This window comes from Scyliorhinus canicula, chromosome 15 (genome assembly GCF_902713615.1).
Source record: "Scyliorhinus canicula chromosome 15, sScyCan1.1, whole genome shotgun sequence".
NCBI lineage: Eukaryota > Metazoa > Chordata > Chondrichthyes > Carcharhiniformes > Scyliorhinidae > Scyliorhinus > Scyliorhinus canicula.
In genome coordinates, this window is record NC_052160.1 from 32758798 (window position 1) to 33018833 (window position 260036).

The following is a 260036-nucleotide window of genomic DNA, read 5'->3' on the forward strand; positions in this document are numbered from 1 at the left end:
AGAAGGTAGTCAAGAAGGCATACTCCGGCTTGTGTCACTGTCTGTGTGGAATCTGCACTTTCTCCTCGTGTCCGCATGGGCTTCCTTTGGGTACTCCCACAAGTCCTGAAAGACGTGTTGGTAGGTTAATTGGATATTCTTAATTCTCCCTCAGTTTACCCGACCAAGCTCAGGAGTGTGACGACTGGGGGCTTTTCACAGTAACTTAATTGCAGTGTTAATGTAAGTCTACTTGTGACAATTTATAAAGATTATTATTAGAAGTCTACAAGATTATGAGGTACATGGACAGAGTGGATAGTCAGAAGGTTTTTCCTCCCCAGGAGTCAATTACTAGAGGGCATAGCTTTAAGTTGCAAGGGGCAAGGTTTTAAGGAGATGTATGAGGCAGATGTTTTACACAGAGGGTGGTGGGAACCTGGAACTCGCTGCCGGCGGAGGAAGTGGAAGCATATACAATAGTAACTTTTAAGAGGCATCTTGACAAATACATGAACAGGATGGGAATAGAGAGTATGGTCCCCAGAAGGGTAGGGTGTTTTAGTTCAGACAGCATGGGCGGTGCAGGCTTGGAGGACCAAAGGGCCTGTTTTTCTTTCTTCTTCTTTGTTCTAGATCAATATTTTAAGAGGTAATATCCTTGGATTCACAACAAGGATGTTGCAATTCTGTATCTCAAGTTATGTGGTAGCATTGAATTATACCGGTAGATCCCACATCCTTTTCATGTCACTGAATACACAAATGCCCCATTAACTCACACAGTGGTATAAATCAAGGGTGTAATTGTTTGTTGAAACTGTTCACAGGTAGACCAAAAAAATACTATCTGATAAGACAAGGCTGGATTTTCATTGTTACATTTCTTTATTTGATAGAAAGTTAACATACAGAGCAATGTTAAAGATCAGTCACTGAATTCAATCAGTGCAACCTGTCTTCACATTTAACCACTATCTTCAAAGAACCTGAGCATATTTGTGGGTCACCTTGCTTGACTTAAACAAAGTCCCATGGAATTTATTGATGCCATACCTGTTTTACAGATTTAAAACGAGCACCTGAGCGTCCAGTGCCATGCATGCTCTTGCCCATTCTACATCCGGAATGCTTCATTCATCATATTGGATCAGGTTCCTCTCTATGCATCCAGGGCATTATCCATACATTTCAAACCAGCATTTAAATTATTGTCACAAACATTAATTATGACATTACAGATTTAAATGACAGCTTCTTTAAAGGATCCTTTCTGTTTTCAAACCTCGACAATGAGTTTAAAGTATTTTTCAAAATGGAAAAATGGACAGACAATATGACACCTTCTGGAGTTTATTCAAACCTTCTCAGACTCAGATCTTTAGAGCTGGCTGTGAAGAATCGTTCAAAATGCAAAGTCCCCTCCAGAAAGTCCATTAAATTTTAGAGGTGTGAAAAATCATTTTACTTCTGAGAGAACAAGAGCAGAAAGGACTTCAAAGGACTTCAAAATAATGAACTTCTTTGCCAAGTGGAACAAAGCTAAATCAAAATCAACATAGCAGCCATTTCAAGTTTTCATACTGTATAAAGTGCAGGAGCCAAGGAAGAATTCTGAGAAATAACTTGAGAGTGGGCTTGATGTACCATCAATGGGACTTGAGTCGTGAAGAAGTTCCGTATATCAGGCTTTAATCAACTAGTTGTGTGCCCGGCAGTCAACTTACAGAGAAAGGCCGACTGCCGGGCCCTACGGGTTCTTATACCCCGCCTCGTAGGCGGGACTACTTGCCTGTCGGTCAATGGGTGAGCAGTCACATGACTAGCCTCAACCAATCAGCAGAGAGGCACATGACCGACCTGAGCCAATGGGCAGTGAGTGCTCTGCACCGATGGCAGATAGGTACTGTAAACCTCCTAGTTATACTACCACAGGGCTTATGGCCCAGGGAGTACAAAGAGGTAGATATTAAGAAATCAACTGCTGTTCCGCTGAAAGAGTTCAGGAAATCTACAAGTGCTGTAACACAGAATTACTGAGGAATAGGAAATCTTCTCTTTCTCTCTAAACCTTCTGGGTCCACCTGAAAACAGCAAACACTGACTGGTCAACTGTAGAAGCCATTGTAGCTGCTAAACCCAGTTCAGTTCCTTTCATTTTGGGAAGAAGGAGCTCAAGCAGTGGGCCCGCAATCATATCTCACAGAGACTAATTTGAAATTTCACCTTTAAGTATCTTTTATCTTCACCTGCTTTTAATTTTTGTATCTGACTGCTTAGATAATAACTTTATCACTTTTACTCAAGTAACTTTCAGCAATAGTTTTGTGATAAGCTTTATCACTCATAAATTAAGAAGGGGCTACATACACATACACAAATTCTTAGCTCACAGACCACTTTAAGGAAACGCCATTTAGGGGACAATATTTAACTAAGCATGCACTGCTTGTTGTCTTTTGTGGCAATGTGCAATCCCAGTTTCTGACTCTATGTGTTAAACTCACTTAGCAACTCGTAACACTAACAGGCATCAAGGATGCATCAGCAGAACCTTTTAATGGGGTCATTGACTTCATCCAGGTTAGTGGTGAGTTTGTTTTTTTAAGCTGCTGCTTCATCTTTGGACATTTTTTACCATGTTTTTTCCCTTCGACAATTGACATTCTGATTAATGAGAAAAAGTTTTTGCTAAATCGGCATTGTTTTTGGTTGCTTTCAAACAATTTTAAAACAGCCATTGGCAGACTACTAGATATGCCTTTGGGTCTGGAGGACAAGGGAGGGAGAGGATGCTTCCCAGGAGTCCATGCTGCAGCGACTTTTCAGGAGCATGTCCCCTACCTTAATGTAGGAATGTTGAGGATCAATGTGTCAGGCAGCTGTGTTTCACCAAGGAAGCTATCACTGAGCTATACCAGTTGCAGTCACAATTTGTGCCTTGGCCCAGTGCATGGGTAGCACTGCCTATGGCTCCCAAGGTCTTTGTGGCCCTTATGGTCTTGTTCAGAGCTGCAGCAGGTGAGATCAGTGGCATCTCTTAGATTGTTTTTCACTGCTCTATCAGCGGATTCAATAAGGCTTCTGTGCCTCAAAAAAATATCTAAAACATTTTTCATGGTCAGAGTGAAACCGGATGAGGCAGAACAAGGTTTCACCGATATTGCAAGCTTCCCCAGGGTGCAAGGACTGCAGTCATATTGGGTTTTGTTTCCCAATATCATCCGGACACCTTTCTGAATAAAATGCAATTGCAACCCCTCAAATTCCAAATAGTTTACAACCACAGGAATGCATCAGGTAGCTCTATGTCCAGTTTATTTTTATCAGCCATAATTCATTCATCCTGTGTCTAACTTTATTCTAACCAGTCCATCAGATTGCAGACCGGTCTTGTTACGAAAGTCCATTATTAATTCTGTGATGATCATCAGATTAGATTCTTGAGATCAAATTGTCTGGACACTATTTTGCTGACCCATTTGGACATAGGAGAGGAAAAAAGGCTGTTCTCCATTAGAAGTCCAGGGCCCTGGGTGAGAGGTGACCATTTTTTCTAAACTGAACCTGGGGAAACTCTGGATGGAGGCACAACAATATAGCTGGGATGGAAAACATACGATGCGCAACATGGCAAAGCAAAATGTTTTTTTGCAGCCTTTATTTAACAATTACTCTCCAAAAGCAAAACAGATGGATATATAATTACCACAATTGTGATGCCAAACTATTGTGGTGCATTCAGACAACAATAATATTTAGGGCTGTCAGATTCTGTCCATACGGCCTTGCCTGCATTGGCTTAACATTGCAAAAGAAAAAGTGATAGAATTTGAACTTGCACATCCTGTAAGAGCTGCTTTACGTTCAGTGGCACCTGTGCGTTCTTTTATCGATGCCCTGCCTCCACTCAAATTGGAAAATAATGACTTGCGTATTGAACATAATAATGGTTGGATGTAAACATAAAACATTTTTTTTTAAGCTGATTGTTAAAGCAGCAATTTCCTTTTTTATAATACTAATTTCTCTTTACACTGAATCTCAAATCTTGTGCGTGTGCTATGAAATGTACCATTCAGTGAACACCATAGTTCTGGAAACTACAAGTAATGCTGAATGACAATAATCAAATAGTTCTGGATATTTCTCTCCGGTGCATATATTATCATTATTTAGGCATTTAGCAAACACCTTTACCCAAGGCAACATGCACTACATGCCCTGTGCTGCACCTCCCTCATGTTTGGAAATGGAAATGGAAATTACTTTTTGTGCACCACTTTTTAAATAATTGCCAAGTCAGATCAGACTGTTTTTATTACCACTAGAAGAAATATAAATATATTTGACCAGTTCTGAAGAACGATATAGAACAGAAATCAATGTTAATTGCAAAAGGGTGGCACGGTAGCACAGTGGTTAGCATTGTTGCTTCATAGCAGCAGGGTCGCAGGTTCGATTCCCAGCTTGGGTCACTGTCTGCGCGGAGACTGCACATTCTCCTTGTGTCTACGTGGGTTTCCTCTGGATGCTCCAGTTTCCTGAAAGACATGCTGTTAGGTAATTTGGGCATTCTGAAATCTGAAATCTCCCTCTGTATACCTGAACAGGCGCTGGAGTGTGGCGACTAGGAGATTTTCACAGTAACTTCATTGCAGTGTCAATGTAAGCCTGCTTGTGACAATAATAAAGATTTTTATTAAATAGAGAAAATAATGAAACTAGAGGTGAGTCAATCTCCAGGAGCTGACATTTCCCACCACAAGGTATTAAAAGAAGTAGGTGAGTAAATTTAGTTATGATCCTCCAAAAATCTCTTGATTCAGGAATGCCACCTTGGATTAGAAACTGCTAATGTTATATGAACCTCTGGGTAGTCCCATTTCGAGCACTACATTATTTTGGGTATCACATTTAGGAAGAATGCATTGGTCTTGGAAAGAGTGAAGATTCACCAGATTGATACTTGGGCTCAGAGGCTTAGATATGCAGGTTGCATAGACAAGGTTTATATTTTGTATTTTTAATCATTACTGGGACATGGGCATTGCTGGCAAGACCGACACTTGTTGCCCATCCCTAATTGCCCTTGAGAAGATGGGTGATGAGTTGCTTTCTTGACCCAGAACAGTTTGTCTACTGTAGGTAAACCCATTATGCTGGTAGTGAGCATCATGTTTGACCGAGTGCAAATGAAGGAATAGCAACATCATTCCAAATTAGGATGATATGTGCCTTGGAGGTAGTGATATTGTTTGTTTGTTACCCTTATCCTTGGTGGGAGCCAGTTTAACTCAATTGGCTGGTCAGGTGGTTAGTGGTGCAGAATGAGGCCAACAGCGTGGGTTTAATTCCCGTACCGGCTGAGGTTATTCATGAAGGCCCCACCTTCTCAACCTCGCCCCTCACCTCAAGTGTGGTGGTCCTCAGATTAAATTGCCACCAGTCAGCTCCCCCCCCCCCCCCCCCCCCCCCCCCCCACCTCCCCCCGGAAAGAGGAATGCAGCCTATGGTCATCTGGGACGAGGGCAACTTTACTTTTACTCTGCCCTCTGGGTGGTATAGCTCATGGATTTGGAAGGTGCCGTTGAAACAGCTTGGTTGCTGCATTGTATCTGGTAAATAGGACACAATGCAGCCACTGTGTGCCAGTGGTGGAGGGTCTGAATATTTAAAGTGATGGAAGGGGTGCTGATCAAGCAGGATGCTTTGTCCTGGATGTTGCTGAGCTAGACAAAAGGAAAGTACTGCATCACACTCTGACCTGCACTTAGTATTTGGTGGGCATGCTTTGGGAAATCAGGAGGTGAATTACTCGCTGCAGAATTCCTCACCTCTGAGCTACTGTTGTAGACATGGTATTTATATGACTTATCCAGTTAAGTTCCTGGTTACATTTCCTCGTGTATGAAAGTATAAGGGACAATCTATTTGAAGCATTTAAAATGATTAAAGGATTTTCATAGAATGTACAGCAGAGAAACAGCCCTACTCTCCCATACCAGTGTTTAAGTTCCATGTGAGCCTTCACCCACCTCTCTGCATCTAATCTTCACAATCCTGCTATTCCCTCCTCGATTATTCAACTTTCCCTTAGATGTGTCTATACTGTTCACCTCAACTACTCCGTGTGGTTGTGAGTTTGCTGTTCTAACCGCTGAGTAAAAAAGTTTCTCCTGAATTTCCCATTGGATCTATCAGATTGTCTTGTTTTTATGACTGCTAGTTTTGGTTTCCCAGAAGTAGAAATGTATCCCCTTGACCTATCCTATCAAACCCTTTCATAATCTTAAAGACCTCCATCAGGTCACCCCAAACACTCCATTTTCGAGATAAATGGTCCCCAGCCCCCTTCAATAATAACTGCAATGCTTTGTTTGCATTTTTAATGGTCTCATTAACCTGGATCTCCACTTTAATTAATTTGTGTATCGGGACTTCTAGATCCCTTCACACATCCAAGCCAGTTAGACCCTTATTTTGGAAACGGAATGTGCCCTGCTTATTCTTCCTACCAAAATGGATCACCTCACAAAAAAACTATTTCCTCTGCTGGAGTTGTCCAGAAGAGGGGGCATGACCTCAAAATTAAAACCAGGTTCTTCAGGGATGATGTCAGGAAATACTTCATCACATGAAGCATAATGAATCTAGAACACTCCCCTCCCTAAAAAGACATTGAGGTTATGTGAAAATTAAGATGGCTGGATTCTTTTTAGGCCAGGTTATTAAAGGCAGGTAAATTAAAATACAAATAAGCCATGATCTAATTGAATGACAGCATTGGTTTGAGGAGCTGGATGGCCTATTCCTGTTCCTCATTATGAGTAAATATGCAGTTTGTAATTTCTCTTTGTTGTTTCAAAGGTTATTTTAATCTAATTATTTTGATCTCACCCAGGATCACAGAAATATAATGACACAAAAGAATCGCGTCTGCACTGGTTCTCCAAATGAACATTATGGCTGAGTGCCATTCTCCTACCTTTTCCCCATATCCTTGCACATTGCTTCTATTCAAGTAATCATCTAATGCCCCCTTGAATGCCTCTATTGAACCACCTTAATCACACTTTCAGGCAGTGCATTCCAGTTCCGAACCACTCACCATGTGAAAAAAGTTATTTTTCACATCACATTTGCTTCTTTTGAAAATCACTTTGAACCTGTGCCCTCTCGTTCTCCATCCTTTTACAGGTGGGACAGTTCCCTGTTAAATTGAATTGAAATTTTTATGTAGTTTTATATTCATTCTTGAAATAGTTGCAATTCTTCAGGATATAAAATAATTTTACTTCATCGGTAGAATTCTGTGACCTAAAATAGACGCAACATGAAGTGTCATAACTTTCCTCTGGATATGCTGTATGACCTCAGTACAAACTAAGTCCCACAACTTCAGTACTCAACTCTTCAGTCCTGCTGCTTCGCCTTTCATCAATGCTGCCTGAATTTTTGATAATTTTAAAGAAAAGTCCTGAGGCGCATATATGGTACATTGGAGCAAATTGTCCTTGTTTAGTGCAATTCCTCACCTCACGTTATAATAGTAATCTTTATTATTGTCACAAGTAGGCTTACATTAACACTGCAATTAAGTTACTGTGAAAATCCCCGAGTCGCCACACTCCGGCGCCTGTTCGGGTAGACTGAGGGAGATTTCAGAATGTCCAATTCACTTGACAAGGACGTCTTTCGGGACTTGTGAAAGGAAACCGGAGCTACCGGAGGAAACCCACCCAGACACAAGGAGAACGTGCAGATTCCGCACAGGCAGTGACCCAAGCCGGGAATCAAACCAGGGACCCTGCTGCTGTGATGCCGTCTGTACCACAATGGGCTAAACACCTGGTTGTAATGCAGAACAAGACCAGCAGCGTGGGTTCAATTCCTATACCGGCCTCCCTGAACAGGCGCTGCAATATGGTGACGAGGAGCTTTTCACAGTAACTTCATTGAAGCCTACTTGTGACGATAAGCGATTATTATTGTTAGAGATATTTGAAACACATCAATTTTCTGTAGGAATGCCCCTTTGTGAAGCTCTGGTGTGTTAGCCATTGGATTGACAAATGAATGGTGTGGTATACTGAGCATATAACAAATAAAAATCTTCAAATAATTCAAGGCGAGGCCTCTTCTCTGTGGAGAGCACCTGGACTTTGAAATGTTATCCACTGGTTTAGCACAGGTCTAAATCACTGGCTTTGAAAGCAGCCCAAGGCAAGCCAGCAGCATGGTTCAATTCTCATACCAGCCTCCCTGAACAGGTGTCGGAATGTGGTGACTAGGGGCTTTTTTCAGTAACTTCATTAGAACATAGAACATAGAACGATACAGCGCAGTACAGGCCCTTCGGCCCTCGATGTTGCACCGACATGGAAAAAAAATCTAAAGGCCATCTAACCTACACTATGCCCTTATCATCCATATGCTTATCCAATAAATTTTTAAATGCCCTCAATGTTGGCGAGTTCACTACTGTTGCAGGTAGGGCATTCCACGGCCTCACCACTCTTTGCGTAAAAAACCCACCTCTGACCTCTGTCCTATATCTATTACCCCTCAATTTAAGGCTATGTCCCCTCGTGCTAGCCACCTCCATCCGCGGGAGAAGGCTCTCGCTGTCCACCCTATCTAACCCTCTGATCATTTTGTATGCCTCTATTAAGTCACCTCTTAACCTTCTTCTCTCTAACGAAAACAACCTCAAGTCCATCAGCCTTTCCTCATAAGATTTTCCCTCCATACCAGGCAACATCCTGGTAAATCTCCTCTGCACCCGTTCCAAAGCTTCCACGTCCTTCCTATAATGAGGCGACCAGAACTGTACGCAATACTCCAAATGCGGCCGTACTAGAGTTTTGTACAACTGCAACATGACCTCATGGCTCCGGAACTCAATCCCTCTACCAATAAAAGCCAACACACCATAGGCCTTCTTCACAACCCTATCAACCTGGGTGGCAACTTTCAGGGATCTATGTACATGGACACCGAGATCCCTCTGCTCATCCACACTGCCAAGAATTTTACCATTAGCCAAATATTCCACATTTCTGTTATTCTTTCCAAAGTGTATCACCTCACACTTCTCCACATTAAACTCCATTTGCCACCTCTCAGCCCAGCTCTGCAGCTTATCTATGTCCCTCTGTAACCTGCAACATCCTTCCGCACTGTCTACAACTCCACCGACTTTAGTGTCGTCTGCAAATTTACTCACCCATCCTTCTGCGCCCTCCTCTAGGTCATTTATAAAAATGACAAACAGCAACGGCCCCAGAACAGATCCTTGTGGTACGCCACTCGTAACTGAACTCCATTCTGAACATTTCCCATCAACTACCACTCTCTGTCTTCTTTCAACTAGCCAATTTCTGATCCACATCTCTAAATCACCCTCAATCCCCAGCCTTCGTATTTTTTGCAATAGCCGACCGTGGGGAACCTTATCAAACGCTTTACTGAAATCCATATACACCACATCAACTGCTCTACCCTCGTCTACCTGTTCAGTCACCTTCTCAAAGAACTCGATAAGGTTTGTGAGGCATGACCTACCCTTCACAAAACCATGCTGACTATCCCTAATCATATTATTCCTATCTAGATGATTATAAATCGTATCTTTTATAATCCTCTCCAAGACCTTACCCACCACAGACGTTAGGCTCACCGGCCTATAGTTACCGGGGTTATCTCTACTCCCCTTCTTGAACAAAGGGACCACATTTGCTATCCTCCAGTCCTCTGGCACTATTCCTGTAGCCAATGATGACCATTGAAGCCTACTTGTGACAATAAGTGATTTTCATTTCATTAAGTGTTTAGAAAACTTTAATTTATTTTACAGACTAAATATCAAAGTGAATCAGAAAATAAATCCCAACAGTTTTAAACTAAATAAAAACTGGAATGAAAACATGCATTAAAAATGTGAGAGTGAGTCTTTAGGTTTCTGGTGAGTGAGGTTGTGACTTGCTGCTGCCCTCACTGAGCAGCTGCAGCGCCATTCCCCTCCACTCAGCCCGGCCACCGTCCGTCCCGGCAGCCCCTGCGGGAGGGCCGAGGCCGCGGAGACACAGAGAGGCAGACAGACAGAGGGCGGCCGAGGGCCCGGATAGGTGGCCGGAGGACCCTGGGAGGTGAGGAAAGGTCGCGGTGGCGGCCCGGAGTATTCCCTCTGAGCTGTTTACCGCTGACCCGCAGCGAGAGCGCTGTCCGGGCCCGACCGTGGAGGGAGGCAGCCATCCTGGGATTGGGAGCACAGGAAGGGGATGGGATGATGGGAGGGAAGGGGGGGGGAGGGGTGGATGATGGAGGGACGGGGGGGGGGGGAAGATGGAGGGACAGGGGGGGGGGTGGGGAATGATGAGGAAGGGGGGGGGGAATGATGCGGGACGGGGGGGGGAGCTGATGGAGGGAAGGGGGGGGGCTGGTGGAGGACGGGGGGGATGGTGGAGGGCAAGGGGGGAGATGGAGAGGGGGGTGGGGGATGGAGAGGGGTGGGGGGGTGGGGGATGGAGAGGTGGGGGTGGGGGATGGAGAGGAGGGGGGGTGTGGGGATGGAGAGGAGGGGGGGGTGGGGATGGAGGGGGGGGGGTGGGGATGGAGAGGAGGGGGGGGGTGGGATGGAGAGGAGGGGGGGGGGGGGGGATGGAGGGAGGGGGGGGGGTGGTGGGGATGGAGAGGGGGGGGGGGGGGGATGGAGAGGAGGGGGGGGGGTGGGGATGGAGAGGAGGGGGGGGGGTGGGGATGGAGAGGGGGGGGGGGTGGGGATGGAGAGGAGGGGTGGGGGGGATGGAGAGGGAGGGGGGGGGGGGGGGGGGATGGAGAGGAGGGGGGGTGGGGGGATGGAGAGGAGGGGGGGAGGGGATGGAGAGGGGGGGGGGTGGGGATGGAGAGGGGGGGGTGGGGATGGAGAGGGAGGGAGGTGGGGATGGGGGATGAGGGAGGGGAGGGGGGGGGGTGGGGATGGAGAGGAGGGGGGGGGTGGGGATGGGAGAGGAGGGGGGGGTGGGGATGGAGAGGAGGGGGGGGTGGGGATGGGAGGAGGGGGGGGGGTGGGGATGGAGAGGGGGGGGGGGGTGGGGATGGAGAGGAGGGGGGGGGTGGGGATGGAGAGGAGGGGGGGGGTGGGGATGGAGAGGAGGGGGGGGTGGGGATGGAGAGGGAGGGGGGGGTGGGGAGGGAGAGGGGGGGGGGTGGGGATGGAGAGGGAGGGGGGGGTGGGGATGGAGAGGAGGGGGGGGTGGGGATGGAGAGAGGGGGGGGGGGGGGGATGGAGAGGAGGGGGGGAGGGGATGGAGAGGAGGGGGGGGTGGGGATGGAGGAGGGAGGGAGGGGGGGGTGGGGATGGAGAGGGAGGGGGGTGGGGATGGAGAGGAGGGGGGGGGTGGGGATGGAGAGGAGGGGGGGGGTGGGGATGGAGAGGAGGGGGGGGGTGGGGATGGAGAGGAGGGGGGTGGGGATGGAGAGGGGGGGTGGGGATGGAGAGGGGGGGTGGGGATGGAGAGGAGGGATGGGGATGGAGAGGGGGGGGGGGTGGGGGTGGAGAGGAGGGGGGGGTGGGGATGGAGAGGAGGGGGGGGGGTGGGGATGGAGAGGAGGGGGGGTGGGGATGGAGAGGAGGGGGGGTGGGGATGGAGAGGAGGGGGGGGGGGGTGGGGATGGAGAGGAGGGGTGTGGATGGAGAGGAGGGGGGTGTGGATGGAGAGTGGAGGGAGGGGTGTGGATGGAGAGTGAGGGGAGGGGTGGGGATGGGGATGAGGGGAGGGGTGGGAGGGGATGGAGAGGAGGGGGGGTGGGGATGGAGAGGAGGGGGGGTGGGGATGGAGAGGAGGGGGGGGGGGATGGAGAGGAGGGGGGGGATGGGGATGGAGAGGAGGGGGGGGATGGAGAGGGGGGGGGGGGGGGTGGGGATGGAGAGGAGGGGGGGTGGAGATGGAGAGGAGGGGGGGTGGGGATGGAGAGGAGGGGGGGTGGGGATGGAGAGGGGGGGGGGTGGGGATGGAGAGGAGGGGGGTGGGGATGGAGAGGAGGGGGGGGTGGGGATGGAGAGGAGGGGTGGGGATGGAGAGGAGGGGGGGGGTGGGGATGGAGAGGAGGGGGGGGGATGGAGGAGGGGGGGGGGGGGATGGAGGAGGGGGGGGTGGGGATGGAGAGGAGGGGGGGTGGGGATGGAGAGGAGGGGGGGTGGGGATGGAGAGGAGGGGGGTGGGGATGGAGAAGAGGAGGGGGGGGTGGGGATGGAGAGGAGGGGGGGTGGGGATGGAGAGGAGTGGGGGTGGAGAGGAGAGGAGGGGGGGTGGGGGTGGGGATGGAGAGGAGGGGGGTGGGGGTGGGGATGGAGGGAGGGGGGGTGGGGATGGAGAGGAGGGGGGTGGGGATGGAGAGGAGGGGGGGTGGGGGGGGGGAGGGAGGAGTGGGGGGTGGGGATGTAGAGGAGGGGGGGTGGGGATGTAGAGGAGGGGGGGGGTGGGGATGGAGAGGAGGGGGGGGGGATGGAGAGGAGGGGGGATGGAGAGGAGAGGGGGGTGGGGATGGAGAGGAGAGGGGGGTGGGATGGGAGGAGGGGGGGTGGAGGGAGGGGGTGGGGGGGGGGGATGGAGAGGAGGGGGGGGTGGGGATGGAGAGGAGGGGGGGTGGGGATGGAGAGGAGGGGGGGTGGGGATGGAGGGAGTGGGGGGTGGGGATGGGAGAGGAGGGGGGGGTGGGGATGGAGAGGAGGGGGGGCGGGGATGGAGAGGAGGGGGGGTGGGGATGGAGAGGAGGGGGGGGTGGGGATGGAGGAGGAGGGGGGTGGGGATGGAGAGGAGGGGGGGGGGTGGGGGTGGGGATGGAGAGGAGGGGGTGGGGATGGAGCGGGAGAGGAGGGGGGGTGGGGATGGAGAGGAGGGGGTGGGGATGGAGAGTGGGGGTGGGGATGGAGAGGAGGGGGTGGGGGTGGGGATGGAGAGGAGGGGGTGTGGGGATGGAGAGGAGGGGGGGGTGGGGATGGGAGAGGAGGGGGGGGGGATGGAGGGGGGGGTGGGGGTGGGGAGGAGAGGAGGGGGGGTGGGGATGGAGAGGGAGGGGGGGTGGGGATGGAGAGGGGGGTGGGGGTGGGGATGGAGAGGAGGGGGTGGGGGTGGGGATGGAGAGGGGGGGGGTGGGGATGGAGAGGGGGGGGGGGGGGATGGAGAGGGGGGGGGATGGAGAGGGGGGATGGAGAGGGGGGGTGGGGGGGATGGAGATGGGGAGGGGGGGGGGGGGATGGAGGGGGGGGGGGGATGGAGAGGGGGGGGTGGGGATGTAGAGGGGGGGGGTTGGAGGGAGGGGGGTTGGGGATGGAGGGAGGGCGGAGATGGAGGGAGGGGGGGTGGGGTGGAGGGGGGGGGGGATGGATGGAGGGAGAGGGGGGGGGGTGGGGATGGAGGGAGGGGGGGATGGATGGGGGAGGGGGGGGTGGGGATGGGGGGTGGGGATGGGGGTGGGGATGGAGGGGGGGGTGGGGATGGATAGGGGGGTGGGGATGGGGATGGATAGGGGGGTGGGGATGGGGAGGAGGGAGGGGGGGGGGTGGGGGAGGGGGGGGGGGGGGGATAGGGGAGGGGGGGGGGGGGGGGATAGGGGAGGGGGGGTGGGGATAGAGGGAGGGGGGGTGGGATAGAGGGAGGGGGGGGGTGGGGATAGAGGGAGGGGGGGTGGGGATAGAGGGAGGGGGGGTGGGGATGGGGGGGGTGGGGATGGAGGGGGGGGAGGGAGGGGGGGGGGAGGGAGGGGGGTGGGGATGGAGGGAGAGGGGGGTGTGGGTGGGATGGAGGGAGAGGGGGGGTGGGTGGGATGGAGGGAGAGGGGGGGTGGGATGGATGGAGGGAGGGGGGTGGGGTTGGGGGGGTGGGGTGGGGGGGGATGAATGTGTGGGGGAATGGGATAAGGAGGGGATGGGATGAAAGGGGAGGCGATGGGATGAAGGGCGGAATGGGATGAAGGGAGAGGGAGGATGGGGATGGGAGGAGGGAAGGGAGGAGGGGATGGGATGAGGGGAGGAGGGGGGGAGGAAGGGAGGGGGAGGACGGGATGGATGAAGGGAGGGGGAGGAGGGGATGGGATGAAGAGAGGAGGAGGGATGGGATGAAGGGGAGGGGGAGGAGGGGATGGGATAAAGGGAGGGGGAGGAGGGGATGGGATGAAGAGAGGAGGAGGGGATGGGATGAAGGGAGGGGGAGGAGGGGATGGGATGAAGGGGGGGAGGACGGGATGGATGAAGGGAGGGGGGGGAGGGGGGGGATGGGATGAAGGGAGGGGGGAGGAGGGGATGGGATGAAGGGAGGGGGAGGAGGGGATGGGATGAAGGGAGGGGGAGGAGGGGATGGGATGAAGGAGGGGGAGGATGGGATGAAGGGAGGGGGAGGATGGGATGGGATGAAGGGAGAGGGAGGATGGGATGGGAGGAGGGGAAGGGAGGAGGGGATGGGAGAGGGGAGGGGATGGGATGAAGGAGGGGGGGGAGGACGGGATGGATGAAGGGAGGGGAGGGAGGAGGGGATGGGATGATAGGGGGGGAGGGGGGGATGGGATGAAGGGAGGGGGAGGAGGGGATGGGATGAAGAGAGGAGGAGGGGATGGGATGAAGGGAGGGGGGAGGAGGGGATGGGATGAGGGGAGGAGGGGATGGGATGAAGGGAGGGGGAGGAGGGGATGGGATGAAGGGAGGGGGGGGGAGGAGGGGATGGGATGAAGGGAGGGGGGGAGGAGGGGATGGGATGAAGGGAGGGGGGAGGAGGGGATGGGATGAAGGGAGGGGAGGGGATGGGATGAAGGGAGGGGGGGTAGGAGGGGATGGGATGAAGGGAGGGGGGGGAGGGGATGGGATGAAGGGAGGCAGGAGGGGATGGGGTGAAGGGAGGGGGAGGAGGGGATGGGATAAAGGGAGGGGGAGTAGGAGATGGATGGGGGGAGTAGGGGATGGGATGGGGGGAGTAGGGGATGGGATGGGGGGAGTAGGGGATGGGATGGGGGAGTAGGGGATGGGATGGGGGGAGTAGGGGATGGGATGGGGGGAGTAGGGGATGGGATGGGGGGAGTAGGGGATGGGATGGGGGGAGTAGGGGATGGGATGGGGGGGAGTAGGGGATGGGATGAAGGGAGTAGGGGATGGGGTGAAGGGAGGGGGAGGATGGGGTGAAGGGAGGGGGAGGATGGGATGAAGGGAGGGGGGAGTAGGGGATGGGATGAAGGGATGGGATGGGGAGTAGGGGATGGGATGGGGTGAGGATGGGAGGAGGGGATGGGATGAAGGGAGGAGGAGGGGATGGGATGAAGGGAGGGGATGGGATGAAGGGGGGAAGGATGGGATGGGGGGGAAGGAGGGGAGGGGGATGGAAGAGGACGGGATGAAGGGGGAGAGGACGGGATGATGGGGGGAGGTTGGAAGGGGGGGGGGGGGGAGAGGACGGGATGAAGAGGGGGTGGGGGCGACGGAGGGGGGAGGGGGTGAAGGGAGGAGGGGACGGGTGGGATGAAGGGAGGAGGGCACGGGATGAAGGGGGGGGAGGAGACGGGAGAGGAGGGGATGTGGGGAGGAGCGGATGGGATAAGGGGGTAAGATGGGATGTTGGGGGGGAGGATGGGATGAAGGGGGTGGAGGGGTTGGGATGAAAGGGGGAGGAGGGGATGGGATGAAAGGGAGGGGATGGGATGAAAGGGGGAGGATGGGATGGGATGAAGGGGGAGGAGGGGATGGGATGAAGGGGGAGGAGGGGATGGGATGAAGGGGGAGGAGTGGATGGGATGAAGGGGAGAGGGGAATGGAATGATATGGGGGAGAGGGGGATGGAATGATATGGGGGAGAGGGGGATGGAATGATATGGGGGAGAGGGGGGGATGGAATGATATGGGGGAGAGGGGGGATGGAATGATATGGGGGAGAGGGGGGATGGAATTATATGGGGGAGAGGGGGGATGGAATGATACGGGGGAGAGGGGATGGAATGATATGGGGAGAGGGGATGGAATGATATGGGGGAGAGGGGGGATGGAATGATATGGGGGAGAGGGGATGGAATGATATGGGGGAGAGGGGGATGGAATGATATGGGGGAGAGGGGATGGAATGATATGGGGGAGAGGGGATGGAATGATATGGGGGGAGAGGGGGGATGGAATGATATGGGGGAGAGGGGGATGGAATGATATGGGGGAGAGGGGGGGGATGGAATGATATGGGGGAGAGGGGAATGGAATGATATGGGGGAGAGGGGGGATGGAATGATATGGGGGAGAGGATGGGATGATATTGGGGAGAGGATGGGATGTAATGATATGGGGGAGAGGGGAATGGAATGATATGGGGGAAAGGGGGGATGGAATGATATGGGGGAGAGGGGGGATGGAATGATATGGGGGAGAGGGGGGATGGAATGATATGGGGGAGGAGGGGGGGAATGGAATGATATGGGGGGGGAGAGGGGGAATGGAATGATATGGGGGGAGAGGGGAATGGAATGATATGGGGGAGACGATGGGATGTAATGATATGGGGGAGAGGGGGGATGGAATGATATGGGGGGAGAGGGGAATGGAATGATATGGGGGAGAGGGGGATGGAATGATATGGGGGGGAGAGGGGAATGGAATGATATGGGGGAGAGGATGGGATGTAATGATATGGGGGAGAGGGGGGATGGAATGATATGGGGGGAGAGGGGAATGGAATGATATGGGGGGGAGAGGGGGAATTGAATGATATGGGGGGAGGGGGGAATGGAATGATATGGGGGGAGAGGGGAATGGAATGATATGGGGGAGACGATGGGATGTAATGATATGGGGGAGAGGATGGGATGATTTGGGGGAGAGGATGGGATGATATGGGGGAGAGGAGTAGATGGGATGATATGGGGAGAGGAGGGGGGAGATGGGGATGGGATTTGGTGGGGGCAAATGGATGGGGAGCGGAGGAATGGGATGATATGGGGGGAGAGAAAGGAATAGGATTATATGGGGGACAAGAGGGGATGGGATGATATTGGGGGAGGGGTTGGGAGGTGGAGGGGCAGAGAGGGGAGGGGAGTTAGGGGATGGAATTGGGGGGGGGGGAGGAAGGGGGTGGGATGGTGCGAGGAGATGGGATGGGGATTGGACTGCGGGAAGTTGGGGAGAGGGTGTGATTGGGAGGTGTGGGGGGGGGGGGGGTGGAATTAGGGAGGGGGAGGACGGGTTGGATGGGAGGTGTGGGGTGTGGAGATAGAAACTTGCACTAAGAAAGGAACCTGTTTGAAGAAGTTTAGGTCCCCGGTGTGAACCTAAGGGTTCCTTGTCAAGAATATCAGATAAAAGTCATCACTACTCTTACTTCCTCTAGTTGGCAAGTTATGGCATTTCAAATGCAAATTCTGAGAGTCTTTTTTTTTAAATGGGAGAATTGTGATACGTTATGCAACACACTTGAGGTGAAGTTTTTCTTATTAAAAGTGATATAACAGATTGTTACTCAATTCTTAAATAAAGTAAAGTTGCCATAGTCCCAGATGACTCAGAGTTGATGAGCTGGAGTCTGAGCTTCACACACTGAGGCACATCCGGGAGGGGGAGGCTTACCTGGACACTTTGTTTCAGGAGGCAGTCACACCTGTCAGAGTAAATAGTTTAAATCCTGCCAGTGGCCAGGGACAGCAGGGTGTGACTGCAAGTCAGGCAGGTAAAGGGAACCAGCAGTCAGGAACTCAGGAGCCTCAGCCCTTGACCCTGTCCAACAGGTACGAGGCACTTGCTCCCTGTGTGGATGGCGAACAGGGCTGCAGGAAGGATGAGTCAGCTGACCAAGGCACCATGGTTCAGCAGGCCATTCAAGGGGAGGAAGTAAATAGGCAAGTTGTAGTTGTAGGGGATTCTATTATCAGAGGGATAGATAGTATCCTTTGTGAGCAGGATAGAGGGTCCCGCATGGTATGTTGCCTGCCCGGTGCTAGGGTGCGGGACATCTCTGACCGGCTTGAAAGGATATTGGAGAGGGAGGGGGAGGATCCAGTTGTTGTGGTCCATGTCGGTACCAACAACATAGGCAAGTCTAGGAAAGAGGACCTGTTTAGAGATTATAAAGAGCTAGGATTCAAATTAAAAAACAGGTCCTCAAGGGTCATAATCTCCGGATTACTGCCCGAGCCACGTGCAAATTGGCATAGGGAGGCAAGAATAAGGGAAGTTAACACGTGGCTGAAAGAGTGGTGTGGGAAAGAGGGGTTCCTTTTCATGGGACACTGGCATCAGTTTTGGGACAGGGGGGACCTATACCGTTGGGATGGTCTCCACCTGAACCGAGCTGGGACCAGTGTTCTGGCGAAAAGAGTAAATAGGGTGGTCAATAGGACTTTAAACTAGAGATTGGGGGGGAAGGGAAAGTCAGGGAACCAAGAGGTGAAGGAATCAGTGGGAAGCGTAGCTGCTTAGGATTACAAAAAATCACGAAAAGACAGAGCTCAGGAGAGGTTACGATAGTCCCCATCTCACAAAATATGACACAGTGTATGGAAAGGCTCAGTAAACCAAGGTCCACCACACTAAGAAAACAAAAAGGGACAGTCAATAGGGAATTAAAGGTGCTATATTTAAATGCCCGCAGTGTATGGAACAAGGTAGATGAGCTTGTGGCCCAGATTGTGACTGGCAGGTATGATGTGGTAGGCATCACAGAGACGTGGTTGCAGGGGGTTCAGGACTGGCAGTTAAACATCCAGGGATTTACAACCTATCGAAAAGACAGAGAGGTGGGTAGAGGGGGCGGGGTTGCCTTGTTAATTAGAAATGAAATTAAATCAATAGCACTAAACGACATAGGGTCAGACGATGTGGAGTCTGTGTGGGTAGAGTTGAGGAACCACAAAGGCAAAAAAACCATAATGGGAGTTATGTACAGGCCTCCTGACAGTGGTCAGGACCAGGGGCACAAAATGCACCACGAAATAGAAAGGGCATGTCAGAAAGGCAAGGTCACAGTGATCATGGGGGACTTCAATATGTAGGTGGACTGGGTAAATAATGTTGCCAGTGGACCCAAAGAAAGGGAATTCATTGAATGTTTACAGGATGGCTTTTTGGAACAGCTTGTGACGGAGCCCACGAGGGAACAGGCTATTCTGGACTTAATGTTATGTAATGAGCCAGAATTGATAAAAGGTCTTAAAGTAAGGGAACACTTAGGAAGCAGTGATCATAATATGGTAGAATTCAGTCTGCAATTTGAAAGAAGGAAGGTAGAATCAGATGTAAAGGTTTTACAGTTAAATAAAGGTAATTACAGGCGCATGAGGGAGGAACTGACGAAAATCGACTGGAAGCAGAGGCTAGTGGGAAAGACAGTAGAACAGCAATGGCAGGAGTTTCTGGGAGTAATTGAGGACACAGTGCAGAGGTTCATCCCAAAGAAAAGAAAGGTTATCAGAGGGAGGATTAGGCAGCCATGGCTGACAAAGGAAGTCAGGGAATGCATCAAGGCAAAAGAGAGAGCCTATAATGTGGCAAAGAGTAGTGGGAAGTCAGAAGATTGGGAAGGCTACAAAAACAAACAGAGGATAACAAAGAGAGAAATAAGGAAGGAGAGGATCAAATATGAAGGTAGGCTAGCCAGTAACATTAGGAATGATAGTAAAAGTTTCTTTAAATACATTAAAAACAAACGGGAGGCAAAAGTAGACATTGGGCCGCTCCAAAATGACGCAGGTAATCTAGTGATGGGAGACAAGGAAATAGCTGAGGAACTTAATAAGTACTTTGCGTCAGTCTTCACAGTAGAAGACATGAGTAATATCCCAACAATTCAGGAAAGTCAGGGGGCAGAGTTGAATATGGTTGCCATCACAAAGGAGAAAGTGCTAGAGAAACTAAAAGGTCTGAAAATTGATAAATCTCCGGGCCCAGATGGGCTACATCCTAGAGTTCTAAAGGAGATAGCTGAAGAAATAGTGGAGGCGTTAGTTATGATCTTTCAAAAGTCACTGGAATCAGGGAAAGTCCCAGAGGATTGGAAAATCGCTGTTGTAACCCCCCTGTTCAAGAAGGGAACAAGAAAAAAGATGGAAAATTATAGGCCAATTAGCCTAACCTCGGTTGTTGGCAAAATTCTAGAATCCATCGTTAAGGATGAGATTTCTAAATTCTTGGAAGTGCAGGGTCGGTTTAGGACAAGTCAGCATGGATTTAGTAAGGGGAGGTCGTGCCTGACAAACCTGTTAGAGTTCTTTGAAGAGATAACAAACAGGTTAGACCAAGGAGAGCCAATGGATGTTATCTATCTTGACTTCCAAAAGGCCTTTGACAAGGTGTCTCACGGGAGACTGCTGAGTAAAATAAGGGCCCATGGTATTCGAGGCAAGGTACTAACATGGATTGACGATTGGCTGTCAGACAGAAGGCAGAGAGTTGGGATAAAAGGTTCTTTTTCGGAATGGCAACCGGTGACAAGTGGTGTCCCGCAGGGTTCAGTGTTGGGGCCACAGCTGTTCTCTTTATATATTAACGATCTAGATGACGGGACTGGGGGCATTCTGGCCAAGTTTGCCGATGATACAAAGATAGGTGGAGGGGCAGGTAGTATTGAGGAGGTGGGGAGGCTGCAGAAAGATTTAGACAGTTTAGGAGAATGGTCCATTCAACGTCCATTCAACATGAAATTCAACGTGGGCAAGTGCGAGGTCTTGCACTTTGGAAAAAAGAATAGAGGCATGGACTATTTTCTAAACGGTGACAAAATTCATAATGCTAAAGTGCAAAGGGACTTGGGAGTCCTAGTCCAGGATTCTCTAAAGGTAAACTTGCAGGTTGAGTCCGTAATTAAGAAAGCAAATGTAATGTTGTCATTTATCTCAAGAGGCTTGGAATATAAAAGCAGGGATGTACTTCTGAGGCTTTATAAAGCACTAGTTAGGCCCCATTTAGAATACTGTGAGCAATTTTGGGCCCCACACCTCAGGAAGGACATACTGGCACTGGAGCGGGTCCAGCGGAGATTCACACGGATGATCCCAGGAATGGTAGGACTAACATACGATGAACGTCTGAGGATCGTGGGATTATATTCATTGGAGTTTAGGAGGTTGAGGGGAGATCTAATAGAAACTTACAAGATAATGAATGGCTTGGATAGGATGGACGTAGGGAAGTTGTTTCCATTAGCAGGGGAGACTAGGACGCGGGGGCACAGCCTTAGAATAAAAGGGAGTCACTTTAGAACAGAGATGAGTAGAAATTTCTTCAGCCAGAGAGTGGTAGGTCTGTGGAATTTATTGCCACAGAGGGCGGTGGAGGCCGGGACGTTGAGTGTCTTTAAGACAGAAATTGATAAATTCTTGATTTCTCGAGGAATTAAGGGCTATGGGGAGAGAGCGGGTAAATGGAGTTGAAATCAACCATGATTGAATGGTGGAGTGGACTCGATGGGCTGAATGGCCTTACTTCCGCTCCTATGTCTTATGGTCTTATGACCATAGGCTGCTTTCCCCTTTGAGGGAGAGAGCTCACTGGTGGTGATTTATGATGTGGTGATGCCGCTGTTGGACTGAGATGGGCACAGTAAGAAGTCGTACAACACCAGGTCAAAGTCCAACAGGTTTATTTCAAATCACTAGCTTTCGGAGGGCAGCTCCTTCAGGTGAGTGAAGAGGTGGGTTCCGCAAACGCATATATAGACAAAGTCAATGATGCAAGATGGTACTTTGAATGCGAGTCTTTGCAGGTAATTAAGTCTTTACAAGCCCATAAGGTGTGACTGGAGAGAGAGATAATCACAGGTTAAAGAGGAGTGAATCATCTCAAGCCAGGACTGTTGGTAGGATTTCGCAAGCCCAGGCCAGATGGTGGGGGGGGGGGGGGGGTGAATGCAATGTGACATGAATCCAAGGTCACGGTTGAAGCCTGTACTCATGCATGCGGAACTTGGCTATCAGTTTCTGCTCGGCGAATTTGCGTTGTCGTAGGTCCTGAAGGCCGCCTTGGAGAATGCTTACCCGAAGATCAGAGGCTGAATGCCCTTGACTGCTGAAGTGTTCCCTGACTGGAAGGGAATGTTCCTGCCTGCTGATTGTCATGCGATGCCCGTTCATCCGTTGTCGCAGTGTCTGCGTGGTCTCGTCAGTGTACCATGCCTTGGGACATCCTTTCCTGCAGCGTATGAGATGGACAACTTTGGCGGAGTCGCATTGAGTATGTACCGCGTACCTGGTGAGGGGTGTTCTCGCGGGTAATGGTGGTACCCATGTTGATGATCTGGCACGTCTTGAAGAGATTGCCATGGCAGGATTGTGTGGTGTGGTCGCTGTTCTCCTGAAGGCTGGGTAGTTTGTTGCAAACAGTGGTCTGTTTGAGGTTGTTTGAAGGCAAGTAGTGGTGGTGTGCGGATGGCCTTGGGAAGATGCTCGTCTGAGGTCACAGAGGGAATAGCACTATTTTAAAAGACCCTGTAACAATACGCCCATGGAAAGAAAGCCTGATAGGCCACCAGATTCAATTTTAATTAAAGTACTATGATTAAATAGCTGAGCCTGCATCTTGCTGTTAAATAGGACCAAATAGTTGTTAAATGGAAACTTTTTTATATTAATTTGATCAAATTGCACACAAACTTAAAAAGGAAAATTACAAAATGATTTTAGCTACATTTTAAGTTTCATAATTTTGTAGATCTGAAGTTGTGTGTTTTAAGATGTTGAAAAATCTATTTCAAAAGCTTTTGTTATCCTTTTCGTGTAGCATGAAATGTTAACTATTCAAAAAAACAGGCATATAATTGTTCAGAACTTATGAAGTGGAGCTGGAAATGTATTATTTTTCTGCTTGCAGGACAGAATGGCTGATATTCGCCATTCCCTTTTGAGGCGGGATGCCTTAAGTGCTGCAAAAGAACTCCTGTATCATTTGGATATCTTCTTTAGCAGCCAGCTGCAGAATGTACCAGGTCCACTGGTTGACAAGTCCACCATTGAGCTCGTGGAGGAATTTATATTTCAGCTTTCGAAAGAACGTAATACCCAACCAAAAGTAAGTTAAAGGATACAGACTGTTTGACATTTTCTTTTAAGAGAAACAGATTTCAGGTTACAGGTTGGGTGTGATGTTAGCTTTGTTATAAAAGCACATGCATGTTATTTCTAAACTTAATTATTAACATGGTCTAAAGCTGATGTCCTGAATTTTTAATTCAACCTGTTTGATTGGACAAATATAGGGAATTTTTTTATTCTTGATTATCCAAAACCGTTTGTAAGCACACAGAAAATGATCAACTTCAAGGGGGAAATTTTCTTGAGGCATGTCTTTAGCTAAGAACTTTTGAAACATAAAATTTACGAGCTGCAGAAATGTAAATAAAAACAGGAAATGCATCAGTATCAGGTAAATGTTTCACATCAGGCCTTTCATAGCGATTCTGAAATGAGGATGAGGTCAAGACATTGACCTGTATGGGCTTTCCGTAGATGCTGATCGACTTGCTTTATTTCCATCAATATCTGTTCTTTGCACATTTATTTCCATTACAGTGTCTCCTGAGGGAGCTTTCTTTTATTCTCTATTGACTGTTTTCTTTCTTTTTGCAAGAGGTTGAGCTCATTACAGGAGCTGCAGCTGCTGGAGATCATGTGTAGCTATTTCCAAGACCAAAGTAAAGATGCAGTTCGACAGATCATCTTTTCTGCACTGTTTGGACCTCAGGGTAATAAAGCTGATGAAAACAGACTGGCTATGTTGGGAAAACTTGTATCCATGGCAATAGCAATCTGTCGAGTTCCCATCTTGGAATGTACTGCATTATGGTTACAGGTACGATTCATAATTGGGATTTAAATTTAAAAGAAGTTTAGATGCTGCAGAGTAAAATATTGCCCTGTTACAATGAATACAAGTAGTGTGGACAAGGTTTTCCCATCTTTGTACTACCTACTTTCTATTATCTTATGGGGAATGTTGGGTGGCGTGAGGATCGTGTTGGAGAAACTGCTTGTTTTGTATTGTGGTTAGTTGACTGCATAAAAGAAGAAAATGCTGGTTCATGTATACAAAATTGATGTCTTTAATCTTAAATTTTGTTTGGCTGTGGTTAAGTCATTGATCATAAATATCTGGTTTGATTGGCCACCATCTTGCATGTAATTTTAATTTGTGAAATAAATGCATTTGAAACTAATCCATTACATTTGTCATATATTGATGTCTCGTCTTGTTTTTCTGAAATGTTTGAAATTAAACCATAGTCAATGGTATTCCTTTTATCGACATGTTTTAACATTTGTGTCTATGGCTGGCTTTACAGAGAACACATGCAGTATTCTGTGTAAGACTTGCTAAGGTCCTTGCTGAGGATTACTGCATTTTGGTGCCAGGATCAGTGCAGACCTTAAAACGAATTGTTCATGCCAGTCCTCGATTCTGCTGTCAGTTGATCACTGCTGTCACTGCATTGTATGACCTTACAACAGGTATGCTATTGGACATATAGTTGATATTTTTGTGCCTGAATTTAGTTTTATTTTTCAAAATTTTAAATTTGTTCCAATGACTTGCATCTCTGCCCTATTCGGTAATAGTTACGCTGATATCCAATTTGTTGTCCTATTAGGAGGAAAGATAGATATTAAGGAAAGAAAACTGTTGTTTCCTCATTTGCCCTCTGTGTCTTTTGCTTTTACTGCTGAGTTTATTTATTGTATACATTGGATTCCATCACAGGTAGTTCCTACACTGATTCATGCAGTATTATCATAAAATCCCTACAGTGCAGAAGGAAGCCATTTGGCCCATCGAGTCTGCACTGACCCTCTGAAAGAGTATCCTACCGTGGCCCAGTCCCCCACCCTATCCCCGTAATTCCAACTAGGGGCAATTTAGCATTGCCAATTCACCTAACCTGCACATCTTTGGACTGTGGGAGGACTCTGAGGAAACCCACACAGTAACTGGGAGAAAATCCAAACTCCCCACAGACATTCACTCGAGGTTGGAATCGAACCCGGGCCTCTGGTTCTGTGAGGCAGCAGTTCTAACCACTGTGCCACCCTATTGAAGAAGAAAAATGATGATGGAGTGACTTTGTTTTATATTGTAATGTATTTTCTCTATGCACATGCTTTGTTGCAGACGATCTGATTCCTCCTCATGATCTGTTGGAGATGGTTGTATCTTGGGTGTATGATGATCCACGGTTGACGCTGATTACATTTTTGAACGGTCCTGCTAACCTCCCCCGTGGCTTTCTGGAGCTCACGCCACTTCCGGGCCTGATTCGCTGGTGTGTGCTCGCACCGTTGGCCTACAAAAGGAACTGCAAAACTTCTTCAGCTCAATCCTTAATGAATGGAAACAGCAATAAAATGTGCAAGGAGATTGAAAATGATGTAAAAAATGACTTCAAAATCCTTTATTCAAAGTTGCATTTAAGTGTTCTTCAGGTTCTTATGATACTTCAAGGTCATTTAACAGAAAAGAACTTGTATGGACGTTTGGAGCTCATCATGTTTGATCATGTAGATCGACTTGTTGGAGACATTAACAAACTCGTTAAAGAACTCAATCTTACAAATCCTGTGAAAGAGATTGAGCTCACACTGGATAGATTAGCTCAAGCCCTACAAGTTGGGATTGCATCAGGAGCACTGTTGTGTACTAGAGGTAAGTCAAGTTGTCTGTAGAACATTCATTGTTATCTTCCTAAGATAATTAAAACTTAGAATCTATGTTCAGTAGGTAAAATACTTAGAATAAGTTGAATTCCATTATTTACCCTCCTTAACTTGACTCTTAACTTGACTCTTGCCCTATGTAAACATGTACAAGTTGTGGCCATAATTACCTTCCATGATGCGTTCTGAGTCTTCATTGAGTAAGCTTAGTTTAAATGTTTTTCCCAGAGGATTTGAAGACTGATCCACCGCTCAAGAGTTGATTTGGCAGAGTCTGGAAATATTTTCTTCTTCAACATCAAAGGCAAACTTCAACTACAAAAATAATTTAAATAATTAATTGTGAAAATACTGTAATTTCATAAATGTTATATTGTCAACTGAATGTGCTTGTGGATTGATTTGATTGTTTTTATATCAGCTTGCATTCATCTTCTGTTTAATTTTCCAGATGATTTGCGATCTATCTGTTCTGCACTTCCACATAACAGGTATGTATGGAAATGTTTTGTTTATGGAGTGAATGGATCCCTTAATTTCTTGGATTGATGTTCTAAATTGAGTACCAAAAAACTTTGAAGATAAGTTTTATATGGGAGCACACTATTAAATATGTAAAATTCTCTGCACAGTGTTTATTGCAAATAGGCCAATGACTGTTAAAATATCATTAAATTTACATGAACTTATTAAGCAATGTGTGACCATAGGAAATTAGAACTATCTATCCACCCATCCATCCATCATGATAGCTTATGACTGCTGTTCCACACTCTAGTCACAAAGTGAATTGTAGAGCACATTTATCAAACTGTTCCTGAATATTTCATCTTTTAGATGCCTTGGATTATGAGAAATAATGTTCTCCAAGGCGTAAAGTCAAAGCTATATTTTTCAAAATAACATTGAATAGTCTACATTTGCCTATAACAAATGTCTTCATTAACGTTTTCCATTATCTCTCTGAACTGGTTAGGTTTGTCCCATCACACCAGTACATTCTGAGTGTGTACTCTGTTCAGAATTTCCCAGCATGCAATTTACAGGTCAGGCAGAGTTAAGGGTAGAAGTGTATATCTCCTCGTCCTGTGACGATTTGAGGGTTTCTTTGCTTTGTCCAAAGAAATTTGAATGAAGCTAGAGATTGAATTCTCAAAACTTTTATTTCAGGCAGGTGTGAATTTATAAAACATATTAGAATTTTGTTACAATCTCTGTAGAGACTGATAACTTAAAAAAAAATTAAACCTCCCAGTTCTTGCTGAAAAGCATGAGATGACAGGATTTCACATTTTAAAACTTTTACTTGATCAAATTATTCAAACATGATTGATTATCACAATTTCTTTTCGTAGGCAACTTAAACTTCTTAAACTACAGTTTGCCCTTGCATGTTTGCCAGCAATTGGACTCTGCATGGAATTGCATTCCTTTTAGCAAGCAGTTCACAGTGGATATCCGCTTCTTGTGGGTTCCCATATCACCAAGCCGTAATTTCAAGTGACTCTCTCCAGGAGCTTTCCTCAGTTTTCAGAGATTTTCTTAAATCCACCACTAGCAGTAAAGTTTGCTCCGATGATTCTTCTTCCCCTGACCGTGCCAGGAGGAATTTCTCAGAATCCATGGAACGGTGCGAGATTCATTCCTTCAATTAGAGGCGACTTTGTCCCATTTTAGTGTGGTAGTTCGCAAGTGCAAGCAGCCCGTTTTGTCTTCTGTCTACACAAAACACTGTCATCAGTTTGAGATATTCATTGATTTGTGGGGAAATCCGTAACCTGATCTCAAAAATGGCTTCCTCTGCTACCTTGCTCATGCCAATGTGGAACATATTAAACTTGCAGCCAAGTAGAACTGCTAATTAGTTAATATTGACCCATAACTCAACAAAACAACATAGAAGTAATGGACGGTTTACAGTACAACTGTTTCAACACTCTACCTACAACATGTTTCCGGGACTTTAGGAAATGCAGAGCCTACTCATTGTAAACTCTGAGACTGCTACCATGATCTCAAAGTGTAAATACCATTGCACCTTCTTGGTAAAACAGCATAATCCCTCCTTTGATCTCTGACAATCAGACCACTCCGGATTACTGTCGGGCAGACTGCAGAACAGGTGACATGACGGACTTCATTTACGCTAAATTTAAAATTACAGTTCCAAAACATGATCTTCTACACCTCACAATTATGCATTTCTATTGTGAACTTGGTCAAAAAAGCAGTATGTGTGAACAGAAACAACTGTTATGTGAGAGGTAACAGTGGGAATAACAGCTGTTCATGTTTTTCTGTTGGTTGTGAAAGAAACCAAGGCTATTTATTTAGTGTATTTTGTTCAGTTAATCATTACCTTTTGATTATTTATATTAAGTTCATGAATCACGTTTGAGACTTAACAGGTTTTGCACAAAATTTGGAAGCTGTGATCAAAGTTGAACATTTATGGCATAATTTCTACATTTATTAAAATGTATGTTTATTTGAGATGGTAAACGTCAGCTGACAGAGTTTGCGCGTTCCTGGTGCACCTGATTAATAATCATTATTGTCACAAGTAGGCTTACATTAACACTGCAATGAGGTTACTGTGAAAAGCCCCTAGTCACCACATTCCGGCGCCTGTTCGGTAACACAGGGAGAATTCAGAATGTCTAAATTACCTAACAGCACATCTTTAGGGACTTCTGGAGGAAACCAGAGCACCCGGAGAAAACTCACGCAGATGTGGGGAAAATGTGCAGACTCCGCACAGACAGTGACCCAAGCTGGGAATCAAACCTGGGACCCTGGAGCTGTGAAGCAACAGTGCAACCCATTGTGCTGATGAGTGTGTGTTAGGATATAGCTTATCTAAAGCTTATGATTTTTGTCCATTAATTTTGAAAAGCAGAAAACTGACACTTGAGATCCTAACAACAATGGGAACCAGTTGGTGATTGGGAAGTCAAAACTAAATGCTGCAGATGCTTGTGATCTGGAATACAAACAAAGTATTGAAATAACTCGGCAGGCGTCACAGCATCAGTGGAGAGAGAGAAACAAAGTTAACATTTCGAGCCCAGTAGGACTCTTCGGAACTGAAGGGAGGCAAAAATATAATTGGTTTTATGATGTTGAAAGGGAGGTGGAACAAAAGAGAAAAGGTCACGGATAGATTAGAAAGTAGGAGAGATTAAATGACAAATAATTCATGGAACCAAAGGCAGTGTGTGTGGGAATGATGGTACTAAAGAAACTAATTCAGTCCAGTCAATTACCACCCCATCAGCCTACTCTTGATCACCAGTAGACTGATGGACGGGGCCACCGAAACCTCTATCAAGCAACACTTGCCCAGCAATAACCTGCCACTGATGCTCGGGGTCTCCTGACTTCATTATAGTCTTGGTTTAAACATGGACAAAAGAGTTGAATTCCAGAGGTGACAGTGACTGCCTTTGCCATCAAGGCAGCATTTGACCAAGTGTGGAATCAAGGAACCTTTGCAAAACTGGAGTCAATGGGAATCGGGGAAACTCTCCACTCGTTGGAGTCAAAGCTGGCACAAAGGAAGATGGTTGTGGTGGTTGGAGGTCAATCATCTCCGTTCCAGGGCAACACTGCGGGAGTTCCTCAGGATAACGTCCTTGGTCCTCAGGATAGTGTCCTTAGTTCAACCGTTTTCAACTGCTTCAGCAATGACCTTCTTTCCACCATAAGGGCAAAAGTGGGGATGTTTGCTGATGTGGGATGTTTGCTGATGATTGCACAATGTTAAGCATCAATTGTGACTGCTCAGATACTGAAGCAGTTCATTTTCAAATGCAACAAGAGCTGCACAATATCCAGGCTGGGGCTGACAAGTGGCAACATGCCAGGTAGTGACCCATCTCCAACAAGACAGAATCTTACCATTGCCAATGATATTACCATTGCTGAATCCCCCCATTGTCAATTTTGGGTTTACCATTGATTAGATACTGAACTGATATAAATACTGTGCCTCCAAGAGCAGGTCAGAGATTAGGAATCATTCACGAATAACTCCCAAAGCATATCTACAATGCAAATGTCAAGAATGTGATTGAATACTGTCCATTTGCTTGGATGGGTGTAGCTCCAACAATATAAGCTTGACACCATCCAGGCTGAAGCAGCCCACTTTATTGGCACCCCTTTTCACATGCATTCACTCCCTCAACCACGACTAACAGTGGCAGCAATGTGTACCATCTACAAGATGCACTGCAGGAATCTATCAAGGCTCTCTTAGGCAGCACCTTCCAAGCACATGACTGCTACTGTCTAGAAGGACAAGGTCAGCAGATACCTGGGAAAACCACCATCTGGAAGTTCCTCTACAGATTACTCCCCATCCTGACTTGAAAATATATTGGCTGTTCCTTCACTGTCGCTGGATCAAAATCCTGGAACTCCTGGCAGTGTGGGCGTACCTACAGCACAAGGACTGCAACAGTTCAAGAAGGCAGCTCACCACCACCTTCTCAAGGGCAATTAGGGATGGGCAATAAATGCTGGCCTTGCTAGTGACACCAACATCCCATAAATGATTAAAAAAGCTAAAGGTTGGTTAAGGCTAGGTGTGAATAGCAGCATAAAGGTCAATACTGTCTGAAAGCAAAAACATGAGAACAAGATGCAGACTAGTACTGGGGAGAAAAACTAATTAAAATAGAGGACAGAGTTCATGGTCTGAAGTTATTGAGCTCTGTGAGTCCAGAAGGCTGTAAAGTGTCTAACCAGAAGATGAGGTGCTGTTCCTCTAGCTTGCCTTGGGTTTCAGTAGAACACTGTAGCAGGCTAAGGAAACAACTGCGGGCATGAGAGTAAGATAGTGAATTGAAATGGTAAGCAACCAGGTCAGGGTCATGCTTGTTGACTGAGTGAAGGTATTCCGCAAGCGGTCCCCCAGTCTGCATTTGGTCTCCCTAGTGTAAAAGAGACTGCCTTGTGAGCAGCAGATGGTAAAAGTACAAGTAAATAGATGCTTCACTGGGAAGATATGATTGGGAAGTGTTGATGGAGGTACCTGATGTGGAGGAACACATGGAGGATGGTGGCTTGTTGCTTTAAATAAGACCAAAACTGCTTGTATCTGAATTTCATGGAACCCTTCCCTACAACATGAGAACCAATTTGCACCCATATGCCACATCTTAACAGCTAGCAATACTCCGAAACCACTCCATGTTCTGCTGAACCCCAGGCATTTTTCTGCCTTCCATATTAAGATCCTGTAATCCTTATCAGTGAAGTCTAATCCTTTAAATGTTCCTTTGAGAATTCTTGTGATTTCCTTTCCTGTTGCCCGAGAGCCCAAATCCTTCTCCCAGTGATTCCAGAAATGAGCTAAACTGTGTTCCTGGAATCTCCCATTTCAGCATTTGGAGCCAACCCCAGGAATTCACCTGAAAGTACACCTAGATCTTGAATCACCTGTCAAGGAAGATCAATGGAAGCTCTTGTTTTAAAGAGCACCATAAATTCCACAGAATTACTTAGTGGCTTTTTAGAAACAGTGTTCGCTTTACTGATGCTGGCAATTCCACTAGAATGATGAATTTCCAAGGAGACATCCCTTTTTATGAGTCTCTGTTTCCTATTATAAAGATATAAATAGTTAACGTCTCTTTTTTGGAAGCATCAATTCGTTCCAATATAATCTGCACATCATTAACATTGAAATTCTAATGACTACGAACTTAACATGCTATAACACAGTACCATCCAATAGAAATTGCTGGCTCGTCACAAGAGTGGCTACAGTGACACTTTTTAAACCACACTGTAATTTTAGTGGAAAATTTAATACAGTACGCAGGTAAATGCACTTACTTAACAAACATCTCGCCACTCTTCCCAACAAAGCAAATAACATTTGAAAAACATTTGCATACTCTTCTTTTCATCTTATCATTTTACTAATAAATACTCAAGTTAAAATATGCCATGCAAATGAGGATTGGGATCACACGAGTCATGACAGGAATGTGGCTCATGTATTGAATAAGAGTAATTTAATAAACGTGTGCTAGATATTTAATCATTTATTCATAGCTACAACTAAAATGTTAAATTTAAAAGGTTGTTAATTAAAAGAGAAGAAATATATTGTGAGTACTAATGTTTTTAACTTTCATTTTTTTTGTTTCCTTGACAGCTTGCTTCAGTTAGTCCTAACTGGACCAGTACAACAGTCTCCACATACTGCACTGCCACCAGGATATTACCCACATATTCATGCACAACCTGCTGGATACCCTATGTATTCAGCGCACCCAGTGCAGACATATATGCCGGGTATGACTTTTTCATATAGACCAATCCGATAAAGGATTGTCCATTATAATTAATTTAATGGGCTACCTCCTTGGATATATATACTTATTCAATCAAACCAATTGTGGAAAATAGTTTCAGTACTTTTTTTTTTACTGAATATTTGTACTATCAATGACGATAAAAAGGATTGGTTGCAACCTACTGCGCATTTTATATTTTTTAATGAAGTTTACCAACTTTTATGTACAGAAATAACACGGTTGAGACTTTTTCACATCTAGGAAACGACCACAATTTTAAAGCAAAGGTTTCTAATTGCATCCATTTGTTAATTATCTATAAATTAAATATTGTTTACTTACGTCCATTGTTAAATTGCGTTGTCTACAGAACCTTTTTATAAAGGGGCGTTTTTATAAAAGATGTGTGGTGTTCTTGGATCTCTTCTGATGACTAGCAGTTATTCCAGAATTAATCTCTTGGTTGTTTCTGGGTATTTTATAGCAATAGCACAGTACTTGTTAAAATTGTTTTTTTTTTAAAGTTTACACATTTTGTGAAACTACTGTACATCTTAAGTGCACGTTGCTTCTGAGTGAGTACCTGGAATGGGTGTTCTTGCTCAATGCAGTGCATGTTTACTGAGGATGCTTTTTTTCTTTCATTTTTGACCCCAAGTACTTGGTTAGGTTTAAATGGGATAAACAATGTGGGTTTGAGATTTAACGTAACAAAATTGAACTTTGTAGCTGCCTTAATGTTTCAGCTTGTTGAGACAGGTCCAATTTCATCTGCGCTGAGTTAGTCTTTCTAAAAAGGCAATAATATGCTTTGGGTGAGGAAAGATTGAGCTTTGCCCTGACACCCGCTGTGGTTTAGTAGCTTGCTGAGACTCCCCTGTTTAGATTAACACACAAAATATTATCATAGGGTGAGGGACAATATCCCACCAAGAAGTCAACACTTTTGGGAGAGGGAGAAATAACATTGTTAGAAATAGAGCAAATAACAATTAAACTTTGTCTACTACGAGGCATATATCCACTAGATCACAAGGTAAATCACTACAATCATAATGAGGGATTATTACTCTTCACTGCTTCTGTCTCAAATTGGAGAAAGTAAATTGCTCTCTGACTGTCTCCTAAATTGCAGCGGATTTGTTGCGCATCTACGCATTTTTTAAAAAATGGATTGTATGAGGGATAAATGAAATAGGCATCTTTTGGTCAAAATAGTAAGCAACACTGTAGTTCTGAGATGAAGGAAGAGTTTGGATATAACCATTTTAAAAATTCAATCATCATTGCTGAGATGACTTGCTCAAAATAAAATGTTTTAAGGAGAATCAACTAGCCTATAAATAAGGAATATAAAGGATTTCTCAAGTAGTATCTCTGGCAGAGTCATTCTATGTAAGAAAAAATACAATGAGGCCATGAAGTCTCTTATTTGTACCTTGAATCTAGTCAAACATTCTACCCTCCACAAATTCTCAGCCTTCTTTAATTTGTACTCATCATTGCTGAAAAGTGATTAAAACTAGAAAGACAAAAATTTCAAGTGTAATTGTGATTATGGTGTCGGTATGGATAAACATGACTACCAAATTATTCACAGACCTTCTCATCTGTTGTGGTCATGATCGATTATATTAGCTATTGAAGCATGTGACCAATTAGATCATGAACATGATTCTAATTTTACTATTGCAAACACAACCAATATTGTAGAAACTTGTTTAGAATATCTGTCTTATTAGAATAAAAAGCAACTACAAAAGTATGTACATAGATCCCTGAAGGTTGCCACCCAGGTTGATAGGGTTGTTAAGAAGGCGTACGGTATGTTAGCTTTTATTAGTGGAGGGATTGAGTTTCGGAGCCATGAGGTCATGTTGCAGCTGTAGAAAACTCTGGTGCGGCCGCATTGGAGTATTACGTGCAGTTCTGGTTTGCCGCATTATAGGAAGGGTGTGGAAGCATTGGAAAGGGTGCAGAGGAGATTTACCAGGATGTTGCCTGGTATGGAGACAAGATGTTATGAGGAAAGGCTGAGGGACCTGAGGCTTTTTCGTTAGAGAGCAGGTTAAGAAATGACTTAATAGAGACATACAAGATGATCAGAGAATTAGATAGGGTGGACAGTGAGAGCCTTTTTCCTCAGATGGTGATGGCTAGCACGAGGGGACGTAGCTTTAAATTGAGGGGAGATAGATATAGGACAGAGGTAGGTTCTTTACTCGGAGAGTAGTAGGGCCGTGGAATGCCCTGCCTGCAACAGTAGTGGACTCGCCAACATTAAGGGCATTTAAATGGTCATTGGATAAACATATGGATGATAATGGAATAGTGTAGATGGGCTTTAGATTGGTTTCACAGGTCGGCGCAACACCGAGGGCCGAAGGGCCTGTACTGTGCTGTAATGTTCTATTTCTATGCTGGAATACTTTGGATACAAGCAATGGAAATTAAATTAATCAATGTCCAAATTAAGCTGCAGTTTCTGACTTTCAGCCACAGAAATGAACTAAATTGCATCGACTCTTTGTGGATAATTAATTACTTCATATCTCTGCCAGATGTGTCACTTCAACAAACTTATGATATTCCACCATCTTTCCATCGATGAAAGAAGATGGACACACAGCAAACAAATCCTTTTCAGATGGGGTGTCTTCAAATGATACGCTTTTGCTGATGGCAAGCTGAAGAGGCCAATCTTTAAGAGGCATATTTTATCCTATGTGCAGTTATCATTGTGGGTTGTGGTTTTCAATGTTGGCATTTGTTGCCAAATTCTGTAACCCATTGGTCGTCATGGTGGTGTACACCAGCCCAAAGGCGGTGTTGTAATTTTCCTCTGCTGTCAGGTAGTGACTCCCAGGTGCAATAATTGATGTCTGGGGCTTTTATGTCAAATTTGTAGGTATCCTTGAGGTGGAGCTTTGGGGTCCTGCTGGTTGTCTTGTATTCCATCCTGGCTGGGTGTCTTTTTGTTTGCTAAGCTGGCTATGGTCTTCTGGAGCATAAGTGATAAGGATTCTTCACCTAACTCGCCCATGACAGGTGGCTGCAGGAGAACATTAAGTGCAGACAGAGATGTCTGTCTCTTAACAGTACAACTCACTAGAATCCATATGGATGGATGTAAGAAATAACAAGGGGGCGGAAACACTAGACTAGTGGGAGAAGTAATATGCCCCCTAACAGTAGCTATACTGTAGGACAGAGAATAAATCAGAAGATAATGAGGGCATGTAAAAGAAAAACAGTACCCAGTAAAAAACCCAATGGGTTACATTAATCTTGTTGATTGGGAAAATCAAATTGGCAGAGGTAGCCATGAGAGAGAATTCATAGAATGCATTTGGGATATTTTCCTGGAATAATATGCTGTAGATCCAACCCGGGATCAGGTAATTTTTGATCTGGTAACGTGTAATGACGCTGGTTTATAAACAATGAATAAAAGATTCCCTGGAAGACGGATAATAACATTTTAGCATTCCGTTTGAGAGTGAGAAACTTGGGCCAGAAACAACTTTATTAAACTTAAATAAGCACCATTACAGAAAAATGCAGGTAGAGATGGCTGTAGTGGACTTGGAAAAGAGTTCAGCAGAAAAGATGATTAGTCAGCATTGGCAGACATTTATGAAAATAGTTCATGAGTCAACAATGATACAGTAGTCCCCCTTTATAACGCGGGTGTTGGGGTCCAAGACAGCCACCCGCGTTGTATCCGAGCCGCGGATATCCATGATGGGGGTTTTAAATTTATTTTAAAATCTATGCATGCGCTTCCCATTGAGAGTCTACGGGGGGGGCGGGGGGAGAGGTCAGACCCCTGTAGACTCACAATGGGAAGCGCTAGCATAGATTTTTAAATAAATTTAAAATCCCCATCGTGGATCCAATTAAAATTTCAGCGGCCGGCTCACTTTGATCCGGAGAGGGAAGCTGCTCTCACTGAAATCAGCCGGCCGCTGAAATTGACACTGCCCGCTGCTCTCTCCCTCCAATCCAACTTTTAAGTTTTAATGTTTCTGATTGGAGGGAGAGAGCAGCCGGCAGTGTCAATTTCTTTTTTTTTTCCTCCGGCTTGCCCCCTCTCCTCCCACATCCTCCAACTAGACCCCTCTCCCCCCACACCCTCCGACTCGCCCCCTCTCCCCCCCCCAACACCCTCCGGCTCGGCTCCTCTCCCCCCACACCCTCCGGCTCTCCCCCCACATCCTCCGGCTCGCCCCCTCCTCACACCCTCCGGCTCGCCCCCTCTCCCCCCACATCCTCCAACTAGACCCCTCTCCCCCCCCACACCCTCCGGCTCGCCCCCTGTCCCCCCACACCCTCCGGCTCGCCCCTTCCCCACACCCTCTGGCTCGCCCCCTCCCCCCCTCTCCTCCCCCGTCCCCCAACACCCGCAGGGCCCTCCTCTCTCCCCCAACACCCGCAGGGCCCTCCTCTCTACCCCAACACCTGCAGGTCCACCCTCTCTCCCCCACACCCCCAGGGGGGTCTCCCCCACACCCACCCACACCCGCTCCCCCCCAACACCTGCCCCCCCACCTCTTCCCCCCCCCCCCCCCAACACCCGCAGGGCCCCCCTCTCTCCCGCAACACCCGCAGGGCCCCCCTCTCTCCCCCACACCCCCAGGGGGGTCTCCCCCACACCCACAGGGGGGTCTCCCCCACACCCGCCCCCCTCCTCTTCCCCCCCCCCCCACACGCGCCCCCTCCTCTTCCCCCCCCCCAACACCCGCCCCCCTCCTCTCCCCCCCCAACAACCCGCCCCCCTCCTCTCCCCCCCCCCCCAACACCCGCCCCCCTCCTCTTTCCCCCCCCCCCCCCCCCCCCCCCCCCCCCCCCCCCCCCCCAACACCCGCAGGGCCCCCCTCTCTCCCCCAACACCCGCAGGGCCCTCCTCTCTCCCCCAACACCCGCAGGTCCACCCTCTCTCCCCCACACCCCCAGGGGGGTCTCCCCCACACCCACAGGGGGTCTCCCCCACACCCCCCCCCCCCCCTCTCCCCCCCCCCAACACCCACCCCCCTCCTCTCCCCCAACACCCGCCCCCCCTCTTCTCCCCCCCCAACACCCGCCCCCCCTCTTCTCCCCCCCAACACCCGCCCCCCTCTTCTCCCCCCCAACACCCTCCCCCCTCCCCAACACCCTCCCCCCCTCTTCTCCCCCCCCCAACACCCGCCCCCCTCTTCTCTTCTCCCCCCCCAACACCCGCCCCCCTCTTCTCTTCTTCCCCCCCCCCCCAACACCCGCCCCCCCCTCTTCTCCCCCCCCCCCCCCCCCAACACCCGCCCCCCCATTTCTCCCCCCCAACACCCGCCCCCCCCTCGGCAGTGTGAATTTCAGCGGCCGGCTGATTGTTTCAGTGAGAGAGCAGCTTCCCTCTCCGGATCAAAGTGAGCCGGCCGCTGAAATTGACACTGCCGGCTGCTCTCCCTCCAATCCAACTTTTAAGTTTTAATGTTTCTGATTGGAGGGAGAGAGCAGCCGGCAGTGTCAATTTCAGCGGCCGGCTCACTTTGATCCAGAGAGGGAAGCTGCTCTCACTGAAATAATCAGCCGGCCGCTGAAATTGACACAACTGACAGTTGGGGTCCATAAGCCCCCCGCGGTATATCGCGAACCGCGGTATTGCGGAGCGCGGTATAACGGGGGACTACTGTATATCACAGTGAGGAAGAAGGATTCTAGGAAGGGGAAAAATCAACCATGGTTAACCAAGGAAGTCGAGGATTGTATTGAACTAAAGAAAGAACATAATGTTGCAAAGATTAATGGTAAGCCAGAGGATTGGGAAGGTTTTAAATGCCAACTAAAGATGACCACAAAAAAGAGGGAGAATATAAACTGAGGGTAAACCAGCAAGTAATATAAAAACAGACAGCAAGAGATTCTTTAATATAAAGAAGAGAGAGGACAAATGAATATTGGCCCCTTAGAGAGAGAGAGACTGGGGAAATAATGGAGAACCAGGAAATAGCAGAGGAGTTAAATAAATGCTTTGTGCCAGTCTTCATGGTGGAAGACATCAACATTCCAAAAATACAAAATAATCAATGAGCGATAGCTGGGGGGGGGGGGGGGGGGGGGGGGGGAGGAAATACATGCATCCAAGGATATCAGACAAAGTAAATGTGCTGGTAGTAGTCTCCCAAGAATTATAGAAAATCCCCAGAGGATTGGAAAACTATTCAAAAAGGGAGGGAGAGAGAAAAAAAACAGGTAACTTTAGGCAAGTTATGGATAGAGGATTGGCTAACTGACAAAGGCAGAGAGTTGGGATAAGGGGCATTTTCAGGATGGCAACCTATTACTAATGGAATGCTACAGGGATCAGTCCTGGGGCCGCAATTATTTACAATGTATATTAATGACACGGGTGAGGTAAGTGAATGTACTAATGCCAAGTTCGCAGATGACACAAAATCAGGTGGGGACACAAGTGGTGAGAATTTAAAAAAAAAGAAAATGTTTTTATATTAAGAAAACTTCAATAGGAGGAATTTTTAGTATAAAAGTGTACACATTCATAACATTAGATACAGGTCACAGAAAATTTCTGTTAGCTTAAACATTGCTGGACAGCATTTTCCAGTGCAATATTTTGTACAATTAAATACCAAAATGATTGCCGTTGCTCATTTGGTATGGATGTTGCTGCTACTTATTTACTTGCAGCCAACGATGACGCAGACATGTTTTTTCAAAATTAATTTTGATGTTACAAGAAATGCCAGTGTTGGAAAGTGCAACATTTCCCAAATGTGGGCAATGCAGCATTTCTTAGTCAGATTTATCACAGTTAGATTCAGAACAAACTTCCTTTTATCTTCATCAGAACAACAGCCAGTGCACCAATGTGACCATTTGAATCAGACCCAGCTGTCCTGTGACCTCTGCAAGTGAGATTAGAGGCAATAAAGATTAAGCAATTGAGCTACCCGGCTCCAGCAAAAGTGCACAATTCATTTAACCATTCAACGGATCAGCGCAATAATAATTCCAACCATGCCTCAGCTAATGCATTTACTGGATTTTAATTATTCCATTTCCCCATCAATTTATTCTCGCTGCATCTTACATTCCGGGTCTGCAGCAGCTTTAGGCCACCCGTCGTGTTCATTCTCATCAGATTTAGGTTTCTGTTGAAGGTTTTCAGCTGCTAGGAAACCAGAGTTGAGAGTTATCAAAAATTTTGGAGTGAGGCTGTGATTCCAAACCAAACAATGACACTTCAGAAGAATCAATGGGAAATACTCTGAAGCCAGTGGGGTTTCATCTTGTATTGGTAGCTTTACTTTCAGGTGGAAATAATTCTGTCGATGTCTCAGCTTTTTGAGGCATTAGCGCACATTCTGCGACAAGGAAGTCCGACTTTCATCAGAACACAGAGTAAAAGTATGTTGAACGTTTTCATGCTTCATTCACAAGCGGTGAGGGTGACACAGAGTCTGCAGAGGGATATAGATAAGTTAAGTGAGTGAGCAAAGATTTGGCAGTTGGGATAGAATGTAGGAAAATGTAATTATTTTCTCTTCGTACACCAAATTGGAAATAAGTAAGTATCGGTGTACCAAGTTACCCTTTTGGGTTTTGTGATTTGCCAGGTTTGTACCAAAGATTGGGGGCTTGTCTGGGATTTTGAAATGCATACTTCGAGGGTGATGGCTAATTTGTGACTTTTAAACATAATGAGAATGTGGAAAGTGTAGAATCAAATGAGGTGTGTGATTTTAAAATAAGGTGACTATTGGGCGGCCCGTGGCACAGTGGTTAGCACTGCTGCATACGGTGCAGAGGACCCGGGTTCGATCCCGGACCCGGTCACTGTCTGTGTGGAATTTGCACATTCTCCCCGTGTCTGCGTAGGTTTCACCCCCACAACTCACAAGTTGTGCAGGGTAGGTGGATTGGCCATGCTAAATTGCCCCTTAATTGGAAAAGAATAATTGGGGGTACTCAATTTTTTTAAATAAAAAAATAAAATAAAGTGACTGCAACTTGACTCTTGCAATGGCTAAGACTTGTTTGGGAGTAGACATAACATTGGAAAGTTTTATATCCAATATAACCTAAAGCTAAACTGATGGAATTGGCAAACACATTACAATTAGGATTACCTACAGGGGCTAAGAAAGCTGAGGTCATTAAATGAATAGTGCAGGCTAGATGAATTGGCCACGCTAAATTTCTTCTCTGTGTCCAAAAGTTTGATGGGGTTGTAGGGTTACGGGGATAGGGCGGAGGAATGGACGTAGGTAGGGTATTCTTTCAGATGGTCGGTGCAGACAGGATGGGCCACATGACATCCTGCACTGAAGGGATTCTATGAACAGCAGGTGGTGATCTGTTTAAGGATTCTATATGTGCAGGAAAAGATTTTTCATGTTTACAAAATGGAATGGGGAAATATATTAGCATTTGAAGAGATACAGGAGCAAAGTAATCCCTAATGTGGGATAAAGATACTTGTTGTCCAGAAGGGATATTAAAGGACGATGCTCTAGTTAGCAGTGTTCACAGCAAGACAAAAACAACCCTCTGGTGGAAGTAAACCTAAGGAGTAGTTTGAAGATAGGAGAAGTGATTCTAGGACAGACAGAAACATTCCCCATTGCAGGACTTCAATTCTTTCTAGGGAATGATCTAGTGGGATCACAGATATTAGCGCTGCCTACTGTTGTTGAACAGCTGGTAGAAAGTCAAGCTGCAGAAAATTGCAAACAGACTATCCTGGGGTGTTTCCTGATTGGTAATAAAATCACAGGCACAACAGATGAGGTTAAGAGCACATGGTGAGAAAAATGAGAACTTTATCTTTGGTAAGCTGAAAGGAAATGGAAAGGATGAATGGAAGGAATCAGATATGTTTAGCTCAGAAATTGATTGAAATCGCCCTGCTGTAAATCTAAATTAAAACAAGTCTATCAAATGGCTTAATCAGAAATGGAGGCTCGGTGTATTCCTAAATGTTATTGTATAAAGAGCTGCATATTAATGAGAAAATGGCATTCCACACATGTACAGGTGGAAAAATTGGCAAAAATACATCAAATTAGGGCAGCACAATGGCGCAGTGGGTTAGCCCTGCTGCCTCACGGCGCCGAGGTCCCAGGTTCGATCACGACTCTGGGTCACTGTCCGTGTGGAGTTTGCACATTCTCCCCGTGTTTGGGTGGGTTTCACCCCCACAACCCAAAGATGTGCAGGGTAGGTGGATTGGGAACGCTAAATTGCGCCTTAATTGGAATAAATGAATTGGGTACTCTAAATTTATATTAAAAAAGAAATACATCAAATTGTATTACGACCTGAGTATAGGAAGGGAATTCTCTGAATAGCTCATAGGGATAAAGAAAATATGAGCAAAGATACAGAAACAGTTTTCCTGTTTGGGATTACATAAAGATGGCGTTAAATTTTTGTCACATATGTCAAGTAATGGGGAGAATACAAGCTGCAATAAAACAAGCAACTTTGATCCATATTCCAGCTTTCAAAGAACCTTTTTAAAAGAGTTCTAGTCGACTGTGTTGGACCACTTTCAAGAATGCGAAATGGAAATCAATACCTGTTAACTATTATGGATACGTGGGTGGCAAGGTGGCACAGTGGTTGGCATTGGTGTCTCGTGCCAAATACCCAGGTTCGATTACGGCCCAGGGTCACTGTCAGTGTGGTATTTGCACATTCTCCCCGTGTCTGTGTGGCTTTCACCCCCACAACCCAAAAATGTGCAGGATAGGTGGATTAGCCATGCTAAATTGCCCCTTAAATGAAAAAAAAAAAGAATTGGGCACTTTAAATTATTTTAAAAAAAACTATTATGGATATATCCACTTGATTTCTCGAATCCTACTGTTAAGAACCATTACAGCCAAGAAAGTGGTAGAGGAATTAATCAAGTTTACTAGATATAGCCTACTGAAAGATACAATCAGATCCAAGTGTCAAATTTCATATTAGGATTATTTAAAGAGGTCGTGAACAGCCTGGAAATAAAACTATAAATCATGGGTGTATCATCCAGAGTCACTGGGAGCATTTAGAGAGGTGGCATCAATGAGAGCATATAATCCGGAATAGCCTCATGATTGAGATAAAAGGATTCTATTTTTATTATTTATCATTAGGAATGCACCAAATTATTCTGTATAGTCTTCTTGAATTGGTTTATTAACATGAAGTCTATAAACAAGTGGCTTTAGAGGACCACTGAAATTAATCCAAGAAAGGGGCCTCACGGTAGCAAGGGGCCTCACGGTAGCATGGTGGTTAGCATCAATGCTTCACAGCTCCAGGGTCCCAGGTTCGATTCCCGGCTGGGTCACTGTCTGTGTGGAGTCTGCACGTCCTCCCCGTGTGTGCGTGGGTTTCCTCCGGGTGCTCCGGTTTCCTCCCACAGTCCAAAGATGTGCGGGTTAGGTGGATTGGCTATGCTAAATTGCCCGTAGTGTAAGGTTAATGGGGGGATTGTTGGGTTACGGGTATACGGGTTACGTGGGTTTAAGTAGGGTGATCATTGCTCGGCACAACATCGAGGGCCGAAGGGCCTGTTCTGTGCTGTACTGTTCTATGTTCTATGTTCTAAAAATTGTGTAATAAGAAATCCAAGATTGCACTTTTAGACTACGCATCAAATTTCCGAGAAAGACTGAATGGGGCTTGCGAGGTGGCAAGGAAGCATTTAAGGATAGCACAGCAGGAAATTATGGCAATGGCTGATATGAGAGAACAGAATGTTAAACTCCGATGGTATTTTTGTAATAAGAAGTAGAAAGTAAGAGTTTACTTCAACTCCAATTTTATTGTGTTTACAATCACTGTTGCTCCAACCTCACAGTGCCACCTGTATCCCCTTTATATACGTGTGGTCTATTAAACAATTAAATCTCCAATTTTAGCTTAAGCACTGGGGGACATCAATTCTTTCCTAACAGCTTCTCTTAAAGAAAAAAATAATCTTTAAGTTTGATGCAAATCTCTATGACACAAATGTATACATTTTCTACAATAAATGCACCCTATTTCCCTTTATTTTTTAAAATCCGCCTCATATTCACTTCCTTATAGGAAAATATACCCCACTTTAACAATTTTGATTAACTTCTCCGATCTAGCATCTTTTTTCGTTAGTCAGATAATTGGTAACTGCTTTCAATCCACTTGATCTTGTCAATCTCCCTCGTTAGCATCTGTTTTAGCCTTGCTATGTCAATTCATACTTTCTTTTCATTGATGCTTTTTGTAAAATTGACATTCTCCCAAAGGGACTTATTTTCTTTGGGACACTCTTTGGTACTGTTCCTGAATGCCCTCTTCCAAATTTGCAGTCAGGATTCTGGATATAAAAAATGCCATATCTCCTGCCTCCACTAGGGGCAATTGTCTCCGCTACCAGTGTACTTTTACCACTCTTCAGATCGTTTTAGTTTTGCATGCTAGAGGGCAACATTTCCCTTTCACTCACAGAAGAAACATTATAAATCTTCCCACACTCGAAAAGCCATCACAGAGATTAGCATAAGATGTGTAACTTTAAATCAGTTTGTGTTCTAATATCAGCTAAAGATGGGAATTTTAAAACCCGTTTCTCCAATTTTAATTTTGCCAATGTTTTGTTTGCTCAAACAATTTCTTCAATTTTGGATCGTTCGTTTTAGTGCTAAGTTCTAAAACATCAAAGCCAGTGTCTGGTCTTGTTTGTCTACCTAACTAATTCAGCTGCCCAATTAAACTTCGGAATTCCCTTATTTCCATTTCAGAAGCTACCGTATCCTTTAGTGAGGCCCTACCATGAGTAATTGCAATAGGGTTAATATTCACAAAGCAAGGCTGCTGATGTCAAGTGACAAGCGAACCACTCTGCCCGATTTCTAACCCCGTGTATTTGAATGCACCAGAGGCCTGACTTCCAATCTTGAACTCCCATTCTATGTCCATTAATATCAGTATTTTCAAATTCTCTACATGCATCAGGAAAATCCCTGAAAGTTTCCCTCCATGGCTCCAATAGAACACCGCAGGGTCTGTTTTCAACTCAAGACATCCCAACTTTAACGAAACCGACCTCGCTGAGAAATCCCAAACTCTGGAGGAGTCATTCAGCCCATACAACCATTTATTGAACTTCCAGAGTACACTTTCTGTGTTTGGCCCCTCTCTCAGAGGACAAGGAAAATGTTCTCTTTGAAACTGATGTTCCTGTAAGAAAGCTGCCTTAATATCTAACAACTTGCATTCCCAAGTATTTGTGGCTAACAGCCATGAAGATCTTCAAAATAAAATTTCCTGCCATCGCTGAATCTACCCTTACATCTTGGTCACTCAAGTTTTCTTCAAAACCTTGTGTTGCCAGCCTGGCTTTGGCCTTATAAATTCCACCAGGAAGCACTTTTTTGGTACATGTCCATCTAGAAGATAGAATTCATTGACCCTTATCTGGGATCTCCATGTGCATCCTAAATTCTTTCCAACTTTGCAGTTCTTGCCGTTTTGCATCTTTTACTAATTTATTGTCTGATTTGTTGGAAGCCACTAAGACTCTGGACCAAATGGGCTTCTGCTCCTTGTAGATTTCTGAGAATGTACTGTGAAGCCCTTCCTGTTGGTTCCCTTAGTTCCTATTTCTTTTATTTTGTCTTTATCAATTTTGGTTCAAAAATAATTAATGGAGCCATACTTTTAATTTGAGCAGGGGAAATATGGAACACAAAATGTCAGAATAGTATGCTGTGTTATAAAGTTTTGTGTTTTGGGCAAAAGAACCCAGACTTTATAGCACCAAAGAAATTGAAGCGGTTTGTTTCAATTGGTGGGCTGATGACCAATGGATTGGCCAGGGACAGTATTCTGCCTGGCAACTGACAGCGATTGGTTCCTGTTAGGTGTGTTTTGTGAGACAACCCAAGAGAATTGGACCCTCAAGGTGGAAGCAGCCCTCTCCACTCTGCTGCCTACCAGCTGAAGGCAGAAGCACCCCCACCCTGAAAGAAACTTCTCGCGCTCTCTCTCTTGTGCTGGCTGCCTGAATCTACAGTGAAACCCAATACAAGATGAAAAAAAAGATAACATCCATCTGAAAACCTAGACTGAAGAAGAAACTAACTGGAAAATATGCATCTGAAATAAAGACTTCTCCTTTTACATTCATCATTATTTTAAACCCCTCTTTCTCCTCTGTTTGTCTGTCTATGTGTTTAGAGGGTGAGTCAAGTTAAGCGAGGAGAGTGGTTTAGATGTATATTAGTTAAACAGTTGTGTTTGTGGCCTATTACTAGTTAGTATTAATAATAAAAAGTTAATTGTGTTTCAATTTACAAATCTGATGATTGTAATTATCGGGGCAGCTTGAAGGCCTTGGGTATTTGAAAATAAACGTTAATTTCAACTGTTGCAACTCTGGGTCAAGTGGGGCTGGAATTGACCACTCACTGGCCCAGGGTGTTGCAACAGTAATACATTTCTTGACCTTGTAAAGCTGTGCAAAACAAATGTAATAAAGCACAAATTTCATATTTAGAACATATGGGACATTTGGTATTTTCCAGAACCTACAACAAGAAAAAGAGATTTTAACAACACTGGGAACGAGTGAATTTTATCCTAAGTTTGTGCTGAACTTTAGCACTATGGTAGCACCATCAACAGAACTCTTGAATAAGAAACTTAACTGGATGGAGGACTGCTAAACTGCATTCTGAAATTTAAAAACTGTGTTGACAACAGTGCCAGAATTTGGAGCTTCTTTGCCAAAGAAAAGTGAGTGGGCATGGTTTACACCACCACACTCGCTGGGCAAGGCCTCTTAGAATTGGGAACTGAGGGCGGCATGTGGTGCAGTGGATAGCACTGGGAGAGCGGTGCTGAGGACCAGGGTTCGAATCCTGGCTCTGGATCACTGACAGTGTGGAGTTTGCATATTCTCCCCATGTCTGCGTGGGTTTCACCCCCACAACCCAAAGATGTGCAGGTTTGGTGAATTGGCCACTCTAAATTGCCCTTTAATTGGAAAATAAATAATTGGGTACTTTAAATTAAAACAAAAAGAACTAGCAACTGGTTCCAAACAGTTGGCCTGACCAACACTGCAATGTCTGCGTGGTTGCCCCTTAATTAGAAATAAAATAATTGGGTACTCTAAATTTATTTTTAAAAAAATATTAAAATGAGGTTCCTGCGGCGCAATTGGCATGACTTCACCTGTGTGGAGCGGGGTGGAGGGATTCCAAAACCCAATCGTGCCAGAGAGAATTGCGTTTGTCGATTCCAGATTTAAAGTCCACGCCAATTTTCTCATGGGCGGAAAGTGGCCGCACAATTGCCCCCATTTTGCGTAAACACTTTGGGGTATCTTTTATGTTGATGCATGTCTGTAAATCTCGATACGGTCGAACGGATAAGAACTGGTTGAAAAATGTATTCGTCTTTCAAATTCTAACTTTTCATTTTTAAAAAGTGGGAACGTGTTAAAAATTGGGGAAAATTAAGATTAAAAAATAACATTGGGGTAAGATGAAATAAGATCGTTAATAAGGGCAACTGTCTGAACAGATATGTGAATTAGCATTTCAGTGAGAAAAGCAAGTGTTTACCTATGTAACTGGGGAAAACTTAAAAGTACAAAGATAGGTAAATTGGCACGTATATACTAAAAGCTGGATCCACAGGGTGGGTTACATCAAAGGGAAAGAATTATATATCCATAGCACAATAACTGGAGAAAGGGACATACTAGCAACTACCATCTCAGCCACACCCACCTGCAGAAACAGTCTCTTGAAAACAAGTTACTGCTAAAAGGGCAGCTGGTTAAGATCCAATACTCAAGCCGAGAAGATTTTGCCTTTGCTGTTTTCCCAAACATGGTCAAATAACCTGTGTGTGGTAATTATCTGCTGGATTTGGCGCATAAAAGTATATAATATTGGATGTTTGGGAACAAAGAGGTATCTCGGAGTTCAGGGAAATAGGAAGTTGGAACCAAGGGGCAACTTCATGTAAAACTGTGTCTAGCCATCAGTCTGTAGTTAAGTGTTGTAATGCGTTATAATCTTCTTGTCATTTTTTTTCATTTAAGTTAATAAATATCCTTTATTAATTGATCACACAGTGACTGGTCTATTCCTCCCTGGTTCGCCCCTCTTTTCTCACAGGAAACCAAATTTAAAACATACACCACTAAGAACTGGTGTTCCAAGTTACTCTTCTAGTTTTGGGATACCGTTGCTTAACATCAGCAGGGTTCGTAACAACTTTGGTAGGAAGAATAAAGGAGTTGAATATTATTTAAATGGAAAAAGACTGAAGAAAGCTGCTGCACAGAGTGATTTGTAGGTCCTAGTGCATAATGCACAAAAGAGCTAGTATGCAAGTTCAGCCGGTAATAGCGAACGCCAGTGGAATGTTAGAAACATAAAAACACAGAAAATAGGAACATGAGTAGGCCCCCCTCCCAGACTGAGCATCGTCCCTCCCTCCTGGACCAAGCTCCCTCCCTCCTTCCAGGACTGACTCCTCTCCCAGGTGACCAGCCCTCCCCAACCATCGAGCCTGACCACTGGGACCAGCCACCCTCCTTCCCTAAACTTTATTCCCTGTAAATTGTCCATTTAAAACCCCTTTAACTAAACTGTCCTAAATATGGGGAGTGATTTACCTGTATGCGCCCCAGTTATTCCATGTTGATCCTACCGGGGGCAAGTTTTGCTGCTCCTGCTTCACCCAGCTGCAGGTTAAGCGGGAAATGGGCTTAGGAACCCTAGCGCAGGGAAGCCACTCTGCAGAAGTTATGGCAATCCCAGGACCAATTCTGGTAAACCTTCACTACATTCGCTCTCTAGCAAGAACATCCTTCCTCAGATGAGGAGACCAAAGCTGCACACAATATTCCAGGTGTGGCCTCACCAAGACCTGTGTAATTGCGCAAGACATCCATGCTCCTGCATTCAAATCCTCTCGCTATGAAGGCCAACATACCATTTGCCTTCTTTATTGCTTGCTTGCACCTGCATGCTTACCTTCAGTGACTGGTGTACAAGGACATCCAGGACTCGTTGCACATTCTTCTCTCAATTTATGATCATACAAATAATCTGCCTTCCTGCTTTTGCTACCAAAGTGGATAACCTCACAATTATCCACATTATACTGCATCTGCCTTACTTTTGCTTACACAACTTGTCCAAATCCCACTGAAGCATCTCTGCATCCTCCTCACAGCTCATCCTCCCATCAACCTTTATATCATCTGCAAATTAGATTAGTTCCTTCACCTAAATCATTAATATATATTGTGAATAGCTGGTGTCCCAGCACTGATCCGTACTCTTTGTTTCCTGTCTGCCAATCAGTTTTCTAACCATCTCAATACACTACCCCTAATCTTAAATGCTTTAATTTTACACACTAATCTCTTATGTGGGACTTTCCCAAAACCCTTCAGAAAGTCCAAATAAATTGTACCCACTGGCTCCTCATTAACACCGCTAGTTACATTCTCTAAGAATTCCAGTACATAAGTCAAGAATGATTTCCCTTTCATAAATCCATGCTGACTCTGCCCGATTCGTCCATTGTTTTCCAAGTGCCCTGCTCTAAAATCTTTGATAATGGACTCTAGCATTTTCCCTGCTAATGGCATCAGGGTAACTGGTCTATAATTGCCTGTTTTCTCTTAACCTCCCTTTTTAAATAGTGGGATTACATTTGCCACCCTCCAATCAGTAAGAACTGTTCCAGAGTCCATAGAATCTTGGAACATGACCACCAATACATCCATTATTTCTAAGGCCACTTCCTTACATACTCTGGGATGTAGATTATCAGCCCTTCAATTCCATCAACTTCCCCAACACCATTTCTCTACTAAAACTGATTTCCTTCAGTTCCTCCCTCTTACAGACCCTATGTTCCAACATTTCTGGTACATTAATTGTGCCCTCCTTTGTGAAGATACAACCAAAGTATGTATTTAGTTGGTCAGCGATTTCTTTATTGCCCATTATAAATCTCCCTGTTAGATTGTAAGGGACCTGCATTTGTCTTCACCAATCTTTTTCTCTTCCTGTACCTACAGAAACATTAATAGTCATTTTTATGTTCCCTGCAAGCTCACCCTTGTACTCTATTTTCCCTCCTTGACCAATCCCTTAGTCTTCTATTGCTGAATTTTAAACTTCTCCCAATCCTCAGGTCTGTGTGTTTTTCCTAGCCAATTTGTATGCCTCTTCCTTGGATCTAATCCAATCTCTAATTTCCCTTGAAAGCCATGGTTTGCTCACCTTTCCCATTTTACTTTTGTGTCAGGTAGGAATAAACAATTGGTGCAATCCCTGCAATGCACTCTTTGAATGTTTGCCATTGCCCATCCACCTTCATCCTTTTAAGTAAGGTTCCCCAATTCATCCTAGCCAACCCGCAACTCATACCCTCATAGCTTCCTTTATTAAGATTCAGGACCAACTAGGCCATTCTATGCCATCTTGATCAAATATCCTATCTTAAAATTTCAAAGGGAATGTAGAATATAAATCGGAAATTCTTGCTAAACTAATACAAGGCACCAGTTAGACCACATCTGGAATACTGTGAGGAGGAATTTCTTCTTTCAGAGGCGGGTGAATTTGTGGAATTCTTTACCGTAGAGAGGCTGGTCGTTAAGTATGTTCAAGACTGAGATAGACAGGTTTTTAATCAGTAAGAGAATCAAGGGTTATGGGGATAAGGTGGGCAAGTGGAGTTGTAGATTATCATATCAGATCAGACATGATGTTATTGAATGGCAGAGCAGACTTGATGGGCCTAAAGGCCTATTTATGCTCCTACGTCTTGTAGTCTTATGATATTACAACACATAGCGCTGCAATATTATGTTACATACAGCATTGCATTATAATTTTATTTACACACACCACTGTAATACTATTCGATTGACACACCACTGTAATAATGTCATTAACATAAATCAACATATTACTGTAGTCACCGTTGCAATATTACCATATTAAAACACACAACTTCAATATTATATTGACAGACCCACTAATATTACTGTATTCACACACCACAGTGATATTTCTGTATTTACATACACCACTCTAACATTACTGTATTCTCACAAGTGTAATATTACTATATACACACCTTTGTAATATTACTGTATTCACAGTGTAACATTACTGTATTCACACAGTGTAATGTTAATATATTCACAGTGTAATATTACTGTATTCATTCACACATGTGATATTACTGTATTCACACACACATGTAATGCTGAGTCGGAAAAATGATTAACAATGTGCCATGAGGCATATTAGTAAAATAGGTTAACAGACTTGTGTGTGAAAACTGCAACTCAGCAAAATTAATTTTGTGGGAATAGACAGAACAACAATTTGCAAGTGGTCTTTTCACTGAACACTTTGTGTTGAAACAGCGAAAGCAAGGCTCTCTCAAGAATGAATGATGTCTATGTGCAACAGGATTGTTTATATGAATGAACTATAAACGAAGAACTAAAAAGTTATAAAAAGCAGGAACTTCCGAGATTTCAGCAGCAATAACCTGGGACCAACATTTGAAAGGCAAGACTCTTGCGTTTGGAAACTCAGAGCAACGTACATCCTCCGAAGGAACCCATCCAGTTCTCTCTATCAGGCAGTATCTGGAGGTCAAGTTGTGAGTCTTTAAACTAATGTGACTATTCAAATAAGCACATAACTAAAGTCTTAATGAGTTAAATGAAGCTGTGGTGAATCAACCTTGTATTGAGTGCTGATTTGTCTGTTTCATCACTAGAGGGCAGCAACAGTAATATCACATACACAGTGTAATATCACTATTCAAACACAATGAAGAATTACTGCATTTACAGTGTAATATCAGTGTATTCACATACACACACCAGTGTGATATTACTGTATTCAAATTAACATTACTGTATTCACAGTGTAATATTGCTGTATTCACACAGTGTAATAGTAGTGCATTCAGTGTAATATTACTGTATTCACAGACTAATATCACTGCATTCACACTAATATTGCTGTATTCAGTGTAATATCATTATTCACACACACACTGTAATATTACTGTATTCACATAGTGGAATACTACTATATTCACACTGTAATATCACTGCATTCACACACAGTAATATTACTGTATTAACACAGTGAAATACTTCTATATTCACACAATGCAATATCACTGTATTCACACACAGTTTAATATTACTGTATTATAATCATATATAATCTTATAATTATATAATCTTTATTGTCACAAGTAGGCTTACATTAACACTGCATAAAGGTAATGTGAAAAACCCCTAGTTGCCACATTCCGGTGCCTGTTTGGGTAAATGGAGGGAGAATTCAGAATGTCCAATTCACCTAACAGCACATCTTGAGGGACTTGTGGGAGGAAACTGGAGCACCCAGAGGAAACCCACGCAGACATGGGGAGAACGTGCAGATTTTGCACAGACAGTGACCCAAGTCAGGAATCGAACCTGGGACACTGGTGCTGTGAAGCCATAATGCTAACCATTATGCTACCGTTGTTTTAAGAGTGTAATATCACTGTATTCACAGTACAATATTGCTGTATTTACACAGTATAATATTACTGTAGTCTCATACAGTATAATACTGTATTACAGTGTAATATTACTATTCTCACAGTATATTACTGTATTCACACATGGTGTATTATTGTATTCACACAATATATCACTACATTCACAGTGTAATATTACTGTATTCACAGTGTAATTTTACTGTATTCACAATGTAATATTACTATTCACATGGTATAATACTGTATTCATAGTATATTGTGTTTACACAGTATAAAATTAGGATATTCAGTGTAATATTACTGTATTCACATGGTGCATTATTACTATAATTCAGTGTAATATTACTGTATTCTGTGTAATATTGCTGTACTCAGTACATTACTTAATTCAGTGTAATATTGCTGTATTCAGTGTAATATCATTATTTGCACAGTGCAATATTACTGCATTCGCTGTGTAATATTACTGCATAGACAGTGTAATATTACTGCATCCACAGTGTAATACCACTATTTGGACAGTGCAATATTACCACATTCGCAATGTAATATTACTGCATTCAAACAGTGTAATATTACTGCATTTGCACACTGTAATATGACTGCATCCATAGTGTAATATCACTGTATTCACACACACTAATATTACTGCATTCACACAGTGCAATATCACTGTATTCACACACTGTAATATTACTTCATTCACACAGTGTAATATCACTGCATTCACACAGTGTAATATCACTGCATTCACACAGTGTAATATTACTGCATTCACACAGTGTAATATCATGGTATTCACACAGTGTAATGTTACTGCATTCACAATGTAATACCACTGCATTCACACACTAATATCACTGCATTGACAGTGTAATATTACTGCACTCACACACGGTAATGTTACTGCATTCAGTGTAATATTACTGTATTCACACAAAGTATAATATCACTGCATTCAGTGTAATAAAATGAAAATCGTTTATTGTCACAAGTAGACTTCAAATGAAGTTACTGTGAAAAGCCCGTAGTTGCCTCAGCTAGCACCTGTTCGGGGAGGCTGGTACGGGAATTGAACCCGCGCTGCTGGCCTGCCCTGGTCTGCTTTAAAAGCCAGCTATTTAGCCCTGTGCTAAAGTGCAATACTACTGCATTCACACAGTGTAATATGTATTCACACACACTGTAATATTACTGCATTCACATGGTGTAATATCACTGTATTCACAGTGTAATATCACTGTATTCGCATCGTATAATGGTACTGTATTCACACAGTGTAATATTACTGCAGTCACACAGTGTAATAGCACTGCAGTCACACTGTAATATTACTGCAGTCACACACAGTGTAATATTACAGAAGTCACACAGTGTAATATTGCAGTCACATACAGTGTAATGTCATTGCAGTCACACACAGTGCAATATCACTGCAGTCACACACAGTGTAATGTTACTGCAGTCACACAGTGTAATATTGCAGTTACACACAGTGTAATATTACTGCAGTCACACACAGTGTAATATCACTGCAGTCACACAGTGTAATATTACTGCAGTTACACAGTGTAATATCAATGCAGTCACACACAGTGTAATATTACTGCAGTCTCACAGTGTAATATTACTGCAGTCTCACAGTGTAATGTTACTGCAGTCACACAGTGTAATATTACTGCAGTCACACACAGTGTAATGTTACTGCAGTCACACAGTGTAATATCACTGCAGTCACACACAGTGTAATGTTACTGCAGTCACACAGTGTAATATCACTGCAGTCACACACAGTGTAATGTTACTGCAGTCACACAGTGTAATATCACTGCAGTCACACACAGTGTAATATTACTGCAGCCACACAGTGTAATATCATTGCAGTCACACAGTGTAATATTACTGCAGTCACACACAGTGTAATGTTACTGCAGTCACACAGTGTAATATCATTGCAGTCACACACAGTGTAATATTACTGCAGCCACACAGTGTAATATCATTGCAGTCACAGTGTAATATCACTTCAGTCACACACACTGTAATATTACTGCAGTCACACAGTGTAATATCATTGCATTCACACACAGTGCAATATTACTGCAGTCACACAGTGTAATATCATTGCAGTCACACAGTGTAATATTACTGCAGTCACACAGTGTAATATCATTGCAGTCACACAGTGTAATATCACTGCAGTCACACACTGTAATGTCACTGCAGTCACACAGTGTAATATCATTGCAGTCACACACAGTGTAATATTACTGCAGTCACACAGTGTAATATCATTGCAGTCACACAGTGTAATATTACTGCAGTCACACCACTAATATTACTGCAGTCACACAGTGTAATATCATTGCAGTCACACACAGTGTAATATCACTGCAGTCACACACAGTGTAATGTTACTGCAGTCACACAGTGTAATATCATTGCAGTTACACAGTGTAATATTACTGCGGTCACACAGTGTAATATCACTGCAGTCACACACAGTGTAATATTACTGCAGTCACACAGTGTAATATCATTGCAGTCACACACAGTGCAATATTACTGCAGTCACACAGTGTAATATCATTGCAGTCACACAGTGTAATATTACTGCAGTCACACACACTGTAATATTACTGCAGTCACACACACTGTAATATTACTGCAGTCACACCGTGTAATATCACTGCAGTCACACAGTGTAATATCACTGCAGTCACACGCACTGTAATATTACTGCAGTCACACAGTGTAATATCATTGCAGTCACACAGTGTAATATCATTGTAGTCACACAGTGTAATATTATTGCAGTCACACTGTAATATCACGGCATTCACACATTGTAATTATACTGTAGTCACACACACTGTAATATCACTGCAGTCACACAGTGTAATATTACTGCAGTCACACACTAATATCACTACATTCACACACAGTGTAATATTACTGCATTCACAGCGTAATATCACGATTCACACACTGCGTAATATTACTACATTTGATCAATGTAATATTACTGCAGTCAGAGTGTAATATTACTGCAGCCACACAGTGTAATATCACTGTATTCACAGTTTAAAATTACTGCAGTCACAGTGTAATATTACTGCACTCACTGTGTAATATCACTGCATTGACTTTTTAAAAAATAAATTTAGAGTACCCAATTCATTTTTTCCAATTAAGGGGCAATTTAGCATGGCCAATCCACCTACCCGGCACAACGTAGGGTTGTGGGGTGAAACCCACGCAAACATGGGACAATGTGAAAACTCCACACGGACAATGACCCAGAGCCGGGATTGAACCTGAGACTTTGGCGCCGTGAGGCTGCAGGGCTAACCCACTGTGCCTCCATGCTGCACATATCACTCGAGTCACACAGTGTAATATTACTGCTGTCACACACAGTGTAATATTACTGCAGTCACACAGTGTAATAACACTGCAGTCACACACACTGTAATATCACTGCAGTCACACACACTGTAGTATCACTATATTCACACAGTGTAATATTACTACAGTCACACAGTGTAATATTACTGCAGTCACACGCAGTGTAATATCACTGCAGTCACAGTGTAATACCACTGCAGTCACACACAGTGTAATATCACTGTATTCGCATCGTATAATGGCACTGTATTCACACAGTGTAATATTACTGCAGTCGCACAGTGTAATATTACTGCAGTCACACTGTAATATCAGTGCAGTCACAAACAGTCTAATATCACTGCAGTCACACAGTGTAATATTACTGCAGTCACACACAGTGTAATATCACTGCAGTCACACAGTGTAATATTACTGCAGTCACACACATTGTAATATTACTGCAGTCACACAGTGTAATATTACTGCAGTCACACACAGTGTAATATCACTGCAGTCACACAGTGTAATATTACTGCAGTCACACACAGTGTAATATCACTGTATTCGCATCGTATAATGGCACTGTATTCACACAGTGTAATATTACTGCAGTCACACAGTGTAATATCACTGCAGTCACACTGTAATACCACTGCAGTCACACACAGTGTAATACCACTGCAGTCACACACAGTGTAATATCACTGCAGTCACACAGTGTAATATCACTGCAGTCACACACAGTGTAATATCACTGCAGTCACACACAGTGTAATGTTACTGCAGTCACACAGTGTAATATCATTGCAGTTACACACAGTGTAATATTACTGCAGTCACACAGTGTAATATCACTGCAGTCACACACAGTGTAATATTACTGCAGTCACACAGTGTAATATCATTGCAGTCACACACAGTGTAATATTACTGCAGTCACACAGTGTAATATCATTGCAGTCACACAGTGTAATATTATTGCAGTCACACACACTGTAATATTACTGCAGTCACACAGTGTAATATCATTGCAGTCACACAGTGTAATATCACTGCAGTCACACATTGTAATATTACTGTAGTCACACACAGTGTAATATCACTGCAGTCACAGTGTAATATTACTGCAGTCACACACAAATATCACTACATTCACACACAGTGTAATATTACTGCATTCACAGCGTAATATCACGATTCACACACTGTAATATTACTACATTTGATCAATGTAATATTACTGCAGCCACACAGTGTAATATCACTGTATTCACAGTTTAAAATTGCTGCAGTCACAGTGTAATATTACTGCACACACTGTGTAATATCACTGCATTGACTTTTTAAAAAATGAATTTAGAGTACTCAATTCATTTTTTCCAATTAAGGGGCAATTTAGCATGGCCAATCCACCTACCCGGCACATCTTAGGGTTGTGGGGTGAAACCCACGCAAACATGGGACAATGTGCAAACTCCACACTGACAGTGACCCAGAGCCGGGATTGAACCTGGGACTTCGGCACCGTGAGGCTGCAGGGCTAACCCACTGTGCCTCCATGCTGCACATATCACTGCAGTCACACAGTGTAATATTACTGCAGTCACACACAGTGTAATATCACTGCAGTCACACAGTGTAATATCACTGTATTCACACAGTGTAATATCACTGCAGTCACACAGTGTAATATTACTGCAGTCACACAGTGCAATATCACTGCAGTCACACACAGTGTAATATCACTATCTTCACACAGTGTAATATTACTACAGTCACACAGTGTAATATCACTGAAGTCACACACACTGTAATATCACTGCAGTCACACAGTGCAATATCACTGCAGTTACACACAGTGTAATATCACTATCTTCACACAGTGTAATATTACTACAGTCACACAGTGTAATATCACTGCAGTCACACAGTGTAATATCACTGCAGTCACACACAGTGTAATATTACTGCAGTCACACGCAGTGTAATATCACTGCAGTCACAGTGTAATATCACTGTATTCACACAGTAATATTACTGCAGTCACACAGTGTAATATTACTGCAGTCACACTGTAATATCAGTGCAGTCACAAACAGTCTAATATCACTGCAGTCACACACAGTGTAATATTACTGCAGTCACACAGTGTAATATCACTGCAGTCACACAGTGTAATATTACTGCAGTCACACACAGTGTAATATTACTGCAGTCACACAGTGTAATAACACTGCAGTCACACACAGTGTAATATTACTGCAGTCACACAGTGTAATATTACTGCAGTCACACAGTGTAATATTACTGCAGTCACACACAGTGTAATATCACTGCAGTCACACAGTGTAATATTACTGCAGTCACACACAGTGTAATATCACTGCAGTCACACAGTGCAATATCACTGCAGTCACACACAGTGTAATATCACTGCAGTCACACAGTGTAATATTACTGCAGTCACACAGTGTAATATCACTGCAGTCACACACAGTGTAATATTACTGGAGTCACACACAGTGTAATATCACTGCAGTCACACAGTGTAATATTACTGCAGTCACACAGTGTAATATCACTGCAGTCACACACAGTGTAATATTACTGGAGTCACACACAGTGTAATATCACTGCAGTCACACAGTGTAATATTACTGCAGTCACACACAGTGTAATATTACTGCAGTCACACACAGTGTAATATTACTGCATTCACACAGTGTAATATTAATGCAGTCACACAGTGTAATATTACTGCAGTCACACACAGTGTAATATTACTGCAGTCACACAGTGTAATAACACTGCAGTCACACAGTGTAATATTACTGCAGTCACACACAGTGTAATATCACTGCATTCACACAGTGTAATATTACTGCAGTCACACAGTGTAATATTACTGCAGTCACACACAGTGTAATATCACTGCAGTCACACACAGTGTAATATTACTGCAGTCACACAGTGTAATATCACTGCAGTCACACAGTGTAATATCACTGCAGTCACACACAGTGTAATATCACTGCATTCACACAGTGTAATATTACTGCAGTCACACAGTGTAATATCACTGCAGTCACACAGTGTAATATCACTGCAGTCACACACAGTGTAATATTACTGCAGTCACACAGTGTAATATCACTGCAGTCACACAGTGTAATATCACTGCAGTCAGTGTAATATTACTGCAGTCACACAGTGTAATATCACTGCAGTCACAGTGTAATATCACTGCAGTCACCCAGTGTAATCTTACTGCAGTCAGTGTAATATCACTGCATTCACAGTGTAATAGTACTGCAATCACAGTGTTATATTACTGCAGTCAATGTCATATCACTGCATTCACACAGTATAATATTACTGCAGTCAGTGTAATATCTCTGCAGTCACAGTGTAATATGACTGCAGTCACACAGTGTAATATTACTGCATTCACATACAGTGTAATATCACTAGTCACACAGTGTAATATCACTGCAGACAGTGTAATATCACTGCAGTCACAGTGTAATATCACTGCATTCACAGTGTAATATTACTGCAGACAGTGTAATATCACTGCAGTCACAGTGTAATATCACTGCATTCACAGTGTAATATCACTGCATTCACAGTGTAATATTACTGCACACAGTGCAATATTACTGCATTCACAGTGTAATATTACTGGAATCAGTGTAATATTACTGCAGTCAATGTAATATCACTGCATTCGCGCAGTGTAATATCACTGCAGTCACACAGTATAATATTACTGCATTCACAGTGTAATATTACTGCATTCAGTGTAATATTACTGCAGTCAGTGTAATATCACTGCAGTCACAATGTAATATCACTGCAGTCACACACAGTAATATTACTGCATTCACACACAGTGTAATATTACTGCAGTCACACAGTGTAATATTACTGCAGTCACACACAGTGTAATATCACTGCAATCACACAGTGTAATATTACTGGAGTCACACACAGTGTAATATCACTGCAGTCACACAGTGTAATATTACTGCAGTCACACACAGTGTAATATTACTGCATTCACACAGTGTAATATTAATGCAGTCACACAGTGTAATATTACTGCAGTCACACACAGTGTAATATTACTGCAGTCACACACAGTGTAATATTACTGCAGTCACACACAGTGTAATATCACTGCATTCACACAGTGTAATATTACTGCAGTCACACAGTGTAATATTACTGCAGTCACACAGTGTAATATTACTGCAGTCACACACAGTGTAATATTACTGCATTCACACAGTGTAATATTAATGCAGTCACACAGTGTAATATTACTGCAGTCACACACAGTGTAATATTACTGCAGTCACACACAGTGTAATATCACTGCAGTCACACACAGTGTAATATCACTGTATTCACACAGTGTAATATTACTGCAGTCACACACAGTGTAATATCACTGCAGTCACACACAGTGTAATATCACTGCATTCACACAGTGTAATATTACTGCATTCACACAGTGTAATATCACTGCAATCACACACAGTGTAATATTACTGCAGTCACACAGTGTAATATCACTGCAGTCACACAGTGAAATATCACTGCATTCACACAGTGTAATATTACTGCATTCACAGTGTAATATTACTGCATTCACACACAGTGTAATATCACTGCAGTCACACAGTGTAATATCACTGCAGTCAGTGTAATATTACTGCATTCGCACACAGTGTAATATCACTGCAGTCACACAGTGTAATATCACTGCAGTCACAGTGTAATATCACTGCAGTCACCCAGTGTAATCTTACTGCAGTCAGTGTAATATCAGTGCAGTCACAGTGTAATAGTACTGCAATCACAGTGTTATATTACTGCAGTCAATATCATATCACTGCAGTAACACAGTATAATATTACTGCAGTCAGTGTAATATCACTGCAGTAACACAGTGTAATATCACTGCAGTCACACAGTGTAATATCTCTGCAGTCACAGTGTAATATGACTGCAGTCACACAGTGTAATATTACTGCATTCACACACAGTGTAATATCACTAGTCACACAGTGTAATATCACTAGTCACACAGTGTAATATCACTAGTCACACAGTGTAATATCACTGCAGACAGTGTAATATCACTGCAGTCACAGTGTAATATCACTGCATTCACAGTGTAATATTACTGCAGTCACAGTGTAATATCACTGCACACAGTGCAATATTACTGCATTCACAGTGTAATATTACTGGAATCAGTGTAATATTACTGCAGTCAATGTAATATCACTGCATTCGCGCAGTGTAATATCACTGCAGTCACACAATATAATATTACTGCATTCACAGTGTAATATTACTGCATTCAGTGTAATATTACTGCAGTCAGTGTAATATCACTGCAGTCACAATGTAATATCACTGCAGTCACACAGTAATATTACTGCATTCACACAGTGTAATATCACTGCAATCACACAGTGTAGTATCACTGCATTCACAGTGTAATATCACTGCATTCAGTGTAATATTACTGCAATCACAAAGTGTAATATCACTGCATTCACAGTGTAATATTACTGCAATCACAGTGTAATATCACTGCAGTCACACAGTGCAATATTACTGCATTCACAGTGTAATATTACTGCAATCAGTGTAATATTACTGCAGTCAATGTAATATCACTGCATTCACGCAGTGTAATATTACTGCAGTCAGTGTAATATCACTGCAGTCACACAGTGTATTACTGCATTCAGTGTAATATTACTGCATTCAGTGTAATATTACTGCAATCACAGTGTAATATCACTGCAGTCACAGTGTAATATTACTGCATTCACACACAGTGTAATATCACTGCAGTCACAGTGTAATATCACTGCAGTCAGTGTAATATTACTGCAGTCACACAGTGTAATATCACTGCATTCACAGTGTAATATTACTGCAATCACAGTGTAGTATCACTGCATTCACACAGTGTAATATCACTGCATTCACAGTGTAATATTACTGCAATCACAGTGTAATATTGCTGCAGTCAATGTAATATCACTGCATTCACACAGTGTAATATTACTGCAGTCACAGTGTAATATCACTGCAGTCACACACAGTGTAATATCACTGTATTCACACAGTGATTGGATGATGTCAAGGTGTTGGCCCAGTGAGATCTCGCGGGAGTTGGAGCTGAGCGGAAGTTGGTGCCGGGAGGCTGCGCGGCGGTTTAGTGCGGGGCCGGCTGGCGCTTGTTCACGGTGACTAGAATGACCGCACCCGCCCACCATCTGTCCTGACTCCGCCTGCAGCCGTAGCTACACCCGGCTTTCCCCTCTCCCCCCGCACCTCCGTGGCGGAGCCGAGGTGAGTGCCGTGGCGTTGCGAAGCGGAGCTGCCGCCGGTGCCCGAGGCTGACGCCAACTCTAGGCTATGCGGGCGGCGCCAGGCCGTGGGGGGGCACTGCGGCTGCGCGCCCGGACAGAGGGCGGGGCCCGTCCTGTGATTGACAGGGGGCAGAGCCAAACAGCAGCAAGGCCTGATCGGTCTGCGTTATCATTGGCTGAGGGAGGTCAATCATTGCCTGGGACAGGGGACTTGGGCATGGCTGAAGTCAGAGGTTGATAGATCTGTGTTGATGGGGTTTGAGTGCTGCTCTTCTTGTGTCCTTGCTACTGGATAGATTGGCTGGATCCGGGGTGTTCTAAACAGTGTTTGCACAGGTTGATATGGTTGACATTTCCAGTTATGAAATGGATCTCGGTAGCAGGGTGTTTATTCCATTACATATCTTTGCAGATTGTGAAACTTTACTGATCAATCAGGTAATAATGTGCAACAACGTTTTTACCCAGTTCAAGCACTGGAATTATGTATTTGTAACAGCTGCAGTCTTTCATAAGCTTCAGAAAGTATCCTATTGGTGGTGTTACGTGTTTTTGTGTGAATGGGTGAAATCAAAATGCCAGCGATGCTGCCAGTATTCCCAATCCTGTAATGCAATTTTCACTCAGTGGAATGCAGTTACAGGAGTGTGGTGGATTAACTCTGCGCACTATTCTTCACCCTCCAAACATGAGTTCTCTGGTCAACTACAGCCGGCTCCAGTAAAATGTATCACCGGTGTTAAACCAAATTGTGTACCTTTACCAATCACGTAGTTTGCATTTACAATTTTTGATCATTGACCAGCTGAAAGTTTGCTGTGCTGCTTCATTATTTTCTTGTTTCACAGAGACGGTGTTTGGCTTTGGGTGAGGTTAAGGGCCCTTCTTCACTTGCAATGGTATCCCTGGCTACCTTCACAATTGTCATTCTGACAGAAGCACTCTAAATGAGTTGATGAGCAATTGTGCTAATTTAAAGTTACTAGTGTTGATTGGCAACCATCTTTACCACTGTGAATGATGACTTGTCCAATAACATAATCAGCACACTATAATTATTCTATGATTCAATATATATCAACATGAGAATTGAAAGGGCAGTTAAGGGTTAAACCAAGTCGGCATCGGACTACTCCCTTCTTGAGACTGGACTTGATGATGATGGCCAGTATCTTTCCCAAAAATACGTTATTGAGCCAGTTGAGTTTTTACAATTTTCATGGTATAGAGTACCAGATTTAAAAAAAAAACTGTATTCAGATTTTCAAACTGCCACGGTGGGATTCAAACTCATAGAAATAAGCTGCAGACAATGTGAATTATATTTGTAGTTTCCATTCATCATAAAAGAGGTTGCAGAATATGTGAGATTATTAATAAGATGTTTTAAAATCTGATTCTTTAGATTGAATGGATGGGGTGTGTTCAAAATGTATTCTCCACAGCCCTCTCAAAGTATAATTTACTATTTTCCAGGAAATATTTTTCATTTTCCAAGTACATTTTTGACTTGTGGTGACTTATATTTTCTCTTTGACTCTTTCCAGAGTTAGTGATAGAGACTACAGATGTTAAACCAGGGGAGGCTCCACTGACCTCATTGACTCCTGCTAGTTCAGACTGGCGTTGCAACTAATCTGGAACTGCATCAGTCAGGGAAATATTCCACTGCATCCTGGCTGGCAGAGGACTTCTGGTTATTTATTTAGCGGGACTCAATTCAATGTACCTATTTGTCTTTTAAATGAGGGTAACTTACTCAATTATACAATGATCTCAGTGTGTTATGGGCTGTTTGTTTTCCTTTTCAGCTGTGAATGACAGACATCGTATCCTCCACTGTACTTAGTGAAATACAACTTCGGTTACTCTGTCATGATGACATAGATATAGTGAAACTTCTATGTGGTGAATGGTTCCCAATCGAGTGAGTATTACTAGCAGTTAATTTATTTTCCTCCCATGCCGAGCTTTCCGGTGGCGCCGGCCCCAAACTGTTGGAGGAGGTGCTGACGACAGGGGAGTGGAGAGGGGGGTGGTGCCGGTGATTTATGGGGCGATTCTGGGAGTAGAAAAGGCACCGCTGGAGGGGATTAAGACAAAATAGGAAGAGCTGGGGGGAGGGTTTGGAGAAGTGGTTGTAGTATGAGGTGCTCCGGAGTGTGAATGCTTCAACTTTGTGTGCGAGGTTGGGACTGATGCAGCTGAAGGTGGTGTTACAGGACGGACATACAAAGGCGAGGATGAGCCGACTCTTTGAGGGGGTAGAGGATGTTTGTGAACGTTGGGGTTGGGGGGGGGGGGGGGGGGGGGCGCAAACTACGTTCATATGCTTTGTTCCTGTCCAAAACTGGAGGGGTTTTGGAGGGAAGTCTTCAGGGTAATCTCGAAGATGGCACATGTGAAACCTGAACCGGGACCCCTGGAAGCCATATTCGGAGTATTGGATCGGCCGGGGTTGGAAGCGGGTGCGGAGGCAGATGCCTTAGCTATCGCCTCGTTGATCGACCAAAGGCGGGTCCTGGTGGGGTGGAGATCAGCTTCTCCACCCTGTGCCCTGGCATGGCAGGGGGATCTGTTGGGAGTTTTTAACACTTGAGAAAGTGAAGTTTGAGTTGAGGGGAAAGATGGAAGTGTTCTACAATTCATGGGTTTTGTTTATTATGCACGTTCAAGTGTTGGATGACATAGAACATTAGAGGGGGGGGGGGGTGGTTTGGACTGTGTATGTTGTTGGTGACTATGTGTGGGGTAACGATGGATTCTGGATTCCTTTTCTTTGATGTTTGTATTTAAAATGTTGGGGGTTGGTGAGAGGAAGGGATTGTTGACTAGGGGATTGACATTGTATTTGTTACCATTGATTATTTGTTGGTGGGTGTAAATTTGGATGAAAATGTGAAAAAGGAGAATAAAAATATTTATTAAAAAAATAAAATTCCTTCCCTCCCATCAGCTTTTCAGAGTAAGGTTTGTGGCTTTCTCTGACTAATTGTTTCATAGAATAGCAAATTTACTTCATATAGGTATTCCGCATCCCCCCACACTTTACCCGTTAGTCCTATCAAAAGGGTTGGCCTTTTGTTCAGTCTTTAACAGACAAAATTTTATTTTAAGCCTTGCGTCAGGAAATGATAATTTTATTATAATACTGTATTGCAGTACATGATGAATTTAGACATGGTACTAGAAATATCAGCAGAATAATTGCAAACGTGAAATTAACCAAGATTGGAAAGACTTGTATGTTACAACTGCTACGTATTGAACTATTTTACAGAGCTTGTAGAAAGAAGGTTGATCTTGTCTTCTGCTTTGAACAGGTACCCAGATTCATGGTACCGGGACATCACTTCCAACAAGAAGTTCTTTTCTTTGGCAGCCACATATAAAGGTAGCATTGTTGGGATGATAGTGGCTGAAATAAAAAATCGAGCAAAGGTACATAAAGAGGTACGTCTTTACTGCATTTTATAGACAAGCGTTCCACACTCCATTTCAATTGCAAGAACTCTTGAGAAATTAACACTACTGGTGATTTTTACTTTTTCAAAAACATAATGTGTTTACTGGTAGAATGCAATGCCAAATATATTTAGCACATGAAAAATTTACTGTAAATATTGCAATACATAGCCAGTTAAAGATCCTTACTTTTGTTGATTTAAAAAGTCCTCTGGCTATGAACTCCACTTATTGTGACAATGCTAAACAACCAGCAACAAATTATTTTTGTTTTGAGGGGACCTACAAAATAAATATATTAAATAATAAGGGTTAAAGATACTTCATCCTCGTACAACAACATACAGGCAAGATGTAATGTTCTTCACTTGCAGTAAAATTGTTACTATGATATATGTTGAAAGTGAAAAAAGCTGCAGTGATTTCAAGATCTTAGAAGTGATGCATAATACAAAGTACTGTATGTCCCACTGGATTATTTGTCCTACTTTAGTCTTTTTGCTACCAAAGAAGCAAATGATCAAACGCTTAAGTAATTGATTTCTCTGTGTTTTAACATGGTTACTAGAATAATTCAAGGAGCTTCTTTGATGGTTCGGTAGATAATTATACTTTGTTGCCTGGCTCTGAACTGTGCAGAATAGGGATCCTCAGGTTGATCAGCTGATATCAGCCTCAGAGGTAGGGGAGTGGTCACTGGGAAGTGGAGGGAAAATCAACAGTTTTCCCACTCCTGATTTGTACTAACGTTTCGAGTCCAATGACTCTTTGTCAAAGCTTTGGCAAAGAGTCATTGCACTCAAAACGTTACCTCTTTTCTCTCCCTACAGATGCTGCCAGACCTGAGATTTTCCAACATTTTCTCTTCCAAATAAAAAGCTAATATCAGTAGGTGTGACCATGAAACTACCAAATTCTCACAAAAACTAATTTGGCTCGTGAATATTCTTCAGGGAAGGATATGTGGCTATCCATTCAGAGCATTGTCTATGTGACTCCAGATCCACAGCAGTTTAGTTGATTCTTAACTGCCGTCTGAAATGGTGGAACAAAGTTGTCAGGAAGGGCGCTCACCATCATCTTCACGACTAATTAGACATAGACATAGAATTTAGACATAGAATTTACAGTGCAGAAGGAGGCCATTCGGCCCATCGAGTTTGCACTGGCTCTTGGAAAGAGCATCCTACCCAAGGTCAACACCTCCACCATATCCCCATAACCCAGTAACCCCACCCAACACTAAGGGCAATTTTGGACACTAAGGGCAATTTATCATGGCCAATCCACCTAACCTGCACATCTTTGGACTGTGGGAGGAAACCCACGCACACACGGGGAGGATGTGCAGATTCCACACAGACAGTGACCCAAGCCGGAATCGAACCTAGGACCCTGGAGCTGTGAAGCGATTGTGCTATCCACAATGCTACCGTGCTTAGAAGTGAATAAATTATTGCCAGTACCACTCACAACCTGTGAATGAATGAAAATAAAATTAGCAGATAACACAGTTGTGGCAAAATAGTTTGGTGATGCTTTCTGTTCAGAACACAAAATAAAACAAACTACTTGAGCAAGAGCTGAATTCACTGTCCTTCACAGAATAATATTTAAGCTCCCAATGCATTGTACTACATGCTTTCATTGTATAAAGTGAAAAGATAGCCTAAGAATGTTTTTTGCTCGACCACTTGCATATTTCAAGAAGAAATACATTTTAAAATAGAAGAAAACTAAAAAAATGTTATTACTTGTTTCAAAAGCAAACCTGAGCAAATCTTAAATGAATTATGAAACAAAGAAAAATCCTGAAAAGCCCAACATGTCAGACAACATCTGTGAAGATGGGGTTTGATCTGTGTATTTCCAATGTTTCCTGTTTTTGTTTCTGGGCAAAACTCTTAAAGATATTGAACAAAATGTGTGATGAATTACTAATCAGAATTTATTTAATCTTCAATAATTGCTGGAATGGAATAATGTCCTCTCTTCCTATTGTTGCCCACAGGATGGAGATGTTTTGGCCTCTAGTTTTCCTATAGAGATACAAGTTGCTTACATTTTAAGTCTCGGAGTTGTAAAAGAATTCCGAAAACATGGAATAGGTAAGTGTATTAACTTGTTTCCATTTTATTTCTAGTGTGAGACATTGTTTGAATATCCTAGGTTTATGAAAATTGAGGCCACCATTTGTACTTGATGGATTTAAGACAGTCTGCCAGGGTCATTGGCTGGTTGATGTCCAAGTTTGGGAATGTTTACAAAAATGTTGAATAAATTCTATTGGTTTTAAATGTTTTTAACATTTCAATCTAACCTAAGGTGCTAAGTTTATTAAAACATTATCTTTAAATGTAAGTGGCCATGTTATGTGAAGATATGCGAGTGCTCACTTTTAGAACATCTTGTCCATTTGTCTGTAATTGCGAATAATAGCTGACGCAATATCCTATTCACAGGAAGTAAATTTGATTTTTTTTAAAAACCAGACAGAATTCAGTTTGATTCTGGTTTTATGTCTGGAACTGTGCGAAGTGAAAAAGAAATGACTGCGATGCAATCAGTACTCCTAATTCTCGAATGCAATTTGTTTCATAACTTGGTTTGCTCATGTATGGTGGATGAACTCTCAATGTGCTTTCTTCACCGTGGAGATTAGAAACTCCATTGTCAGTGCTCAGGTCAACCAAAGGAAATTATGTGGTGGGTTCTTTCAAATTCTTCTGCAGTGCTTGGGCAACTTCATGTCAACATTGTGCTTTTTTCTTATCACATGCTTTGCAGTTTTGAATTTGTATTAACCTGCTGAGAATTTTCCTCTACAGATACATTGCACTCTGCCTTCTAATTTCTTTTGGGGTGGATTGGGGATGTGTGTAAGGATTCCCCTTCACTAGAAGTAATAATAACTGACTACCATCAGAAGTATTACTCCCACAATCAAACCCCAAATCATAAAGTGAGCATTGGTGTTAGTTGAGAGCTGCCCGTACAGATTGGGAGCAAATAGTTCCCACTCACTAAATGATGGCTATTCTTGTAAAGCTCAGCTATTGAAGCAAGAGGGGAAAATAAACAACTTTGTATGGGGTACACTATATTGGTGAATGGAACTGCTGCATCACTATGCAATAGGATATGATTGTATTTTATGATTCACTGCAAGCAAGCTAATACTATTGGTAGACAGTTCGATGGAGCCATATGATCATACCACTAGCTTGTCTTCTCAGCTATGGAGGAACAGTGTGAAGACAATGTAACGTTATTTTAATGATATACTTTGTCAAATTGATATTTTCCAGCAAAGTTGAGCATTGTTTATTTTTAACAAAGTTAAGGTACAAATTTCTGAAACACATTTATGCCTTCATTTATGTTCTGCACATTTAATGTGAGTTGTAGAATGAGAAGGCAGCCTGATAGCACTGAAGGATTAAGCTCATGGTGCCATGAATGGAGGGTCAAATCCCTTCACCCAGTTCCTGATTTGAATGAGAAATGCCAAGTTTGGGCAGCAGTGTCCCTCAGCAAGAGAAAAAGATCAGAAGAAAGACTCCTTTTTGACAGCCTCTTTCCAAAGAACATAGCGCCAGACTTTATATGAATTTGTTCAATAATAGCAAACACAGTGTCAACAATTTTATTTGGATACCTGTGATCAGTGAAGTACCTTGTGGATCAGTTACTGAACCAGCAACTCTTATTTACATCACACCTTTAGTGTAATAATGGTGCTTCACAGGAGTATCTTTTTAAAATGTGAAACTTGAGAGGATTTTAGGACAGACGGCCAAAATCTTGATTAAGGAGGTCTTTTATAAGGGTCTTAAAGGAGGGAAAATTTGAGGAAATTTCAGATCTTATGGTCTTAACAACTGAAGGCACAGCCACGAATAGTGGTACTATTAAAATACACACATAGAACACGGGGAGAATGTGCAAACTCGGCATTGTCAGTGACCTGGGATGTCATTGAGCCCAGGTCCTCAGCACCATGAGACAGCAGTACTAACCACTGAGCCACCGTGCTGCCCAAGTGCAGATATCTTGGGAGGGTTGTTGGACTGGAGGAGATTATAATGAGAGGTGAAGCCATGACAGGACTTGGACACAAGGATGATCATTTTAAAATCAAATTAACCAGCAACCAGTGTAGGTCAGTGAGTTTAGGATTGCTGATTGAATGGGACTTGGTGCAAAGAAAATAGTCAGCAGAGTTTTGGATGACCTCAAGCTTACAGAGGGTAGAATGCTGATGCTGGCCAGAGGTACACTGGATAGTCAAGTCTAGATGTTACAAAAGCATGGATGAAGGATTCCGCAGCAGTTGTGCTGAAGCAGGGCTTAGACAAGTGATGTTAGAGAAGTGGAAATTGGCAGTCTTGGTGAAGGCCATGGATATGTGGTCAGAATCTTATCTCTGGGTCAAATATGAAACCATGGTTGAGATTAGCCTAGTTTAATGTTACACCGTGGCAAGGGAGAGGGGTGAAGTCTGTAGCTGAGGACCTGGGTAGTGGGGACTGAAGACAATGCCTTTTTTTTTCCAGTACTTCACAATACTGATCACACTGTTTAAATTTATTTTGATTTGGGACTTAAAGTAATATAATTTGTGTGAGGGAAAATGTATAGTTTGAGGAAGGGGATATATTTCAGAGGCTTAATTGGGAGGGTTCACCCAACTCAGAGATACTAAAATAGCAAATAGGACCATAAAGGGAATTTATTAAACCAGTACATTTGGGGAAAAAAATATGTTTTATAGTCTATGAAATGCTTTAAATGTATGGCAGCAAGTGTAAGTAGGATTATGGGTATTTAAACAGATTGTGTGTCCAAAGAAGTGAACAGGTCGCTGTAAAGACTTAGGGCGGAATTCTCCACTGCCGCGATAAATTCGGAAGGCCGTCATGAACTCGGCCGAGTTTCACGACGGCCTCGGAGGCCGCTCCTCGCACCTAATTCACCCCCACCCGGGGGGCTAGGAGCGGCGCTCCGTAACTCTGGCCGCCGGGCCTTGACACTTGCGTCAAGGCAGCGCGCCGAGAATGACGCGACGGCGGCGCCTAAGTGATGTCAGCCGCACATGCGCAGGTTGGATGGCTCCAACCCGCGCATGTACGGCTGACGTCACGACGGCTCCAACCCGCGCATGCATGGTTGCCGTCTTCCCCTCCGCTGCCCCGCAAGACGTGGCGGCTTGATCTTGCGGGGCGGCGGGGAAAGAGTGCGTCGCTTTGAGACGCCGGCCCGACGATGGGTGGGCACCGATCGCGGGGTAGTCCCCTCCCGAGCACGGCCGTGGTGCTCACTCCCCTCTCCGCCCCCCACAAGCTTCAAACGAGCATTTGGCGCCCATGTCCACGACGGCAGCGACCAGGTGTGGTTGGCGCCATCGTGAACTGGTCGGGAACGGCAGGCCGCTTGGCCCATCCGGGCCAGAGACTCGCTGGTCGCCGTGAAATACAGCGAGCGGCGATTCTTCCGAGGCGCGCGGAGGGGGGGGGGGGGGGGGGCGTGTTGTGAGTCGCCCGGCCCTCCCGCGATTCTCTCACCCGGCATCGGGAGAGGAGAATCGCGCCCTCAGTGAGACAATAGTTGGTATATTCTTTACGATTGTACTTCGGGAGGTGAGTTTCCATAAAAAATTACACTTTTTCTAGGGTTTCCATGGCTCTTTGGCCCAAAGCTACAATGGATGAGTGAGAGAAGCCCCAATGAAATTCACCTCTATTATCTGAAAAGACATAGAGGCAGCACAAATGATCCAGAGATAGGCATCAAAGATAATGTCAAGTTTTATATTATCCAGCTCTGAAGAATGGTTAGATAAGCTGAACTCTTGCCTATTATTTGGGTAATAAGACTCGAGGGGGGCATGATCCACATATTTAAAGGAATGAAAAGTAGACAATAAGAATATATTTTGGGTCTAGCCAATTTCAATGACCATTTTCATTTCATAACAATATGATTACAGTAAGTTGCTGTATAAATTTAAGAGGTCATTTCTTCAAGGCTAACATTATTGGCAGATATAGGCGACTAAGTGCAATACATGCAAGTTCTGTCTGGGCATTCAAAAGGTTAATTCCTGTGTCCATTGAAGAATTCTAAAGGTTAGGTATGAATTTAGTAGAGGATATTTTGAAAATAATCAAGCTCTGAAACAAGGCTTTAGTGTCAGAAATTGCTTTCTACTTCACTTAGAGCTGGCAGTGATGTCATTCAACACTATAAGTACTCGCTTAGATTTTCCTTCTCTAAATCAGGTTTCCTTTTTGAAAATCGCTTATTGTCACGGGTAGGCTTCAATGAAGTTACTGTGAAAAGCCCTTAGTCGCCACATTCCGGCGCCTGTACGGGGAGGCTGGTATGGGAATCGAACCGTGCTGCTGGCCTGCTTGGTCTGCTTTAAAAGCCAGCGATTTAGACCAGTGTGCTAAACCAGCCCCTATCTATTTATGAATTAACATGTAAAGTCTTGAAGTCTGTTTTAATAATTACTGTACCTTTTATTTTTAAGGTTCATTATTACTTGAAAGCTTGAAGGATCACATATCAACCACAGCTCAAGATCATTGCAAAGCAATTTATTTGCATGTCCTTACTACCAATAGTACTGCCATCCACTTCTATGAAAATAGGGACTTTAAGCAACATCACTACCTGCCCTATTATTACTCTATACGTGGTGTTTTAAAGGATGGCTTCACTTATGTTCTTTATATCAACGGTGGACATCCTCCTTGGACAATCTTATATCCTTTAAAGAGAATTAAGCTTCTTAACCCCAAATATATTTTAACTGCACCTGACTACAAAAGGTTTTGTTGCAATTGTTTAATAATTTATAGGTTTCAAGTTTTTAAATATTATAATAACAGGAAAAAAAAACATCTGATTGATGATTACATTTTTAAAAAACCTTCAAGCATTATATCTAATTTTTAACATCTATTCTATTTAATATTTTTAACACTAAAATAATGTTTGTTATGCACATCTGTGATTTATTGTATTCCATAATCAAAGCAACATTAATTGAGGTGAGTTGTTAAGAACATTACTAATAGTAAGTTGCCTTACTTGTATGTTAATGAATCATTCTATACAAATATGTTACACAACTGCCATGGTGCAATTCTTTTTCTGAATATTCAGGTTCATTATCAAAGGGAATAGAATTATTGGTTCTGCTTTGGTGTTGGGAGAATGCTCATTTGGGTATTGAGCATCATTGCCTGAAATATTATTCTTCAGTTTGGGCCTACCATTTGCGAATATTTAGTCAGCTACACATCAGTGTTAACTTTTGTAAATAACCTTACCGTTCAAGTAACATTTAATATAAAACCTATCCATGGAATTAAATTAAGAGCCAATTGAAATGGTAAGATAAAATCCTTTAATGCTTCATTGAATGTTCAATTAAACGTAAATTGCTGCTAGGAAACTGTAATTTATCCAATTGCTATAGTGTTTGATTCAGTTCAGATAGCAGAATGATCTTTCCCTTAGATAGGGAGGGAGTGTTTTGCCAGAAACCAATGTAGTTAGGTTCTCCACATTATTTAAAGTAAACTCCAAATTACTTTCCTCTCCCAAATAATGACATCCAAGGATATTGGTACAGTCCATCCATGTATATCGCTGCCTTTTGAGTTGTTCATTTCTGGTCTACTTCAGACTCGAGCATGGATATTGATTTCTTGGTGGCAGTCATCTCAAATTAAGGTATGCTCATCTTTCCAGTTTCAAAGCTTTCTCTTTCCTTATGACTTTCTCCCCGTGTCTGCGTGGGTTTCCTCTGGGTGCTCCGGTTTCCTCCCACAAGTCCCGAAAGACGTGCTGTTAGGTAAATTTGGACATTCTGAATTTTCTCTCTCTCTGTACCCGAACTGGTGCCGGAGTATGGCAACTAAGGGATTTTCACAGTAGCTTCATTGCAGTGTTAAAAAAGAAAATGAAAAGAAAAAGGGGGCCAGTTATTCTAACCTGTTTTCAGTGTTGATGTAGACATATTTTTAGAACGTGCAATTCACATTGTTTGATAGGTTTGTCAGCAGGATAAAAGTTTGGTAAAATGATTATTTAATTCAAGATGACATCTTTGGAAGAAATTGCAATTTCATTTTCAGTGAGAAATACTTGGTAACCTGAGGCTGAACCTTAATTTGAGATGATTGCCGTCAATAAATCAATATCCGTGCTCGAGATTGAAGTTGTCAGAAATGAACATTTGATATCCTTGGATGTCATTACTCGGGAGAGGGAAATAATTTGGAGTTTACCTTAAAGAATTTGGTGATAAATAACGGAGAACCTATCGAAACTCTTTCCAGATCTATCTGGCAAAACAATAATAATAACTAGCATGAACCTGAAGAGAGCTGGGATTGAATATTCAACTGTGGAAATTTGAAAGGTAATGAGACCAACAGGTGAAATCCAGAGAGATTATTTTACATTTGGAGGAATTTCTTTAGCTTAATAAATTAAAATGTCAGTGATTAGTTTCAAAAGTCCAGATTTAAGACTTTTTACATTGCAAGACTCTGATATTTAACACAATAAGAGTAAAACTGGATGAAGAACTTTGTTCTCTGCACAAAGTTGTATCTTTTAGAGAAGAAAAAGAGAAACTTTAATGGCAAACTGACAGCTAAAGCCACAGAGGTGTTAATGAACTAGAGTTCCTAGTTTTGAAACGGCTCCAGATATTTATGATTTCAAGATTTTTATGTATTAAGTAAAAGGCACCTCAAGTTGAACCTCAGTTGCCACTCTGTAAACATCTTTGCATTAAAGCTTCTGAAGATAAGTCTGGGTAATTAACAAGTGGGAACTTTATTCACTACGATAATCTTGAGATATGCCATGTCAACTTAAGGAAAAAGTTATTTAAACGTTTTCAAAGCATGCAGTTCTTAAAAATTAAAAAGGGTCTTTTAGCAACTTGTCAAATTCAACATTTATGACTTGCCAAGGAGGAACCTTGACATAGAATATATTACAATTGAACTAAACTTAGCTGCCATGGAGTTAATTTATAAGACCGAAGGGTTAAGTGATGAACATTTAGGTTGAACTCAAAATGCAAGTGGAGGAGTATATCTTCTTGTTGACACTGGAGTTAGGCTTTTACAAATAGGAGCAAGGCCAGTACATAAGAAAGCTGAGAATCTTTGTTGAGGTGAAAAGATTAAAAGATACGTCTGAATCATATCATAGATTGAACTGATTGTACAAAGTAAATATGATTGTAACTGTTGCTCTGTATGTTAACTTGGTATGAAATAAAGCAATTTGACAATTCTTATCAAGCTCTTCCCAATTGGCCTGCCTGAAATGTATGGAGAAATATATATTATAAAGATTGATTCTGGCCAAATAGGGTTATCATTAGAACTCCAGCTTATGCTTTTGTAAAGAAACAAAATATAGGGATGGATGATTACGATTTTAAAAAAAATCTTACTAAGTTGTAGCATATAGAAAACTAATTCTAAAAGAAAATGAGTAATGAGGGGGTCTTGAAGCAGCACTTTGGGCGTCAAAGGTGAGATTATTTAAGTCATTACTGGCAAAGTTTGAAGGTAGAAGTAAGCAAAGGAGAGAAAAATTAGGAGATATGTGGGTGGCACAGTGGGGCATTGGTTAGCACTGCTGCATACGGCGCTGAGGACCCAGGTTTGATCCCGGTCCCGGGTCACTGACTGTGTGGAGTTTGCACATTCTCCCTGTGGTGCATGGGTTTCACCCCCATAACCCAAAGATGTTCAGGGTAGGTGGATTGGCCACACTAAATTGCCCATTAATTGGAAAAAAATAATTGGGTACACTAAATTAAAATGTCTTGTCAAGTAGCCAGTGATAGACTGCTGTTTGCCCACCTGACAGTTATAAGGAGTATTTGGGACTGGATTATCTGTATGCCTTCTGTCTTGGTGTAACAACAGTGCTAATCTCAGCTGTAGTTTAGGAATATAAGTGAAACAATACATGTTCTCCAACGAAGGGATGGTTATATATTTTTACCTCTTCCTCTCTTATCTCAGTTGCTTTTATTCCAGTTCATTATTTTGATGGTTAATTTCCGTTTTAAAGATGAACACACCACTTGAATTCCTGTAAATAAAATTAAAATAATTTAGCAGTTTCAAGCCTTTTTGCTTAATCAGTATTCCATTATTCTATTAAGAATTTAATCTAAATCTATATTGTTCAAAAATTGTGTTATAATCCTTGACGCACCTTCACTGACTATATTCAACACGTTGGCTCAACTCTGGTGAATCTGAGGCCATGCTCCATTCCCCAGCGAATATACCGTCAGGCACAGAACCTTATCCGCAGTTTTTTACCCTGGCCTGGCATCTCAGCGAAAGGTGGTATAGAGTACAGCAGGGCAATGTGATCACCCTTGTATTTTTTTTTAAGCAAACAATTTGAAAAGGTGAGCTGTTTAAAACTTTCTCTTTTCTGTTACAACTTTGAAATCCAACCTTTTGAATAGGTTTGCGGAGAAATCAAGAGGTTGCTGTCAGTGATTCTATAGTTCCCCATAAAGTCCGTTGCTGAAGTACCCCCTAGACCGTAACCAAGTAGAAACCTTTGAATTGATGAAAACTTGTCTCCTTACACTATTAGTTTAGTTAAAAGAACCTGTGGAAAAAGTTGCACCATGTTGAATGAGCTGTAACTGGGTTTTCAACAGCATACTAAACTCATTATCCCAACAAACTACAAAACTAATTTTGTATTTGTAGAATATCAAATTTCTCCAGTATGCTAAATCCACATTTTAATTTTTGTAAATACTTTAAAATTATATTTCAGCTTTTACCTTCATCACGTGCATCCCATCATTATTTATCTTGACCTGTATAAAATTTTATTAAATTTGAATTGAATTTGATTTATTGTCTTGTGTACCGAGGCACTGTGAAAAGTATTATTATGCGTACAGTCCAGACAGTTCCATACAGGAAAAAACATAGCACATGCATAAATACACAATAGAAATACATAGGCACAGGCATAAGGTGAGCATATGGAGTGTAGTACTACTCAGTAGAGAAGATGTGTGAAGTGATCTCTTCAGTCCATAAGAGGGTCATTCAGAAGTTTGGTAACAGCGGCGAAGAATCTGTTAGTGCGTGTTCTCAGACTTTTGTATGTCCTGCCCGATGCAAGAAGTTGGAAGATAGACTAACCTGGATGCGAGGGCTCTTTGATTATGCTGCCCGCTTTTTGAAGGCAGTGTGAGGTGTAGACAGAGTCAATGGATGGGAGGCGGGTTAGCGTGATGAATTGGGCTGTGTTAACGACTCTGTCATTTCTTCCAATCTTGGGTCGAGCAGTTGCCATACCAGGCTGTGATGCAGCCAAAATGGATGCATTTATGGTGCATCTGTAAAAATTGGTAAGAGTGTATGTAGGCATGTTGAATTTCCTTAGTTTCCTGAGGAAGTACAGGTGCTGCTGTGCTTTCTTGGTCGTAGTGTCAACGTGGGTGGACCAGGACAGATTGTTGGTGATGTGCACACCTAGGAATTTGAAGCTGTCAACCATCTCCACCTCGGCACCATTATTGCAGACAAGGGTGTGTACAATATCTTGCTTCCTGAAGTCAATGGCCAGTTCTTTAGTTTTACTGACATTGAGGGAGAGATTGTTGTAATTACACCACGCTACTAGGTTCTCTATTTCCCACCTGTACTCTGACTCATCGTTGTTCGAGATCTGACCCGCTACGGTCGTGCCATCAGCAAACTTGTCGATGGAGTTGGAGCCAAATTCTGTATAGGGAGTATAGTAGGGGGCTAAGTACGTGGCCTTGCGGGGCCCGTTATTGAGGATTATCATGGAGGAGGTGTTGTTTATTCTTACTGATGGTGGTCTGAGTCAGGAAGTCGAGGATCCAGTTGCAGAGGGAGGAGCCAAGTCCTAAGTTTTGGAGTTTTGATATGAGCTTGGCTAGGATTATGGTGTTAAATGTGGAGCTGTAGTCAATGAATTGGAGTCTGCCGTTAGGAGTCCTTGTTAATACCCAGCATATTTCACTTGTTTTGCTGTCTTAAGAGATGGCACATTTAAATGGCTGCTTATCTTGCATGATGACATCACTGTTTTAGGATGCCTGCATCTTGACTTCATACCAGATTCAAACTGACTTTAGGAAAAGGAAATCCATACCACAGAGATAGCTGGGTCTTTGCAGGCAGCTTTCTTTTTGTGGGGCAGCTAGTGCCATTGCTTCACAGCTGACCATGAAATCCAGACCTATAATTTTTTTCCTTTGTGATTTTCTTTTCCTGTTCCTTTCTGTTTAATGGTTAGGTGGCTTGACTCACAATGTTTATTTGAAACTAAATTTGAGTTTTGCTGAGAAAAGACGCAGGTCAAAACTTTTCAGCTTGCACTCAACAGAACAATTTGCAAGATACCAAAAGTAAAGCAAACAACAATTTATACTTAATAACAAAAAGAACACTGATTGGCTGGTAAATGGACTCTGATGGGTATAGCCCTTGTCATGGAAAAAGCACCGGTTAACTGATGACTGACAGTTAACTGCCAAGCTTTATTTAATTTCAAACCAGGCAGGTTGACTAATTGGTCATGGCATTGCCCTGGGGAATGCACGAGAGAATGTCTGTCACCTATTTTGTTTAGTTGAAAAATATGCAATTTATGTACATGTTATATCTGTCAGCAAAGGACAGGGCCCTGCTTCTAGTAGGTGTAAGTGAGCCATATTGTTAGCTTGACTTATCTTAAATTGGTTGTCAGTTATCACAAATTATTTTCTTGTGTTTTTGAGACGTGTATATTTATTTGTAAGGTCATGAAAAATACAAATTTTAGAATTCTGATGTTGGTGCTTCTGCATTCTTATCTGATATTTTTGCTCATTGGAAATTTTTAGAATATAATTATACCTGTATAAAAAAACAATAGTCCAGCGCAAGGGCCGGAACTCTCCGTCCATTCAGACCAGTGGGTTTCTCCGCTCCCGCTGCAGTGAATGAAATTTTGGCTGAGCGCCAAATTCTCCGTTCTCGCTGACAGCGGTGGCGGGCTGAACTCGGATCGCAGAATCCCGGCCAGGATGTTTTGACCTCTCACTTGGGAGCTCTTGAGCTTGAATCTAAGTCTGATTGCTGTTGCATTCTGATTATTTTAGATGATCCAAATTGCACTTAACCAAATCACTGCAGAGAGAGATCATTAAAGCAATCACTTAAGCATGCCTCCCAGTGATTCAGATGCTTTGCTGTTTCTGTCTTTGGTTGATATTTGTTTGCTCATGGTGCTATCAATTCAGGAATATACAAAACCATAAATCTGTTCAGGCAGTGTTATTAGTGCCAGCAGGAAGAAAGCTGGATACAAATGACTGATGTAGATGAACTTTGCTGTTTTTGACTTTGGATAATGGTTGTTTCCTCATTGTGATGTCAGTTCTTTATCTCATTGTCACCTTCAGATTATTTTTCTGTGGTTTATCCTCAATAGTCAACATTTCCTGAACAGATTTATGGTTTTATACACAAAAAATCTGATGCTTAACCTTGAATGTAATTAGATTGTGTGAATTATTTTTCTTAATACAGTTGGGAATGATGAATGTTCGATACGTAATGGTAGCATCTTGAAAATGCCTGCAATCGCAAAACACTGTTATTTGTATAGTTTTATCTTAAAGTTTCCAAGTCCTGACATATATTGAGTTGAATTTTTAAAAATAAGAGATTGATGTTTGTCATCCGGGAGAATTTTAGGAAATTATTAAGGAATGATCAAAGACTGCATTTTGAGTGTGATTGAAGACTCTCTTTAATTGAGATTGATAAGATTAACCAATTACTAATAACGTTGGATGTGTTTTGTGAGATTACAAATTAACTTGTTAGATCTGGATGGTTAGAATTAAGTATTTTAATTATATAGGGTCACGAATATGTAGGACAAGAAACTAGTTTGATTATATAATGGAAATATTTCTCCTAACTTTTACTACACCAAACTTTTCCTCTCTGTTGTATAATGGACAGTTCGAATCATTCAGTACCTCATCTAAGTGGCCAGTATTAATGTGAGAGTTTTGACAATGACAATTGACAGATTGTTTGACTGACATGAACCTTGTTATTAAGTCCCCAGATCATATGTCTGTGATTGGCTGGCTCCCCGGAACACCGCTCGCACCTATCTTATACCTCAGGGGAAAAAACACTCAACCTAGTTTTAGTCAGGTGTGCCTTGTGCATCATCTTAAGCTGGATCAGACCATGCCGTGTACATGAAGACGTGGAGTTCACCCTGGGAAGTGCTCCACTCCACACCTCAACATCTACTATAGGCCCCAGCTCCCTCTCCGACTTTGCCTTCACTCCATCCGCCACACCTGAGATCTCGGACACAATTTGCCCTTAAATACCTGATGTGCTCCCCTCTTCAAACGAGAAAATATCCTTTCCAACAGAGATGCCCGCGGTGCCTGAGGGTTGGGAAGACCACCTGCACAAAATTCCTTATTTGGAGGTACCTGAATGACTTCGTACCCTACCAGCTCAAACTTCGCTGCCAGTTCCTCCAAGCTGGCAAAGCATCCCTTTATAAACAGATTTTCAAATCTCTCCAGCCCCTTCCCTTTCCACACTCCAAATGTTGTGTCCAATCTCGGCAGCTCAAATAAATGATTGGCACAGATAGGGACCAACTTCGACACGGTTCCAAGCTTAAAATGCTGCCTGAATTGCCCCCATATCCTCAAAGTAGCTACGTCCATCTGGTTTAAGGAGTATCTAGCTGGAGAAAACTGATGCAAGCCGTCACCAACGCACCCAGGCTAGACCCCGGACATGACCTCGCCTCTATCTGCCCCCAGATGGAGCCTGGGTAACTGCACCACCCCAGCACCTCGGCATTGACTGCCCAATAATAATAAAGAACATTTGGCAATGATAGGCCCCCTCACTGCCTAACCCTTTGAGAAACCACTCTTATGAAGCTCTTGAGTATTGCCCACCCTTATAAAAGACAAAATCAACTTATTGACCCTCTTTTAAAAAAAGATTTAGGGAGGAAAATTGGAAGACATTGAAATAAAAACAAATACCGTGGAAGAATATTAATTTTGATAGATTGGATTCTACCTGTCAGGGACAGAAGAAGGTTGGCCCATTTTTGCAGATCGGACTTAACCTTGTCCACCAGATTTGCGAAATTAAATTTATACAACCGAGCCTAATTATGGGCCACCCAGACTCCCAAATACCTGAAGTTCAACTTGACCAAATGAAAAGGCAACACCCCCAGGTTGGCTCCACTCACCAAGGGGTTAACCAACAAACATTCACTCTTTTCCAGACTGAACCGAAAATGAACCAACGGTCCTCAACAGCTCCATTATATCACCCATAGTGGGGTCTGTAACATGAAGCAGCAAATCATCAGCATATAGGGGCAGCATGTGCTCCACCCTCCCCTCCTTATCCTCTTCCACTTACCCGAAGCCCTCAACGTTATGGCTAAGGGCTCAATTGCCAATGCAAATAAGAGGGGAGACGTCAGACACCCAAGTCTGGTCCATCTTTTCAATTGAAAGTATCCCGAACTTGAGGTATTAGTGCGAACGCTAGCCAAGAGGGCCCCGTATAACAACCGTGCTAATGAAATCATTTTTGGCCCAAGACCACACTGCTCCAGAACTTTGAACAGGTCCCTCCACTCCAGCCTGACAATTGCCCTCTCAGCATCTAAAGACACTATCACCTCTGGCGTGGGCTCCTCTGACGGAGAGAGAACCACATTCAACAGCCTCCGGATATTGGCTGACAGTTGCCGCCTTGACAAAGCCTGTCTGATCCTCCATGATCACCTTGGGAAAACAGGCCTCCAGCCTTACCGTCAATACTTTAGCCAATATCTTGGTATCCACATTTAGTAGGGAGATAGGCCGGTATGACTCACACTGTTGGGCCCTTCTCCTTTTCCAACAGTAGAGAAATGAAGGCTTGTGAGATTGTAGCAAGCAGGGACTCCAGGGACACAGAGTTGTTGAACATGTGTACACAACAACGGAATCAACTGATCTGCAAGCTTCTTGTAAAATTCAACTGGAAACCCGTCAAGCACAGGCACTTTACCTGTTTGCATTTTCCCAATACCAGTCAAAATCTCCTCAGGACCTAATGGGGCCTCCAAGTCTCATCCCCTACCACCGGAAGCTCCAATCCGCTTAAAAAAGTTAACATATCTATCCCCACTCCCAGTGCTCCAATTTATAAAGGTTCTTATAAAAAGCCTCAAATGCCACATTAACTTTATCTGGGGCAGAAACTAAACACCCACTTGAATCCCTAACCTGAATAATCTCCTGGGAGGCTGGCTGCTGACACAGCTGATATGCTAACAGGCGGCTGGCCTTCTCCCCATACTCATAAAAGATCCATCTCAACCACTTTAACTATCTCACCGCCTTCCCCATAGACAACAGGTCAAACTGTGTCTGCAGCTTTTTCCTGCTTTCCAGGAGCTCCAGGGTAAGGTCACACAAGTACCTGCGGTCCACCTCCAAGATCTCGTCAACCAACCTCTCTCACTTTCCTCCCTCTTCATATGCACCTTGTATGATATAACCTCTCCTCTAATCACTGCCTTCAAGGCTTTCCAAAGTGTGGAGGGTGAGACCGAATCATTCTTATTGAACTCCACATAGTCACCAATTTCCTTCGACATGCGCCCACAAAACTGCCAATAACCCTACATCTAAACTCCACAATGGGCGCCGAATGGAGCCTGACTCCAGAACCAAATCTACCAGATGAAGGGCCTGATCCGAGATGACAATGGCTGAGTATTCTGCCTTCCACACCCAAGGGAGAAGAGACCCACCCACCAAAAAAGTCAACCTTCAAGTACACCTTATATACTGGGGAGAGATCGAGAATTCCCCCCAGAATTTAAGCACCTTGAGCAAATCTCCATTTAACCTTCTTACTCTAAGGAAAACAACCACGGCTGTGACAGCACAGTAGGTGGTCATTCAACCCATTGTGTCCATTCTGGCTCACCAGCGCAATCCAATCGCCCCCATTTCCCCAGATTTATACCCATAGTCCCATTAGGTTTATGCCTGTCAAGTGACATGCAGTTTTCTTTTTAAATCTTTCACTGTCTCTGCTTCCACCATCTCATGAGCAGTGAGTTCCAGATCATTACCGCTCGGTGCATAAAAAAGTTCTTCACATCCCCATATTCTCTAGCTCATAACCTTAAATCTGTGTCTCAATGTAACTAAAGTCTCTCATTCCTGATAATATTCTAGTAAATCATTCCTGTACCATCTTCAACGTCTTGACATCCTTTCTAAAGCATGATGACCAGAATTTTAAAAAGGAGATCTTGGCCAGTGTCTACCTTCCAGATCCAGAGTAGATGAGGACAGTACAGCATCCCTAATGCGCACGTAGCTGAATGATATACAACTATTGGGTAAATTATGTAAAGATGTACTTTTATGTTTTGTTATAATTTTGTAAACTTCACTGAGATGTATATTTTTCTTTTCAGCTACAAAATGGACAGTCTGCACTGATAATATTTGTATTTCTTCTGAACGTCTATATGCCAAGCAGGGAGGAGGGGATGCAATATTTTAAAACGCTGGGAGGCACTCCCTCACTGATACAAATCGAATTCTATACAGAATGTATTATAATACAGTGTTACCTATCTGTTGATGGAGCAAGTGCACTGTGTCAAGATTCATTTGTTCCATTGATGTCTTTTAATTACTTTTACACCCGGTAATTTGCTGCTATCTAGAAAACCACTGTATGTCTTATTTGTAATTATATGTGGATTCGAAATGTAGATTTTCATAATTTCTCTTGATTGTGCGTGAATATTTCAGTTTTATTATGCACCTTGCGTGTATGTCAAAGATTCTGTATTTGGATTTCACCGTATTCCGATTTTAAAACTGTTGGACTGGTTTCGGCACAATCATCAATTTGCAGTCTTTATCCATTTTCATTCACTTCATTGAGTTGGATTTTGTAACTATGGGAAACAAAATCTACTTTTGTGACTGATCAATGTTTTGGTTTTAAAAATGCCTGCTTTTAGTTTCAATATATATATATATATATATATATATATATATATAGTAAAGTGTTCATATATGCATGTTCTTTACTGAGCTGAATTGATTGCATTTGATTCACCTTGTGTACATCTGAGGGCAAACAATACGCCGACCGTTCAAAGTTCAAACCACCTTGTAAGCCACATGAATGGCCTGTCTGGTGAGAAACCCACAGGGTGATCAGTAATTCAAAAAAGGGAGAGGGGGAAAAAAAGTCCAGGATGGATGACTTTTGCCACTTGTAACAACTGGTTGCCCCACTATTCATCATTTTGTTGTGTCGCGCAACGTTTTGTATTGTGGAATTACAAACTTCTGCTTTCTGGATTGGGAACAGACCATTTCAGAAATGCAGAACGTTTTCTATCTCGATCTGCCTTCAGCTGTGTCAGAAGAAACAACTCGAGTTAGGATCTAATTTTCCTCCTTACAAGTGAATTTACATTTTTCTTTCCTTGCTTTGCGGTGGGTAAATTATGGCATCAGACATTGTGTAGCTCTCTCCATTTGACAGACCATAATAATCAAATGTGTAAATATTACTATGTTTTTTTTTTCTATGTGCTTGATAATTACTGTAATGGTGTAATGTGAATGGTGTTGCTGGTCACAGATGGGAATACAGATCATTATGAACTGCTAGAACTACTGTGAAAAGTGTTCCTGTGTGAAGTGTCAATTGTACATGAATTTCAGATTTTTTTTTTAAGCTTCAGTGATCCAGCTGTTAAAACATTTTTAGCTTCATTCCATGATTCTGTTTCACTATTTTCAAAATGCCTACACTGTTTCACAGATTTTAAAAATAATTTTGGCACCAACGACAATCAGTGTAAGACTTTTAAACAGTAATTGCACTTTAGATGTATAGTAAATGTTAATATATTTATGTAGTGGCACCCCTGTTATCTGGGCAGCACTCTTTTTGTCTTAATACACTTAGACTTCTGCTGATCTGTTGTTGAGAACCAGTATTCATTGTTTATGAAATATAACACCAGGCTGTGTAGAAAATGGAACCATAGTTGGGAATGAAGATCAAATATGTTCAGAATTTCAATTCAATATATTAACACTATATTAAAGATTCCAATTAATGTAGCATCAGTTGTATTTTGCTTTTTTTTGTATTTCTGTTATCTGTGTTGTTCTTGGAAGAAATTAACAGCTCTTTTTCTCATTTGTTTGACCACCAGTTGACTTCTGGACTCCTGTATTGATTCGATTTATGAAATATATTTGGCAGTTGCATAAAATGTTTTTAAATAGAATTATTACGTTTTGTAAAGCAAGAAGCAAAACATCTGGATTCTTGTGTGGATTCATTTTTTAAAAATAATTAGGATACGTAAATTTACTGGTCACAGCACTGTAAGAAATCTTGCTCAATCAATTAAAAATTACGTCAAAATCATTATTTGTTTCTTTTGTTTTGATTAGATTTCCTTCAATGATTAATGTAGATAGTGAGGTGATACAGGGGACATGCTCACCAGAGCTCAGTACGTCATCCCAGAAGTAGAAACATTCTCTTCACTTCTCCCTTCGTAATTTTAAAGACTTTTTACTCCCACCCTCAGCATTCCTTTATTGTGGAAGAAAAAGCCCCAGCCTGTTCAATTTTTCCTGTTAGATATAACTCCCTACCTCTCAAAAATGCACTAGAGAAGAAACATGTTGCCTTATATCTGTGTGGGATACTTTGCAAGGATAGCAAAGTGGAGCAAACATGTCTAGAAATCTGTGCTTCACTGGTCTGAGGGCCTCCCAGGATATTTACTGTTTTTATTTTAATATATATTTTTTACTTTTCCAATTAAGGGGCAATTTAGTGTGGTCATTCCACCTACCCTGCACATCTCAGGGTTGTGGAGGAGAGACCCACGCAGCCACGGGAAGAATGGGCAAACTCCACACAGACAGTGACCCGGGGCCGGGATCAGACCCGCGTCCCTGGAACCGTGAGGTAGCAGTGCTAACCACTGTGCTACCATGCTGCATAAGTTTACTGACATGCTGCAGTTTATTCATCAAGACAGGTAGCACCCTCATGGTAAATGTGATCAGTCAATTTTTACATCTATTAGTAGTGACTCACTGTTGGTTGTCAATAGCATTTGTTCTCTTAAACCCTCTTTGTTAGTTAAAGAAGATCTTTGTCTTCTGTTGGAATGTTTACCTAATGGATGCGATACAGAAAGGTGCCTTAATAAGTAGGACAGAGAGACGGTAGAGAAATTATTATTCACTATCCCTTGCTAAGGAGGATGATCGTTAAGACTATGTTCAAGGGAGCTTTTTCTAGCCCCCTGCCCATTAAGGGGCGAGCAGAGTGGATCCTAAAAGGGACTGCTCAGCTTTCAAAGGGCACGCTGCCTCATCCCAACTGTCGCCTCCATGCCAGATTATGACAAGAAGTTTCCAACAACACCGTCCTCTCGCCTCCATTTGCTGGTCGCCAAAGGAATTGAGAGATGTGCTCAGAAAGAAATACACCTGTGCGAGACATTGATTAGAGTTCCACAACAGCTTCCACACACGTCTTGACAATGAAACCTTGATTCAAGGGCTAGGAAACCAGGACAACTGGAAGTTTTGTTCTGTTGCAGCCTTCGGCACATCCTACGATACCTGTTCGGTTGTTGAGGATTATTTGCCAGAGTACCATCTGCTGAGTGTTTCTCGGGTCCCTAACAAACCTCCATGGTTATTTAAGTGTCCCAGGACTCTGTTTTGACCAACCCTTTCTTATTGTCCAGGTTCCGCAGCGAGGGCGAGGGGTGGACTTTGGAACCTGAGCAAGTATACAGCAATACTAGTTCTAAATTATACTGATTATAAGCAGAGTTGTGTGCTATTTAATTTCAAGTAGCAAGATTGAGAAAGGTGAAATAAAAACTAGTTAACGGCACGGTGGCACAGTGGTTAGCACTGCTGCCTCACAGCGCCAGGCACCCGGGTTTGATTCCAGCCTTGGGTGTCTGTGGAGTTTGCACAATCTCTCAGTATCTGTGTGGGTTTCCTCACACATTTCAAAGATGTGCAGGTGAGGTGGATTGGCCATGATCAATATGCAGGGATTGGACAAGGAAATGGGCCTAGGTACAATGCTCCTAGGGAAGATCGGTGCAGAGTCGATGGGCATTCTATGGATCATACACCCATTGCTAAGCTAACTTACATCAGCACTGAGTCAGTCCCAGTCATAAGATGGACGATGGCTGTATACTCATTTCTGTTTGGTGAACTCGTCCTTTGCCAAAAGGCACCTACAAGCATGGTATGAAGATGGCCTATATTGACAACTGAGAGATTGTGCAAACTCCACACAGACCCCCACACCCAAGGCTGGAATCGAACCCGGATGCCTGGTGCTGTGAGGCAGCAGTGCTAACCACTGTGCCACCGTGCTGTTAACTAGTTTTTATTTCACCTTTCATAATCTTTCTAATGAAAGCAGGCAGCCACAAGGAAAATAGCGCAGGTAAAAAACAGGAGAAGCAGACTGGTAATGGAACCAAAAGAGGACAACTGGGCAGTCGAGACCTTCTACCGAAGGCTGCACACTTCCGATCCCCCAATGGGGATGCAGGGATGAAACAGTTCCTTGACAGACTGGACATGCCAATGGTGGGGGAGGAACTGGAAGCACCAATGGATCTGAGAGAAATCATGGAGAGCATCAGCTCCATGCAGGGGCTCCTGTTTGCTCTGCGAGATGCGAAAAGCTGGAAGGGCATCCAAAAGGGAGGCAGAGAGCACAGAGCCTCACTCTATGCGGATGACCTACTCCCCTGTGTCTCGGAACCTCAGGAAGGCCTGAGAGCAATCATGCAGTTCCTGAAAGACATGGGTGGCCTGACACTACCAAACTTACAATACTACCACTGGGCAGCTACGGTAGAGAGAGTGAGGGGATAGATACGCGAACCCACCACGGAATGGGTGCAGATGGAGGAGTCTTCCTGCGTGAGAACGACCCTCCGGGCCCTCGTCATGTCAGCGCTCCCACCCCACCCTTGACGAAATAAACATCCTGCTAATGGTCGTAGCTACACTAAGGACATGGAACCAGATGAGGCAATATTTCGGTCTGACCGAAATGGCCCCCATCTGCGGAAACCACAAGTTCCCACAAGCCATGTTAGTCACCACATTCAAAAAATGGAGACAGGACGGGGGGATCTAACGGTCAGGGACTTTGACATGGGGGACAGACTAGCGATACTGAGCAAATTGATGGAGGACCTGACAGGAACTTAGACACCTCCAGGGAAAGCACTTTCTCCGCAAGGAGACAGCAGGATACCCCAGGGCCCCGGGAACCGCATTACTAGAGGACCTGATAAACATGGACAGTAAGGAAGGGGGAAACTGTGGGAAAATCTACGGACAGCTATTGGCCAGGGTGAGACTGCCACTGGATGAAGCCAGACAAAAATGGGGAGACGAACTGGGGACAGATGAGGGCAGGGGACTCTGGAGCAAAGCACTGAGCAGGGCCAACTCCACCTCCTCTTGCGCAAGGCCCAGTTCTGGCTCTGTGCAAGGTGGTGCTGGAAGTGGAGGATAAATACGAACAGTGCCAGAGAAGTCCGGCCAACCACACCCACATGTTCTGGGCCTGTTCCAAATTTCTTCAAGGCAATGTCCAAAGTTGTGGGGGTGGAGTCGTGCCCGAGAGTGGCAATCTTCGGGGTATCAGAGCAGACAGAGCTACACATGGGGAAGAGGGCCGACACCCTCGCTTTCCCTTCCCTAATTGCACGCCGGAGAATCCTGCTCGGCTGGCGATCAGCAGCACCACCCACAGCTGCAGACTGACTGGCAGACCTGGGGGAATGTCTCCATTTGGAGAAGATTAAATACACCATCCGAGGGTCAGAAGAAGGCTTCCTTAAAGCCTGGTGCAGTTTGTCGGCCTGTTCCAAGATCTGTCTGAATCCAACAGCGAGTAGGGAAAAAGTGAGAGACGGGAGAAAACAGACAGGGACACACAACTCTAGGGGGAGGGGGTAGGAAGAGAGGACGAAACTCAGGGGAACTATGGGGAGAAGCATGGTGGGGGGCAGGGGCGGAAAGCCCCCTCAAACCCACAAAGCCAGCAACAGGAAACATAAAGGGAAGGGAGGGGTGGGGGGAGAATAAGAGCTAGGGCAGTGTTTTTCAAACTTTTTTTTGAGCGACTCACTTTTACAGAAGGGCCAACTATCGCGACCCATGCCACAATCACAAAGGATTTTCCATAATTACTTTTGAAAAGTCATACTCATTGTTGGCACTTCTGTATTATTGAATGTAAATTTGTAAAAGGGTGTAACTCAGGATTATTTGATTATTTTATTTCTTCACACCCATTTTCACAGTAACTTCATTGAAGCCTACTCGTGACAATAAGCGATTTTCATTTCATTTTTTCATTGTAAGCATTTGGAAAAATGTGTGCAACGCTGGAAGATTAACAGGCTCAATATTGCACAGTTTTAACAAAATGTTCACGCATTCAAAACCGAACACAACGTTGGATAAGAAATTAAACACAAAACTTCAACTTCAAAAACAGGAGTCCTAACTGTTCAACGAAAGACACGGTCAGACAGAATGTTACTGGACGTACCGTTTTGCTGATAATTACATAACAGACTGAAAGCATGCTGAAAGAAACAATGCTGGGCACAGCTCAGCTGACCAATATGTAAAACGTGCAGACACATTCCATTCCATACACCTGCAACATTTTACCAGCTCCAGAATATATGAGTCTAGTTTAGTCGCCAGCTAATGCCATCTGAGGCAAACAATTCAACCCTGATAAAGGAAGATGTAAAAGTCCTTGCTGTACCGATTCAGCTGATGGACTCCATGTAGCCACACGGCAGAGACAGATACTTGGGGACGAGTACCTGGGAAGAGGGGGTGGATAGCGGCGGGGAACATGATGAAACGAAGAAGTGTCCTTGAAGGACAAGAGCCCAGGTGTGGAGAGACAGTTCGGAAGTCGAAGGAGTGAGTGAGCTTAGGGGCTTGTATGTTGGAGGAGGCTGGAAGTGCAGCTTAACTGAGAGAATGATAAAAGACACACGGGGTTGCTAGTGACACACTGAATTCACGAAATTATACCACACTGAACCCAAGAAATAGTACAGATCCTGACGCTGAACACAGTAGCAGGAAATGCAACCCAAAGAGAATTTTGCAGATCTCTGACTGCAAACTGCCCAATTACACTGTGGCCCAGAGGGGCAAGGAAGTCCACGGCACCGGCTCCTTCATCAGCCTTGCGCGGTCATACACTGTAATGCAGTGAGAATTTACCGAAGAGAGAAAACGGTAAACAATGTCAGGGGATATTTGGGGATCATTTTGGTGACCCATTCTACACCATCCGGCGATCCATCCGTGGGTCGGGACCCCCAGTTTTAAAATCACTGAGCTAGGGGTCAGAACACCCTGGACGAAAGATGGGGTGGCAAGAAGGGGCCGGGGAGGAGGGGCAAGGGGGGAGGAAACACCAAGATTGATTGTATGTATATAAGAGCCGCACGTGCAGTAAATATTGAACATAAAATGTTACTGTGTATAATGGAAAATGCCAATAAAATATTTTTTTTTAAAGTCGACTAACCGAGAGGATAAAGTACAAAGAAAACCCCAAAAGGATCACCCAGAGCGACTTGTGAAAATAATGACCCTGGACATGGTAATCAAATAAATATCAAAGCAAGTGATGTACGTCATGTTGAGGAGAGTTTAACAACACAGCAGCAATAAAAGAAGATTCAGTGGTTAAGAGAAGCTGATACAATCTTTAGCAATCCAAACTGTTGTTGCCGTCAAGGTGGACAAACTGTATAAAATGAAAATAGACTGACAGGAAGAGGGAGGGCAGCCAGTTCTCGTCGACAAAAGGCCTGCATTCCTCCAAAATGGATTTAGAAGATTAGGGCAATCTTCCAAGAAGGACTTCACAGGTGGTAATCACAAGATTACTTTCCAGCCATGACCAAGAATTGGGAAGAACAAGAAGGTTGTTCATCATTAAAGTGTGCCAGGAAAAGCAATTTCAGTTTGTTGGGCATTGGCATCAGTGCTGGTCTGGACTTGTGCAGCACAGATGGGATTCACATGAACAGGGAAGGTGTTGCTGCATTAATGATATGGTTACATGGGGTCGGTTTAGCTCAGTTGGCTAGCCCGCTAGTTGGTGATGCGGAGCGAGACCAGCAGCGCGTGTTCACTTCCCGTACCGGCTGAGGGTATTCAACTTCATCTGAAGTGTGGTGATCCTCAGGTTAATATCACCCCCAGGCAGCTCTCCCCCTCAAAGAGGAAGCCGATGGCCTTCTGGGACAACACGGTAGCACAGTGGTTAGCATAGTTGCTTCACAGCTCCAAGGTCCCAGGTTCGATTTCCGGCTTAGGTCACTGTCTGTGCGGAGTCTGCATGTTCTCCCCGTGTCTGCGTGCGTTTCCTCCGGGTGCTCCGGTTTCCTCCCACAGGTTAGGTGGATTGGCCATGCTAAATTGCCCTTTGTGTCTAAAAAGGTTAGGTGGGGTTACTGGGTTATGGGGATAGGGTGGAGGCGTGGGCTTAAGTAGGGTGCTCTTTCCAGGGGCTGGTGCAGACTCAATGGGCTGAATGGCCAATTCTATGACTATGGTGACATTACACTTACAAAATGGTTACATAAGGGAGTGACTAGAAAGCGGAGGCAATGGGGAAATTATACTAATCAGAAACAGCTAATAATGAAGGGAGAAATAGATGAAGATATTCATGCAAAAAGCAATTTAGCAAGGGGGATATAAAGTAGAGGAATATAATCAAATGGGCAAAGTATGAATGAGGCAAAAGAACTGAAGCTCGCTGCCTGGACAAAATGACTTGCTTTGTGCAGAGTATGGGGATCAAATTGTGGGAGCTGGAGGCAATCATTTTACACAATAATCTGCACATGAAACATTATCAGAACCTCAGATACAGATTGGAAGGGCGGGAAATGGTCTGATGAACAATAGTTTTAAGTTAGATAGTGGGCGGGAATTTAGATAGTGGGCGGGATTCTCTGCTGGCTGGCACCAAAATCGAGAAATGCTATTGGGTGGAGAATAGGTTCCGACGCCAAAATTGCGGCGGTGCCGATTTGACGTCAAATCGCAATGCTCCGTCACCTCGACAGCGGCATCAATGTGTCTGGAACGCACGTACAGTAAACACTGTTTGCATATCATTAGTGGGCTGGACCTGGTATTCCCCGGGGCCTCCGCGATACTCCACCTCCAAAGTGCCGAATTCCCGAGGGCGCGGTTCACTTGTGCTTTTAAAAATGGTGAAACCGGCGTTGTGGCTGCTGAGGGAGAGAGAGTGGGTATGGATCGTGTGCAACATCACCATAATTTGCTGACATTTGTGCTGCTGGCCGGAATGCTTCTGCCAGGGCCGGGGGGGGGGGGGGGGGGGGGGGGGGGGGGGGAGAGCAGCTTGGCGTGACCAGGAGGTGGGCTGTGGAGTCAGGGTGGACAGGCGTGGAACACCATTGCCACAGCCATAAAGGCAGCCATGCAGCTGCGCACGGCGCTGACAGCCTACTGTGAAGTTAGGTGTCCCCGCAGGCCATGCCACCCTAGGTGCCCTCTGGCCCCAGCCGACCCTTCAGCTGCATGGGCGCGCTCCAGCGCAATCAGTGCCATCTTGTTGGCTGGGATGAGTGTGTGTGGGGATTTTAATGTGTACCTGCAACTGCAGCTTCTCAGCCTCCCCAGTGTCAATCATGGACCCGGCGAATCCAGCACCGTTTCTCCTTGGAATTGATTGTGTTCCACGTGGCACTGGTGCTAGCCCCTTCACAGTTGCTGAAGCGGTCCAGGTTCGGCGCCAGTTTTGCTGTCGTGAAAGTCCACAAATCCTGTCCCAGCGTCAATACTTCATCTCTGGAACGGGGAATCCAGCCCAGAGTCTTTAATGTTGTAAATTATCCCAAGGTGCTTTGTGACATCTGACATTGAGATACCTGTGGAATGAATTAAAATAAATAATAAATAAATAATCTTTATTGTCACAAATAGGCTTACATTAACACTGAAATGAAAAGCCCCTAGTCGCCACATTCTGACGCCTGTTCGGGTACACGGAGGGAGAATTCAGAATTCCCAGCTGGTACAGGAATTCAACCCGCGCTGCTGGCCTCGTTCTGCATCACGCTGTCTAGTCCACTGAGCTAAACATTAGGACAGGTGACCAAAAAGCCTGGGTCAGAGATAGGTTTTAGAGTGAGTCCTAAAGCAGGAAAGAAAGGCAGAGGCGTTCAGGAAATTCCATAATACATATCAGATTGATAGAAATGTTTGGGTAATAGGCAGAGGGGCAAAATTGGCAGAAAGGGAAATGCGTGCTGTAAACAAGTGATGTGGACAAGGGAGCGATACAGACTGAACCAACATTGGTATAACTCAGAGAAAATAAGGATTATTACATTAGTAGTGACAAAATTCTTTGAGGAAGTGAAATTCTTTGAGGAAGTGACAAAGTTAATTGATGAGGGAAGGGCTGTAGATGTCGTATACATGGACTTTAGTAAGGCGTTTGATAAGGTTTCCCATGGCAGGTTGATGGAAAAAGTGAAGTCGTATGGGGTTCAGGGTGTACTAGCTAGATGGATAAAGAACTGGCTGGGCAACAGGAGACAGAGAGTAGTGGTGGAAGGGAGTGTCTCAAAATGGAGAAGGGTGACTAGTGGTGTTCCACAGGGATCCGTACTCGGACCACTGTTGTTTGTGATCTACATATGACCTGGAGGAAGGTATAGGTGGTCTGATTAGCAAGTTTGCAGATGATACTAAGATTGGTGGAGTTGCAGATAGCGAGGAGGACTGTCAGAGAATACAACAAAATATAGATAGATTGGAGAGTTGGGCAGAGAAATGGCAGATGGAGTTCAATCCAGGCAAATGCGAGGTGATGCATTTTGGAAGATCAAATTCAAGAGCGGACTATATGGTCAATGGAAGGGTCTTGGGGAAAATTGATGTGCAGAGAGATCTGGGAGTTCAGGTCCATTGTACCCTGAAGGTGGCAATGCAGGTTGATAGAGTGGTCAAGGAGGCATACAGCATGCTTGCCTTCATCGGACGGGGTATTGAGTACAAGAGTTGGCAGGTCATGTTACAGTTGTATAGGACTTTGGTTCGGCCACATTTGGAATACTGCGTGCAGTTCTGGTCGCCACATTACCAGAAGGATATGGATGCCTTGGAGAGGGTGCAGAGGAGGTTCACCAGGATGTTGCCTGGTATGAAGGGTGCTAGCTATGAAGAAAGGTTAAGTAGATTAGGATTGTTTTCGTTGGAAAGACGGAGGTTGAGGGGGGACTTGATTGAGGTCTACAAAATTATGAGAGGTATGGACAGGGTAGATAGCAACAAGCTTTTCCCAAGAGTGGGGGTGTCAGTTACAAGGGGTCACGATTTCAAGGTGAGAGGGGGAAAGTTTAAGGGAGATGTGCGTGGAAAGTTTTTTACGCAGAGGGTGGTGGGTGCCTGAAACGCTTTAACAGCGGAGGTGGTAGCGGTGTGCACGATAGCATCATTTAAGAAGCATCTAGACAGGTATGTGAATGGGCGGGAACATAGGGAAGTAGACCTTGGAAAATAGGAGACAGGTTTAGATAAAGGATCTGGATCGGCGCAGGCTGGGAGGGCTGAAGGGCCTGTTCCTGTGCTGTAATTTTCTTTGTTCTTTGAATTATAGGCACAATCATCCAGGAGACCTGAGAAGGAAGGTTCACTTAAGTTTATTATAAACGTAAAGGTTGAGGCCGGACTGCGGGACACACCAATAGGGCCCCAGTTTGGGGACTAGCGAGCGACCTGGTCCCAGTTTGGGCCGGTAAATAGAGGGCTCAGTAACGATCCCCAGCTGGGAGGACCACCCACTAGAGGGGAAGCTTGTATGAGTCCCCCCCAGGGAGATGTTTCAGTCGTCCTCGTGATGGTTATCTCCAACTTATGGGAGGACAATAGAGAGGTAGTTCAAGAGAGCTCTGGCTGCGCACAAGCCCATATGTTAGCTTCATTTAGCAGGTTTATTGTACTGCGTGGTACATTCCCAATGGCTGTGCAGCCACCCAGCTATGCAGTAAAGGGAACATTGCTACCCTCCACATCAAAAGCTCTATGATCCAGCTATTCACAGAATCCCGCAGTGCAGAAGAGGCCCTTCAGGGAAAGCTTTTCGTCACACTTTTTCACTTTAGCAAGTTATTCCTTTTTTTGGATGTCTATTTCACGTGTGTTATAAATGTTGATTAAAAAATAACATACTCTAATCTGAGGTATTGGGGGACTGAATCACACAGGGAACATTGTATCAAGAAAAGACCAAAGTAGTTCCATTATTATACCTTTGGCAATTGGTTTATTTTCCACAGGATAATAATTTCCATCTCAGAATGGGAAGAAATGGAATCAGCGACTTACAGGTAAGGAAACGGGAAGGCTCACAGTTCTTTCATTTTTGGACTCGAGGTTCGTGTGGTGATATGCATCACTGTAAACACACAAAGGGTTAATGAAAATACACTCAGATGTTGTGTTATGCTTCTTCATGTAGCATAAGCTGCTTCCTTGTTGTATGCTCTGACAAAAGAAGGTTCAGACTTGGAGATAGGTTTAACACATTTATTGAACAGTTAACAATTCTCCTACTTGAGTTCGACTCTCCTGCTAATCTTGCTATAGTAACTCAGTCTAACTAACCAATTTGCTCTAAGCCATGCGGTGGGTGTGATGCTTCTGATCTGCCCCGGTCCTTCTTTCTGAGTGTCACCTGTGGAAAGAGACAGAGCATGTGTGCCCTGTCCTTTTATATGCATAGCCCCCTTGTGGTAGTGTCACCTCTGGGTGTCTTGACTGCCCATTGGTCGTGTCCTATTCTATGTCTTCATTAGCTGTATGTCTGCATGTCATGATGTCTCTGGTGCTCCCTCTAGTGTTTACTTAGTCTTAGTGTATTTACATTAACCCCTTGTGTATTTACAGAGATGCATATCACCACAGTTCAAAACCAGCATGTTATACATTTCTTCTCCATGATTCTAGCTATAAACAATCTCAACCCAATTTTGAGTCAGAATGGGCCGAAAGCACAAAGTTTGACATGATACCTGTGGGCAAAATTAACAAATCCGCCGAACGTTTTATCGCTGTAGCTCCAGGGTAGGTTGGGTGGGAGGTAAAAAGTTGGAGAGAGCCAAAATATGCAGGAAAAAATGAAATAAATGGTTGAATTTGCAGGAAAACATAGAAGTTTTCCATTTCATTGTGCAGCTTTTGAATTTTGATTCAGAGTAAAAGCTCATGAAACATCCCTGCACGTTAACACCAGGGGGCAGTATAAGATCAATTTTCACAGCTGTTCCCATCGGCTTAATATTTCGGGGAAACATTCGTTTTTGCAGCAAATTGTATTCCAGGGAATTTGTGTGTATCTAATTAACGCAGGGCAAGAACATTGACACGCACAAATTTCCCGATCATTTGTGCCTTTTTCAAGTTACACCTTGCAAAAACGATTTAACTCTGCTGCTGGGCGGCACGGTGGCACAGTGGTTAGCATTGCTGCCTACGGCGCTGAGGACCCAGGTTCGAATCCCGGCCCTGGGTCACTGTCTGTGAGGAGTTTGCACATTCTCCCGTGTCTGCGTGGGTTTCACCCCCACAACCCAAAGATGTGCAGGTTAGGTGGATTGGCCACATTAAATTGCCCCTTAATTGGAAAAAAATGAATTGGGTACTCTAAATTTATTAAAAAAAAAAAAAAACTCTGCTGCTTACTTCCCCTGGACAATTGTGCTGCCCAACAGAAACGACTTAAATCGCTTATTTCGGATGGTTCTGCCAGTTTTATCCTAATAGTTTAACTCCGAGAGAGTTAGAATTTTAAAAAATCAGTTCTAACTTCAGATTAACTAATTAAACATCTCGACCCAGCCCCTAGCCGAGCTGTTCCAGTACAGCTACAACACTGGCATCTACCCGACAATGTGGAAAGTTATCCACAAAAAGCAGGACAAATCCAACCTGGCCAATTACCATCCCGTATCAGTCTATTCTCCATCATCAGCAAAGTGGTGGAAGGAATCATCAACAATACTATCATGCGGCACTTACTCAGCAATAACCTGTTCACTGATGCTCAGTTTAGGTTCTGCCAGGGTCACTCAGCTCCTGACCTCATTACAGTCTTGGTTCAAACATGGACAAAAGAGTGAATGCTGGACATGAGGTGAGAGTGACTGCCCTTGACTTCAAGGCAGCATTTGACTGAGTATGGCACCAAGGAGCCCTAGCTAAACTGGAGTCAATGGGAATCACAGGGAAAACTCTTCACTGATTGGAGTCATACCTTGCCAAAGGAAGATGATTGTGGTTGTTAGAGGTCAATCACAGCTCCAAGGCATCACTGCAGGAGCTCCTCAGGGTAGTGTCCTGGTCACAACTATCTTTAGCTGTTTCATCAATGACTTTCCCTCCATCATAACGTCAGAAGTAAAGGTGATTGCACAATGTTCAGCACCATTCACAGCTCCTCAGATACTGAAGCAGTCTATGTCCAAAGCAGTCCATGTCCAAATGCAGAAAGACCTGGTTGACATAAGTGCTAGGCAATGACCATCTCCAACAAGGGTTTAATTATCACCCCTTGACATTCAATGGCATTATCATTGTTGAATCCCCACTATACTGGTGATTACCATTAAGCAGAAACTGAATTGGACTAGTCATATAAATACTGTGGCTACAAGAGCAGTCGGAGGTTAGGAATTCTGTGGAGAGTAACTCACCTCCTCACTCTCCAAAGCCTTCCACCATCTACAAGGCACAAATCAGGAGTGTAACGGAATACTCTTCACTTGCCTGGATGAGTGCAGCTCCAACAAAACTCAAGAATCTTGCCATCATCCAAGACAAAGCAGCTGCTTGAGTGACATGCATCCCCCAGTTTCAACATTCATTCATTCCACCACTGACACACCAGAAGTGTGTACCGTCTGCAAGATGCACTGCAGGAACTCACCGAACCTCTGCAGAAAGCACCTTCCAAACACACGACCACGAGGTTAAGGGCAGCAGATATATGGGCACACTGCCACCTGGAGGTTCCCCTCCAAGCCACTCACCATCCTGACTTGGAAATATATTATCGTCCCTTCACTGTCGCTGGATCAAAATCCTGGAACTTCCTCTCTAACAGCAGTGTGGGTGTACCTACACCACAGAGACTGCAGTGGTTCAAGAAGGTGGCACACCACCATCTTCTCAAAGGCAATTAGGGATGGGCAATAAATGCTTGGCTAGCCAGGGAAGCCTACATCCTGTGATGAATTTTAAAAATGCACAGTTACAACGTCAGAATATATTACATTAAATAAAGCTTCCCCAATTATCTTAATCTCATCATGAATAAATGAAGGTTCCATGCTTTAGACTTTAACTTTTATAACATCATAAGGATGGCATATGTTCCATATTTTCTGTGATCTCTGATGGTTTATGCTGATTTCCACTTGTTTAATGCAGCTTCTACTATTTGAGCAAATGCTCACGAGATTTTCAGGAATCTCCAGTGCAAATTGCTGTGAACATGATTGACGTAATGCACAAAAATAAGGTTTTAGGATGAGGACAATTGAGCAGTTTGTGAAGAAGGTGTGAGAAAAATAAGCGTTTCAAGCAAACCGTTGAAAAGCCTTACTTCCTGAGACACAGAAGAAGTTCTTTAGAGTTTTGAAAGATGGAAATTAATACAATTAACTATCTATAATTAACTAGAAATTTCCTGTGAGTCAGTGGTAACTGTTCTGCCTCTGTGTCAGAATATTGTGCAGTTCGTCCCACTCCCGATATTTGAGAACATTTATCCAAGTGAATACTCCCCTGGAGTACTGAGGGAACGCTGCACTGTCCATAAGACATAGGAGGAGAAGGTGGCCATTTGGCCTCTCATGTCTGCTCCACCGCTCACTGACATCACGACTGATCTGATGATAATCCTTCACCTCACTTTCCCGCCTTATCCCCGTAACCCTTGATTCCGTTACTGATTGAAACTCTTGTCTATCTCAGCCTTGAACATACTTAACAACTCAGCCTCTACAGATCTGTGCAGTAAAGAATTTCAGAGATTCATTACCCTCCCAGAGAAGAAATTCCTCCTCATCCCAGTTTTAAATGGGTGACCCCTTATTCTGAAATCATGCTCTCTGCTCCTAGACTCTTCCACAAGAGAAAACATCCTCTCAGCGTCTACCCTGTCAAGTCCCTGTGAATCCTATATGTCTCAATAAGGTCGCCTCTCATTTTCCTAAACTCCAGTGAGTTCAGGCCCAACCCACTCAACCTCTCATCTTAAGAAAATCGCTCCATACCTGGGATCAACCAAGTGAATCTTCTCTGGACTGCCTCTAAAACCTGGGATCAACCGAGTGAATTTTGTCTGGACTGCCTCCAAAATCCGGGATCAACCGAGTGAATTTTGTCTGGACTGCCTCCAAAATCCGGGATCAACCGAGTGAATTTTGTCTGGACTGCCTCCAATGCCAGTATATCCCTCCTTTGATAAGGGGACCAAAAGTTTTCAATGTATTCCAGCTGTGCCATACACATCGCCATTCACTTAAACCAAGTCTGCCTCTCAGGGGATCAACTGATAGTCAAATCATGTCTTTAGTATGTGGAGTAGTACAGCTTTACTAGAGAAATAACTTGGATTTATACAGTGGCTGTTGTGAGCTCAGGATATCCCAAAGTGCTTTGTAGCCACTGAAACATATTCATTGTTGTATTGTAGGAAGTGCAACAGCCGACTTGTTCACAGCAACATCCCACAAATAGCAATGTAGTAATAATGATCACTTGCTCTTTGTGATGTTGGTTGAGAGATTGGGAAGTACACCAAGGAGGATTCCAGCTTTGAATGAGCTCTTTGACACCCTAAAAACCTGATTTGATATCACCAAAGAGATTGCACTCCTTCAGTATGCGCAAGGCTGTGGACTGGGACTTGAATCTGCAACCTCATGACTCAAACGTGAGTGTGCCACCAGAGTCAGGGCTACGGAACTCATCATTGTATATCACCGAAAGTTATTCGTTCAGAATGTCATCATCGAAATGTGAGAAAGAACATCAGATTATGCCTGTGCAAATCTTACCCGAACACTATTGCTAAAAAACAACATGGTCCTTTAAATGTATAAGACTTTCAAGAAAAACTGACCTCAAAACTCAACTTTATATCCCAGGATCATTTTTATTTGTAGCTTTCTGTAAAAATGAGAAAACTCGCGTGTCATGTTTTTTCTATATTTTTTCTTTTTTATTCTCAATATGATATTGTTGCTCAACTCAAGTCCTAGTGTGCACAACTGTTGCCATCTCCACACACTGTTACTGCAATGAGTCTTGGACCGTGCATCAGAGACTCATAAGTGCACTCGCAATACCTCGGCTGCAACCCTCCCCAATTCAACAGAGAACTGTTTAACAAACGCTACACTCGGCACGCAGTAAAAAGCTGCAAATGCAGTCTGACCTTCTGTCTACAGATAGGGCGCTGCGTCAGTTAAGGCATCTGAGGGGCGGTGGTGTATGAGTATGGGGAGAAGACCAGCCGTCTCTTGGCTCACCAGCTAAGGCAGTAGGTGGCGTCTAAGGAGATCATCCATGTTTAGGGATTCAGGGGTCGGCTAGTGTCTGCCCCGGACAAGATGAATGGGACATTTTGAGCCTTATACGAGAGGCTGTATAGGTCGGTGCCACCAGAGGACAAATCAGGAATGGCAGAGTTTTTAGAAGGCTTGGAGTTCCTCAAGGCGAGGGAGGAACTGCTGGAAGGCTGGAAGCACGGTTAGGTCTGGAGGAGGTTTGAACAGCGTTTGGACAAATGCAGATGGGGAAGGCACTGGGGCCGGATGGGTTCCTGGTGGAATTTTACAAGAAGTTTACGGACCAGCTGGTTCTATTACTGATGGGGATGTTTAATGACTGTGGCATGGGTTCCCTCCCTAAGATGCTTGGGCAGGCATGCATCTCCCAATCCTGAAAAAGGATAAAGATTCTGCAGAATGTGGGTCGTATCACCCTATTTGATTGCTTAATGTAGACGCAAACCTATTGGCTAAGTTTCTAGAACTGAGACTGAAACCCTGACTCCTGGAGGTAGTTAGTAAGGACCAGACAGGATTTGTAAAGGACTAAAAATTGTTGTCCAATGTGAGGTGGCTGGTGAATGTAGTTTTCACCCCAGCAGCTGGGTAAGAGCCTGAGATAATAGCGTTAGATGCGGAAAAAGCATTCGATAGAGTCGAGTGGAGGTATCTCTTTGTGGTTTTGGAGAAGTTTGGGTTTGGTCCTGGGTGTGTGACATGGGTGCATATGTTGTATGAGGCTTCTTCCCCCAACGTTTGTACCAACATGGGCTCAAGGTCTTTTAGCGATTGAGCCACTGGCCATTTCCCTGAGGGCATCAAACCTCAAACAAGTGGAGTGGGATATTTAGGGGTGGTATGGAACACAGGGTGTCCCTGATCTTTTATCATATGAAGGATCCAGGGTAAGCTATGAGAGACATTATGAACATACTGAAGAGCTTTGGCTCTTTCTCTGGATACAAATTAAAACTAGAGAAGAGTGAGTATTTTTTGGTCAACACTTCGGGAAGGAGAAGCAGGCTGGGGGTATTACCTTTCCGCCTGGCCGGTATCTGGGTCCCAGGTGGTTCGAGATTGGGCTTGACGCCATAAAGTGAGCAGGGTAAAGCTGACCTGCAAAGGTGGGACAGCCTCCCATTGTCCTTGGTGAGCAGGGTTCAATCAATCAAGATGAACATCTTGCCAAAGTTCCTGTTCCTACTCCAGTGTCTTCCGGTATATCTACCCAAGTCATTTTTTCAGGTGTTGAGTGGCTTATAGGTTTCATATGAGCGGGAAAAACTCTTGAGGATACAGAGGGATAGACAGTCGGGGGGCCTTGCCCTGCCAAATCTGATATTTTATGATTGGGCTGTTAACGCAGAGAAGGCGTTGGAATGATGTGGGGACCCGTGGTCTACCTGGTTGAGTGGAGTTTGGGTCAGGTATATGGTCCAGTTTGGGGGCACAGGAGATGGCTTCTCTTCCATTTGCTCCGGCAAAGTACTCACCAAACTCGGTGGTTGTCTCCACTTTAAAAATATCTCAAGGTAGTGTTTAGGGCGCACCTTACTAAAACGAGAATGACTCATTTTTTTTGCGGGCGTTGAGTATAGGTGCAAACGCTGTTCGAGGGGGCCCGCTAATCACACACACACATGTCCTGGTCCTGTCCCAAGCTTTTGGGTCTCCTATTTCAGCACCATGTCGGCAATCCAAAACATTGAGCTGGAGCCCTGTCCTTTAGCAGCTATATTTGAGGTCTTGTATGTGCCAGAGCTGTGGATGGGGGCAGGGGCAAATGTCCTTGCCTTTGTCTTATTGGTTGCTCAGAGGTGAGTCTTGTTGAGTTGAAGGTTGGCGATGCCACCCATTGCCTCTGCGTGGCTGGGGGACTCAATGGCGTTTTTGCACCTCGAGAATGTCAAATACACCATGAGGAGGTCAATTGAAGGGTTCTAGTGGAGATGGCAACCGTTTATAGTATAGTTCAAGGAATTGGTCACTGTTAGCTGATAGAGGGGGTGGGGAATCTATGGGGGGTGCATAGATTAGTCCATTGTTCTTCTTCGTTTACAGTCGCTGTTGTTTGTACTTTTGTATAAAATTACAAAACCTTAATAAAAACATTTTAAAGAAAAACAAACGCTGTTGTCTCTCTTGAAGCCAGCTCCACAAGCATACAGGCAAAACTCCTGCAAAATCAACTTTAACGGACTAGGCACTATGCCTGGATGGCTGAAAACCATTTCCCCCATCAAGGTCCTGTTTTCTCAACTCTCAAATGGCCAATATTCCAGAGGAGAGCAAACAAAATTCTTCAGAGACACTTTGAAACTTTCCTTGAAGCACGGCAGCATTGAAATTAGTGGCTAGGAGGAACTTGCTGCCAATCGTTCAGAATGGTTACAACCTGTCCATCGAGTTGCAGGACGCTTTGAATCCCAACGGCTTAATGGCGAGGCAGAGCGGCAGCAGAGAAGGAAAGAAATGAAAGAAAATCCTGCACGCTTGATGCCACCGCCTTGTGATGGGCCTTGCCCAAGTGCCCAAAGATCTGCGGGTCAAGATTCAACCTGTTGAATCACATGAAGACCCATGGCAGAATCGCATGACCCTGAACAGTCATTCTCAAATTGAGGGACAACCAACGATGGTCACTGAGGTCAAGAAACTGACCAGGCAGGGAGCTGCCAGCATATCGCTTTGCAAAGACAAACAGACTTGATTGAGAGCAGCTGACTTTTATATGTTAACAATGACTATTCACCGAGTTATGTGTCCAAAGAACAAGGAAAGCATCTATCAGGATATCACCTGAATTATGATTGCTTTGTTCCATGGCCGATAAGGCTAAATAAATAAGCAGTAGGTTCATTTTGGTTCAGCTCAGTGGGCTCGACAGCTGGTTTGTAATGCAGAACAAGGCCAGCAGCGTGGGTTCAATTCCCATACCAGCTTACCCAAACAGGCACCAGAATGTGGCGACTAGGGGCTTTTCACAGTAACTTCATACTTGTGGCAATAAAAGATTATTATTATTTGGAAAAAAAATCATCCTCTTTCTCTAAGTATATGCTTGATTGTCATCATTTTATTTGAGGACATACATTTTTGATTTCAGTTGTTCCTGTTTGAACATCAAAGGGCATTATGTATCTATCCCTCAGAGCACATTCCCAGTTAAATCCAAATCATCAATTGCAAGGCTCAAGACTGGCAGAAGAGACCACATTTTCATGTAAAGTCATTGTTTAAGCAAGTTAGTGTAACAGAAATATATATTGAAGAAATTATGGAAAGGATGTGACTGCCTCTTATTTTCTGAAGCCGAAGAGGAATGTTATGTAAACTACTGTAATTTTCCACATCAACTCTTGACCTATAGCATGAACTGATGAAGTGTTTATTCTACCAGTTTCTGAAATATCAGCGATGATGAAAGAGTTCATGTCCTATTGTTAAGCCAAAGTTACCCAAACTTGAGAGAACGATGAGCTTTTGGGGGGGGTTGGAAATCTGACACCTTCTCCATTAAAGGGTTAGTTGTAAACATTGGGTTAGTTGAAACTTTCAAGTTAGGTCGGATCTGGAGCAATAGCAGGTAAATTGGGTTGAGGTTAAGTTTATCCATGATTTGAATTGAATGGGATGGAGCAGGCTTGAGGGGCTGAGTGGCCTCTTCCTGTCCCTTTGCTCCTCGGCAGCCTTAGCCCACTCAGTCAGCATGTTCGAGTTCAATTAGTGGTATAGTAGTGGTACTGGGCTCTTTATGTTGCTTTCTGTCTCTTTCGAGCCACAAAAGGACCACCTATGCAGGTCATAGGGTAACAAAAAAAAACAGGTAACCTCTGTGCTAAGACCAAGACAGCAACAAGGATTTCTAGGTAGGATTTTGCTTGACCCGAGACAAAGCAAAGTTTTTAGATAATGAGGTAAAAAATCACTGGGGACTTGGGTATTTGATCTCACAATTGGGGCCCGACCTTTCAGGAGTAAAGTTAGGAAAGATTTCTATAAGCAAAAGTAGAAGTTTAGAACCCTCTTCTGAAAACAGCATTGGTGCGGGTCAGATGCCAAATTTAAATCCGAGATTGATAAATAATAATAACCTGTTATTGTCACAAGTATAAAGTTATGTGAAAAGCCCCTAGTTACCACATTCCGCCCCCTGTTCGGGTAAGCTGGTACGGGAATTGAACCCACGCTGCTGGCCTCGTTCTGCGTTACAAACCAGCTGTCTAGCCCACTGAGCTAAGGGGTATTAAGGGATATTGGGCAAAGGCAGGAATCTGGAGCTAGCCATAGAATGGCTGAACAGATGAGAGAGGCTAAATGGCATACTCTTGTTCCTGCGACCCGACTTTACAAGGACTCACACTCTAACCCTGGTGCTGGTGTGGTGGAGAGGCCACAGAAATTCCACGGGAGTGGCAACGCCGTGCGCTAACCGTTGCTTGGGAGCTTTAATCTGCTCTTGTAGTCCGGAACCACTTTCATCCGAAAAAGATGCCATTGACGCAGGTGGAAATGAGGATTTCCTGTGTCAGGTGCTTCTGCATTCTCAGGACCTCAGAGGACCTGTCACCAATTAGAAGTAGTGGGCCTACCGAGAAATTTGGACTATGATCCAAATCTAGACCCAAAAGAAACAAAAGACTTTAGGGAGTTCTCATAGAAACCTATAAAATGCTAACAGGGCTAGACAGGGTAGATGTAGGAAGGATGTTGCCGATGGTGGGGGTGTCTAGGATCAGGGGGTCACAGTCTGAAGATACGGGATAGACCATTTAGGACTGAGGTGAGGAGAAATTTCTCAACCCAGAGAGTAGTGGGCCAATGGAATTCACTACCACAGAAAGCAGTTGAGGCTAAAATATTGTATATTTTCAAGAAGGAGTTAAATATAGCTCTTGGGGTAAAGGGGATCAAAGGATATGAGGGGGGGGGGGGATATGAGGATATTTGGAAGATCAGCCATGCTCATAATAAATGGTGGAGCAGGCTTAAAGGGCTGAATGGCCTGCTCCTGCATCTATTATCTATGTTTCTATGTTACTGGCTCCTCTTATAATGGAAACCGCAGGGCAGCACGGTGGCGCAGTGGTTAGCATTGCTGCCTCACGGCGCCGAGGTCCCAGGTTCGATCCCGGCTCTGGGTCACTGTCCGTGTGGAGTTTGCACATTCTCCCCGTGTTTGCGTGGGTTTCGCCCCCACAACCCAAAGGTGTGCAGGGTAGGTGGATTGGCCATGCTAAATTGCCCCTTAATTGGAAAAAATGAATTGGGTACTCTAAATTTATAAAAAAAAAAAAAAAAAAATAATGGAAACCGCAGGAAACTGGTTGGGAGGTTGGGCTTGCCAAATCCAGGGCCTGGCTCTAGTTGGTAGATTTCTAGGCAGCTTGAAGCTGGTGGAAGCCCATGCTGTGCTGACCCCTGCAATGCTAATTGGCTGAACTCCCTTTCACCTGTGAAGTGTTGCATCTTCACACATTGACACACATTTCAAATGCTTTCATGCTGATGTATCATCCAACTGTCTCTGTGCCAATCATACACCAATTGTTTTTTCATTGATTTATCCTCCAGCTGTTTGTACTTCTTCAGTATTTTCACAGATTCATAGTTGACATTCTATCTTTCACCCTCCGTAAACTTGAGGTCATCCAAAACTCTGCTCTCCATTTCCTGTCTTGTGCCAAGTTCTGTTCAAACCATTTAAAAATTCTTATCCTGCTTTCAAACCCCTCCATGGCCAGACACCTACCTGGTCTCTGTAATCTCCTCCAGCCTTACAACCCTCCGCACTTGTTCAATTCTGGCCCCCTAAGTGTACACCATTGAATCACTCCACCAGTAGCAGTTGTTCTTTCAACTGCAAAGGTCGAAATTGTGGAATTCCCTTCCTAAACTTTTCCATCTCGCTTTCCTCTTTCAAGGCACACCGTAAAATCTGTCTCTTTGACCAGGGCTTTAGTCATCTACCCCAATATCTCCTTATGCAGTTTGATGTTATCTTTTGCTAATGCTCCTGTGTAGCATCTTGTGATGTTTTACTATGTTAAAGGTACTATATAAATACAAGTTGCTGTAGTTTGCATTCAATCATACTCCAAATCCTTTGACACTAACATACAGATTGGTCAAATTTGTGTTCTGATGGAAAAAATAAGCTACAGATCATAGAACTCTTTGCCTTCTGAAACACATCTCAGCAAAGTGATAGAAGGTTTCATCGACAGTGCTATCAAGCGGTGCGTACTCAGCAATAGCTTGCTCACAGGGCCACTCAGCTCCTTACCTCATTACAGCCTTGGTCCGAACATGGTCAAAAGAGTTGAATTGAAGTGATAAGGTGAGAGTGACTGCCCTTGATAGCATAGAATCCCTACAGTGCAGAAGGAGGCCATTCAGCCCATCACATCTGCACCACCCCTTGGAAAGAGCACCCTACCTAGGCCCATGCCTCCACACTATCCCCATAACCCAGTATCCCCACCTAACTTTTTGAATACGAAGAGCATGGCTAATCCGTCTCCTGCCTCCCCAAAGCCTGTCCACCATATACAGGCCACAAGTCAGATATGTAATGGAATATTTCCACTTGCTTGGCTGAGTGCAGCTCAAACAACACTCAGGAAACTTAACACCATCCAGGAGAAAGAAGCCTGCTTGATTGGTACCTTATCCATCAAAATAAACATTCACTTCAACCACCAAAGAAACAGAGAGGCAGCAGTGTGTGCCATTTACAAGGTGCACTGCAACAGTTCTCTGAGGCTGCTTTGACATCTCCCAAACCTGCAACATCTGCCACCAAGGACAAGAGCAGCAGCTGCAGATCACACACACCTGACTTGAAACCATATTGCCGTTCCTTCATTGTTGTTACCATCCTAGTTGGTGTTACTACTATTGGGGACAGTCCCAGAATGGAACCCTGGCTCAAACGACCGTACCTTATACTTTTTTTTCAGAAAGCTTGGATGAACCGAGTCACAGAACTGCTAATTAGCTTTTAACAACAATTAAAAATTGTTAATTAATTTAAAAAAAAATTAAACATGAAAAGTTTGGTGACAATACAATACTCCTTCATTCCCACTTATCTTCGCAAATGTATCCGGATTTTAAGGATAAGGCAGGTTACAACATAATAATAATCGCTTATTGTCACAAGTAGGCTTCAATGAAGTAACTATGAAAATCCCCTACATATATCTTATGTTACAATGTTCTCAATAAACAGTCTCTGTAACCCAACAGGCTAACTGTGGTTAGACAACACTCCACTCTGAAATCAAGTGGTTCCTCAGCTGTTTTCATCAAGAATCCATCATCAGGTTTTCCAACTATCCTTTCAAACAAGGCATTCTCCCAGCTGTTTTAGCAAGGATCTGCCTCCAGGTTTTCAAATTCTCCTTTCAGTATTCCTTTCCCTTGAATGCTTTTAAGCTTTCACACAAACTCAGATCCAACCACTAATATCTTCACAATTGCTTCAACTATCACTTCATGTGCTGTAGTAAGATCTCACAAACTCTAGAATTGCTTTAGATATCTGGCTTCTTACTAGCCAGCTCTCTCCGTAACCTCAATGCACTGTCCCCTGCTCTAGTGTTCTCTGTTCCTTCAACTCCATACTTCCTGGAAATGTCTCTTCATTCTCGAGTTTCCTTAACTGGCTGCTAATTAGATGTCCAGCACTTGCTTCCTTGCCCCTTATTGCATTGTGTTTTTCTTCTTCTGGGAAAGCTTTGAGAGGTGGTCCCTCTCTAGCTGAGAAGCTCCTTCTGCTTCTGGCAGAGGTGTGAGAGAGCTGTTCTGCCTTTAGCTTTCTCATTCCATCTGCTCTGGTTCAGTTAAAGTAAAACGCAAAAAAGTCTCCTCCCCTAAAAGTGGCCATTGGTTGTTAAGCAACATCTCATTCTTTCTCCATGCTCTTATTTACTTTATCGATCATAAACGCTCTCACAGCACTACAGAAACAGACTGAACTGAAAGCAAAACACTCCATACATGCAAACACCTTTGCCTAACATGAATCTACCTAAAGTTCCTACACAAACACACTAAATTGAATCTATACCTTATTTCTAATATTTAACAATAAGAATATAGATCACTTATTCAGCACAAACATTTCTGCTAGTTTAGTCATGATACGAAGAGGGAGATCTCATAGCTTAATCTTTTTATATTTATATAATGATTTTCCGTAGTGTTGTTTATGCTGCATTGTAATTAAAAAAGAACATTTCTACCAATCAAACACTATGATGCACGAAATGTGACATAATGGGGAGAAAGGGTGTGTTATTCTGGTAGCTCGAGGTATACTGCCTATCGAGCCTTTAATTGTGAGCGAAATGGATTTATTGATGAACAGTAAAGGCAGATAGATAATAGGTAGAGCACAATACATAGGTTTTCACGCTTCAGCTCCCTGATCCACGCTGCCTGGGATCCTGCTCCCAGGGCCCGCACAAATTCCCCATTGGCTGGTGTTCGAGTACTCCAGCTGTGATTGGCCTCGAGCCAGTCACATGGCCAACAGAGCTCCCCCACTTAAAAGGGGCCAAGCTACCATATCTATCATACATTTTGAATGTTAAACGGAGCTCCAGTGACATCGCTCACAGTGGATCAAAGGCTACGATGTTTATTCAAGTACAACCCAAAGGAACTCCTGAAATTCTGGCCTCCCTGCATATCCTTGATTTTAATAATGCCACCATCGGCGGCCATACCTGAATCTTCCTAGGCGCCAACCTGCGGGATGCCTCTCCTGAACTTCTCCAATTCTCTTTATAATATAATAATCTTTATTGTCACAAGTAGGCTTACATTAACACTGCAATGAAGTTACTGTGAAAAGCCCCTAGTCACCACATTCCGGCGCCTGTTCGGGTACACAGATGGAGAATTCAGAATGTCCAATTCACCTAACAGCATGTCTTTCGGGACTTGTGGGAGGAAACCGGAGCACCCGGAGGAAACCCACACCGACATGGGGACAACATGCAGACTCTGCACAGGCAATGACCCAAGCCAGGAATCGAACCTGGGACTCTGGCGCTGTGAAACCATACCCTTACAATGATATGTATATAGGCACAACACTAAAGGGTTAATTATTACATCTCAGTGTAATTCAAACACTAGCGGGCACCGCTAGTTCCCAGTATAAATATCAAAGCTCAGGGAATCTTGGGTAGTGTTGGCAGAGGAGAGAGATAGATCAGAACTCAAGGACTAGCTTAGGTTAGAGAGAATTAGCACGAGGACTTCATTAATTAATACTTAATCATAGATTATAGTTTAATAGATTCAGTCTTACTTTATTAATAGGTACAGATCTGTAGAGTGTGCAAACTCTATTTAATTTAATTGTTATTCAATAAATCAGTTTTGCTTCAAGTAAAAGATTGGTGGTTTCTTGATCATCACACCATTCTGGATTAGGAGATAAAGAGTAACGACATATTACCACAAAGTGTAATATAACAACTCTCTCCTCCTCCTTTCAGATGCTTCCTTAAAAACCTACCTCTTTGGCCAATCTATTCATCTCCTGTCTCCCGGGGGAATGATCCTGTGAAACACCTCGGAATGTTTTACTCCGTCTGAGGACTGGATAAAGGGTAGTTGTTAACTATTAAGTTAACTATTAAGAGTTGTTCATGTGCTACGGAAATGCTGCAGGAAGTCAGCAGGCGGTTTGCAGGAGAACATTTAATACAAAAACAGCCCATTCACCTGGAAACCTGATGCATTTTATTAATCACAACGATTATTTAATTTTAACCTTTCAATCCTTAGCTCCACTCTTTGCATTAAAAAAAACCCTCAGTTGATTTATGCATTTGTTCCTATACATTGGCCAGTGTATCTGAGCAACGTTTTAGGTAATTGCCTTTTAACTGAACCGTTTCTCATTTTAAAAGATAAAATTTCTTTGTTCTGGATACGCCAAGTCTGAGCAAGACCGTACTGGAAACAACCTGGTGCAGTTGACACCTCCAGCAGGGACATAGGCAGTCACGGGGATCAACACAACCCGGAGTTTGCCCCCTGCAGTCGCTCCCCTGTATGTGGACGGGTTTTAGGGAAATTAAATAAAAATCTACTATTTCCTTCAACGTCAGGTCCACGCAGGAACAGCGAGTGGGCGTCTCGCCTCACCGTCTACGCAGAAGCATCCGGCGAGTGGCTGGAGCAGTAAGTTGTCCACGTTCACTCAGTCAAAGTGCTTCAGGTAGGAATTGTGTGAAAATGTTCAATGAAGGTGTGCCACCCGTTTCAGTGTCCATTAGAGCAGCCGGAATTTGACTGTACATTATTATTCTCTCTCTCTGCTTTATCATTTATCTTGGGCGGGAGGTGGGGGGAAGGTTGGCTTTTTGCTGATGTGAAACTTTAAACTTTCTGCTTACCCTTTCGATTTAATTCTCTCGGGGATCGTCCCTTTTACTCCTGTCAATGCCGAGGTCGAATGGAGAAGTTTAATTTTCCGCCTGCTGAAGTGATAGAAGCTTTTTTTATAGTTCAGAAAAAAAACCCCTTCGGTCTTCGCGCCAAATGGGGAAGCCGGAGTGAGATCCTAAAATCTATTCAAATGTTAGAGAAACACCTTTTCCTCCACTCCAGACCCAGACACTTTTTTTTTTCTGTTCAAGTTTTTAAAAAAAAGTCTCAGCGGTTCAGCCCGCAGTTCCAGACATTGTCTTTTTATTTCCACTCGAGTAGTGAACAAATTCGCCATTCCTGTAACATCGGAATGGAGATCGTCTTCCCCAAATTGCCCCTACCGCGCGCAAATAACCCCGCCGCGGATCTGTACAAGTCTTTATTCAGCCCCCTTCTTGGTGTCGTAGTTACTCTGATTAACCCTAATGGTTATTTGCCTAATGGTTATTTAACATCTCATCCTTCAGGCTGGAGCTGACTCCAGTAGAAGTCTCTCTTTCCCCCCCCCCCCCCCCGTGTAAATTACTAAAAGACAGCAGCGTTACTGTGCAGAGTATTCGGTTTGACTTCCGCAGCTTGCAAACAAAGTACTCCCTCTTTTGAGAAATCCTCTTTCTTACTAAAGGGCAGCTCGGTAGTTAGTGGGAGAGAGGGCGAAAGGGCAGCTCGCTACTTGAGTGGGAGAGAGGGCGTGCACGCCAACGTTGTGTTTCCTTTAAACCTAGTCACTACCAGTTGAAAAGGGCACGAATTCAACCCACTCTGCTGGTGTGGAGCAGAAGAGATTTTGGTAACGGGTGGTGCAAGTGCTCAGTTCCCCAGCAGGAGTTATCTCGCCTCCCCTTTCTATGTCGGTGTGATAAAACACAAACGCAAAGTAGTATGCATATGCTTAACTATATCCCGATGGTATGGGGGTTGGGAGTGTCTACATTGCCAAGAGAGGTGGCAGCATGGTGAAGCTACAACTCAGGACGACATGCATGCTGAAATAAAAACATAAGATGCTGGATATATTCAGCAGGTCTGGCAGCATCTGTGGAGAGAAACCAGAGTTAATGTTTCCGATCTAAATGATCCTTCTGCAGTACTGCATGCTGGATTCCATGTGCCAGAGCCAAGGGATCACACAGTAATTAGTAAATCAGCCAGTGGTGATGGTCAGTTAAGCAAGGGTGGGGAGTGTCAAGAATATTCCCATCCTCGGTGAGGGCAGAGCTCAGCATCCGAGTGCAAAAAGTGGCAATTATGGGGAGAAGGCAGGAGAATGGGGATGAGAAAAATATCAACCACGATTTAAAAATAAATAAATTTAGAGTGCCCAATTCATTTTTTCCAATTAAGGGGCAATTTAGCGGGGCAAATCCACCTACCCTGCACGTCTTTGGGTTGTGTGGGGTGAAACCACGCAAACTCCACACGGACAGTGACCCAGAGCCGGGATCGAACCTGGGACCTCGGCGCCGTGAGGCCCACTGTGCCACCGTGCTGCCTTTCAGCCACGATTGAATGGTGGAGCAGACCCAATGGGCCCTGTGGTCTAATTCTGCTCCTATGCCTAATGGTCTTAGTCTGTAGGTTTGTAACGACTTTCATCCACAAGTGCCAAGTGGAGGATCCTTCTCAGCTTCAAGTGGAGAGAGAAGAGAGCTAACATTTTGAGTCTTGATGACTCTTCGTCAAAGCTCAACGTTAGCTCGCTTCTCTCTCCACAGATGCTGTCACCTGCTGAGATTGTCCAGTATTTTCTGTTTTTGTTTCCGATTCCAGCATCTGCAGTAATTTGCTTTCAGCCATCTCCAGCTGTTTCATTAAGAGATTTTCCCTCCATCTTAGTGTCAAGTAGGGCTGTTTGTACAGTGTTCAATTCAGTTTACAATTCCTTGCTACAGGAAGACCTAGACAATATCCAGCCTTGGGCTGGTAAGTGGCAAGTAATATTTGCAACCATTTCCTACAAGACATATTGCCATTGGCATTACCATTATTGAATCCCCAACATCAACATGTCATAATTGAATAGAAACCCTCGGGATCATCCACAAAATTGCTGTGGCTACTACAAGTCTAAGTCCAGGTGTTATGTCCTGAGTGACTTACCGTCTGCCTATCCTTGCATATCCCACTGACGAGGCATAAATCAGGAGTATAAAGGGAGTACTCTCTACCTCCTTTTCCCCTCCGTTCTTGGGATGTGGGCATCATTGATAAGGGCAGCGTTTGCTGCTCATCACATTGCTGTGAGTCTGGAGTCACATGGAGGCCAGCTTGGTTAGGGATAGCAGATTTCCTCCCCTAAAGGGCATTGGTGAACCAGATGGGTCTTTACAACAATCTATGATGGTTCATAGCTTTCAATTCCAAATAATAATAATCACTTATTGTCACAAGTAGGCTTAAATGAAGTTACTCTGAAAAGCCCCTATGCGCCACATTCCGGCGTCTGTTCGGGGAGGCTGGTACGGGAATTGAACCCACGCTGCTGGCATTGGTCTGCATTACAAGCCAGCTATTTAGCCCACTGTCCTAAACCAGCCCCTATGAAATGAAAATCGCTTATTGTCACAAGTAGGCTTCAGGTGAAGTTACTATGAAAAGCCCCTAGTCGCCACATTCCAGTGCCTGTTCGGGGTGGCTGGTACGGGAATTGAACCGTGCTGTTGGCCTGCCTTGATCTGCTTTCAAAGCCAGCAATTTAGCCCTCTGCAAAACCAACCAATTGAATTCCAATTATAATTGAATTCCACCAGTTGCCATGATGGGATTTGAACCAATGTCCCCTGGATTACTGACATTACCATTACACCACCATCTCCCCTGGATTGGTGTAACTGCAACAACATTCAAAGACATAGAATTTACAACATGACAAAGACCATTCGACCCAATAGATCCAAAGAAGCCTATTTGATTGTCTAACCTCCACCATCTTACATATTCATTCTTTTCACCACTGCGGTATTGTTATTGCAGTGTGCACTATTCACAGGATGCAGTGCTGTGATGTGTCAAGATATCTTTGACGGAATTCCTTCAAACATGCAGCCTCCACTATCTAGAAGGGAATGTCCGCAAGTACGTGGGAACATATCCCAACTTGGACACATTCCTTCGTGGTCGCTGGGTCAGCTGTCCAAGAAAGGGAATTCTCGTCACCACGTTCAGAGCAGCTGGCAATGGTTGCTATCCCTTGTAAAGCTCTCGCTCTCTCTCTCTCTTTTTCTCTGTGTTTGAATGTTTATGGCAGACAACCTGCACAACATTTGGGTTGTGGGGATGAAACCCACGCAAGCACGATGAGAATGTGCAAACTCCACACAGATAGTGACCCAGAGCTGGGATCGAACCTGGGACCTTGGCGTCGTGAGGCAGCAGTGCTAACTATGCACCACTGTGCTGCCTCTCGCCTATGGCAGGCAATTGGTTTGGCTCCTCATTACCAAATGTCCCATGATCTTGGTGAACTATTCCTTGTATCACTTGACCAGTCTGCAGTCATGGTTGACCACGCCATCTGGCTGCAATGCCTCTCCTCCATTGTCCTGGGTGGGACTGACCTTGCCTGATTCCCTTCTTGTTTACCTAGTTCTAACCAGAGAATATCTGCAATAGTTTCTTTTCCTGCTCCCTGGGTTAATGCCTCTGGTGTCCCCAAAAGAGTTTTGTCCCCTCCATTAATCAGCAAATACACCTGTAACATGTGCAGAACACATCCATAATGACAAAGTCCATGATGCCAATTACCCCTCATTCCAATGGCTTCAAATTAAGACTCTAACTTTGTGGAGAGTTTTAAATTTCTACATAGTGAATTCAGCCAAGGTTACTATTTTTGCAAAACAGTCAAATAAATCATTCAAATGTCAGATTTCCGAAGAATCTGTTCACTGGTTCAAACATTTCTTGTTTATAGCTCCTGGCTGTCAACACCCAACACTTATGTTAACTCTTGCTGACGGCCTCAGTTATACTTCATATAATTAGGATAAATCTTCTCCGGCATTGCTACAATGACTCAAGAAAACACGGTGCCATTTCTGTATATTTTTTGCATAGAAACAGTGAGATAAGGTATGCTTTTCTGTTCAAAATCCTGTAAGGTTGTTATTATAATTGTGTAACTGCGGACTTTTGAGACTATAATAGCTGACTTTCTGTCCTTTCTCTCTCTCCCTTTTCTCTTTTCGATGTTGTTGCTAGGAAACCAGTGCCTTTTAAAATGTTTTTGTTTGAAGAGCCCCTATAAACATTGAGATATTGGCAGCGAGGGAGGTGCCTTAGGGAAGGAAGGCTGGTGTTATAACTCCTAAGTGCAAAAAAAATAGTGACAGGCACTCAAATGGTACCATCCTTGCAAGACATTTTATTGGTAAGGAGCAACAAAAATAACATGTGATTAACCAGCCCCTGGTGGACCAAAATTTCACATGTCTGCTGACCTTCAGTTTCATGTTAAATATCCTATCATAGATTTCAAATTATTGTTAACATAATGTTGATTGGAAAATCTGGGCTTCTGGCATTGAATGCGTTGACTCTTCTGACCAAATATTACCATCAGTAGATAGCTTCTAAAGTGGAAATTTTGGTGAACCATTTCGAGTTGAATATATAATTTGCTTTTCAAGATAGAAACAGCAGTAATTTCTTGAAATGTCTGGATAAAATAGAACAAAAGTTTCTTGCTTCCAAGGGAGCTGTGATAATTAAGAACAAAGAATACTTAAAAATATAACAAGGGACCAAAGGTGGAAGAACTGAAAAATTGCAGCCCTTCTAATGCACCCTGTTCCCTTCTCCAGCAGTGTAGTGGAAGGATTACTACCCATGTTATTATGTTGTAGTTATAGATTGTAATCCTCTGAAACCATCTCTTTTTTTCCCCTCCCCCGTCATGTTAAAATTGTTTGTTTCATTTTTTGAAATAGCTGATTTCCAACAATACTGTGTTCTCAAATTTGTGTTCATAACTTAGTCTATGTTTCCAAAGTTCCTCGTTAAGTTTTAATGTTTTGTAAACTACCTCAAAAGAAAATCTGTAAGGTGGGCACAGTGGCGCAGTGGTTAACACTGCTCCATTACGGTGCTGACAATCTGGTTCGATCCTGGTCACTGTCTCTGGTCACTAGTCACTAGATCCTGGTCACTAACCTCTGCGTTGCACCACCAACCTGCCTCAGTCCAAACTCGGGTGATTACACAAGTGTGACATTTTATTCTCCATTTCTCACACCAGTCAGCCTTATGATACCTCTGAGTCCGGTTTAATAATCAGTGGTGAATTAGGGATGCTTTTATTCTGCCCATACTCAAGTAGAAACTGATTTGAGACTATTGAGAGATCACTTGCATAGCCACTTTCTAGCCAGTGGACTGAGATTTTAACACCATCAGTCAGTTGGGTGTGATCCTTGGGCATTCGAGGTGACAGGCGAATGTTTAATCGGATCAACTTCTTGCATTGTATCATTATATCAGCTGATGATTTAATTTGTCGCTGCATCCTTTGAAAATAATGTCTCTGCTGAACAAAATACTTTAGATAGTGATTTTAATAATAATCTTTATTAGTGTCACAAGTAGGCATACATTAACACTGCAATGAAGTTTCTGTGAAAATCCTCTATTCGGCACACTCCGGCGCTTGTTCGGGTACACCTGAGGGCGAATTCAGAATGACCATTTCACCTAACAGCACGTCTTTCTGGACTTGTGGGAGGAAACCCACAAAGACACTGGGAAAACGTGCAGACTCCGTACAGACAGTGACCCAAGCTGGCAATTGAATCCGGGTCCCTGGCGCTGTGAAGCAACAGTGCTAGCTACTATGTTACTGTGCCGCCTCTAGCGTTGGTAATCTTGTGCTTGCATGGGATAATTTCAAGGCCTATTTGACAAAATAACTAACGGGTGAAGTCACTAAAGTAATTTCATTAATAAATCAGTACATTTTGTGCCGCAACTTTAAAGCAGAGGTTCAACAGAGCAAAATAACTTGCTGTCAGTCTGTTGAAGCAGCTTTGAATAAGCATAGCTGTTCATTCCATTTATTATAAATTTAATTCTGTTCGATTCAATTTCCTTGATTCCAGTTCATAATCAATATTGGTCATTTGTTCTTGGACTGTGCTGGGCTGTGCGCATTATCGGCAAGGGCAGTATTTATTACCTAATTGACACTTGAGAATGGTGGTGGGCTGCAACCCATATTGTGTAGGGACATCCGCAGTGCTTTGTTTTTCCGAGCAGTCCATTGCTGTGGATCTGGAGGTTCATGTAGGCCAGAGTGGATGGATAGCAGATTTCATACCCTGAAGGACTTTAGATTGAACGTTAAGACTTGGATTCTCGGTTCTGCCAGCTGCGTTTTTCCTGGACGGCACACCCTTGTCTGCAGCGGGATTCTCCATTCCTGCCACCTGCCAATTGGAACCCGGGGGCATGGGTGAGCTGCGGTGCAACGGAGAATCCCGCTGTAAATCTTCTGAGCAACAAATCAGCGCTTCTGTGCACTCCAGACCCCTCCAGGACTTGGGGATGTAATTTGCATGGATATTAATGCAGTACTTGAGGGCAGCACGGTAGCATAGTGGTTAGCACAAATGCTTCACAGCTCCAGGGTCACAGGTTCGAATCCCGACTTGGGCCACTGTCTGTGTGGAGTCTGCACGTTCTCCCCGTGTGTGCGTGGGTTTCCTCCGGGTGCTCCGGTTTCCTCCCACAGTCCAAAGATGTGCAGGTTAGGTGAATTGGCCAGGCTAAATTGCCCTCAGGGTCCAAATTGCCCTCAGTGTTAGGTGGGGTTATTGGGTTATGGGGATAGGGTGGAGGTATGGGCTTGGGTAGGGTGCTCTTTCCAAGAGCCGGTGCAGACTCGATGGGCCGAATAGCCTCCTTCTGCACTGTAAATTCTATGAGTGTTGCAATGTGCAGTGGTTTGAATGAGACATTTGAACTAAGGAACCAGCTACTTGTTGACATAGACGTTCAATGAAAATGAAATGAAAATCGCTTATTGTCACAAGTAGGCTTCAAATGAAGTTACTGTGAAAAGCCCCTAGTCGCCACATTCCGGCGCCTGTTCGGGGAGGCTGGTACGGGAATTGAACCGTGCTGCTGGCCTGCCCTGGTCTGCTTTAAAAGCCAGCGATTTAGCCCAGTGTGCTAAACCAGCCCCTATGACACTTGCAAAGAAGCGTCCAGGAGTTTCTTCAAAGTTTTAGAACATAGAACAGTACAGCACAGAACAGGCCCTTCGGCCCTCGATGTTGTGCCGAGCAATGATCACCCTACTCAAACTCACGTATCCACCCTATACCCGTAACCCAACAACTCTCCCTTAACCTTACTTTTTAGGACACTACGGGCAATTTAGCATGGCCAATCCACCTAACCAGCACATCTTTGGACTGTGGGAGGAAACCGGAGCACCCGGAGGAAACCCACGCACACACGGGGAGGACGTGCAGACTCCGCGCAGACAGTGACCCAGCCGGGAACCGAACCTGGGACCCTGGAGCTGTGAAGCATTGATGCTAACCACTATGCTACCGTGCTGCCTTTTGGCGGGCATTTATCCCACGACTGAAAACAGTGTATGCAAACCAGTGTTTTTCAAACTTTTATTGCCCCCCGGGACCCACTTTTACAAACCGGTCAACCTTCAGGACCCACGGCGGCCGATCTTCGCAATCCATGGCGGCTGATCTTTGCCACACCATTTTCACTTGCCTTTAGTGCAACAGGTGAGCCTGCTTGGTACTCACAATTTCAATTGCTTTGCCATTCAATTTGATATTTCTGCTAAGGAGTTCAGCTGACGATTTAACTTCTCTCTGCATCCTTTGAAAATATAACGAGGTTTGTCTTTGAACTTGCCATGCTTAGTCTTTAAATACCTTTGAAGTTTTTGGGGTTTTAAACTTTCATTTGCTAGTACTCCCCTGCAAAGAACACACGTAGATTATCATAGAATTTACAGTGCAGAAGGAGGCCATTCGGTCCATCGCGTCTGCACCGGCTCTTGGAAAGAGCACCCTACCCAAGGTCAACACCTCCACCCTATCCCCATAGCCCAGTAACCCCACCCAGCACTAAGGGCAATTTTGGACACTAAGGGCAATTTATCATGGCCAATCCACCTAACCTGCACATCTTTGGACTGTGGGGGGAAACCGGAGCACCCGGAGGAAACCCACGCGCACACGGGGAGGATGTGTAGACTCCACACAGACAGTAACCCAAGCCGGGAATCAAACCTGGGACCCTGGAGCTGTGAAGCAATTGTGCTATCCACAATGCTACCGTGCTGCTTTGCATTCAGATTTGTATTGGCATAATTAACAATGCCATACCTCAAGAAATTATATTGATACTGCTTTATTCCCAATTTCAGTTTCTTCTTAACGAGTTGTTCATCAGAGCTCTGGTACAGCTCACATCAACACTGGTTTGCCCTGCTGTGGACTCTCCAGCAGATCCAGTTGTGAGATCCTGGCCTGTTTGTGTCTCTGGTCCTCTCTCCCTTATTACAAACTGAACTATCTTCAGTTCTTCACATCCGTTGCTTGCTTGCTGGCAGCTACAAAATGGATAAATCTCTCCTCGGATATTTCACTGCAGAGCACCGACATACAGGACGTGTGACCTGCTCTCTGTTTCCACCTCTGGCCAGGCGACTCCAGCGTTCATGTTTAAAGCTGGTCGCAGCCTTCATTCTGCAAAGCCGGTTGTGGCCGTTGGGCGTTTCTCCCAAGATCGGGGATGCCATGATCGATTGCTCCGCGACCCACCCGCAGGTCGCGATCCTGAGTTTGAAAACCCTGCTGTGAAGAGTTATTCATCCAGCTAACGCCAATGGTCCTTGTTGTGCACAGTATCTCTGCAGCATTGCCTGCATAAGTGACTGCACTTCAAAAATAATTCATTGGCTGTGAAGGGCATATGTGGACGGAAGATGTTAAAATATAAATGTTATTCAATAATAATTTTATTCAATAACAATTCCCCTAGATATCACCTTCCCATCCAAAACAGACATACTTTTCATAACATTGGAAAGTGGACCTCATCAGTCAGATACTTGTAATATTCATGATGAGTGATCTTAGCCTGATTGCTATGTGGGACACCTATGTTCATAAGTCCTTACGGTTGTAGGTCTAGATAATGCATGCTGCTGGCACCTCTCCTCCAAAGATTGAATTAATTAGCCTAGTTGCATGATTCCTTGTATAATTGAAGGGCATGTTAGCCACTTTGGAGAGTGTCCAAAGTCCAGATAGATCATGGTTGGCTGGGGCAGAAGATTCCCTTCCCTGAAGGAAATTAGTGAACCAGTTGAGCTTTTACAACAAAATGCTGGATTTGGTGTGTTTTTTTTTTGACTGGTGTAACTCCACGGGGTCAATTTCACAACTTTATTTAGTGGGATTTGAACTCTGAAAGCTAGATCGCCAATCTGGTGTCATAACTACCATACTGCAACATTCAGCACATTCTGGTGCGAGCATGTTCTAATTGGATGCGCTGCTGGAGACAAGTTAAACACAAAATGCCTCACAACATTGTATGTAATTTTTAGTGGAATCAAGGTACTGATGCTATGTCTAAAATGGAAAGTGTTTAGAGGAATGGAAGCAATAATTATTGAAGCAATGTCAAACTAACAGACTTCAATTATTAAATAAATAATCTTTTATTATTGTCACAAGTAGGTTTACATTTAAAACTGCAATGAAGTTACTGTGAGCAGCCCCTAGCTGCCACACTCTGACACACACTAGTCACCTGTTCGGGTACACAGAGGGAAAATTCAGAATGTCCAATTCACCTAACAGCGTGTCTTTCGGGACTTGTGGGAGGAAAGCGGAGCACCGGGAGGAAACCCATGCAGGCACAGGGAGAACGTGCAGACTCCGCAAAGACAGTGACCCAAGGGGGAATCAAATCTGGGACCCTGGAGCTGTGAAGCAACAGTAATTATTGTAGTTGCTATGCCTGATGGAGCTTTGAAGCACAGTTTAAAAGAAGACACCTGAAACGGCTGAGAAGTAATAAGTTAACATGCCATGTGAACGTTCTGTTTAGAGGCCTATATGATAAATAAACATAAATAGAACTTGTTTTTATATTTCTGCAAACACATTTAAGAGGTGAAGAAGGTTGCTTAACATTTCCTTCTGCACCGTGAAAATGGGAGTATTTTTAGAATAGTTTGGGAAATGTGGTGTGTTCTGCTTCTCGGCCTCATTTCTTCTTAGTCGCTGGAATTCCAGAGCAGAAAAAACCAGAACAGTGTCGCCCTGAGCACAGTTAACTATGGTCGAAAAATTAAGATAGTTGCTACCTTTGTCGAGGAGCTAAGAGTATTCTTGGGACTCCAGAATGGCTTCTGAGGAGGCAGGGCACACGTGTGCTTGAGCTGAATCACATGGGATGCCATATTAGTGAAGGCATTATTGTGCACTCAGTGAACAATGCCCAGAAGAATGAAGAATTGGCAGATCTTGATGTCAATCAATTTGCAACCCTAGTTTATTGTTAGTGTGTTTTTTTTTGGGCACTCAGAAATTTCAGCTAATTCCCTCATCACATGTATAGCTGACCATGTTTGGCTGAAAGAACTCTCATACCAATACTATTTAAATGGATCAACAACTGTTTCCAGGTTAGTTGCTGGTTGATTTCTTCTGAATGTTGCGCCAAATCTACAAGAATTTGTTGCTTTCTATAGTTGTAAAAATCATCAAGGAATGGTGTGGCAGGTACAGGAAAGTTATGGGTCTTTGGTGACTTCAGGGTTTCTGCACAACCAGTTCTTCCCAGACATGAAGTTGCCATTCCCCTTGGGATACTACATGACTTGAAAAATGAACAGAGGTGATGTAGAGCATAAGCTGCTGGAAGAGAATGGGCTCTCAGTGGGTGGCCATATCAGCCCACGGTGTTCAAACACTCCCTAGTTTCAGCTCTGCTGTCACATTATCCAAGGCCTTAGCAATAACCTTCCTATTCTATTGGTGGTTTCCCTCATTGGGGATTAGGACATGTAGGTTCCCGTTCACTTAGCTCCTCCGGTCTCTGGTTGTGTGACTACTTGACCTGAGAGGGAAATGTGGCAGAGTATCCTGCAATCTGCTTGGGTAATATGGCTGTCTTGGTTGAATAAGTTGTAGTGTGTGCAAGCTGTGAGATGTGGGCATGACTCTTATTGCAGTGCCAAGCATATGAAGGTGCAGTGGAGCATCTGGATGTCAAGTATGGGTTCTGATTGAAAGAGATTATTGGTAGTTGAGTAATATGGCTGTGGTAAATTGAGCAGTATGTGATGCTAATAATGCAGTTAGTGGGAAATGTTATTTGAAGATGCATTCACTGACCGTAACTCTTGTATGAGTTTATTGAATTTCTTGCAGCAATTTGGGGCTTGACTTGTTGCACTGACCGTCACAGCTATATGCTTCTACTGCCTTCGGAATGTGTGTCTTGAGGGCCTCGAGTGAGCCTGCACTCCTTCCCTGGCTGGCTGCAATGTGGGGTAAACATCTCCTCGCCCTCTGCAGTTTTCATGGAATTGGATCAACTTCTCTATGATTTGTGGCCTTTCAGAGTTGTGAACCTTATTTTGGATTTGGAAACCTTTGGAAATGTAAGTTCAATCCCCCACAGCCCCATTATATGTGCTTGGCTGTGAATCCAGACCAATAAAATCATTAGTTCAGCAAGGGTTCTGTTCGACAACTGAAGTGAATTGTTGACATTGCTTGATTTATATTTTTAGGTTGTTGTGGTAAGTTCTTTCTGTGATCTCTTTTGTGAATGTCTCAATGCTTATTTGGACAAAGTAAGTGGTATGAAGTTTCTGCTATTGATACTTTAATAGTTTGTCAGATTGACATTTTTTTATAGTATTGTAGGAACAGCAGTTGTTTTTCAAAATAAGATTTGTGATTGGTTGGTTTTTTTCTTCACACTTGCCATAGTTATTATGTGGCTCATTGGTTATGTACATAGTGGAAGAGGCATGAATTGGCATAGATAGTATGAGGGGCCATGGGCATGGCTGAGGAGCACGAGTTGGCATGAATTGACGTGGAGGGTAGAAGAGAGGGTCGGGTGGATGGGAGGTTGAAGGGGTGTGAGGGTGAGGGCTAGCGTGCCTAAAATTTCCTTACTCCGCTGGATGAAGTCCCAGGGAACTGAGCCAGGCATTCTAATTAGCCCACATTGGCACTTTCCTGCCTTCTGATGCCCTGCTCCCGGGGTCGATGGGCCCAACTCCACCCGACACCCACCATCCCAGAGCGAATGTTGGTGTAATAGGTCCAGTGTGTCAGAAAATATCCTGAGCCCAAATATTTTTGTTACTTCCAGTCAATGTAGAGGAAGCATGTTGATTGAAACATGTTTCTTTGAGATTATTCTGATCTTACTGAAACAACCTTTTTAGAACCATTGGGCCTGTGAATTAAGGATTGATCTGGATGTTGACTTAGAGTTTTCTGAACATACTGAAATGATATAAGAAACAAAATTACTATCCTCATCCTCTGGCATGTACTTTGTTAAAGGTGCTACATAAATGCATGTTATCTATAGTGGCTGTTTACCTTTATTCACAAGTCAGTGGAAAAGGTTATAGCTGACTTCTTACTTCTTCATAATTTTTAACTTTTGTCCAGAGTACATTTCCAATGTTGGCACAAAACAAACACTTTAAGCCGTTACTTTGCACCCATCTGTTTCCTGCTGAGCATGTAGTGGAACAAAGTTTATTCGGTACTTGTATCTCATACTGTCCTTGAGCCATGGCTTTACTGGGAAAACTCGTTTTACTGAACACATTTGTTTAGTTTATTGAGCAACTTAGTATTACAATAATATTTTTAACACTTGGTTGATGTTTCTTTTGGTAAATTATTTGAATTTTGATGGAAGTGGTTTTAGGTCAGAGGCAAATATCAATCCAGTGCCTCAGGCAGTGCGTGAATGCATGCAAATACTTGTGGGATGTGGGTGTTGTTGACACAGCAAGCATTTGTTGCCACCTCTTTTTTTTTATAAACATTTTATTGAGGTATTTATGGTTTTACAACAACACAATAAACAATATACATGAATTTATAAACATAGTACAAAAGCCGTCTTCCTCCCTTACAGGTCCCACCTTTTACTAACCCCCTACTCTAAGCTAAACTAACCCCCCCCCCCCCCCGTTCTGCTGACGGTTAATTTTCTGCAAAGTCGACGAATGGCTTCCACCTCCGGACGAACCCTAGCACTGACCCGCTCAAGGCGAACTTGATTTTCTCCAGACAGAGAAAGCTAGCCATGTGTTAGCCAGGTCTCTGACTTTGGGGGCTTTGAGTCCCTCCAAGCTAATAATATCTGTCTCCGGGCTACCAGAGAGGCAAAGACCAGAACGTCTGCCTCTTTCTCCTCCTTGAATCCCGGATCTTCCGACACCCCGAAAATCGCCACTTCTGGACTTGGCGCCACCCTTGTTTTCAATACTTTGGACATGACCTCCGCAAACCACTGCCAGAATCCCCTAAGCTTCGGACATGTCCAGAACATGTGAACATGGTTCGCTGGTCCCCCCGCACACCTTGCGCACCAGTCTTCCACCCCAAGAACCTGCTCATCCGGGCCACACTCATGTGAGCCCAGTGAACGACCTTGAATTGCATCAGGCTGAGCCTGGCACATGTTGTGGACACGTTGACTCTACCCAGCGCGTCCGCCCAGAGACCATCCTCTATCTCTCCTCCCCAACTCCTCTTCCCACTTGCACTTCAGCTCCTCAGTCTGTGTCTCCTCCGACCCCATGAGTTCCTTGTAAATGTCAGAGACCCTCTCTTCTCCCACCCACACTCTCTCCTGTATCCCCCTTGATGGTAGGAGCGGGAAGGTTGAAACCTGCCTGCGTAGGAAGTCCCACACCTGCAGATACCTAAATTTGTTTCCCCTCGCCAATCCAAATTTCTTCTCCAGCTCCGTCAGGCTAGGAAAGCTTCCCTCAATAAACATATCCCCATCCTCCCAATCCCTGCTCTCTGCCATCTCCGAAACCCTCCATCCATCCTTCCTGGGGCAAACCGGTGATTATTACAGATTGGAGACCACACCAATGCTCCCTCTGCTCCCACATGCCTCCTCCATTTCCCCCAGACCCTCAGGGCTGCCACCACCACGGGGCTGGTGGAGTACCGTGCCAGCGGGAACGGCAAAGGCACTGTTACAAATGCCCCCAAGCTGGTGCCTCCACATGCTCCCATACCGACCCTTCACAACCACCACCCACTTCCTAATCATGGCTATGTTCGCCGCCCAATAGTAATTACTGAAGTTCGGCAGCGTCAGCCCTCCACCTAGCTCCGCTCAAGTATTCCCTTTTTTTATTCGCATGGTCTTGCCCGCCCCTACAAAGCCAGTGATTACTTTATTGACCCGTTTAAAAAAGGGCCGCAGAATAAAGATGGGGAGACACTGAAACACAAACAAGAATCTTGAGAGGACTGTCATTTTCACTGTCTGCACCCTCCCAGCTAGTGACAACGGAAGCGCGTCCCATCTGTGAAAATCGTCCATCATTTGGTCCACTAGTCGGGCCAGATTAAGCTTGTGCAGCCGTTCCCATTCCCGTGCCACCTGGATGCCTAGGTACCAAAATCTTCCCCTTACCAATCTAAATGGCACTTCCCCCAGTCGCCTCTCCTGCCCCCTTGCCTGGACCGCAAACATCTCGCTTTTCCCCATATTTAGTTTTTACCCCAAAAACCGGCCGAATTCCCCCAGAATCCTCACAATTTCTTCCATCCCCTCTAATGGATCCAATACATATAGGAGCAAGTCATCTGCATAAAGCGAGACTTGGGTGTTCCACTCTCTCCCGAACCAGCCCCTTGAGGCTCTCTGCGCAATTGCCAGCGGCTCTAATGCTAACGCGAACAACAGTTGGGAGAGGGGGCATCCCTGTCTCGTCCCCTGATGCAGCCTAAAATAGTCCGATGTTGTCCTATTCATCCGTACGCTCGCAGCAGGAGCCTGATGCAACAACCTGAACCAGTCAATAAAGCCCTGCCCAAATCCGAACCGTCTCAGTACCTTCCACAGATATTCCCATTCTACCCGATCAAAAGCCTTCTCTGCATCCATTGCGACCGCTACCTCCACCGCCTTACCTTCCGGGGGCATCATGATCACATTTCACAACCTTCTTAACATTGGCCACCAACTGCCTTCCCTTAACAACCCCCGTATGGTCCGCCCCAATAACGCCTGGGACACAATCTTCAATCCTAGAGGACAAGATTTTGGCCAGCAGTTTGGTGTCCACATTCAACAGGGAGATCGGCCTATAGGGCCTTGTCCCACTTCAGGATCAATGAGATTGTGGCCTGTGACATCATTGGGGAAAGCACCCCCATTCTCCCTTGCCTCATTGAATGTCCTGATCAACAGCGGCCCCAATATCCCAGAGAACTTTTTATAGAACTCCCACTGTGTACCTGTCCGGCCCCGGGGCTTTACCCAACTGCATGGCCTTAAGACCCTCTGTTATCTCTTCCAACCCGATTGCAGCCCCCAGCCCTTCTACCAACCCCCCGTCCACCTTCAGGAAATTCAGCCCCCCCTAAGAAGTGCCTCATCTCCTCTGGCCCCGCTGGGGGTTCTGACCCATACAGCCTACTGTAAAACTCCTTGAACGCCTTATTCACCTCTGATGAGTCCCCAAACAGGCTCCCGTCCCCATCCTTTACTTCCCCTATCTCCCTGGCTGCCTGCCTCTTTCTAAGCTGTTGTGCAAGCATTCTGAGGGCCTTCTCCCAATGCTCATAGATTGCCCCCCTCGCCTTCCTCAGCTGCTCTTCTGCCCTCCCTGTAGTTAACAAGCCAAACTACGCCTGTAGCCTCCGTTGTTCCCTTAAAAGCCCCGCCTCTGGGGTCTCCGCATACCTCCTGTCGACCTGCAATATCTCCTTTATCAGTCGGTCCGTCTCTGCTCTGTCTACCTTCTCCCTGTGGGCCCGTCTGGAGATCAGCTCCTCTCTAACCACCACCTTCAATGCCTCCCAAACCACCGCTGCTGAAACTTGACCCATGTCGCTGACTTCCAGGTAGTTCTGAATACATTTCCTCAGCCGTCCGCACACCTCTTTGTCAGCTAAAAGTCCCGCGTCCAGCCTCCAGTGCCGGGGGTGGGGAGGGAGGGGGTGACTTCCTCGTGAGTGCTCTGTGAGCCTGTCCACCTCCCAAGGGTCGGGAGAACGTCCCATCCCCCAGCAACGTCTTGAATATGCCTGCTATGCACGCCCCAGCATCCGCTCCTTCAACCCCTCCCTCCTGGAGACTGACCGATTCTCGGGTTCTGCCGGCGGGATCTATTCTCTAGGTCCTCTACCTTCTCTAGGAGCCTTAAATAAACCAAAGACAGGTCCTCCATCTGAAGAAAGGCTTTAACAGCTTCCAGAGCCATCCTGTTAAGCTATTACAAACCTGGTGCCTCTTTAATATATACTGTACCCCAAATTTCTGCTATCAACCATTGCATTATGTCACAACACCCTGGGCTAGTGCGTGGTCAATTCCAGCCCCACTTGACCCTGAGTCACAACGCAAGTGAAATTAGATGTTATTTTAAAATACTTTGGGACCTTGGCTGAGCCCAATGAACTGCAGTCATCAGATTTGTAACTTTAACACAAGTAACCTTTTTATTATGTAAAGTACTTTATTAAACTGACTATCTAATATCTGATTTCCAAGCCCCCAACCCCTTTGTATCTATCCTGCACTCTATATACACAAACAACATAGAGTGGAAAGGGTGGTTGCAAAGGAAATAAATGATTAAATAAAAGGATAAGGATATTTTGATTAGGATGGGTGTTCTCAGTTAATATCTTAAGGTTAGGCCTTCAGTTAGGCATTTCCTTTTCCTTCAGCTTGTAATGATGTTGACTACAGGCTCATGAAGACAGCAAGTAACCAACTGCAGAGACAGAGGGGGAGAGAAACACCCTCCTTCCGAGGGTCCAGAGTGTTCTGACAAGGTGTCTACTTTTTTCTGTAGATTCAGGATCATTTCAAGATTACAGCAATATGTTCCAAGCACTCACTGGTTTTAGAACAATGAAGCAATTCTGTAACTTCAGCAAGCGAGAGAGAGAGACTGACTCTTCTTTTCACTTCCAAGATCTAAACACTTCATAGAATACTGCGTAGAATTTACAGTGCAGAAGGAGGCCATTCGGCCCATCGAGTCTGCACTGGCTCTTTGGAAGAGCACCCGACCCAAGCCCACACCTCCACCCTATCCACATAACCCAATAACCCCACCCAACACTAAGGGAAATTTTGGACACTAAGGGCAATTTATCATGGCCAATCCACCTAACCTGCACATCTTTTGGACTGTGGGAGGAAACCGGAGCACCCGGAGGAAACCCACTCAGACACGGGGAGAACGTGCAGACTCCGCACAGACAGTGACTCAAGCCGGGAATCGAACCTGGGACCCTGGAGCTGTGAAGCAATTGTGCTAACCACCATTCTACCATGCTGCCCAGTTCACTCAAAAGGCATCACGTGAGACCCAATCGCTGACTATTGTCAGGCAGAATGTGATCCTTGGCCAACCACCAGTTGCCAGCCAACCAATTGAACCCACTTCCTCCAAAGATGGTTCCTAATATTCACTCGATGCCAACGAGACTGACTTCTCCTTTCCAAAACAATACAAAATGTCCTGACAAGCAGGCTGCTTCAGCTCGAGTCCTCTGCTTGAAGACACATTCCGATTTTGGGCTGATGGACCAAAAATAATAAGGTAAAATAAAGTCGGAACAAAAGAAATAAATAGGAAGGACTCTTACACTATCTCTCTCCCCCCCCCCCCCCCCCCCCCCCCCCCCACTTAATATTTGAAAAATTCCATCATATCACCCCTTAACCGTCTAAATTCCGCGGAATACAATCAATCAATACACTTTTATTGGCCGAATGGAAATTTGCAGTGGGTACAGTTGCTTATTCCTAATCAAAATAAAAAAGAGATATTTACATCAGTAGTACCACAAAGCGTGTTGCTAAGGTTATGGCAGTACCATCACAGTCGCAACATAGAATAAAGAGAGAATAAAATGGAGAAAGAGAGAGTCTTGGGTCGTCATGCTCTCTCCAGACATGGATACAACCACAATGTGGCAACCCTAGCCCGTTTAATAGTTCCTTGATAATTTTACCCGTGGAGTCCAGTTTTTAAAATGTATTCATGGGATGTGGACATCACTAGCTGGGCCAGCATTTATTGTCCATCCGTAGTTGCCAGACACTCCCACATCCTATGAATGAATAAGAATTTAGAGTTATCATTTTAGTAAACCTACCCTGCGCTCCTGCCAAGATCAGTTTATTCTTCCTCGGGTGTGGTGCCCAGAACTTCTCACAATATTCCATGGGCTGGCCAAAACCAGGTACCAGAGACCTTCGAAGCAAATAATTAGAAAAAAATAGTATTTAATGCTCTGAGGTGCATTAGAATCATAGAATCCCGACAGTGCCATCCGGCCAGTCAAGTCTGCACTGGTCCTCTGAAGGAGCACCCTACCTAGGCCCAACCCCCACCCTATCCTATAACCCCACTCGGGTCAATTTAGCACAGCCATTCCACCTAACCTTCACACTTGGGACTGTGGGAGGAAACTGGAGCACCCAGAGGAAACCCACGCAGACATGGGGAGAACATGCAAACTCCACATAGACGGTCGTAATTGAACCCAGGTTCCTGGCACTGAGGCAGCAGTGCTAACCAGTGCCGCCCTTCAGGCAAGACCACCTCCCCTATCTGTCAGGAAGTCCCGTCTCAGAGCTGCCGGCAATTTGATTGGCTGATCAAATGGCCAACAGCTGTCTGGTCCCAGCACCACGAGCAGCGACCACTGCTGGGATTACATGCTCCAAAATCATGGAGCCGAACCAAGAACGTAAGGTATATTGGGGATTGGAGGTAGAAGAGGGGGAGGGCATGGTATCGCTGGGGCCAGGCTATAAAGATGGGATTGTGGAACTGCCAGTGCCAGCAGGCCTGGGGGCTGGATATGGAGGAGCGTTGCTCTCTGAAGAGCCCAGCGGTTTGGTTGAGGAGGCAGCCAGCTCCCCATGCCCACCACCATCTCACACAGGTGGGAACTGCCGGGCTGGGTGCTTATCATGGATCTCTACCACTGTTGGTTAAATCCAGTGATGGCAGAGTGAGGCCCTTGAGTATCTACAAATTGTCCACTTCAGGGCTTCACTAAATGGCTTATTAAGGGTCTCAACTGGTCTGCGGGTAGGCAGACTGCCCAACACCTCCCCTGTTGCTGGCAAAATAGTGTCATGGTTGGGATGGGCAGTTAAGTGGTGGGCGCAGAGCTCATTGTTTTTTACAGGCCCCTCCCCCGGTGCACTTTCAAAACATGTCACCGGGGCAGAGGGGAGTTAGGTCCAACTCCATGTGGGTCTAACCAAAGCTTTGTACAGCTGAAGCATTGTTTCCATTCCCTTGTGTTCTAGTCCTGCAGATATAAATCTCCATTAGATTTGTGAATTTGCTGTGCCTGTCCATGACACAAACTGGACTCTGTACCTGGAGCCGCAAGTCTCTTTAGTGTTTCTAGTTTTTGCCATTTAGAAAGTAAACAAACCAGATGGGGATTTGGCTTCGGTGGGCGTGACGGACCTCGTGCTTTGGGAAAACTGACATCAATGACCATAATTGAAAAATAATTCGCTGTTTGAGAGTGCTTTAGGATTCTCTGAGGATTTGAAAGACACTGCAACAATTCAAGATTGCCTTGTTTTCTATTCCTGAGACTATTAACTTGTGATCCCTGCTCATAACCTTACTTCCTGTTTTTACATTTTGTCCCACTGTCAGTGTTTTCTGTTAGAAATTTCCATGTTTGCACTTTAATGAAAATTGTGTAAAGGTTTGGGTAATCCAGTGCAGTTAATGCTGGCTAGGTGGGAGTGCACTCATTTGTACCCATGATGTCTTGAATGGTAGGTTGTTGATTTTAATTTGATTGTATCCAAGTTTGATTGTGGGAAGTAAAATCTGCTTTTTGAAGGCTGATGTATATAAAGCAACGCTAATGGAGTCCTCAGCTATTAATAGGAAGGAGTTTTTATTTGAGCAGTCTTCTGTATGTGTATTTAGTTTTATATCAGTAGAACAGTGCTTATCAATGTAGTGATGGCATTTCACTGCTATGAACCATTACTAAAATAGGAGCACCATCATTTCAGTCGTATGACCAAATTCCTGCTGTAAAAATCTGATCCCTATGTCTGTTAGTAATGGGCTGTTTCTATTCCTGTATCTAAGTATTCCTGTCACTTCAATAATTAGCAGTTTGTTGATTCTTCAGACATGCAAGTTGCAACAGTTACCTTCAAACTGTTTTTAAAAAAAATTATAATTTCCGCAATGCCTACATTACGCATCCAGTCTGTAGAATTTCCACCTCATCACCCCCTCCACCCGCTTAGTAGCTTCAAAATGTTCCAGCACACTCCTTGGAAAACTTCTATTGTTGAAATGTACAAACCCCCTTGAATTGAATGGTAAACAGGCTTGAGGGGCTGAATGGACTGCTTGTAAGAGATTTGTTTGGAAGAGTTACAATGGTCAAAACAAACTAATTTGTGGCAACATTTTGTAAATTTATTTATTTTGTATGCATCTTGGTTCTTCAGTGGTTCAATGTGATACTTTGGAATGTCTCCACTGCCAAGGTATTCTGTACAGAAGGCTGTTCCACAACTCCAAACACTTGGCTCAGTCAACATAGCTGGAAGCCTTGAAGCGGGCAATCAGTATCATAAGCCAGAGGATTGGGATCCTTTTAAAAACCAACGAAAGATGACCAAAAAAAATATAGAGGGAGAAGATCAACTATGAGGGTAAACCAGCAAGTAATGTAAATATGGACAGCAAGAGCTTCTTAACATATATAAGGAGGAAGAGAGAGGCTAAAGTGAACATAGGCCCCTTAGAGAATGAGCCGAGGCCCCTTAGAGAATGAGCCAAGGGGAAATATAGGGAACCAGGAAGTGATGAGTTAAACAATTACTTTGCATCAGTCTTCACGGTTGAAGACACTAATAACATTCCTAAAATAGCAAATAATCAAGGGGCCGAAGAGGGGAGGAAATAAATATAATATCATGAGTGGAAAATGTACTAGAGAAACGAATGGGACTAAAAGTCAGCCATGATCTCATTGGATGGTGGAGCAGACTCAATAGGCCTAATAGTCTACTTCTACGTATTATGGTCTAATGTGCCAAACTTCCATATAATTATAGTTGTCATTATTGCCTACATGGAATCTCAGCCTTATCATGTCCTTTTTACGTTGATTCACGACATTTTGATTTTTGTTTTCAAATCTCTTCATGGCCACTTTTAACGGTGATCCAGCCCTTCCTGAAACATTTGTACTATCATTTATGGTACTTTCCCTCTCCCATCTCTCTGTCCACTCTGCCCTACCATCATCATAATCCTCCTCTTTGTCAGTGCTTTTGTTCTTCCCCTAGACTGAAACATACTTAGAAAATAGAAGCAGGATGAGGTCATTCAGACTTCGAGCCTGCTGCACCATTCATTATGATCATGACTGATCATCAAATTCAAGACACTGATTCTGCATCTTTCCTCCCCCTCCATATCCTTTGATCCCCTTAGCCCCAAGAGCTATATCTAATTCCTCCTTGAAATTAGACCGTCTTGAAGTTAGACAACGTTTTGGCCTCAACAACTTTATGCAGTAGTGAATTCCACAGGTTCACCACTCTCTCTGGGAGACAAAATTTCTCCTTGTTTCAGTCTCTATATGGTTTCCTCCAGCTATGACCCATAGTTCTGGACTCTCCCATCATCGGGACATTCTTTCTGAATCTACCCTATCTAATCCTGTTAGAATTTTATAAGTTTCTACGAGATCCCCTCACTCTTCTGAACTTAACATACTTTCTCCTCGTATGGCATTCCTGCCATCCCAGAAATCAGCCTGGTAAACCTTTGCTTCACTCCATTGCAAGAACATCCTTCCTCCGATAAGGACACCAAAACTGCACACAATACTCTAGGTGTGTCATCACCAATGCCCTATACAATTGCTGTAAAGCATCTCTGTTCCTATGCTCAAATCCTCCCGCTATGAAGGCCAAAGTACAATTTGCCTTCTTTACTGTCTGCTGTACCTGCACCCTTACTTTTAGCAACTGGTACACGAGGACACCATGATCTTGCTGAGTGTCCACCTCTCTCAATTTACACCCATTCAAATAGTAATCTGCCTTTCTATTTTTGCTACCGAAGTGGATAACCTCTCATTTATGTCCACATTAACTGCAGGAACCAATACATATGACTATTCACTCAGCCTGTCCAAATCATGCTGAAGCATCTCTGAATCCTCCTCACAGCTCATCCTCCCACCCAACTTTGTATCATCTGCAAATTTGGAGATAATACATTTAGCTCCCTCGTCCAAATCGTTTAATATATAATGTGAACAGTTGGGGTCCTAGCACAGATCCATTCCTTTTTCCATGTTTCTACCCAGTTGTAAGTTCAAGATGTCTTCCAATATGCACAGAACAATGGCGCTGATGGTTTCCCAGAGTGTTGAGTCCTCCAAAAGATGTACAACTGGAAATAAGTATTACTCTTGTCCAGATAGAAACTTACACATTAGCAATAAATCTTTAAAGAAGGCCTGCTAGCACAGGAGTAAAGAATATAGTTAAAATGTGGTGCAGTGGTTAGCACTACTGTCTCACAGCACCGAGGAACCAGGTTCAATCCTGATTCTGGGTCACTGGAGTTTGCACATTCTCCCCGTGTCTGTGTGTCTCACCCCCACAACCCAAAAAGATTTGCAGGGTAGGTCACGCTAAATTACCCCTTAATTGGAAAAAAAAAAGAATTGAGTACTCTAAATCTATTTTTTAAAAATCACATGTCACTGGCGGAACATAAAAATGGAGCAACGAACATGTCTCCTATGTGAAGTCTCCTTGCACTGGAGGAAAGTGACAAAAGCAGTGATTTATACAAATATATTAAATAGCTGAGGATGTGCTTGTAGTATTTTAAACTTTAACTGTTATAAATTTCATAAACAGATGAAAAATTGAATTGATTATTGTTGACAGCAGACTTTAGTCTGTGCCTGATCCTCAAAACAAAGAAGCAATTTCAATACTAACTAAATCATTTCATAGTTAACTGTTATATTAAAGTGTACGTGCCAAGTTACTCTATTCATTTAATCTTGTGGTGACAGGAGGCAGTTAACCTAATTAATCTCTTCAAAGTTTGAGATGAACTCATCAATGTGATCCCTTAATTTAATACATCTAACAGAGCTTTGTGGCAGGCCATGAACATCAAAAGGAGGTGCCAGCCTTATGGGTGAACAAATTCTAGTTTGTTTGGATTGTAGGACATGCTTTTTTTTTCCAGTCACGATCTCAAAAAAACGGATGGAACTGTTACTAACTGAAAGAATAATATGGCGTTACAATTTTTCTTTAACAAATGACTAAAAGCACTATGACGAATCATTATTTTGTTTTTATAATCGCCTTGTCTTTTCAGCTACAGAGAGGAACATTCCCCTTTTACACTTGTGTATCACGTTCCCCACAGAATTACAGTCCTTTATAGAAAAGAAAGTCCACAGTTGCTTCCAGCTTCTAATGGGTTTCCGTATTGTCATTGGCAGAGTAGTAAATTTGACCATCTCCTGGTGTTTTCTGTAAAGTTTTCTAAATCCACGACCAGCAGTTTAATCTGTTCTGACAATTCCTCTTCCCCTGACCACGTCAGGAAAATTCTTCTGGAACCCTACAGGATGCATCTCTTTGATTACAGACCACCTCCCTCTCCCATTCGGCTGTGGTAGCTTGCAAAGCCAAGCATTCATTTCTGTCTGCTGACTCCACGAAACACTGCTATCTTGTGCTACATGTTTTAAATTGGTATTTAAGAATAGCTGTCCCCAACTAGGGTGGTGTTAGTATATGAAGGTGTTCATACTGCAGTTTTGAAGACAAACCTAACTTAAGTTCTAGGCTAGGCTAGTTTCAAACTCATTCTGTCCTCCACATCGAGTACATTGGGTAATGGAGTTAACACATCTGTGATATTGATTTGGAGTTAAGCCTGTAACCTGATCAGAGAAATGGTTTAACCTTGCATCTGAGGAGAATTACTGACTAATTGTTCTTGACTTCAAACTTGCTTTCATCTTTAAAGTAAACAGACTGTTTACAGCTCAATACCTACAACACATTTCCGGGACTTTGGGAGACTCAAAGACTACTCGTAAACTCAAAGACTGCTGCCATTTTCTGGCAATGTGGGCAGCATGGTAGCACAAGTGGATAGCACTGTGGCTTCACAGCGCCAGGGTCCCAGGTTCGATTCCTTGCTGGGTCACTGTCTGTGCAGAGTCTGCATGTTCTCCTTGTGTCTGTGTGGGTTTCCTCCGGGTGCTCCGGATTCCTCCCACAGTCCAAAGACGTGCAGGTTTGGTGGATTGGCCATGCTAAATTGCCCTTTGTGACCAAAAAGGTTAGGAGGGGTTATTGGGTTACGGGGATAGGGTGGAAGTGAGGGCTTAAGTGGGTGGGTGCAGACTCGATGGGTCGAATGGCCTCCTGCACTGTATGTTCTATATTCTCCTGGTGTAAATACTTTTGTACTTTCTCAGTAAAAGAATCTAAGCCTTCCTTTGATCTCTAACGATTAAGCCACCCAGGCAGGCACCAGGAAAGATCACATGACACTTTTCATTTACTCTAAATTTAAGTCTCAAAGTACAGGACTCTTGCAAACCTCATATTTATAGCACCTGTAACCTGCTACCTGCTCCGAAACCAGCTTACTTGTAGTTCTTGCATTACTTTTCACGTTAAATTTGATTCTTAATGCATCTGGTGTTTAACTTCTCGGATATTGAACTTTGAAGAGCTGTTATCAAGTAGAAACAGCATTTTGCCCTCCTTTTCAAATTATGTGATGATTGAGAAACAAATCCATGTTTATTCCATATTGGCAATCCTGATTTGGGAATCACAAGGCTGATGGATATTTTATCCTTTGGGAGGCAAAAACTGATTGAGAAAATTGATCTTTACATGGAAAGTTGATAAATATTTGGATTAATCTGCCAGTTAGAGTAATGGAATTGCAGGGGCGATCTAAATAGTTTGATGTTGGAATGGAAAAATTTAACGTTGGAGAGGTGAGCATTGAGGATCTAATTGCCTTCATTTGTCCTTGACGTTTGTCATATTCTTGTGAAATATCAGACCTGTACTAAGGGCCATTATAAAATTTGAGACAGTGGAAGAATCTATTTACAGGACCATAAATTTGTTTTGATCACTTGATGTGTATTGTTTTCTCTAACATTTAGATTCCTTCGATATCTAGGTACTCCTGGCAAGGGAAACAATATTTTCCAGTGGTATTCAGAGTCAGTGGTCCATGTTACTAATGTACTGATAAATAATACTTGCCTTTATTTTTATATGACATTATTGAAAGCCCTGCACACAGTCATTGTTGTTATGGTAGTCAGTGCAAAGTTACTATTATCTGATATAGATTCAAGGACAAAGAGTGTAAGGGAAACATATTGAATTGGGTTGAGAATGAATGTAAAGAGTGGCCATGTTTAGTTATGACCATGATAATGACAATGGTAAAAGTGTTGGAAAGCGAATGATGAATAAGCCGGACTGACAGGACGTTTGTACATTTTGTTTCTCTTGTTTCCAATAATATGTAAGTGCTGACACTTACTGGTATTTGAGAAAGTAATTAATTTTATCTGGCTGGAATAGAATGCAGTGATGTATTTCATCCATCAGTGGTCTGCTGAGTTGTTTTATTCTATTCACTCTGTGCGTGACAGTAGTACTGGTGCCTACCCTGCTGGATCCACAAATATATCTTGATGTGCTATACTGTACAATGCTGTATGTTTTTTCTTATCCAAATATATTTGTCCCATTTTCTGCATGCTAAGCCCTAATTAGGAAACAAGTTTCCAAGTAACTTGCTACAAGTATTTGGAAACAAACAATCAAGTTACTTGGAAACTTGTTTCCTAATTAGGGCTTAGCATGCAGAAAATGGGACCGAACAACTTTTAAGTACAGACAGCCTATCCAAATACCTCCATCATCAATTTTAAATTTGTCTAGTGTCTGAATTAGGAAACCCAGGCTATGATAAAGAGGAGGTAATTCAGACACTAGACAAATTTAACATTGATGATGGAGGTATTTGGATAGGCTGTCTGTACTTAAAGGTTGTTCGGTCACCAGGACCAGATGAGTTGCATCTAAGTACACTGAGGTGAGAGTGGGGATAGCAGAGGAACGGGCCATCATTTTTCAATCTTCCTTGAGACTTGGGAATGGTGCCAGAGAACTGGAGAATTGTAAACATTACACTCTTGTTCAAAGAAGGGTATAAAGCTAATCCCAGCAACAACAGGGCAATCAGTTTGACTTGGTAATTTGGGCAAAATGAATAGTGCAAGTACAAATGTGGGTTAATTGAAGAAGGCCAGCATTGATTTCTTAAGGGAAAGTCAAAACTAATTTGTTGGAGCTTTGAGTAAGAGGTTTGATGAGATAAATGCTGTGATATGGTGTACATGGACTTCCAAAAGGCATTTGACATAGTGTCATACAACAGACTTGTGCACAAAGTTATAGCTCACAGAATAAAAAACGATAGTGGCAGTATGGATGCGAAATGGGCTGATTGTCAGGGAGTAGTACTCACTGGATTTTTTCAGGCTGGAGCAAGGTTTGTAGTGGAGTCCCCTAGGTGTTCAGTGTCGGGACTCTTGCTTTTCCTGATATATATTAATTACCTAGATCTTGGTGGACAAGGCACAATTTCAAAGATTGCAGATGATACAAAACTCAGAAGTATGTGGACTCTGAGGGAAATGTAGTAGAAGTTCAAAAGGGCAAAGATAAGTTGATGGAATGGAGTGATAGGTGGCAAATGAGGTTCAATTCAGAGACATGTGAACAAAGAAAAATTACAACACAGGAACAGGCCCTTTGGCCCTCCAAGCCTGTGCTGACCATGCTGCCCGTCGAAACTAAAATCTTCTGCACTTCCGGGGTCCGTATCCCTCCATTCCCATCCTATTCATGTATTTGCCAAGATGCCCCTTAAATGTCACTATAGTCTCTGCTTCCACCACCACCTCTAGCAGCGAATTCCAGGCACCCACTATCCTCTGTTTTTAAAAAAAAAACTTGCCTCGCACATCTCCTCTAAACCTGCCCCTCGCACCTTAAACCTATGCCCCCTAGTAATTGGCCCCTCTACCCTAGGCAAAAAGTCTCTGATTATCCACTCTGTCTATGCCCCTCATAATTCTATAAACCTCTATCAGGTCGCCCCTCAACCTCCGTCATTCCAGTGAGAACAAACCGAGTATATTCAACCTCTCCTCATAGCTAATGACCTCCATACCAGGCAACATCCTGGTAAATCTCTTCTGCACCCTCTCGAAAGCCTCCACATCCTTCTGGTATTGTGGCGACCAGAATTGAACACTATACTCCCAAGTGTGGATAAATAAAATTCTACACAGCTGCAACATGACTTGTCAATTTTTATACTCAATGCCCTGGCCAGTGAAGGCAAGCATGCCATATGCCGCCTTGACTACCTTCTCCACATGTGTTGCTGCTTTCAGTGACCTGTAGACCTGTCCACCTAGATCTCTGACTGCCAATGCTCTTGAGGGTTCTCCCATTCATTGTATATTCCCAACCTGCATTAGACCTTCCAAAATGCATGACCTCACATTTGTCCGGATTAAACTCCACCTGCCATCTCTCCGCCCAAGTCTCCAAACGATCTAAATCCTGCTGTGTCCTGACAGTCCTCATCGCTATCCGCAATTCCACCAACCTTTGTGTTGTCTGCAAACTTACTAATCAGACCAGTTACATTTTCCTCCAAATCATTTATATATGCTACGAATAGCAAAGGTCCCAGCACTGATCCCTGCGGAACACCACTAGTCACAGCCCTCCAATCAGAAAAGCACCCTTCCATTGCTTCTCTCTGCCTTCTATGACAGAGCCAGTTCTGTATCCACCTTGCCAGCTCACCCCTGATCCCGTGTGACTTCACGTTTTGTCCCAGTCTGCCATGAGGGACCTTGTCAAAGGCCTTACTGCAGGCCATAAAAAACTCTCAGCAATTTTAGGTATGTAGATAGATGAGAGAAACTGGGACAGTTTTCCTTCGAGAAAATAATTTGCTGATGGGAGACAAAATCATGAGGCCTGGACAGAGTAGATAGGCAGAAACTGTCCCAACTCGTAATGGGGTCGAGAACGAGAGGGCACAGATTTTAAAGTCATTAGAAAAGAAGCAAAGGTGAGGAAAATGTTTTTCGTGCAGCGAGTGGTTAAGGTCTGGAATGCACTGCCCGAGTGTGCGGAGGCAAGTTCAATTTAAGTATTCAACAGGGAATTATTGAGAAAGGAAGAATGTGCAGGGTTATAATAATCTTTATTATTGTCACAAGTAGGCTTACATTAACACTGCAATGAAGTTACTGTGAAAATCCCCCAGTCGCCACACTCTGGTGCCTGTTCGGATACACTGAGCAAGAATTCAGAATGTCCAAATTATCTAACGGAACATCTTTCGGGACTTCTGGAAGGAAACGGGAGCAGACGGAGGAATCCCATGCGACACGGGGAGAACGTGCAGACTGCACAGACAGTGACCCAAGTTGGGAATCGAACCTGGTGATGTGTTATCTGTGTTGGTCTAACATCGACTCCAACTGGATGCAGTGAAACGAGAAACAGGCTTCCGACACAGGAGATGGTCCAACACTGTTTTATTGAATTTGCTGATTGCTCTACATAATCTGCTGTGGGTTGACACTCTATTAACCTAACTGATAACCTCCTCCTGGCTTGCCCAGACTAGCTCGCTACCACATGGTGATGATGTTCACTGGCTTGTGCACTCTATTAACTATCTCAGCAGCAGTGTCCTGTGAGAGAGGGAGAGTCTTAATGCCCTATGGGCTTTATAGTGGTGGTGTCCTGTCTGGTGATTGGTTGTTCTGGGTCATGTGTGTTCATTGGTTGTCCTGTGTGTCAATCACTGCCTGTCTGCATCTCATGATATACATGAATGGGTCTTATGACACATGGGACCCAGGTGCTCTGAAGCAACAGTGCTAACCACCGTGCTGCCGCTTGGGAAGGCGGAAGACTGGGACTAAGTGAATTGTTTGTTCAGAGACCCGGTGTAGACATGATGGGCTGAATGGCCTCCTGTGCTGTAACAATTCAGTTTTTGTGGGTGTGGTTCACCGATTTCCATCCTTCTTTGTGCTGGTACTGGTCCCTGTGTACTTTGAACATTTTGGGTTGAGTTGACAAGGTAGGAACATGAAAAATCTCCTACTGGGAATGTTGTCCGGAAAAGGGTGAGCATTGAGCTATGCTGAAGCATCAAAAGGTAAATTTCAGGTGATAGAAGCAGTGTAAGTCGATTAGGAATATAATGACACAGTGGCTTGGGTTAAAAGCAATGTAAAGAATGAAACTTGATTCATTTTCAAATCAGATATTTTGAAAGAGCAAACTAAGATGCAAGTATTAAGAGCTTTTGAAATAATTTGTGACAAGTGAGCCTGTTGGCGCTTCATTGCTTTCCACTAGATAATCACAATCATCTTGCGGCTCAAAGTTAATGTAATCTCTGAGATTGCATTGGCCCTCCTTACTTCCAATTTCAGTACTTCTCACTGGTGTCTACACATTCTTATTTCATTGCTAACTCCAGCCTGGTTTCAGAATGCAGTGTGTGCAATCAGATATTGATGCTGAAATTGTGCCATATTAATTGTTGTGTGCTTCTGGTGACTATTAATGTTTGGTATGTAGTTGTCATTTACTCCACTTTAACTGCCACTGGATAATGCAGTTCAAGCCTTGTCCCACTTACTATACTGTGTTCGTGGTTGGTGACAGTTTCAGTGAAGCATGCCAAGTGTAAGCCAAAACTTGCCCTCGTGCACTCTCTTGTTCTTAGTTAACTTGTGCAGGCTTAGTTATTAACCCCTAATTGCAACACATGTTTGCAGGACATCAGGTGGGAGACCGAACACTTGAAAACCATATCAGCAGACCAATGAACTGTTCTATTAGATTAATGTATGGGTTAGTACGCAGCAGCCAATTGCTGCAACCAGCTCTTGAATCAGGACAGTACCTCAGAACAAAAAGAAAATCTGTCCATAAGGAGTTGAAGTGTCCTTTTGTGAACAGATTCTGATAAATGTGAATGAAATTTGGGTTGGTGCTTGGTGGGACTTCAGGTTAGTTGTTGCAAGTGGATAATCTGAATTTTCATTCATTCTTTAAATAGTTCAAATCCCTGGGCTAAAGCTGAGCAACCATGGGCTGGATTCTCCCAGCCCGAGGCTGGGCCGGAGAATCCCTGCAACCGGGCCACATCGCCCCCGATGCCAGCATGTGATTAAGAATTGGCGGCGGTGCATTCTTTTAGTCGACATTTTATTGAGGTATTTTTGGTATAGTAACCACAACAAAATAAACAATATACATGAAACCATGAACATAGTGCAAAAGCCATTTACCTCTCATACAGGTCCCACCCTTATTGACCCCCTACTCTAATCTAAGCTACCGGTGCGTTAGGCGCGGCGCTGGTCGCAGGCCACTGTACGTGGCCATGCCGCCGATTCGCCAGCCTGGATGGGACGAGTGGCCGCTTTAAAAAGGCAGAGCTGTCCACTGCTGGTTGCAGCCGGCAGGAACTCCGCGCGCAGGGTCGGGGGGAGGCCTGTGGGGGAGGGGGGGTGGGTTCCGATGGGGCCTGGCCCGCGCGCGATTGGGGCCCACCAATCAGTGTGCCGGCATCTCGCTTCCCGGGCCTATTTTCTTCCATACCAGCCCCTGAACTCCCGCGCCATGTTGCGTCGGGGCCGGCGTGTTGAGGGAGGCCACCGCACATGCACAGGTTGGCGCCACTGCGCATGCGCTGATGCTGTGGCGCATAGTTCGTGCTGGGATGGGAGGCTGGAGTGGTGTGAACCGCTCGTGTCGTGCTGGCCCCCTATAAGGACCAGAATCAGTACTCCCAGCGGTCCATTCACGCCGTGGACACTCTGCCGCCGAATGGGAGAATCCTGCCCCATATGTGATTTATGCGATGCAACACTTTTCACATTACAACCATTTCCTTAACGTCAACCAAATTGAAAATTTGAATTTCACGAATTGCGACATGAGATGTTGATGTCTGAGAACTGGTTGCTTACTCCATGTATTCCCCATAGTAGTTTAGGAGTCAGAAGGATTAAGTTTGTCTGTTATATAACCTGTTAATCAGCCGTATTCAAAGAAACAAGGATAATAGTTACTCTCCAGAATGCTGATAGACAGGTGAAGTTTGTGCTTCAGGTAACTCCACGATGCCTTGACCATGGCAATTCAATTGATACCAAGATCAACATTTCTGCAAACTGACTGATGTTCAGATCAGTCAATTCGACTGTACTTAATCCGTCAGGAAAACCAAATATTTCTAGTCATAGCCCTACACCAAAGGCTTTATAGCCAGGTGGAGCTGTCAATCAAACTCCACTTACAGCCCCACCCCCACAATGATAAATTGCAGAATCAGTAAGGCACCACTAATCCTATAATAATATCCCCGGGTTTATGTCAACAGACAAGCCAAATTGCAAGCCACAGAAGGCTGTCACTTCTCATCCCCCCCCCCCATCCTCTCTCTTTTTTTGAAATGCTTGGAGATTTAAATTACCTGGCAGCCTTTCCAACTTGGTAAACATTCAGGCCACAGAGTCAGTTATGGCACAGAAGGAGGCCATTGGCTTATCATTTAATTCTAAATATTTAAAAACTGTGTTTTAGAAAACACCTTGTTATATCACCTTCCTCTAGCCATTGAGCAGATACAGTGATTAATTCTAATTTAGAAAATTACATACATTAAACTGGTGACCTGTGATGAGAAGTGGTCCGAACTATAAATATTTATATCTCCTTCAGGGACGTTGATGAGTAATGCAAAATGGGTTGGCCGACAGTCTGCTTTTAAATTAGAATCAGTACATAAGAGGTTAAATTCCCTTTTTTTAAGAAGATAGATTTGAGTGTGATAAGTAACAGGACTTTTGGATGAAATAGTTTTTGTTTTTAAAAGAGATATCAAGGTAGTTGTGAGCACTGTAGATGTAGGCAATGATCCTGTGTTTCCCTAATTAATTTTTGGAGAAAATTAAAGCAGAAGTTTGGAAGCACTTGGGAGGTCCGAAGGAGTCAATATTTCAACTGTGAGGAACAAACTATTAATTTATCTGTTCTCTGTACAGATGTTACCTGATCTAGTTTTTCTAGCACTTGCTGCTTTGGTTTCTGATTTCCAGCAATCACAGTTTTTCTTTGTTTGTTGCTTGAGAGTTTTGAAATAGATTTAGATTTCAGAGTATCGTCTTGTGGTGTGTGTGTAGCCTGATCAGTTCAGGTACATCTTGCTAGTTTATGGACATGGCTATTAGCCCCGGTCCCATTATTGGATTAATAGGTGTGTAAGGGCAAAACGTAGACAATTTCAATTGTATGAATTAGCTAAGTACAGGTGGTACTTTGAGACTTAGCTCTGCTTTTTGTCGATTGCTAGCCGCACCTTATTTAATTTTAATTTGTTACGCAGTTTAAAAAAAAAATTGGCTCCGTGGAACCCTTGAGGCTAGTTTAGTACCTCAAACATTAAGATGATGCAGGGCTACATATTCCTTCATTTGCTAACATTAGTAAAATGTCTGCAGGAAAACAATTGCCAGTTCATTATGTTAATATTGGGGAGCCTTGAAATAGATTTTTGTATTATAGTTTGCTTTGCTGATGTGCATTTACAGTACAGAGTCCTATAATCGACAGCCACCGTTGTTTGTACTGCCTGGCAGATGGCAATTATTGCTGGAAAGTATACACAGTCTGTTTTTAAAAAAAAACTGTATGGTCAGCATGATCTTCCTGACTCCTCTAATGAGATTAATCTTGCTACACTGAATGTTAAAAGGCAGTCTTACTTCTAAATTCTGGTGTTTGTTTAATATTTCTGCATAACTGCACACAACCTACTCGGGCCCATTCAATCTCTAAACCTCTGGGAACAACATCCTGCTGAATTTGATTTTGGCACATAGCTTAGTGTAAGTATTAACTAAACACAAACAATGCTTACATGGCATTTATTCAATTTGTGTGTTTTGATTGTTTCATTTCAATGTTACGACATTCTTTGACATGGCCTAAAATGTACAACAGCATAATTTCAAACTATTGCACTTCTGCCTGTAACTCCTATGGTGCTGAGTCATTACAGTTAAAACGGTTTGTCGTATGGGTCTGCGGTTTTTCTTAAAAGTTGATTCAGAAACATAGGAAATGGGAGCAGGTTGTTCAGTCATTCGAGCTGCACCGCAATTCAATATGACTGAGGCTGAATTGGTTAGCAGGCATGAAACAGAATAGGAATAAATGGGTCTTTTTCGGAGTAGCAGGCAGCGACTAATAGGATACCGTAGGGATCAGTGCTTGGGGCCCCAGCTACTCTCAATGCACATGAACGAATTGGATGAAGGAGCCAAATGTAATATTTCCAAGTTTGCTGGTGACTCCAAACTAGGTGGTGGCAATGTGAGGGGTGAGGGGAGGCTTCAAGGTGATTTGGACAAATTGAGTGAGTGGGCCAATGCATGGCAGATAAAGTATAATATGGATAATAAGTGTGACGTTATCCACTTCAGCAAGCAAAACAGAATGGCAGCGTATTATTTAAATGGTGATAGATTGGAAAATGTTGATGCCCAAAGGGTGCTGGGTGTCCTTGAATACCGGTCACTGAAAGAATTGGCAGATGGCAATTATTGTTGGAAAGTATACATGTTCTATTTTTTTTTAAAAACCTGAATGGTCAGCACGATCTCTATGGCTGGAGGCCCCAACTTCTCTCAAAACTGTAACCGATCTTCTCACTTGTGGTTATTAATGCATTTGGCTATTTCCTTAAAACTGATGAAGAAGTCTTGGAGGATGCTGAAAATCTACCATCTTTGTTGTACGTCTAGGACTTGCATGACTTTTGATTTGAGATTCAACTTTTGGCACTTTAATTCCTTGAGTTTCCCTTGGCCTAGTTGCATTGATTGAACCAATAGCAATGCAAATAACACTGATATTGAATCTTCTGTGGCAAAAATCAATTTCCAACGGTGAAGCACTTGTACAGCAGGTTGGATGAGGGGGATGCAATGAGCATTCTTTGAATACCAAGCACTTTAACAACTGTGCCCATTCTGCAAGAGAGCGAGTCATTCTTGGACAAAATTAAAGATTCTACAATTAAAATTAGATAAACAAGAAGGGTTTGCAACTCACAATAGGGCGGGATTCTCCCAACACATTTCTTGAGTTAATTTGTGGCGGTTTTTCAGTGAGTTTCCTGCCGGCTCTGCAGACGAGTTCCTCACGTCTATTCAATGACATTTAGTCACTTTTTTGGGCCCCGGGGAGTTTCTCATCGAGATTGGGTCGCCATTTTGAAAGGGTGCTCCGATCTCGAAGTGAACTTGTGAGTTGTCCCCCGTTTTGTTCCCCCCCCCCCCCCCTAAGTGAGGATGCACCCTTCCAGGCCCCCCCACTCACCATCCCTCCAACTTCCCAGAGGACCCTATTTACCTGCCCTGCATTCCCCTACTCTTCAAACCCCCCATCACCCACTTCATGGGCATGGCCCCCTCAGTCCTGACCTTTGGCAGTGCCACCCTGGCACCCAGGCAGTGCTCTGTGAACATAAGAACATAGGAACTAGGAGCAGGAGTAGGCCATCTGGCCCCTCGAGCCTGCTCCGCCATTCAATGAAATCATGGCTGATCTTTTGTGGACTCAGCTCCACTTTCCCGCCCGAACACCATAACCCTTAATCCCTTTTTTCTTCAAAAACTATCTATCTTTACCTTAAAAACATTTAATGAAGGAGCCTCAACTGGCTTAGCATTGCCATCCAGGCACCTTGGCAGTGCCAGGATGGCAGTGCCAAGGTGCCCATGTTCCAGGGGAGGGCCAGGAGGCTACCCTTCACTAACCGTGACCACCCAGGGGTCTCCGATGGCCCAGGAAACTCTCCCCGGGTGCCATTCTGCCTGGTCCACGTTTGTGTGGACCAGCACTGATTGGCGTCCAGCTGCAGCCTGCCTGGAGAGCCCGGAGAATCGACGGAGGCCGGTAGATTTCAGGAAGGTAGGTCGTAAGTAAGTTTTTGAGTGTCATTTGGTCCTGCCCCATTTGGCGGAGTTCTGACTCTGATGTCTCGTGGGATGGGTGAATCCTGCGAATTGTGGAGGCTGTTGGGAGTCCCACTGGAGACCTCTCCCGAGGTTCTCCGGCCGTGTTGTGCTCATGCTTGAGTGCAACGAGTGCACCGTGGCAAGGGAATCGCATCTATATGATCTATTGCTAGTGCACCCATTCCCTTCTTAACTTATCTGTCTCCATTCTGCGGATATGCTACCAAACAATATTCATGACCAGCCCACGGACCCCATGGCTACTTTGACTATGCCACCCCATGGCTACTTTGACTGTCTATGCACTACACTTCCTGTAGGGACTCTTTCTGTTCTCCCAGTTTCTCTGTCTATATTGCATCCCTTTGGACGCAGCCGTTCTACACCTTCTAATATGCTTCCTTTCTGCCCGAACGATGTGCGAAATTTACCCCTCCAGCTCGTGGTGGATTTTGTGGCAGTGGAACTGGAGAATTTGGAGAATGAAAAAATGAAATGAAAAGACAGGCCAAAGATCAGAAACCCGCTGGCAGGAAAACAGTTTGGAATTTTTCTTACCAGATCGATGGTGGGTCAGGTTTCCCACTGATCCATGGCAACAATCCCAGTTGCATGCATTATCATCTCATGAATGCTCATTAAAAATGCTACTTGCTGGAATCATGCAGCCTCTCTTAATCTAGCACCTCGACAGTGTGAAATGTAACCAATCTGAAACACGTTTGGAAATAAATGACGTGCGACTGTCGGCTCTCACTTCACTCCTGAATGTCACCGCCGTGCTGCATTTATTTTCCCTGCGGCTTATTTCAGGGATCCACGGGGAAGCTGTGTGGCATCTCACAGGCCGTCACACAAGTGCATCAAGGATTTGACAGATCTCCCCAGGTTCATCATTATGTGAGATTCACGCTTGATGAAGATAGCCAAGCTGCTAGATTTGATGGGTTTGTAGCTATCTCGGGCTTAGCAAGAGTACAATCAACTGCACACATGTGGCCGGGTTTGGAGGGGGGTGGCGGGTCGGTGGGTGGGGGGTGCCTCTACATGCTCTCCAGAGAAGGTTTCTTGCATAGTAGTGGTCTGCTTCATACTGCTGCACGCTTCATAATCTGGCAATTTAAAAGTGGCATCCCTTGCCAGAAGGAGAAACGGAGGAATAATGTGCAGGCAACGGGAGAAGGCCACATGCCTCCTGTCCTTTAGCGCCATGCCATTGCTCTGAAAGGGATTTGCAACCAGTCACATTAATGCCAACTTCCATATTTGCATTTGTACCTTCAAACCTCATGATTCACCAGACCATGATCTGCGGAAACGTCAGCAGTGAACCTTGTATACATGTGCTCTGGGAAGTGAAAGACGATGACTTAGCATTCGCGCTGTTACAAAAATGTTATGCAATTGTGGCTAGCATAATGAGAAACAACAGCTGACAGTGAAATGAGTGCATGGTTGGAGATATCATCATCTCATCAGGTCTGCAGCTATGCCTTTAGACTGCTGAGTGGTCCTCGCACAATGGTGTCTTGCAAGCAATAAGGGTTACAATTCATCTAGCTCACAATTCCAGTAAAGATTTTGACACATCTCTTTGACACCACACAAGGTTCTGGTAACTCTCTTTCGTGAGGTTGACATCTCGTGCCTGTGAAGCTCACAAAAGTGATGACTGAGTGGGAGGATGGCTCACTCTCTCAATAGGAGGGCACATATATTAATATGCATGATGCCTTCAGATGACATTCTCATTGACATCAAATGAATTTACATCAAGTGCAAGCTTTATATGGTGATTGAACACCTATAACCCCAAAGTGATGTTAATATTTCTTAATTTTCCTAATGCTAAGCCTGGGTGCAGCCCTGACATCCACAGCAGACTGCTATGTCCTGATGTCTATGACGACCTTGCCAGATGCTCTCTTGTGACTCGAGGCCTGGAGCGACCTGCCCTGTTGTGGGTTTACCGTTAAGTGCCATATACAGCCTCCTTGGCCTGACCAACTGGAGTTGATGGGGCAACAGGCAGAGGGATTTCGGAGTGACCAGACATTCTTGGAGTGTCCTGTGTTTTAAAAAATATTAATTTTTAAGGGAAAAGGGCTTCGCTGGCTAGGCCAGTTTTTGTTCCCCGTTCCTAATTGCCCTTGAGGCGGTGGTGGTGAGTTTCCTTGAACTGGTGTAGGTACACCCACTATGCTATTAGGGAGTTCCAGGATTTTGACCCAGCAACACTAAAGGAATGGCGATATATTTCCAAGTCAGGATAGCGAGTGACCTGAAGGGGAACTTCCATGTGGTGGTGTTCCCATGTATCTGCTGCCCTTGTCCTTCTAGATCAGTGGTTCTCAACCGGGGTGCACATGGACCCTGGGGGTCCATGTAACATTACTGGGGGTCCACACAAAAAAAATACCGAATTGGTGGTCCACGGTGGTATTTTAGTGGTCCATAGAGCAATTCTACTTCAGAACAATTGTTATTACTGAGAATTAAATTTTTACAGTAATCTACGCCATATTAAAACACTAAAAGTAGAAATATTCATGTAGCTATGAATTGTTTATGGCAATCAAGTAGAAGAAAAAAACTTTACATTTGACAGCGTCGTAAATTTAAAGTTACCTAGAACAAACGGAGGTGAAAATCACCCATCGTTTCTCCATGACAAGTTTAAGGAATGATTTAACACAGTAATCACTAGAAACTGTGTATATTTGATATGAATTGGTTATTTTTAGAGTAATTTAATTCAATTTAGTCAGTAAAAAGTTTTTTTCATTGCTTTTCATATTAGAATAAGTTTGGCAATGTACGAAAATACCGCTAATCCGTTTCCAACCCTCACGGTAAGGTAGATGGACTTTAGTCATCGGACAAAATATAAGGATTAGGAATGGCTATGGGGGTCCACAAAAAAAAATTAAGAGGAAAAGGGGTCCATGGGTTAAAAAAGGTTGAGAACTCCTGTTCTAGATAGTAGTGGTCATGGGTTTGGAAGCAGCCTTGGTGAGTTTGTGCATTGCATCTTGTAGATGGTACACACTGCTGCTACTGTACGCTAGTGGTGGAGGGAGTGAACGTTTGTGGATAGGGTACCAATCAAGTGGATTGCTTTGTGAAATGAAATTAAAATCGCTTATTGTCACGATTAGGCTTCAATGAAGTTACTGTGAAAAGCCCCTAGTCGCCACATTCCCGCCGCCCGTTCGGGGAGGCTGTTACGGGAATTGAACCGTGCTGCTGGTCTGCTTTCAAGGCCAGCGATTTAGCCCAGTGTGCTAAACAGCCCCTGTTGTTGGTGCCCCTGTCCTGCTGGTGTTGGAGCTGCAGTCATTCAGAAAGCAGAGAGCAGTCCCATCACACTCCTGACTTATGCCTTGTAGGTGGTGGATAGGTTTTGGGGAGTGTGGGGGGGGGGGGGGGGGGGGGGGGGGGGGGGGGGGGGGTGTGAGTTATTTGCCGCAGGATTCCGAGCCTCTGACCTGCACTTAGAACATAGAACATAGAACATAGAACAGTACAGCACAGAACAGGCCCTTCGGCCCTCGATGTTGTGCTGAGCAATGATCACCCTACTCAAACCCACGTATCCACCCTATACCCGTAACCCAACAACCCCCCCCACCTTAACCTTACCTTTTAGGACACTACGGGCAATTTATCATGGCCAATCCACCTAACCCGCACATCTTTGGACTGTGGGAGGAAACCGGAGCACCCGGAGGAAACCCACGCACACACGGGGAGGACGTGCAGACTCCGCACAGACAGTATTTATATGTCTAGTTTAGTTCAGTTTCTGGTCAATGGTAACCCCCAGAATGTTAATAGTGGGGGATTCAGCGATGGTAATGCCATTGAATGTCAAGGGGAGGTGATTTGATTCTCTTTCCCCATTCCATCTATCACTGTCTGCATGGCGATCCAACGCCTCCATTTCTGCCACCTTGACAGCCACCTGGGTCTCCACTTTTATCACCTCCCTGATCACCATTAATTCCTTCGTTAGGAATGTTGCCCATCCATCTCTCATTGTTCGGGTCATTGATCTCCCTCTCGCCGGGGACCTCTTGCCTCGTGGGTCTCGCTCACCTGCTGCTCTTGGCCTTTTCCTCTGCTTCTGCCTTCTCTGCGGCCTCTCGAGCTCCCATTCGCTGGCATGTTGTTCCCATTCTCTCCCTTTCTCACTCGCAGGTGAAACAAGTCGGAATCCTTAGGCTAAATTTATCTAAAAGTGCCTATTTGATTGTATTTTGGAGGAGAGCCACCTGATGTGTGACTGCTCAGCACATCACAGTCACCGGAAGTCCTTGATTATCATTTGATTCTCTTTTATTGAAGATGGTTATTGCCTGGCACTTCTGTGGTGTGAATGTTAATGTGTGGAGGCCCCAGGGGTGTCCAGCTGACAGTCCTCCTCCCTGTTGGGGTCCAAAGGCATTTGATTCCTTGAGCAAAAGGAGTTCCTAAAGGGAAATGAAGGTGCCCCTTTCTCGCTGAGCTACCACATCAATGCCTATAGCCATGATGTGCAGGTCCGAGCGCAAATCCAGCAAAACCTGCTGGACTAAGATCTCTAAGGGGGTTGCTGCCTTTCCTATGGTGACCTCAAGGTGTTTGCATTTTGGAGACACAACATCAGACGGAACATGGACTCCTCCATCCTTCGCTCTTGTCTTCTGGGTAACTCTTGCATCTCTGCCCGGTGCATCTCCAACATTCTGTTGGTGCGCTGAGCTGACAGAGGCTCATCATCTGACTCGGGATTCAGCGGGTGCCTCATCTCCAGCAGTCCTCCAAAAGCCAGAAACCTGGGCTTTCACTGTCTCAGACTGCTGGGAGACGTGTAAGTTACGTGCTCTACAAAAAGTGACCCCGAGTCTAATCTGGAGCTATGACCCAAAGAGGAAATGTGGCGCTCCTCCGTCTCCTCCTGGTCTAACTACTCATCCTGCTGCTGCAGTGCCAGGTTGTGCAGGACACTATAATGCGGAACGCTCTGCGGGCTGTTTGGAGGGCTCCCCCTGAGTGGTTCAGGTACCACATCTTGAGCAGTCCAATTCCCTGCTCGACCAGCTAACACATGAGTCTTGTAGCGAGTCTCTCTGGGTGTTTGTGGCCTCTGCACTGGCATCATCGGGCACCTCCTGCATGGGTACCCTTTGTCTCCGGGGAGCAATCCCCCCAGCCACTACTCTCCCTTAAAAACAGCTGGTTTCTGCGAGTGTCCCAAGATGTACTAGTTATGGACTTGCTCAGGAAACAGGTTCTATACCAAGAGAGTTCTAAAAATGTATATTAAAGTTAGTGTCCTGCCAATTGCTGTTGCCCTGTACTTGGTCCTTTACTTTGGTGACCCTATAATGTATGTCTTTCTTGTCCATAAGTTGAAAGATGTGAACAACTAGGTGGGTTGGTTGTTGTCTGCTGTACCTGGCTGTGAAGCTGGTCTTGAAGTTCTGGGGACAGTCATGTGATGGTGCAATAACACGCGAGGTAATCTAATCCTCAGTGGAGCCTCAATGGAGTGATGAACACCTTTATCACCTTTGGAGGATGATGCCTCAACAGACCCTACTCCCATCTCTGATGTAGATGAAGGCCGCTCGTGACTGTTTCCACAAGATTTGATTTGTACAGTCTGTCAAATCCAGATCAGCAGATACCTGGCTTCCCAAAGTTTCATTGCACTAGTGACAGGACTTGGGACAGAATGTTGTTCTGTGCTTGTTCCCTCACGGTTTAGGAAATCCATGGCAGTGCCACTCACTTCATGGTAAGTGATTGGAGGAAGCAGAGCAGGTGAATGCAGGCACCTGGGTTCATTTTACTTCGAGGCGCATGTTTTGGCCATTACATGATTGAAATATGAAATCGCTTCACAGTACTGACCTCTCCTTTTAAGGAGGACAGTTGTCCTTTTGGGACTGCTGGCTTTGACTAACTTTTTGTCTCCCTGCCAACAAGAGCCTCCCCAAAATCTGGTGATGCCAAATTGGGCTGGGACGTGTCCTGGAACAGTGAGGCAAGCAACTCTGCCAATCACTGGGTAGTTGTCCCTTCATGCAGCCTGCAGTTCACAGCATGAATCCGCAGAACTTGTGGAAGCCCCCATCTGCTTGATCCATTTTTACTGACATTTTGTCAAATGCACCTGATGATGCTTATGACTATGTAAGTTAATGATGCTGTAACTTTTACTCTTTTTTTTTTTTCCCCCTTTCTCACACTGTTGAAATTGTGTCTTCACGGAGCAGGCGTCAGCTGTGGTTGTGCATGGTATTTTGTGTGGGTGTAGGGAGGTGGAAGAATGTTATGTTGCTATATCTGACAACATGTGCTACCTCTCAGTTGGGCATCCTTTCTTTAGCCTTCTGTTGAAAGCATTCAATTGCACAGTGTAAGTTTTTTAATATTGATGGCAAAATAATTAAAAAATTAATAGTATGGATTGGAACCTTGTTTGGCTCATACTCAGACACAAGTTAAATTCACCCCCTCCCCGCCATCCTACCGTTCCCTCTCCATGGAGCTACACCAAAGAGCTTTCAGCACTCTCCACTCATTTATGGGCAGCACGGTAGCATTGTGGATAGCACAATCGCTTCACAGCTCCAGGGTCCCAGGTTCGATTCCAGCTTGGGTCACTGTCTGTGCGGAGTCTGCACATCCTCCCCGTGTGTGCGTGGGTTTCCTCCGGGTGCCCCGGTTTCCTCCCACAGTCCAAAGATGTGCGGGTTAGGTGGATTGGACATGATAAATTGCCCTTGGTGTCCAAAATTGCCCTTAGTGTTGGGTGGGGTTACTGGGTTATGGGGATAGGGTGGAGGTGTTAACCTTGTGTGGGGTGCTGTTTCCAAGAGCCGGTGCAGACTCAATGGGCCGAATGGCCTCCTTCTGCACTGTAAATTCTATGAAAATAAGGGATAAATTTTCAGCATTGATTTAATGGACCACAAGGTTGTAGGGGGAAATAGTAATTCCAAACCCCTTATAGGGGATAGTTGTCAGATTGGGGTTAAAATAGATAATCCTAGAGTGGAGGTGCTGCATTCTTTACCCAACATGTTCCATTCCCATCCCAATCTCTAAAAATAACAAATGTTAAAAAATATCTTTGAATTCTTGTGTTTTGAATTAGTAAAGAAAATTGCCTAATCGAGGGAACAATATTATGTACTTTTTTTTTTCCTATTCATTCAAGGGATGTGGGAGTCGTTGGCTAGGCCAGCATTTATTGCCCAGCCTTAATTGCAATTGCCCCATGAGAAAGTGGTAGTGAGTCCACTGCAGTCCATGTGGTGCTATTAGGGAGGGAGTTCCAGGATTTTGTTTTAGTGACAGTGAAGGAACAGTGATATATAGTTCCAAGTCAGGATGGTGAGTTGTTTGGAGTGGAACTTGCAAGTGGTGGTATTCCCATGTGTCTGCTGCCCTTGTCCTTCTTGGTGGTAGTGTGAGCGGAGGACCCTGGGACTCGCAGTCAGCAACTCCTAGGAGGAGAATGTGAGTGGTAGACATTGAATCAGGCAGTCAACATCCACCTAGAACCTAATGTCACAGAGAATCCTAGAAAAGTTACGGCACAAAAGGAGGCTATTCAGCCCATCTTGTCCATGCCAGCCTGAAGGGACCCAGGTGCCCTTTCTAATCCCACCTTCCTGCACCCGACCCAAAGTACAGATCCAGGTACTTTTAAAAATAGTTCAGAGTCTCTGCCTCCAACAATTTGGGCAGCAAATTCCAGACTCCCACTACCCTCTGCGTAAAAAAAATTCTTCTTCGTGGCGCCTCTACACAGTCTGCCACTTGATTGAATCTATGCCCCCTGGTTCTAGAATTCTCCACCAAGGGAAACAATTTTATCCTGACCAGTCATAGAAATTATAAAGATGGCGAATGAGCCTTTACTGCCTTTGGGCAGAATCCAATGTTTTGCCAACATCTGCTTCCCTCTCTCCCTAACTGTTTTCGTCACATGTCCGGAATAGAGTGCAGGTTTTGTTACTCCTGCCGGATCCTTTCTGCTTGCCCCCTCCCCCCACCAATCGCCCGATTGGCAGCTTTGGAGTTTGCCAGAACAACAGTGGCTATTGGCTAAATAACCTGTCAATCTGACCCTGCCTCTGCACCAGAATACTGTAGCTGCTTTGACGCTGCCAATATAGCAGCAGCAATTGGTCGAGTGGCAAGTGTCTGATTCCCTGAACCCTCCTTTCTTGGTTGCCCCATGTGAGGAGAGGTGTACGTTTGTTGGTATCAGTTGTGAGTTTTGTTGTGATGGCAGAATAGTCAGTGGGTGCTTTCTTCCCAGCTGGAGTACAGTAAACCAGGTAAGGCAGAGCAAGAACTGTCTGTCATGTGGTGGAGGAGATGCTGTCCAAAATGATACTGCATGTCCATTGTGGAGACCCATCTGCTCGGAGAGATCCACTGAAAATTTCTTCCATCAACTTGGATAAGTCATGGAATTTTTTTTTTTTTTTTTTTTTTGAAAGGTGCAGAGTCCCTGCATGTGGAGGAAAGGAATAGAGGGTTAAAGTGATAGATTCAGATGAGGAAAGATGGAAGGAGGCTCAAGTGGAGCATAAACACCACCATGGATTGGTTGGGCTGAATGGCCTATTTATGCGCCGTATTTCTTGTGTAATTCCATCTGATGATCTGTTGCGGCTTGGGTGGAAAATCTACCAAATCAGGTGGAAATGATATGAATATTGTTTTCACCTGTTTATTTCCTGTGAATTGACTTCCCACGTTATACTGATTATGAACTGAATGGAAATTTAGCTTTGTTTACATAGAAAGCTGGTCTTTGGTATGGGTCCATCTGATTGCAGTTTTCCATGTTAATGGTGCACAATTGAACAGATGTAGTGCATTTTAGCACCGGTCTAAAACTTCCAATATTTACAAATGCCTGGCCTCGTATAATTTAATTCAGCAAGGTCAGGAATTACGCTTTGCATAGATGATCGGAGCTGCAGGCTCCAGATGATAGTCAGTTGTAGCATATATTCTCAAGTTATAAAATTCTGAACTGCTTTAATATTGACGTAATCGCACTAGATTTAAAGCAGTTATTGTTTTTATTGCAATACTCCTCCTCAAATTATTTGCTCCTGCTTCCCAGAAAGAAAATATATGTACATGGACCCATATCTTAAGTCAGTATTTTTCAAACTTTTCCCGGGGATCCATATTTACCAACCGGCCAAACTTCACGATGCATGCCGGCCGACCATTACGACCCACCATTTTTGCTGACCTTTAATGCGACAGGTGAGCCTGCTTGGTTCTCACAAGCTCACTTACTTTGTCATTCAATGTTACATTTCAGTATGGGTTGTTCACCAGAGGTCCTGGAGCTCACACCACCACTGCTTTGTCCTTTTGTGGACTCTCCTGGACCGCCCACGCCACCACTGCTTTGTCCTGCTGTGGGTTATCCGAAGCCACTTTCTCAAGCAGGTTTAGTTGTGAGATCCTGGACTGTTTGTGTCTCTGGACCCCTCTTCCAATATTACAAAACGATCCATTTTAAATTTTACAATGCTGTTGCTTGTTTGCTGCTGACAAAATGGAGGAATCGCAATTGCGTCCATAGCATGTGATAATCACCATAATTCCGATGATCATCTATCAAAGAGGTGGTCAAGATGGGCAGAATGGCCTCCTATCTATACTGTGTTCTGATTCAAAGTTTTAAAACAAAAAATTTTAGAATACCTAATTTATTTTCCCAATTAAAGGGCAATTTGATGTGGCTAATCCACCTAACCTGAACATCTTTGGGTTGTGGGGGTGATTCTGGAGTCACATATAGGTCACACATAGTCAAGCCCATGTAGACACGAGGACAATGTGCAAACCCCACACGGACAGTGACCCAGGGCCGGGATCGATCCCGAGTCCTCAGTGCTGTAGGCAGCAGGAATAACCACTGTACCACCGTGCCGCCCATGTACTGATTCAAAGTTAATGGCAGCATTAATAACATGGCAATAAACTAGTGGGGATTTCTAAGTTATAAAATGTGACAGCCAGGAGTTTTCACTTTTGGGCACAATCACCAATTCGGTGCAAATTATCCTCAAAAGTATGCTTTGTTTTAAGATTTCCGCATTGCTCAAGCTCGTGAGGAAACCTGTTTCCAGAGCACCGCAAGTAAAATTGTATATGAACCAGTGAAATTGGGCAGCAATTTGGAATGTAATTCTTCTAAGTGGCCTGATGCAGACTTCATTAGACAGCTGAAAATAGGTTTGTTAAAATAAAAATAAAAGCCTCTTTCAACCACAACAGCCATTCCACCACCTAAGTGGCGGCCTAATTTTAAATAATTGAGAATGATTTACGTGGACCGATTGCTAGCTACGTTTGGTGTGCAATGGTAAGATTGTTAGTAAATTTAAAAAGATTAAAAGCTAAATCATTCATTCCTATTAAGTTCCTTGTGCCATATAGAACCACTTAATTTAAGGCTCTTCCTCCAAGACCCATAATTGATGGAAATTTTGTCATGCTAATTAAATTTGATGTGGGACTGTGGGTGGGGCCAGTTTATGGGGTCGTGGAAGGCAATGTCATAGTGGCATTATCACTGACGAGTAGTTATCCGGAGACCCGGGGTAATGCTCTAGGGACCTGGGTTTGAATCCCACCGTGGCAGGTGGTGAAATTTGAATTTATTAAAGATCTGGGATTAAATGTCTAAATCTGATGACTGTTGCTGACTGTCCTAAACACCCATCTGGTGTCCTTTAGGGATGGGAATCTACCATTCTTCACTGGTATGACCTATATGTGACTCCAGATCCATAGCAATGTGATTGACTCTTAAATGTCCTCAGTTTAAGGGCATTTAGGGTTGGGCATAAATCGCTGGCCCAGCTAGCAATGCCCACAGCCCGTGAAATAATTTTTAATTTTAGAAACTCTAAGTAGCATTAAACTGCAAAGAACTTTGCATTTAAATTCTAATAACATTGAGAAAATGTTGGAGACATCAGCTGGTCAGGCAGCATCTGTGGAAAGAGGGAGACCTGGATTAATGTTGCAATGACCTTTTGTCATTTCACTACTCATGGCCATGAATTAAACCATACTTTAAGCTCGAGAATTTTCTCACCCAAAACTTCATCACCTCCCCACCTCTCTCCTCCTTTAAACCCACCTCTGTGACCAAGTTTGGCACCCCTCCGAACAGCTCCCTATTTGTTTAAGTGTTATATTTTGTCTGCTTGCACTTCTGAGAAGTGCTTCACGATCATTTTTCTGTGTTTTAAAAAAAAAACCCAATACACATGGCAGGTGTTGTTATCAATGAAGCCAAGTTAAATAATTATCAAGTACAGCCGAAGTTTAATTTAATTATACTGCCTATTACTGGTTGCTATTGAGAAGGTGGTGAGACACCTTCTTAAACTGCAACAGTCCATGTGGCAAAAGTATTCCCATCGTGCTGTTGGGTACGAAGTTTCAGAATTTTGACCCAGGGACCATGAAAGCTGCTATTTTATGGCTGGTGGGTATGTGACTTGGAAGTGGTGGTGTCCATACATTTGCTATCATTGTCCTTCCAGGTGGTAGAAGCCATACATTTGGGAGGTTGCTGTTGAAGAATCTTGGTTAGTTGCTGCAGTACACTCTGTGGACAGTAAAGCACCTCTGCCATGGTACACCAGTGGTGGAAGACGTGGCTAGGCTGTCGATCAATCATGTGGACTGCTTTGTCACGGATAGTTTCAAACTTTTTTTGGTGTTGTTGCGGATCCACCATTCAGGCAGGTTGAGCGTAAAGTACCATCCTATATAAATCTTGTACTGTATGCATTGTGCATAAGCTTTGGGGAATTATGCTGTGAGCCATTTGCCACAGCATATGCAGCATCTGATTTGCTCTTGTAATCATGCTATTTATATAGTGGGTCTGATTAGCTATCCGTTCAAAGACAACCCACAAGATGGAATGTGGTGCTAATAGTGCTGCTGAATGTCAAGGGAATGTGATTACAGTCTCTTGTTGGAGATTGTCACTGCCTGACATGCAGTGCAAATGTTTCTTGCTATTTATCAGCTGAAGCCTGGTAACGTCTAGGTCTTGCTGCATGCGGGTATGGATTGTTTTATTATATGAGAAATTGTGAATGGATATAAACATTCACAATCAGCAGCAAACAGCCCCACTTCTGACTTTGTTTTTGTGTGAAAATTCATTGATGAAGCAGCAGATGGTTGGACCTAGGCTGTTGCCATGCAGAATTTCTGCAGTAATATCCATGCATGCGATGATTGACAACAACCATCATCCATTGTTCCAAATATGATTCCATCCCTCCCACTCTTTCTTTTTCTCTCCCTCTCTCTTCTCTTCCTCCTCTTCTCCCCCCCCCCCCCACCCCCCGTGCTCTAGGTTTCAGTTTTATAAGGGTTGTTCAATAATACACTCCATCAAAAGCTATCTGTCTCTCTAACCTTATTTCTGTAATACTCTTCTGTTTGTTTGTATTGGGGCTGTAATAAGATGGAGTCAAGTGCTCCTGACTGAACCTAAACTAAGAAACTGTGATTCAGTGCTACTCGCTGCCCTGTAGATAACTCATTCCATCACTTTGCTGATAACTGGTAGGAGACTGATGGGGTGAAATGTGGATTTCTGGGTAATTTTCCACATTGTTGCGACTAGGTTCATATTGGAACTGCTGTCGGGAGGCATTGCCAGTTCCAAAGTGTTGATCTTTGGTGCTCCACCCAATGCCTTTGATCAGTGTGACATGCATAGCCATATCCTGATGTCATGTGGAGTGAAAGTGAGCATTAAATAGATTCATTGCTGCCTTTTGCTGTGTGACACGCATAATAATAAAATGAAACAAAGAATAATAGTGGACATAAATAAAATTACCCAAGTTATGCCAATTGCAGATGGTTTGCCCTGACAGCTCTGTCTTTCCTGGTAAGTTTAACTCCTCTTTTGAGTTAGAAGAATTTGCTACTTCGTTGTAGAGCGGAGGGAATGCAGCATTGAGGGATGTGCCAGGTTTCTGAAGAAATGATCGTCTAGCTAGGTCTGTCTGTTTAAGAGATGCATAGGCTTCTGTGGCACTTCCTGAAGAGAAGCAGGAAGGTTGTTCACATTCTGGCCAATATTAACCATTCAATTAACCTTTCTAAAATATATGAACTACTTATCATTCTTGTCGTTTCTGTAGTCTTTCTGCCATTTTTATCTGCAACCCAACAGCAGTTGCACTTCCAAAGTAACTCATTGGCCATGGGACTCTTGGATAAAATGAATTCAGGAAAGATTCTTTGTGATTAAAACTGGATCTGTCTTTGAGACCTGTGTAGTATAGGTGGATCAATGCACTAGGTTTTGTGTAACTATAGTACCGGTAACAAATGTAGTCCTGTCTCGATTGGGCATCTTTCCTTAACAGCTTGTCATTCAAAGTTGTTGCTCCAAGTTATTTAGGTAAACCAATATGTTGATATTTCCGTTATTATAGCTTTTTTCCAAGATGAGTCCTCAAATGTGAGTCCACAGATCTTTAAATCTCTCTCTGACCCAACCTGTTGTGTATCCTGAATGCATAATAATGGCAATCCTTTCCTTTTCAGCTTTCTCATAATAACTAAGCGAGATCTACTGACCCTGGTCCTTTGGAAATGGCTTCTCATTCCACATCGCCACAGTCTCCTGAATCTTCCCAGCAAGCACCATTATCACCTTCTTCTGCAGCTCTTCACACTCCCGAAAATACCAGGATAAGTGAGCGTTGTCCTTCACCGATGAGGGGCTTCCTCATCCCCAGTCCATTACCAACCAGGAGGACCAGAACTATGTCTGCGTAAGTACACAGTGAGTCACTGTAGCATGGAAAAAATATTACACAATGACATCTTTTCTAAAGCAGCATACTGATGCTGCAGTTAATTTTTTAAATGAAGAATTAATAAAAACCATGAATTTTAGTTATGTTACTGTATGAACAGTTACATCTTGATTATACTAAAGGTGTTACAATCCCGTTCAAGGATCCAACTATTTGCAATTTTTATCTCTTATTTTAAAACAAACTTTAAACACAGAATTAGCCACATTAACAAACGAGAAATAGCTTTACAAGTGACCGTTACAACAGTTCTAAATGAAAGAAGAAACTTTAATTTACTTCCTAAACCTGCCACTATATTCAAATTAAGCAAACCAATATACTTCAAATACTATTTGTGAATAAAGTTAACAACCCAGGTTTCTACTTTTCTCTGTGTAAGATCTTTGGAGAGAGTGAACCTTTCAGGACCAAAACGTAAATGCCCCTGTTCAGATTAAAATCCCAGGAAGAACTAACTTTTCAGTCAGACCTGGCTTCTCCAATTAATTACATTATCTGTACCCAAAGCATAAGGCATTCTTCTCTCCTCCCACACAATGTCCCATGAGCTGCTTAGCCAGGACCAAATACAATACCCCTCATAAATTATGTATACCTGTGATGGCAGGGTGGCCTCACAGCGCTGAGGACCCAGGTTTGATCCTGGGCCCAAGTCACTGTCTATGTGCAGTTAGCACATTCACCCCGTGTCTGCATGGGTCTCACCCCCACATCCGAAAGGGTAGGTGGATTGGCCACGCTAAATTGCTCCTTAATTGGGGGGGGGGGAATGAAGGTTGGGCACTTTAAATTTATAAACAAAAATACATGTGTACACCCCAGTTTTCCTTTAAGCATAAATAATATTCTATTAGCTAGCTAGATGTAAACAAATAAATGATTCTCAAAAATCTATTAACAGAACACTGCAAAATAAATGTTTATCTTTCTTTTATGAATCCTTAATCATAGCTTTAGTAGATCTATAAACTATGCACCTTAACCCAGGTTTTGATAACATTACTGCAAAAAATATATAAGATATGACAATTTCTTGCATTCATCAAAAAGGATTGTAACCAAACTCACCGTGGGTTGAAGATTCCTTAACATTGATCATTGTTCTTGTACCTGTGAACAGTTATTATTTTTTTTCGTCGAAAGGTTAGTGGTTATTGTAAAATAATGCAGCATTTAATTATCAAAATAATATCTTGGAAGAGCTTCCATGATGATGACTGAGCTAGAAGATATGGTGTTGATTGATCTTATCCATTGTAATTCACCATGCCTAAGTTCAGTGACATTCTCAGTAGTGAATTGGGGGACTTATTGTTTTGTAACAATGGAGATGTTGTAGGGAAGCCGTGACAGGAAGTTTGCATGGCATGTACAGGAAGACAGCTATATGCAAGATACAGATAGCAAATCTCCTGTGGCATTCTTCTTCCTTTTGAATTGAGAGATTCACTATAGCATAATAACCAAAGCGATGTCTATCCATAAAGTACAGGAAATGCATGATGACGTTGTTAATGAGACAAAAGGGGCAATGCTAACAACACGTTTTACATTGCAATGATTAGAGATTTGCATGATTACTTTCAGTAGCAAAAAGGAGGATGTAAGGATTGTAATAAAAATTGTGGTTATTTAACAGCAGTAATGGCTTTCCAAAGGTGTTAAGGTGAAAGAGTTTATACTTACTTAATTACATACATTTCAGAAAGATTGGCTGCAACACTAGAATCAATGCATGGGTTCATTGACATGGCATTGAATAAGCAGCCAATCAGTTCATTGTCTAGAAACAGTAGCACAATCAGTGGAGCCACAAATTTACAGTGTAGAGGAAATTATTTGTGCAAGAGCAATTGCAGATGAATCCCACTGCCTGCTTTCTCACTTCTCATAATCCTGTATATTCCTCTTTACATTGTATCTCCGGAGCAGTTTCCCCTGAGAGTGATATCTCGCCTGCAGGACTCCTAATGGGTTTTCATTTTTTTAAAGGTACAGAATTTTCAGGCTCAAGTTTCCAACGCAGTTTGTGGGGTTAAACCTGATTTCAAACGGTGATATTGAATTGGGTTGGGGGGGGGGGGGGGGGGGGGGGTGGTACAGGCTGCTTTTGTGGAGAAACTGTGGGGAAAGACATGGGATGTCTTTCTGAGAACCAGGGGATGAAATCCTACTCCAGGAGGTTTGAAACAGGCAGTCATGGATTGGCTGATTATTGCACACCCTGCCTTGTTTTACTGGCGTTCGGGTGCAGATTAAACGAGGGTGAGTGGGGTATTCCACTGCTGTCTCATAAAGTTGAAATACCCTGCCATCCCCATCCCACTCCCACTTCTTTGAACAGTTTGAGATTTAAAACCAAAATGCCAGATTGCCGGGGGTGGGGGGAAGAAAAAGAGAGAGAGCAACATCTACACGGGGGAGAGATGCTAAGTTGGTTAGTGTAAAGAAGTACATTGTCGGTATATAGTAATGTTTTGTGATGGTCATGTTTGTATTGGTGAAAGGATGAGTAGAAGCAAAAGGCTGACAAGATGGCTGGTGAGTCAGCAGACCATGTTGAATACCCATGAAGAAAGCACAGGAGCTTGCAATAGCACTACTAACTGAACCGGCCTAGTCCTAAAGGACATAGTTGCCTATCTGGAAATGCAACACTCTATAACCTAGTATTTGTTCATTAAAGGATTGGTGTAAATGACAATCTCACAGTCCTAGTGGAGCTAAGTCCTATCGTCACAGTGAGGACACTCCGTTGTGTTATATACCATTCCTACCATATTCAGTGGAGTAGAATGAGAACACATCTAGTAGCTGAAGTCTAAGAATCCACGATAATTATGGCCATTGTAACGCCTTGCATCGTGAATCAATTCTAAATATGGGGAGCATCCCCTGTCCCTAAACTCTCAACTGGGCACACAGCTGCTGGTTCAGACAGAAGAAGCACCATGTATCAATTCCTGGAAAGAGTAAACCAGTAACCTGTGTTTAAATCCCTCAGACCCTTGAGCTGCAAGCCATTCATTCAGTCCTCTTAGTCGGCTGTGATTAACAGCTAATGCAAACACAGCTGTGAGCATTGCTTCATTCATCCTTTTCATGGTTCGGGTACCTCTGAAGTGCTCTGACCACAATGATTACAAACATCAACAACTTCAAAGAGAGTGCTGTCAATTTCCAGCTGAACACTTCAAAATCATTCCAGCAATGGGAGGGGGATGGGGGAGATTGGAGTGCATTTCTCTCTTTGAATTGATTGTTTGTAGACATTGTGGTTCAAGCACTTCAGACTTAATGAACCATGAAGAAGATGAACGAAGCAGGGCTTACAGCAGTGTTTGTGGAAGCTGCCAATCACAGCCCACTAAGGGGAATGAACGAATGGCTTGCAGCTCAAGGGTCTGAGGGGTTTAAACACAGGTCACTGGTTTACTCTTTCCAGGAATTATCATGCTGTGCTTCCTCTGTCTGAGACGACAGCTGCGTGTCCAGGTGAACGTTACAACAGTGATTTTTTTTTTTTTCCATTTGTCCGTGACTTGACTGCTTTCTAGCTTCCGAACAGGGGTCTCTTCAGGGGGTGGGGTGGGGGAACCCTTTTACTTACGCAGTTTATGTGGGGGATCCCCCTATTTAGGTGAACTATGATGGGGGGTGGTGGGAAGGTCTGGCATAGTGAAGGTGGGTGGGCCACTGTTCAATTTTGGGGACAATTCCCCCATGGGTTACCCTCTTGGCCCATGGCGAGGTCCACCACGTCAGGGCCACACTAGTAACATCAGTAATGATCCTAATTATTCCACGTGGGCCTGCAGATTCTGGTTCCCGGCCTACTAAATGGATACATTTGCATCCTCCCGTTGGCGCGCAGGCTCAAACCCTGAACCTGCAACCCTGAACCCGCCACCAGCAGGGGTCGGAGGGGGTGCCGATTCAGTTTTTAATCCAGAAGCGGCAAAGAATCCAGGCCCAACATTGATTGGTACATAGCTCTGGATTAAAGCATCACTTTATTTTATCCTTGGATCTCAGTTCTTTTGGGTGCAAAGGCTACCGTTCATGTCTGTTATGGCTGAATCCTGTGCCTAGATTTTATCCTTTTTTGCAGAGATTTGATAAAAGTGGAGTTAACATGAAACATGTCTGACAACAATTTTCCATGAGTCATTAGATAGGGAATAGGAGTTGGGAGTCATTTTCCCCTTCCTCTCCACTTCAAGCTCACTGATAGGAATCCATTATAATACACCTCCCGCCGCTAATTGATAATTATATGGGCTCTTTCCGGTCTGTATAACCTAATTGACAAAAAACCCAATTAAATAAACTGCCAAATTGTAGAGCTTTTTTCACTTTGAAAGGAATCTTTATGCTGGAATATTCGATTTGGGCAAATCCATCTTTTCCTGAATCTACACATTTATAGATCTTTCACCATCTCCCATTTGGTGTTGCATTTGTAACAGCAAATCACACTAGTTATCATTAAAAGAACAGTAATAAAGGGAAATCCATTTTCACTTGGAAATAACTAGGGCAGGGGTTTCCTGAACATTTCCAGCTGTGGGACCCCTTGACACCTCCCAAGAGCATTGGATTGGGGGGAGACAAGCATTTTTTTCATGTTGACGGGCCCCACCCAGAATTTGAATCTTCTCCCAAGGAGCTTCATCAGAAAGCAAGGCTCAGTTCGTGGGCGCTGATTGGTCAATTTGATTTAATTTTTGATTTATGACCATCGCTCTTGCCCGAATCTTTGCTTCTTCAGCTGACTTGGGCTTGGGTTCAAGGAACCACTGAACTAGAGAGACTGTTGAATAAACACCCGGAGGGAGAATGCAAACATCTGCCAAACAGAGTAACATTGAACACCAATCAATTACGAGTCTCTAATTGATCTCAAGACCTGTCTAGGTTAGAGATTCCTATACTTCATTTGATGAGTCAGAGATTTACACTCAATATCTGCCCCCGCCCCCTCTTACGAAGAAACAATGGGTGTGATTTAATGGAAACGTTCCATGCGTGTAGTAGTGAGCGGGAACTGCCATGAGCTTCCTGATGCTTGACCCGGTGAGGCCGTCACTGGTATGAAAGGTTAATTGGTCCATTTAATGAGGCCCCACCGGCTTCTTGCTGCAAATGGTGGTCCTGCCGGCTGATTCGCTGGGACTGCACCAGTCAGCTCCCTTCTAACAAGGGGCAGCAGCACTTAAACCGATCCTGCAAAGCAAACCCTACACAGCCGGTAGCCGTGCCACTGAGCTGACCAGCCCCACTGTTCGGGGATGATGACCGTGCCAGATTGTTGCACGTGGTCGAGACCAGATGCTATTCCATGTTGTCCTGATGGGCTTGGAGGGTTAGCCACTGGCAGGCAGTGCCACTTGGGAAGAAGTGGCAGAGACTGTCAGCTAGGCGAGCTTCACCAGGAGGACCGGCACCCAGTGCCGTAAGAAGATCAACCCCCTCCCTCCACCGGCAATGAACAAAGCATGCAGTTCCCGATCCCCCTGTGTCCCCGCAGGAGAAATGGATCCAGATCAGCGGCAGGGCGCCGGCTATCAGTCCTCGCTCTCTACAAGGAATGGCTCTACAAGGAATGGGCCCTGGGGGTTGTGGGAGTAGTCAAGGACCTATCTGTCACCAACGTAGAGATTGGCATATTGGTGCAGAGGTGAGGATCCACCGGCCGCCACCCAGGTAACCTGTCAAACGTGAGTTGTTAATGCCACACAAACTGACCCATCCCACCCACTGACCACATGTCCATTCTCCCATGGGGTCTCCATCTGACGATACTGGCCTATCCGGGTGGTGCCCCCATGCTTCCCATGAGAGCACCATCGAGGTGACCACCGTATTTGTGGCACAGCTATCATCTCCACCCTCCACCAGTGCAGAAACATACCTCTGTGGGCAACAGTAGTGGTTTGCTTCTGGGCACATTCTGATGAGGACCATGCAATTGCTGATGCATATCAGGTGGAGGCAGGAACTCACCGGTGAGACAGCAGTCGGAGGTCTGTTGGATCCCAGGATCCAGCTAGGTCTCTGGACCAGGTTTACCTGGAGCTGATAAGAGTGTGGCCATGATATTTAGAGGGGGATGTCAGCAGGTATAGCCGATTGGAGGAGTCTCTCAGGCTACGGGCACAGGAAATAGCACTGGCAATGGATGGCACTGCAACTGCAGTGGAGGGCCTGATGCACGATGTCAGCAGCTTGAGTGGAGGTGTCCAAGGCATGACTTGGTCAGCGATGGCCATGGCTGAGCGCCTCGACAGCATGCCCCAGTTGCTGGGGCGTGTTCCAGTCTCATGTGGAACTTGATGAGGTACTGCGGAGCATGTTCCAGTCTCGGGTGGGGTGTGGGTGTCGGTGTGTGGGGGGTGTGTACCGTTCTGCCTACAGTCCAGGCACATCGTCCCATGCATGGCAAACACACACGGTAAATGCACAATGTAAATACATAGACATCGGGTGAACGGTACAGAAGATGTGTGCAGAGATCTTTTCCGTCCGTAAAAGGGGCATTCAGGAATCTGGTAACAGTGGGGAAGAATCTGCTTTCGAACCTGTGGTGTATGTTCTGAGGCTTTTGTTTCTCCTGACCGTTGGAAGAGGTTGGAAGAAAGGCTAGCCCAGGTGGGAGGGGTCTGTGATTATACTGCCCGCTTTCCCAAGGCAGTGAGATGTGTAGACCGAGTCCATCGATGGGAGGCAGTTTCACGTGATGGACTGGGCTGTGTTCACGGCTCTCTGTAGTGATAATAAATAATGCAACGTGTAACTCATGAAGAACCATAGGTCGGATGTGCTACTCCTAAATATAAATAGAAGTTGAAAAATGCCAACCTTCTATTTAATATTGGGAATCTGTTGAATTGCTGTTGAAATCTTTCCACGTCACCAGCTCTCAAATTGATGAGCGCCAGTCAAGAGAGCTACACATAAAATTTAGGATCTTCCTGCTCTGGTTCACTTTATTAAAAGTGTTTTAGCATTAAAATCATGCTGCTTAAACTCTCCTAGCAGGTTCAGTGGTAAATACAGTTTCCCTGACAGACAAAGAAAACAAGCCTCTTAGTCTCAGTCCCCTCTCCTTGACAACCTTGTTGTAACACCTGATGGGGTGTGCCCCCAGTTTTGGAGCCTCTGATTTGGATCACTAGTCTGCAAGGGGAGTTAATGAGCAGTGGACAAAACAGAAGGTTACCGGTTAACATGACAATTTTGTTGCAGACATAGGCCACTTGTGAACAATGCCAGGAATCCATGATAGTATTCTAAAAGTGGTACTATTTGCACACCATATTAAAAGGTTAGCGGAAGGAGGAAAGCTTGTGATAATGACTTATTCTTGACAAAATGGGATGCTGCAGGGATTGGCCAATGCACATGCTGACTCTCAAACACAAGAAGGGCATCCATACATTTTAGTAACTTTCAGCTCCAAAAGCAGCATGTGTAACCCAAGCTGCAGCTGATTCGATCTGTGGAAATTTGGGGTGGGGGAAGAACCTGGGTGGAGTACATTTCACCTGGCCGATAGCTGTGAGAACTGTGAGCATGTACAGATTGAGCAGAAGCTGATGGAGGAAATGAGATGGATTATGGTTTTTAAGGTCTCTTATCTAAATTCTAGGTGGACATTGCCAGAAGGGCAGCACGGTAGCATTGTGGATAGCACAATTGCTTCACAGCTCCAGGGTCCCAGTTTCCATTCTGGCTTGGGTCACTGTCTGTGCGGATTCTGCACATCCTCCCCGTGTGTGCGTGGGTTTCCTCTGGGTGCTCCGGTTTCCTCCCACAGTCTAAAGATGTGCAGGTTAGGTGGATTGGCCATGATAAATTGCCCTTAAGTGTCCAAAATTGCCCTTAGTGTTGGGTGGGGTTACTGGGTTATGGGGATAGGTGTTGACCTTGGGTAGGTTTCCAAGTGCCGGTGCGGACTCGATGGGCCGAATGGCCTCCTTCTGCACCGTAAATTCTATGATAATGTTGGTAGTACTTTGATAAGATGATTACAATTGGTTGAGACAATTACCATCTATGTATTCAGAGGGAATCCGAATACGTGAGGGAGAAGAACTAGCTATGTGGCAACAGGCTGAGATGAAGTAAGATGGGAGAAGGCCTATGTGGAGCATAAATGATGGCATGGGTCAACTGGGTTTCTGTACTTTCATGTAATTCTTGCATTAACCTTCAGGCTTTCGTCTGATGTTGAATCCTAACCCTCGGCACTAAACTTTTAATTATACCTATTAGATTTGTATCAAATGCTCCTTTGTGTTAGGTTTATTTAAAGATCTTTGCGATCAACTATTTTGGTGAATATTTATGTTGTGAAGTCTGATTTCAGTTTGTCAGTGCAGTGCTGTTATCCTCCTGTTACAAAGTTGGAATCAGTGGAAATATGACTGTTGTACCTCCTGAGTTTACTGCAAAGCGTGGAGGTATGCAGGTGCCACACTCTTGGATTCCTGAATGTTGTTCGTACAATCTAAAATGGAGAACTGGAACAGGCGCAAAACACTCTGCAGACATCATCACCGATCACGTGATGCTCCACCAACAGGATTTATTCACTTGATACATAATAGTGACCAACTGAATTTGCAAAATTACTTGGTCCACATCAATTCTACATGTTTTTTGTATCGTAACAATGTAATGCGCTCATACACTGGGTACAGGAGATTTACCTGAATGATTCCTGGAAGGAGGATGGGGTCTTTAGTTTCCAGGATAGGTGGAAAGGCTGCGGTTATTCTTGGAGGAAAGGAGATCAAGGGAGAAATGATAGAAGTGTACAAGATTATGACTGGCTTAAATACAACGGACAAGGAAAATCTCTGTCTCTTCGCTGATCGAACAAGGACGAGGGGACAAGATTTTAGATTTAGGGCAAATGTGAGGAAGAACCTTTTTACAGTGAGTGGTAGTGACCTATGACTCTGCCCGTGAGGGTGGTGGATGCCGAAATAATCAATGATTTTAAAAGGAAATTAGATGGACATTGAAGTAAATAAACTTGCAGGGTTACGGGGATGGAGTGGGACTGTCTGGATTGCTCCACGGGAAGCCAGCATGGGCTCAGTAGATTGAACGGCCTCCTTCTGTGCAGTAAGTGACTCTCTGTAGTTTAAGAGTGAATATCATTCCTATTATTCTGTTACAGAACTGCTCGGGCAGCAGAAGGTCCAGTCTTCAAAGGAACCTGTAAGTGCTTTTCCCGTTCCAAAGGCCATGGATTCATTCTCCCTGCAGATGGAGGAGCTGAAATCTTTGTTCACATCTCTGAGTAAGTTGTTTGCATTTACAACATGTTTATATGAAATTATATCTTGAAGGTAAGTAAACAAATGTTATTGAGTCTTTAAAAAAAACCTTCATTGCATCAGCATGCTGTTGCCTAAATATGGGTGGCACAGTGGTTAGCACTGCTGCCTCACAGCGCCTGGGCCCCAGGTTCAATTCAGCCTTTTGACTGTGTGAAGATTGCATGTTCTCATCGTGTCTGGTGGGTTTATCCAGGTGCTCCGGTTTCCTCCCACAATCCAAAGATGTGCAGGGTAGGTGGATTGGCCATGCTAAGGTGCCCCTTAGTGCCCCTTAGTGGTGAGTAGGTTATTGGGATAGGGCGGGGAAGTGGGCTTGGGTGGAGAGCTCTTTCAAAGGGTCAGTGCATACTTGATGGGCCGAATGGCCTCCTTCTGGCTCTGTAGGGATTCTGTGATTCTAAGCCTAGATTGAATAGGTGGTTAATAGATTGATAGTCTATAGATATAGTGGGATTAGTAAATTGCGGATATATTGAGGATATATTGAGGAATGGTATCAGTCATCTTTTTGTTTACAAATATCCTTATTTTCATAATGGTTATTATGTGTACTGTATCAGTAGAATGGTTGCAGGCTCAGAATACGTTGGTGGGAGCTGGTTATAGGCCCTCTAACTAATTGTAGTCCTACTGTTGGACACGGGTCTTAAGCAAGAAATAATTGGAACTTGTAACAAAGGTTGTGTAATAACTGTGTGGGACATTTTTTATAATGACTGAGCAAGTCAAACGGCAAAAATAGTGTGGCAGCTGAGTTTGTAGAATGCTTTCATGACAGCTTCCTGGAACAATATGTTGCAGACTAGAGAGGAATGAAGCTCTTTTAGATCTAGTAGTTTAAAATTGAGGTGAATTCCATATTAAACATGAGGGCAACATACTTGGGTCCAAAACAAGAATCTTAAACTTAAATGAATCCAATTTCGTAGGTCCGAGGGAAAAGCTGCTAAAATTGTTTGGGTAAATAGGCTAAAAGATATGGCGGTAAATAAGGAAAACATTTAAAGAATTGATTCAACGTTTTCAACAAATATGTACTCCATTAAAGATAAAACAGCAAGAAAGATCCATCTGTTCTTACTAAGGAGGTTAATGATAGTTTTCAATCAAAAGTGGAGGTAATTTTTGCAAAGAAACTGAGGACTGGGAGGTTTTGGAAACCAGAAAAGGGTGATCAAAAAGTTGATTTAAAGAAGGGGAAAATTGAATATGTGTAAATTAAATAGGAATGTAGAAACAGAACCCAACAGCTTTGTTGTGTAAAAATATAGAAAAGTGAGGAGAGTAGTTAAAATAAACATTGATCCGAGACACGTGAAATGGCCGTGGAGTATGAGAAAATGGCGGAGATATTGAAGAATTATTTTATGTCCACCTTCACAGTGGAAGATGCAATTTAAGGGTCTAAAGGAGTACAAATTCCTGTAATCTGGTATATTTTCTGCTCTGCTCTTATTGCTAGGTTCTTGTGTTTGAAGGTGCTTCACAGGAAGATGATCAAACAAAATCTGACAATGGGATGTTAGGACAGATGATTAAAGGTTTGGTTGAAGAGGGATAGATTTTATGGAGCATCTTAACGGAGGAGGAAGAGGGGCGGTAAGAGTTAAGGAGGGCATTCCAGAAATTTAAGGTCAGGACCGCTGAAGCCACAGCTATCCGTGGGGCGGTAACAATCGGGGACGCAGCAGTGTCAGCATTAGGGGAACTTTCAGAGGTCTTGGAACATTGTGGTGCTGAAGGAGAAATTGCAGAAATAGAGAGGGGCAGGATGAGAATTTTAAAGTTGAGTTGTTGTGTACATGGGAGCTACTGCCAGTGTGGTCATGCAGGTATGTTGAGGTGAATAGGGTTTGGTGTATCATAGATTATCATAGAATTTACAGTGCAGAAGGAGGCCATTCAGCCCATTGAGTCTGCACCGGCTCTTGGAAAGAGCACCCTACCCAAGATCAACACCTCCAGCCCACAATAAGGGCAATTTATCATGGCCAATCCACCTAACCTGCACATCTTTGGACTGTGGGAGGAAACCGGAGCACCCGGAGGAAACCCATGCACACATGGGGAGGATGTGCAGACTCCGCACAGACAGTGATCCAAGCCGGAATCGAACCTGGGACCCTGGAGCTGTGAAGCAATTGTGCTATCCACAATGCTACCGTGCTGCCCAAATGTTAGGTCATTGGCAAGAATTGTTTGGGTGAGTTTGAGTGTACAAGTTGGGGAGTGGACAGCTTGGGCAGTGTTGGAATAGTAGAGCTGATGGGTAGCAAGCTGTGGATGAGGGCTTCAGGAGCAAATGAATTGAGACAGGGCAGTGACGGGCAACGTTAGAGTATGTTGTCATGGTGATGCCGAGAATGTGAGGTTAGATGTAGAATTTGTGGTAAAATAAGATGTCAGCATTGTGAACCGTCTGCTTTAGGCTCAAACAGTGACCAGGAAGAGGAATGGATTTAGTGGTTGGGGAACAGTTTGTGATGGGAACTTCAGGTAGTAGATTAAGCTTTTGTTATGTGTTCAATCTGTGTTTTAAATAATAACATTAATCAAAGGGTGCATGACATTTATGAGTGTGACATTTGAGTCAGGGTATCAGCTGGAATTTGTGGCACAGAAATTAGCTGATCAGCGCAGCTGATTATGCCAGTGCGCAAACTCTTCGCCAGCTTCTTCTTTCTCGCTATCCTGCCCCATTATCCTCAAGTTCCCCCTCGTATATCTATCAAAGCCTTTCCTTAAACATGTTGGCGCTCCCATCTTCAATCACTCCTTGTGCCAGTGAGCTCACAAGTGTGTGTGTGAAGAAATTCTTCCTAAATTCTCTAATTGATCTGTTGCTGGCTGTCTTGCGCATTTGAATCCCTAGGTCCCTTGGCTCCTATTCGCATTTAGCTTTATACTGTCCAAGGAATAAATGGTCTGCTCAGTTCCTCCAACCAAAATTAGTTTGTCATGGCGAATTTAAGGACAGCACGGTGGCGCAGTGAGTTAGTATTGCTGCCTCACGGCGCTGAGGTCCCAGGTTCAATCCCGGCTCTGTATCACTGTCCGTGTGGAGTTTGCACATTTTCCCCATGTTTGCGTGGGTTTCGCCTCCACAACCCAAAGATGTGCAGGGTAGGTGGATTGGCCACGCTAAATTGCCCCTTAATTGGAAAACAATCATTTGTTACTCTAAATTTAAAAAAAAAGTTTGTCCTAGCAAATTTAATTTGGCATTTATTGGTCCACACTGCAAGCTTGTTTGGTGCTCTGTATTTTGGTGCACTCCACCAAAGTATTAGTTTTAGCATCCAATTTGATATTATCTGCAAATTTCAAAAATGTTTCTCTAATTTTAGAGTCTATCATTTGTGTACAGTAACTTAACGGTCATCATAGTATAGATTCTGAATCTTTTACAGGTTTATTCTTGAATCCCATTGTGTAAACTATCATGCAGAGGATTCTCCGTTTGGGAGACTTGAGGGGCTGGATTCTCCACCCCGCTGGGCCACATTTCTGCCCCGACCCGCCGGCGGGATTCTCCATTACGCTGGCCAGTCAATGGGGTTTCCCATTGTGGGGCAGCCCCACGCCGTCAGGAAACCCCTGGGCGCCGGCAAAACGGAGAATCCCGCCCATGTTCTCCCACGCGAGGTGAATTGCAACCGGTTTACAATCCCCCCCCCCACCTCCGCTTCAAACCGGCAAGCAAACAGTGTTCCTTGCCATGCAAATCTGTGCATGGTGTGGAATGCGAGGGTTTCCCAGGGGTATCCCGTTATCCAGCCGCCATTTTGAGCAGGCGGCCCAATAATGAGATTCAGCAAGCCATTCATAGCCTTCTAGTAGTGGTCTGTGGATGGACAGCTTCTACAAACCATCTGCAGCTTTGATTCATTCATCTCCCTTCACGGTTCAGTGGCTTAAGTGGAGAAACCCAAATATTTACAAATATTGACCACAAAGAGATGCAAGTGTTGTGCAATCAAACGTTTGAGTGATTGGAATACTCTTACAGCCAGGGGTTTCTTTTCCTGGCCCACCGCAAGGTGGTCCACATCAGGGCTGCACTTGTAGAGACCACAAGTGATCCGCGTCCACATGATTCCTGACCGTGGGGACTGAAGAATCATGGACGCCCGGAGCTTGGGACGCCGGGCCTACTTTGCATTCATTTACATGCTCCTTCCGGTGCCCACCGTGGACCTCTCCGGGGTGAGAGCATCGCATGCGGATCGGCACCCGGCGTTGATCCCAATTTTGCGCTGACACCCAATACTCCGTACCATCAGGGAGTGCGATCCAAGAATCCTGGGATTGAGGATTCAGCTGTCTTTGAAATTCTATAATTATTGTAGCCTGTCTCATTAATGTTGTTGCTGTAATACATGTATTGAGCGAGCATCTGAGAACCAGCTTAATTTAGTTTTTAATTTTAGGGCACACAATTTTTTTTTTTGTCCAATTAAGGGGCAATTTAGCACGTCCAATCCACCTACCCTGCACATCTTTGGGTGAGACCGACGCAGACACGGGAAGAATGTGCAAATTCCACATGGGCAGTGACCCAAGGCCGGGATCGAACCTGGGTCCTCGGCATTGTGAGGCAGCAGTGCTAACCACTGCTCCGCGTGCGGCCCAAAAGAATCAGCTTAATTTTATGACGGAGCTCAACAGCTTCATTCAAATTTGCAAGATGCTCTGAAACTCACTTGGAAACCACTTAAAAGTTCCCATCATGAAATAAAATCTTTAATTGCCAAAATATTTATTTTTAAATATTTGTTGCAGTCACCGTTTGCCTATGTTATTTAAACCTGACATTTATTTTTCAGACTACTTCAATTAAAAAAAAAGAACACCATAATCCATTTCCCTCACTTTGTAGGACACAAATAGTTAATTCTGAAAAATAGTCATATGGACACAAAATGTTAACTGTGTCCACAGATATTCCAAACGTGCTGAGATTTCCAACCATTTTTTGTTTTTATTATAGTTAAAAATGCATTTGGTGACAAATGATTGCGATAGATGTTAACCCTAAATACAAGGATCATCAATCCTCAATTTTTTTTGTAAACCCTTTTCAGTTTTGAAAAACTGTTACTAGCAACATCTTTACAATGGCTCAAATTATAATTGCACCAAGTTCCATTAGATTGTTTGAACTGTAATGTAGCCTCCTTGTCAGCTTTCAAGAGCCATTTTATTAACTGACTTGTGTTCGTTGCCATGGTTGCAAATATTTGATGAGCTGCATTTTGGCTATGGATTATGCAATTACCACCACACGTGACAACAGACATCCAAGAGTTTATTATGTCTGCAGGTAGCCAATCCGACAAATTATGGGTAAATTTCCAGAAATCAGCAAGTGGAAAATTTGCATTTCTGTTGTATTCCTTCTCCTAACTGCTTTCGAGCTTAGGTTATGGTGGCTGATGATCTTCTGAAACGGCCAGTTACCTGCAGAGCTGATTAGTCTGAAGCACCTGCATTAAAGGTGGAAGTAGTCTGTCACTGCTCAAGGGTAGCATGGTGGTTAGCATAAATGCTTCACAGCTCCAGGGTCCCAGGTTCGATTCCCGGCTGGGTCACTGTCTGTGTGGAGTCTGCACGTCCTCCCCCTGTGTGCGTGGGTTTCCTCCGGGTGCTCCGGTTTCCTCCCACAGTCCAAAGATGTGCGGGTTAGGTGGATTGGCTATGCTAAATTGCCCGTAGTGTCCTAATAAAAGTAAGGTTATGGGGGGGGTTGTTGGGTTACGGGTATAGGGTGGATATGTGGGTTTGAGTAGGGTGATCATGGCTCGGCACAACATTGAGGGCCGAAGGGCCTGTTCTGTGCTGTACTGTTCTATGTTCTAATGCCACTTTTGCATGGCTGCTGGTGGCTCAGAGCTGCCCAATGAGCGTGCAACTGCTCCCGTGCTCTATAGGTTACTCCCGGATCTCTTCTCTTCAAAATGTTCAGCTGATTCTTCAGGTATGCTGCCAGTGAATGAGCTTTCACAGATCATCATTGTAGCACTTGTCAATGTGCATTTCCTATCTGGGTAAAAACAATGTGTTTATCTGCTCAGTGTCAATTGAGTACTGTGAGAATTCTGATTGACCAGTTCCTTGACATCACTTGCCAAATTCAAAATCCATACAAACATTGGCAGTAAAATTGTCAACTTAATTTGAATTTATTAACTTTTACAAAATAAAGGCAATGAACCAAGGAAGAGGAAAATGTGATGGTTGATGTAATAAACTCCAATTGGCTTTATTGGTTGGCCAATTGGAGTATGAGCTCCCTCAATGATAGCTCATTGAGGGGGCCCATATAATCACCTGTGTAGGCTTTGTCTTAAGTTGACTGACTGCTAGCAGCACTGTTTGTAGCTGCTCCTGTAATATCGTTATTGTGAATAAATATTGGTGTGGTGACGGAACTCCTGCCTCCCGTGGATAACTACAGTGGCGACGAGGTAAACTACGAATTTTGCGGAGACCAGCTGCCGCACTCGGAGGGTAAGCCTTGCCATTTTAAAAATGCCGTTTTTTGGGAGGTTAGAGGCATTCGACCCGGCTATTGAGGACTGGTCCCAGTATGTGGAGAGAATGTGTTACTTCTTCCGGGCAAATTATATACTGACGGACGAAAGGAGACGGCTTATCCTGCTGTCGGCGTGCGGACCCTCCGCTTTCGCCATTATACGTAGTCTGACTTATCCCGATGCGCCGGACACGAAAACTTTCCAAGAAGTAACGGAATTGGTGAAAGAGGACTACGACCCAAAACCACCCCTCATTTTGCGTAGGTACAGATTCTACACAGCGAAGCGGGAAGACAGGGAGTCAGTCACGAATTTCTTGACCCGCCTGAGAAGGCTGGCGGAAAAATGTGAGTTCGGCCCGACGCTAAATGAAATGCTTCAGGACCGGTTAGTGTGTGGTATAAACAACCTCACAATACAGAAATGCCTGTTGGTGGAAACGGAGCTAGACTGCAGGCAGGCGTTACAGCTCGCACTGTTCCTAGAAAAGGTAGCAAGTGGGGTGCAGGAACTACAGGGCACGCCAATGGAGGTAGATACCTGTGAGAGGGACTACCACAACGGATCCTGCTACCAGATAGCCGCTCTCAGGAAAAACCTGAGGAATAGAGGGAAAAAGGAAAACCCCAGAACTGCCCCCAAGTCTGCCAGGACTAACTGGAGACAGAGGGAAGTACCGGCTGAGGCTCCCCCAACAGAGAAGGACCGTTTCTGGCACCAGACAGAGTGGGGTAACAACGACAGAAACCCTAGAAGGAGTGGCAAAAGAGGAATAGCAGGTGGGGACACAGGGAAGTACATAACCTAGACACCCCATCCTCCTCCGAAGGGGAACAATTATATAATATTACAACGAAGAAAACAGAACCTATTAGGATTACCCCACAGGTGAATGGGCGGCCGACAATAATGGAAATAGACATGGGGGCGGCCGTATCAATAATGGGAGTGGCAGCATTTAGAAAAATCAAAGAGAGACTCCAGCCACTAACCCTAACAAAAACATCGACGAAACTTAAAACCTACACGGAGGAACCCCTGGAAGTTCTAGGCACGACTCATGTACCTGTGGAATATGAGAAACAATTGCTCAGATTACCGTTGACTATAGTAGAGGGCTCCGGACCGAGCTTAATTGGATGGAACTGGCTGAAAGACCTAAAGTTAGATTGGATGAAAATTTTCCAGAGTGGAAGCAGGCAGTTGAGTGGAGTACTCCAAAAATACCCTGAGGTCTTCCAGGAAGGTTTGGGGGAAATCATAGGCGCCAAAGCAACTTTGCACGTGGACCCAGAAGCCCTTCCGAAATTTTGTAAGGCCAGGCCGGTACCTTTTGCATTAAGGAAGAAAGTAGATGACGAAATAGAAAGGTTACGGCGCGACGGCATTATCAGACCAGTACAGTTTTCGGAATGGGCAGCGCCGGTGGTACCAATTTTGAAGCCAGACGGCTCGATACGTCTCTGTGGAGATTTCAAACAGATAGTAAACAAATACGCACTGCTGGACAAATACCCAATCCCGAAAATAGACGACCTATATGCCAAATTGGCAGGTGGGCTTTTGTTCACAAAACTAGACATGAGCCACGCCTACCTGCAGTTAAAACTGGACAAGGGCTCCCAGAAGTTCGCTACGATCAACACCCTGAAGGGCCTTTTTCATTATACTAGGCTACCTTTTGGAGTGTCATCAGCCTGCGCTATATTCCAGCGTATGATGGAAAATATTCTGCAGGGACTACCGCAGGTGGCGATTTATTTGGACGATGTCTTAATCACAGGTAGGACAAACAGGGAACACTTAAGGAACCTGGAGGAAGTGCTCAGGCGTTTCGCAAAGGCAGGCGTACGGCCAAAAAGGGAAAAATGTGTTTTTCTGGCCCCACAAGTGACGTACCTGGGATATAAAGTAGACGAGTCAGGCTTACATCCATTGGAAGACAGAGTAAGGGCAATAAAAGAAGCCCCAGCTCCCACCACGATCCAGGAGTTACGATCATTTCTAGGGTTGGTAACCTATTATGGAAAATTTATTGAAAATAGGGCATCCATCCTAGAACCCCTCCACCAGCTACTAAAAAAGGGGCAAGAATGGAAATAGTCCACCCGCCAAAACGAGCATTTAGGGACATAAGGAACAGCTGTCATCTGAAAATGTCCTAGAGCATTATGACCCAAGGAAGGAGTTGGTGGTCACTTGTGATGCATCCCCCTACGGGGTAGGAGCCGTCTTCGCCCATAGAGGAAGAATGGGGAAGAACGGCCAATAACCTATGCTTCGAGGACCTTGGCGATGGCTGAGAGGAATTACGCCCAAATCGAGAAGGAAGGACTGGCGGTGATATTCGCAGTAAAAAAAATTTCACCAGTATCTGTACGGGTGGAAATTCACCATAGTGACGGACCATAAGCCGTTATTAGGGTTATTAAAAGAAGACAAGTCAATACCCCCGCTTGCATCAGCTAGAATCCAACGCTGGGCGTTGCTGCTGGCGGCATATAGATAGGTTCTGGAGCACAGACCAGGAACGCGACTGGCACATGCAGATGCTTTGAGCAGACTTCCCCTCCCGGACACTCCGCCGCAAATACCAAAAGTAGAGGAGACAGTAATGACTCTCAATTTTTTGGACACCCTACCAGTAGACGCACAACATATTCGGTTGTGGACGCAAAAAGACCCAGTTTTAGCCAAGATGAAGCATTTACTGCTAACAGGGGAACTGGAAAGACAAGTGGAGCCCCAGATGCACCCATACTGGAGCAGAAGGGACCAAATAACCGTAGAAGACGGTATCCTATTATGGGGAGCCCGGGTAATCGTCCCAGCTCACTGCCGTCAGGCAATCTTAACTGAGTTACATCACGAACACCCAGGGGTGTCTAAAATGAAGATGCTAGCTCGAAGCTACGTTTGGTGGCCAAGTTTGGACACAGACATAGCAGACTTGGTACGTCGGTGCCAGGAGTGCCAACAGGGGCAAAGAGTGCCACCAGCGGCGCCATTGCACCCGTGGGAATGGCCAGGCAGACCGTGGACCCGCCTGCATATTGACCACGCCGGCCCTTTCATGGGCTCAATGTTTTTGGTGATAGTGGACGCCCACTCCAAATGGTTGGACGTCCACTGGGTAAACACGGCAAGCACAGCATCGACAATTGAAAAGCTCAGGGCCTCGTTTGCAACACATGGACTTCCGGAGGTATTGGTGTCAGACAACGGAACGGCATTCACAAGTGGGGAATTTGGAAAATTCCTGAAGTAAAACTGAGTCTGTCACATCAAAACGGCCCCTTACCATCCAGCGACCAATGGCCTGGCAGAGAGAGCGGTCCAGACACTTAAAGCGGGACTCGAGAAGCAGCTGGCAGCGTCAATAGACACAAAGCTCTCCCGCTGGCTGTTTGATTACAGGACCACACCGCATTCCACAACGGGCATACCGCCAGCTGAACTCTTAATGGGAAGGCGGCTGCGAACGAGGCGGAGTCTCTTTTTCCCAAATTTAACGGGGAAAGTGGAGAAACAACAGGAGGCCCAACGCAGGGGGCACGATAATAGTCGGCAGCAGAGACCAACGCAGGGGGCATGATAATAGTCGGCAGCAGAGACATTTCCAGGTGGGGGCACTGGTTTGGGTCAAGAATTATGGGAATGGGCCAACGTGGGTCAAAGGCACGGTAGAGTCCCAAACGGGGCCATATCCTATGAGGTTTCAATAGGAGGTACGGTGCTGAAGAAACACCTAGACCAAATAAGGGCAGCGGAACCACACCTGGAGGCAGGCGAAGCCGGACCGCCTCAAGCTGGGATAGCCCAGACGGAAGGGATACCCCAGCCCCGAGCAATTTCTCCAGACCCTGTCATCCAGTCATCAGAGTCGGAGATGGACACACTCGACGAGGCCGCCGCGACACCTCTCCCCGAGGAGGAGGAAGAACAACTTCCAAGGAGGTAGTCAAGGAAAAGACGGGCACCTATAAGGTACACCCCGCCCACTTCGGAGAACGACCGAGCGGACGACACAGAGGTGACAGACCCAGACATGAGGAGCAGGAAGAAGCTCAGAGGAATGCGAGCTGGCAGGAATTCCTCGGACCTTGCGGGGGGGTGGGGTGTAATGAACTCCAATTGGCTTTACTGGTTGGCCAATTGGAGTATGAGCTCCCTCAATGATAGCTCATTGAGGGGGCCCATATAATCACCTGTGTAGGCTTTGTGAGCCAGTCTTAAGTTGACTGGGCTGCTAGCAGCACTGTTTGTAGCCACTCCTGTAATATCGTTATTGTGAATAAATATTGGTGTGGTGACAGAACTCCTGCCTCCCGTGGATTACTATAGTTGATGAATAAAATTATTGTCAGCATTTTCACTGCTGACTCTCATAAATTGGGACATTTGAACATTTAGAAAGCAAGCGTTATCCAACTTGTACAGATTTTGAGATTTGGACCATTCAAATGTATAGCCCCCCTCCACCCCCGCCACCATGATGGGGTTCTGGAAAATATATTGCACGCTGCAATCAAACAAGTGATAGTCAAGCAGAATGACTGTAGAGGCTGCTGGAAGGTTTATTACTGATGGGTGTGCTGCAGAAATGGCTTCTAATTTATAATGCACAAAAAAACTATTGTGTGTATTTAAAAAAAAAAAGACAATTAAAATTTGGATTTTGTTGGGATCCAGTTGAATGAATTTTGCTAAGAAACATGCAGCACAGTTGTAAGAGTTTAATTATAACGCTATCACTCATGTTCTGTTTTAGGAGGGAGGATCTGGCATTCATAACAATGGGCATGTTAAACAGAGGCTGCGATTCTCTGGCCGTGTGAAGCCAGTGAGAGCCCTCCCGCGGGCCTCCTGGCAGCTTCCACGTGTCCCAGGATTCACCCAAGCCTTGCGAGGCGTTTGAGTCGGAACTTTGCCCAAAAGGGGCCAAACGACACTCGTGGAAGTAGGTCGTAAACCTACTTAAGGCCTTCCTACCCAGGATACACTGATCTTCCCTGATTCTTCACAAGGACATGAGTCAGGCGGAATTGCACCCAGGGGTTCTCCCAGGCCATTGGAGGCCCCTGGGAGGTCAGAGTCAGGGCTGGGTGTGCATTCCCCCTGCATGTGGGCACTTGGCACTGTCAAGGTGCCTGGGTGACGCTGCCAAGAATCAGGGCCCGAGATGAGCCATGCCCGTGAAAGGAGGATGGAGAGGGGATTTGAAGGGTGGGGGTGCTGTAAGGGGCCCTGAAGAGAGAGGCCCCCCCCCCCAGGGACTCCATAGCAGGGTGTCCTCACTTGGGTGGTGTGGGGTAGTGCCCATTGGTGGGGACCCACAAGCTGACTTAGAGATTGGGGCACCCTTTCAAAATGGCGGCCGGATCTCTGAGCTCCCAGTGCTTACAAACAAAAACAAAAGTGTGGGCTAAACTGGTGAGAAACTCCCCAGGGCCCAAAAAAGTGTAATTGAATAGCAGTGGGGAGCTCGCCAGCAGAGCTGGTGGGAAATTCCCTGAAAAAGGCATCACAAATGAAATTTTGGGGGAGAATCACACCATAGTCTTCTTTCAAGCAAACATTTCGTATTACGTTGGAATTCCAAATTAATCAATCATGTTTTCTGCATTGATGGTGTTTATGATGCATGCTACAACTCTGAAAGCTCCGCAAATATAAATAGCCTGTCCCACAGTCAAAGTTACATGACATCTACTGGGTAACCTTCATTCCAGTTGATCAAATCCCTTTACACTGATTTGTGGCAGAAACTGTTAAATTAGAAGCTATCCTAGTATCCTTTGAAGGATCTACTGAAGACCTATAATTGATAACACTATGTTATCGTGACCACATAAAAGGCATTTCCTCGATGTGGCCCTTGAACAAAGAATTTTTATGTGTATATAGCTCCCTTTTTAATTTGTGAGTGGTTCAATTAAAAAGAAATAGCAGACCAGCTTTTAAACAAGGTCAAGGTTAGTTTGGTATAAAAAAAACTACTGTTGAAAGTTACTTTGGTGAAATTATTAATTAAATAGAGATTCAAAGAATAAAAAGCAATTAAAGGAAAAAGATACTTAAAGATGAGATTTCAAATCCGCCTCTGTGTGATATCATTGCGGGTTCAGTTCCATCTTTCTGAAACAAAAGATGTTTCTGAAAAGAAGGGGTTGAAACTTGTGCTTCACTTTAAGCAGCTGCATTCGTGGCTTCTGCAGTCAACTACTGTGAGATTTGTCTTTTCAGGCAGACACAGCAGATCAGTCAGTTTTTGGGAAAGAGAGGTTTCCTCTTCCTCACGTTCTCTGGTGACGGCACTTGCAGATTGCCTGGACTTGCAGAACAGCATTGGTTTCTTAATCTCTTGGTCCTTGGACAAAGTCCCGATCTGATATTCTTTCTCCGAATTCTTCCTGGGGCTCTGCACACAAAATGGCTGTTTTTGGGACTGTATTTATTACAACTAAAACAAAATGGCTGCTGCGTTAATTTTGCTGAAGCATTGTTCTGCCAGGCAAATAAATTAGTTACGTTGAAGTCATTTGAAGTCCCTACCAGTCTCCTGTTCCCGGCAAAATAAAAGGGTTTTCTCACATTTTAGAATTCAGTGGACATCTCTAAAGGGCTTTTTTTGACACACTTGATAGCGAGCTCCAGAGATAAGAATCTGACGAGAGTTTAATTAACACCAAAAGGTGCCATGTTGTGCATCCGTGCTTCCATTTTGAAAAAGACTGCACTCAATGTAAATGTTTGGAAACCGACATGTTTGTAGGAAAGTCTTTGAGGAGTATGCCTGAGAGTAGACTGGTACCATTCACATCAGTTACCTTTCAAGGCCATAAGACGACATGGAATATTAAGGGCGAGTGAGGGTTATGGAATGTGTTCTTGTCGGCCCTGTCAGTGAACAATGGTTTATCCTTGGAACCCAAATTAGGGATCCAATTTGCAGGTTTTCTTTTCACTTGCAACTGGATGGAGGAGGATTCACACACCATGTTCAGATCGGAGACTGCTGCTGTACTTTATATTTTGAACTGTTCCCACAATTCAAGATTACTTAGATTACGCAAGAAACTCGTGCACTTGAAGATTGCTGAAGCGAGCAACAATATGGAAATTATTTTGTGGATCCTAAAATTCATAATGCCTGCTATAGAACTCCGTGCCTTGGAGCAATTTATTTGCCATTGATTTTATAATAAAGATATTTTAGATTAAGAAGAAATCAGCTGTTTAGACATAGACATAAAATTTACAGTGCAGAAGGAGGCCATTTGGCCCATCAAGTCTGCTCTGGAAAGACCAACCCTGTTTACAGAGTTGCAACTAAACTAGAGATATAGGCATTTAAAAGAATATAAAACTGCAGTCCCTCATGTTAGCTCTGCCATTCAATATAATCATGGCTGATCCACCACATCTCAATTTCCTGTTTCCTATCCTTTGATTCCCTTAATGTCCAAAAATCTATTGATCTCGACCTTTAATATACCAATCATTGAACCTCCACGGCTCTCTGTGAAAGATCATTCCAAAGATTCACCACCCTCTCGAATGAAGAAATTATGCAAAATTGCTTTCCTTTCATTCTGAGCATGGGGGGATATACAAGGTTCTAATTTCTTACTTTGTATTCCCGGTTAACGGCCCAGTCTAAGTATGCCACTGTCTGTGTGTCCTGAATGTTCGGAATAAAAAGCTGGTATGGAGGTGAAGTAGAATGGTTTGTGTCTACTCGCAGAAAGGGAAGGAAAATCAGTGTGTGAACTAATTTGTTGAGGCCATAACAAGAGTGACATTAACTGAGGGCTTATCCACTCACTTGGAAAGGAAATGGTGCATTGTGCAGGCTAACCTAGATAGGACAAACACAATTTAATTTGACAAAAGGAGAGCGAAAGAGTGTGGAGGAAATGGGCTGGTCATAGTTATCCTTCCTATGTGCAAATCTAAGTGCTGCTGAATGCATGCCGTATTTGCATCTAAATGTGGAGGGAAAATCTTAGAAATGGAACATGCATGCAGTATGTATTCCTTATGGTCCCATGCTAGCAAGGGAGCAAACTTGGGCCAAAATCCACCATGCCTGGCAAATCTGGTTATATTTTTTAAAGTCCGAGCCAAAGCTTATGTGACGAGGCTTGAATATAATTCGAGCAGCAATGTGTGAAATGAGAAGCAGAAGGTTCTCTGTTAATTGTTGTGTTTTTAGTTTTGTTTGGAAGAAGATTTAATTAGTATCAAATCTTTGGTAATATCTACTTATTGAGTGCTACCTTTAGAAAGTGTTAAATCGACACTGTTGTACAATTGCTGCATGTCATTCTGCCCTGAGTATCATGATCAACTCCTCCATACACTTGTTCTTGTTGCCGTTACACTCAATATTATGCAGCTAGAGGTATGTAGAAATAAAAGCTGATTCAAGGGATCACACAAACAATGCCCAGACACTCCAATGGAGTGGCTTTGCAGAGAGGAGGAACTTGTTTAGGCTTATTTGTACACTCCTGGTGGACACATGGTACCAGTAATGCATGTGCCGGAGGTGGCTAGGAGAGGTAAGCGGCGCTGGTGGCAAGAGGTTTTGCTGCAAGTGGTTTTTCTGACTATCAATTGCTTTTCGAAAACCGGCATTTCAAATTTGAAGCTTCCCTCCTCCTCCCTTAATAGTCCATACCTCTGATCAGGGAATAAAAGATTAGGAGTTGGTATAAATGGATCCTACCTATGAATCCACGTTGTGCCTGTGAACCATGCAACTTTAAGTAATTCATCTATTTGTTAAAGCTTTAATAATTCACTACTTCCCAGTATTGTATTGTTGTTCGTTGTTTGTCAGATTTTTATTCGGAGCTCTGGTTCCTAATCTGCCCAATCTTCAATTGCCCTCGTAATCTGGCTCTTTATCCTCCCCTTGATGTTTACTTTTCATTTCAATACCTCTGATAGAAACCCACATTTTGGCTTCACTATTTGAAGAAGAACAAGATTTTATCTTATAAAGGTCTTTTGAAATTTGTTTTGTTCCAATCAGAGGAGTGATTATGTTGCGATGAAAGGCATTTTCGGTACTTTAATTCTTAAAATACCATTGGTTCAACTTCCCTCGCTGCCTCCGTGTTAATGCATGATGCGGTACTGAGTCATACAAGCCATGAAGGTCCCTGGTTTCTCTTGGGTTAGGTTATCTTGGCTATTATGACTTGTGGTTATGCCACAGTTGACCTCCGAATTAGACAGAGAAAGAAAGGAATTGCTCAAGCTGTAAACCCCTAGAATGTGTGTATGTTTTCGGTAGGGGAGTGTAAGGGATGTCAGCAGAAGACCAGATTATACTTGGCTACAATTGAATAGAAGTAAATTTAGCACTGTATCATTATGCCACTTTCTGTAATCATTCTGCCCCATTGCCAAGGTTCTTTATCTCTGTGATATCTGTTTTGATCCTGTCATGTTCTGTACTGATGTTTCCAATGTCTTTCTTTTGCTCAATCAAGCATTTCCATCCACCAAGGGTTGATGGAGCCCTCAACTGTATCCATTTCCCACCCTTCTGCTCTGATGCCTCTCCAAAACAGGTTCAGTTTTTCATGGTTGTCAGCTTCCATCCCACTAGCCTCAACAATTTTTTAAAAAATTTTAGAGTATCCAATTATTTTTTTCCAATTAAGGGGCAATTTAGTGTGGCCAATCCACCTAGTCTGCACATCTTTGGGTTGTGGGGGCGAAACCCACGCAAACACGGGGAGAATGTGCAAACTCCACACAGACAGTGACCCAGAGCCGGATCGAACCTGGGACCTCGGCGCCGTGAGGCTGCAGGGCTAACCCACTGCGCCACCATGCTGCCCTTAGCCTCAACAATTAATGGATTATTTTCTGCCACTTCTAGCCTGATGATACCATCAAGTTTATTCTCTCCACCCCTTTCGGCCTTGAAAATGGACCCTTCCCTCTAGTCCATTCTCCCAACACCTTCTCCCCTTCCCACAGCACCTTTTTAACATGCAACAGATTCAGTTTCACCACCTCCCTTCCCACCGACGCAGTTCTTCCAGGTGAAACCGTGATTTCCTATTTCAACTTAGTATTCTATGTTCTTCGCTCACCACGTAGTCGCTGCTCTGGGGAGACCAAATGTAACTGTGGTGGCCATTTTGCTGAACACCTCCATTCAAGTTGCCCAGTGTGACCCCTGGCCATTTTAACACTGTCCCTCTCTATCCTCAGCATCTTACACTGTTCCCATGTAGCCCAGTGGAAGCTCGAGGAACACTACCTCATCTTTCGACAAAGCATTTTTACTACCTTCATTAAACTCAAGAAATTGAGATTGACAACTTCAGAGCGCAAACGCTGCTCTTATTGTTTTCAGGCAGCATTTACCAGTCGGGAATAGTGCTGTTGTTGCCATTTAAGGCTCATCTGTGTTCCTGCTTTGTTTCCCTTAACCCATTGCCAACCCCTTTCACATCCCTTTTTAATCAGTTAATCTCTCCTGGCATTCTCTGAGATCTTTCCTTATGTCTCTCTCTCTTTCTCTCTCTGTCCCTCCGCCCACTCTGCATACTCCCAGCCTCTTCTATTTCAATTTAAATGCAGTCTTTGGAGAAACGGAACATGGTTACTAAGGTTTAAGATTTTGGTACAGCAAAATTAATGGGGTGAGAATGGCACTGACAAAGAAACTGCTGTGGGGTGAAACTACAGATGGAGGATGGAAGGCGTTCAAAAAAGAGTGTAGGACCAGCATGTGCACCCAGAGGAATATACAGTGGTAAGCACTATTGCTTCACAGCGCTAGGGTCCCAGGTTCGATTCCCAGCTTGGGTCACTGTCTGTGTGGAGTCTGGGTGGTCTCCCTGTGTCTTTGTGGGTTTCCTACAGGTGCTCCAGTTTCCTTACCCGAAATTTGGACATTCTGAAATCTCCCTCAATTGACCCGAGCAGGCGCCGGAATGTGGCGACTAGGGGCTTTTCACAGTAACTTCATTGCAACGTTAATGTAAGCCTACCTGTGACAAAAAAGATTATTATTATAAGCTCTCCAGGCTAAATAAAGCAGATGTAATTGACGAGGTTGAGATTGTGTAGCCCTAAAGGAAAAAAATAAGTGATAGTGCAGTGAATATTGTTGACCCAGGGGGCAGGGACAGATTTAATCACAGCTCCAGGGTCCCAGGTTCAGTTCCCGGCTGGGTCACTGTCTGTGCGGAGTCTGCACGTCCTCCCCGTGTGTGCGTGGGTTTCCTCCGGGTGCTCCGGTTTCCTCCCACCGTCCAAAGATGTGCGGGTTAGGTAGATTAGCCATGCTAAATTGCCCATAGTGCCCTAAAAAAAGGGGGGGGGGGGGTTGTTGGGTTACGGGTATAGGGTGGATACGTGGGTTTGAGTAGTGTGATCATTGCTCGGCACAACATCGAGGGCCGAAGGGCCTGTTCTGTGCTGTACTGTTCTATAAAAAAAACAGCAAAGGAAGATTTTTTAGAAAAGCTAGAGCTTCCAAAAGGAATGCAAAAATAATTTATCGAGGAACATAAAGACTAATGCAAATTTTTATTTGCAAAATATTCAAAGAGAAGGAATAATGTGGGCCCTTTAAAACAGATGCTGGAAATATTGCAAATGAAAATAAGGAAATGACAGATTTATTGAACCATTGCTTATGCCAGTCTTCCTAGTAGAGAGAGAAGCCACTGTATCCGATATTTCAGTGAAACTGGTAATGAATCGAGGACTGTAAGTTAGTAAGAAAATAGTATTGGAAAAATAATGGCACTAAAGATTCACACAGCCACAGGCTGATTTGTATCTCGGGTTTTAAAGGAAACACGGAGAAAATAGAAAATGCCCAGACAAAAGGGACTGGATTCTCCACCGGAGAGATGCTCTGTTTTGCTAGCAGCCCGGGGGTTTCCCGATGGTGTGGGGCTGCCCCACAATGGGAAACCCCATTGACCAGCTGGCATAACGGAGCATCTTGCCGGCGGGGTGAAGCTGAAATGTGGCGCGGGAGGGCAGAGAATCCATCCCAAGGAGTCCATTTGGCTCATTTGTCTATTCCAGTTCCCAAAGGCCTATCTAGCCTAATCCCACTTTAAGGCTTTTGGCGTGCAGGCATCTAGGTTATGGCACTTCAAGTGCACATCTAATGTTAACCAACCTGGTTAAGCATGGATCAGATTAAGTTAAAGCAAAGATACAGCAGCTTTCTTTGCTGAAGAGGGTTCATTGACTTAGTTTACAGTCAGCACTACTCCAACACACCAGTGTCCCAGCTAACACCATCTATAGGTGTACAAATACCCTCGCCTATTTAACAATGTAATCAATACGACATTGACATGCAAGAATTATTTTCTGCAATAAGGGTTTATTGCCCTGCTCCCTTTAGTGATTTTTGGACATGCATGCCAAGGTCCCTCTGTTCCTCTACACTTCTCAATATCCTACCATTTAGTGTGTTACCCTGCCTTGTTTGCATTCCCCAAATGCATTGCCTCACCCTGCTCAGGATTAAATTCCATTTGCGACCTGGCCAGTCCATTGATCGCTTCTTGAACACCATTCATGTGACCAATTTTTTTGTACCATCTGCAAACCTCTTAATCACACCCCCTACTTTTAATTCTACATCGTTGATGCATGCTATGAATGGCGCAAGACTTCGTACGAAGCTCTGTGGAACCCCACGGGTTGCAAAAACACCAATAACCATAACCTTTAGCTTCCTGCCACTGAGCCAATTTTGGATCTTACTTGCCACTGAGTCTTATGGGCTCTTGTCAGTCAGCCAAAAACCTTGCTAAAATTCACATGGACTACATCAAATGTGCTACCTTGATCAACCCTCCTTGTCACCTCTTCAAAACCTCAATCACGTTAGTCAGACATGACCATCCCTTAATGAATCTGTGTTGACTGTGCTTGATTAATTCATGCCTTTCTGAAATATGTTTTTTTTACTGTGCCTCAAACATTTTCCAATAATTGACTCATCACAGAAATAATTACTTGGAACATTTTTCTTTTTAAACAACAGAACAATGTTAGCAGTCCTCTGGCACCACACCTGTAGCCAGAGAGGATTGGGAAGTGATGGTCAAAGTTTCCACTATATCCTCCCTTGTTTCTCTTAGCAGCATGGGAAACATTTCATCTGGGTTGTGGGTAAGCAAATCGGAGGTGCTGTAGCCATAACCGTCAAAAGATCTCTTGATTCAGGAGCTGGCTCTCCAGATTGGAAAATTGCAAATACAACCTCACTATTTAAGAAGCAGGAGAGAAGAATTAGAAATGACAGACCTGTTAGTCTCGGCTTCTGTTACGGAAAAGTCTCGGCTTCTGTTACGGAAAAGTTAGTGGAATCAGTAATTGAGGGCAAAATCACTGAGCACTTTGAGAAACTTGCATTTGTAAAGTGTAAGTTTTGTCTAACAAATCCGATTTAATCTTTTGAGGAAGTAACTAAAATAATCGACAGTGAAATGTCTGAGGATGAAATTTATGCCAAAGGCATTTGATAAACATGATTGTTAAGTAAAAAGCAAAATACATTAAATTGATGGTAAATTATCGACCAGATTAGAATTGGTTATATGGTAAAAATATGGACCAGATTGGTTATATGGTAAAAATTGATTATATTTATGTCATAGAATCATAGAATTTACAGTGCAGAAGGAAGCCATTCGGCCCATTGAGTCTGCACCGGCCCTTGGGAAGAGCACCCTACTTAAGCCCACACCTCCACCCTATCCCCATAACCCCACCTAATATATTTGGACAGTAAGGGCAGTTCAGCATGGCCAATCCACCCATCTTGCACATCTTTGGACTGTGGGAAGAAACTGGAGCACCCAGGGGAAACCCACGCAGACACTGGGAGAAAGTGCAGACTCCACACAGTCACCCAAGCCGGGAATCGAACCTGGGACCCTGGAGCTGTGAAGCAACAGTGTCTTGAATTGGCCCCTCGATCTGGTTGTAACAAATCTGCATTCTGCCTACCCTCTGTTGGGGATCCCCGATGTTGGGGCCTGACTATTCATTGGCCTTGGAAGGAATACAGCGCAGACTCATCAAAGTATTACCAGGGCTGCAACGGTTAGATCACGAGGAGCAATTACAAGGTGATTTGAAATGAAACATATAAAAACCAGTGGAACTTAATTAATTTTAAATCTAGATTGGCTAATAACATTCTGCCACGGGTAAGGGATACAGAACCAAAGTTTATAAATGGGATTAGGATACAGATCAGCCATGATCGTAAAGAAAGACAGAACAGGCTTGAGAGGTGCTGACTGTTCTCTGCCTCTTCCCCTGTTTATAAAGTGATGATGTGTTCTTGAGCCTTGTGGATCTGGCTGGAACCAAACTGAGTGTTGCTTTCAGTTCATTGCTGAGAAATTACAGTTTAATGTGACTATTGATGAATTTTCCTCTCACTTTACTGATGACAGGGTGGTGGCTGATAGGCTAAGCTTTGGCCTGTTATTTTTGATTAGGACATACCTGGGCAATCTTCCACCTTGGCAAGTAGATTTGTCCACCGGGCAGGTGGCTTGCTCTTATAGGCCTTCAGCACTGCAGGTACAATGTTATCAGTACTCTGCCTGTGCTGTGTCTCATGCATTTGGGTGCTCCCTAGTGTCTGAATCAAGTTGAATTATCCATTTGGCAGGTTTGTCTGAAAACACTTGCAAAGGTTAAACCTTGATTCTCGCACTCCGCTATGGTCGTGAGTGGGGATGTTTGCAGAACCATCTCCTCCTGCTCATTTCTTTATTTCTTTATCCTGACTGGCCTTGTGAGACTTTAGGCACTAAAATGCACTGCAGTGCCAAAAAACATGCTGCTATTCAAACGGCCGTTTTCTTTTAGCCTCGTGGAGTTTCCACAAAGCCACACTCCTCACCGATCGGGGCACCGTTATACTCTGCTGTCCCAATCTGAGAATTTCTCGCAGTTTTCCCACAATTGCTGTTAGATTAATTTGCCTGTAGTTGATTTATTCTCCTTCTTCTCATCATTTTTTTATGGAAGCAATTCTTTTTCTACATTTCTCTTACTAGCTGCCCACTACTAGACTTCAATTTTGAATTTGTTTGTAAAGGAAAACGAAGCAAAGTATTTAGTATCTCTTTCAAACCTTATCAACCTCCTCCATCTTGAGCAATCCTAGTGAGGTTCCTTTTAAATAATATACTAGCCATCTCCTAATACTTTTTCATTTGCATTTTCACCTCTTTACTAAACTTTCCATATTTCTCATGATTATCCTTAGGGACACGAGGAGGCCATTCTGCCCATCAAGCTCCACCATTCAATTTGATCAAGGCTTCAATGCCTCTTACCCCCACTTTCCTATTAACCCTTTACGTGAGCATTGTGAGTCCTAACTTAATCGAATGTCTCACTTTTAAGTTTCATTTTTGCTTTGATTCCTTAATTTATCTCTAACTTCCTTTTTGCCTTTTAAGGGGTGTGTTTATTTTGTACCTGTCCATCTAATACTTGAAGATTTCTTTAATTTCAATCCACATTTGTTAACCATCTCACCCACACAATCTAAGGCACAAACTACCCTTTTCCAGACAGCACCCTTACTCTAGATCCTATCAGTATTCTTGGACTGAACGTTTTGCTTTTTCCAAATTGGTCTACTCGCGTCAGTTAATTTGCTCCACTTTATTTCCCAAAGCTAAATAGAAAGGAACAACTTGTATTTATATAGAACCGTCCACATCTCTGAATCCAGGATCTGCCAAGGTGGTTTACAGTTAGTGAAGTACTTTTTAAAACATAGTCAATGCTGTAATGTAGAGAAGCGATGGGCAGCAGTGTTCCACAGATAGTGAAATGATAATGACCAGGCAACCTGCTATTGACTGATGGAGATGAGGGATAAAAATAGGTTACTCTTTATAAAAATATTGTCGTGAGCGGACAGACGAGGCCTTTGATCTTGGTTGCTGCAATGCGGTGTCTGCCCAGATTATGGGCAGGGATTTTCTGGTCCTGGTCCCACCGAAAGTCCATCACTTTTGGCTGGGCCGTTGAACGTCCTGCCCCGATGGGGCTGGAATACCCCGGCTTTCATGTGAGGTTTCTGCAGTAATCCTTAAACCATAATCTTCTGATTTTGCAAGAGTGGTACACGTACTTTGGTAGCTGTCGATCCAAACAATGCTTCTTTCCCTGTTGGGTTCGATGTATGGTCCCAGACCTGAATGAAATGGAAATACATCCAGGGCTGCTGCCTTTTGCATGTCTGTATGTTTGGATTTCTTCCAAGAACAGGAGAATAAATGGTTGGTTTGGCTTGAACTCCATCGTGCCACAGAGTCTTGAGACCTCCACACCTACTATCTATCTACCCCCATAATCTATCTATCTTGCATAAGGCACTGGAAGATGTCTCATACCTTTTGGAAACATTCCTGTTTCAACAGAGAGGAAGAAAACTAACAAAAAAGAAAACAACAATTAAAACATTAATAAAGAAAGTGGTTTGATTTGAGTACGTTTACTAGGTGAAGGGAAACAATTAAAATACTTGGAGGAATAGTACATGGTCCACAGGGCAGAATAATGTAACTTGATCTTTATAAGAGCTGTTTTACATAATGGCTTGAACAAAGATCATACAATCCATTTCGCAATTTTAGAATGTCATAAAATTTGAATGCAAGTGTAATTGTTCAAGCGTAGGTGTACAGCATGAGAAGATCAGTTTTTTTGTGATTCATATAATTACATGACAAAATGGTTTTGGTATAGATGCTGTAAAACATGGCCCATCTCCTTTGTTAACAAAAGGCAGCAAACGTTTGAATGTTCCGATTTCAGATAAACAACCAGCACAACATAATAGATTAGAAGAATTAAAATACCCCCATTACTACAGAAAATGGTCGCCTGATCGTAACAGGTAATTACTTTCTAGAACACAAGTTTACTGCAGCAAACCCACAGCTTCCATATGCCAATGTCTAGGAGTTAATCATATATATTGTGAATTAATAATCAATTTTTTTGTAATGGTGGGGAGAAAACAAATACAAAATTTTAGAAAATACAGTTTTCACCTCTGGATAATTTTGAGGGTCTGCAAAGTCTTGGGAGTGCAATTCTCCCAGAAAACTTCCTAATGTGATCTCTGGTGGGAAATGATGTGCAAAACCCGTTGGAATTGGAAGTCTGCTGTGGTGGATCGTTCTGGGGCCAGCTCAGGGCTGTCCATGAGGGATGGTCCATGGGCCAGTTCAGGATCAGAAATTTCCATGTTTACCTAAAGATGTCTTTCCATTTCTTTGTCTCCAATGGTTGTGGAGTTTTTGTTGAGCAACCTATCTGGCAGCATTGACCTGAGGCCGCACTGTGGTTAGTTTCCAGTGGTGCTTGGCAAGAAACCATCTCTATAGACTCATCGTGATTGCTGTTCATTAAACATTAAACAAAACAGACACCGCAGCTGCACTGAGCACATCCGTGGTACCGCATTCAGGCCAATCGCTTCAGCTTTATATCATCATTATTGTGTTCCTTAGAGCCTTTTTTCTGAGGGTGTGTGGGACACCAGTTGACCAACTTCAGCTTTTGGAGCGTTGCCAGTTCCTGGATGACCTGTGCTCTGAATTCACTTCTGTTATCTGACTGAAGAATAAGTGGAGCTCCGATGTCTAGAAATATGAGAAGCAGCGCATGGCCAACCTCAGGTGCTGTCTTGGACTTCAGAGGGCGAATAATGTGGTGCTCCATGTGGTACGGTATGGAATAATAACTTGTGACCTTCCGAATCTGCATGTCAACCAGTTAGTATAGATTCCTATACTGCTGTACTGGTTCTACAAGAGGTTTGATGCCATCATGTTTTCACCTGGGTACAACAATGGATAGTTGAATTTGCCACAAATGAACTGCTAAGTGCTATTTGCCATGTGAGCCTTTGAAGTCAACACCATGGATGGAATGTTCCATTTCTTTAACTAAGTGTCAACTTGGACGGGAAATGCAGTGCACTGCCTGCCTGAGCCACTGCTGGCTTTTCCTGCCATATATTTTGAAACTTGGTTTTAAAAAAAACTGCTGGAGGTGGATCAGCCCGCTCCATCAGCAACCTCTGCCTTAGAGAAATCAGTATGGTCTTTTTAAAGGGATCCCCAATCTAATAAAAATTCCTACGTAGGTGGACAACTCGGCAGGGAGGCTCACTAAGTATGCGCGAATGTATGGTTATGGGGTACCTGAACCTTCAAAATTGTTTATTCTTAGTTCGTGCTGTTGCTCGTTCTGGGTGAGTGTGCTTTACACTCAATTGGCTCTGTTTTATTCCTTGGCTCTAGAGTCGCCAGGTATCTTTATGATACCGCCACGAGGTTCAAGTTCAGATCAATGACTCAATACACCAGTTAATAAGTTCAAAACAAGACACGTTTATTATTACACAGTTATTTACTTCTCATGCATATAATACTAAGACTAAACTATTCCTACCACTACTAGACCAATACTTATCTGGAATAAGGGAACTGCCGGATCAGAGAACAATGGCCTCTTTGTGCTTTCCTGGATCCGCAGGCTTCCAGTTGGTGTGGACTAAAGGGGTCAGGAGTGTCTATTCTCGTAGCGGGCGTTGTATGACACTTACTTGTGTCGGTGTAGCAATTGGCCAGGCCTCTCCTTCTCACGTTCAAGTTCTTAGAGAGCTGCTGCAAAGGTGTTCTGCTGGGAGGGCCGGCTAAGAGATCGAATTCGTCTTGGGACCTTACTTTTATAGGTCCCAGGGGCTTCGCGCCCTTTTGGGCGGACCCCTAACTCACTGGCAATCGATTGGATCGCATCCCAATCGATTGATACGAATCCCCCAATACTGAGGCTGTTCCTCGATCGTGGGGCGGTTCTTTCTAAGTTGTTTGTGTCCTTTTGTTTCAGACTCCGTTGGCGCCAAGAAGTCTGACCTGCTATAGAATGTTTCGATTGCAGCTAATTGTTGTGTCCATTGTGCCCGGGAATCACCGGGAATCGCTCAATCAGTATGCAAACTTGCTAGTTTCTATGCTGTCTGGTTTCTTCACAGACAGAATACACAGAGAGGTTCTGCAACCTGCTTGCCTTTCTGACATTGTCCAATTTTCCCTGCATGCGTTTCAATTCTCCATTTTATGTCAGGAAGTGGCCAGCTTCGGTGGCTACAGTGCAAGGGTAGAAACGGAACTGTGACCAAACCATGGCTGACCAGGGAGATTAAAGATAGTAATCGATTCAAAGAAAAAGCATACAAATTAGCAAGAAAAAACAATAGACAGTTCAAAATTCAGCAAAGGCAGACTAAGGGATTGATTAGGAAGGGGGAAATACAGTATGAAAGTAAGCTGGCGGGGAACATAAAAACTGACTGTAAAAGTTTCTATAAAGAGAAAAGATTGACAAAAATGAATGTAGACCCCTTACAGTCAGAAATGAGGGAATTCCTACTTGGAACAAGAAATGGCTGAGGATCTAAATTCATACTTTGCCCCTCCTGTCTTCACAAAGAAAGACATGAATAATGTATCGGAAGAAATGTACTGGAAGTTCTGAGAAACACAGGTTTTAGTGAGGAGCTGAAGGAAATCCGTATTAGTAGAGAAATGGTTTTGGGGATATTAATAGGATTGAAGGTGAATATATCTTCAGGGCCTGATAATCTTCATCCCAGAGTTCTTGAAGAAGTAGCCCTAGAAATAGTAGATTCATTGGTGGTCATTTTCCAAAATTATTTGGACTCGGGAATGGTTCTGACAGAGTGGAGGGTAGCTAATATAAGTCCGCTATTCTAAAAGGGAGGTAGAGAGAAAACTGAATTATAGACCAGTGAGCCTAATGTTGGTAGTAGGGGAGTTGCTAGAGTCCATTATCAAAGATTTCGTAGCACAGCATTTGGAAAACACTGGTATAATCAGACAAAGTCAGCATGGATTTATGAAAGGGAAATCATGCGTGCCAAATCTACTGGATTTGAAGATGTAACTAGTAGAGTTGACCAGGCCGAACTGGTGGATGTGGTTTATTTAGATGTTCAGAAGGCTTTCGACAAGGTGTCTCAAATTTGCAGATGTCACAACGTTCGATGGGAGGGTGAACTGTGAGGAGGATGCAGAGATGCTTCAGTGGAATTGGACAGGCTGAGTGAGTGGGCACATGCATGGCAGATGCAATATAATGTGGATAAATGTGAGATTTTCTGCTTCGGTAGCAAAAATAGGAAGGCAGATTACTATTTGAATGGGTGTAAGTTGAGAGAGGTGGATACTCACTGAAACCTTGGGTGTCCTTGTGCATCAGTCGCTGAAAGTAAGCACACAGGTACAGCAGGCAGTAAAGAAGGCAAATGATTTGTCAGCCTTCATAGCGAGAGGATTTGAGTATAGGAATAGGGATGTTTTACTACAATTGTATAGAGCGTTAGTGAGGCCACATCTCCGGTATTGTGTGCAGTTTTGGTGTCCTTATTTGAGGAAGGATGTTTTTGCTATGGAGGGAGTGCCGCGAAGGTTTACCAAGCTGATTCCTGGATGGCTGGACTGTCATACGAGGAGAGACTTAAGTCTGTTAGGAATATATTTGCTGGGGTTTAGAAGGGTGAGAGGGGCTCTCATAGAAACTTTAGAAATTCTAACAGGATTAGACAGGATAGATTCAGAAAGAATGTTCCTGATGGTGGTGGGGGAGTCTAGAACTAGGGGGTCAGAGTTTGAGGATAATGGGTAAACCTTTTATGACTGAGGTGAGGGGGAAATTTCTTCACCCAAAGAGTAGTGAATCTGGAATTCACTGCCACAGAAAGTAGTTGAGGCCGAAGCACTGTGTCATTTCAGGAAGGAATTAGATATAGCTCTTGGGGCTAAAGGGATATGGCGGGGGGGGGGGGGGGGGGGGGGGGGGGAAGGTGGAATCAAGGTATTGAACTTGATCAGCCATGATAATGAATGGTGGAGCAGGCTCAAAGGGGCGAATGGCCTCCTGCTTTTATTGTCTATGTATGTTTCATGGTTATATCCCCATTGCATTGTTGGCCCTAGGACCGGGGGGGGAGGGGGGGTCCTGCTGGTGTGAAAGTTATTTTGGGACTCCTACCTGGGACCTCCACACACACCATCATTCCCGCTTGCTGAAAATAGGGGTGAAACATCGCCATCACATGTTATTTTCATTTGCAGCGTGAAATTCCCCACCTCACAGCACCTGTTTTGATGTCAAATAGGCCAATGTGAACTGGTCCTTTTTAAAATTTCTATTAAAATTTGCACCTTCCATCAACCACCATTTGTGCCTTTTGTAGACAAACTTGTTTCCCAAATTTACAAAGTTTAATTTATATACTGCTTAACGTACTAATGTGCTTAAGCAACAACAATTCCACTTGCACAATGATAGAATGCCTACTGTGCACAAGGCCATTCAGTCCATTGGGTCTGCATCAATCCTCTAAAAGGACGCCCCACCTAGACCCACTCCTCATCCCCGTAACATCACCTAATTGTTTGGAAGCTGCAGGCAATTTAGCGTGGCCAACCGCCTAACCTGAACATCTTTCGATTGTGGGAGGAGACCCTTGTAGACACAGGGAAAACATGAACTCCACACTGGTAGTCACCTTTTTGTTTTTAAATTTCGAGTACCCAATTAATTTTTTCCAATTTAAGGGGCAATTTAGTGTGGCCAATCCACCTACCCTGCACATCTTTTGGGCTGTGGGGGTGAAACCCACGCAAACACGGTGAGAATGCGCAAACTCCACATGGACAGTGACCCAGAGCTGGGATTGAACCTGAGACCTCGGTGCTGTGAGGCAGCAGTGCTAACCACTGCACCACCATGCTGCCCAACACTGGCAGTCACCTAAGGTCTATATTGAACCCAGGTCCCTGGCCCTGTGAGGTAACAGTAGTAGCCACTCTGCCACATTGAATTGTCTCTTTCATGAAATGAGCAGTCAAACTGCCTATTTCTTGATCCAGGCAATGATTTACCGAGTTCATGAAATGGATAGTTTCACAAATTGGGTGTAACATATATATTTAATCCTGCTGCAGATGAGACACAAGGATCGCGATCTACCTGTCTTGTCATGCCCGACTCTGGACGTGATGAGGCTGATATATCACGTGAAGGGCCTCTTACGAGATTTACCGGCCTCGTCACACCTTGCGATATCTTAACGCGATCTCATGAGGTGTTGTGACCTGGATCCCACTCACAATGGCCGGGACCTAAATTTGCATATTCAAGTGTGCAGTCAGACTCACTTGAATATGCTCAAGCCGTAGTTACCCAAGACATGGGATCTAACCCCGGGACCCCGAGCGAGTGCTGCTTAGCATTGGTCTCCACCAATGTGAACTAGGCTTTCTGCCATGTGGGTGGGGTGGGGCTCTGGGCAGGGTGGTATCCTGGCACCTGCGATACCACCTGGGCACTGGCACTGCAACCTGAGCACCCTAGCAATGCCACCCGGGTGCCCTGGCAGTGTCAGTTGTGGGAGGAAACCGGAGCACCTGGAGGAAACTGTTGCAGACAATGGGAGAATGTGCAAACTCCACACTGAGTCACCCAAAGTCCTTGGTGCCACTAGGTGCCTGGGTGGCATTTTGCCCGTGCTGGTGATCGAGTCCATGGGTGCCCTGCCCTTATGAGGTGGGGTGCGGGGGGGCTCGACAATCCCCTTATAGGTGAGTTGGGTGTTGGGGTTTCCGGAGGCTGCGGGCGGGGGGGGGGGGGGTGGGGGTGTTCTAAAGATTTACATGGCGCCACAATCTCTTCCAGCATCCCGATCGCTTCTTGTGCTGGCAATCTGAGCTCGTCAGTCAGAAAATTGGACTAAGTGCAGCCTCGGTGGGGCGTTCTCGTCGAGGTCCTGAAATGAAGCAGAGTCCCGTTTAATAGCAGGGTCGTTCTCGGCACTTCTAACGCCGGGAAACATGCAGCTCAACCCGCTCGACACGGGACTCTGTTTCATTTCCGTTAAATCGTGCTCAAGGAGTTCTTAAATGAGATGTGCCACAAACGAGTTCACTTTTTGCAAACTTGTCTGTCCCCATTGGTGTTTACTAAACTCAAAACAGATCTGGAGCATGTTTAGCATCTAAGCACTTTTTACAATATGGAGTTGTGTGGCAATAACTAATGAAATATGCCAAATGAGTACATGAGTTATTGCTGGCTCCCTCTTGCCCTTCCCACCACCAATGGTGATCAGCTGCCCAGACCCCACGCCTGGAATTCTCCCTCTCACATGCTTATCCAGTGTTCCCCCTATAAGATTCTCTTCATACTTTCTAATAATTTTCATCCCTCTGATTTTATTTTTAGCTTATTAAACCTTGATGAAGCATCTTGGGGAATTTTTCTAGTATGTTGTTGACCTTGCACTGTCTGCTTGAACATTTTGAACAATATTTTGAGATTTGATTCAATCTAATTGCTGGATTAAATGGAAGATCTATTTTATAACGAGTCATTGGATTTATAAATCTATATCAATTATCTAGTGACTTCATTATTACGAGTGGGAAAGTTCCTAACAATTTATGGAGAACACAAGTGGGATGCTTTCTCCCTAAATCCCTCCACTTCCCTTTCCTGCTCTCGGATCCTGTCTAAAAGAAAATTATTTTCACTGGACATTGGTGTCACTGGTTAAGCCGGCATTTTATTGGCTATCCTTGGAGCTCACCTGTTTGACCAAGTTGCTGTATTTATAAAGTCTGATGAATGTATTCGGTTTTACTGTTTGATAGTACTGTAGCGAGGCTGCTGGGTTTACCAGCGTGAGGAGCTTCAGCTTGGCACTACTGTGAAGGGGAAAGGGAGAGCCTTGCAAGTACTGGGGATTGAATGCAGCGTTTAGCTCACTAGTGGGGTCCTGAATTATTGGGAACTTGCTGGAAATATTGTGCCTTCCGTCTAAAAGTTTTAAGCACTTTTTTGTTTCCGTCACCCGTTTCCTGGAGTAATATGAAAATGGATTACCAGTTCTTGTGCAGTTACATCAGACCTAATACAGTTTAGACTTGCCCCACAGATGAGCTATACCAGGGCTCTTCAAACTTTTTCCGGGGACCCATTTTTACCAACCGGCCAACCTTCGGGACCCAACCCAGCCGACCTTCGCGACCCACCTGCACAACCGACCATTTTCTCTTGCCTTGCTTGCTGCTGACAAAAATGGAGGAAATGGTTTTGGGTCCCTTTGGCCCTCGTACACGCTCCTCCAATGGAACCTGTTGGATGAAGGTGAAGCCTTCCAGTGTCGGAAAGTATGGAGTCTCCATCTGTCCAAAGTTCAGAATTTTTTCCTGTAAAATTTTATCAAATAAACCCCTCCCCTCCCGAACATATAAAAAAAATGAGCAAAATAAATGAAAAAAATGAATAAACCCCGCCTGAATTTGTAAAAAAAAACAAACAGCGGCACTGTGCATGCGTGTCTGATGATCGGCACGCATGCGCAATGCAGCCGAATATTTTTTTCTCCACATGTTCGCGGCCGCTTGCAGCTGCCGTTATGAAAAGCCGGCTGCTGCGCAAGGATTTGCGCGATCGGCAGTGCCGGGGACAACGGCTCCACGACCCTCCCGAAACCTGCCCGCGACCCACCTGTGGGTCGCGCCCCCGACTTTGAAGAACACTGAGCTATACCCTTCTTGATAGTGTGGCTCAATTGAATATTTTGTACTCATGACTGGCAAGCATTGTTTGAACTTGTATTCGGTGGGATTTATTTTTTTGTTGGTGGATAGAGAGAGGGATAGGAGATGGTGTGGAATGGAAGGAGGGCGAGGGAAGAGCCTGCCAGCAATTATTATTTTTCCCGAGACTGGTCAACACATTCTCTTGGAGCATTTGAAGGGCCTCTATATGGTGAGATGCATGGACCGTCGTATTTGTGGCCTTTTATATGTCAACTGGTGTTCAAACATGGTCACATTAATAATATATTAATTTCATAATTTATACACTGAGCTCGTATTTTATCACAACCTATTTACTCTGTATTGTGAGGCCAGTTACATATATCAAAAGTGTACCTGGCCTGATTTTTATGTATCTACTCCTACAAATCTGCGAAGAATGCATGGATACTCTTGGCTGAGTATGTTCTTTCTCTTTCATGTCAGCATCGAAGGAGAATATGTACCAATGGAGGGGGATGAGGTCTCTTACAAAGTCTGTTCCATTCCTCCCAAAAATGAGAAGATACAGGCTGTCGAAGTCGTCATCACCCACCAAGCACCAGGAACAAAGCATGAAACATGGTCTGGACATGCCACTGTATAATGACCAGCTGTCCAGCGTGGCAGTTAAAGTAAAAATATCTGAGTTAAGTGTTTGAGCAGTATGCATTGTAATTGACTGCTTGCAGGGTTAAAAATATCTTTTCCAAGGTGTCGTGTTTTAAATGTCTAAAGATTATTCATTAAACAACAATCGATTACTAGTTTTGATATCACTCATACCTTAATAAAAAGTATGAGCCAGCGAATGTACATGGAGAATTTTGTATCCGGGATCCTGCTTTACGTGTCAACTATCTCAAGAATTTGCAGAAAATAGTTACATCACTTTATAATCGGTTCTTAAATTCTTATTAATCAGACTTTAAATGTAATTTTATTTTAATCTACACTGCCCTACAAACCATTCATTTAGTTCACCTTGGTTTGATTGAATCTTTCACAGGAAATCATGTTTTATAATTTATCAGATGAATCATTTAAAAATGAATTATTTCCACTTGAATATTTTCTCTTTATCCCTACTCTGGCCTATATGATCCATTGCTCAAGAGCAGGTGACTAGGCCTTTGTGAAACCCCCTCTAAACTAGCCAGCAGGAGGTGGTGGAAGATCACCCATTCCCTCTTCTCCCTCCCAAAGCTATGTGTGTGTGTGTGTGTGTGTGTGAATTCAGTGGAATAGGTAATCATGCCTTTGGTGTTGTCAACCTGGTGAGTGGATGTTCCATAGTGTGCAGCAGTAAGAATCTCTGAAGTTTCAATAAATGCGATGCTTCGACAATGTTGATTCAGCATTGCTAATTTCTGACTGTCGGGCAGCCAGCACTGCATTGACTGATCAGTACACGCCATGCATTTGTGAAATCTTAATTTTGTTCACCACTTTCTGAATGGATTAATGGTTAATTTGTCTTTGTTTCCTTTTGAAGAAAACGTATTACTTTTCTTACTGTAGCCTTGTGTATTAGCTGATTGGGAACACCTGGGTGTGACCTGAGTTATCAACTGAATATAGTGTCATGGTGGCTGTTAACTACAGTTTAACCTGTAAATAATGCCATCTGAGAGCATAAATGCACGCCCAGGGTATTTGCAGCATATCAAGAAACTGTTGCATGTGCAACAACATACTTGTATTTTTTTTTTCTCTGGCAAGCACATAGCATCTTGCTGCAATTGCTTGTTGGGCAACTAAAAATTACTGCACTTGTCTAAAATTGAATGAGTAATAATAACTTTAAAGGATAAAGAATTATTTTGCCCATACCTCTTCATAAAAAGGTATTTAAATAAATACTGTGGTGTGCAAAGTCCTGCAAATCTGTGATTAAAATTGTACCTTTAAGAATTATAATTTTGTTATCTTTGTGTTGATGGGCAATCATCGAAATCTGACAGGTTACATCAAGGTAACAAACCAAGCTAATTTAAGGTATGGGGTTGGATGACTGAAACAGGAGATATGAATTTTGCATGATATTCATATCCATTCAATTCACCTTGGAAACTGGTTAATTTTATTTGTCTTGTTGATAATGAGGCATTCATTCCTTGTCAAACTTACCTTTACTTTCCTCTCCTAAGTAACCAAGAGCTAAAACTTTATAATAGAACTTAAGAATTACTTAATTTGTTTATGTTTAAAATTAGTATTAGCAACAGTTGTTTGCTTTGCAGTCTAAGATAACCTTTTAAGAATTTGTCCACAAATATTGCTGTCATACTGTGAACATGTATTTGAATAAAACAAATTGCCATTTATTTAACCGTTAAGGATTTTTTTCTATCTTAACTTGAGTGTTTGCTTGAGGATAGGTTAAAAGCAAGTTTCAACAAACTCTGGTTTAAATTCTCTACTGTGTTAAGGGTTGAGGGTTCCAGTAATGATAGCTTTCTGATTCCATCTGCAAGTCTCCCCTTGTTTAGTTTTAATGCAAGTTCGTGATATAGGGAGAAAACTCTCAATTCATGGGAAGAAATGAAAATTCGGCTCTGCATATTGATTTAAGACCTTTGATTCATTGCTGTATTGCAAGATGTCTGGCTCTTGGTTGCATGGAAGCCTCCTAGATGAGTACCAGTGAAGGCAGGAATGTCATTGTCATCAATGGCATTGGATGTAAAGGTGCCTAATTATTTTAGTATCTTTCTCAGTTCCTTGTTTTCGATGAAGAATATTTTAATTCAGGTATTCTTCCGTGCCTTAGTCTCTGATAACACTATTTTAATACTGCCCCATGGCAAATTTCAGTCATTGGTTTATACTTACAGATATGAATATTGTATTGATGTATTTTATTGTCCATTGTAATCATTACATCTAAACTACTATTGGAATTTGTTTTGAGTGAACTTTGAGGATCAGTGTGTCTTTTAGTATTTGTGTTATCTGCAAACCATGTATTTCTGATAATTTTGGGGACAAATACAGTTAAGATGTTTGAATAAATTACAGAACTTCACTCTTGCGTTGCTTTGAATTATTAAACATTAATAACACCAGTTATTGAATAATTAAACATAAGTGAAACTTCGGGAAAAAAACACTTGGAACGTTTGAGAAAATGTGACATTTATTTTGTATGAGGTTTAATTTGCTTTTCTGCAGTTAATGTTTTTTGAATTACGTACTCTTTTAGAGCACCAACAATATCTGATGGTAGAGAAAAAAAGACAGTCAAAGTGAAATTTCAAAATTACACTTGGATAAGAACAATCATTCCTGTACCTGGAAAGGAGGTTTTGAATCGGATTATCCCATTGAAATTTATCCTTCACTGAAGATTTTTCAAGAGTACACAAAGTGCTGCTGGATATTTTAATAGACTTTACCAAAGATAATTGATTTTACATGTTGGGCTTTGGGTGTTAGGCTGCAAATATTAAATTAAAATAGGGCCAAATGAATCAGATAAATTAGTATTTATAATGCTAGTATTTATAATGCTAGTATTTATGCAGCTCAATGTTGGGGTCCCATTGGTTTTCACACTATTATTGATTGTGAAAAGGTGCCATGCACCAGCTAGATGTTTCCTTAAGAAAATTTGAACAGTAGAACTCCTCTTAAACTTGAATTAAGTGTTCGCCTTAGTTGAAATTCCTCTGAATATTTTGGTACATTTTTCTCTCCAGAGCAAATGTTGTTGGAATATTGTAATATGAGAGAATCAAACCATCACTCTTTGACATTCAATGGCATTACCATCACTGAATAAACCAACTATCAACATCCTGGGGTTACCAGAATCTGAACTGGACTGGCCACATAAATGATGTGGCTACAAGAGCAGGTCAAAGGCTAGAAATCCTGCCGCCCACCACCTAAAAGACAAAAAGCAGGGGTGTGATGGAATATTCCCCACTTACCAGGAGCATCCACGAACACTCAAAGAAACCATACCATTCAGGAAAAAGCAGCCCGCTTGATTGGCTCTGCTTCCACAAGCATTCACTCCCTCCCCCACCAATGCAGCAGTATGTACCATCTATAAGATGCACTGTAGGAACTGAAACCCTAGTGCCGTAAACCAACAATGCTAACCACTGTGCTACCGTGCCGCACTCAACTGCGCTGAACTGTTTGACAGCCTCTAATAATGCAACATGCACCATTGGCTTTACTGGACAGTGATCATCAGCTCCAAATAAAGGGCATCTGTCTGTTATATCTCCTGCAATAGGGCTCCCAGTTTAAAATATTTTGCTGTCTCCACTGCGTCATTCTGATTAATTTACTCCACTTCTCAGTTCCCCACCACAACTTTCTTTTTAATGAATAAATTCAAACCTCCATGAGCAGCTCTTCTTTTCTTAATGTTTTCAATTCTCTTTATGTAAATGTTTCCAATTCTCTTTATCTACAGCCGTAGCCCTTTGGGCAAGGTTTTCCTATAGCCATAGCCAAATTAAACCAAGATTTGAATTGAAAACTCCAGTCAGCTAGCTGGGTGGAGCTGTGCATCTCAACCCATTTCCCACTATTTGAAAATGGTAGCACAGAATTAAGTGCTTCTATGTAAACTGCTTTTTTCTAAGCTGCCAGACTCTGGGATTTTCAAAGACAAAAGAAAATGTGATCTGGAGAGCAACTGCACATAGGCCAAAATCTTCCGTACTCAATTGCGGCTGGGGTTTTCTGGTGCCGCTGAAAGTGAATGGAGTTTTGGCTGAAACACCAAAATTTCCATTCTTGCTCGAAACAGGTCCTGGCCCAGATGAGATCAGAGCTGTAACTTTCTGACTTGTGGATTTACAATCATTCCTCAGTTATTTCCTCTTTCCGTAGAGCCTAGTCTGTAGTATATGTTTGTGTAAAATTCACTCTTGCATCAAAGTCAGCTCCATGATTTTGTCTGAAAGGGTTTCCATGTTCCACATGTAAAAGTTGACCTTACTGTCCCAGGATCATAGAATTTCCGTGTGGAAAATCTCTGCAGTCACATTAAAAACCTCATCATTTATCAAAACAGCTACACAAACTATAACTGATCCAGTTCATACTTGCCAATTAAGACAGGAAGAATGTTGATTGATGTTTGCCGTCAAAGCTAACAGACCGGAGAAGAATAATAAACAATGCACCTAGGCCCCAACTTCCAGAGAAAATTTTAAATAGGCAATTAACAGCTGGGGTGAATCCATAGAATCTCTGCAGTGCAGAAAAAGGCCATTCAGCCCATCGAGTCTGCACTGACCCGCTGAAAGAGCATCCTACCTAGGCCCATTCCCTTTTCCTATCCCCGCACATTGATCACAGCCAATCCACCTAACTTGCACATCTTTGGACTGTGGGAGGAAACCCATGCAGGAGAACGTGTAAACTCCACAGTCACCCAAGGCCTGAATTCAACCCACGTCTCCGGCACTGAGGTAGCAGTACAATCACTGTGCTGTCGCAATTCCCCCATCACTTTGTGGATTCTTTTGAGAGCAAGCATTAAGTGTGGCAAGCATGTGTTTTAGTTGAAAGTAAGCCTCTGAAACATTACCCGTGTAAATGTCAACCCCCTTAATGTATTAAAAACTGGGTCTCAAAAATTTGAGTAAACGATAGCAAAACAGAACTGCACATCAAAAATGGCCTAGAATGATTCAACTCTCTAATAAAAAAGATCGCATCTGGTTCAATTTATCCATTATAAATATAACCAGTACTAAGAAGGAAACTTGAGACTGTATAAAGATTTATTTACGTTCATAATTTATTTCTAACAAATTCTAAATTTAACTTGTTTTAATTTTGTGATTTTTGGATTCGCAATCATTCCTGTTGTTTCTTTTTCTAGAGCAGTCAGACTCCCACCCTGAATGAGAACTGTGTATGCCAACTATTTATATTTGAAAAAAAATGCTAGCTCCAGGTGTGAATAAAGGCATGGTTATTTACGACAATGTTACACTTATCAAATTAAAATGGAACCTGTAGGCAAATTGTAGAAGCAATTCTATTTTTAGAACATTTAAATTAAGCCTACAGAACCAGGCTGTAGTATTTTTTTCTTTTTAATTACTGCAATGATCTTTATCATTCAAATGTCGATGTATTAGAGGAAATTATAATAAGCTGAATAAACTGGCATTCTCGACAGCATCCCATCAGTAAATACTTGGGACAAAATTAATAATAATAGCTTATTGTCACAAGTAGGCTTCAATTAAGTTACTGTGAAAAATCCCTACTTGCTACATTCTGGCGCCTGTTCGGGGAGGCTGGTATGGGAATTGAACCCATGCTGCTGCCTTGATCTACATTACACGTCAGCTATTTAGCAGTGTGTTAAACCAGCCCCTATTCTCCATTTCTATTTGGCAAAACGTTAAGTGTTGACGCTGGGACTGAATTGCGTGTGGTTTGTGTTCCTGTTGGGGGCGCTATTTGTGGAGCAATTCAGGACATACTCATGGGCCAGCACTCTGCCCACATGAATCTGGAGCAATTCTCATTCCTGCTGGCTTTGGATTCACTGGGGCTGGAATTGGTGCTGGAGATCTCGACAGTCTCCAGCTGTTTAAAAGCACTCCACTCCCCACTCACTCATTCCAGCCAAGAAAATAGCTCGGAGGAGACCTGCCCAGAGGTTCATTAACATGGAGCTTGATCAAATATTGGATGCAGTGGAGGAGAGGTTGGGCACCCTCTTCCCCACGGTGAGCAGGAGGCTCCAGCTCACAATCATCAACTGGGCCCAGCGGAGGTGGCTGAGACGGTCAGTGCTGCCAGCTTCACCAGGCAGACCGGCACGTAATGTGGGAAGATGATAAGTAACCTCCTGAGGGCAGCTTGGGTGGGGCAGCTTGGGTGAGTCCCCCCCCCCCCCCCCCCCCCCCCCCCCACTCTGTTCCCCTGGCATCACTCCTGTCCTTCACTCCTCACATCACACACCCAGAAGCCAATCAAAACCCACCTGCCTGCATCTCCCTCACATCCCACCCTGCACCAAATCCTAACTCCAAATGTAATTCTTAATACACAGAGTCCACAGTCTTTCAAAAATACATGACTGTGGCCAGTCTTTCCTGAAATAACTTTTATATCGTTTTTTGTTTGAAAAAGTACAATATCATTAGTGCACAGAATCAGACTCGCACAACGCTTGATATTTCAGTGAATATGCAAAATGGAATATTGTGTGATGCCAAATTTGTTAAGGGCAGCATTGCCTGCGTCTTGCAATTTTTATCGTTGCTTTTTTGAATTGAACAGACACAAGGACACTACAACACTCCTTTCCCCATAATCTATGTTTATTTTTAAAACTTTAGGGCATCAATACATTTCTAAAAAAAAAATGGTTATCAATATCTCACTACATATGGCTAGAGGTAGGATAGTAACATTATTGTAAAATGTAGTATGTGATTGACAGTCATCCTGACAGATGTAAATGTAAACAGATTTCCAAATAGGGAAATTCATTAATTCAAAGACAGAAGAGGATCCGAATTAGGTTTTTGGGGACCCCATAATCATGACTATTGTATAATTATTGTAAAATGCAATATTAGTTAAAAATGAAGATCACATACAGAAGACGGTTCTATGGATTATTACTTGGCACTGTATGAGCATTATTCTGAATTGGAGAAGATTAGCAAAATTACTGCAGGGTTGCTACTGTGGGCTCAGCAACCTTCTAACCCTCACAGCGACTAGCACAAATTAAAAAAAATGCAGAGTCTAGCTCTTAATTGACTCTAAAGTTAATTAATAAAACAAAGGCCCAGACCCACCGAGCAGCAGTAATGATCATTGGATTGCCATTGTGATCAAAAATTCTCAACTCAAACGCTGCTATGCATTTCTACTGAACCGAGCTTCCACAAAACACGGAGGCTCTCTCGGGACTCTGTCAGAGCAGAGAAGAGCCAAGGAAAGATAGGAGGTGTGATTCTCTGTTGCCCGACTTCTATATTGTAATTGGCGATCAGGCAGAAAATCCATTCAGACGCCCAAATTTGGGCCAGCCCCCATCAGCCATGCACCACCCCACAGAAATGGCATAATCCTGTCACACGCCATTGCAATGGTGTTGGCGTGTCATTTGCCGGCCCTCCCGCGATGCACCGCCGTCGATGGGCCTTGTTCCCGACTGCGCAGTTGACGTGCAATCTGAGTGGTCGGGAACCCAACGTGGTGGCTGTGGACTGTGTCCTACGCAGCCACATTATGCCGGGATCCGTGCCGCTGGCCGGGGAGGGCCTCCGGAAGGGCTGGGGTGATTGGTGGGGGGTGGCCAGTGGGGTCACGGATGGCGGGTCAGATCCGCGTGCAACCGGCACCATGTTGTATAGCGCGACTGCTAGCCCCTCACCGGTCCTGGAATCGGTGTGGGTTCAGCTCGGCCGGCACTTAGCAGTTGAAACGAAGAATCCAGCCCAAAATGTTCGTCCTTTTTATAGCACCAGCTGCTTCGACATTAAGTTTAAAGGCCCAGCTTTTGAATGTCATAAATGGGTGTGTATAGGTGGGTATTCTGGTTTGTGGGGTGGTTGGGTCAGGAGGGGCTTGATTGGGTGGTCAGTTGTGTCGTTACCCAGATGTTCAGTCAGATCGGTCAGATAAGGGGCTGGTTTAGCACAGTGGGCTAAACAGCTGGCTTGTAATGCAGAACAAGGCAGCAGCGCGGGTTCAATTCCCATACCGGCTTCCCCGAACAGACGCCGGAATGTGGCGACTAGGGGCATTTCACAGTAACTTCATTGAAGCCTACTTGTGACAAGCAATTATTATTATTTCGATCTATCTAATATTTTCTGGGTAATTATCGCAGTAAATACCGTGGATCGGTCTCAAGTCTCCAACTCTATTCAGAGACATTCCAAGGGGAGTCTTAAGCTGGGAAATTGCCCATCGGAAGGCGAAACTTCCTGGGAATTTACCATGTGGGTCAGCACATCAGGACTTCCACAGGGTCCTATCGCACATCTTCATTCGTACATCCGGATTCAACGATCCTGAGACCGGAGGGTTTTGCCCAAGAATTCAATGTTAAGGAATTACGGTAGAAGTGATAGTTCAGGAAGTAAGGTAGAAGTGACTGTTAAATTTGATGCAAGTAATTTCCAGATTTGTAATCTAGCTGACAAGGTACTTAAAAAAAATAATTGAAAGAATGCCCCATTTGTACAGTAAATGACAACAGCCTTATTCAAGTATACACACCATACTTAGCAAATAAAGAATTCATCCATCTTTCACATCATGTCTAAATACTCAACATGTTATGAGGTAAAAAGTGCAATTTAGAGGATCATTAAGTGGCTATCTTTCACTCCCATTTATTAATCAAATTATTCGTTGCTTAATTTCTACTTGAGATTTTGCCATTAATTTTAATTTTTGGCACCACACCCATTGCTTGCCCAATAGTTACCTAATATTCCACCAAAAAGAGGTTAAGTAAAAAAAATGAGTATCCCCGACGTAACAAAAATCGTTTCTGGATTTTTGTGGAAATGGCCATATACGTTCAGGAAAGTTAGATTTAATTCAAGTATATTTCTTCATTTAGATTATGTGAATTTGGAAAAAATCCACAACTTCATGCGAAGGATTGATCCCTCAGTGGAAAAACAATTCATCACAGATTCTCCTAGTGTTGTCTGGGGATGTCACAGAATGACCTATAGTTCTTGCATCACTGAAGATTTCATAGTCGTTCCCACCCTGCAAAAAAGTAGATTTGTGTTTACGGAAGAATCATAAATAATTTATTGTTAACACATACTCACATGCTTGGCTGCTGGTGATATTTTACAGTGGGATCTTGAGAAACATTTGAACTGAAGGCACAGATGAACATATGGTTTGGAGTGATAGTAGGCTAGGCCATTCGGCCCCTCAAGCCTGCTCTGCCATTCAGTAAGGTCACGGCTGATCTGATTGTGGCCTCAACTCCACTTTCTCCTACCCCCCATAACCTTTGACCCCCTTGCTGGTCAATGGAGGACAAAGGGAATGGTCAATGTAAAATTTCCTCCCACCCCCTGCCCCAAATCTAATGGCTTTGGATGTGTTTTGTTTGGATCCCGATTGAGAACCCAACTATTTGAATTTGTAAAACTGAGGAAATGCTCCAGGATCCCAGGAGTAATAACACTGACCAATAGCCACCTTTTAAACACAATTAACCACATTAACAACAGAGAAATAGCTTTACAGTCAACGTTTACAACACTGAAAGAAGAAACTTTAACTTCTTAAACTTGCCACTATATTCCAATGAATATATTCATTGCAAACCAATATATTTCAAATACCAGTTTTTTTTACTTGCTTTTCTCTATGCTGGATCTTTGGAGAGAATACCTCTCAGGAGCAAACTGAAAAACACCCCGTCAGACTAAAGTTTTATGGTAAACTGCAACTACACACAGGCCTGGCTCCTCCCCTTAATTACATCATCTGGACCCAAAGCATAAGGCATTTTTCTGTCGCCTCCCACAAGATGTCCCATGATCTGTTTAACCAGGACCAAATACAATATCTCTCAAACATTATCTATACTCCAGGGATCTCCAGACCAAAACAATATTCCATTGGCGAGCTATCTGTAAACAAGTAAATGCTTCTCAAATGTTATCAGCAGAACACTCTCCCAGCAAAATCAAGGATCATGGCACCTTAGAACATAGAACAGTACAGCACAGAACAGGCCCTTCGGCCCTCGATGTTGTGCCGAGCAATGATCACCCTACTTAAACCCACATACCCATAACCCAACAATCCCCCCCATTAACCTTACACTACGGGCAATTTAGCATAGCCAATCCACCTAACCCGCACATCTTTGGACTGTGGGAGGAAACCGGAGCACCCGGAGGAAACCCACGCACACACGGGGAGGACGTGCAGACTCCACACAGACAGTGACCCAGCCGGGAATCGAACCTGGGACCCTGGAGCTGTGAAGCACTGATGCTAACCACCATGCTACCGTGAGGCCCCTAATTAACCTTAACCTTAACCTATTAACCTTAATAACAGCTTTAGCAGACATACTGTCTGCATGTATCAACCAGGATTTTTAATAACGCTACTGCAACAAATATAAAATATAACAATTTCTTACATTCATCACTTTACTTACCTGGTTATATTTATCCAACAAGATTGATTTTTGAAATTTAAGCCCAGAAATGTGATGATGTTGCACCACATTCTCCTATTTATCAGTTGATGTTGGTGCACACATTAAGTCAAACAATATTGATATAGGCATAAGAAGCATCTAATAATAATAATATTTATTGTCACAAGTAGGCCTCCATTAACACTGTAATGAAGTTACTGTGAAAAGCCCCTAGTCGCCACATTCCGACGCCTATTCGGATACATAGAGGGAGATTCAGAATATCCAATATACCTAACAGCACGTCGTTCGGGACTTGTGGGGGAAACTGGAGCACCCGGAGGAAACCCACGAAGACACGGGGAGAACGTGCAGACTCTACACAGTCAGCCAAGCCGAGAATCGAACCTGGGACCCTGGAGCTGTGAAGCAACAGTGCTACCCACTGTGCTACCATGCCGCCCACATCTTGAACTACATGAAATAGACATTAAATCCTTTGAATACATAAATAAAGGATCCAATGGTCTTTTACCACACTGCTTTTGTAAAGAACCAGATGCATTTTGGAAAAAAAAAGCAGTAATTTGAGTAACCTGTTGCTACCCACCATCAAACACTGCGTGCTTCTATAAATTCTGTGGTTTTTGAACATGGAGCCATAAGGAACATACTTGCGCTCTTCAGCTCCACATTAAAAAGTGCTTGTTACCACCCTCCACAACCCCACTACATATGTTGGACTATCCTTCTGCTGGAACAGTGTGGCTGAACATTCGAATAGTATTTGTCCACAAGCTAATTGGGCACACACATCAGCCACCTACAGCTCACATTAAACATATGTAAACATGACCCAGGGCTCATCTGGCATTCAGTCTCAGGGCCGACCTTTTCCAACCCTGGGCCTGATCCCAGTACTCAGTTTACACTGGATTTGAGGAAACTGGCAGTCAGTGCCACTGCCTCCAGATAATATGGGTGGTTCAGTAGCACACAAACTTAGAGTTGCATTTTACATGCCCCGAGCTAATGCATTTCCAGCAGGGATGGGGGGCATGCAAAATAGAGCCTGTTTACAACCCACCACCTTCCCACCCCTATATTGAAACAGGCTGCCGATCCAGCACCTTCAAACAGGTTTTCAGGAATCAATGGGGCTTGTTATCGAGCCAATCAGCCCTGATAATACGCCACTCACACCGTAAAACATTTGGCGCAGGCAGCCAGGCGGCCCAATTTTTCATACCTTCTTCAAGGGAGATGGTTCGGGGGTTCAATCTTTGGACAGTGCCCTATAGGGCAGGTGAGGTTTGGGTGGGCTCCATGCTCTTGGGTGGGCAACCTGCCTGACTCTCCTGCCCCAAATCTCCCCCCCCCCCCCCCCCCCCCCCAGGACTGTTCATCCTGCCACCAATAGGAGGGCTCAGAGATCTGAATGAGTAACATTCTGCAACTGAATTTCTGGTTTGTTGCCATGGGCAACAAAGTTTCAAGAGGGCAAAACAATGTTCTTTCCATGCTTGGTTGTCCCGTTTGCTGTTGAAGTGTGTGCTGTATGACTTCAGATATTTACATCCATTTTACACTGGATTTATACTAAATATTGACTTCACTGCATATTCAAGTGAACGGACTCATGATACCTGCATGTAGTCCTCTCAACAGCCTATTATCACAGCAGTGGCCTAATTCACTAAAGAATCCTCTTAATTTTTATGAAATGAGCTTGTTTGTTATCAAAGCTAAATTCAAGCTGTTTAAAGGTTTCTACTAAAAGTATTGCAATGAGATTAAATATTTATAGAACCTTACATTAAAAGTATTGTGTGCCGATTTGAGGTTTCCACATGTCTGCTGCAGTAGGTTGTTGATACTATAGAGTATCACATACCCTACAATGCAGAAGGAGGCCATTTGACCCATCGAATCTGCACCGACCCTCCGACACAGCACCCTACCTTGGCCCACTCCCCCACCCATCCCTGCAATCCCACCTAACCTTTTGCACACCAAGGGGCAATTTAGCATGGCCAATCCATCTAACCTGCACATCTTGGATTGTGGGAGGAAACAGGAGCACCTGAGGAACCCCAGACAGACACAGGGAGAATGGGCAAACTCCACACAGTCACCCATGGCTGAAATTGAACCAGGGTCCCTGCGCTGTGAGGCAGCAGTGCTAGCCAGTGTGCCACCATGCCGCCCCCTTCAAAATACTTCCAAACAATAAAAGTTATTCATCTGGTTTTCTTTCAAAATAAAGCAGCATCATTTTAGCTTCAAGGAGACCAATTCTTTGTGATTCTTCCTTTCTGTGTTATGGCGTGAATATTCAGAGGCATAAGATGATTTCCCCACATGCTGCAGAGTTTTAACTTCACAGTGTGTGTTCTTTGACCCTATCAGGTTCCCTGCCTGAAAACCAGGAGCAAGAAACCAGCTTTGGGTATGATTTTATTTTTGGGGTGGGGGGGTTGTTATTTTTGTGGGTGGGGAAAAAAAAGAGGACACAAGAGGATGCACTCTGGCACCATCCTGACCCACAAGTGCTTAACATGTCCTTGAAGCTGACCTTATCTTGCCTGGGAAGTCCTGCTGCCCAACTGTAAAACCTGTAAAGCAGGTTAAAACAGGATGGCAGCCAAAACAAAATATTTAAGCTATCCACCCGCCTCCGGAGAGTGGATCTGCTATCAGCCCCTTGCCACATCTTCGTAAGTAAAACCTGAAATTGGCTGGTTAGGGGTCAGAGTTTATAATTTTAAAATTTTCAGCCCGACCCAAGAATCTGCTTGTGCTCAAACTTTCACCACGTGTTTACTCACTGGTGAGGTTTTATCACCAAAGAAATGGATGGTTTTGTAGTTGTCACTTTCGAGAAGTCCCAGACAGTATCGCTTATCCCACCCGTCAGGAAACACATCAAAGCTGATCTGTCCACCTAGGAGAGAGATGAAAACAAAACAGGTTAGAAATTACATTATATATTTCCCCTCACAAAGCATTATTGGCGACAAATTCTGAAACCCTGGTGCCTTAATAAAGTAAAAATAAATAATACAAGCAATGTAGATTTGTATTAGTATATTTAAGGGTTCAATACATATCCACTGGGAATTTCTTCAGGTGTTCTCTGAACTAGTCACCACAACTTCACCCAGAAAACTAGACTGCTACGTAAATAGAGTTTGGCCAATCTTCTGAAATTACGTTAGCTAATTGGTGAACCCCAGAGGAAATTCCTGGTGACCGTCTTAATGTGGTGAAGCCAAGGTTGATGTGTAAACTGGGCTGTTGCTGGTTCAAATCAATCTGTAGACCCTTAGTACCTAGTGATTTGAGACCAAAAATGCGGAGCACAGATTAAATAGGTTGGATTTCAAAATACAACTGAGAGAAAATTACAACAGTGCACCTCATGAAAGCATAAATGCATCTCATGAAAGCATAAAATGTCTTCAATAATGCAGTTTCAATTTATTATTACTGGTGTCACTCTCATTATTTCTGTAGAAAACCATAAGGTGCAGATTGTAAAAACTAACAGTACATCTGCCCTCACTGCAATTGCTATTCATATAGTGAACCGATCACAATAATCTCTAAATGGTCAATATACATCAGTTAAATAAATATCTAACTGCAGAAAATCACTGATCTGCAACTTTGCCAAAGATACAAAAAGAAAAATCCATAAAACATATTGCTGTAGCTCAGTTTTTTGTTTCATAGGGCTTTATTATTAGAGTACATTTTCCTCCACAGTCTCACTGCTATGGCATTGGGAAAAAATAAAATTAATTTACCTATAGAAAAAGCGAGGCTCCTCCCTGCAAATTCTCTTCGTAAATCGGCGACAAATGTTTCTCTGATCTTTTCTTTCTGTTGTAAGACAAAGCACAATTGTAGAACATTTCAAAATATTTGTTCACTCTGCAAGTTCAGTAGGATCAACTGAAATTTTCTATAGGTGCTGGTGAATTGGATCAGGCCAGATTTCATGTCACCTGTGCTGGCTGTTTTAGGGAGTGCTTTTTTTAAACTCCAAAACTTGCTCAGCTTGATAAGTTCCAGCCTGACAGAATAGCCATAATTTAACTGAATGGTAGGACAGGCTCAATGGGTTAATTGGCTTTTCTGGTTGCATTTTACAAATATGATAATTGGTCAGCAGATTATTGGAACGGTACAATGACTAGATCATAGAACAGAAGGTCAATTTACAGGAGCTACTGCAAAAAGAAATGGTTGTTTAAACCTCCACAAAATTACAAAGCAATAGTTAAATATTCAGTTTCTCTGAAGTTTACCGACCCTAGGTTTGGACCAGGAGAAAATCCTCTTCTACAACCTAATTATTTAATAAACGATTCCTAATGCTTGCTACAATGCTTATGATGTATTACAATGCTTATGATACACTGAAGGAACTGCACCATGTCCTTTAATACTGAAATACAATAGCGCTGTGGTACCAATTTTAGCTGATGCTTAAAGAAACTTACAATATGCAGAAACAGAAAAGTATTATATTGAAATTGGAGTCTAAACAGTGCACACTTTCAGTGCAGATCTACAGCACCACCATGTGACCATAGCTGGATAATATATTTATATTACAATTAGGAACATTTTAGGCTAGCACAAAATCACAAGATAAATAGTGAGCTCTGAATGGCCTACTTTTGTTTCTAGAGCTATTTGACCGACCTTAGTTCATCCATCCGGAAAGATGCTACAGTTCTCCTTTCATAATATCCAAAACAGCTTAATCTCCACTACAGTGGTCAGAATTCTATTCCATATATTTATACTATTCTGTGTGACATTCCTATCCGCAGATCTAACTATCTTTTAACAGTGTAAATCTCTGCTGCCTTGACCTATCATGTTTGGTTGAAGTCGTATTCTGCATTAACATGTTTCTTTGTGTTATACGACTTGATATATCTTTGTATAACCCTACAAGATCACTGCTTAATCATTACATTTAAAGGCTGCAGCACCCATGTTTCTCCAATCTTTCCTTATAACTTAGTCTTTTTACATCAGGGTATTCTCTCATCCACCTCAGAACTGGAATATTTCCCTCCCACTTTAGTCACCAGAATAGAATATATCACTCAGGTGTGGTCCGTTCAGAACACAACACAGTTTGAGCATGACTTGCCTCAATTATACCAGCAGTATAGTTCTGCATTCTATCTTGTGCAGATAATGGCACTTTTGTTGATTCAACATTTTGAATAAATTATTTTGTAGCTAATGAGCTGACTCTTCAAATTTCAAATGTAACTTCTAGTTTGGACGTAAAAATGGGGTGACATGGTGGCCTAGTGGTTAGCACTGCTGCCTCACGGCACCAAGGATCCAGGTTCGCATCCCAGCCCTGGGTCACTGTCCGTGTGGAGTTTGCACTTTCTCCCCATGTCTGCGTGGGTTTCCTCCTACAGTCCAAAAATGTGCAGGTTAGATGGATTGGCCATACTAAACTACCCCTTAGTGTCCAAAAGATTAGGCGGGGTTATAGGGTGGAGGCGAGGGCTTACGTAGGGTGCTCCTACAGAGGGCCAGTGCAGACTCGATGGGATGAATGGTCTCCTTCTGTACTGTAAATTCTATTAAATAAAGAATCTGGAAGATTATGTGAACAAAATGCAAGAAACAACTGTTCAGAGGTGAGAGAATAAAACGTGCAAAAGTGAGTAACTGTAGATAGCCAGTGTACCAGCGATTCTGAAGTGAGGACCAATAGCTTTCAATGTAGAAAGTAACCTGAAGAATTTTTATTTTTTTTAAAAACTCTTGCTACCATGGTGTATAATAATAATAATCACTTATTGTCACAAATAGGCTTCAATGAAGTTACTGTGAAAAGCCCGTCGCCACATTCCAGTGCCTGCTCGGGGAGGCCAGTACGGGAATTGACCCTGTACTGCTGGCCTTGTTCTGCATTACAAACCGGCTGTTTGGCCCACTGTGCTAAACCAGAAATTTGCAATATAAAAAAGGCACATTAAACATCTCTCTAATACATCAAAATAGCTAGCATCTAAGTACATTCTGAACAAGTGACTCTTCAAATTTCAAATATAACTTCTAGTTTGGACGTAGAAATGGGGTGAAATGGTGGCCTAGTGGTTAGCACTGCTGCCTTTACATTCTAAACTTGCTTGGTAGATTAATATCTATCACCTTTCATTTAATGAAGAATCACCAAAACATGCGCTAATGTTCGTGGTGCCTTCCTGATAACCAGCCCAATTAAAATCAGCCAAACGAGTGAAAACTGGGGATGGAAGTTGGATAATTCCACTATCAGTAAAGTCTAAAAAGGCTGGGAACCCGCTCTCTTGGAAAAAAGTATTTAAAATTGTACTGGGGTTTGATAGGATAGATGCAAGAAAGATGTTTTCAATTGTATTGGGAAATCCCAACACTAGAAGATCATAAATATGGTAGTCACTAATCCATGCATTAGTTATTACACAATTTCAATATCCTACTTTGAAATCTTTTATTAAAACTTGATAATAGATAACAGAGTGAAGTCCAGATGCATAATCAAAATCTGGTGTGTGATCACAATCAAAACTCAAGGGTTGGATCAGTCTTGAACAGATCATATGCAATTTTGGGGAATGTTATTCAAGTTGAGCAAGGACTGGAAGAATGTTAAATGAGACTTGTGTAGAGTAGAACAGAGATATGCAGCATTTTTGAGGATTTGAAGTTTGAGGATAGTGGAGAGGAGGCCAACCAAAACAAGTTTTACGGTGAAGTAGGCATGAGAGAAAGTTTCAAATGTGGATGAGTTAATGCAGAAGAGGTGGAAGATGGGCAATCCTGGTTCCTGCTGGGACAATCCAAGTACAACCTGAGGCAATGGTTAGGATAGGCAACAGAGATGGTGGCAAAGGTATAGTCGTTCGAACAATTACTGAAGACAATGGCTTCAGTAATCCGAATATACAATTGGGAGGCATTACATCTCATCCAAGACTTCATGCCAGACAGCAGACTGACAGGGCAGGCATTGAATGTTTCAAGAGATTTGGTCCATCTCAACACTTGAGGAGAAGTCAATCACCACTTAAGCTGGTCAGTTGGGGATAAGCAATACATACAATCTTGCTAGTGTCACCTGCATCCCAAGAACCAACTGAAAAAGATAGTTAATAGAATAATTACAGTCAATGTGGAAACTGACCCAATGCTTTTAGATTTATTTGCTGAGGGGAGGCACATAGTTGAGAAGAAGAAGAGACCAAGGATGACTTTCTTAGGGAACCCCAAAGGTACTGCTGGAAGGAAACTCATTGCTACAAATGTTCTGATTATGACAGTGGAGAGTGGAAATAGAGGAGGGAATAATGCACTAGAGTTACAGTCACAGCATCTCATTTATGTCTTTCGTTAAAGACAATTTGGGGTTGTGGAAAGAGCAGAAACCCAATTGAAGCAGAGTTGATGAGATAGGCAGAGGTATTAAAGAAAACAACATGATCGAAGATCTTGGAGAGAAAAGAGTGGTTTAGAGGTGAGGCTGTGAGGAAGAGAAAGAGGCTGAGCAGTGGTTTTGCATAGAGAAGGGTGATGCAGGAAGAAAATAAACCATTTACAACGTCAACTAGCATGGGGAGGCTGGGGGGGGGGGGGGGCACTAGATTGATAGTTGGATGATCAGGGCTTCACTGGGAATGGGATTGAGAGAGCAGAAGGTCTGTCTCATACATAGATGAGCTTTAGGAGGGCATGGATGGAGATGGTGGGTAAAACTAGAGATGCAAAGTTTTGGTCTACAGTAAAAAGGCAACTTGTAACAGAAACCACACTACCTCAATTATAATACACAAGGACAGTGATTTCCGCCAAATACTTTAGGATAGGAGGTCTGCGAGTAGATTTCAAGTGAGCCATCAAAACTCACCACCTTGTCAAAAAGGGCAAAAATGACCACAAATTTAAAAACTAAACTGAATGATCAAGTACTGATTGCAGGCCTCTTTCAACTGAAATAAATCTCTGTAAACTGGTAACGAGTTTTTAAGAGTAGCAGTTTAGATAATCAAGTATGAAAATATTATGGAGGAGAAACAGATTATAGACAATTGGAAGATCCCAGAGATATACATATGTTAATGTATAGTCAAGGAAATTGATGGAGGCAGATAGCCGAATACATAGAAGACATTATTAACAACAACAAAGGTTTAATTGACCAGTCCCTGAAAAGCCAGGAGAGGCAGTTACCATCTAGCAGTACCAGAAAGCAGACAGGAGAGTTTTCAGCCACCAAGACAGAAGGTCAAGTTTATAGCGAACAAGCTTATAAGTCTTGGAGCCAAGGCAGCTGCACAGATTTGAACCTCATCCCTTGTATTGTGTGGTAACTATAGCTGTTTATTCAATTTGAAATTAAAATAAATAAATAATCTTTATTGTCACAAGTAGGCTTACATGAATACTGCAATGAAGTTACTGTGAAATGTCCCTAGTCCCCACATTCCGACGCCTGTTCGGGTACACGGAGGGAGAATTCAGAATTCTCAGTTGGTACGGGAATTGAACCCGTACGGTAAAGTCGGAGGGAAGGAACCAGAGGAAGCACAATTCAGAACAAGGCCTCAACGGTAGTTCAGGCAAAAGTTACGCGTATGGTATCAACAGCTGCAACGGCAATGAAGGCTGTAGCAGTAAGGAGATCCCCAGTCGTCGAGGTTACCATGTCACTGGAAGTGGACCTACCCCATGCCAAGGACCGTGCGTATGCTGATGTACAAGAGCATACCAATAAAAGAAGTCCGCACCAGGCTTCTGCTTAGAGGAAACTAGCAACCCCCCCCCCACCACACAGACAAGCCCTGCGGCGAGGTGATGGGAACAGTACCAGGAGAACTGGAAGTCCCTATCTTCAGACTCTTGCAGTCTGGCACCCAGGCGGTGGAGTTTGATACAGTCATCTCAGTCTTGAAATAGGAACAGGAGTGTGTTTTGACACATTTCCTCAGGAATCCACTCTGCTCACCTGACATGGAAAAGGTGCCCTAAAATAGTCTGTTCTGTCTCCAACCTGGTTCGAATCCAGTAGGCTCATCAACCTAGTGCAGAAATTAAGGCTAAACTGAATTTTGGAACCTGGAATGTATGAACCCTCATGGATAATGCGCAAAACAATCGATCGGAACGGAGAACTGCCCTTGTTGCCTGTGAACCCAGGCACTTCAACATCGATATTACTGCCCTGCAAGAGACCCAAAGAGCAGGTGAAGATTACATCTTCTTCTGGAGAGAAAAACTGGAGAATCAGGCTAGAGTCATGAGCGGCCAGAATGCATGGAATTGGTATCGCCATCAAGAATAAGAGTCAACTGAATCTTACCCTCCGTCTACAACTTGCCAAGAACCAGCAGTCATGAGTGCCTATCCCCAACACATGATGCCAACAGTGAGTCCAAAGAAGGCTTCATCCCAGCTTATTAATTTTATGGGGGCCTTTAAACTCTCTGCCTTACGACAGCTAATGCCGTTAAAAGAAGAGGCATGTCTCCTTCACTCCTTTTCTTTTACACTTCTCGATTGGAGCCGAGGACCTGCTTCACCTTCTGAATCTTGCCTGCCTGAGTCAGGAAGGTCAGGTGAGAGAAGCACTTTAGAATTTTAAGCACAGATAAGTCAATATGGAGTGGCAATTGCCAGATTGCCCCTCTGAGGTAATTATGGCCCATTAATGTTTGTTTAATTGTACAACTAATTTCAAACAGAAAAAATACTTCAGATTAAAAGCGAAGTGTGGTTGGGGGGGGGGGGGGGGGGGGGGGGGTGCTCTGTTGCAAAATAGTTGAAATTCTCTGCTTCAGGAGGTAAAGTGGTCGCCAAGAAAATATCTTAAGCTGAAATGCCAGTTTAGCTTATACTTAGCACAGGACATCACCTTGGTAAAGGAGGTGAAGCCAGTGCCAGAAATGGCTGGCTAGAGGTTTGCCAAACATCTGATTGCCACTATAATACCAGCTAGAACGCATTTAAAAATATGGTATTTTGGTGGCTAGCCCCTCAACTAACGCCCTCTTTGACCAGCAATCAGCTATTTGGCAGTAAGCATGCACTGATGTCTATTTCAGATGTTGTTTAAAGAGATACTGAGTACTTCATGTTCAGTGCTGCTAAAGCTGTGAAGAGGAGCTTGGAGTCATACTGAGACACCCTCTTGGGAAACCTTTGTCATGACTTAACCAACATAGAGCTATACTATTCCAGAAATTCTCTGAGGGCTTCACCTAAAAATAATAAGTGGCATGCTACTGGTACACCTTTAGGGGTGCCCAGGATAAAGTGAGTGCTTGGAAATTGACATCTTGCTTGGGGTCTACCTCGGTCCGATGAAGAACAGGAAGCCAAGAAAAGCAGCACCAGCTACTGCAGAAGATAGGGACAGGAGGATCAGGTGGTGCCCTCCCCCCTCCCCGAGATACTTCCTCTGGAAGTCTTCCACAAAGACCTCCAGTACCGCATCTAAGAACCTGTGCACTCTCCACCACCCCAAGCCATCTTACATCAGGCAGGTTCAAATTCTGGTAATAAGCAATCAGGACAAGAATTGTGTGTTAAATTCAGATATTAAAACAGGTGCATCTTGAGGACAGCACAGTGGCTAGCACTGCTGCCCCACAGCACCAGGGACCTGGATTTGATTCAGACCTTGGCTGACTGTGTGGAGTTTGCATGCTTTCCCCATGTCTGCTCCGGTATCTTCCAGGTGCTCCGATTTCTCCCACAGAACAAAGACGTGCAGGTTAGATGGATTAGCTATGCTAAATTACCCCTTAGTATTAAAAGATGTGGGTTACGGGGTTGTGGAACAAGGCCGAGGCCTAGGTAGGGTGCTTTTCCTTCTACACTGTAGGGATTCTATGAATAGCACTGCACCCATTTTGCGCCTATTTTCACCATTTGGCCAAAATAAACCTTGAAGTTTCTGACTAGAAATTCAATCTGAAGATTAATTGGTGTCCTCAAACCTGTTTCCTCCATCTTCAACAGATCATCCAAGAGTTATATGTTTTTTCTAATGAACTCACTTTGTCAAGTTCAAAGAATTCAATACGTTCTTCTTGGCTGCAATTTCTCCCGATTGGACTGATGTTCAGCATTCCATTACGGAACTCAATAAAGGTGCCTCTGTGAAAGATACAAAGCTTTAGACAGTCACTAATCATCACTAATGATTAAACTATTGTAAAGTTTGAATTGGATAGCACTGTAAAATAACTTCAGTACAAATTATCAGTCCATCTATAATGAGGTGCTTTAATAAAATGTTAACATATTGAATACATTTTTAAAAGTATGACTTCTATTTTCCTAAATATTGGTGTATTGGGCAGTGCGGTAGCACAGGGGTTAGCACTGTTGCTTCACATCGCCAGAGTCCCAGGTTCCATTCCTGGCTTGGGTCACTGCCTGTGAGGAGTCTGCATGGGTTTCCTCCAGGTACTCCGGTTTCTTCCCACAAGTGCTGAAAGACATGCTGTTAGATAATTATGGACATTCTGAATTCTCCCTCCATGTACCCGAACAGTTGCCGGAATGTGGTGACTAGGGGAGTTTCACAATAACTTCATTGCAGTGTTAATGTAAGCCTACTTGTGACAATAAAGATTACTACAAATTTATTCCACCAAATAGTCTAAAAGGCCAACTACCACATGCAAGCCAACATTGGAATGTCCAGATTCAGAAGCTAAAACGTACAGTTGTAGCATGGTGTCAGGAGGGGAGAATTAATGTTATTGGAGCACTGGGGCAGGAGTTAACTAAAGGGGCTGTGGGGAAAGGTTTAAACCAATATGGGATTGAATAGGGTAGAGCAATAGGGCTGCTTGGAACAAAGAGTATTCATAATAAGAAACTTAAATTGTTTAACAGGACAAAATAATAAAAATGGGCCAGGGTGCAGGAACACGAATGAGGAAGAATTCCCAACAAGGGAATCCAAACTAAACTTCACCAACTTTAAGAATCAAAATGAAGGAATTCAATCATCAAAATAGAAAGTAGTGACATAAAATCAGTAACCAGCAGAATCGCCACTAGGTCAGGATTAGCAATTAAACATTCCAGATTACAACATGCTAACGGAGGATATGGGGCAATTGACACAGCAGCTAGAACATAAAGAATTACAGAGAGAAGTTATCTTAAAAGTATTAATTTGTATTGAATTGAAGAATAGCAAGTAATTTGTTACACCAGTGGGAGTAATTATAGATTACCAATGAAGAAATCAAGAATACTATTTGTAGAGATGTATTAACAAAAAATATAATTCATGGGGATTTGAAGTATTCTATAGTGGTAAGAGAAAAATGCTTGAGAAAGTGAAAGCATTTTGCAGTGTGTTTTCTGCCTGTCTTCTCAGTCTCGCTACTCCAACAAAGGAAACAATATTTAAGCTGGTTCCAGATAATAAAGTTTACAGGTAATCAAAATTAGGAGAACATTTGGAGAGCAGTAGCCACAATATATTTTTGCTCAGAACATTCTATGATAATAGTTATAATCATTACAAGATAACTGAAACACGATTTATTATATATAGCAAGTTAAAAGGTAAATATTCACAGTTTAAATGCAAAGAAATATTTGCAACTAGGACTATAGATCTAAAATTGGAAATATTTAGATAAGAGACAGAAAAGGTACAATTCAGTTGGGAAAAATTGTGCATTGCTGATTTGACATTTTCTGGCTGTATCGAGAGATTAGACTGAATTTCAAACTTAGAAAAGGCATTTAGCACTTAAAGGGTGTTGCATTAAAAAAACAGAGCAAATACATAAAAAGCTAAAGGGGAGAATAGAAAGGTTAAAGCATGAATGTAAATTAGCACAAAAGAGGAATAATCACTCAGATTTTGCACATTAGTATTAAGCCAAGCAGTACAAATGAATTTATTCAAAAAAAAGATAAACTTAATGCTCATGTCTGAAGATCCTTGGATAAGAAAGAACAGATGGTCTGACTATAACCTACCAAACTTCTTAGCAAAAGAAAAAGAATGTTTCAGAAGGCTGGACACTGTCAAATAAAACTTCCTTCTTTGAGAAAAAAAAGTTCTTACCTTTTTTTTAGGCAGCTTAATCTTGGCCATATAATTTAGACAGTAGTTGATCAGGTCCTGCAGTACTTCCTCACCAACATAGCTCTGGATGCTCTAAAAATGGCATGTAAAACAAAACTGCAGTGAAGTACATTTGAGATTACGTACAAATACAGTGGGCTGGATTTTAAACACCTGGGGCTGGGCTGGAGACCTGGTAGTGCAGTGTGTTGGTCAGATGCTTTTTAACCCACCAACTACACTACCCTATTGCTTCTGGGTTTTCTGACCAATGAATGCAAGTAGGAGTGACAGGAACCCATGAGTCAATTTCAACTTCAGAATTTAAAGCAATATTGCAAACATGTAACGAAATGTATATTTGGAGTCAGGAGCACTATCCAATCCATAGAATCCCTACAGTGCAGGAGACGGCCTTTCGGCTCATCAAGACTGCACCAGCCTGCCGAAAGAGCACTCTACTTCGGCCACTCGCCTATCCTGTCCCTGTAAACGCATAACCCCCCCCCTAACCTGCACATCTTTGGACTGTGAGAGGAAACTGCAGCACCCGGAAGAAATTCATGCAGATATGGGGAGAACGTACAAACTTCACAGTCACCCAAGACCAAAATTGAACCCGGGTCCCTGGCGCTGTGAAGCAGCAGTGCTAATCACTGTGCGCCTGGTAGAATGGAGTACAGATGCACCTTGTTTTAGTGATGCCTCCCTGTTGGTGATGCCTGGGGCTGTAAATGACTCACAGAAAGCTGAAAAACAATACTGGGGAAACAAAGAAGTTGATGCTGGATGTTGCTCAGTAGGAATGTGATTCCACAACTTGTGAATTCAATGCAGTAAGTGGTTTTGTGATCCAAGATGCGCTGGAAAGGTGAGTTCAGTGGCACATTCAACTGCATACGGATATATTATCTCAATCCTTTTACTCTGCCTTCTGAATCTTACTCCAATACAACAGCCCACGCACCAATTTGCCTTGTAGGTGAAAATGAAATGAAATGAAAATTGCTTATTGTCACGAGTAGGCTTCAATGAAGTTACTGTGAAAAGCCCCTAGTCGCCACATTCCGGCGCCTGTCCGGGGAGGCTGGTACGGGAGGCTGGTGCACCAATCCCTCTCTGTCTACGCATTTCCTCACACCCTGGCCTGTTTACTCACCATTAACCCTCATCCTTATGCAATCTCATACTTCTTCATATTTATTCTCAACAAATGCACAGAACACAAGTAAGAGGTATAGAACACAAGGTGGTCTTTCATCCAACTCTCAACTGACAGCTGCTGAGGAGGCTGGGCATTAGCGGAGTTTTAGCATGCTTAGCCACAGGAGGCTATTCAGCTACCTGGTAACATAATTCAATGGAAAGCAGCCACATGACATACAACACTCACTCATGTTGATATGACATCAGCAGCCAGTGATGTATGATCATGTGAATAATGGTCACTTGAAATATTCTTACTCTGACATTCTAATTCATGTGTTTAATCACCCTCAGGGCCACCAAGAATCCTGTAGTTCAGGAGGAGGACGGCAACTCAGAGGAGGTCACTCCCTCTGAATGTGCACAGTCATGGGACTCATGCAGAGCATGCAATTACTCACACTTTAGTGGGACTGGCAAGGCAGATCGTGATTCACTTAATGTGCACGAGGAGATGATGAAATGAAATGAAAATCGCTTATTGTCACGAGTAGGCTTCAATTAAGTTACTGTGAAAAGCCCCTAGTCGCCACATTCCGGCGCCTGTCCGGGGAGGCTGGTACGGGAATTGAACCGTGCTGCTGGCCTGCTTGGTCTGCTTTAAAAGCCAGCGATTTAGCCTAGTGAGCTAAACCAGCCCCGATGGAGACAAGAACAGCAGAGCATCTATACTGGAGGCTGTCTGGCACTCCAAGCTCTGTTTGACTGGACGCACCTGCTGTCTCTCCAGGACAGACAAAATACTTCTAGAGCAGCAGCAAGGAATGAGAGATTTGCTGGCAGGTTTTCCAGATGCACTGTGCACACCTGCAGAGAGTTCGAAGATGTCCCAGATATGAATAATGTAATATGGCAGGCCTTTGCAATTATGTCTTTCTCCATGTAGAGCGACATCTGCAATGGAGTATCAAACGACCACATGTAGTTTTTCCTTAATGAGTCACATGTGACTAGTGCATCCTTAAATGGGATGCATCAACCCTAGCCTTGGCCCCACTGATCTTAAGTAGTGTTCTCCAGCACATTACGGGCTGGCAAGTGTGGGTGTGCCATAAGAGTGACATGGTGATACGATCGACTACGTGCAGGACAGGAGGGTGGACACTTGCCTCATCAGCCTTGACCAGGAGAAGGCTTTTGACAGAATATCGCACACCTATATGATGGATGTGCTCTCCAAAATGGGGTTTGGGGAGGGAATTCGCAATTGGATCAAACTGCTCTACACAAACATCTATAGCACAGTCTCAATCAATGGGTGGGAATCAGAAAAGTTCCAGATCAAATCTGGAGTCAGGCAAGGCTGCCCTCTCTCCTCGGCCCTGTTTGTCTGCTGCATAGAACCTTTTGCCGAGTCCATCAGGAAGGATCCGGGTATGAGAGGGGTGACGATCCCAGGCAGTGGAGGTGTGCAAGTCAAGACCTCCCTGTACATGGACGACGTCGCCGTTTTCTGCTCGGATCCTGCGTCTGTACGCAGGCTCTTGGACACCTGCGACCAGTTTGAACTGGCCTCAGGAGCCAAGGTAAACTGTGGCAAGAGCGAGACCATGTTCTTTGGGAACTGGGCCGACCGGTCCTTTGTTCCCTTCACGGTCAGGTCAGATTACCTGAAGGTGCTGGGGATATGGTTTGGAGCGGCTGGGGCATGCACCAAAAACTGGGAGGAGCGCATTGCTATTGAAAAACAAAAACTGGGCTGGCGGGAGCAACGCTCCCTCTCCATTGCGGGCAAAACACTGGTCATCAGGTGTGAGGTACTGTCGGTGTTACTGTACGTGGCGCAGGTCTGGCCCATCACTCGGACCTGCGCCGCAGCAGTCACCCGGGCCATCTTCAAATTCATATGGAGATCCAAGATGGACCGGGTCCGAAGAGACATAATGTACAAGCCTCTAGATAAAGGAGGGAGGAACGTACCCAACGCCGCCCTCATCCTGATGGCCACCTTTGTGTGTAACTGCATCAAGCTGTGCGTAGACCCCGGGTATGCAAACACCAAGTGTCACTACATACTGAGGTTCTACCTGTCCCCGGTGTTGCGAAGGATGGGCCTGGCCTCATTGCCGCGGAATGCTCCAAGCAGTTGGACCGTGCCGTACCACCTGTCCTTCGTGGAAAAGTTTTTGAAGAAAAACACCTTTGACCACAAAGCAATGAAGCAGTGGTCAGCACGTAATGTCCTCGAGACCCTCAGAGAAAAGGAGACTGTGGAGGACATTGGATGGTTCCCTGAGCAGACTGTCAGAACCATCTGGCAGAATGCCTCATCACCAGAACTTTCAAACAAGCACAAAGACCTAGCTTGGCTGGTGATGAGAAAGGCCCTCCCTGTCAGATTCTTCATGTACACCCGAAGGCTCAGCACCGTTGCACGCTGCCCTCGGAGTGGATGTGGGGAAGAAGAGACAGTCACACACCACCTTGTAGAATGTGCCTTTGCAAAGCAGGTCTGGAGTGAGATGCAGTGGTATCTGTCAAGGTTCATCCCGAGCAGCTCTGTGACACAGGACTCTGTGCTCTACGGACTGTTTCCAGGGACACACACCGAGACAAATATCAACTGCTGCTGGAAGGTCATCAACTCGGTGAAAGACGCTCTTTGGTCTGCCCGAAACCTGCTGATCTTCCAGTGCAAAGAATTGTCCTCGACCCATTGTTGCAGACTGGCACATTCCAAGGTCCAGGACTACGTGCTGAGGGACGCACTCAAGCTTGGGGCAGCTGCCGCCAAGGCGCAATGGGGAAAGACCACAGTGTAAGGTCTTACCACCAAATGTACACCGAGGGGTTGATAACAGGGTAAAACCCCTCGGTCCGGGGAGCTTTTTTCCATTACCACAATGTATCAAAGAAACAAAGTAATGTAAATATTAAAGAAAGAACTGTAACTTACAGTAGGATACGTGTGTAACGTTATCCCAACTGAACTGAAGACAAATGAATGTTACTCAGACGGAAATGTACAGTCAAGGCACTTTGAAATATTCTGTAAAGATTATGATAAATTTTATGAATAAAGTATATTTTTTGAAAAAAAAAATAAGAGTGACATGGTGAAATTGAACAATGAAGTGGAGTCTTGATTCAAAACGCTTCCACTTTGCACCATTATCTCACCTCAGTCAGTATCGTCTCCCAGTGGCAAAGTCTGCCCCAGCACCGGTGGTGTACAGGTGCAGCAGTCTTTGCCCAGTTCCTCATGGACACCACATCCAGGGGAATGACTAGCTGATTGCAGTTAAAAATGCAAGTCAGCATGTTGAGATGGAATTTTGACGTGTTGTTGATTTCTCTGGTTTTAGCCCCTTTTCTGCTATTGCACATTAGAATTTAGCCCAATTCCTCCATATGACAATTGACATACTTTTAGTTTCCAGTAATTAGATCCTGATAATTGTGCAAAATTTGAAACATTGTACAGCAATGCAGTAAATACATCTAACATTGATAATTTTGAAAACAGCAAATTGTAAAGTACCATATAAGCCACATTTGTATATGAAAAAACATCCTATTCTAGTTTTTTTTAAATCCTATGGTTTACCCGGTGTATAACATCGGTTTATAGTCAGAGAATATAAAATCAATGATGGAGAGAATTAGAAAGTAGATTTTACATTTTTACTATACCCTTGCTAAATCTAACATATATATGGTACAAATAATACTTAAAGCTGGTATTTTTTTCTCTGTTTATGTGGAACTTGATATGAAAAGTAAGACGGAAAATTCTTGCTTTATCAGCAGCCAAAATAAAACTGGCATCCAGAGAGGTGCATGATTAATTGATCTGTGAAATGCAAACCAAATGCTGCAGTTTCATGACTGCAATTTGTTAGAAATTTAAGTGTAAATTACAGACAGTTACATTCCTACCAGATCAGAAATACTGGCTGCATAAATTGCTGCACATTTTCAGCCAAGTGTTTCTTACTCACGCTTTCTAGTGTTGCGGCAGTGTGACAGATAAAACCAGTCCCGCTTTCCCCCTCGCTTTGAGAGAGGAAGGTGGGAGTAGGCCAGATCAATAGATCAAAAAAATACATATTCCCAGAGGGATAACAGAGTACATTAAAAAGGCATGTTTCCCTTTCAATTCATGCAGCTCAATTTTCTTTTCTAAAAACTCACCTGTTTAGCCAAAAACTTGCCAGCTTTATATGCAACTAAGCCATTTTCAGCAAACACATAATCAAAGCTTGAAATAACTGGAAAGGAAAATAAAGCAGACGTGTTAGAATCAGGTGCAACCAAAATGGTTATTTTCCTGAAGCCATAATAGCATAAATCTATAGTCCAGCTATTTAATTAATATGGCTTGCTTTATTTACTGGTCCAATTCTGAACAACAAACTACCTACACACCAGTGATTTAAAGCTGAAATACAAGAAATAAAACAACAGCCACTAAATATGTTGTGTTATTCCAGATTTTATAACATTCTATAGCAAAGTAGATCACTCCTCATGTAATATAACTAAGCCTGGTAAAGTTAGTGGTTTACAAAGATGTATGGAGATCAGGTGAATTGTACAAAGTCACACGTAGACACTTGGATGCAGTGGCCACCGGTAAGTAATCTGATAGTTAACTGATCCGTAATCCCTCTTCCTTAGTCCAGATACGCAAAGGCCAATTGCACCACTAAACTGGCTAACAATAGATTAATTCTACATTGAAAAGTTCATTGATCGTGTGTACATTTATGGAAATATAAATGTCTCACAGAGAGTCAGGAGCATAAACTGGGTAGGGCCTGGCAAAGATGGCCATCTATAAGTCCAGAATTGACTTGTGGAGGAGGTTTCTCTGTCAACCTGCCTCTCTCTTCTACATTTTGTCCATGTCAGGATAGTCGTGGAGGAGCACACCTACCACCACCACTGCCACTGAGGAGGCTTGGTGGATAGTACAAATACGATTCTAAGTGTCCTTTGTTTTGTTTAAGTTCCCCATTAGTCCTGCCAGTTCCTTAAAAAGAGGGTACTGTTGTTAGTTTTTTCATTTAGTGACAGAGGAACAACTTAATATCCCCTTATGGTTTCAATCAAAAAGAAAACTGAGCAGCTCTTCGCAGTTCTCACTGGCAGATCCATGCACTAAGTTTAGTTTACAGCTTCCTGAATAAGCAGGCTTGATTTGCCAAAAAGCCTTTTGGCTTTCCGGTTAATGTTGCACTCAAATTCTTAATGACCTTTCTTGGTTGACAAAAATGGTCAGTTGTGATGTTTATACCATCATTTAAAAGGTTACATTCAGATTGTCAGATTTCAATTTCACAATTTATATTGCTTTCTCTGAAGTCCGATTGCCATTCCTACTCAACACCAACTAGCTGGCCCATTTGCCATGGTGGTATCAGACACAGTAAGGCTACTGTTGCTCCTGCCACGTCTGACAGATTAGGAGAGAACTGATTTGTTAAGAATCTACTACTCAGTCTAAATTTTGTGAACAAAATCTTCTTGAAAGATAAATTTACCATCTGTTTTGGCTTTACATGAATGTGTTGCTTTGGTAATGGTGAAAGAGAATCAATTGTACTTGGGCTCTGATTCCCTCTTCAGATGGAAAATTGACCCCAATGTTTTTGGGGAGGAAACCAAAAACAGTCAAAGAAACTGGAAAGACTCGAGATGTTGAGATCCTCCTTGTAGGAGCGGTTCCAAGACCTGTGTATTGAGTTCTTCCACGCTGGGTTATTCCCTGTGGCTCAGCTCAGTACAGAGAGAAACAAAAACACCACAACCTGGACAATATTTAATCAAGCTTGTTATGTGTACACAGAGAACAGACTGGATATCAGCCGAGACTTGTTCTACCGAACAAAGAGTCGAACACAGTAATTATACAACGTTGAAAAATCAATAGCCCATCCCAGTTGAACGTGGTCCAATCCCTGAAGCTGCTTCTTTTAAACTTATCCAATAGAATTGCAAGCAGCGTTTAAACTTCACCCAATAGAGTCGCAAGCAGCGCATGATTGATCATCATCCTGACAGCTGCTTGCAATCCCAGCAGCTTGCTGACTGTGAGAAATAGAACAACAGAAAGACAAGATGTCAGAAGTAATGCCCTTTGGTCAAGTGAGCTATCCTAAATCCCATTTGAGTACTTATTACTGCTATGTCCTAAAAATACATGTTTAATGGTTAATATTGATTACTCAGTCCTATAATTCATCTCAATCCTTAATAAAACAACTTATGTAAAACTACTCATGCTAACGATTCAGTTTTAAGAGATATCATCGCTGAACGCCCCCCCCCCCCCCCCCCCCACCCCCCCACCCCCTTCACTCCTGACTGTAACAGCAGAACCTCATTCAAATATTTTCCTCCACTCCAGCCAACTGACAGTCAGGAGGAAGTGCCTGCAATATTCTTGGGACAGCTTCCTGGCAATCGAGAAGAGTCACAATTGTGGGGTGAAGTGGAAGGTGTCCAGTTGGCCAGAGTCTTTCTTGAGGGACATGGAGGTGTACTTCCTGGCCTACAAGGAGTGCTGAAAGACTCACTGACCTGCGCGGACAACAGCTCCTGCTTGTTCAGGTGTAGGGAATCCCACAGCTCGAGCCTCCTCCTCATTTCTCCTTTATCCTCAACTTTACATTTTAACTGGGTGGGAATAGGATTGCCTGGTCTCAATATTGCTGTTTAAAACCACGGCCAATGAATCAATATTTTGCCTCCTTAACAACCAATGGTACCCCAAACACTGATTCTGACACTTATCAACCAAAGATATAATACTGAGTCAGTATTATTTAGTAGACTGTAGTTGTGTACCTTTGAATTAGTGTTGTTTTTGAGATCTACAGTATCTGTATTATTGGGGTTCAGTGAGCTAACATTAATGGGCTAAAATTGCAGCACCCAGACAAACTTCTCCCCCACTGAACTCCACAACAAAGAGGTACAAAGCGTCTGGAAAAGGATATCTCACATGACTTGGGGTGGTGGATGGTGTGCGAATATCCTGACCATGTTTTAAGCTTACCCAAAGTTAATATTTCAAATGAGCGCAAAATGCTCTTACAGAACACTAGAAGGCTCATCTTAAAAATAAAGAGCCTCCCATTTAAGACAGAAAATAGGTGGAATCGCAGAGAGCAGTGGAATATATTCACTGCTGGATCAGTCGGATTTTTAAAGGTAAGTGGGGACAGGTAGGGAAGTGAAATTAAGGTCATATTCAGATCTGATCTAACGGCAGAGTAGGGCTTGAGGGCCAAATGGTACTTCTGCTCCTATTTTTTTATAATCTTATTTTCATTCTGACCTAGGAGGTAAATTCTGATAACACACATAACTTCAGAGATATTATACAGTTGGAATTGGTTCTTACTCTATTACAGGGAAAGGAGCTGTTAGGTGGGTATATGGTAAGTGGTCATGGTCTATTCCAGTCCTAAGGTTTAAAATAGTATGCAGATTGATGGCAAAGTTAATAAAATACATAAAAAGCAACATAAATAAATACACAATATGGTTAAATATTAATTAAAATACATTAAGGACAGCAGGACAGGCGGTGACAAGGCTGCGGCATGTGGGAGCTCCTGGGTAAACACATCTGAAGTAAGTGTTTGCATCTCAAGGATCTTCAGTTCAGAGTCATTCAGCGGGAAACTGAGCTGCAGACATTGTGACACATCAAGGAGGGGGAAAGTTACCTGAATGCTTTGTATCGGGAGACAGTCACACCACTTTGGATTGGTTCTTCTGATTTGGTTAGCGGTCAGGAGAGTGTGACTGTGAGTAAAGAAGGGAACCCAGAAGGCAGAGTGTCCAGTAGGTTTGAGGTTCTCTCAACTTGTTTGGATGAGAACGGGGGCTGCAGGGTGGTTGGGCAAACTGATCATTGCACTGTGGTACAGAAAGCCATTCAAGCAGAGGAGCAAGAAGGAATGTACTTATCGTAGGTGACAGTACAGTGAAGCGGATTGATACTGTCCTCAGCAGCAAAAAGCAGGAGTCCAGCCAGTTGTGTTGCCAGCCTGGTGCCAGGATTCGGCACCATATACTCAGGGGCAGGAAAGGGAGAGGATCCAGTTGTCATGGTCCACACAGATACCAACGACACAGGTCGAACTCGGGAAGACATTCTGCATATAAGGTGTGAGGAACTTGGCATTAACTTAAGAAGCAAAAGCTCAAAGGTTATAATCACTGAATTATTACCTGAGTTGGATGCAAATTTGCACAGACAATTAGCGAGATGGATACATGATTCAAAGACTTTTGTGGGAAAAATGGATTCCAGTTTGTTGGACACAGGCAACACTACTTGGGAAAGTAGGGCTTTACCGGTGGGGTGGTCTAAACTTGAACCCTGTTGGGACAGTGCTCTCGTGAACCTTATAACTAGGGATGTAGAGGTTTTTAAAATAAATAAGTGGGGGCAAAAGATTAAATTTGGAAAGATGTGGTACGTCAAAGAGTCGAGACAAGGTAAGGAAAGAAATAGTAATATGGGAAGTGAGAGTCAGAATGGCAGGTAGAAAACAGAGAGAAAAAAAATCTAAGAATGTACCAACAATAAGAATAGATGTTACAAAGACAATACTAATGGCTCTGCATCTGAATGCACATAATATTCATAACAAAGTAAATGATTTGATAGCACACATTGAAGTAAATAAATATATATACTTTAAATTTAGCGTACCCAATTAATTTTTTCCAATTAAGGGGCAATTTAGTGTGGCCAATCCACCAAGCCTGCACATCTTTGGGTTGTGGGGGCGAAACCCATGCAAACACGGGGAGAATGTGCAAACACCACACTGACAGTGACCCAGAGCCAGGATCGAACCTGGGACCTCAGCGCCGTGAGGCAGCAGGGCTAAGCCACTGTGCCACCATGCTGCCCTTGAAGTAAATAAATATGATCTGCTGACCATTATAGAGACATGACTGCAGGATGACAAGGATTTGGTCCTGAATATCGAGGGGTTTATGACATTCACCCACTGTTAATCAAAAATGGAATTGGTGCAATAGTTGGTGATGACCTTGCTTCAGGAGATCAGGATTGAGAAAAGGTTTGGGTGGAGATGAGGAATATTAGGTGAAAGAAATAACTAGTGGGAATGGTCTTAGTCCCCAAACAATAAACACAATATAGAACAAAACATATAAGATGGCAAGAAGGCATATGGGATACTTGTCTTTATTAGCCGAGACGTAGAATACTAAGGTGTGGAGATTCCGACGTTGGACATTCACTTGAGGAAGGAGCTGTGCTCCGAAAGCTAGTGATTCGAAAAAAAAACTGTTGGACTCTAACATGGTGTTGTAAGACTTCTTACATAGAATACAAGAGCAGGGAGATTATGATGGAACTGTAGAAAATAACCATTGGGCCAGAACTAAAGTACTGTGTGCAGCTCTGATCATCACACTATAAGAAGGATGTGATTGCATTAGAGAGGGTGCAGAGGAGATTCACCAGGATGTTGCCTAGGCTGGAGTGTTCAGCTGTCACGAGAGGCTGTGGTTGTTACGAGGCAGGAGCCCTCACCACATTTAAACATTTAGATATACACTTGAAATGCTATAGCATACAAGGCTACAGACTAAGTGCTATAATAGACAGGTGTTTGATGGCCAGCACAGGCACGATGGGCTGAAGGGCCTTTTTCTATACTGCAAAACTCACTGAAGGCAGGAGAATTGCAGTTAAGGCCCAATTGGAAACAGACTGAATAATAAATGCAGCGTGAGGCTATCACCATGTTTCTGCGAATAATTTTCAAACGTTCGTGGACTGAACCTCCCTTAGGTCCTGTCTATTTACCCATTGGTGTTTTGTAAACTCAGATGCCGGAAGTGCCACGTCGTCTTTACTGTTCTGATTTCAAAAGAAGGCAGTATAGGTAACCAATCAGAAACAAACTTTCAGTTTTCCATGGGGCTGATTAAGTTGAAATTTACTTTTAAAATCGGAAATACATCACAGACGTACAGGGCTTGTTACAGACACGTTTTACAGCAATCGCCTTTACATGTGCACGAGACCGAACGTGTAAACTGGGGACAGTCGATGAGGTATGAAGCTGGGCACCGTCCCCTGTTCAGAAGGAATGACTCACCCTCGTCTCCCAGCTGCTCTTTAATTTTAACGAAATCAGAACCGCCCACAACTCCAACTTTCACCTTTTTCCTTAACCGTTGTGTAAATTCCGCCATGTCCGGAGTAATTTTCTAAAGTGCAACATTGGGGGAAGGGAAACACAGCAGGGTGTAAATCAGTGGAAGATGCCGGCATTATAAAAAAAGGCCACAATTTCCAAACTAAATACACATCCGCTTACTAGACGTGTATCTATCAATGACAGACACGCTGGAACAAGGTTTCCAAGGAATCTTTTAACAAACCAAAAAGGCGTCAAAGCATGCACTGGAAAGTATAGTGGATGTTGCTGGGAATTACATTCTAGCTTTGGTTATGGTTTAATTCTTGATTATTGTGCCTCTAAAAGCAAGGAATGTCTATTGGTTTATTTATTTGGTGATACCGGTGGTTTTCTTTAGAAAATGAATCAACCAAGAGGTGTCACTGTGTAATGAGATCCTGAGCCGGTCCCTGGGATCTCCCCGTCCACACACCGGTCCCTGGGATCTCTTTCCCCCCTCCCGCCCAATTCACAAACAGATCACCTGTGATCCACTCCCCATTCATAAACAATCCCGGGACCTCTCCCCATTCACAGACAGGTCCCCAGCTCTCCATCCATTCGCAATATCATACTGAGGAGTCCTCTTCCCGTCCGGGACCAGTGGCTGTAGGCCCGGGAATTGCCCTTCTCCCTGTCCAGCCTGATGAGCAGAGACGTACCTGCCGGGCTTCAGTGAGGGTGCCGTCCACATCAAAGAGACACAGGATCCCCCCACCACCTAACTCTCTCTCTTTCGTGGCCATTTTGCTTCTGGCTTGCCAACGGCTCCAGGAAGAGCTTCCAGTGCGCATGCGCCATCGAGCTGGCCCCCTGGGAAGTGTAGTCTCGGACGGGGATTGGCCACGGGCTAGGGTATTACCGGGGCAACCGACTACAACTCCCAGAATGCACAGTCCTGGAGGCCCCTCCTTTACTGACCCTGCTGGCTCAACTGAGGAAGCTCATGGCCGGTAGATAAGTGAGCTGCTCGGCAAATACCTGCCCGCTTGCCTGGGTAACTTCGGTTTGACGTACGCGCCATGTCTTGGCTTCGCCTGGGTGCTGCTGGAAGCAGGCGGCTGTTCCCGGGCCCGGTAGGTGCCTCTCTTTCCCTCTTCAAGGCCTGGCTGCCCTCAGCCTGGAATGGAACCCGTGGCCAGTCTTCTCCCGTGTCATTGCACTAAGGAGGGAGGGATTACAAAGTCGAATATACTCAGCGTATTCGGGCACTGCTCGGTCATTACCAAACATAATGCAATTTACTGACCATGGACACTTCCCCCCCCCCCCCCCCCCGGCTTGGATACTGCCTGGATTGGGTACCAATTTTTACTGAAATGAATCTGGGATGTGCAGGGTGAACACACAGCAAAGTGGTTCGGATGGAAAACGTAGGTTGTGTAGTGCACTGAAGCACAATGTTTTAACAGCCTATAATCAACAGCTTTATTTTCTTTCATGGGCTGTGAGCTATTGGCAAGAACAATATTTATCATCCTTGGAAAGGTGGTGGTGAACCACGGCAGTCCTATCAGGTGTAGATGCAACCAGGTTGAAAGCTTTCAGTTTTTAATCCAGTAAGAGTGAAGGAGTGGCAATGTAGTTCCAAGTCATGACTGTGTGGGGGTTGCTAACTGCTAATGATAATGTGGCGATGCTGGCATTGGACTGGGGTGAGCACAGTAAGAAGACTTACAACACCACGTTAAAGTCCGATAGGTTTGTTTCAAATCACTAGTTTTCGGAGCACTGTTCCTTCCACAGGTGAAGGAGCAGTACTCTGAAAGCTAGTGATTTGAAACAAACGTGTTGGACTTTAACCTGGTGTTGTAAGATGTTTTACTGTGCCAATGATGGAGGGAGTAAACAATTATTTAAGATGGTGAATGGGGTGGCAGTTAAGTTGGGTGCTTTGCCCTGGGCCGTGTCAAGCTTAAGTCCAAATATGTGCAGGTAGGTGCATTGGCCATGATCAATATGTGGGATTATGGGGATAGGATGAGGGGAGTGGGCCTAAGTAGAGGACTCTTTCAGATGGTGGGAGCAGACTTGATGGGCCAAATGGCCTTGTTCTACACTACAGATTCTTCTATGGATCCTTGGGTGTTGTTGGAGCTAGACATATCCACAAGTGCAGAATAATCCACCTCTCCTCAGTTGTGCCTTGTAGATGATGGACAGGCTTTGGGGAGTCAGGCGGTGAGTTATTCTACCCACAGAATTCTCAGCCTATACCTCTTGTAGTGACCATATCTATATAAAAACAAATGGAATGATACGGACCTGAAATGTTAAATAGTGTTTCTTTCCACAGAACCTGCTGAGTATTTCCAGCATTTTCTGTTTTTTATTTCAGTTTTCCAGTGTACGCTGTAAACTGCTTTTTAAGATTATTTCTATGGCTCGTCTAGTAAAGTATCTGGTCAACGGTAGCCACCAGGATGTTGTCGGTTGCATATAGAACATACAGTGCAGAAGGAGGCCGTTCGGCCCATCGAGTCTGCACTGACCCACTTAAGCCCTCACTTACACCCTATTCCGTAACCCAATAACCCCTCCTAACCGTTTTGGACACAAAGGGCAATTTAGCATGGCCAATCCACCTAACCTGCACGTCTTTGGACTGTGGAAGGAAACCGGAGCACCAGGAGGAAACCCACGCAAAGTTGTTTGAATCATTGACAATTTACGTAATTTTACAATCATCCATAATTACATGCAGACTCCTCATGGGCAGTTACCCAGCGGGGAATTGGACCTGGGACCCTGGAGCTGTGAAGTGACCGTGCTAGCCACTAGTGCTGCCCGCAAATATGCACAAAATGCAAATATAAATACTACAGATATGATACTGTTTAAAATACTGTAATACAATAACATTGTTCAATAATGTCAGTTTTTCATATCCACAATCTTTCCTGCCAAATCTGTGTTCACGCAACTTTGCAAGAAACAAGTAACAGAATTTCAACAAGGACATAATATCAGTGCAGCTTCAGTTTAGTATTCTTCTATAGATGTCCTGTCTCGATTTGAAACGGAAAATACTTACAAGAATACTGGACATAATACAGCTGTTTCTAGTTGGTCGTAAATATGGACATTTCTTTGAAAGCTGCTTGTTTTAAAGGAGTTTTCACTTTACGCTGAATCTTACATATATTCAGTCCTACGGTAATCAGTCAGCATCATAGCCGTGACAACAGAATTTACGCTTTCCATCTGTGTTATAGTTAAAAGTAATAATAGAAATGATTTGAATGTTTGTAATGGATTAATTTGTTTAGACGGTTAACAGACACCATTATCTAAGACTAATATTACATAAGTTTATACTGTACATGATTCAACATACAACATTTTAAAATTTGGTTGTCCGGGGACTAGGTTTGTGAACAGGAAACACAGTACCTTTATCTGAAGGTTACTATTCGTTGACGTAGGTTTTGTAGTTGTAGTCTACATGTGCAATCATCAACATCCTGGCGATGTACCACTGTTGAGGTACTTAACTAGGCTAGCCAAATAAATAACATTGAAAAGCAGTATGTTGCAGATGCTGGAGATCTGAAATAAAAGCAGAAAATGCTGGAAATACTTGTATTGCAACATCTGTGGAGAGAAAGACAGTTAATGTTTCAGTTAATGACAGTGACCAGCCATTTGTTTTTATATAAACACTCGAAAACGGGAAGGTACAGTCACCCTATGCTCATCCTATTATCCATAGGTGATATCAAATGTGCTGAATTATTAATAAAATATACATATTTTGTGTGAATAATACATACTTCTGAATCTGGGGTACCAAAAGAAAAGCCATACACTGATCCAAATCTCAAATATTGGTAACTTTATTTGGACAAATATTGAAACTTGTTTGTATCATTGACAATTTTACAACCATCCATAATTACGTTCCGTTTAGATTTTGTTGTCAACCTCAATTCCCTTAATTGTTGCTTAATTATCATTGTTATATAATATCCCAGTTCTTGGATGTGATTTATTTAAGCAACAGTTCATTGATATTTGTTGTAAAGGAGAGTTTTGAATTCCACGCTAAAGGCTTAACTTTTACGGACTAATTTTTTTTTTGTGTTGTTTAGGTCATGGTTTTTCAGAACACACTCCGCTTTTGTCAAACAACTTGCAAGTCAAAATCTTTGTTATCTATTTGTGCCTCAAGTATCCAAAAAAGGGCAGTTATATTTGGTTGGTTCAAGACTTGTACTGTGGTGTATCTTCAAGCCGCGAAGCGCCATCATAAGGCACATGAAAGGCATCTTCAAGCAGGAGGACAGATTCAACAGCGGCACATGCCTGTTGAATCCCAGGAACACCGGTTACAGCCAAAGGCTAAATTTCCGGATCATGAACATTTCACAACGATATACAGGTTTCAAGGAATCAGATTCTTGAGAGCTATTTCTCAGCTAAAAGTACTTCAGACTGGCATAACTGTAGCCCTGCTACCCACAGTTTATTATTTTTACCTGCAGGAGCAGCTGCAATATGCTGTACTTAGCTATATCACTGGATTATCAGGTTTTGCTATAGCTATGCTTTATTCCATGAGTTACTATCTAAGACATTTCATAGGGATGTTGTATCTAAATGACTCTGGCACCATTCTGAAGGTTTCACATCTAACCTTTTGGGGAAGGAGGAATGATTTTTATGTCCCTGTTAAAGATGTCATGCCCCTTGGAGACACGGGGGATGCAGTAAATGAAATTATTCTACAGTTCAAACAGTACAATAGCACTGAGGTTTTCTATTTCACAATTAAGTTTGGTCAGGTAGTTGATAAGCAGAAATTCCTGCAAGTGTTTGGAGGAATTAAATAAATAAGCCCACTCACTGGCCTCTTGGTGCAATTTGTAAAGCGATATGTTGGACAAAGTTAATATTTGCATAAATGTTTAAATTTATCCATTTATTAGTGAATGCAAAGTCCCTAAGCCAAGCAGTTTCTCCCAGTCATGTTGTGTTGTGTGGATAGACTTCTGCTGAGTCTGTGGATTGGACATTCTCTATGATGTGGTGTTCATAGTTCTCTCTCCCACAGGCACTTGCGGGGGGCTGTCACTGATGCTCCATCTGTGAAGGTAGGCCAAGCAGGGGCTTGTCCGGAACCTGTTGAGGATGGGCCACTCCTTGGAAGGTTGAAATCGGGCAGCTGTTAGGATGGGTTGGAGACCAGATACTTGTTTGCCATGTCCAATTATTCCCATTCATCTGTCCAAGTGGGATTTGAGTTGAAGTTCTGTGTGGGAGGGCTTCTTGATGGGTGTGGCACCTTGGGTTGAATGAATAGATCAGAGTGAAGTGGCAGATGGGGGGCATTACAAACCTTTTCTATCATTTTGTTGATTGTTGCTAGAGATGTGGAGGAGTGATATTTGCCAGGACAGGAAGCTTAAGTGTAGGGCTTGGCTTGAGGCACCATGTGTCGCAGTATTGTTTAAATTTAGACAAGTCCTCGTTTAGGATCCGATCCAAGGTATCAAATTTGGGTGCTTGACTTGCTTAACCATTTATTAGATACCCAATTTCATGCAGTATGAATGTATGCCACATTGGCATTATATGAGCTAAGTACAACTGTCTCATTGTCCAGTAATTGGAGCTAACTTGAGGTTTGAGCTTTCTATCTTTACCCTTAAGTTCATGTCAGTCAGGTAGTTTCCACATGTAGAAATCACCAATTTGTATTTATGTAGCGCTTTCAGTATTCTCAAATGTCCCAGGGTACCACTGGCAAGAGGGAGTGTGATGAATAAAAGCAGAATACTGCGATGATGGAAATCTGAAATAAAAGACAGGAAATACTGGAAAAGCTCAGCACATCAGCAGAATTTGTGGAGAAAGAATCAAAGTTAATGTTTCAAGTCCATAAGACCTCTTCTGTCTACTTGCATAGAGTGTCTCCTTGACCTCCCTTATTTAGCAGTGCACTGCAAGATATTTCTTGTATCTCCTGAAGGAGCCAGATTCATAAAAGTTAAGAAACGTAGGCAGTGCAGTCCCTGCCCTGTTTTGGCAGTATGGCTGTAACAATTGGTCATAACCTCTTTAGTGAAACAAAGAGCATTAGTTGTCACCGAGGTTGTGGGGGGAGAATTGCTCCCTCAAGACTCTGTGCAGATGGCATCCTGCTGAAAGCCCTTCTCCAACTTCTGTTCCTCCTTCTAGGAGCTTGTCCTGTGCTGCCTGTATCCGTCCATTATCCCAGAGGAAGGTCTACCAAGCTATCTGCATGCAACTTGTATCAGCACAGGCTTGAAAAGATACTTCAGCATCAGATGGGTCATTCCCTGTATATGACTGAAACTTTAATACAAGGAAGTTCCAATTCAATTTACCAACAGCCAAAAGAAATAATCCAGCAACTACCTTGTAAGTGGTTCGCCACTTACAGCGACACTGATAGGGGCATTAATGCAATTTAACATCATCTTCAGCTGTGCGAGGTTAAGGGAACAGGCTGGAGTGTGGTTTTTGAAAATTGCAACGCTGGCATCAGATCTCATTACTTACTGACTAACAATCTACCTGCTCAGCATGCTGCCAGCAGTTGTTCTTTACCAAGATGTCATCTAATGTATTTCATGTCAGACCTATGCTGGGCATCTTGGATGCCAGGTTTCAAGCATTAGGAGACCACTAAGCACCTAAAAATAGAAACTACAGAGCCCAATGTCATAACATGGCTGGTTAACTTTACTTTGGGATTAAAATTTTGAGCAATAAATTAAAATCTGCTGGATGGCTAACTTTTGTCCAGAATCTTTGAAGCAGATTAAGTATTTGTCAACAAACCTAACCGTTACAAGATGGATTTTTATTTAAAGCCCACTTGGTGCCAAATCCCATATCTATTATTATAACTATTCAAGACCTTAAGGTGAGAAATCATTTTGGCGATGATTTCACTCATTGCTAATTTTAGCCCACAACCAAATGGAGCCTGGGATTTATGAATAAGAAGTTTCCAGTACCTTTGAGGGAGGTTTTGTGGTAGGGTGGGAAGTGCCCTGACTGAGTTAGAAACTCTGGGTTTGGGTTCCACTCCAGAACTGATGGTCACAGAAGGTGTGTTCATAACGTGGCCAAACGGGTTGATTATCTACGTGTAGAATCTTCCAATACACCAATGGTGGGCAGTAAGAGCAGGAGTGTCCCCTGGTTAGCCATGCTTGATGTGAAGTGGCACCCCTCAAGCTATAGCTTCTGGTAACTGGCTATTGTCCTTTCCAGGAAAAAGAGCAAGCTATGAAAATAGACTTAAGCATGTGTATTTTGTCTACTTTGTATGATATTAGCTGTGGGAAAGCCTCAAGTACATTTTGTGCTCAGACAGACACAGGAGATTGATCAATCTTAACAGTCAACAAATGTCTTTGTCCTATGCGGCATGGTGGCACAGTGGTTAGCACTGCTGCATCACAGCTTCAGGACCCGGGTTCAGTTTTAGCCTCGCGTGACCGTGTTGAGTTTGCACTTTCTCCCTGTGTCTGCATGAGTTTCCTCTGGGTGCACTGGTTTCCTCCCATAATTTAAAAATGTGCAGGTTAGGTCAATTTGTCATCCTAATTTGCCCTCTAGGGTCCAAAATGTTAGGTGGGGTTACTGGGTTACGGGGATAGGGTGAAGGACTGGGCTTAAGTAGGGTACTCTTTCCAAGGGCCGGTACGGACTTGATGGGCTGAATGGCCTCCTTCTGCACTGTAGGGATTCTATGATCCCTAAAGGACCTATGACCATCCAACGACCAACTTCACTCCATTGCCAAAGAACAAAGTAAAGTACAGCACAGGAACAGGCCCTTTGGCCCTCCAAGCCTGCGCTGACCATGCTGCCTGTCTAAACTTAAAATCTTCTACACTTCCGGGGTCCGTATTCCTCTATTCCAATCCTATTCATGTATTTGTCAAGATGCCCCTTAAACGTTACTATCGTCCCTGCTTCCACCACCTCCTCCAGCAGCGAGTTCCAGGCACCCACTACACCTCTGGGGGAAAAAAACCCTTGCCTTGTACATCTCCTCTAAACCTTGCCCCTCGAACCTTAAACCTATGCCCCCTAGTAATTGGCTCCTCTACCCTAGGCAAAAAGTCTCTGACTATCCACTCTGTCTATGCCCCTCATAATTCTGTAGACCTCTATCAGGCTACCCCTCAATCTCCGTCATTCCAGTGAGAACAAACTGAGTTTATTCAACCTCTCCTCATAGCTAATGCCCTCCATACCAGACAACATCCTGGTAAATCTCTTCTGCATCCTCTCTAAAGCCTCCACATCCTTCTGGTAGTGTGGTGACCAGAATTGAACACTGTACTCCAAACGTGGCCTAACTAAGGTTCTATACAGCTGCAACATGACTTGCCAATTGTTATACTCAATGCCCAGGCCAATGAAGGCAAACATGCCGTATGCCTTGACTACCTTCTCCACCTGTGTTGCCCCTTTCAGTGACCTGTGGACCTGTGCATCTAGATCTCTGACTGTCAATACTCTTGAGGGTTCTACCATTCACTGTATATCCCCTACCTGTATTAGACCTTCCAAAATGCATTACCTCACACTTGTCTGGATTAAACTCCATCTGCCATCTCTCTGCCCAAGGCTCCAAATGATCTAAACCTGCTGTATCCTCTTGACAGTCCTCATCGTCATCCGCAATTCCACCAACCTTTGTGTCGTCCGCAAACTTACTAATCAGACCAGTTACATTTCCCTCCAAATCATTTATATATACTACGAACAGCAGAGGTCCCAGTACTGATCCCTGCGGAACACCACTAGTCACAGCCCTCAATCAGAAAAGTACCCTTTCATTGCTACCATCTGCCTTCTATGACCTAGCCAGTTCTGTATCCATCTTGCCAGCTCACCTCTGATCCCGTGTGACTTCACCTTTTGTTCCAGTCTGCCATGAGGGACCTTGTCAAAGGCCTTACTGAAGTCTATATAGACAACATTCACTGCCCTACCTACATCAATCATTTTTGTGACCTCCTCAAAAAACTCTTATCAAGTTAGTGAGACACGACCTCCCCTTCACAAAACTGTGCTGCCTCTCGCTAATACGTCCACTTGCTTCCAAAAGGGAGTAGGTCCTGTCTCGAAGAATTCTCTCCAGTAATTTCCCTACCACTGACTTAAGGCTCACCGGCCTGTAGTTCCCTGGATTATGCTTGCTACCCTTCTTACCCTGCTTTGCACAGGTGAAGGAGACACAGCCAGAGTGGGAATTGGAACTTGGTACTTTGGGCAGTGTGATAATTAAAGAGGTAAGTGGTGAATTCAAATCTTCAAAACCGTTTTTCAGTGTCTAGCTCAGTGTCTGATTGGCTGAAGCTGCCTCACCCTAATTTCTGAGAGGCAGTTATCTGTCAATATTTATCGATAGTTATCTGTCAGTCACCTGAGGCCTGTTTAGTGGCACAAGGTTGTACATTGTATTCTTCTGTTTGAAGCTTAAATAGTGTGACTCTTGTTTAGCTAGGTTCTGTATAAAAGACATACAGAAAGCGCACTCAGTAAGCTTTGCGCAGGTGAAGGAGACACAGCCTGAGTGAGTGAGACACAGCCAGAGTGGGAATTGGAAGTTGGTAATTTGGGCAGTGTGGTAATTTGGTGCGGAGTGGGAGGAGGTGCTGTTTCCCTTTTTGTTCTATTTCCTTCATTTGGCTTTGTAACTGGTAATCAGCAGGGAGAGATCCAGAGTGCGTTCTGAGAAGCAGAGAGAAAACTAGGGAGCACGCTGGGAAGGTAGGTGACATCCGGGACATCACCTGAAGACAGTGAGGATCCAAAGATTTCTGTCAAAGCCTCAGCAATGTCCTCTCTTGCCTCCTTCAGTATTCTGGGATAGATCCCATCAGACCCTGGGGACTTAAATTTTTCAAGACACCCAACATCTCGTCTTTTTGGATCTCAATGTGACCCAGGCTATCTACACGCCCTTCTCCAGACTCAACATCCACCTATTCCTTCTCTTCGGTGAATACTGATGCAATGTATTAATTTAGTAACTCGCCCATTTCCTTTGGTTCCACACATAGATTCCCTCCCCTGTCCTTCAGTGGGCCAACCCTTTCCCTGGCTACCCTCTTGCTTTTTATGTACATGTAAAAAGCCTTGGGATTTTATTTAACCCTATTTGCCAATGACTTTTCGTGACCCATTTTTGCCCTCCTGACTCCTTGCTTAAGTTCCTTCCTATTTTCCTTATATTCCACACACGCTTCGTCTGTTTCTAGCCCTGACAGTTGCCTCATTTTTCTTTTTGACAAGGCCTACAATATCTCGTTATCCAAGGTTCCTGAAAAATTTTCCGCATTTATCCATCTTCCTCACAGGAACATGCCAGTCCTGAATTCCTTTCAACTGACATTTGAAAGCCTCCCACATGTCAGATGTTGATTTACCCTCAAACATCTGCCCCCAATCTAGGTTCTTCAGTTCCCACCTAATATTGTTATAATTAGCCTTCCCCAATTTAGCACATTCACCCGAGGACCACTCTTATCCTTGTCCACCAGCACTTTAAAACTTACTGAATTGTGGTCACTGTTCCCAAAATGTTCCCCTCCTGAAACATCTACCACCTGGCTGGGCTCATTCCCCAATACCAGGTCCAGTACAGCCCCTTCCCTAGTTGGGACTATCTACATATTGTTTCAAGAAGCCCTCCTGGATGTTCCTTGCAAACTCTGCCCCGTCTAAGTTCCTTCGCACTTGGTGAGTCCCAGTCAATATTGGGGTAGTTAAAGTCTCCCATCGCAACAACACTGTTGCTTTTACTCCTTTCCAAAATCTATCTACCTATCTGCTCCTCTATCCCCCGCTAGCTGTGGGCTAGCCTGTAGTAAACTCCCAACATTGTGACTGCACCCTTCTTAGTCCTGATCTCTACCCATATACGCCCTCTGTGGTGTCCTCCCACAGTACAGCTGTGATATTCTCCCGAACCAGTAGCGCAGCTCCTCCACCCCTTTTACATCCCGCTGTATCCCGCATGAAACATCTAAATCCTGGAACGTTTAGCTGCCAATCCTGTCCTTCCCTCAACCAGGTCTCGAATGGCAACAACATCATAGTTCCAAGCTCTAAGTCATGTGCTATTGCTTGCGTTAAAACATATGCACTTCAGGCCACCAGTCCTGCTGTTTTCAGCAACATCTTTCTGCTCTTCCTCAGAGCCATACTGGCCCTATTCCCTAGTTCTCCCTCAATTTTTTTCACCTTCTGACCTATTGCCCCGGTACCCACCTCCTTGCTATACTAGTTTAAACCCACCCGTGTGACACTAGCAAACCTCGCGGCCAGGATATTTATACCTCTCCAGATTAGATGCAACCCGTCCTTGTACAGGTCACACCTGCCCCGGAAGAGCTCCCATAACTGAAGATAACAAACCCTCCCTCCTCCACCAGCTGTTTAGCTGCTCTACCTATTTCTAGCCTCACTAGCACGTGGCACAGGGAGTAATCCCGAGATTACAACCCTAGAGGTCTTGTCTTTTAACTTTCTGCCTAGCTCCCTGAACTCCTGCTGCAGGACCTCATCCCCCTTCCTGCCTTTGTCATTAGTACAAATATGTACCACAACCTCTGTCTGTTTCCCCTCCCCCTTCAGGATGCCCGCTACCCGTTCTGAGACATCCTAGACCCTGGCACCAGTGAGGCAACATACCATCCTGGAGTCTCTTTCACGTCCACAGAAGTGCCTATCTGTGTCCCTGACTATAGAGTTCCCAATGACTACAGCTCTTCTGCACTTTGATCCTCCCTGGTGAACATCAGAGCCAGCCGTGGTGCCACTTTTCTGGCTGCTGCTGCTGTCCCCTGATGGCTATTCCCCCTGACAGTATCCAAAGTGGTATACCTGTTTGAGAGGGGGACAACCACAGGGGATTCCTGCACTGACTGCCTGCCCCTTCTGGTCGTCACCCATCTCTCTGCCTGCACCTTGTGTGTGACCACAACTGTATAACTCCTATCTATGCCGCTTTCCACCACCTGCATGCTCCTAAGTGCATCCAACTGCTGCTCCAACCGAACCACGTGGTCTGTGAGGATTTGCCATTGGTTACACTTGCTGCAGATGTAGGCGACCGGAATGCTGGAAATGTCACAGATCTGCCACATTTCACAGTTGGAGCACTGCACCCTGCTGAGTGACATTTAAGCACTAGTTAATTAATTTGAAATAAACTCTTGAATTAATGTTAGATTCATAGAATTTACAGTGCAGAAGGAGGCCATTTAGCCCATCGCATCTGCACCGGCCCTTCGAAAGAGCACCCTACCCAAATCCACACCTCCACTCTATCCCTGTAACCCAGTAACCCCACCCAACTTTTTTAAACACCAAGGACAATTTAGCATGGCCAATCCACCTAACCTGCACATCTTTGGACTGTGGGAGGAAACCAGAGCACCTGGAGGAAACCCACGCAGACACTGGGAGAACATGCAGACTTCGCAAAGGCAGTGACCGAAGCCGGGAATCGAACCTGGGTCCTGGAGCTGTGAAGCAACTGTGCTACCCACTATGCTACCATGCTGCCTTTTTAGATTGAGTTACAATTAACTATATGGCCCTGACGCTAGATTTTTACTGTAAAATTAAATGTGAACTACCGATCTCCGCCCTCAGGTTTAGTTACTCCACTATCTAGTTAAGCAATTAGATTTGTTTTACAATATTCTTTTTTTTTTCTCACATTTTACAGATTCCCAACCAGCCAACCAGGTCACACCTTTACTGTGATGTCACTTCAGTTTTGCCCCCCCCCCCGAACACAACTTGAAAAGAAATAAAATAACTTAGCTTCCCGAGATGCTGTCTGGATCTCCTGCAGATTAATAGTTACAAGCCAGAAGAAAGAAAACAAAACGCTAGGGAAAAATCTCCTCCTCCCACTCTGCACCGAATTACCTCACTGCAGCAAATTCCCAAGTTCCAATCCCCACTCTGGCTGTCTCTCGCTCAGGATGTCTTGACTTCACCCTGCGCAAGAAAGTAAAATTGCAGCTATCCAGCTCTGAAAACGAAACTAAAACACACCCTGCAGCAAACAGCCTAAAATGAAACTAAAAAGCTGACAGACAGCCAAGTTCCACCCACTCTGACATCACTGCAGTAATAAACACGCATTTCATAAAGGTTCTCTCACTACAGATATTTATATGCCCACCCATTTATGAATACCTATTTCTTAAAGCTACTCTCATGACAGGAGGATGAGGTGGATATATTTAGTTCAGGAAAATTGGCGGAGTTACAACAGAAAGATATAGAAATAAAATGGATGTATCAGAAAGTATATACAGAAGAGGAATCTGAGTGTGTACCAGAGTGTTATTACCGTAAAAGTGATGTTTTGATGAGAAAATGGAGACCTTTATATATGCAGGTGGATGAAAAGTGGGCAGAAGTTAATCAAGTAGTATTGTCGGTAGGGTATAGAAAGGAGGTGTTGCGAGTTGCACATGAGATACCAGTGGGAGTTCATTTGGAAAGACGGAGAACTCGAGCTAAAATCCAGAAATATTTTTATTGGCCTGGACCACATGAAGATGGAGTTAAATTTTTGTCAATCATGTCGCACATGTAAAGTGATAGGCAAATCTCAAGCAGTGATAAAACCAGCTCCCTTAATACCCATTCCAGCATTTGAGGAACCTTTTACAAGGGTCCTAACTGATTGCGTAGGACCGCTTCCAAAAATGAAAAGTGGTAATCAATATCTTTTGACTATAATGGATGTGTCTACTAGGTTTCCAGAGGCTGGTCCAGTATATAATATTTCAGCTAAAAAGATTGTGAAGGAGTTACTTTAATTCTTTACTAGATATGGACTACCCACAGAAATACAATCGGACAAGGATCAAATTTTACCTCAAGGTTATTCAAAGAAGTTATGGATAGCTTAGGAATAAAACAATTTAAATCAACTGCGTACCATCCAGAATCGCAGGGAGAGTTAGAAAGCTGGCATCACACAATGAAGACAATGTTGAGGGCTTATTGTCACGATTATCCAGAGGATTGGGATAAAGGAATTCTATTCGTACTGTTTGCAATTGGGGATGCACCTAATGAGTCAACCAAATTCAGTCCTTTTGAACTAATGTTTGGTCATGAGGTAAGAGGACCACTTAAATTGATTAAGGAAAAATTGGTGAGTGAGAAATCAGAACTTACCTTGGATTGCGTCTCAAATGTTAGGGAATGATTAAATAGAGCAGGTAAATTGGCTGGACAACATTTGAAAGTTGCACAAAATGTGATGAAACGCATAGCAGACAAGAAATCCAAAGTTTGTAGTTTTGCCAGTGGAGATACGGTTTTAGTGTTGTTACCAACGGTAGGTGAACCTTTAAAAGCAAGGTTTTGTGGACCTTATCAGATTGAAAGGAAATTAAGTGAGGTGAATTATGTGGTAAAAATACCAGATAGAAGGCTCACCCAGTGTGTAATGTGAATATGCTTAAAAGGTACTTTGAAAGGGAAGGAGAGAAAAAGGAGGAGGTTTTAATGATGCTAACTCAAAGTGATGAACCAAATCCAGATGACTGTGAACTTGACATACCTCAAATCAAATTGGAAAACGAGGATGTTCTTAAAAATTGGGATAAATTGTTGAGTTACCTTCAAGAGGAAAAACGAACTGACCTGAGAATTATTGATATCACATGGGCAAGTTTGTAGAGATAAATTGGGAAGTACTAAAATGTCTATACATAATGTAGATGTGGGAAATGCTGTTCCAATCAAACAACATCCATACAGACTTAACCCGTTAAAATTGGCACAGGTTAACAAAGAGATTGAGATTATGCTTAAAAATGGCATAATTGAAGTGGGTTGCAGCCAATGGAGATCACCCATAATGGTGGTATCAAAACCAGATGGTACCCAATGGGTTGTGTGTGGACTATTGAAAGGTTAATGCAGTTACAAAAACGGACTCTTATCCTGTCCCACATTTGGAGGATTGCATTGAGAAAGTGGGACAATCAGCTTTTATTTTCAAACTGGATTTACTTAAAGGTTACTGGCAGGTACCTTTATCCGAAAGGGCAAAGGAGATTTCAGTTTTTGTGACTCCAGACGGTATATACCAATTCAAAGTTATGCCATTTGGCATGTAAAAAACACCTCAGTCACATTTCAATGGTTAACTAACAAATTTGTTTCAGGATTACCCAATTGTGTGGTATACAGCGACGATCTGGTAATTTTCAGCCAGACAGGGACAGAACATTTGAAACATCTGATGGAGTTATTCGATCGACTTCAAGAGGCGGGTTTGGTAGTAAACCTAGCCAAAAGTGAATTTGGAAAAGCCGAAGTCACTTTCCTTGGCCATACAATCGGACAGGGTCGAATGGTCACACGGGATGGGAAACAAACAGTTATTGAGGAGATTTCAATACCCTCAAGACGAAGGGAAATAATGCAATTTCTTGGCATGAGTGGATTTGATCAAACATTGGTGAAAAATGTTTGTAGCGTGGTTGCTCCACTGATGGACTTGCTGAAGAAACGTCAAACATTTCAGTGGACAGCAAAGTTTCAACAGACATTTGAAGGCCTGAAAGCTGTGATAACCAATTCTCATGTGTTGGAGAATTACAAGGGACTCTGTGATCAGATTGAACGAAAGTATCTGAATTTAAAGAGAAATGCCGAGGAGTAGAGAAATGGATGGATCGTGCAGAGACCTTCTTGTTCAATGAGAAGGAGTTTCAGTTGGAGGAAGATGAATGAAAAGAAATGGACTATATTATTATACCTGTTTGCGTGTTTTTCATTTTTGAAACAAAAAAGTATATTTACTGTGTGCAAGGATAGTGAAAAGGTGAAAAATGAAAGCATCTTGAAGTTGATGGGTTTTTTTTCTTGCGGGGAGGTGTCATGTGACAGTACCTTTAAGAAATGGGTGTTTCAGAAATGTACCTTTAAGAAATGGTTGTTTATCAGCGATGTCAGAGTGTGGGTGGAGCTGGGCTGTCTGTCAGCTTTTTACCTTCGTTTCAGGCTGTGTGCTACTGGGTATGTTTTAGTTTTGTTTTCAGTGTTGGAGCTGAAGCCAGACAAAGCAGGTGTACTGCTGTTCTCTCTGCCATGAAAAGACTCTCTTGATCATTTGGTGAATTCAGAATTATAAATGTTCTCAGTAGTGAATGTAAACCTAATGTGCTTCTGTGAAAATGTGTTTCTTTTGTCTTCTGGATGTTGTTTGGGAAGTTATTAAGGATTACTTTGTGTTGTATTCTTTGGGGTTTGTATTTGAATTGATGGTTGCTAAGATGTTCACTATGTTTTGAAAAGGTTAACTTGAGTTCATAGAATTAACATTGTTTTGCTTTAAAAAATACTTTTCGATTTCTGCTGTACCACCCCTGTAGAGTGGGCCATGTGCTCCCCATACCACAACCTATTAAAAGTTGTGGGTCATGTGAACTTCATAATACACTTTGGGGTTCTCTACACTCTGGCCCATAACACTTCACTCAGCCATGCTTTTTGTGGAATAGTTATGTCCTCATTTCCTGATCATTTAGGAATAAAACAATTCAAGTCTCTTAAAATTATGACTTCTCACCAATGATCACTTGGAGAAATAAACAAAGTCCATCTGACAAAGCATATAAACTAAGCATGTTGGGCTCAGTTCTCTGCTTGTCAATAGGAGGTATTGTCAATCAATGTCAGCTTGTAGCCTGCAAAACACTAAGGCTAACACAATTTGCATTTTTCAAATGTATCAACTCATTATCTTTGTATCCAAGGCATTAACGCTCTATTTTTTGGATATGTAAAATTTCTGCAAAGCTCTGATGACACTAAGTGAAGCATAGCTTTTAAAAATACTTGTTTATTTGTTTGAATCCATTTTAGCACTTTTGTGCTCATTGCCAAACATCCCATGGCTTTTAGTGTTCGACTCCACTGCATTTGTAACCAGTGATGGACAAAACTATCCTGCAGCTGCTACATGCTGCATACAGCACAGCTTTCATATTTAATTTAAACTATCAATGTTCCTGGGTCGGATAGCCTCAAAAGTCTCAACCACCAATTCTACCGGCAATACTACTTGATTAACTTCTGCCCACTTTTCATCCACCTGCATATATAAAGGTCTCCATTTTCTCATCAAAACATCACTTTTACGGTAATAACACTCTGGTACACACTCAGATTCCTCTTCCGTATATGCTTTCTGATACATCCATTTTATTTCTATATCTTTCTGTTGTAACTCCGCCAATTTTCCTGAACTAAATATATCCACCTCATCCTCCTGTCATGAGAGTACCTTTAAGAAATAGGTATTCATAAATGGGTGTGCATATAAATATCTGTAGTGAGAGAACCTTTATGAAATGCGTGTTTATTACTGCAGTGATGTCAGAGTGGGTGGAGCTTGGCTGTCTGTCAGCTTTTTAGTTTCGTTTTAGGCTGTTTGCTGCAGGGTGTGTTTTAGTTTCGTTTTCAGAGCTGGATAGCAGCAATCACAATCAGAAGATGTAATAGAGTCTCTCTCTGTAACCGAAAGACGGTAAATTGATCCTGGTGATTTAAAATTAATAACAGGAGTGACTTTAACCTGATGTGCTTCTGGTAAAAGGAGTCTTTTGTCTTCTGGATGTTGTTTGGGAAGTTATTAAGAATTACTTAATGTTGTATTCTTTGGGGGTTGTATTTGAATTAATGGTTGCTAAGATGTTCACTGTATGTTTTAAAAAGGTTAACTTGAGTTCATAGAATAAACATTGTTTGCTTTAAAAAATACTTTTCGATTTCTGCTGTACCACACCTGTAGAGTGGGCCGTGTGCTCCCCATACCACAATCTATAAAAAGTTGTGGGTCAGGTGAACTCCATGATACACGTTGGGGTTCTCGGAACCCTGGCCCATAACCAATTGGGGGATCGTCCGGGATAAAAGTCTATCTATTGGATTGGCTTAGCGAATTTAAAGACAGTGAGGGGTGAGCAGATTGTGGGTGCTTTTCAGGTGTGGTATTTAGTTTAAGAAGGGAGTGTGTTGTGAGCATTGGCTCTTTCAGTGGCTCTGAAATTTTTAGGGTGGAGACGGTCACACGCAGTACCTTACGGACAGAGACTAAAAGCAGAGTGTTAGATTTGGCAAAAACATTGCAGTTAACATTATCTGACAAAGTGCGAAAAGATGAGGTCATTATGGCGGTGGCTAAACATTTAAAATTGCCTGAGATACAGTTTGACTCATTGGAAATGGCAAAAAATTCAGTTACAAATTAAACAAATGGAACATGAGAAAGAATTAAAGCAGCTTGAATACGTAAGCGAGAGAGAGGAAAAAGCAGGAGAAAGGGAGAGAGAAGAACGAGAGAGAGAAGAAAATAAAACAGAAAGAATAGCCCTCGCAGAACAAAAAGAAAGAGAAAGGGAGATACAGATCAGAGAAAAAGATAGAGAGTTTGAACTTCAGAAAATGGCCATGAAACATGACAGTAAGTTAAAATTGGCAGACGTAAAGGGAAACATACAGTTGGATGATAGTGATGAGGATAGTGAGAAAGAGTGTCATAGTCGAAGGCTTAGTGGGGATCTATTTAAATATGTGCAAGCATTGCCAAGGTTTGACGAGAAGGAGGTAGAAGCCTTTTTCATTTCATTTGAGAAGGTAGCTAAACAAATGAAATGGCCACTGGATATGTGGGTATTACTGATTCAAACAAAGCTGGTAGGTAGGGCTAGTGAAGTGTTTGCATCACTACCGGAGGAGGTATCTGGGATGTATGAGGAGGTGAAAAAAATCAATTTTGGATGCATATGAACTAGTGCCTGAAGCCCACAGACAAAGGTTTAGAAATTTCAGGAAAGAATTTGGTCAAACATACATGGAGTTTGAAAGGCTCAAACAGAGTAATTTTGATAGGTGGATAAGGGCTTTGAAAATAGACCAAAAGTATGAAGCTCTCAGAGAAATTATACTTTTGAAAATGAAGTTACTGTGAAAAGCCCCTAGTCGCCACATTGCGGCGCCTGTTCGGGAAGGCTGTTACGGGAATTTTGGAGTTTAAAACTTCAATTCCTGATGTAGTGAGAATTCATGTGGAAGAGCAGAGGGTTAAAACTGCGAGATTGGCAGCGGAAATGGCAGCTGATTATAAATTAGTTCATAAATCAAAGCTTGGTTTCCGACACCGGTTTCAGCCTGTGAGGGACAGAAACTGGTGACATGAGAAATACTCAAGTGGTAAAGGTAAAGGTTATCTGATGGGAGATAATAAGGAGAGTGTACCTCAGATTAAAAAAGAAATCCAGGAGGGTGGAAAAGAAATGAAAAGTTTCAAATGTTTTCTCTGTCATAAACGAGGCCACGAAAAGTCACAGTGTTGGTGGTTGAAGAAAAGCACTGTGAAGGCTGATGTGGTAAAACAGGATAAGACAGTGGGGTTTGTTAAAGTGGTAAAGGAAAGCCCAAGTGAAGGAGTGACAAAAGATTGTACAGCCTGATCAAGAGGTGATTGATAAGAAGGTGTCAGATCTCTTTAAAAAATATACTTCTGTGGGTAAAGTTTACTCATGTGTATCAGGAGGAGCAGGTAAAGAAGTCACAATTTTAAGAGATACGGGAGCTAGTCAATCTTTAATGGTAAGAGATGAGGAGTTATGTAGTTTGGGAAGAATATTGCCAGAAAAGGTGGTAATGTGTGGAATTCAGGGTGAGAGGAGTAGTCTTTGGTTACATACGGTAAGGTTGGAACGTCCAGTGAAGAGTGGTGAAGTAGTAGTAGGAGTAATAGAGAAACTATCTTGTCCAGGAATACAGTTATCTTGGGTAATGATATAGCTGGATCGCAGGAGGGAGTGATGCCTACTGTGGTTGATAAGCCAGTGAAAAATCAGACAACTGAAGTGTTGAAGGACGAATATCCTGGGACTTTTCCAGATTATGTAGTAACAAGGCCGCAAAGTCATAGGTTAAGGCAAGAGGAGAAATCAAAAGAGTGAAAATGAAGTTGAAGTGCAATTATCAGAAATGATTTTTGATCAGATCGTTGAAAAAGAACAAGAACAGGTGGAGGATGAGGTGGATATTTTTAGTTCAGGAAAATTGGCGGAGTTACAACAAAAAATGTAGAAATAAAACGGATGTATCAGAAGGTATGCACGGGAGAGGAATCTGAGTGTATACCAGAGTGTTATTACCGTAAAAGTGATGTCTTAATGACAAAATATAGACCTTTACATATGCAGATGGATGGAAAGTGGGAAGAAGTTAATCAAGTAGTATTGCCGGTAGGGTATAGAAAGGAGGTGTTGCGAGTTGCACATGAGGTACCAGTGGGAGGTCATTTGGAAAGAAGGAAAACTCGAGCTAAAATCCAGAAACATTTTTATTGGCCTGGACCACATGAAGATGGAGTTAAATTTTTGTCAATCATATAAGGTGATATAAAGTGATAGGCAAATCTCAAGCAGTGATAAAACCAGCTCCCTTAATACCCATTCCAGCATTTGACAAGGGTCCTAATTGATTGCATAGGTCCGCTTCCTAAAATAATAAGTGGGATATCTTTTGACTATCATGGATGTGTCTACTAGGTTTCCAGAGGCCATTCCAGTACGTAATATTTCAGCTGTAAAGATTGTAGAGGAGTTACTTAAATTCTTTACTAAATGTGGACTACCAGGGCAGCATGGTGGCACAGTGGTTAGCATTGCTGCCTATGGCGCTGAGGACCCGGGTTCGAATCCTGGCCCTGGGTCACTGTCCATGAAGAGTTTGCACATTCTCCCCGTATCTGCGTGGATTTCGCCCCCACAACCCAAAGATGTGCAGGTTAGGTGAATTGGCCACGCTAAATTGCCCCTTAATTGGAAAAAAAAAATAAAAAAAAAAAATGTGGACTACCCACAGAAATACAATCGGATCAAGGATCGAATTTTACCCCGAGGTTGGGATAAAGGAATTCCATTCGTACTGTTTGCAATTAGGGATGCACCTAATGAGTCAACCAAATTTAGTCCTTTTGAACTAATTTTTGGTCATCAGGTAAGCGGACCACTTAAATTGATTAAGGAAAAATTGGTGAATGAGAAATTGGAAATTATATTATTGGATTACATGTCAAATTTTAGGGAACGATTAAATAGAGCAGGTGAATTGGCTGGACAACATTTAAAAGTTGCACAAAGTGTGATGAAGCTGGTAGCGGACAAGCAATCAAAAGTTTGTAGTTTTGCCAATGGAGATAAAATTTAATACCAGTAGTAGATGAGCCTTTAAAAGCTATGTTTTGTGGACCTTTTCAGATTGAAAGGAAATTAAGTGAGGTGAATTCTGTGGTGAAAACACCAGATAGAAGGAAAACTCACCAAGTGTGTCATGCTTAAAAAGTACTTTGAAAGGGAAGGAGAAAAAAAGGAGGTTTTAATGATTCTAACTCAAAGTGATAAACCAAATCCAGATGACTGTGAATTAAATTAAATTGGAAAATGAAGATGTTCTTAAAAATTGGGATAAATTGTTGAGTTACCTTCCAGAGGAAAAACAAACTGACCTGAAAGAGTTATTGATATCACATGGGCAAGTTTGTAGAGATCAATTGGAAAGTACTAAAATGGCTATACATGATGTAGATGTGGGAAATGCTGTTCCAATCAAACAACATCCATACAGACTTAGCTCTTTAAAATTGGCACAGGTTAACAAAGAGATTGAGAGTATGCTTAAAAATGGCATATTTGGAGTGGGTTGCAGCCAATGGAGCTCACCCATAGTGATTGTGCCAAAACCAGACGGCATCCAACGGTTGTGTGTGGACTATAGAAAGGTTAATGCAGTTACAAGAACGGACTCTTACCCTGTCCCATGTTTGAAGGATTGCAAAAGTAGGACAATCAGCTTTTATTTCCATACTGGATTTACTTAAAGGTTACTGGCAGGTACCTTTATCCGAAAGGCGAAGGAGACTTCAGCTTTTATGACTCCAGATGGTACATACCAATTCAAAGTTATGCCATTTGGTATGAAAAAAGCCCCAGTCACATTTCAACAGTTAACTAAGTCGTTTCAGGATTACCCAATTGTACGGTATACAATGCGGGGCTGGTTTAGCACACTGGGCTAAATCGCTGGCTTTTAAAGCAGACCAAGGCAGGCCAGCAGCACGGTTCAATTCCCGTACCAGCCTCCCCGAACAGGCGCCGGAATGTGGTGACTAGAGGCTTTTCACAGTAACTTCATTGAAGCCTACTCGTGACAATAAGTGATTTTCATTTCATACATCGATGATCTGGTAATTTTCAGCCAGACATGGAAAGAACAGTTAACACATTTGATGGAATTATTTGATAGACTTCAGGAGGCGGGTTTGGTGATAAACCTAGCCAAAAGTGAATTTGGAAAAGCCCAAGTCACTTTCCTTGCCCATAGCATCAGACGGGTCGAATGGCCCCACAGAATGTGAAAACAAAAGTTATTAGGGAGTTTCCGATACCCTCGACACTACGGGAAATAATGCGATTTCTTGGTATGAGTGAATTTTACCGGAAATTTGTACCGAATTTCAGTCGTGTAGTCGCTCCACTGACGGACGAGCTCAAGAAGCGTAAAAAATTCCAGTGGACAGCGGAGTGTCAATAGGCATTTGACGGCCTGAAGGGTGTGTTAATCAATGCTCCAGTGTTAGCCATCCCAAATTATACGAAACCTTTCAAAGTGGTGGTTGATGCGAGTGATGTGAGTGTAGGTGCGGTGCTTCTACAAGATGACGACGAAGGGCTAGAGCGGCCTATTGGTTATTTTTCACAGAAATTGAATTCTCTCCAGAAAAGGTATTCAACGATTGAGACCGAGACTTTGAGTTGGGTGCTGGCTTTGCAACATTTTCACATTTATGTGACCAGAAATCTGTCTGACACCACTATATATACTGTTCATAATCCGTTGACGTTTTTGGAGCGATTCCGGAATAATAATACAAGGCTGTTTCGCTGGAGTTTATTGTTACACCCATTTCATTTAAAAATAGTACATGTGGCAGGACGAGAAAACGTGATAGCCGATGCTTTATCACGAATGTGATGAACGGAAGCAGTTTCAGTTGGAGGCAGAAAGAAAAATGGACTATATTATTCCACCAGTTGGCATGTGTTGTTTTTTGAAACGATAAAGTATATTTACTTATTGCATTTATTAAAAGATGGTGAAAAGGTGAAAAATGAAACCATCTTGAAGTTGATGGTTTATTTTTTTTTCTTGGGGGAGGTGTCATGTCAGAGTACCTTTAAGAACTGGGTGTTTATAAATGGGTGTGTATATAAATATCTGTAGTGAGAGTACCTTTAAGAAATGGGTGTTTGTTACTGCAGTGATGTCAGACAGTGGGTGGAGCTTGGCTGTCTGCCAGCTTTTTCCTTTGTTTTAGGCTGTTTGCTGCAGGGCGGGTTCTAGTTTCGTTTTCAGAGCTGGATAACTGCAGTCACAGCCAGAAGGTGTATTAGAGTCTCCCTCTGTTACCTAAAGACTGTAAATCGATCCTGGTGATTTAAAACTAATAACAGTAGTGACGTTAACCTGATGTGCTTCTGGTAAAAGGTGTTTTTTGTCTTCTTGACGTTGTTTGGGAAGTTATTAAGAATTACTTAGTGTTGTATTGTTTAGAGGTTATATTTGAATTAATGGTTGGTAAGATGTTCACTATGTTTTAAAAAGGTTAACTTCAGTTCACAGAATAAACATTGTTTTGCTTTAAAAAATACTTTTCGATTTCTGCTGTACCATACCTGTAGAGTGGGCCGTGTGCTCCCCATACCACAATCTATTAAAAGTTGTTGGTCAGGTGAACTCCATGATACACTTGGGGTTCTCTAAACGCTGGCCGATAACACTCAACCTGTTCTTGTTCTTTTTCAACCATCTGATCAAAACTAGTTTCTGATAATTGCACTTCACCTTCATCTTCACTCTTTGATTTACCCTCTTGTTTTAACCTGTGATTTTGCGGCCTTGTTATTACAAAATCTGGAAAAATCCCAGGATATTCGTCCTTCAACACTTCAGTTGTCTGATTTTCCACTGGCTTATCAACCACAGTAGGCATCACTCCCACATGCGATCCAGCTATATCATTACCCAAGATAAACTGTATTCCTGGACAAGATAGTTTCTCTATTACTCCTACCACTTCACCATTCTTCACTGGACTTTCCAACCTTACCTTATATAATTGAACACTACTCCTC

At 43.6% G+C, this 260036-nt stretch overlaps 5 protein-coding genes across 9 annotated transcripts; 4 read left to right on the forward strand and 1 right to left on the reverse strand.

The window, feature by feature from the left end:
• The first annotated feature begins 9999 nt into the window (after positions 1–9999).
• c15h7orf26 (chromosome 15 C7orf26 homolog) lies at positions 10000–33483 on the forward strand. Its single transcript, XM_038820062.1, has 7 exons — positions 10000–10130; positions 22802–22999; positions 23558–23779; positions 24270–24435; positions 25094–25624; positions 26087–26126; positions 31805–33483. The coding sequence occupies exons 2-7, from the start codon at positions 22808–22810 to the stop codon at positions 31974–31976; spliced, it is 1323 nt and encodes a 440-aa protein (XP_038675990.1). The 5' UTR covers positions 10000–10130; positions 22802–22807; the 3' UTR covers positions 31977–33483.
• Positions 33484–61122: 27639 nt separating this feature from the next.
• Positions 61123–84375, forward strand: nat15 (N-acetyltransferase 15 (GCN5-related, putative)). Of its 3 annotated transcripts, none has more exons than XM_038820982.1 (7): positions 61123–61304; positions 63136–63251; positions 64648–64777; positions 66801–66897; positions 71325–71559; positions 75062–75257; positions 82385–84375. In XM_038820982.1, exons 2-6 carry the CDS (start codon positions 63142–63144, stop codon positions 75216–75218), a joined length of 729 nt encoding a protein of 242 aa, XP_038676910.1. In that variant the 5' UTR covers positions 61123–61304; positions 63136–63141; the 3' UTR covers positions 75219–75257; positions 82385–84375. The 3 variants fall into 3 exon arrangements, with proteins under 3 accessions (XP_038676910.1, XP_038676911.1, XP_038676912.1); XM_038820983.1 differs by lacking the exon at positions 61123–61304 and adding an exon at positions 61446–61762; XM_038820984.1 differs by lacking the exon at positions 61123–61304 and having other exon boundaries at positions 64605–64777.
• Positions 84376–109774: 25399 nt separating this feature from the next.
• On the forward strand, positions 109775–203154 carry carhsp1 (calcium regulated heat stable protein 1). The gene is made up of 4 exons (XM_038820985.1): positions 109775–109910; positions 159232–159461; positions 168700–168822; positions 200574–203154. Exons 2-4 carry the CDS (start codon positions 159280–159282, stop codon positions 200731–200733), a joined length of 465 nt encoding a protein of 154 aa, XP_038676913.1. The 5' UTR covers positions 109775–109910; positions 159232–159279; the 3' UTR covers positions 200734–203154.
• A 4267-nt stretch (positions 203155–207421) lies between these two features.
• On the reverse strand, positions 207422–236910 carry pmm2 (phosphomannomutase 2). 2 transcript variants are annotated; one of them, XM_038819632.1, is made up of 8 exons: positions 236764–236910; positions 235699–235810; positions 229733–229809; positions 224396–224485; positions 222351–222452; positions 215076–215151; positions 214095–214210; positions 207422–209861 (listed from the first exon to the last, which is right to left on the reverse strand). In XM_038819632.1, exons 2-8 carry the CDS (start codon positions 235793–235795, stop codon positions 209757–209759), a joined length of 663 nt encoding a protein of 220 aa, XP_038675560.1. In that variant the 5' UTR covers positions 235796–235810; positions 236764–236910; the 3' UTR covers positions 207422–209756. The 2 variants fall into 2 exon arrangements, with proteins under 2 accessions (XP_038675560.1, XP_038675559.1); XM_038819631.1 differs by lacking the exon at positions 236764–236910 and adding an exon at positions 236445–236560.
• On the forward strand, positions 236688–240631 carry tmem186 (transmembrane protein 186). Of its 2 annotated transcripts, none has more exons than XM_038819628.1 (2): positions 236688–236858; positions 239874–240627. In XM_038819628.1, the coding sequence occupies exons 1-2, from the start codon at positions 236805–236807 to the stop codon at positions 240612–240614; spliced, it is 795 nt and encodes a 264-aa protein (XP_038675556.1). In that variant the 5' UTR covers positions 236688–236804; the 3' UTR covers positions 240615–240627. The 2 variants fall into 2 exon arrangements, with proteins under 2 accessions (XP_038675556.1, XP_038675557.1); XM_038819629.1 differs by lacking the exon at positions 236688–236858 and adding an exon at positions 237089–237155 and having other exon boundaries at positions 239874–240631.
• The last annotated feature ends 19405 nt before the right edge of the window (positions 240632–260036 follow it).

What these genes read in the sequence shown, in the direction of transcription:
- c15h7orf26 (XM_038820062.1), top strand. Translation starts at nt 22,808, where the DNA reads ATGGCTGATATTCGCCATTCCCTTTTGAGGCGGGATGCCTTAAGTGCT. An exon ending in GTACTGCATTATGGTTACAG is followed by an intron (nt 23,780 to 24,269) that starts GTACGATTCATA and finishes CTGGCTTTACAG; the next exon opens with AGAACACATGCAGTATTCTG. An exon ending in AGCACTGTTGTGTACTAGAG is followed by an intron (nt 25,625 to 26,086) that starts GTAAGTCAAGTT and finishes TTAATTTTCCAG; the next exon opens with ATGATTTGCGATCTATCTGT.
- nat15 (XM_038820982.1), top strand. Translation starts at nt 63,142, where the DNA reads ATGACAGACATCGTATCCTCCACTGTACTTAGTGAAATACAACTTCGG. An exon ending in GAGCAAAGGTACATAAAGAG is followed by an intron (nt 64,778 to 66,800) that starts GTACGTCTTTAC and finishes TGTTGCCCACAG; the next exon opens with GATGGAGATGTTTTGGCCTC. An exon ending in ATTCCGAAAACATGGAATAG is followed by an intron (nt 66,898 to 71,324) that starts GTAAGTGTATTA and finishes TTTATTTTTAAG; the next exon opens with GTTCATTATTACTTGAAAGC.
- carhsp1 (XM_038820985.1), top strand. Translation starts at nt 159,280, where the DNA reads ATGGCTTCTCATTCCACATCGCCACAGTCTCCTGAATCTTCCCAGCAA. An exon ending in AGGACCAGAACTATGTCTGC is followed by an intron (nt 159,462 to 168,699) that starts GTAAGTACACAG and finishes ATTCTGTTACAG; the next exon opens with AACTGCTCGGGCAGCAGAAG. An exon ending in ATCTTTGTTCACATCTCTGA is followed by an intron (nt 168,823 to 200,573) that starts GTAAGTTGTTTG and finishes CTTTCATGTCAG; the next exon opens with CATCGAAGGAGAATATGTAC.
- pmm2 (XM_038819631.1), bottom strand. Translation starts at nt 236,528, where the DNA reads ATGGCCACGAAAGAGAGAGAGTTAGGTGGTGGGGGGATCCTGTGTCTC. An exon ending in CCCTCACTGAAGCCCGGCAG is followed by an intron (nt 235,811 to 236,444) that starts GTACGTCTCTGC and finishes GTTGCACTTTAG; the next exon opens with AAAATTACTCCGGACATGGC. An exon ending in GCAAGTTTTTGGCTAAACAG is followed by an intron (nt 224,486 to 229,732) that starts GTGAGTTTTTAG and finishes TGCCATTTTTAG; the next exon opens with AGCATCCAGAGCTATGTTGG.
- tmem186 (XM_038819628.1), top strand. Translation starts at nt 236,805, where the DNA reads ATGTCTTGGCTTCGCCTGGGTGCTGCTGGAAGCAGGCGGCTGTTCCCG. An exon ending in GGCGGCTGTTCCCGGGCCCG is followed by an intron (nt 236,859 to 239,873) that starts GTAGGTGCCTCT and finishes TGTGTTGTTTAG; the next exon opens with GTCATGGTTTTTCAGAACAC.